This window comes from Corythoichthys intestinalis, chromosome 8 (assembly GCF_030265065.1).
Source record: "Corythoichthys intestinalis isolate RoL2023-P3 chromosome 8, ASM3026506v1, whole genome shotgun sequence".
Classification (NCBI taxonomy): domain Eukaryota; kingdom Metazoa; phylum Chordata; class Actinopteri; order Syngnathiformes; family Syngnathidae; genus Corythoichthys; species Corythoichthys intestinalis.
The window spans coordinates 15,369,684-15,658,041 of NC_080402.1; the positions used below are offsets into that span (position 1 = coordinate 15,369,684).

Consider the following 288,358-nt stretch of genomic DNA (forward strand, 5'->3'; position numbering starts at 1 on the left):
TAAAATACCGCGTGTATTATGAAATAAACGTGCTTTTTCGTGTCACATGCAGTTTAAAGCAACGCTAGGTAACTTTTAAACCTTGATCAAATATTTTCATAACATTTGTGATGATATGTCGACTGACAACAAGTTGAATGACACCTCGTTTCTGTATCTCTTTCACAGGTATTAATTAACTTTGAGGAGGGTGGCAGGAATCCTGCCACACACAAAAAATACAAATGTGCTGACTGCTTTATGGCATACGTCACTTCCCCCTTTCCTCATTTGTTATAAAGACGGAAGTCGATGCGAACGCTTGCGCATGAATCCTGCAAAGATGGTAAAGCAACAAAAAAAAGAAAAAAAAATGTTGTCCGAGGAGACAAAAAAAAGGGATGCTACCAGGATAAAGGGACACTCAAAAGTAAACATTGGCTTGGCTTTCACTCGCTGGCGTGACAACGTCAGTGCTGATGAGTTCATGTGGGGGGATATTCGAAGAGCCGGTGGGTGAATACGGTACAAAATCAAACCTTTTTATTTTCAACATCACCATATGCTATTGTTTAGCCACCGCTGGATTCGTTACCTCATTATTATTCATCCTTTACATAGACACTGGAAACCGAAATGTCTTATAATCCACCTGTAGGCAACCACTAGATCAGGATTTTACAACACTGTGCACAGCTCCTCATGGGAAATGCAGTCTTTCTTAAGGCAAAACTCTTGCGTCGCTAAAATCTACTGTCAAGTTAAAAAATAGATCCTTAGGTAGACATTCGTAAAATTACCCAAAAATAAGGAGAGAAGACACTCAGTTTCTTGGCCAAGGAGAGCAAAGGACGGACTAAACAAAGGAATGCTGTATAGTCACCAAAATTGATCTAAGGAAAAAACCCTCCTTTGCTCTTTTTATTAGGGGTTTGTCCTAACACAGAAAGGGTGCCGCCCTGAAGGGAGGGGGGAGCAAGCTGGAGACACCCATGTGATTTTGGTTGGCTATGTGTGAGCATGTAGGTGGAACTAAATAAGTACACGTATGTAAGCAAGGGCACATGTAAAGGACGGTCAAAATGACTAGACACTTCAGTTATGCAACGCTGCGGCCATGGAAGATGTCCTCGGATGGAAAATTGTCCTCGAAGGTCTAGACGAAAGTCTAGACGTAAGACGCCGAAGATGTCCTAGAAGGTCTAGTTACGCAATGTTGCGGCCATGAAGCAAGGCAGTTGTCATCCCGACCCTCTTTACTCTTTGTAACACTAAAACATTATACTACACCCTGTTATAGCAAGCAATAATCATTTACTGGTTATATTAATCATTTACTGGTTATATCAATAATAAAAATATTATTATGCAATAGTATTATGCATGTATTAGGTATGTATGAGCACAAGCAGATATTCAATCAATCAAGCAAATATTCAATCAACCCTCGATAATTAACTCAACATCTACCAAAACTGAAAAGTTACTTAGTGTAATGTGTCTATAATATAAGGCACTTAAATCCAATCAAATCGTGGCAGATTTCGGCAAATATCTTAATGTTGTCCAGAGAGTTGGTAACACTTTATAATAACTATCCGTTTTACTAGTTAATAGATCATTAGTAAACTGTTGATAAATGATTTATTGTTGATTTGTGAAGTATTTGTTAACAGTTTGTTAAGCATTTACAGGGTGTTGCAATATGGTTGACCCCATTCTAAATGCCTATGCTAGTTGATGGATCTTTGTAAAACTATATACACTTTATGTTGAAGGTCATAAGTTTTATTGGTTAAATATACAAAGAAATGTACAAATATTTGTTGGTTCTATGGCAGATTTTCATAAATGTACAACATGAGCGCTGCCTGAAAAATGATTTATCAAAATGCCTTTTCTTTTGAAGTGAACGGCATTTCTTAACCTGAAAAGATAGAAATGCCAAACGTTACACACAAAAACTTGAAACGTTTGTACACAAACTGTGTTTCAGGTTAAGAACACCCTGTAAATGCTTAAAAAAACTTTTAACAAATACTTCACAAATCCACAATAAATCATTTATCGACAGTTCATTAATGATCTATTAACTAGTAAGACGGATAGTTATTATAAAGTATTACCAGAGAGTTGATATTGTATAATATCATCCTAAAATTGCTGTTACATGCCTAGAAAATCACCCATGAAAAAATAGTCATGATTATCATGAGATGAATCCAGCTCTGTTACAGCACTTGGCAGCAAGTTCTATTTCATATGAAAAACGTCTTTTAACAATTTCAGATGGTTACACTGTTTAAATCGGTTGTTGTGTGATGTTATATTATTGATGGTAATGATATTACCTCTTACCCTGAATTGGAGAAGCATGTTGAAAAGAGGTACTGTAGAGGTATGATCCATTTGATGCTCCCCTAGATGTATCATTTATATTTAATACAAAAAAGAACAAGCTTGAAATTTTGAATTGATGTATATACATTTAGATATATGGATAGAGATGTTCCGTCATACTCAGGTTGAACACAACCTATGCTATCACCGAGTCATTTGTTTAAATTTCAAAAAGGAAATATGATCAAAGCTAAACTCATCTTCATCAATCTTCAAAGAACATTTATTATTCCCAAAAATTAACCGTTTTGTTTGGAATTGTCAACTGTTCCATTTGCATTTTCAATCTCCACTTTCTGTCGTCCCTGACTTCCTGTTTGTTTACCCTGCAGACACTCTCTGTCCAAGGGCACACATTGCCCTCAGCCTGTCGCTTGCACAGTTGGTGTGGATGTCATGTGAATATGTATTTGTGGCTAGATTTACATTGGAGGTAGTGACCAATCCTGATGTAATGCCAGTACGTATTGTATATGGGTCATTCAGCATTGGAGTATATTTTACATACCAACCATTGAATTTTAATTAATCCGCATTAGAAAATACTAAAATCAAATTTCTGATTAAATGTTCTTGTCCTAAATTAAAAACTGAAAAGAAAAAAAATTTAATTGAATTATGGACACCCATAACCCCGGAGATGTGGACAACAATTGGTCTTCAATGAAACCAAACTTCAGTATTTCAAAATTTTACAAAAATAAAATGGTCACACACCTTCCACTCCTGCTTTCCACGATTGCTTGCGCTCAAAGAGGTGTATTTCAGACAGGTAAGCAAGATTTTGGTTTCAAAATGCTTAGACATTCCTTTAAAGGAATTGTAAGCGTTTTCAAATCATGCATTTTAGCAAAAAGAATTTTGCTCAAGAATTAGCAAAAACAAAACAAAACAAAACAAAAAACAATTTAATGTTTCAGCTGTTTAATAATGGCGAAAACCTACAATAAAGGCCAATATTCCCAGGGAAAAATGCAAAATTGCCATGAGCAGCGCTTTTAAATGTGTTTTAGCCAATAAAATGTGAGTATTTCAGATAGTCCTCCATCGCTCGAGACGTCAGATGCACCCAAAATCTCTTTGGCTATGGCAATGTTGTTACATGCACGTCATCACTTCTATATATACTGTATAATCATGTACACTGCATTTGGTCAAACAAAACTGATGTAAAACCGAAAACTAAATCTGTTAAAATAAATAAATAAATAAATAAAAAATCAAAGAATCTGAAAGCAGAAAAAAACACTCAATATTTGTAAAAAACAAACTTTTTTAGAATAACTGAATGACAGCATTATTAATTGTTTTTTTTTTTTTTTTTTCTCTGATGTGCATTGTTTGGACTGTTTGTACCCCCTGGCATATTTGTGTTTGTTTTGTTTTTGGTTTGTATCGTCGATTGTTCATCTTTTTTTATTATGTTAATTAAAAAAAAAATCATCACAAATGTTATGAAAATATTTTACACTGCCGGCCAAACGTATTGGCACCCCTGCAATTCAGTCAGCTAATGCTCAATTTCTCCCAGAAAATGATCGCAATTACAAATGCTTTGGTTGTAATACCTTCATTTATTTGCCTGCAATGAAAAAACATAAAAGACAATGGGGGGAAAAAATAAATCATTATCATTTTACACAAACTTCAAAAATTGACCTGACAAAAGTATTGGCACCCTTTGAAAAATCATGTGATGTTTCTCTAATGTGTAATTAACAGCACCTGATACTTACCTGTGGCACATAACATGTGGTGGCAATAACTAAATCACACTTGCACCCAGTTAAAATGGATTAAAGTTGACTCAACCTGTGTCCGGTGTCTTTGTGTGTACCACATTGAGCATGGAGAAAAGAAAAAAGACCAAAGAACTGTCTGAGGACTTGAGAAGCAAAATTGTGAGGAAGCATGGGCAACCTCAAGGTCTCAAGGGTTTGAGTCCAACTGTGTCTACCGTGCGCAGTGTCATCAATAAGTGTAAAGCCCATGGCACTGTAGCTGACCTCCCTTGATGAGGACGGAAAAGAAAAATTGACATGAGTTTTCAACGAAAGATTGTGCGGATGGTGGATAAAGAACCTCGACTAACATCCAAACAAGTTCAAGCTGTCCTGCAGTCCGAGGGTACAACAGTGTCAACCCGTACTATCCGTTGGCGTCTGAATGAAAAGGGGCTCTATGGTAGGATAGCGAGGAAGACCCCACTTCTGACCCAGAGACATAAAAAAGCCAGGCTGGAGTTTGCCAAAACCTACCTGAGAAAGCCAAAAATGTTTTGGAAGAATGTTCTCTGGTCAGATGAGACAAAAGTATAGATTTTTGGAAAAAGGTATCAACATAGGGTTTTACAGGGAAAAAAATGAGGCATTCAAAGAAAAGAACACGGTCCCCACAGTAAAAAATGGCAGGGGTTCCCTGATGTTTTGGGGTTGCTTCTCTGCCTCTGGCACTGAACTGCTTGACCGTGTGCATGGCATTCTGAAAATTTTGCAGCATAATGTAGGGCCGAGTGTGAGAAAACTGGGTCACTTACATAGGTCATGGGTTTTCCAGCAGGACAATGGGCAAAAAAAAAAAAAAAAAAAAAAAAGCTACTATGCTCAAGTAGGTCGAAATCCAGTATAGGAATACTGCACCTTAAGACATGTTTTGTTTTCTCCTTGAGATAACTGTTGTTGTGATTTGGTCTAAACAAATAAAAGTTGATTTGATTTGATCTGACTTAGAACACATCCATAACTGAACAGTATGGACATGCAGGTGACAATGTTTTTTAGGTAACCTATTGTGGTTCCTCGGTTTTATTATTATTACTATAGTTAGTCTTTGTTCCCCAGCCCCTTTGAGCTCAATTTGACCCCCTTAGAATGCTTCAAACTGCACCAAAATCGGCAGGCAGGTCAAGACACGTGCAGTCTTTGATCCCGTGTAAAGACAAATTCCAAATACACTATGTAGCGCCCCCTAGCAGTCATTCTTTGTCCCGCCGACGCTTTGAGCCCTGCTTTGACCCCCTCAGAATGTTTCAAAACTCACTAAACTCAACACCCAGGTGAACACTGGTGAAAACTTTGATTAAAATGTAAAAAAAAAAAAAAAAAATCCAAATATGCGCAAATGTGTGTATTTCATATATATATATATATGTATATGTATATGTATATATATATATATATATATATATATATATATATATATATATATATATATATATATATATATTATTATTATTTTTTTTTTAATAACTTAATTTATTTTTTTTAAGGTGAAAGAGGAGGTAGCTGTCATATCTGTATGCCTTCTCAGTTCTTTTTTCATTCCAGCATCTGATTCAGCTGGATGGGCGGGGCCGTTGCAACACACCTGTGGCGCATTTGGAGCGCTCATTATTTAAGGACTCCGGCCACAGTCTGCGAGTGTCGGACTATTGCTTGTTTGCGTGCTACTTGCCTTGCTTACCGCCTGTGTGTTCATCGTCAGCCTTCGAGTTTCCCGACGTTCTACGGTCGTATTTTGGTTTGGTCATCTTTACACTAGTGCTCTTTTGGGCTTGGTAGTTAGATTCTTGTACTGTTATATTCATGCATTTTTCGCGTGCTCCCTTTGTTGTACTGTATTATTATACTCGCGTTTATTGGCGTGCTCTCTCAGTTTGTTATATCCGCATTTTTCGCGTGCTCCCTTTGTTGTACTTTATTATTACACTCGCGTTTATTGGCGTGCTCTCTCAGTTTGTTAAACCCGCATTTTTGGCGTGCTCCTTTTGTTGTACTTATTAAATACAAACGTTCTCTATTTCTGTTTCTAGGTCTGTGATTTGGATCCGCCTCAACGGCTTGCCGTTCACAACAGAATAGTCCGACCATATGGATCCCACAGACTCGGAAAGTATTCGACATGTGCTTGCGGAACACGGGCATATGATCAGCAGGAATGATCAGTCATTGCGTGCATTAGTGAATGTGATCGGCTCGCTAACTACAAGAATTGAGAATATGACGTCACCTGTACAGCCCGTTGACGCTGCCGCGGCGCCCGATCTATCCACCCCGTCTCCAGTGGGCTCGCCGGCGGCTTTTCGGGAGCCGTTGTTGCCACACCCCCATCGTTATGAGGGAGAGGCAGGTGCTTGCCAACTATTTTTGCACCAGTGCTCCCTTGTGTTCGACCAACAACCTCAAACGTTTGCGAGAGATAGATCCCGTGTAGCGTATGCAATGAGCCTCCTTGCCGGTAAAGCTGCAACATGGGCCATGGCGGTAAGCAACTCAAGACCCGCGATCCGTCATTCATTTGAAACTTTTAAGACTGAGCTCGTGAGAGTTTTCGATCATCCGGTTAAAGGCAAGGAGGCAGCCAGCCGCCTGCTGGATTTTTCCCAAGGCGATCTGACCGTAGCGGATTACTCTATTCAGTTTCGCATTTTGGCCGCGGAGTGCGGTTTTGAGGAAGCAGCGCTGTGTGGTATTTTTCGGCGCGGGCTGTCTTCGGCGGTTAAAGACGAGTTGGCGGCCCGGGATGACTCATCGAATCTGCAGGAGCTGATTGAGTTGTCCGTAAATTTGGGTCATCGTCTAAAAGAGCGTGAGAGAGAGAGAGCTGCGGAGCATCGGGAACGTCGCGGGTCAACGCCGCATAGCAGCCCGACGGCGGCCGGTCCGGACGGCTTCATCAAACCACCGTTGGTCTCTACGTCGACACGTAGGCCGGTACCGACGGGGAAGGAGCCAATGCAACTCGGCGGCGGACATCTTTCTGCGGCGGAGCGACGAAGACGGATGATGGCAGGCTTGTGTCTGTTTTGTGGCTTGCCGGGGCACCGTGTCGCCGCTTGTGACGCCGCCCCTTCGCATCGACTGGAATCTTCGTTGCCTGGGGCTCCCCTCGCCCGAGGGGGTACTAGTACGAGGTTCGCACAAGACAGCAATCCCTCAAGTGAGTTGCCTTTGGACGAGTTGAAGGAACAAAGAGACTCCCAAGGTGTGGTGAGACTGCAATTGCCGGGAGAAGTGTCGCACGGTGGGGTTCACTTTAGTTTTACTGCTCTAATTGATTCAGGGGCAGATGACTGTTTTATAGACCAGAGTGTTGTTGACGCGCTTAAATGTCCTTTAATAAGACTCGCTAGGCCCAAAAGGGTTTTAGACCTCAATGGGCGCCCTCTGGCGGACGTGAAGTTTATTACGCCCCCGCTCAAATTAAAGTTGTCTGGGAATCATTTTGAGGCCCGTAGCTTCTGGGTTATGCCGTGCAAATCGGCTCCGGTCGTGCTGGGACTCTCCTGGTTGAAAGTGCATAATCCTAATATTGACTGGGCGAAGACTCAAATAGTTGCTTGGAGTACGTTCTGTTATGCGCACTGTTTACGTTCGGCGTGTCTACTTCCCGGTCAAGAAAAAACTGCTACCGAGCCTGCTAATTTGAAAAATGTTCCCGCCGAGTATCATGATCTCCAGCGTGTATTCAGTAAAGAGCAGGCTGGTACCCTGCCCCCGCACCGTCCTTACGACTGTGCCATTGATCTGCTGCCCAATGCACCGTTGCCCAGTTCGCGATTATACAAGGTCTCTAGACCGGAGCAGGAAGCTATGAGGGAATACATCTCCTCTTCCTTGGCTTCGGGCCTTATTCGCCCTTCGTCCTCTCCTTTGGGGGCGGGGTTTTTCTTCATTGGCAAAAAAGATGGGGGACTTAGACCGTGCATCGACTACCGGGGTCTCAACGAGATTACTGTTAAAAATAAATACCCGTTACCGTTGTTGGATTCGGCTTTCGCGCCGCTAAAATCTGCCACCATTTTCACCAAATTAGACTTGCGCAGCGCTTACCACTTGGTCAGGATTCGTGAAGGAGACGAGTGGAAAACCGCATTTAAAACCCCGCTTGGGCATTTTGAATACTTGGTCATGCCTTTCGGTCTGACAAATGCGCCCGCAGTGTTTCAGAGCCTCATTAATGACGTAGTGCGGGACATGCTAAATGTGTTCTGTTTTGTTTATTTGGATGACATCTTAATTTTCTCCAGAAGCTTGCAAGAACATCGCCAACATGTCCGGATAGTTCTGCGAAGACTGTTGGAAAACCGGTTGTTTGTTAAGGCCGAGAAGTGTGAGTTTCACCGTGAGTCAATGCAGTTTCTCGGTTTTGTTGTGGAAAAAGGGCAGCTAAGGCCTGATCCAGCAAAAATTCAGGCGGTGGCAGAGTGGCCCACCCCCACCTCACGTAAACAATTACAACGTTTCCTCGGGTTTGCTAACTTTTACAGGCGTTTTATCCGCAATTATAGTATGAGGGCCGAGCCCCTTACCAGGTTGACCTCTAACAAGCGACCATTTGTGTGGTCCTCTGTGGCAGAGGCCGCATTTGTAAGCCTTAAACGAGCGTTCACAAACTCACCTGTCCTTGTTCATGCTGACTCAGATCTCCCCTTTGTGGTCGAGGTTGACGCATCGAGTTCCGGAGTGGGGGCCATCCTTTCCCAGAGGTCTGCAGTCGACCAGAGGCTGCACCCCTGTGCATTCTACTCCCGCCGCCTCAGCCCGGCCGAGGCGAATTATGATGTTGGCAACAGGGAGCTGCTCGCTATAGTCCAGGCATTGCAGGAATGGAGACACTGGTTGGAGGGCACTGAGGTACCGTTCCAGATATACACAGACCATAAGAACTTGGAATACCTTCGTGCAGCCAAGCGCCTCAACTCTCGCCAGGCCCGCTGGGCATTGTTCCTGACCCGTTTCAACTTCCAGATTACCTACCGTCCAGGGTCAAGGAACGGGAAGCCCGATGCGCTGTCAAGGCTCCATGAGGCAGCGGAGGAGGGGTCTTCAGAGGAGTCTATTGTTCCCGAGAATCTGATCGTTGGCGCCCTACGTTGGGAAGTAGAGCGTCTTGTGGAAGAAGCCTTACGAGGGGTTAGGGTACCTGGGGGCTGCCCTGCCGGCAAGTTGTTCGTCCCAGTTGCTCAGCGCGCAGGAGTGCTGAAGTGGGGCCACTCCTCGAAGTTTGCCTGCCACCCGGGTGTGTCCCGCACATTCTTCCTCGTTTCCCAGCGGTTTTGGTGGCCAGGCATGCGCAAGGACGTCACTGACTATGTCTCTGCTTGTTCCGTCTGTGCTCGGGGCAAGCCAGTCCATCGTGCTCCAGCGGGCTTACTCCATCCGTTACCTGTTCCAACTCGCCCCTGGTCACATGTTGCGCTCGATTTCGTCACTGGTCTTCCACGATCCAGGGGTTGTTCGGTCATCTTGACGGTGGTGGACCGGTTTTCCAAGATGGCGCATTTCGTCGCACTTCCCAAGTTGCCTTCAGCCCTGGAGACCGCTGACCTGCTGGTGACACATGTTTTTCGGGCTCATGGCATCCCGTGCGACCTAGTCTCTGATAGAGGGCCCCAGTTTGTCTCACAGGTCTGGGGAGCGTTCTGCAAGGCTTTGGGGGCCACCTCAAGCAAATCTTCGGGTTACCACCCACAATCCAATGGGCAGACGGAACGGGTCAACCAGGAGCTAGAGGCCGCCCTCCGTTGTGTTTGTGACCTGCATCCGGCCTCCTGGTCATCGCACCTCCCATGGGTGGAGTATGCGCGCAACACCCTTGTTTCCTCTGCTACTGGGAGGTCACCTTTCATGACCGCATATGGGTACCAGCCTCCACTGTTTCCTTCCCAAGAAGCCGAAGTCATCGTGCCATCTGTCCAGGTGCACCTGCGGCGGGCCCATAGGGTCTGGAGGGACGCAAGGGCTGCACTAGTCCGCACGGCGGCCCGCAACCGGCAGATAGCTGATCGCCACCGACGGCCCGCTCCAGTCTATCGCCCAGGCCAGATGGTCTGGCTGTCAACGCGGGATTTACACCTGGCTGGGACTTCTAAGAAACTGGGCCCTCGGTTCGTGGGTCCTTTTGCTGTTGATGCTGTGGTGAACCCTGTGACTGTAAGGCTGAAGCTTCCCAGCTCGATGAAGGTTCACCCAGTTTTCCACGTCTCTCTGCTCAAGCCAGTCTCCACCTGTCCCCTGAACCCTCCGCCAGTGCCTCCTCCTGCTCCTCGCGTAATCGACGGTGGGCCGGTGTACACGGTACGTGCCATTCTCGACTCAAGGAGGAGGGGTAGGGGGGTGCAGTACCTGGTCGACTGGGAAGGTTATGGCCCTGAGGAACGCCAATGGGTCCCCCGCTCCTGGATCCTCGATCCGTCGCTGCTGCGGGATTTCCACTCTCGTCATCCCACGAAACCAGGTGGTCCGCCAGGGGGCGTCCGTTGAGGGGGGGGTTCTGTCATATCTGTATGCCTTCTCAGTTCTTTTTTCATTCCAGCATCTGATTCAGCTGGATGGGCGGGGCCGTTGCAACACACCTGTGGCGCATTTGGAGCGCTCATTATTTAAGGACTCCGGCCACAGTCTGCGAGTGTCGGACTATTGCTTGTTTGCGTGCTACTTGCCTTGCTTACCGCCTGTGTGTTCATCGTCAGCCTTCGAGTTTCCCGACGTTCTACGGTCGTATTTTGGTTTGGTCATCTTTACACTAGTGCTCTTTTGGGCTTGGTAGTTAGATTCTTGTACTGTTATATTCATGCATTTTTCGCGTGCTCCCTTTGTTGTACTGTATTATTATACTCGCGTTTATTGGCGTGCTCTCTCAGTTTGTTATATCCGCATTTTTCGCGTGCTCCCTTTGTTGTACTTTATTATTACACTCGCGTTTATTGGCGTGCTCTCTCAGTTTGTTAAACCCGCATTTTTGGCGTGCTCCTTTTGTTGTACTTATTAAATACAAACGTTCTCTATTTCTGTTTCTTGGTCTGTGATTTGGATCCGCCTCAACGGCTTGCCGTTCACAACAGTAGCAATGCAAAGGTTAAAACTTAGAACACACCATGCAGTAATATATGAATGGGATACCATACACGGTGCCCAGACTGCCGTTAGTACTACATCCAGTTTTCTGTGGGTGGGCATTGCCCACCCCTGCCTTCCCCTGGTAACGCCCCTGGTGTAAAATGATAATGATTTCATTTTTCCCCCATTCTCTTTTGTGTTTTTTTTTTTTTTAATTGCAAACAAAGCATTTGTGATTGCAATCATTTTCTGGGAGAAATTGAGCATTCTCTGACAGAATTGCAGCAGTGTATAAGGTTGAAAAGCTACCTAGTGTTGCTTTAAGTAACGAAGAAACGTGTTTATAATCTATAAAAATTACAGTCGTACATTGAAACACATTTCTGTTTTTCTCGGCGATTTTATCATTACTGTAGCTTGCTGTTGCTCAGTCAGACAGACCTGAAGATTGTAGAAGCATCCACTCCCACAATGCACGACACACATACACACACGCAGACACTGCGCGCTCTCGACCACAGAACGCGCAACAAGCGGACCAGCGGATGAAGCGAGAGCGCGCACTCGGAGAGCAGAGGACGGACGGACGTAAAGCGAGCGGGAAACCACGACTGTTTTTGTGTGTTTTTCCCCTCCTTCAAGAATATCAGTATTTTTTTAGGTTTTAGGTTCATTGATAAAAAGAGGGCATAAGAGCATCTGCCCTCGCTGATGATCATTATTCGTCGCTAAGATGCATTTTCACATCGACGCTATTTGGCGCTAACTGCAAAGAAGGATGCTTTGGAACAATGTCGGAGGAAAATGCGCGGTCTTGACAACAAAAACGAGGTTCGCTTAGGTGTAGCCGACGACTGACGTCCACATTGTGTATTTTCGGACCATACAAGGCCGTCAGCCCGTGGTGTCCGTGGGCATGAGCGCCGTGGGAATGAGGGTGCCAACGTGACGCACCGTGCAGCGGGGACGTCATCGAGTGGACGGAGGTCCAGCAGAGAGTCCTCATCACTGGAGGAGGGAGGAAGAGGAGGAGGTGGGGGGCGCCCAGTTGTTGTTGGACCCCTAATGACTGCAGCCATCACCACTGCCTAGAGAGAAGATTGCATTGGTTTTAATGCAACGGACAGTGTAGTAGTGGAGGGAGCAGAGAAACGGGAGGATGGAGACGCAGTGAGCGAGGATTGACGGTAAGATATGGACATAGGCTGAGAATGCACCCCGCCCCTCTCTCTCTCTTTCTCTGAATGTACACACGCATCTATACGACGATCAATGTAATGGAACTGACAGCAAAGATTTATCTCTTTCACTACTGGAAAAAAAAATGCTTTTTATCTCAGACCAGGGTGCTCATGATCAGACTGGGGATATTATAGTCTCCCTAGCAGCCTGAAATAGTATGAACTAATGCACAGAAGTTGATGATCAAATTTGGGGTCCGCTCTCACATGCAGTCTAGGGAATTCCACCTTGATCTCTGAGGCTTAGGTTCCTACTGTATGTAAAACCAATTATGCCTTTTATGGGTGTATCGATACGTTTATCTGGATCAGTGACATCGATTGGTTGAGCAACAATCTAATTGAATTAGCCGAAACGCAAAAACATTAATATCATCGTTTAGATTAGCTGTTTTCTGGTTTCCATTCAAATATCTGAAATGTTTCAGCAACAAAATTGTCAACATTGCTTTGTCTTTTGAAAGGTGTATCGATACGTTTATCTGGATCAGTGACATCGATTGGTTAAGCAACAATCTAATCAAATTAGTCGAAACGCAAAAACATTAATATTGTCATCTTTCAGATTTGCTGTTTTCTGGTTTTCATTCAAATATCTGAAATGTTTCAGCAACAAAACTGTTAAAATTGCTTTGTCTTTTTCAATTGATTGTGCTGAAGGTGTACATAATATCATCTTAAATTGACTGCAAGCCCTTGAATCGAATCAAATCATGGAAGACTTTGTAGTACTGGCAAATATCACGTTGTCTAGAGAATCAATACCATATTGTCAAAAAATTGCTAATTTACACCTCTATTAGATTAGTATAGCATGTACTGTACCTCTTTTTCAGCAAGGCAAGACATTAGACGGGTGTGCATCTGGGATGTGATGCCTATTTGGCTGCCATTAGGCTCCATGGATCAGTAGGGCGCGATTGTGAGGTATAAGCTGTGAAATATTCATGTGAACGTGATAAGCCTCCTCAGGGCCGCGCCAGACAGGAAAGTCTCGGAGTGCCCCACGACACGGGTACGACATAAGGACAATCTTACATGCGGCTTCATAACAGAATTGCTCGTGTAATTCATTTGTGACAAAGATTAGCATCGAGTGAGAGGGCGTTTACGCTGAATGAGAGTTCATTGTCCATTGCACACAGAGGTGTGGGTCAGTGGAGGAAGCTGCGTGGCAGGGGATGGAGGGAAGCAGACGAGTAACGAATAAACGGATGGAGGAGAGAGGGGGAAAATTGCTCAGTGGCTGACAGGACTTCTGCTCATGTGTCAGCCCAAATTTTAGCTGCGTGTGTAACCTTCACTGTGTGCATGTGAAGGTAATGGAGTATAGCATCATATATTCACCAGCTGGCCACAACATCATGACCACTTGCACATTCTAATTAGGTTCCATTCAAGCGCTGTATTAAATAGTCTGTCTTTGCAAAGATGTTCATAGTTAATGTTGGACTTTCTCATAGAAGAATATCTTGATTCGTGTGCTAATATTTTACCCAGAAAATGGATGATACTTATAGTGCTGCAACGATATATCGATCAACTCGAGTATTCGATTGGAAAAAAAATATTCAAATTAAATTTTGTTGCTTCGAGTATTCGTTTAATTAAAGTGGCGTTGTAATGGTTTATTTTGAAAGTGTTTGCATAGGGTGGATACATTGCCTTCTGGTCAGCCTCTTTTCACATGGGTGAATCCAACTACTCCCTGTTAAGACCAACGTAAGACAAGTTTTTGTTTGAGCTAATGTTTTTTAATGCATTCATAATTTAGTTTATAAGTATATTTAGCCGTTTTTTGTGGGAATGTGTCTCAACCATTTTTTAAGAGCATTGTAAAAAAACTAGGGCTGTCAAACGATGAAAATTTTTAATCGAGTTAATTACAGCTTAAAATGAATTAATCGTAATTAATCGCAATTCAAACCATCTACAAAATATGCCATATTTTTCTGTAAATTATTGTTGGAATGGAAAGATAAGACAAGATGGATATATACATTCAACATACGGTACATAAGGACTGTATTTGTTTATTATAACAATAAATCAACAAGATGGCATTAACATTATTAACATTCTGTTAAAGCGATCCATGGATAGAAAGACTTGTAGTTCTTAAAAGAAAAATATTAGTACAATTTATAGAAATTTTATATTAAAACCCCTCTTAATGTTTTTGTTTTAATGAAATTTGTAAAATTTTCAATCAAAAAATAAACTAGTAGCCCGCCATTGTTGATGTCAATAATTACTTACACAATGCTCATGGGTGCTGAAGCCTATAAAATCAGTCGCACCCAAGCGCCAGCAGAGGGCGGCAAAACTCCATAAAACACAATTAACAAGTGAGCGTTTCACTGTACCGTCATTTAAATCTGTCTGAGCAGTGCATCTGCGTTAATTGCGTCAAATATTTTAACGTGATTAATTAAAAAAATTAATTAACGCCCGTTAACGCGATAATTTTGACAGCCCTAAAAAAAATTTTAAGCTAGCGGCGATTAATCAACGACTAAAATATTCAATAGCTGCAGCCCTAGATATTTATTTGAACTTCTAGTGTGTGTGTTGCATGTTTCACGTGAAGGAGAAATCAAGCAAGGTTTTCTTTCAAGTACGGGTAATTATGATAAACAAAAGGCAAAAGAAGAGAATTGATTTCTTTATTCATTTGGATTTGATTTTGAGATGGTAAACGTCATAAATATGTAATGGTGTGTACTTGTTCTAATTCTGTTTGCACATGTTCCTCTAAAATTGGCTGGTGGCTTAATCTGTGTTAATTTAATATGATGGCAAAAAAAACATCATGTCGCTTTAATTTCATTTTAATTCACTTGCTGCCAATGATGATGATAGACTTGCCCCAAAAATGAACTGTTTTTACATTTTGACCACACAGTAACTTTGGCATCTTACCACTCCCAATGCTGAAACAAAGGAAACACAGCGACAATCTTCCTACTGTTTTCACAGCATTACTGTTATTTCATGAATGAACACATTTCCTACCACTGAGGGTGATAGATGTCCAATTCATTTCGATTGGGAGGGGCTGGAAGAGACTAACAATCAAAACAATTATGATCCCCCCCCCTATTTTTTTAAAAGATTACATTCATATCTGACAGGTGTATCAAACTTGTGGCCCAGGGTTCATTTGCGGCCCTATGGCATCTAATTGTAGTATAAGTGTTGCCTGCATGCATTTTGAGATAGGCAAAAAAAAAAAAAAAAAAAAAGATTTATAAAAGGTTAGATAAGGGAATTAATTAATTGAAGCATCTGTTTTGGGGAAAATAAATATTTAAATAGTAATCAATATAAAAGAAACTAGAAACTGCAATTTCGGGGGAAATTACTTCTGGTCTTTGCCATGTGGAGATACAGCTCTTAGCCCCAGCCTAGGTTGGTTTGGGGACCATTCGGAGACAATATCAGGTCACGTCCTGTCTATTTGGGGACATTTATGGGGCCTGGGATAATGATATCAGGTCATTTGGGAACATTTGGGAGGCGTGGCCTATTCAAATGAGGTCATTTGGGAGCATTTGGGGGCGTGGCCTAGTCATATCAGGTCATTTGGGAACATTTAGGGGGCGTGACCTGATATGATCAGGTCATTTGGGAACATTTAGGGGGCGTCACCTGATCATATAAGGTCATTTGGGAACATTTGGGGGGCTTGGCCTGATCATATCAGGTCATTTGGGGGCGTGTCCTATTGATATTTGGTTATTTCCTGTTGATTTGGGGACATTTTTTTTTCTCCATTGAAAATGAACGGGAAAAAATTTGGATGTTCATAGCCGTCAATGGCATCCAAGTACATTGGCATCTATAGAATGGACAAACATGCCCGTCAATGAAATTAAACAGAGGAAATGCCATTGGAAATGAAAGGAAAATTTGGACGTCCATGTCCGTCAATGGCAGCACCTTCTATAAGTGTCAATGGAAGCGGGAAAGTTTGGGGGAATTAAAAAAACAAAAAAAGCCAAGAGTAATAAAAATATAATGATTTCTAAACAAAATTGAAATTAAAATAAATAAAACTTTTTAAAAAATGCAAACACAATATTGTAATAAATTGGGGGGGGGAAAGTAAAGACATAAATTCAAATAAGTGGCCTGTGTGTATTTTGCTCTGGGAATTTATTTATGTATTTTTGTTTTGTTTTATGAATCTTTTATGACGTCAAATAGTTTAACTCTGGCTGCTATTAAAGGTAATACATATCCAGTCTAATTAAACTAAAATGTATTGAACGTCTATTTCCATCAATATGTGTTTTCACTATCAATTTCCCACTTTTTCTAACTACCAAAACATATACTCTGTGACCTGGGCTGGAAGTAGACATGTGCCGATTACCTGTTTCAAGGCATAACGTAACATGAAAACGTCAAAGTTTCAAAACCGCAAAAATGTTCCGTTATATCGTCCCTATGGTATTCGCTATTTTTTATTTCCCAAAAATGCATGGAGAAATCCCTTGCTTGCAGCTGCAAGGCTCAACCCTCCCCCACTGGTTATTGCTCAGTGTCAGTGAGTCAGCTGTGCTACACGATGGCTGGAGGAGGTGAAAGTCCTGAACTTTTTCCCCCATCAAAGAAAATGAAATCGCTGGTAGGGGAATACTTCGGCTACAAAAAAAGTTAGACGGCCGTGGCTGTGGTTGTAAAACATGTTTGCTGTTGGTGGCTGCCGAGGAGGCAATACCTCCACTATGATTTCACATTTATACAAAATTAAAGGTTGGTAAACACTGTCATGAATTTTCCCACCAGCTACGAAAGTTAACTCCAGCGTGTTTAGTGTGTCTAGCGGTGGTAAAACATTTGGGGTTTTTTTTCTCTCTGGCAACTGTCTGTGTTGAGAAAGAGTGTGTATAATGTAAACATGATACGAGTCATACACACGCGCTTTTTATGGAAAATAATTCAATTCTTTTTGTTCTGATGGTAATAATTTTGAGCTGTGACTGTGGGTTCAGGCTCACCTAAAGGACTGCATTTTTTTTTAGATATTTTATTTTGACTATTTCAGTTATTTTTTTATATTGCTCATGTGTTTGAAAAATAAAATCCTGTTCAATGGGGAAAAAAAGGTGTTTTTTTGTTTTTGTTTTTTTGTTTTAAACCCATCAAATTTTAGAGCTGTAATTGCAATACCGTGATACTGTGATATTTTGGCTACTTATGATACTATCAGAATATCGTACCGCCACATGCCTAGCTGGCAATGAATGAGTTAAGCTAATGATAACTTTTGAACGGATGTCCACTGTAGCGACCACTGTCCTTTAAAGGGTTTATAATGCATTTCATGTCTATCGCTGTCAATTGCAATGAATGAGTTAATATGGGCTTTAATAATAGGAAGTTTTCCTCGTGATTTCTTGAGTATCTATTCAATAGTTTGCCCACAGATGAAAAATAAAGAACATGCTATTGGTCAACGCAGACTATTGAACCACCACACCAATAGCGATGATGTGTATTATACTATCTTATTGAGAGCTATAACATAATATAAACTTTAGCGCAATCAAATACAACCCATTAAAACCGTGCATAAACAAGTTTTCTATAGCAAAGATACAATCGCCCCCTCGTAGTTAAAAAAAAAAAAACTTTTACAATGGGCAGTAAAATTGATAGATACAGCAAGCTTTTATTAAATTGCGTGGGCATGTATGTATAGCTGCTAGTTTAAACCTGGCAGTTTATATTAGCAGTATGCATATAACAATTACAGTAGTTAATCTCTTCCCATGACTTTAAAGGGAACCACGGACAGAAAGACTTGTATTTCATAAAAGATAAATTGTTAGTATGAGTAATAATAATTTGATATTCGAACACCTCTTAATGTTTTCGTTTTTATAAAATTTGAAAAATTTGAAAACTAGAGGCCGCCATTGTTGTTGACGATGCAATGCACTGCGCTGCCGTACTTCTACAGTGTCACTCGTTAGCGACATAAACATTAGAGCTGGGAATCCTTGGGCACCTAACGATTCGATTACGATTCAGAGGCTCCGATTTGATTATAAAACGACTATTGATGCACCCCCGTCCTTTTTTTTTATAGATGTTTTGTACATTAGTTCCAAAATTGTTCAAAAATCCTCTCAGGCTAAACCAAACTACTGTTTCAGTATCAAGTTAGCATATAACAGTAAACAAATATACAACAATAACAGTAAATAAAATACTCCAGTCCCCATTCTGTATCAGCAGCTTTAAACTACCATCAATTAATTTAATGTTGTGAATCAACTGTTACAGTTGTTAAAATTGCTCCCGTTATTCCATAATTTCCCTTCTGTCTACTTTTGTCAAAGTTTTAAAACTATTTCATCATTTAAAGATAGATTCAAGACAAGATTCTGCCGATTTAGGAGTATTTTAAATAAAAAGTTGATTAGGTTTGCTACAACAGAGCCTGCTAGAGAAGTCACTGCTTTAGTACTGCTTTAAGATGGCGGCTGTTTACTAACGCTGGGAAATCTGTCATTTCGCATCTCGGTTCAATAATATTTGTTCTAACACCGCCTTCGTCTGACATTTTGCATCTAGTTCTACATATACAGTATATGATATCTACTGTAGCCGTATGTTTGTAGCAACTAGCAACTGGGCGTTGTTTGTAGCGGTTGCCGGCCACAGTCAGGTATGATTGTTTTTTTATCTAGCGCCATGAGTTGAACATGATATTTATTCTCGGTCCGTTCCTCATTGCGTTCCAAAGACCGCGCTGACTGTGTTTTACTTCCGTTTTACCTGGTATAATTCAATAATCGGAATTTGGATGTTTCTGAATCGTTCTCGAATCTTCCACGGCCGAATCGTGAATAATCTAAGAATCGGAAATTTCGCACGCCTCTAATAAATATGTTGTCAGTTCTGCCCTTCCAATTTGAACCCGAGTGGAAAAGTGATGAGCAGGACAGCACTGTCAATATTTCACAAAACGAGTAGTAAAAGCAAATAAATGAAGGTCTCCAGCGGGATTCGAACCCACATTTCCTCATAGATGAGCAAGTAGACCAAAGGACTAGGGCCATGGTATAACAGCCAGCTTAAGTATATTTCCGCGTGACGTTAGAGACATTTTTTTCCTTATAAAGCAGTCGCAACACACATGCGTTGTCTGTCTCTCGGTAAATCCTGAAAGCGAAAAGCAATTGAAAAAGAAAGTGCGGCTGGCTTGACCACAGAAATAGAATAAAGGGCTCACTTCAGACAGCAAGCAGATAACAATAACATAAGGGATTGTGGGTTTATTGAACACACACAAAAAAAACACATGCTTGTGAAAAGGGAGACACAAAAGGGGTCCGTGACAATAGGTCAGGATCAATAACATTTTTTTTTTTTTTAAAAACCCAGTGGGAAAACTGCGGTGAGAGGCAGACAAACGAAAAAAAAAAAGAAGGCAAAGATGCAACTAGCGATGAAGGGATATACAAACTGTCAAATGCCAGCAAGGTAATACATCGGCAAGACGCCTAGGATCAGTTTAAAGACACTGCTGATGAGCTGGAATTGGATGCAGGTACAACCTTGGAAATTCATCCCACATCACTGTAACAAAACAATCTGACCAGCAACAGACTGTGATAAAATCATGCTAATGTCATTTTAGGTTCGCTTGCTAGCTAGCACAGCTATTCTCCCAGTCCAACCGCGTCATCACCCCCAGCGCGCATTGCGCGTAAAGCTGCACCCTCCGTAGGTCAAAACATGTACTGTATGTTACAGATTTTTAAATCATTGGCAATAATATACGTGTCTCTAATAACATATTTTAGTAAAACAGAGCAATTGTGGCTTATTAGAGCCTACAAGTCTTTAAGTCTGAGGTTCTCTTTAACCCATTGTTTTTGGAATGTGTTGCAAAAATAGTCAAAACAAAACAAACAAACAAAAAAAAGACAAGAGTTCCAGATCTAAAAGCCAGCAAAGAAATATACAATATCTGTGGAAATAGTATGCAAAATCACAGCACACACATTTGCTGTATATGCTAGAGCAGTTCTGAGTCAATATTTATATACAAACACATAAAACAATGACAAAAATACATCATACACACCAGAGATGCAGCATTGTTAATAAATGTGTGCACGCCGCCACAGACTTGTTTTACTGCTCAACGGCGCCAATAACAAGTTTTGCAATACCAACCAATCAGAGGACAGGAAAATGCTGATTTCATTTAGGCCACTGTGAGGGGAATTTGAAATCGGATCTGCTATAGAAACAGTAATATAGTTTAAGTTACATTGGCCAGTATAGCTGATTCTGAAGGCCTTGCATGGGCAGATTCAGCTGAATTGCAGCCTCTATAGGAGACTGAAATCTGATTGGACCCCTTCACTCCCCCACAAAAATATGGAGTATATAAATGCAGCGTTGTTAATAACGGTGTTAAAGGATCACTGGATATTTTTTTTAGTAGTGCATAATCTAATTACTTCTCCCATCTTTGCAACACAGTTACCGTTACTGAGGATGTGAAGGTGCGTGTTACTACAATTTGGTTAAATGAAGCACAAGTTGTTTGATTTGTTCACACATCAGTTGCCTGGACTGAGAGACAGCAGAGCGGGAAGGGGCAAGGGGGTGATGACGCCGTTAGAACCCCGATCATGATTGGCTACATGGGCGGATAATGCCCTCCTCCTCATGCTCACTGCATGGCACGCTCGGGCAAACACAAGATAGCGATAACGGCGACGGGCCAAGGAGTTTCAAAAGGTAGCGTTCTTACACTTGAATTATTTTCAATATTTAATATTGTTACTTTACAGAACAGACTAATATATTTGATCCAAATGAGTACCAAATGTTCTAAAATACTGTATATAGTGTTCTTTATTTTTCAAGCAATTAATATGAACATCTTTGATATGAAAGATGTTATAGAATGTAGACCTGAACGATATTGGAAAAAACTATCATTGCGATTTTTGGGGGGTTTACAATATAGTGTGATATTATATTGCGATTAGGCCTGTCGCGATGACAAATTTTAGTGGCCGATAAATTTTCTCATAGATTATTGCAAAATGCGATATTATTGCGCCCCCCCACCCCCAAAGTTATTTTTAAAACCAATTTACAATAACAGTAATACAGAATATATTAATAATACTAAGTAATATTAAGTACACCCATTTAAACGCAATAAACGTTTACTTTTAAATTCAAAAATACTTTTAAAGAAATCACGACAAACAATAGACCATGCCTCTTTTAAGTAAAAGACAACAATATCAATACCGCAAAGAAACACAGAATAAATAAAATGTCTTTTTCAAGAAAAAATAAAATTGCACTTCAATAACTTAAGCATTTAGGCACAGAGGTATAAAGTTGTAGTAACACAAACAATTGCACTTCAACAACAACAGAGAAAAATACATTAATTAAGTAGCAGTAACAAAAATTTGGCTTCACTAACGCTAGATTCATACTGCAGGTCTTAATGCACCAATCCGATTAGTAGCTGGGATAGACTCCAGCACCTCCGCGACCCCTTGTGAGGAAAAGCGGCATGGAAAATGAATAAATGTCATGTCAGGATTTTTGGTGTGCCCATTCAGACTGCCTTCGTCCATGGAGCCCGTTCAAGTATCACGCAAACGCACTAATTCGCAGTCCGAGATGCGCTCAGCAAAGTGACCCTCGTGCGCAGAAGCATCAAAACAAATTACACATGCTCGCTGTATGTCATTCCAGGGTGATCATATTTTGATTTCCAAAAAAATGACACAAATAACAGACATTAATAATACCCGTTTAGTCCTTTATTCAAAGTTTATATGGACTGATAGAACGCACACACGCACCCACATAAGCCTTGACTTGTGTGCGTGACATGACGTGGGTGTGCCAATTTGCCCCATCTCGGCCATGTAAGCAATACTGAAATATTGCTCATTCGGCGCATAGACAGAAAATCGGAAATTGTCAGGCTTATCTTTTTCTTCATTTATTATTTTTTTTATGACTGTGGTCAAGCCCGCTTCTCCGATAAATGGAATTATTGCATATCGCGACAGGCTTAATTGCGATATTAAAAGATATTAGAAGAATTTTCACCAGATAACTTGTATAGCTCCGTTTGGGATAGGCCTGAACGATATTAGAGAAAAATGAACGTTGCGATATACAGGATATTGCCAAGGCTCCACACGTACTTTTTGCACTGGTAGCATCCAACTTTTTTCTGAAGGTGCACCAGCACAAAATGTAGGCACACTCACATTTTTCATTGCATCACCTTTAACGCCACACTTTTAATCACTCTCCATTACATTCATATAATTCCACACTTCAGACTGGGCTGGTTTAACGATGATTAACACAGTTATGCCTTTGATCGTAGAGCTATTGAGGCTTCTCTGGCCAGATCAAAGCTGCAAACCTGTCAATCATCGTTAACGTTGAGTACCAAATGCCAGCTGCATTGGTGACCAAGAAAAAGTTTAGTGGCACTCCTTAGCAGGAGGGAGGGTGAGAGGCTGTGACGCTGTACGAGCATGAAGCAGAAAAACATGAATATACAGTGCCTTGCAAAAGTATTCGGCCCCCTTGAACCTTGCAACCTTTCGCCACATTTCAGGCTTCAAACATAAAGATATAAAATTTTAATTTTTTGTCAAGAATCAACAACAAGTGGGACACAATCGTGAAGTGGAACAAAATTTATTGGATAATTTAAACTTTTTTAACAAATAAAAAACTGAAAAGTGGGGCGTGCAATATTATTCGGCCCCCTTGCGTTAATACTTTGTAGCGCCACCTTTTTGCTCCAATTACAGCTGCAAGTCACTTGGGTTATGTTTCTATCAGTTTTGCACATCGAGAGACTGACATTCTTGCCCATTCTTCCTTGCAAAACAGCTCGAGCTCAGTGAGGTTGGATGGAGAGTGTTTGTGAACAGCAGTCTTCAGCTCTTTCCACAGATTCTCGATTGGATTCAGGTCTGGACTTTGACTTGGCCATTCTAACACCTGGATACGTTTATTTTTGAACCATTCCATTGTAGATTTGGCTTTATGTTTTGGATCATTGTCCTGTTGGAAGATAAATCTCCGTCCCAGTCTCAGGTCTTGTGCAGATACCAACAGGTTTTCTTCCAGAATGTTCCTGTATTTGGCTGCATCCATCTTCCCGTCAATTTTAACCATCTTCCCTGTCCCTGCTGAAGAAAAGCAGGCCCAAACCATGATGCTGCCACCACCATATTTGACAGTGGGGATGGTGTGTTCAGGGTGATGAGCTGTGTTGCTTTTACGCCAAACATATCGTTTTGCATTGTGGCCAAAAAGTTCAATTTTGGTTTCATCTGACCAGAGCACCTTCTTCCACATGTTTGGTGTGTCTCCCAGGTGGCTTGTGGCAAACTTTAAACGAGACTTTTTATGGATATCTTTGAGAAATGGCTTTCTTGTTGCCACTCTTCCATAAAGGCCAGATTTGTGCAGTGTACAACTGATTGTTGTCCTATGGACAGACTGTCCCACCTCAGCTGTAGATCTCTGCAGTTCATCCAGAGTGATCATGGGCCTCTTGGCTGCATCTCTGATCAGTTTTCTCCTTGTTTGAGAAGAAAGTCTGGAAGGACGGCCGGGTCTTGGTAGATTTGCAGTGGTCTGATGCTCCTTCCATTTCAATATGATGGCTTGCACAGTGCTCCTTGAGATGTTTAAAGCTTGGGAAATCTTTTTGTATCCAAATCCGGCTTTAAACTTCTCCACAACAGTATCTCGGACCTGCCTGGTGTGTTCCTTGGTTTTCATAATGCTCTCTGCACTTTAAACAGAACCCTGAGACTATCACAGAGCAGGTGCATTTATACGGAGACTTGATTACACACAGGTGGATTCTATTTATCATCATCGGTCATTTAGGACAACATTGGATCATTCAGAGATCCTCACTGAACTTCTGGAGTGAGTTTGCTGCACTGAAAGTAAAGGGGCCGAATAATATTGCACGCCCCACTTTTCAGTTTTTTATTTGTTAAAAAAGTTTAAATTATCCAATAAATGTTGTTCCACTTCACGATTGTGTCCCACTTGTTGTTGATTCTTGACAAAAAAATTAAATTTCATATCTTTATGTTTGAAGCCTGAAATGTGGCGAAAGGTTGCAAGATTCAAGGGGGCCGAATACTTTTGCAAGGCACTGTATTTTTTCTAAATTAAAAAGCCAATCCTTTTCACCCGATTCCGATCCTCTGAAAAATGGCGCGATTGGCCTGATTTACGATCACGTGATCGAGGTCGTCCCTAATTTATATAATGCAGTTTGATCCAGGCTTGCTGTATATAAAAGGGATCCAGGATCTGCACACATGCTACCGTTCATTTTCAAAAAAACATTTGCATGCCCTGCGATGTAACTATTGCGTATGCGCACATTGCGATGGCGATGTTCAAACGATATATTGTGCAGGCCTAGTAGAATGTATAATGTAATAGCGCAGTGAACATGAAAAGTATGTTAGTTACTTTGCTGAGTAACTACCGTAATTACTTTTACAATGGAGGTAACAGAGTTACTAACTCAATTACTTTTTGGAAGAAGTAATTTATAGCTGTAATTACCTACTTTTAAAAGTAAGATTAACAACAACGTCCATATGTAGTGGAAGCATTTTTTTAAATTTAAAGATTAATTTGTAAATGTGGAGAAAGAGGACTTATCACCAGTGATATATGTGTTCCCAAACAAGGATTGTAATGAGGTGATGAAAATGCCAGAGATCATCAATCAGGTCAAGAGATAGCGATGGCCTTTATGTCATTATTTGTGCTTATTTTGTAGTCAGACTTCACCTTGTCCAGCAACAAGGTGAAGCCTGATTGTCAAGGTGAAGCATTCCTGACAACAGTGCAACAATGCTCTAGTGGATCTGTGAAATCAAATGAGCTCAAAGAGAGCAGTACATCATTCCCAGCTTGACAATTCTTGCTCTTACAGTTAAGAATAACACCTGCGGGCTTGTAATGAGATGTTTATGAATGACAGTTTTAATTAGGAGGCCTGTGAGCTAGATGTACGGCATCATAGAGACGAGGCGACTGTAGGGCTCAAACGCAGGTCTGGTGTCCTTTAGTTCAACTCTTGACATGAAAAGCCTTTGTATATTAATAAATGAAGGTTTTGTTTTGTATTATTATTATTATTTTTTTTAATGTGTAGGAAGTAGAAGGATTTTTATGTGTGTTTTTGGTTCAGTATTAGCTGCAGATTACTGAGTATTTTATATGCTGTTAATGGCCATCTTTGAGCACTGCCTTTTTTTTTTTTTTTCTAATGGTACCACGGATAGAAAGACATGTACGAGTTACAATAAATTAATATTAAAACTATGGCTGTCAAAATTATCGCGTTAACGGGCGTTAATTATTTTTTTAAATTAATCACATTAAAATATTTGATGCAATTAACGCAGATGGCCCGCTCAGATAGATTTAAATGACAGTACAGTGAAACGCTCACTTGTTGTGTCTATGGAGTTTTTCCGCCCTCTGCTGGTGCTTGGGTGCGACTGATTTTATAGGCTTCAGCACCCATGAGCATTGTGTATGTAATTATTGACATCAACAATGGCGGGCTACTAGTTTATTTTTTTTATTGAAAATTGTACAAATTTTATTAAAACGAAAACATTAAGAGGGGTTTTAATATAAAATTTCTATAACTTGTACTAACATTTTTCTTTTAACAACTATGAGTCTTTCTATCCATGGATTGCTTTGACAGAATGTTAATAATGTTAATGCCATCTTGTTGATTTATCGTTATAATAAACAAATACAGTTCTTATGTACCGTATGTTGAATGTATATATCCATCTTGTGCCTTATCTTTCCATTCCAACAATAATTTACAGAAAAATAGTACATATTTTATAGATGGTTTGAATTGCGATTAATTGTGATTAATTACAATTAATTAATTTTGAAGCTGTAATTAACTCCATTAAAAATTTGACAGCCCTAATTAAAACCTCTCCTAATGGTTCGTTTTAATAGAATTTGTAAAATTATTTTAACTAGTAGGTCACCATTGTTGTTGATGTCACACGGCGGTGATGTCATGCCGGACTTTAACACTGTCACTCTTTAACTACATTAACATATCATTGGTTCTGCCCTTCCAATTTGAACCCGAGTGGAACATTAGTGAGAAGGACAGCAAAAGCAAAATGAACAGGAAAAACGGGATGAGACGAGTAGCGTTCATGTGTCAAATTCACGACTGACAGCTATAGTGAAGAGCGCAGCAGAGTGTTTGATGTCAAAAACTGTTTGCAAATCTTCACGGTAAACTATTGTGTGATCCAACTTATTCCAATATTATTATGGAGATAGTTAGCATCCAGAGCTGTCGTGTGCTTTACATATGATAAGGGTATACAATCAAACACAGCAGTTTGATTATTTTTGCTGATAGCCTGGGGCCGTGCATCAAAACACACGAAAACATTTGCTTTTACTGAGACGTCTAATGGCGTCTAATGACGTCTTACCTTATTTTTGTCACGTAAAAGCAGATGTCCAGATTGTTGATCATCCTGCTGGTTGCTTCCCGGTGAATAAACTTAGTTTGGTTGCTGGCTATTCGTATCATTTTGCACATTGAGATCTATGAGGCAGAGAAAGGCGAGTGGACACAGGCGTTCAGATTTGTAGCTCGACCGCGCCATTTATTAGCATAAGGTTCGGCAACTCCTTCTCAACAAACATAAGTGTAATATGGTGAAAATACAGCAAAAAGAATATTCATATCTCTCAAAAAAATAAAAGTGCTTCAATCTGTATTAATGAGACCCTATTCTTACCCAGTTAAACAAACATGCAAGGAACTGGCTTTCACAAATTCACAGTCAAAATAGATGTGCAAAATACACGTAGAACTTACTCAGACTTTGGTCAAACTTTATTTAAACATTCACAAACAACTCGTTTAGCTCAGCAAATACACAAGATTGTAATATTTAGTCACATTATACAAACTATGATGCTGGGAGCCATTAGCAGGAGTCTTGTTTGTTGTGGAGACAACACTCAAATGAACGTAAGTTACAATGGACCCGCACGGAGCAGGAAACTAGGCGTCAGTCGAGGGACAAAACACATTCATTGGCTTGATCTCCTATTAATTTGAAACTCGCCATTGACACCTTGTGGTGTATTTAAATCACTACCTTACATAGTTACAGACTGACACTGAAGTACGGCAGCGTGACTACTAGTTTATTTTTTTATTTAAAACTTTTACAAATTTGATTAAAACGAAAACATTAACTCATTTGCTCCCAAAAATGTATAAATATGTTCTATATACTTTCAGTGTCCCAAAGACATATTTATATGTTATTCACATTTTTTTTCACAAGAGACATCGCTAGGTTCTGATGCAACTTAGCTCCAAAGCACAATGCTGAAAATCCATTTTAAAGCATTAAAACTGGCCACTGGAGGGCAGTAGCGCATTTGGTAAGACCTGCAACCCAATTCAACGGAACAAACAGCCAGGTCGCACGGCCGGGGCGCCGGCGGGAGGGCGCCCGGGATGCCAGGCGCTGGACGACCGAGCAGAACGACCGGGACCACCAGTGCAGCGGATGATGCCGTTGAGTCAGTGCTGCTCGCCGAGCTGAGTCCGCCCCGCCGTGCTCGACCGCTCGCACCCCTTGCTACAGTGTCACGCGACTCAGTCAAACCAGTTCCGCCCCCCCCCCCCCCCCCCCCAGGAACACAACATGCCCCACACAAGTTCGCCAGGCAAACTCCGCCACGAGGCAATAGTCACCACAAAAGAAAGACTCAAGAGAATCCATCTTGATGAGACAGGCGGCAATGAGGGAAAAGTTTACCCCGGCTGTCGCGGCCACAACAGTGTCATCTTTCAGTTCAATAGTTTAGTTATGTGTAAATAAATTGTTACTTTGCCATCAAAAGCTCTATTTGTCTTGTTGTTTATGTTATTTTGTCGAAGGAAAACATTATTCAGATGTTTGGGATGTCACAAAAGCAAAAAATAGCTGTGTTAAAGTCAAAGTTGTGTTTGAAATGTATGCTTTTACAAAAAGCTCAAGTTCTCTGTTTTTTCATCAGAAATTGGAAAATTGCTAAAACTAAGCTATTTTCTAATGCTGATTTCTAAAGAATGGAAAAAGATATGAACTAACTAGGGCTGTCAAAATTATCGCGTTAACGGGCGGTAATTAATTTTTTAAAATTAATCACGTTAGAATATTTGACTCATCAACGCACATGCCCCGCTCAAACAGATTGAAATGACAGCAAAGTGTCATTTCCACTTGTTTCTTGTGTTTTTTGGTGTTTTGCCACCCTCTGCTGGTGCTTGAGTGCGACTGATTTTATGGGTTTCAGCACCATAATTATTATTGACATCAACAATGGCGAGCTACTAGTTTATTTTTTGATTGAAAATTTTACAAACTTTATTAAAACGAAAACATTAAGAGGGGTTTTAATATAAAATTTCTATAACTTGTTCTAACATTTATCTTTTAAGAACTACAAGTCTTTCTATCCATGGATCGCTTTAACAGAATGTTAATAATGTTAATGCCATCTTGTTGATTTATTGTTATAATAAACAAATACAGTACTTATGTACAGTATGTTGAATGTATAGACTCGTCTTGTGTCTTATCTTTTCATTCCAACAATAATTTACAGAAAAATATGGCATATTTTAGAGATGGTTTGAATTGCAATTAATTACGACTAATTAATTTTTAAGCTGTGATTAACTCGATTAAAAATTTTAATCGTTTGACAGCCCTAAAACTACCATTTTTTTCCTGCTGAAAGAAGAGAGTCTAATCTTTCTTTTGGTGGGTTCCATGTTTATATAGCAATAGAACAGAATTTTCTGTGGGTCTTTCAAAATCAGTCAAAATCCAGTAAAAGGGCCGGGAGCGAAGGGGGTTGCACCGGTGAAAATGGCTGGGAGTGAATGAGTTAAGAGGGGTGTTAATATCAAATTATTATAACTTATGCTAACATTTATGTTTTAAGAACTACGTGTCTTTCTATCCGTGGTACCCTTCAAGTCTCCATTTGAATTTTCTTCTTCACTACATTCACTCCCTCTTTATACGTATTTCCAAGCTGTGGCCTGCAAACAAGAGCTGCACTGGACCTACTCAGTTCAGCTTTGCTCTCTTCGACAAGGGCTTCGATATTAATTTAAGAGACTGCAGGGACGCTTTTTTATTTCAGTGACATTTTGCTCTCCTATTCTGTTCTTTGTCCAAGGTTTGATACTCTGATATTTTCAGGCGCTTCACTGCAACAACATGCCGATGCACAAACTGACCGTACTTCGAATATGCACATTGTTTTATTCAAATCTCACTATGTGGTGCTGAGTAAAATGTTTATTCTTAATATTATCCCTCAAACGTTAAGTATTAGTGCCATTTTATGTGTCCCTTTTAATTACTAAGCCAGAGATATTTGGGTTGCGGCAGTACATATTTACTATCCGTTTCATTTTAAATCCAGACTCTATAATCCACCATTTCAAATGGTAAATGTTAAAACATCAAAATTCTAAAATGATTATAGAAATATAAAGAGAGAAAACTGTTGGAGGAACAACATGATGCTCAGTAATTTCCGCTACTCTGCTTTACAAATGTACAGTGTTCAAATACAAAAAAATAGGAAAGCACAGGCATATTGTAAATCCTGGAGATTTTCAGATACTGAAAAATTGTGCTTTGAGTCACTGGGACGCAGTGTGCTGACTGTTATCTCAGAGGATGCGTGCCAGGGGTAGGATTACAAGCTTGATGAATATATGAGGAACCTTATCAACATTTAATCAACTTTCTAGCTGCCTTGGGACGATATGTTATTCTTCAGGTGACAGAAAATCTACCTCAGTTTCATATGCACAACCTTTTTCACAAAGCATCTGCCTGTTGACACATGTAGCACAAATAGAAAAAAATACCGTTTTCATGACTAATTTATCATTACTAGAGTTCTATTTGTTTAAGAAGGGTACACACATATTAGGCCTCATTTGAGTGTTATTCATGAAACAAATGCATGAAATTCAAAGGTTGGTGACCAACGTGGCTAATTTCAGGGTAAGTGGGAGACTAACCCGGATTTGTATTTTTCAAGTTCAAATACAAATCCTTATGGTGACATTTTTAAACTTACCCAAAATAAGGAAAGAAGGCACTCACCTTTTGGGGAAATTTGCAAGGAGAATGGATGGGAACTATAAAATGCAATACTAGAACAGTGTTTAAACCTAACCCTTCCCTCTCCTTTCTTAATATTTCGGGATGGCCCGAGCAATAAATAGGTGTCTTGCCCTAAAAGGAAATTGGGGAAGCAAGCTGGCGAAAACCCTTGAACTTGTTTTGGTATGTGTGTGGTATGTATGTGGAATTAGTTCATGTGTGACAAAATATCATCATTTAGCAATTTGCATTTAGCAACGGACTAAATGTGGAAGTTTGATTTCTTAATGTCTTCGTTCTTAATGGAATGAAGGCCGGTTTGAACCGGTGTAAATGACAAGGCAGTTTTATTGTAAGCAAAACATGTCTATATTTTTCTGGCAATCAATCACTAAAACATTTTTTATTGCAATCAATTAAACGTGCAACACTTAATTAATCGACTAGCAAATTAATCAACTATTTTGATAACCGATTGTTTAGGAGGTTCTTCACCTTAAACTTGTCTAAACTCTTAAAGCAGTAATGTGAAGTAATTTTATAACATGCCAAATAGGGTCACAATTAAAGTAATTAAACATTGTCAAACAAATAAAGCATGAAAAAATAATTTATATGTTGTATATTTTACAAACTAATCGCGTTTCCGAAGTTCGAGCCTGAAAGGGGATGAACCCGGAAGTGATACGTCACACCGGGAACAGCAATGGCAGCTCCATACATACGGCCGCCATAGAAAGCCCTTCAAACAATGATTCAAACAGCTATATAAGCGATAGATCGAGCGCAAGGGAGGAGATCCAAGTTTTTGAAGAGTTGGAGGAAGATAAGGAGCTTGGAATTTTATGTTGGCCCTGACATGTATTAGCCAGACACTATCAGGATGCAAACAATGTGCCTACCCTACCTGACATGGAATGGATACAAGACCCATCAAGATTACAAGATTGGTAAGATATAGGCTGTTATTATTTTCATTATTTGAAGATGCAGGCATTTGCACATAATTTTATTTTTTTGTCTATCTGATGACATTGTTAAAAAAAATAATAATCAGACTTCATGTTCATTTTGGCAGATCCGGCAGTTCTCGTACATATAAAATAATAATATAAAAACGTTGGGGGGAAAGAAGGAGATGAGTCGTTGATGGCTTTCTCCACTTTATTGTGGCAACAATAAGAAAACAAAATAATAGCGGACTGCCGCCACATTCGACCGCGAAGTTTTGCTTCTCGCTGATCTCCTCCTCGCCTCCTACTACTCCAGCGTCTCTTAAACGGATCGTGCATAGTGTCTTGTTATGAGCTTTTTGTTTACAAATGTATCGAACACACGACGTGCTGACAACTTTCTTTATTAACACATGCTAACAGTACAACACGGCTCGGGGCTCTCGGGAGGAAGTGGCGTCTAATGGCGTGAGGAAATGTAGTTTTTTCACACAAGCGAACAGATTACAAAGCACCACTTCAGTGTTGTCCCGAGACTACATTTCCCATGATCCACTGCGTGACCTGCGCGCTCGCTGATTCGCTGCCAGACATTAAAAGCAACTTGTCACCTGTCAGCGGCTCTTGTAACGTAAAACACAAACTAGAAGGCTATCAAGCGATCACCATGAAAGAAACGCCAAACCGTACAAATGCAATGCAATGCTTGAAGCATGAAGGTGGAAATACATAATACAAATACTAGGGCTGTCAAACGATTAAAATTTTTAATCGAGTTAATTACAGCTTAAAAATTAATTAATCGTAATTAATCGCAATTAATCGCAATTCAAACCATCTATAAAATATGCCATATTTTTCTGTAAATTATATATATATTCTGTAAAATAAATTGTTGGAATGGAAAGATAAGACACAAGATGGATATATACATTCAACATACGGTACATAAGGACTGTAGTGGGCATTATACTCTACTGTCATTTAAATCTGTCTATGCTGTCCTCACTCCGAAGCGTCTACTTTTTCCAAAGCTAGACAGCTAGTGAACGACGCCTTAATAATCAGACTTCTTCCTTTTTCATCTGATTTATTAATAAAATGGCCTCAAACCATTGTCCTCTTTAGACCGTCGTAAAACTACAAAATAAAAGTACACAAGCATTGCATTAGCAACAACGTTAGCTTAGCACGCTATACAGGTTCACTAAACATAAACAAAAAGCGTCTTATACAAAAAATATAACATTTCGCTTACTAACATAATATGTACATTCTTTACAACAACCATACTTACGGACAAATCTTGTCCAAGGATCATATAAGCCCAACATTATCAGCCCGAGACGTCGTGCAGCCATAATGAAGAAAGAAAAGAAGAAAATAATAAACCATGTCGCAAAGCGACCACAAGAGTTCGCTGTTGGACAGTGCAAAAAGCCTTGCTGTAAAACTTACCAAAAGGCAGAATACTTTCTGAGCGGGACATGTGCGTTAATTGCGTCAAATATTTTAACGTGATTAATTTAAAAAATTAATTACCGCGCGTTAACGCGATAATTTTGACAGCCCTAACAAATACAAATAAATGTGCGCAAACTCACCGGCGGTGTGTGTCTCTTACTGCAACGTGACCGTGAATTACCGCGACGCCGACCCGCATATGTGCACATCCACACCCCTTTCCTGATTGACAGTGGATTAACCCATTCGGACAAGATCGTAGATGACGCACAATTTAAACATGCTTAACCTAGCGAACGCAACAACAACTATGATCGGGGATTGCCTCGAGTTAACTTTCGGCTAACGTCACTAGCTTATACTGTTCATTCCACAACAGTTGGCAGCTCTGCTTTGACAAAGTCATCAGTCATCTATCCAAAAATCACACTTACTTTTTGGCAAATCCTTGATCATAAGCAGACAAGTTAAGGAAGCAGGCATCTTCGAAGTGTTTGCAGCAGAGAACACTACTCGATGATGGCGTGAAATTCATTTGTTTCGTGCGAACGAAAGATGTCCATTTACGTGCCCTGCTATCCTTTAGCCACTCATACAACTTTTCGTTTGAGTGAGAACAAAACATCGCCACACACCGCTGTGGCATCTTACCAAGAAGCAATGCAACAAACAATACTGTTCTATGGCGGACTTCCCTCGCACTTCCCGGTGTGACGTAATTTCCGAAGATTTCCGAAGATTGCCAAAGAAAAGCATTTTAGTTGTCAAGGGCGTTGCTTTGTTTAACACAAAGAATCTGGAAGGGTTGCGTTAAAAAACAATAACAAAAATATGCTTATAACTATTTAGCCATTGATATTATTCAAAAACATGGTTAGCCAACCTTACTTCACATTACTGCTTTAGTATTATAACATATACAGTGGTACCTCGACATAAGATCGCTTCAGCACACGATCTTTTGGACATCCGACGTAAAATTTGACACCATATGTTTCTATATCCGACGACATGCCCGAAATAGATGATTAATGACAGCGTCGCAGTTGATTATCCAACCATAGGAACGTCGGGGAGCACGAAGATGATGACACATACGCACAGCGGTAAGCAAGGCAATCGCCCGACACAGCTAATAGACACAGTAGTCCTTAAATACAGCGTGCTTCTAATGCGCCACAGGTGCGTAGCATGACCCCGCCCATCCAACTCAAACAGATGCCTGAATGAAAAAAAGAATCACTGAGAACACAAACATGACAACTTTCACATAGACACCAGCGGGCCACGGAGGAATTTTGTGTCAAACTAAAAAGTAAGCATACTTGTGGAAATTTTATGTGATCGTAATCACATAAAATGCCATCAATCATATCCCAGACTTTGGCCTTGTGGGAAAACATCTATTTTGTAAATGTAACAATGCATCGTGTTGAATGCCAAATTCTCTCGACAGTGGATTGCCTCACCTTGCCCAAGCCAGTACGTCCAACATGTAAACTCTATGACCTTCAATAATCACAAGTACATCTCAGTGAAGTATGATCTCACAAAAATCCATTTTGTGTGAAATGCCTCAATGAATCATTTTTTTTTCTTATGAACGGTTTTCAAACAGACAGAAATTAATAAATTTAATTGTGTCAGCAGGATCTGTGTATCATTCCTATTATTTAATTACAGGGGTTTTAGCTCATTCCAATTTATTTTATTTAAATGGGCTGTTATTTATTTAATTATGTGTTTATATTTTACAAATGTGATGTAGTATTTATTTATATTGTACATTTTATGTTGTATAACACAACTTATGAAGTTCTGTACATATGACCCTTCACCACAGAAGTAAACATACATTGCACATCCATATGTTATAGCAAACATAAAATACTTACATATATTTCCGAGGCGGAAACGTAAGAGAAAGCATTCACGACTGTCAATGCTACCGCTAGACACCGCAATGTGTAAGTGATTGAACCAAACTACTTTAACAAAAAATAGATGCAGTGAATTATTCTGACCAGCAAGTGGGAGCAATGCCTCGCAAATGGTCAACTGATTTCCCATACTAGTGTGTAAACTGTAAAGCCACAACAGTACATATTATCGGTCCTATTGTAAATGTTATTGGATTTATCGGGATGACGTCATAATTCCTATTATCGGACCGATAATTATTGGACCGATAATTATCGTGCACCAGTAGTTACAATTGCATATTAGTTTGAAAATCGACCGGATTTTACACGAGTGACTTCCGGTCTGCCCGATCCTAGCTACCGGTAGTAGTATTGACGCAGGAGGGTCGCGTCTCGCGTCAAATAATAAACTCTGCCGTTCTTTTCACGTGCGTCGTGTTGAGCCGCTTCTGGGACGCGTCCGCACTGCGACTGGTGTGCGTTGGCTGATTGACTTTAACACCCGCGTTTCACTGCGTTCTCGCGGTGGCCACGTTTCTGAGTTATGCTGTCCTACCGTGTTGGTCCTCATTATAGCAGAGAAGACAGAGTAAATATAATCTAACCCGATCGACTCACAGCCTCGAAAAGTAAGGGTTACATTACGTTAGTAACTCGTTCGGTACGCCTCCGTTGCGAACCGAGCACCGAAACGTTTCAATGCTGGATCTAGTGTTATTTTGGCATTCACGTAACAAAATTCGAATAATGGAGGAAGTCTGGCTAAATGCATTGTCTCAGTTTCTTGAGCTCTGGGAGACTACCAAGATGGCTTTCAAATTGCTCCCTACTCAGCCTGAAATATATCTTCTAGCAATTTTGGTGGAACTGTAGTTTAAGAATGAGATTACTGTAAAATCTCCAACTTCCCGCTGAACCTAGTAGAGCCATTTTCCCTGCTGCTATAATCTCCTCTTCTGCCTTCTTAAAATGAGCTAAGCCGTGGCTTTCTTTAGCCACAATGAAAGATACATCTGTACATTGTAGTTGTTTTTTGAGGAAAAGCCTCACTGTTTACTCACCTACCCAACGTGTGCAACAATGTGCAATTCTAGACCTGCCTGGATGCAACAATAGAGCCCTAAGTGTTAATGTTGGGGCACCTCAAAAGGTAAACACCTTAGAAAACATACAATTTTGACCTCAATAGTAATATGACACATAATGTAAGGCATCAGCAAATATCACGACTCATGAGTTTAGTTAGCATCCAATTCACTAACTTCACAAGTGTTCAGTTTGAAGCTAGGGTTATGTATAGCTAGCTTGGATAAAAAGAACACGCAACAAGTCGACGTAGCGTTTATGGAGGTTGCTAGCTGCTCTCCTGGTTGCTTTAATGGTAAGCAGCTTAGAAAATGAATGAATGAATGAACAAAAGGATGGGAGTGACAGGAAAGCAACATGGAATATAGAATGGAATACATAGACTACATGGGGGCCACATGGCCCAGGTCAAAGGAAAGGCTGACTAGACAGACGTTATCCTATCTTGTGACTAACAATAAGGAATAGAGCTCAAACGATTACTCGAAGAATTTCAATTTTCTCTGCCTCGAGAAATCATTTAATTTTGCCAGCTCTAAGCATGACATTTTGCCCGGACTACTTTTAATGCGGCATAACGCGCTAACATCACGTGCGTACAGGAAAAAGAGAGAGGCAGCGGACACATTCGATTTCAACCACGCATTAATATAGAGGTAACGACGAAGGAGCCGATGAAAGTGAAGAGAACGGCACCAAGAAAAAGCATAAAATGTCAAAAGTGTGGAAGCATTTCAGGCTGGAGACCAAAGTTAACACTGTTTCATGTATTCACTGTAAAACAGCGCTTGCATAACACTACCTCCACCGATGCTTCCGCACCCCCGGCTAGACCTCGCGACCGATGACCGCCCCCAACCCCGGCCAGGCGCCACTGCGCAAACCCACTCGCCTCGCCCTTGCTCCACTGAAGGCACCTTGTTTACTCCAAGAGCAGAGGAGCAACACTCGGGACAAGGTAAAATTAAGTTAACGTAGCGCTAACAAATAAGATTAACGTTACTTTACCTTGCTAACGTAACGTTAGCCGTGCGGAGGGCAAGGTTTCTATTAATTATGACTACTGAGTCATAATTATGAGTCTGGTAAGGGATTTCAAAAGATCTCAAAAGACTATAAAATCAGCCATTCCACTGTCCGGGAAATAGTCTACAAGTGGAGGACATTCAAAACAACTGCCAACATGCCCGGGTCTGACCGTCCAAGCAAGTTCACCCCCAGAGCAGACCACAAGATTTTAAAAGAAGTCTCCAAAACCCCTAAATTGTCATCACGGGACCTACAGCAGGCTCTTGCTACTGTTCATCTAAATGTGCATGCCTCTACAATCAGAAAGAGACTTCACAAGTTTAACATTCATATGAGATGTGCAAGGAGAAAACCTTTGCTCTCCAAGAAGAACATGACGGCCAGATTGAATTTACCAGAGTGAATGTAGACAAAGACCAGAACTTCTGGAATAATGTTTTTTGGACATATGAATAAAAAATTGAATTATTTGGACAGAGGACATGCTTGGCATGAACCAGTGGTCTCCAAACTATTCCATATTGGGCCGCAGTGGGTGCAGGATTTCACGATGTGACATATTTATGTCACACTGCTGTTGCCATAGTGTGCACTTCCTGTGGGTGTGGTATTACAGTATAAAAGGAATCTATGTGATGTTTCGGTGACATACATGCTGAGAAGCACACTGAATAAAGAAGTTTTGTAGTTTCGGCCTTACATGTACTTAGATTAAGGAAGCATTCCAACAAAACAAGACCACACCTTTTCACCAATCTGGTGTTTTATAAGTGTAATCAGTTGATTGCAGTCAGGTGCTGCTTGTTTTAGTAGTAACCACATTGGTTAAAAGATCTGTGCTTGATCGGTATGAACAAAAACAAGGACCCACAGCGGCCCTCGAGGACCGGTTTGGAGACCCCTGGCATAAACCCTATACACCATTCCAGGAAATTAACCTCATACCAACTGTGAAGCATGGAGGTAGAAGTATCATGGTTTGGGGATGCTTTGCTGCAGAAGGACCTGGCCAGGTCCACCATCATAGAATCCACAATGAATTCTCTCGTGTATCAGAGGGTGCTTGAGGAACAAGTGTGATCATCTGTGAAAAAAATGCAACATGACAATGACCCAAAACAGACGAGTAAATCCACCAAGGACTGGCTGAAAAGGAAGAAATGTAGAGTCCTGGAATGGCCGAGTCAAAGCCCAGGTCTTAATCCCATTGAGATGCTGTGGGTTGACTTGAAACGGGCTGAACATGCAAGAAATCCCTCAAACACCTCACAGCTGAATGTATTTCTGCATTGAGGAGTGGGGCAAACTTTCTTCAGACCGATGTCAAAGATTGGTAGATGGCTACAAAAAGCGTCTCACTGAAGTTATTTCAGCCAAAGGGAGTAACACTATCTTTTAGGTGGTAGGGTGTCCTATCTTTTTCCTCAGAACATGCATTTTTGTTGATATATTTGGTTTAATGAGTAAAACAATGTTAATTTTTGTTGTTTACCTTTTTTGTCTTTGTTGTTTAAAGAAAAACAAGATCAGACATTGATATGTGAACATTTCATAGTAAAGAACTGAATATTTAATGGGGTGTCCTAATTTTTTTCACATGACTGTATTATAGATTAATGAATACTTAGATTCCCTTTCTCTTATTGTGCATTATTTCTACACATTTCCCATATATCAGTTCAAGAGTAATTAGCTTACTTAAAACAGACAGCCTGTAGAGTTCATAAAGGTTTGTGAGATCAACCACTTGCTGGAATTAATTGATTACATTACTGAAATATGAAGCCACTTAAAGCGAAGCAACTTTACAGACGTGATCAACTCTAGACGTTTCATAGCACTTAATTAAAGAGCAAATTACAAGAAGCAAAATTAATGCAACCATAGTGTTCATACACACAGCCGACAACAGGCTGAATGTGTCAAATAGTTATGAAAATGTTAACAACTTTTTTTGACCAAACGTTTCCTTATTTGTGAAGTAGTGCTGATGCGTAACAGTGTATCATGAACTGTCGGGGCTATTCCAGCATAATGCTGTGAACTGAAAAGAAGAAATAACTTATTTCGCCAGCATCTTAGCTCTATTTCTTTTCAGAATTTCACACATTCTGTAAATGCTTTATGAGCTGTAACACCTTTTCCTTCCTTCTTTCAGACTTTTGAACAATAAAAAAGAAATAAGTCCAGCACAATCTTAAAGCAGAACAAATTTTCTGAAGCTACATCATGTGAAGCACGATGGGGAAATGAAAAGTTTTAAGCAAACAAATGCTGCTAGAACGGCTGCCAAATTATTCATATAATTCAGGGATTCTCAGGCAGCAGATGGCATTTAAGAGGATATGAAGATTTGAATTTCACACTTTTAAAATGTATCAGTTACCGTATTGGCCCGAATGTAAGACTGTGTTTTTTGCATTGAAATAAGACTGAAAAAGAGGGAGTCATCATATATTCGCGGTCTAGATATTATACCCATTCACGACCCTAGATGGCGCCAGATATCATTGAAGCGATGTTCTGTCATGACAGATCTCAGCTACTCTCCCCATTCACGACGCTAGATGGCGCCAGATATAATTGAAGCGATGTTCTGTCATTACAGATCTCAGCTACTCTCAAGTTTAACCAGTTTGCGTTATTATATTGCAATGTTTTTCCTTATTCAGATTTGTTTCAAGACTACAATTAGTTAGACTTCACTTTGATGGTTAATGCAGTTATTGCAATTTTGTTGTTTTATCACAATAGATTGATTTATTTACATTTCAAAAACCAGAAGCCATTCATTTACGAATGTGATTGCACTTTAGTTTACATATTTAAATGTTCAGATATAAAGATTTGAATGAGGCAAAATAACATGCTTTTCTCGCAAATTTATTGTTATAATAATTTGTTTCGGATGTACAGTAATTATTTTCTGTAAAAAAATTAATTTAGTGTTCAAAAAGTCTTTTCCAAACTTGAGTCTTGAAAAAGAGGGGGTCGTCTTATAATCAGGGCGGTCTTATATCCGGGCCAATACGGTATTCTTTTCCCACCCTCAAAGTTGGAAAAAATACAATTTAACCAACTTAGAAAGTTTGTCATTAGCCAATTGTTATTTAAGGTTGCATGCGTTGAACAGGTGGTGTTTGGGCATTTTTTATTTTATAATGCGCAGAAAACATGTTGTGAGAATAAACATCTATTCTGTTTGCCCTTCTGGAATGACGCATAATGTGCAGGCTTGTAGCTAAGGTCATAAAAAGCAGTCAACTTTGAAAATATATCTGCAAGCAACTTGCTCTCATTTTGCGCTTGCTACTGCATCCGGCAACACCGCTGATGTTCCCGACAGTGGCATGCATTACGTGCAACGTCGTTGCTAATGCTTCCGACGTGGCCCTGAGCCTCGCCTTTGTTTTCTGCCTCCAACAAATAAATGATTGACATGTGGTGACACCTCTATTCCCTGGAGTCACGCATCGACCAGACAAACACAAGGGCTCTAATGCCTCGTAAGTGGTTGGACTGCAGCGTGCAGGCCTCAGCTACAGAGGTCAACTGTCTGAAAGTACACTAAACTAAACGCACACAGGATGCAGTGGAGTGATTTCAAATCCACTTCTAATCTCTAAATGTTATGGATGATCCATTCCATGCCACACGGATAGCGTTTGTGTTTGCTGTCGGACTTGTGATGTTTGGATCTCTCCGTTATCCTTTGACTCCCCTTCACACACTCACGCATTCACTCATCCATTAGCAGCACAGCACCACACGCCTGTTTTGTCACTTTGTGCTTTATAGCAAATTACCCCCAGGCATACTGCACTCTGAAGCCAAATGAGGAGGCAGTTACTCTCTGTTGATTTTATGGCTGGTTTTATTGTAGTGTGAATCTTTGTACCTGTGTGATTGACATCATTTTTTACTCATTTCCAAGCAGTCTGACTTTATTGGCTTTGACTTATTGCTTGCTTTGATTAGAACAGTTTTTGTTTTTACTACTTCTGGCAAGTGCAATTCGTGTTAGCTGAAATGTGAGAGCGGGTTAGCTCATCGAGGACCTGAATTTTCTTGTTGCATTGTACTTGCATGAAGACTAAGTAATAGAGGGAGCTGCAGAGTAAAAAGGTGTAAGGGTAGTTATTAAGGGTGTAATGGCACATGTATTTGTACTGAACCGTTTCGGTACTTGGTGCTCGGTTCGGAACGGTGGCGTACCGAACGGGTTTCTGACGTAATGTAACCCTTACTTTTCGAGGCTGTGAGTCGATCGGGTTACAGTTTCTTTTGTAGATTATATTTACTCCGTCTTCTCTACTATAATGAGGACCAACACGGTAGGACAGTATAACCCAGAAAAGTCAACGGCGCGACAACATGGCCGCCACAAGAACGTAGTGAAACGCGGGCGTTAAAGGCAATCAGCTAATGCACACCAGTCGCAGTGCGGCCGCGTGTTAGACACGTCCCAGAAGCAGCTCAACATGACGCACGCGAAAAGAACGACAAACTCCTGAACTTTTTCCCCCATCGAAGAAATCAAAATCGCGGCTATAGGAATACTTCGGCTACAGAAAAGTTACAGACGATCGTGGCTAAGAGGAGGAGGGCCAACCGACATGTAAAACATGATAGCGGAGGGTGGCTGCCGAGGAGGCAATACCTCCAGTATGATTTCGCATTTATACAAAATTAGACAATAGATGGATGGAAACACTGTCATGAACATTTCTCACCGGCTACGAGAGTTAACCCAAGCGTGTTTAGTGTGTCTAGCAGTGGAAACAAACGTTTTTTTTTCTCTCTGGCAACTGTCTGTGTTGAGAAAGAGAGTGTGTGTACAATGTAAACAAGATACGAGTCATACACACATGCTTTTTATGGAAAATAATTCAATTATTTTTGTTCTGATGGTAATAGTGTTGCGCTGTGGCTCACCTAAAGGACTGCATTTAGTTAAATTTTATTTAAAGAATTTTTATTTATTTATTTTAACTTTACATTATACTTATGTTACAATTTGCTAATATGTTTTGAAAAATAAAATTCTGTTCAACGGATTTTTTTTTTAACCCAGATATTTTAAACTAATACATTATGGAGCTGTAATTGAAACAACGTGATATCGTGAAACCGTAATATTTTGGCTTAAAGAGCATATGACACGAGAAAAAAAGTCTTAAATGGCATTATTATGTGAATTAGAATCATATTTTGAGACGATTCGACTATATACAACAATTTAGCAAAGCACAGATGACGAGAAATTAGTCTTTTAATCTGCCGGTTAGCCACGCCTACCATTATAGGGCTTTAGCGTCCCCAACAGGTGGATGACGTCAGCGGTAGACTGGGCTCATCGGTTTTACTATTCAGCCCATTGAGGGGGAATTATTCAGAACGAGGAAAACGCGACGAAGAGAGCCGCAAAATGCAATTGTTTCAGTCTCTCTATTCCAATATTTTTACAGGATATTCTTTTTATCCAAGTATTTTTCCCCAATAGCTATATAAATGACTTGAGAAGGACCAGTCAGCCCGTCGAGGGGGAACTATTCACAACGAGGAAAACGCGACGAAGAGAGCGGCAAAATGTCATTGTTTCTGTCTCTTTACTTCAATATTTTTACAGGATATTCTTTTTATCCAAGTATTTTCCCCAATAGCTATATAAATGGCTTGAGAAGGACCAGTCAGCCCGTCGAGGGGGAACTATTCACAACGAGGAAAACGCGACAAAGAGAGCAGCAAAATGTCATTGTTTCTGTCTCTTTACTTCAATATTTTTACAGGATATTCTTTTTATCCAAGTATTTTCCCCAATTGCTAAATAAATGGCATGGTCATGACAAATAACAGTCTTGTGCTGAATGGAATATGAAATAATAAAAATGCATTTATTCAGGACGACATGGCAAAATTACTCCATAATGGTCAAAACTGTCGACTTCACCTTTACTGTCGCACCTCCCGAACGATATTTTATGACACCTAAATCGGACATATGTCATTTCCCTTCCCCGGCTTCGGAGAATGTAAACAAACCAGAAGGCGTGACAGCTAGCCGACATGCTAACCCGAACCGAGTGATGTTTCAAAGTCTTCAAAGCGGAAAATCACACACAACTATCCTGGATTATTTGACATGACGACCCGGTTGTTGATTGTCTTCGCGGATCGGCAAACCGCCCGGCGGAGAGCAATTTACAGTTCGTTCCCCGGAGGAGGGTGGCTGGAGTTGTTGTGCAGCTAACGTGCTGCTGCTAATGAGCATTAGGAGAGCTTATTACATGCCTATCAATGATCAAACGTAAGTAGTCCTTTATTTAAAGAAAGTTTAAGTAAGTCCAATGGTCCCACAGTAAATATCCACGGTGAATGGGAACCTTTTGAAACTCCAAAAAGGCGCATACGCCTCTCCCTCATACAGAATGATTTTTCTGCAGCCGTTTGGCTGGCGTGATGCGAAAAATAAACGCATTAATCCGCAAAATCAGCTGAATCCTTCGTCCTCATACACAACAGTACACTGTAGCGTGAAGAGGACGTCTTCTACCGTACATGTCACAGCGCCCTCCTCCTCAATGCAAGACCGAAGCCGGAAGTCACTCATTTTCATGGCGCGGGATTCAAAAAACTAAATAAAAATAGCGATCGCTTCCACACACATCCAAGCGGCCCATATCATTCAGGGGCGTAAAATACCGCGTGTATTATGAAATAAACATGCTTTTTTGTGTCACAGGCACTTTATTAAGGTTATCATGCAGTCAGAATCTCATACCGGCATATGCCTACTTGCCACCCCATAAATATTTTTAGATCCGCCCCTGATCTCTGGGTGTACTCCTATTTTCTCCCACATCCTAAAACGTGCATTGTAGCCTGACTGAACACTCAAAATTGTCCCTGCGACTGGCTGGCTACCGATTCAAATTATACCCCCTTCCCCATTGCTCATAGTAAGATGGGATAGGCTCCAGTACCCCAGTAAGTAGCTAAGATAAGCAGCTCCGAAGATGAATGAATTAATATTTGTGCTGCAGTCTACTAGCGTGGCTCTACTTGCGCTAAAATGGCACTGTACGGCATAATTTTCAGTCAAAAATGCCAGACAGACATGCTTGTTTGGCCTTGGCTGGGTTTTGTGCTGTACTGAGTGTCATTTTAGAATAGTTAATTTTTTATGCTTTCTTGAAAATGTAGACTTACTACTCAAAAGCTTTAAACTTTGTTCTGTGAGTGTACAGATATGACAGAATTTAACAGCTAATTGGGCATGAACATTCATTCACTTCACAAATCTGAATAAGATCCTCGAAGGCCATGGAAATACTATCCAAGCATGTCAGCGTTTCAGTATAATTTGCTTTAATTTAATTTTGCCTGGTGGCCAATCCCATGCGTAATCCTCTACCTTGCCGTGAGTCAGATGGGATCGACTCCAGTGATGACAAGCGCTATAGAAAATGGATGGATGGATAAATTGCTTACAAACATAGATCTGCACGCACAGCAAATTACATTCCCATTCTAGTGTGTAACTCTGAATTATATAATTGGTATCATTTGTTTTCGCTGGATAAACACACTAATATGGATATGCATTAATGCCCTTAGCTGTTTAAGTTTTATTGTCACGCACATAGCAGCATTACATACTTATAGAATATAGCCTAGTCCTGATATAACACATCCTACAAATCCAACTGACATGCAGCACTCAAAATGCTATTATCCCATAGCAGTGTGTGTATTTAGACAGTTTAATTTCTTTCATTCATTCGTTTTTTTCATTAAATCTACAATAGATCAAGCTATTCATTTTCTATAACATCTCTGTGCTTGGGACAGCTGGAATCCGAATTGACTTTAGGCGCAAAGTAGAATATAACCTGGATTTTTTGCTAGATAATCTCTGGATGCTACGGAGCCCACAATCACATTCGCATCAGCAGTGTTGTTTTTGGCAGCCCTTTTTGTCCATTTTTGTCTTAGTCCTAGTATTTTGGACGAAAATTCATATTAGTCTTAGTCATAGTTTAGTCATCTAGTTTTACTTAGGGGTGCACGATATCCATTTTTTGAAACCGATATCGATAACTTCCTGCTCCTCAAAGCCGATACCGATACGATAACCGATAATATATATATAATTTTTAAATGTATATTCACATGGGTTTTTGAACACGTGTAGGCCAAAAATACGACTAGTGGATTCAGCAGAGACTTGCCTTTGACCTAACCAGAATTTTCATGATGACATGAACATTATTATAATGAAAAAAACAAAGACAAAAACAGTTTTGACTTCAAATAGAGTGCCCATATTTATTTTTTCAAATAAATAAAATTTGAGTCAATCACCATCAATTTGTCAATATTATTGATGATGTGTCTCCCTGAACAATGAGCGCTGAACTAAAACAAATATAAACCAAACAGGTATTGTGCTTTGTCAGCAGATTAAACACTTGGTGCAAGAGGAGAGGAGAAGAGACTTTTGTGGTCTTGGTCCATGAAACAACTCAAACGCACACATCCCAATCCACCGACACCGTGCCAAAATTGATATCGATAGGCCCGATAATATATAATGTTATTGGATTTATTGGGATGACGTCATAATTCCTATTATCGAACCGATAATTGTCGTGCACCTCTAGTTTTACTCGATGAAATCGCATAAAAATTTTGTCTAGTTTTAGTCAAGAGTTACTCAATATTTTTTCGTCTGTAAACTTCTAAAGTTTTAGTCCAGAAATCACAGAAGCCCAGAGCTGCCAGTGTTAGTGAAACATTTCTACAAGGGCTTTCTTGTTTTAATGTATTGCTAGCTCGTTTCAACCTATTGCTAACCTCGTTTTACCTATTATCATCTTGTTTAAATGTATTGATAACCTCGTTTTAACGTAGTGCCAACCTCGTTTCAATGTATTGTCAAACTTGTTTCAACCACTAGCTAGTGGCCAAGGCTACATGCTAAAAATTCTGAAATTCTAAATTCTGTGCTTTATGAAGAGTGACAAAAGCAGAATTTAACACAGACGAAATCATTCGGCCCATCAGACTGAAGTATTACCGAAACAAAATGGTGACGTCACATACCATAATGATCCGCAACGGATCGCCGCATACATTTCTTCAACACAACGTGGCCGTGTCAATTTAAAAAAATAGGTTCATATACTATATATATGTATATATATTTCTGTCTCCATCCATGTACCATGATCATCCATGATTTTACAAGTTGATTTTGGGGAAAAAAAGTGTGCGTTATATTTGGGAAATTACGTTACATTAAATTAGTTTAATGTTGTGAATCAACCGTTAAAGTTGTTAAAATTGCTCCCGTTACGACATAATTTCCCCTCTGTCTACTTTCGACATGTGAAAAATTTAAAACTGTTTCACCATTTAAAGATTCAAGTCAAGATTTAGGATTATTTTAGATAAAATGTTAATTAGGTTCGCTCGGACGGTTCGCTACAACAGCCTTCCAGAGAATTCTACTTCTTTAAGATGGCGGCTGTGTTTACTAACGAGTCAGTCATTTAGCATGTAGCTTTCTATACATGTGCTGCTAACACCGGCGAGTCTGTCATTTCACATCTAGTTCTTAATACATGTGATTGTTACCGTAGCATTAAGTGGGCGTATTTTGTAGCGGCTGTCGGCCGCAGTCAGGTATTATTATTATTATTTTTTAATCTAGCGGCATGAGTTGAGCCAGAGCCGTGAGTTAGCATGATGGTTGCTCTCGGTCCGTTCCTCATTACGTCCCGAAAATAGCGCTAGTGACTGTGTTTTAGTTCCGCTTTACCTGGCAAATTTCAATAATCGGAATTTGGATGTTTGTGAATTATTCTTGAATCTTCCATGGCCAAATCGCGAATAATCTAATCAGAAATTTTGCACACTTTTAGTATCCAAACAAGCAAAATGGAGTGAAGCCTAGCTTGAAACACATCCTAAACTCCTTTGAGGAGAGTGAGGGAGAAGCGCAGCACATCTCACATGAGTGACACGACCCAAACCCTGCTACGATGCAAGCTCACGTACTCCACATTAGAGCTGAAACTAAAACTCGAGCAACTCGAGTAACTCGAGTTTAAAAACTGATCCGGGTAATTTTATTCACCTCGAGGAATCGTTTAATTTTGCCAGCTCTAAGCATCACGTTTTGCCCAGACTACTTTTAATGCGGTACAACGCGCTGACATCACGTGCTACGCCGACGTTGCTAAAAACTACGCCCGTATGATGCTAGTGTGATAGCAGGTAGTGTCCGATGCGTCTCATAGATATCGCATGCATTTAGGACTACCAGTAGATGCGAAATAACAGACTCGGCCGCGTCTGGGCAGCGTTACTAAACAGCCGCCATCTTTAAGCAGTAGACTTCTCATCGCTAATAAATATAACGTTACTGTCACTCGCTCACGTAACGTTAGCCCTTCGGAGGGCTAGGTTTCTATTGATTATGACCACTGTCAATGCGTGGCTAACGTGTCTTACATACAGGCTTCATTTAATCTGTAAAATAACAGCGCTGTAGAGTGATGAGGGTGTAAAATTAAAACATACTAAAGCTAACTGTCAGTTTTAGCTCAGTAGTCATTGCTGAATAAAACACCAAGTAGCACTGGTCCCTAATGTGCTCCAATACAGCAGGTATCATACATTTATTCTGAACACTGCAAAAACTCAAAATCCTATCAGTACTTACAGTTTAGACTAACTTAAAATTTAACTAGAACTTAAAAACAGCTTGACACAAATGGAAATTAAATTGAAACACGTGGGAAAAACACGTAGCTTTCAAGTGAAGTGTGTTATCAAGCGTAATTACATTTTTAGGTAAGAAATGTTTTTTTTTAATAAGATCTAGAAGTTTTTTGAGTGAAAGCAGTGAATTTTTTTTTCTAGTCACATCTTAAATGCAATTGTTGGCTGTTTTCAACAATGTACATTGAAAATAAAGACAATGATTGACTGAAAATGGTTCAATATTGGATTAAATGTCTTTTTTTCCTCATGTATATTTATAATTGCTCTTTACCTAAAAAAAAAAATGTTTTATCCGATTACTCGATTAATCGATAGAATTATCAGTCGATTATTCGATTACTAAAATATTCGATAGCTGCAGCCCTACTCCATGTACAGTATGAAAAACGTAACGCTGACTCACGCATTGCGAACACGACAAAAATTATGTTGCATTGTCGTGTCATCAGACGGAAACTAGCATTTGTCTTGTTATGTTCTAGTCTTCCAAACCACAGTTTTAGCTCGTCATCGTCACGTCATCGTCATGAAAAAAATATGTTTGCCGATGAAATAGTTTCCCTCTCGTCATTGTTGACGAAAACAACACTGCATATCTGATGATACTGTGATTTAACTGTGTTGATATGGAAAGTGGTTGGCAAATTTTGACATATTTTGTCAACTGATGGTAGTGTAAGCATAATGCAACAATATGTTTGGGTGTGATCACCCTCGCACATGCATCCTTTGCCTTGTGTAATTATTTCACTCGGGGTCCACTCACACACACTTTCATTTAGATTGCTACTCCTTCAAGTAGGCCGGCCGGTGGCCCGGGGCTGCGTCCTGGTTGCAGGAAGGGAACGCTGTGCTGTGAACAGGGGGCCTGGGTGTGTGGCTTTGTCAAGGCCCATCAGTGTCCTTGCTCTACTTACTCTGCACCAACACTTAAGGATGTGTGCATGTATGCGTGCGTGAGGTTGAGGGAGCATGAGAGAGAAAGAGAGAGAGCAAAATGGGGAATGCAAGCAAAAGAACATGCTGCCATAAGGCTTTTTGGCTGAGATGAGACATTTATGTGCACTCCAATTCTTAATGTGTGTCCAGTATGTGCGCGTGTGATAACACTGGAGAGGGTCTCATTCGAGAGAGTCTTTTTATGTACTGTTATTACTCTGTAGGGGTGAGTATGTGTGTGTCATTGTGGTCCTAAGGCCTTTAATGCAGTTGGGTTGGTTTAGTAGACTTCAGTGGAAAGGCAAGAGTTTGACTTACCTTTTCAGTGGATGTATTGGTTGATGTATGCAGGTGGGTGCATTATACGAATACTATGCACATACCTAGGCTGGCAGGAAATGACACATACACGGTATGGTAGTGCAGTGTTTTTCAACCGGTGTGCCGCGAGAAAATATCACTTTTTTTTTCGGGAGTTGGGCGGAGTTGCAGTAGAAAGGAAGCCATCTTGCTGTCCGTGACAATATGGACCCCAGCACGTCTACTGTACATTATTTGATTAGACTCGTCAAGTGTTGACATACACAAAAGTTCCATTTTGTCCATATGTGACGACCGTCAATCCTCCCCCTGTGTTTTATTCCAACACATTGTCGAAGACAGCAAGGTGGCTGATGGCTAGAAATCTGAGCAGTTCTTGAACGCTGTCCAGCAGTGTCATGGTGCCAAGCAAGCTTAAACGTCATCTCCAAACGAAACAACCGTCGCTTCAAAACAAGTCGATGGACTATTTTGTTCGTCATCGTGAAAAAACAGAAACAGGCAACTTTTTTGAGTAAAAACTACAAAGATAAATGAGAAAGCCCTCAAAGCCAGTTAGCTCGTTGGTGAACTTGTTGCTAAATCCAAAAAAGTCCCACACTGTGGCAGGGACATTAATACAACCTGCGGCAATGCCATTATCAGTGAGATGCTAGACCTTGATGTGGTTAAAGACATTGCTAAAGTCCCTTTGTCTGATAATTTTGAGCTTTTGAAGCATAACTGCAATAAAAAAAATCAAAACAGACAGAGCTGTTGACGAAGATTCCTGCCAGGATATTGGTTTTGTGTTCATCCAAATAGTCTCAGGTTTCACTCTGAGTAAGTTTAAATATTGAGAAATTATTTTATAATTAAACATACTGTTTAGAAAGTAATTTTGGAAGGTTTTTGATTTGTGGTGTGCCGCAAGATTTTTTCCAATGTAAAAACGTTCCGTGACTCAGAAGAGGTTGAAAAAACACTGCGCTAGTGGTGCATTATCACTCTTTGAAATGAGAAAAAATTGATTTCCTTGATTCTGTGAGGTCAAATAGCACAAAATCTGAGGAAGTTGGCTGGTGAGATATACTGTAGATCTGTAATGTGAAGTTTGAACTTGTAGACCATTTACCACCTAGCGGTGTAAAGATTCATTGATCAGGATAGATACATTGATCGAGGGTCCTTGCATCGAATTAAATCGTAGCAGACTTTGTAATATCGGCAAATATCATAAATCCTGTCCAAAGAAGAAATTTGTGATTTACACTATAAGTCAAAACTAGGGGTTTAGCGATACATCAATCCGAATGGATGGACCAATTACTTAAGCAACTATCAATTGAAATGTCTTTTTGATATGCTGTTTTTTTTTAAAAACAAAAGTCTTCAATCAAATGTCTAAAATGTTTCAGTTTCAACAAAATTCTCAAAAACATCCAAATGAATTTGTATTTTTCTATTGCTTTGAGTGAAATGAAATTTATTGTTTAAAATGTATACACAATATCATAATAAATCGATCAGAGGCCCTTGAATCAAATCAAAATCTAATCGTGAAAGACTGTTTTATTGACAAATAACATATCGTGTCCAAAAACTCAAGGGTCAGGTAGATGGATAGCTGGTTGGTGATTTATCTCCTTACTTCCCCCCTGATAACTTGTGTCTATGCACTGACAGGAAAATGCAGATTCGCTGAATTTCATGCCTGAGCCCACCTTTGCTCGTAAAAACACATAAAATGTAAACTTTAAGATCTCATCATGTAAATCATTATGATTTAAATTGAATACATGTTGTGGATATAGCTTTACTCAAGGATGGTTGAACTTGGAAATCACATGTAATCAGGCCTGGAGTGACTAATCGGGAGCTTCTGGGCGATTCCCGATGGGCCGGCCGGCCAGATGGGCCGGTCCGGGTTTTATAAAAAAAAAAAAAATACACTGTTATAATTTTTTGTTTGGTATTTATGTATGACAGTGTCAGTAAGTATAACTTACATTCTGTTACCGCTGTCCCTGTGGGCCGTCTTTAAAAAAAAAAAAAAAAAAAAGTATATATATATATATATATATATATATATATATATATATATATATATATATATATATATATATATATATACATATATATATATATACTGGACTGTCTCAGGAAATTAGAATACACAATATTCTAATTTTTTGAGACAGTCCTGTGTATATATACAGGACTGTCTCAGGAAATTAGAATACACAATATTCTAATTTCCTGAGACAGTCAGGAAATTAGAATATTGTGTATTCTAATTTCCTGAGACAGTCCAGTATATATATATATATATATATATATATATATATATATATATATATATATATATATATATATATATATATATGTATATGTTAGGGCTGTCAAACGATTAAATTTTTTAATCGAGTTAATTACAGCTTAAAAATTAATTCATCGTAATTAATCGCAATTCAAACCATCTATAAAATATGCCATATTTTTCTGTGAATTATTGTTGGAATGGAAAGATAAGACACAAGATGGATATATACATTCAAAATACAGTACATAGGGACTATTTGTTTATTATAAAAATACATCAACAAGATGGCATTAACATTATTAACATTCTGTTAAAGCGATCCATGGATAGAAAGACTTGTAGTTCTTAAAAGAAAAATGTTAGTACAAGTTATAGAAATTTTGTATTAAAACCCCTCTTAATGTTTTCGTTTTAATAAAATTTGTAAAATTTTCAATCAAAAAATAAACTAGTAGCCCGCCATTGTTGATATCAATAATTACACAATGCTCATGGGTGCTGAAGCCTATAAAATCAGTCGCACCCAAGCGCCAGCAGAGGGCGGCAAAACTCCATAAAACACAATTAACAAGCAGTTCACTGTACTGTCATTTAAATCTGTCTGAGCGGGGGGAGTGCATTAATTGCGTCAAATATTGTAACGTGATCAATTGAAAAAAATTAATTAACGCCCGTTAACGCAATAATTTTGACAGCCCTAATATATATATATATATATATATATATATATATATATATAAATATATATATATTTTTTTCCCAGACGCATCCTCACGTGTGCAGACGAACGAAATATACAGCATGCAGCTTCACCCCCTAATTGTAGTCTGTATTGAGCCAAATTAGATGCTATCTCGGTGCTCGGATGGATCAAAAGAGCAAGGGTGGCGCTGAAAAAATAAGGATTAAAACGAGAAAAGCACTCGTGAAAGAATCAGCAAAATGAGCAAAAATAGCTAATTTTTTTCATGCAACGACCTCGCTGCCTCAAACTACAGAGGATTACAACGAAAGTGGTAAGGTCAGATGGCGAATAAAATGCAACTTGCACCGTGTGATACGACAATATGTAATTGTGGAAACTTTGGCTTCTTGTAGCACCTCACAAGGGATATGTAGCAGCAAGCATTAGCCATAATGAACACACCACAGATGCAGAGCTGGAAGGTAGGATTGCCATGTTGTTCAGTGAGTGAAAATTAGAATTAATATAATCAATTACGTGGCGTTTTTAAAGTGCCATAAAGCTGACTTGAATTGATCAGAATACATTGTTGTTATGTTCAAAATTGACTATTTCTTTAATATGTGATTTAATGTCAGTGGCAGACACAGGGGGAAGTGGTGAGGATGGGATTGCTGCCATTAATGCTGTCAGTGTTGAAAATATAGGTGAGGCGTTGTAACAGTGTGAACAAGCAAGCTTCAATTCTAATATGGTTACATTTATTCCCAAATGATAATAGTGGCTCATTCATTTATCAAAAGTTAGATTGCAATCAAACTACACATTTGAAAGTGATAAATGTTGGATGCAATTGACCTGCATATTTTACATATGCATACACATTTATATTACATATTATACACATTTTATACACACAGAATTACAGTACACGGCTTTAGAGAACACCGAACTTAACACGTGTATGTATAATGACATTATTTTAAATGAGTGGGCCGGTCTGAGGCATGAAATTCCAGGGCCGAAAATGAGTCCCACTCCGGCCCTGCATGTAATCTAACCATTAATATTCCCTCAAGGGTTGGAAATACTATGCTTGTGTGTCTGTGTGTTAAGCACACATTCTTGTACTAGTCTGCGAATGCATGCTGGACGTTTGTTAAGGAATGACCTAAATCTGTCTCTCATCATTATCAAACAAGAGGTTGCAGAGAAGCAAAAGTCACAAGTCAGCACACAAAATCTGAGTACAGTAATGACATCTCACTGACACACGTACAATCTAACATGGTTTTAATTATTTTCTCCACATTGTGACGTTAAGCATCTTACTAAGCTCTAATATATACTTCGCCTAAACCCTGTTAAACTGAAAGCAGAACCAAGCCGTTTCAATGCACGCACATACACACGGTTTTATACGATTTTATATCATAAAGTGATACAATTCAGCCTCAGGACCTTGTGTTCAATTCCTCTTGAGCAGCCATCTTCCTGTTGTTCCTCTTCTCTTGCGCATGCATCATGTGTCTTCTTTGCACTGTAACAGTCTGCTGCACATCGCACATTCACCTCCATTCAGCTACATTCAGCCGTGTAGGCCACCACTCCTTTTTGGGGGCTGGGGGAGTTTGTCTCTGCCGCATCATTTATTTAGGATTACTGAAAAGTGGCCTAATGTGTCTCTGTGTGTGTGCGTGCGTGTATGTGTTTGTGATTGCAGCAAGCTGCGTGTGGATAGAAGGATTAGGATTGTTTTGTGGGTCAGTGGTCAGTGTTGCTCCCGGGCTAACTACGGACTTCCGACACACATTCACGCATATTTACTCTTCAAATTTGCAGACGTACACAAAGCCAGCATGTCTCTTTGCTCTCTCTCTCTCTCTTTCGCGCCATCGCTCCCCTCCTTCTCCAGACTGCACTGGGCTGTCACCATAGCAACAGCAGATTGAGAGACTTTGCTGCTCGATTGCTCAATTGTTATCTCGGTTTCTCTCGCGCCCTCCTCTCTGTCTGTCTGTTTTTCTGCTCTCCTCCCATCTGCTGCATTTCACATGTGTGTCCCATCAGCACCGCCGCTGTGTGTCATTCAACATCCATCCAGCGTGCGAGCAAAAACATCATTATTATGCACAGAAGGAGAGGGTGCCGCTCTTCACTCTGCAAGGCTCACCTCCATCTCTGCTTCCTCGCAGGCTCTCCCTACGCGGCTGGCGGTGTGACGACCCAACTCTTCCTTCTCGGCATGGCGGTGTCATTGTGGTTCTTGGGCGTGTGCTTGCTCACTTTGGCTTATGTCAACCCTTCCAGCCAAGGTAAGCCTTACCAGCCACCATGTGGAGATGTTGCGACCTGGGAAACGAGAAATAAAAATACCCCCGACGTTTCTGTCAAAGGTTGTAAATCATCATGACAAGCCAAGTTCCCGAAATCAAGAAGCCAAAGTTTTTTTGAGAGACAGTGACCTAAATAAATACAAGACTGAACACATTTGAAGTGTGGCCAAAAGGGAGTATTTTCAAGCTGCCTGTAGCTGTTCCTTAATAAAGCATCAGTCATTCAGCACCATGGAGAGTTACGACACACCACCAGCATACTGATCACACCGCCGTCGTGTGCTGGTTTTAATCCTTGTTCGGCGATGACCGTTTCGTGTGTACACGCCACTTTGCTGATATTAACAGCAGATTTAGGTAATGCTAATGGGATTTTCTCCTCTAAACGAGGTTTGAATGGCCTGTTTGCATGTAATGAGGTCAGAAACTGAAAATCTCCCTGTTAGTGTTCAGATTTTCTTTTCTGCTATCAAGATCGCAGACATTTTTACTTTAACTATGATTCAGGTATATAGAGAACAGGGATTTTTTTAATTAATCGAAGGCAAGCGTCTGGTGGCCGGGCCTGTCCCCATGGGGCCCGGCCGGGCACAGCCCGAAAAGGCAACATGGGTTCCCCTTCCCATGGGCTCACCACCTGTGGGAGGGGCCAAAGGGGTCGGGTGCGTAGAGAGTTGGGCGGCAGCCGAAGGCGGGGGCCTTGGCGGTCCAACCCCCAGCTGCAGAAGCTAACTCTTGGGACATGGAATGTCACCTCTCTGGCAGGGAAGGAGCCTGAGCTGGTGGGTGAGGCAGAGAAGTTCCGACTAGATATAGTCGGACTCTCCTCCACACACAGCTTGGGTTCTGGTACCACTCCTCTCGAGAGGGGTTGGACTCTCTTCCATTCTGGAGTTGCCCACGGTGAGAGGCGCCGAGTAGGTGTGGGCATACTTATTGCCCCCCGGCTTGGTGCCTGTACGTTGGGGTTTACCCCCGTAGACGAGAGGGTAGCCTCCCTCCGCCTTCGGGTGGGGGGACGGGCTCTGACTGTTGTTTGCGCTTATGCACCGAACAGCAGCTCAGAATACCCACCCTTTTTGGAGTCCTTGGAGGGTGTGCTGGAAAGCGCCCCCTCTGGGGACTCCCTCGTTCTACTGGGGGACTTCAACGCTCACGTGGGCAATGACAGTGAGACCTGGAGGGGCGTGATTGGGAGGAACGGCCCCCCCGATCAGAACCCGAGTGGTGTTCTGTTATTGGACTTCTGTGCTCGTCACGGTTTGTCCATAACGAACACATGTTCAAACATAGGGGTGTCCACATGTGCACTTGGCACCAGGACACCCGAGGCCGCAGTTCAATGATCGACTTTGTAATCGTGTCATCGGACTTGCGGCCACATGTTTTGGACACTCGGGTGAAGAGAGGGGCGGAGCTGTCAACTGATCACCACCTGGTGGTGTGTTGGCTCCGATGGTGGGGGAAGTTGCTGGCCAGACCTGGCAGGCCCAAACGTATTGTGAGGGTCTGCTGGGAATGTCTGGCAGAATCCCCTGTCAGAAAGAGTTTCAACACCCACCTCCGGCAGAACTTCTCCCTTGTCCCGGGGGAGGTGAGGGACATTGAGTCCGAGTGGGCCATGTTCCGCACCTCCATTGTTGAGGCGGCCGATTGGAGCTGTGGCCGTAAGGTGGTTGGTGCCTGTCGTGGCGGCAATCCCCGAACCCGCTGGTGAACACCAGCGGTAAGGGATGCCGTCAAGCTGAAGAAGGAGGCCTATCAGGCCTTTTTGGCCTGTGGGACTCCGGAGGCAGCTGACAGGTACCGGCTGGCCAAGCGGACTGCGGCTTCGGCGGTCGCCGAGGCAAAAACTCGGACATGGGAGGAGTTCGGCGAGGCCATGGAAAACGACTTCCGGACAGCTTCGAGGAAATTCTGGTCCACCATCCGGCATCTGAGGAGAGGAAAGCAGTGCACCATTAACACTGTGTATAGTGAAGATGGTGTACTTCTGACCTCGACTCGGGACGTCGTGAGTAGGTGGGGAGAATACTTCGAAGCCCTCCTCAATTCCACCGACACGCCTTCCTTTGAGGGAGCAGAGTCTGGGGACTCTGAGGTGGGCTCTTCGATCTCTGGGGTTGAAGTCACTGAGGCGGTTGGTAAGCTCCTCGGTGGCAAGGCCCCAGGGGTAGATGAGATCCGCCCGGAGTTCCTAAAGGCTCTGGATGTTGTGGGGCTGTCATGGCTGACACGCCTCTACAACATTGCGTGGACATCGGGGACAGTGCCTCTGGATTGGCAGACCTGGGTGGTGGTCCCCCTTTTTAAAAAGGGGGACAGGAGGGTGTGTTCCAATTATAGAGGGATCACACTCCTCAGCCTCCCCTGTAAAGTCTATTCAGGGGTGCTGGAGAGGAGGGTCCGTCGGGAAGTCGAATCTTGAATTCAGGAGGAGCAGTGTGGTTTTCGTCCCGGCCGTGGAACAGTGGACCAGCTCTACACCCTCGGCAGGGTCCTCGAGGGTGCATGGGAGTTCGCCCAACCAGTCCACATGTGTTTTGTGGATTTGGAGAAGGCGTTCGACCGTGTGCCTAGGGAAGTCCTGTGGAGGGTGCTCCGGGAGTACGGGGTACCGAGCCCCCTGGTAAGGGCTGTTCGGTCCCTGTACGACCGGTGCCAGAGTCTGGTTCGCATTGCCGGCAGTAAGTCGAATTCGTTCCCAGTGAGGATTGGACTCCGCCAAGGCTGCCCTTTGTCACCGATTCTGTTCATAATTTTTATGGAGGGAATTTCTAGGCGCAGCCGAAGCGTTGAGGGTGTCCGGTTTGGTGGCCTCAGCATACCATCTCTGCTTTTTGCAGATGATGTGGTGCTGTTGGCTTCATCAAGCCGTGACCTCCAACTCTCACTGGGGCAGTTCGCGGCCGAGTGTGAAGCGGTTGGGATGAAGATCAGCACCTCCAAATCCGAGACCATGGTCCTCAGCCGGAAAAGGGTGGAGTGCCCTCTCCGGGTCGGGGATGAGATCCTGCCCCAAGTGGAGGAGTTCAAGTATCTTGGGGTCTTGTTCACGAGTGAGGGTAGGAGGGAGCGGGAGATTGACAGGCGGATCGGTGCAGCGTCTGCAGTGATGCGGACTCTGCACCGGTCCGTTGTGGTGAAGAAGGAGCTGAGCCAAAAGGCGAAGCTCTCGATTTACCGGTCGATCTACGTTCCTACCCTCACCTATGGTCACGAGCTGTGGGTCGTGACCGAAAGAACAAGATCCCGGATACAAGCGGCCGAAATGAGTTTCCTCCACAGGGTGTCCGGGCTCTCCCTTAGAGATAGGGTGAGAAGCTCGGTCATCCGGGAGGGGCTTGGTGTTGAGCCGCTACTCCTCCGCGTTGAGAGGAGCCAGTTGAGGTGGCTCGGGCATTTGGTTCGGATGCCTCCTGGACGCCTCCCTGGAGAGGTGTTCCGGGCATGTCCCACCGGCAGGAGGCCCCGGGGTCGACTCAGGACACGCTGGAGAGACTATGTCGCTCGGCTGGCCTGGGAACGCCTTGGAATCCCGCCGCAGGAGCTGGCTGAAGTGGCTGGGGAGAGGGAAGTCTGGGCTTCCCTGCTAAAGCTGCTGCCCCCGCGACCCGACCCCGGACTAAGCGGAAGATAATGGATGGATGGATTTTTTTAATGCATTAATTTTAGAGCTGAAACGAATACTCGAGCAACTCGAGTTTAAAAACTGATCCGAGTAATTTTATTCACCTCGAGGAATCATTGAATTTTGCCAGCTCTAAGCATCACGTTTTGCCCGGACTACTTTTAATGCGGGACAACGCGCTGACGTCACGTGCGTAGAGGAAGAAGCAATAAAACAAAAACAAAACAAAAAACCTTATTACAGCCGACAGCCGCTACAAACTACGCCGACGTTGCTAAAAACTACACCCGCATGATGCTAGTGTGGTAGCAGTTCGTGTCCGATGCGTCTCATAGATATCGCATGCATTTAGAACTAGATGCGAAATGACAGACTCGGCCGCGTCTGGGCAGCTTTAGTAAACAGCCGCCATCTTTAAGCAGTAGACCTCTCAAGCGCTAATAAATATAACGTTACTGTCACTCGCACACTTAACGTTAGCACTTCGGAGGGCTAGGTTTCTATTTATTATGACCACTGTCAATGCGTGACTAACGTGTCTTACATACAGGCTTTATTTAATCTGTAAAAACACAGCACTGTAGAGTGATGAGGGTGTAAAATTAAAACATAATAAAGCTAACTGTTAGCTTTAGCTCAGTAGTCATTGCTGAATAAAACACCAAGTAGCACTGGTCCTTAATGTACAGCAGGTATCATACATTTATTTTGAACACTGCAAAAACTCAAAATCCTATCAGTACTTACAGTTTAGACTAACTTAAAACTTAACCAGAACTTAAAAATAGCTTGACAAAAGAAATTCAATTGAAACACGTGGGAAAAGAAATATGTTTTTTTAAATAAGATCTAGAAGTTTTTTGAGTGAAAGCAGTGAATTTTTTTTGTAGTCTCATCTGAGATGCAATTGTTGGCTGTTTTCAACAATGTACAACGAAAATAAAGACATCAATTGCTTGAAAATGGTTCAATATTGGATTAAATGTCTTTTTTTCTCATGTATATTTATAATTGCTCTTTACCTAAAAAAAAGTTTTTTCCGATTACTCGATTAATCGATAGAATTTTCAGTCGATTACTCGATTAATAAAATATTCGATAGCTGCAGCCCTATTTAATTTTTCTAAATTGTTTTCTGTTTGTTCTAAAATGTATAGGAATTTAAGTGATGGACAAAATACCGTGAACGCCCAATAGAACTTTACAAGAAGACAAAATCTGGCCTCTTACTGGCTACCAGAGAGAATGTTGACGGTTTTATTTTCATGCAACAATGGGCACTTCCACATTCCCTGTTGTTGTTCCTGAATGGTTGAATGCCCCTTTCCCCAGGAGATGGATGGGTCATCATAGGCTGTATAAAAGGCCACAAGTCTCAATGGAATACCCAGTTTTGTCTATTTTCTGCTCTGCGTATAGCTGGCGACCAGTCAAGGCCGAGGTGTAACCTAACTCCAGCTCACCCTTGACCCTAATGAGGATACTGAAGTGGACCTTTTGCTTTTTAAAGGAACAAGCAACTAAAACGAAGATTTGAAAGGCGATATTTTGTGTTTCATTTAACAACACATTCAGTGCTGGCCAAAAGTATTGGCACCGCTGGAATTCGGTCAGATAATGCTCAATTTCTCCCAGCAAATGATTGCAATTACAAATGCTTTGGTAGTAATACCTCTATCTATTTTGCTTGCAATGAAAAAACACAAAATAGAATGAAAAAAAATTAAATCGGTATCATTTTACACAAAACTAAAAAAATGGGCCGGTCAAAAGTATTGGCACCCTCAGCCTAATACTTGGTAGCACAACCTTTAGACAAAATAACTGCAAACAACCGCTTCCGGTATCCATCAATGAGTTTCTTTCAATGCTCTGCTGGAATTTTAGACCATTCTTCTTTGGCCAACTGCTCCAGGTCTCTGAGGTTTGGAGGGGGGCTTCTCCATTTGCTGGCCACTTTAAAAGTCTCCTCTGCTTTCTCTCAAACCGTTTTCTAGTGCTTTTTGAAGTGTGTTTTGGGTCATTGTCCTGCTGGAAGACCCATGATCTCTGAGGGAGACCCGGCTTTCTCACACTAGGCCCTGTATCATGCAACAAAATTTGTTGGTAGTCATTTCAGTTAATAATGCCATGCACACGGTCAAGCAGTCCAGTGCCAGAGGCAGCAAAGCAACCCCAAAACATCAGGGAACCTCTGCCATGTTTGACTGTGGGGACTGTGTTCTTTTTTTGGAAGGCCTTGTTTTTTCCCTGTAAACTCTATGTTGATACCTTTTCCCAAAAAGCTCTACTTTTGTCTTATCTGACCAGAGAACATTCTTCCAAAACGGTTTTGGCTTTCTCAGTTAAGTTTTGGCAAACTCCAGCCTGGTTTTTTTATGTCTCTGGGTGAGAAGGGGGGTCTTCCTGGGTATCCTACCATAGAGCCCCTTATATTCAGACGCCGAAGAATAGTACGGGTTGACACTGTAGTACCTTCGGACTGCAGGACAGCTTGAACTTGTTTGGATGTTAGTCGAGGTTCTTTATCCGTCATCCACACAATCTTTCGTTGAAATCTCTCGACAATTTTTCTTTTCCGTCCACATCTAGTGAGGTTAGCCAGAGTGCCATGGGCTTTACACTTATTGATGACACCGCACACGGTAGCCACAGGAACATTCAGGTCTTTGGAGATGGACTTGTAGCCTTGAGATTGCCCATGCTTCCTCACAATTTTGCTTTCCCAAGTCCTCAGACAGTTCTTTGGTCTTCTTTCTTTTCTCCATGCTCAATGTGGTACACATAAGGACACAGTAAAGAGGTTGAGTGAACTTTAATCCATTTTAATTGGCTGCAAGTGTGATTTTGTTATTGTCACCACCTATTATGTGCCACGGCTAAGTAACAGGTGCTGTTAATTACACAAATTAGAGAAGCATTACATGATTTTTCAAAGGGTGCCAATACTTTTGTATGGACCATTTTTGGAGTTTTGTGTAAAATGATAATGATTTATTATTAATTTTAAAAAAAATCTTTTTTGGGGGTTTTGTCATTGCAAGCAAAATAAATGACGGTATTGCTACCAAAGCATTTGTAATTGCAATCATTTTCTGGGCAGTGTTGAGCATTGTCATATTACTTTTGGCCAGCACTGTACTCAGTCTATATTTTTTGTATACCACACACTGCCTAATGTCCAAAGCAGAAGAAGAACCAGTTAAAAGTGGAATCACACTTTTATTCTGTAAGGAGTTAAATGCAGGTAGTTCCCGGTTTACAAACGAGTTCCGTTCCAACGCTGGCAACGTAACCCGAATTTCCATTTAAGTACCCTGAATCTCAAAATAACTGTTAAAAAACATTACACGTCATATTGATAAAATAAAATAAAAAAAATAAGATATTTCTTCCCTCCTTTAACATCGATCACACCATAGTTCTTCTTACAACTCACATTTATTTATTTGTCACCGTCAAACCATCAACACACATTTAGAAAATACCATCATGACAGAGCGTACAATAATGCTATAAAGTAAATCAGTAGAGACATATTTGCTTACAAAAGCATACCTCAATGGCTGCACAATAATACTTAGGGAAATAAGGTACATATCTTAGGCAATTCAACAAGGAAAACGGCAGCTATTAGTGACACCGGTCCAGCAGTGAAAATGAACGCTGCTCAATAAGCTAGCAGGCTAATAGCGAGCTAACGGGGGGCATCGGCGAGCCTGCGCCGTTTACCCTTTCGCTGCCTCTGTAATGTTAACTGGCGTTCACCCCCGTTTCCCAAAGTGAAAGCAACACTCCAAACTAACAGAAAGTAGCGCTGGCGTCACGTCAAACAAGTCCGAGTGCAACAAAGGAAAGCGGACCGCACATATAGTACAATGAAATACCAGATATGCATAATAAATAGAGATCAACCATTTAGATTTAATAAATAACAAAAAAATTAAATGACAATGGAGACTACCTGTATGATGATTAAATCTTATTCTGTAATTCACATATTCAATCAACAGGTAAAACCATAAAACCACATATTACCCACTGTACAGTATCTATATACTGTATTTATATATACTATTTATTTTGTTGGTAGATATCGCAGCAATACAATCAATGGCATACATGTAATGTATAATATTGTGTTTTGTTAACATGGTAATCATATGCATTAATATGATTGGTTACACAAAAAAATGCTTATTTGGTAGGTGGTCACAACTCAAAGAAACAAACATTTCAATTCATTTCTATTGAGTAATGTTGCCATGGCAACCGCCGGTAATGTCCAACCGGGATTTACCTGTCAGTACCTTAAAAACTAATTACATTACTAAGCATATCCATATTAATATGTGTGCCAAATTAAAAAAAAAAAAAAATACTTGAATACAGCGTTCCTCATTTTTCGCAGTTAATGTAGACCAGAACCCACCGCGATAAGTGAAAAACCTCAAAGTAGCGCACCCCCCCCAAAAGAAAAACAAAACATTTTTTTCTTTGTGATCAATGTATCTATTCAGACTTTTGGAAAAAGATACATATAAGACATGTTTTTTCCCTATTTTCCCCAAAGTATAATAAAAAAATAAATAAAAAAGAAACGTGTATATATATATATATATATATATATATATGTATATATATAATTTTAATTTATTTTTTATTTTTATATTATATTTTTATTTATATATATATATTTTAAATTTTATATATATTTAATATATTATATATATACAGTATATATATATAATATATATATATATATATATTTGTTTAATAACGAAAATATGTTAATAAATAAATAAGAATAAATAATAATTTAATAATAATTGATAACATTTTTTTAAGCACTTAAAATGTAATAATTATGATAAGTTTTAAACACTTACTGTCCCACCAAATTATTTTTAAACAAGAATTAAGTAGTAGTAGAAAAATGCTTGGCTTCATTAAATGCTTCACTGAGTGAGTCTAGTCAAATCCGCTCGGCGCTGCTCACTTGCACACAATGAGCTGCCACAGCAACTGTTTAAGTTGAACGATGATTGACGCATGCGGCGCTTCAGAAGTTTGTGACTCTGGCAAAATCGAACACATTCATCTGTTAATCATTGTTAACTTTAATAAACAACACAGTGCACGTGCACTGCCTGCCTTACGAACAAAGAGCAGGGAGAGAGGGAGCGAGAGGAAGACTGCATGATCGGGGACAGCTCGTCTGTATTTATTTTCTTTAATTAAGAAAAAATCTGCGATAGACTGAGGGCGCAAAGTTTGAAGCGGGAAGTAGCGAAAGATCACTGTAGTTTTCATATTATCGCAAAACTTGAAAACTAAGGCATATAAAGACTCATTGCATGGAAACAGCCATTGAAGATGAAGATGCAATTTTCAATGTGACCCTTCTTTTAGACCCCCAATCTTTTAGTGTAAAACCAACCAAACACTGAAGGTGAGAACTTAAATTGTTACTTAGGAAAAGGTAAACTACAAAAAAGTCACTTTTGGTGTAGTGCTCCTTTAATACGAATTAATTATTAATGTATTTTCTTCTCTTCTACTGCATTTTCCACCCTCACCGTTCTATCCCCCATCATCCTCACATGTCAGCCATGTCCCGGGCCGCCATGCCATTCGGACTGTTACGCAGGGAACTGGCATGCGAGGGTTACCCCATTGAACTTCGCTGCCCTGGGAGTGACGTGGTGATGGTGGAGACCGCCAACTACGGCCGCACCGATGACAAGATTTGTGACGCAGAGCCCTTCCAGATGGAGAATACACAGTGTTACCTTCCCGATGCACTGAAGATAATGTCTCAGAGGTGTGTGCATGTGCTTGGTCCACTAATTTGTGTCTTTCATGAAAGATGCAAATCACTTCGCTGCCATGATTGGATACAGATCAGTCAACTGAAGCATCTGAACATGCCGCCTGACGAAACATTACACCCAACAAATGCTTTTGTCGTGTGTTTGTGTGTGTACAAGTGCAATAATCACTACGGCTAAATCTGGCTGCACCATTAGCTGTGTACTCAGCAGTGTTTCCTCGAAGAACAAATCAATATTCAGGGCGAGGAGACAAACGGACAGGCCTTTGCTTCTCCTTTCCTGTAAATTAATCACTCTCCTTCTTTCTCTTCCAACTCCATCCATCATCCTGTTGTGCAGGTGTAACAACAGGACGCAGTGTGTGGTGGTGGCAGGGGTGGACGTTTTCCCAGACCCTTGTCCCGGAACATACAAATACCTGGAGATTCAATACGAATGTGTCCCTTATAGTGAGTATACAATTTGTATTACGTTATATTTACGTATTAAGGCTGTTTCCATTGAATCTTCCTGTAATTGATTATACTGTCGATTAGTCCATCGAATAGTTGATTAACGGCCCCTTCTCCTTTCTCACACACACCCACCCACACATTGCCCACTCAACCGGTATTCCTCACTAGCATATTTTGGAGTAAAATGATTCCTGTCTTAGAAGTCGGTCTGCAAAATGTTTTCCCACACAAACAGTTCTTGCAGATACCTGCATTAATTTTCTTTGGTGCCATTGCTGTAATGCCTGCTGGTAAGGAAAATTTAAATCAGTTTACAGTGGGGCAAATAAGTATTTAGTCAACCACCAATTGCGCAAGTTCACCTATTTGAATAGATTAGAGAGGCCTGTAATTGTCAACATGCGTAAATCTCAACCATGAGAGACAGAATGTGGAAAAAAAAACTAAAAAAAATAATTTATTTCCAAATTAGAGTGGAAAATAAGTATTTGGTCACCTACAAACACGCAAGATTTCTGGCTGTCAAAGAGGTCTAACTTCTTCTAACGAGGTCTAATGAGGATCCACTCGTTACCTGTATTAATGGAACCTGTTTTAACTCATTATCAGTATAAAAGACACCTGTCCACAACCTCAGTCAGTCACACTCCAAACTCCACTATGGCCAAAACCAAAGAACTGTCGAAGGACACCTGAGACAAAATAGTAGACCTGCACCAGGCTGGGAAGACTGAATCTGCAATAGGTAAAATGATTGGTGTAAAGAAATCAACTGTGGGAGCAATTATTAGAAAAATGAAAGACATACAAGACAACTGATAATCTCCCTCGATCTGGGGCTCCATGCAAGATTTCACCCATTGGTGTCAAAATCATAACAAGAACCGTGAGCAGAAATCCCAGAACCACACGGGGGGACCTAGTGAATGACCTACAGAGAGCTGGGACAACAGTAACAAAGGCTACTATCAGTAACACAATGCGCCGCCAGAATGTGTTATGGTCAGATGAAACCAAAATAGAACTTTTTGGTAGAAACACAGGTTCTCGTGTTTGGAGGAGAAAGAATACTGAATTGCATCTGAACAACACCATACCTACTGTGAAGCATGGGGGTGGAAACATCATGCTTTGGGGCTGTTTTTCTGCAAAGGGACCAGGATGACTGATCTGTTTAAAGGAAAGAATGAATGGGGCCATGTATCGAGAGATTTTGAGTGAAAATCTCCTTCCATCAGCAAGGGCATTGAAGATGAGACGTGGCTGGGTCTTTCAGCATGACAATGATCCCAAACACACAGCCAGGGCAACAAAGGAGTGGCTTCGTGAGAAGCATTTCAAGGTCCTGGAGTGGCCTAGCCAGTCTCCAGATCTCAACCCCATAGAAAATCTGTGGAGGGAGTTGAAAGTCCGTGTTGCCCAACGGCAGCGCCAAACCATCACTGCTCTAGAGGAGATCTGCATGGAGGAATAGGCCAAAATACCAGCAACCGTGTGTGAAAAAAGTTACAGAAAACGTTTGGCCTCCATTATTGCCAACAAAGGATACAGTATATAACAAAGTGTTGAGATGAACTTTTGGTATTGACCAAATACTTATTTTCCACCATGATTTGCAAATACATTCTTTAAAAATCAAACAATGTGATCTTCTGTTTTTTTTTCCTACATTCTGTCTCTCATGGTTGAGGTTTAACCATGTTGACAATTACAGGCCTCTAATATTTTCAATTGGGAGAACTTGCACAATTAGTGGTTGACTAAATACTTATTTGCCCCACTGTATATTAGGGGTGTTAATCACCAATTTCATGGCAATTCAATATCGATTCTTTGGACGCCATTACCATATTTGCTAAGTTACAGTCAGCCATGATTCGATTCAAGGGCCTTTAATAGATGTAATAAAATTGTCAACACTTTATTTGAACTTGGTGTCATAAGACTGTCATAAGTGTTATGGCAAGGTAGGCGAAGCCAATGGGGACCAAAGTGCAACCATGAAACGGATTTACAGTGAAGTGAAAGGATTTTATTGAGCAAAGGCAAGGTGTTGAGCGGCTGGCGGGTTAATTGTTCAATCGCTGCTTCTGTGGCTTCAACGGCTTTGCTAGGTGGGTGTTCTGATGGCAAAAATAGAAACAAGGTAACACTTCAAAAGCCAATAGTTCACAAAAAGATCTAAGCTTAGTCGACCAAAGTATTGCTTGTAGCAGGCACAATCACGTGGCACCTGCTTGCTGCCCAGGCCGGTCCTTAAATGCATTGGTGATCGCTGATGAGCTGCAGGCGCACTCCCAGGTCTGCAACATAAACATGTCTTTTGTTAATTATGAATGAGAATGAGAGCACTGTTGATATTTCAAAAAACGAACAGCAAAAGCAAAATGAACAGGAAAGACTATATGAGACGAGACGAGAGTATGACAAAACTGGTATTCTGCCAAAATGTGCTATACCGGCGAAACGTCCTACAAGAGGCAAATTTGACACCCAAAGTACTCCCGTGCGCTTTGAGCTTGTTTTGTTTAGATGCATACAGACAGAACATACTAAAGATGCATTAAGAAAATACTTAAATGTAAATAAGGGTGGTTTAAACACGCTACGCGACTAATGTGGTCAACAGGACAATAATCTAGTTTAAAGCTACCACAAGAACACACAATGCTTAAAAGTATGACAGGGAAACACATGCAAAAAGTATTTTAAGGCAATGAAAAGGTAATGAAAGACTCAACAAAAACACAAATAGTAATTACTTGCTGCTTTTAACCGATGTGCGCATGTGTTAGACGTCTCGTTGCGTAGAAGGAATTTCAGAAGACCGGTAGTGTTTGACTAGTGAGTGACAAATCACGTCATCACCCCGAGCGTCCATTGCACGCATAAAACATGGCACCCTCCATAGGTCAAAACATGTACTAAATATTATAGATTTTTTAATCAATGGCAATATTTTATGTGTTTCTAATAACATATTTTAGTAAAAGAAAACAATTGTGGCTTATATTAAGTCTTTAAGTCTGAGGTTTTTTAATGATGATACGATTTTAATTCTCGGGACAATGATATAATATTTGCAGGTGTTTTCACATCTGCCATGATTTGATTCAATAAACAGGCATTCAAATAATGTATCAATCCAGATTGGAGTATTGATACACCCCTAATATATAGGCACACATACAGTCCTGCTCACCATTACTGTCATCCATGATGTTTAAGTACATAATGTTGAATATCTTCTGAAAAATAAATCATCAAGTGTTTCTATTTCCTTTCTTAAAATACTGATCTTAAAAGAAAAGTTCTTGGTTATATAGTAGTCCTTCTCAAAAAATTAGCATATTGTGATAAAGTTTATTATTTTCTGCAATGTACTGATGAACATTAGACTTTCATATATTTTAGATTCATTACACACAACTGAAGTAGTTCAAGCCTTTAATTGTTTTAATATTGATGATTTTGGCAAAAAAGTCAATAAAAAACAAAAATCCCTACCTCAAAAAATTAGCATATTTCATCCGACCACTACAAAAAAGTGTTTTTAATACAAAAAAAGTCAACCTTCAATTAATTATATCAGCGATGTACTCAATTTTTGGTCGGGAATCCTTTTGCAGAAATGACTGCTTCAATGCGGCGTGGAGGCAATCAGTCTGTGGCACTGCTGAGGTGTTATGGAGGCCCAGGATGCTTCAATAGCGGCCTTAAGCTCATCCACAGTGTTGGGTCTGGTGTCTCTAAACTTCCTCTTCACAATATCCCACAGATTCTCTATGGGGCTCAGGTCAGGAGAGTTGGCAGGCCAATTGAGCACAATAATGCCATGGTCAGTTAGCCATTTACCAGTGGTTTTGGCACTGTGAGCAGGTGCCAGGTCATGCTGAAAAATGAAATCTTCATCTCCATAAAGATTTTCAGCAGATGGAAGCGTGAAGTGCTCCAAAATCTCCTCATAGCTAGCTCTGCCCTTGATAAAACACAGTAGACCTTGAAACAGCACTCTGGGAACAGCCTATTCGCTCAGAAATGTCTTTCTATGTCTTAGCCTCTTGCTTGAGGGTGTCAATGATGGCCTTCTGGACTGTAGTCAGGTCGGAAGTCTTGCCCATGATTGTGGTTTTGAGCAATGAACCAGGCTGGGAGTTTTTAAAAGCCTCAGGAATCTTTCGCAGGGGTTTTGAATTAATTTGGTTATTCAGATGATTAGGTTAATAGCTTCTTTAGAGTACCTTTTCATAATATGCTAATTTTTTGAGATAGGGATTTTTGTTTTTTCTTGACTTTTTTGCCAAAATCATCAATATTAAAACAATAAAAGGCTTGAACTACTTCAATTGTGTGTAATGAATCTAAAATATATGAAAGTCTAATATTTATCAGTACATTACAGAAAATAATGAAATTCATCACAATATGCTAATTTTTTTAGAAGGACTAGTATATATTTGATACATTTCCATTTCTGAAGATATTGAAGAGATTTTGCAGACTGTACATATTACATATTTTGTTTCAGTTCATTCTATCTTGAGATATTTTAGGCAGTTTTCATGTATATATAAATATATATACCGTATTTTCTGCACTATGAGGCGCACCTAAAAGTCTTGAATTTTCTCAAAAGCCTTATGCAGTGGTACCTCCACATACAATCACTTCGACACACAAGCTTTTCGACATCTGATGTAAAATTTGACTTGCAATTTGTTTCTACATCCGACGACATGCTCGAAATACGATGATTTATGACAGCACCGAAGTTTCTTCCTTTTCCTGCAAGACGGACGCACGGTGGATTTTCTAGGGTTCCAAGAATGTTAGTGCAGGTGGTAAAAAAAGGAAAAAGGCCATTGAAATGAAGATGGAAATGATTGAAAAATATGAGCGTGGTGTGAACGTCCGTGAACTGGCTCAACAGTACGGCCGTAGAATGTCTACGATCTCGACACGGTTCTCCTCCTACCTCCATTCGCCATTCTTTATAAGTTACGTTAACAATTATTATGATTGTAACATCGCCAAAAAAACGCCAGCTTTGTCAGATTTTCAATCATTTATTTCAGAACTTGTGCAACACAACATGCCTACTGTCCACCGCAGCTGAACATGAAAAGTGAAAGTAAAAAGTCCTCTTTTTCAGTAAAGTCATCCACGCGGTGCGTTCAGATACACCACACAAAACACATCTGCCACATTGCAACCCGATTCATTAATTTATTACTATTATTAATAATTTATTAGTTTTGCTCTGTGTAATTGCTATTTCATATAGTACCAGCAGTAGGTTTTCGGGTTGTGAAACAAATGAATGGAATTATTAATAATGTACTCTCATGGGAAAATCCTGCTCGACATACGACCATTTCGACTTAAAAACAAGGTCCTGGAACGATTTAACTTTGTATGTAGAGGTATCACTGTAAATGAATCACTATTGAGCCACAATAGGTCTCACAGCAACTGGGAGCGCAGCTCCATCTAATGGATGCATAAATTAACCCCGGCCTCTATTGTAGCGTCTATTCTATACGCCTTATAATGCAGAGTGCGTCAGTAGGGCAAATAAGTATTTAGTCAACCACCAATTGTGCAAGTTCTCCCACTTGAAAAGATTAGAGAGGCCTGTAATTGTCAACATGGGTAAACCTCAACCATGAAAGACAGAATAGGGACAAAAACCCCCAAAAAATCAGTTTGATTTTTAAAGAATTTATTTCCAAATTAGAGTCGAAGAAAGTATTTGGTCACCTACAAAGAAGCAAGATTTCTGGCTGTCAAAGAGGTGTAACTTCTTCTAACGAGGTCTAACGAGGCTCCACTCGTTACCTGTATTAATGGCACCTGTTTTAACTCATTATCGGTATAAAGGACACCTGTCCACAACCTCAGTCAGTCGCACTCCAAACTCCACGATGGCCAAGACCAAAGAGCTGTTGAAGGACACCAGAGACAAAATTGTAGACCTGCACCAGGCTGGGAAGACTGAATCTGCAATAGGTAAAACGGTTGGTGTAAAGAAATCAACTGTGAGAGCAATTTTTAGAAAATGGAAGACATACAAGACCACTGATAATCTCCCTCGATCTGGGGCTCCATGCAAGATCTCACCGCGTGGTGTCAAAATGATAACAAGAACGGTGAACAAAAATCCCAGAACCACATGGGGGGACCTAGTGAATGACCTACAGAGAGCTGGGACCACAGTAACAAAGGCTACTATCAGTAACACAATGCACCACTAGGGACTCAAATCTTGCGCTGCCAGACATGTCCCCTGCTGACGAAAGTACACGTCCAGGCCTGTCTGCAGTTCGCTAGAGAGCATTTGGATGATCCAGAAGAGGACTGGGAGAATGTGTTATGGTCAGATGAAACCAAAATAGAACTTTTTGGTAGAAACACAGGTCCTCGTGTTTGGAGGAGATAGAATACTGAATTGCATCGGAAGAACACCATACCCACTTGAAGCATGGGGGTGGAAACATTATTCTTTGGGGCTGTTTTTCTGCAAAGGGACCAGGACGACTGATCTGTGTAAAGGAAAGAATGAATGGGGCTGTGTATCGACAGATTTTGAGTGAAAATCTCCTTCCATCAGCAAGGGCATTGAAGATGAGACGTGGCTGGGTCTTTCAGCATGACAATGATCCCAAACACACAGCCAGGGCAACAAAGGAGTGGCTTCGTGAGAAGCATTTCAAGGTCCTGGAGTGGCCTAGCCAGTCTCCAGATCTCAACCCCATAGAAAATCTGTGGAGGGAGTTGAAAGTCCGTGTTGCCCAACGACAGCCCCAAAACATCACTGCTCTAGAGGAGATCTGCATGGAGGAATTGGCCATAATACCAGCAGCAGTGTGTGAAAAGCTTGTGAAGAGTTACAGAAAACGTTTGGCCTCCGTTATTGCCAACAAAGGGTACATAAGAAAGTATTCAGATGAACTTTTGGTGTTGACAAAATACTTATTTTCCACCATGATTTGCAAATAAATTCTTTAAAAATCAAACAATGTGATTTTCTGTTTTTTTCCACATTCTGTCTCTCATGGTTGAGGTTTACCCATGTTGACAATTACAGGTCTCTAATCTTTTCAAATAGGAGAACTTGCACAATTGGACTAAATACTTATTTGCCCCACTGTATGAACATTTTTTAATAATAGGCCATTCATTGAAGATGCGCCTTTTAATGTAGTGTGCCTTATAGTGACGAAAATACGGTGTATATATATTGTATTCCTTTTTTTAATGGAAGCATAGCAGTATCCACTATTTTCAAATCAATGGATGATTAATGTACAATAGTAGTTGATCCAATGGGTCAAGCCTAATTGATTACTTGACTGCTTAAGAGGTGTATTAATACACTTTGATATTGTGTATACGCTTTTTGTCAAGGCATGTTTCACAGATGTAGTATATAACCTCTTAATCCCTGTGATGCTTTCTCTCCTCAGTGAGTGTATGTGCATGCCTGAAATACAATCAAAAAGTTGAAGGCACAAGCTAGATAACTGTATTTGCATACTGTATGTCTCTTGTGTGTTTGTTTGTGTGTGTGCGTGCGTGCGTGTGTGCGTGCTTGGTGCAAGCGAGAGGGGCTCAAGTGCATCTGCGTGCGCATGTGTGTTTTTTTCCAGAGTCACAGCAAGACCAGGAGTTGCTCTCTTTTCTCCACAGGAATTCCACTAAGGGATTGGGCAAAGGGGAGGAGTGGGTGGGGTGATGTCGAGAGAGACGGAAAGTGGTGATGAAGGGAGGCGGGCGGGGCTGAGGGTTTGGGTACTGTAATACTACGTGAGAATGGAACTCATAATCTGTGCAATTCTTTCCTTTCTTTTTTTCTTCTGTCTTTTTCTCGCTTGCATTCTTGCTTCTTTCATTTCTTCTTTTCTTTCCCCCTCTGATTTCTCTTTCTTTCTCTCCCTCTTTTTTTCCCTATGCTTGAGTAGAAGTGGACCAAAAAGGTAAAGACAATACATTGTAGCATCTTGATCTCCTTACCCACCCACGTCCCTATTTCTCTCTTCCTTCTCTTCTTCTCTCTTGGCATTTCTCTCTCTTCCTCCTACCCTAGGACGTTGTTTGTATTCATGCTGGATGTTGCCCCCCTTATTTTTTCGTTTTTTATTTTCATTTTTATTATTCTCCTTGATTATTTTTTACCCCATTTTTTCCCATCCTTCCTTGTATGGAAATCTGTGCTTTTTATCCAATAATGCAGGTTCTGCACATACTTTTCTCTCTTCTATACTTTTTGCTCTGTCTGTCCTGATGTCATTGCACACATGAACTCAACAGCTCAACACTTTTAAGATTTCTTTTCATTTTTCTCTTTCTTTCTTTCTTTCTTTCTTTCTTTCTTTCTTTCTTTCTTTCTTTCTTTCTTTCTTTCTTTCTTTCTTTCTTTCTTTCTTTCTTTCTTTCTTTCTTTCTTTCTTTCTTTCTTTCTTTCTTTCTTTCTTTCTTTCTTTCTTTTCCTTCCTTCCTTCCTTCTTCCCCTCCTTCCTTCCTCCCCTCCTTACTTCCATCCTCTTTATGCTTATTTCCCCTTTTCTTCCCCTATAGGCACAGCCCCTTATTTATCTTCATAGGAAAAATAAGACCAAATGTGTGTGATGCGTACTGTGGAAGCCCTGCTAATACTGTACATGGGTGTGCGTGCGCGTGTGTGTGTATGCATGCCTTCTTGCATGCCAGCGTGAGATTGTACAGTATACATACGTGTCCATATATTTTTTTTTTTGACATGTGGGTGGACCAATCTTTGTGCTCGATGTAAACTAACCTGCCCTCTCATTCACTTCAAGGCAAAATGTCGCCCCGCCCTGTGCGCCCCTGATTCTACCTCACACTGCACTAACCGACACGCCCACGCACCTATAACATACTCACACACCTTTCATTGCAGTGTCCCGTTATATTTTTCACCACACAAACATGGACACACACACACGCACAAAACACAGACAATCTCACTTTTAAGTCTTGTCTCTTGCTTGCCTTTTGAGATCAGCGCAGGTGTTCTAAAGCCCTTTGTGTCTCCTCTTCTTTGTCTTTCTTTAATCTCATTGCATCAACTGCATCCCTCTCAATCCAATTTTCATGCATTGATTCATTTCAACTCACAATCTTTCAATTCTCTCTCTCGCTCTCTTTCTCTATCTTGCCATTATCCATCCGTATCCCCTGTCCTCTCTCTCACATCCTTCTTTCTGACAACTCCCATCTCACAGTTTTCGTCTGTCCCGGATCACTGCTCAGCATCCAGCCACCTTCTTCTCAGCTGGAGGCAGAACATCAGTCAGGGGCATGGTGTAAGGACCCCCTGCAGGCTGGTGATAGACTATATGTCATGCCGTGGACACCGTACAGGACCGAAGTTCTGTACGAATATGCTTCATGGGACGACTACAGGCAGAACCGGGTCACCACTACCTATAAGTGAGTGTGTCCGATAATCCAAGACAATTTTAGTTTACATTTGCAGGTCTGGCTTTTGAGTAACTGTTTGCTTTCTATTTATAACTATTTACTTACTTAGTCATGGTACCCGTGGGTTATTAAAAGTATTAAAAAAGCATTGAATTTAGTTTTCCATTATTAAAGGTATTAAAAGTATTAAATTAGCTGTTGTAAGTCTGGAATCTGTTCACCGTGGTCTCATACCTGTCAACCCGAAGCCATTGGCAATCTTACAAATAGTGACGTATGCCCTTACAAATTGGTTGCTAATCTTACAACGTTGTAGATAGCGTGCAATATGAAACAAAAATAAAACTCAATTTTTAAAATAATATGAATTAATTGGTAATATTGTCACATAGAACCTGGTGCAATCAAAGAAGAATCAATAACTTCAACTACATCATGATTACTAAAATTTAACAGTGACTTTTTTTTATAATTGTATGTAGCACTTTTGGCAATTTCTATCATGTCTTTTGATGGCTGCACTTCAGCTCACAATTCAGTTTGACTTGAAGGTAGTTCATTAGTGTGTCTAATTATAAATTAAAAAGGTCAATTGATAAAATTAACTTACCGATGCAATCTTTGAGTCAGGGAACATTTCTTTTGATTATTCTGAGAAGTGATCAGTAATAGTTGCAGGCAAATTGTGTTCGGCAACAAACTGGCAGAATGACATCTCTGCTTTTGTCACTTTTCATTCTGCAGACTTCATTTTTATGACCAGTGTTGATAATTTTACTTTTAAAAAGTAATTAATTACCATTACAAATTACTTCTCCCAAAAAGTAATTGGGTTAGTCACTCAGTTACCTACCTGAAGGTAAGAGTAATTAGTTACTTGGCATAGTAACTGGTGTTACCTTTTTATTAGGGCTGTCAAACGATTAAAATTTTTAATCGAGTTAATTACAGCTTAAAAATTAATTAATCGTAATTAATCGCAATTCAAACCGTCTATAAAATATGCCATATTTTTCTGTAAATTATATATATATATTCTGTAAAATAAATTGTTGGAATGGAAAGATAAGACACAAGATGGATATATACATTCAACATATGGTACATAAGGACTGTAGTGGGCATTTCACTCTACTGTCATTTAAATCTGTCTATGCTGTCCTCACTCCGAAGCGTCTACTTTTTCCAAAGCTAGACAGCTAGTGAGCGACGCCTTAATAATTCTTCTTCCTTTTTCATCTGATTTATTAATAAAATGGCCTCAAACCATTGTCCTCTTTAGACCGTCGTAAAACTACAAAATAAAAGTACACAAGCATTGCATTAGCAACAGCGTTAGCTCAGCACGCTATACAAGTTCACTAAACATAAACAAAAAACGTCTCATACAAAAAATATAACATTTCGCTTACTAACATAATATGTACATTCTTTACAACAACCATACTTACGGACAAATCTTGTCCAAGGATCACATAAGCTCAACATTATCAGCCCGAGACGTCGTGCAGTCATAATGAACTGGTAAGAAAACAATAAACCATGTCGCAAAGCGACCACAAGAGTTCGCTTTTGGACAGCATAAAAAGCCTTGCTGTAAAACTTACCAAAAGGCAGAATGCTTTCTGAGCGGGACATGTGCGTTAATTGCGTCAAATATTTTAACGTGATTAATTTAAAAAATTAATTACCGCGCGTTAACGCGATAATTTTGACAGCCCTACTTTTTATGTTTATTTTTTCAAAAACAAAACAAAAAAACGTAGTAACCTTTGCTATGTTTGGAAGTTGTTTATTGCTGTGAATCAACTGTTAACGTTGTTAAAATTGCTACCGTTTTTGCATGAGTTCCCTTCTGTCTACTTTCGACATGTTAAAGTTTTAAGACTGTTTCATCATTTAAAGATATTTTCAAGTCAAGATTTTGCCGATTTAGGAGTATTTTAGATTAAAAAGTTACATAAGTTCGCTAGGAAGGTTCACTACAAGAGCCTTTCTGAGAAGTCTACTGCTCCAAAATGGCGGCTGTTTATCAACGCCGCCGGCTGTCATTTCGCATGTAGTTCTATATGCATTTGATATCTAGGCGTAGATTATAGGATGTCGGTTACGGACAGGAAATATTGGAGCCAGCTAGCCTAGCATCCAGTTTGCTACAGCGTCACAACACTCTTCTTTCTCAGTGTCTCTGACTTCTCTCGCTCCATTCAACACCAACAAGTAGTAACGCATCGAAACGCACATTGTCTCGGTGCCGAAACGGTGACCAAACCCGAACGGAGAAAAAAAAAAAACTAATGCACGAAAAACGTACAGATGTGGAACGTACGGCGTACACATTTAAAAATCAGTGCTCACTTTTACAAATTACGCGGAAACCGTACAACTTGACAGGTATGTGCTCTTAAATTTCAAGAACATCTCAGTGTAACCTAAATTATATCCGTGAAAAAGTTTTTTATTTTATTTTTTTTGAATCCATAACGAAGATGACGCATAGAATTTTTACGATGCACTGCACTACAAATCGAAATGCAACTCGTGCGTGCCAAACTACCACAACCGGCAAAACGGAGAATCCATCCTCTGCATCGGGAATGCGTCCGTTTGTCGGTGGAACGAAAACCCTGCAGGCAGAAGTATTGTGGATTCTGAACACCAAAACAGACCACCATTCATATATTTCAAATGAGTCCATTGGTGATCTGTTTCGGATATTACGTCATTTTTGGTCGGCATTGGCTGTCACAATGTTGGTCATATTGCGCTTTGTTCCAGAGGGAGCGTTCCCGATGTCGTAACTGTCTTTTGTAACGAATTTTCAGTTGGCAGAAAAAAAAAAACGCACATTTTCTTAATGTTTAAATAGTGTACATATTTTTATGATCATTATAAATGCATTTACATAATGAAATAACGCTGGAAAAGTTTGTTAAACATAATGTTGGTCAAATCGTGTTTTTTTTTCCTGGAGGGAGCATTCCCGACTTCGTAACTGCAGCCAATTTAAGCTCATCAAGGCTTTAAGATAGAGGTAAAATTGGGCCTAAAAAATCCAGCCCGACCCGACCTGATCCGCGGGTATTAAAGCCCGACTCGCGTTTTGTGTGACAACATTTGTGACGATGTCTGCATAACGAATTCTCAGTTGGCTGAAAAAAAACCCACACATTTTCTTAATGTTTAAATAGACTACATATTTTAATGATCATTATAAATTTATTTACACAACGAAATAACACTAGAAAATGTTAAATAATAAATCATTTAAATAAATTAAATAAAAAAATAATTTGTTGAATATTATTAAACAGATGCGGTTTTGCGAACTCGCAGAGGGGAAGATTAAAAAGGGCGTATAGGCATGCTCTGGCTCTGCAATGACCATACGGCGCCTTCTTTTTTTATCCAAATTATTTATTTTATAACAATTATTCCTTAGTTTATCATTCGTACATTGTTAATATATAGTTATTTCAAAGAGTTAGCGAGAAAGAACCCTGGCCCGGCTCGAAGTAATAACTGACATTTTAATTTTGGTCATGTTTTCAGTTTAATTTAGCTGTTTCCTGCTTGCTATGTTTATAATTGCGATGTTTGTTTACCGCTTTTCCTCATACTGCGAAGAGGGAGGAAGTTACATCGGCCGCCGCTATGATATTTAAGTCATCAGCTCTTAGTAATTGAGGTTAAATTTGATGTTCAGTGCTTTATTTATTTAATATGATTCAATATGAACTAAATAATAGGTGCGAGAAAAGTATTAATTTTCAGTTGAACTGGCATTAAAAAAGGTCTTAAAAGTCTTGAATTTAGATTTATCAATCCTGGGGGGACCCTGTTAGTTTGGCCTCAATGCCCTTTTCTAATTTTTTACTGTGCAGTGGTACCTTGACATACGATCGCGTCGGCATACGATTCTTTCGACATCTGACATAACATTTGACTGGTCATTTGTTTCGACATATCGTTTAATCGTTTATTTATTTTCCCTTCAGGCATGACAAATGTGAACAAACATACAGCATTTATATGTGTTTACAATTAATTCAACCCAAAAAGAAAAGGGCAGACGGGAGAAGCCGAAGCTTATTGAAACCCGCCCCCAGTATACCATATAGGACGTAGAAAATATCGAATAATAATTTTTGACACTCAGATTTCGTAGAGATCACAAGTTTTTTTTTTTTTTTTTTTTTTACCATCCCCTCTGATTGTTCATTTTCCCAATAGTCCATTGTAAATCGTGGCAATGTGCTCGTTATGTTGATTAGATCCAGTAGATTAGTTCATAATTCAGTGGTTAGTTTATTCAGTTGATTCGATCCAGAAGATAGGGAATAGCTGCGGACAGATGGCAGGCCGTGTCCGCCACCCCCCTTTTGTCGACTTAATCCTCGTCGCAGTTTTCATTCCTTGCTGCCTTCCGACGAACATTCATCTCAAGGTTGAGCAGCTTCGTAGTAAGTTGCATCGCCATTCCGGTTTTGGACTCAGGGCCTGGGGTACTGGCGTCGCTAGGTCCTTCTGACCACCTCATAGGGACCGTTCCAGCGTTCACTGTCCCACCTGGCACAATCTCCAATCCCCTGCAGAAGCCAGCAGCGCACCAAAAAGAAAACTTCCTCGATATCGTTCCACTTCGAGTGTGGTCGGACACAGCGGCCGCCATCTACCCCAGCTTTCCTCCACATATCCAGACTTTAAGGTGTTTTCCGGGCAGGTGTGTTGTCCAGATTCTGACCGCATTGTAGAGATCTTGGCCAGGGCACACAGTGGCCAATCGACCAGTTCCGTGTCGTTACAGAATTTGAAGTCAGTTGTCTGTGCATTTACATCCAACAGCTGATCTGTTCTTGTGAGTTCTGTTTGCACTGGCTTTGAGTCACCTTTGTTTTTTTTTATTTTTTTTTCCTCTTTTATTTTTGCCCTCCTTTGTTTTGGGTACACTCGGTTTTGTTTACAGGTTTGAGTTGCCACCCAGACATCATTTACCTTTTGTACAGTTCTTTTTATGTACAAGAGTTAGCTTGAGTCAGCAACATAATTATTTAATAAAGTTTGTTTATACCTCCTTTTAAAAACAGCCAATGACCCTGAGCTGGTCACTGCAGAATCTAGTTTGTTCCAAAGCTTTACACCAGAGTGAGGGACCGAATATGATTTTAGTGTTGTTCTAGCATAGTTAAGTTTAAACACATTTTTCTCCCCTCAAATCGTATTTCCATTTCCTAGCCTGGAAACGACTTTGCAGGTTATACGGAAGGCTATTAGTTGAGGCTCTGTACATCATCGGTCCCGTTTTGAAATTTATTAAATCATAAAGCTTCAAAAAATTGGATTTGATAAATAACTAGTGTGTATGAGTGTGTGTGCACACTCATATGACGACATGCTCGAAATATGACGATTTATAACAGCGTCGCAATTCTATTGTTCCCGCAAGACTGGACGAGCAGCGGGTTTTCTTGTGAGAAAAATCAACATGGGTCTCAAGTAGGTTAGGGCAGGTGGTGAAAAAAAAGGAAAAAGGTGACGCTTACCATTGAAATTAAGAAGGAAATGATAGAAAAATATGACCGTAGTGTGCACGTCAGTGAACTGGCTGGACGATCTGGTTGGAATATATCAACTGTGATTATTACCGTATTGGCCCGTATATAAGACGGCCCTGATTATAAGACGACCCCTTCTTTTTCAAGACTCAAGTTTGAAAAAGGACTTTTTGAACACCAAATTAATTTTTATACAGAAAATAATTACAGTACATCTGAAAAAAATGATGAAACAATATATTCGAGAGAAAAAGCATGTTATTTTGCCTCATTCAAATCTTAATATCTGAACCTTTAAATATGTAAACAAAAGTTCAATCACATTCGTAAATGAATGGCTTCTGGTTTTTGAAATGTAAATAAACCAATCTATTGTGATAAAACAACAAAATTGCAATAACTGCAATAACCATCAAAGGGAGGTCTAACTGTAACTGTAGTCTTGAAACAAATCTGAATAAGGAAAAACATTGCAATAAAATAATGCAATTTGGTTAAACTTGAGAGTAGCTGAGATCTGTCATGACAGAACATTACTTAAGTTCAGCTTTCACTTCATTGATATCTGGCGCCATCTAGCGTCGTAAATGGTTATAATGTCTATGTAACGGGTACACAGAAAGTGTATCCGTTGTAGCACGTGGAAACCTCCCCGCCGATTCCTTCATGTAAGGTCGCTAACGGCTGCGCCGTTGGCTCGAGCTTTATTGGCGCAGTGGTTACCGAGCTTGCCTGCCGACTAGAATCGTCGCGGCGCGCGGGTTCGCGTCCCAGCCTAGTCAGAGGTGGGAGCGGACCGCGGGGCGGCACAGAACAGACTCGTGTTACAAATGGGGGCTCGTCCGGGATCGGCAGCGAAGGTTTCGGGGGGAGAGTGTAACGGGTACACAGAAAGTGTATCCGTTGTAGCACGTGGAAACCTCCCCGCCGATTCCTTCATGTAAGGTCGCTAACGGCTGCGCCGTTGGCTCGAGCTTTATTGGCGCAGTGGTTACCGAGCTTGCCTGCCGACTAGAATCGTCGCGGCGCGCGGGTTCGCGTCCCAGCCTAGTCAGAGGTGGGAGCGGAACGCGGGGCGGCACAGAACAGACTCGGGTTACAAATGTAACCTGGGACGCGAACCCGCGCGCCGCGACGATTCTAGTCGGCAGGCAAGCTCGGTAACCACTGCGCCAATAAAGCTCGAGCCAACGGCGCAGCCGTTAGCGACCTTACATGAAGGAATCGGCGGGGAGGTTTCCACGTGCTACAACGGATACACTTTCTGTGTACCCGTTACACTCTCCCCCCGAAACCTTCGCTGCCGATCCCGGACGAGCCCCCATTTGTAACACGAGTCTGTTCTGTGCCGCCCCGCGTTCCGCTCCCACCTCTGACTAGGCTGGGACGCGAACCCGCGCGCCGCGACGATTCTAGTCGGCAGGCAAGCTCGGTAACCACTGCGCCAATAAAGCTCGAGCCAACGGCGCAGCCGTTAGCGACCTTACATGAAGGAATCGGCGGGGAGGTTTCCACGTGCTACAACGGATACACTTTTTGTGTACCCGTTACACTCTCCCCCCGAAACCTTCGCTGCCGATCCCGGACGAGCCCCCATTTGTAACCCGAGTCTGTTCTGTGCCGCCCCGCGGTCCGCTCCCACCACTGACTAGGCTGGGACGCGAACCCGCGCGCCGCGACAATTCTAGTCGGCAGGCAAGCTCGGTAACCACTGCGCCAATAAAGCTCGAGCCAACGGCGCAGCCGTTAGCGACCTTACATGAAGGAATCGGCGGGGAGGTTTCCACGTGCTACAACGGATACACTTTCTGTGTACCCGTTACATCTAGACCACGGATATAAGACGACCCCCACTTTTTCAGTCTTATTTCAATGCAAAAAAACACCGCCTTATATTCGGGCCAATACAGCCCAGATAGTAAAATCTTTTATTTATTTATTTTTTTGTTAATGGCGTTTCTTCTGCGCCGCACAGCCCGAACAGTTTGACCGATTGGCACCGTTCAAATATCGAAATGACCGGAATTTTCCCGCGATGCAGGGACTTTTTCGAACGACCCCGAAAAATTTTCCTGACGGCCGTAAACGCCGATTTTTCAAAAAAAGAAAAAAAAATTTAGACCAAATTTTGATGCCATTAATGGCCATGGACGGCCAAATTTCCCATTCATTTCCAATGACATTTACTTTGGTTAAAATGTAGATTCTATTGATGCCAATGAACTTGGATTCCATTGATGCACATGTAAGTCGATGCCATTGACGGTCATGGACGTCCAAATTTTCCATTCATTTCTAATGGTAAAAAAATCTGTGTCCCCAAATATTGCCCCCGAAATGTCCGTAAATCAACCTGGTCGGGGCATTCTTCAATGGCAAAAAAAAAAAAAAAACAATACCCCCAAATCATCAGGAAATGACCAGATATCAACAGGACATGTCCTCCAAATGTCCCAGATTCCATTGACGCATATGAAAGTCGATGCCATTGACGGCCATTGAGGTCCAAATTTCCCATTCATTTCCAATGGCATTCACATAACATTGATGCCAGTGACGGCCATGTGTGTCGATTTTATTAATGCCAATGTACTTGGATTCCTTTGACGCATATGTAACTTGATGCCATTGACGGCCATGGACGTCCAAATTTCCCATTCATTTCTATTGGTAAAAAAATCTGTGTCCCCAAATATTGTCCCCGAAATGTCCCTAAATCAACCTGAGCGGGGCTAAGGTCTGTGTCCCCCTCCACAGCAAAGCCCCATAGTAATTTCTCCAGAAATTGCAGTTTCTAGTTATTATTATTATTGTAACACCGGCAAGGAAGTCACCAGCTTCGTCAGGTTTTTAATCATTTATTTCAGAACACAACACGGCTACTTTGCACCATAGAGGACACCAACAACAACAGAACATGGAAAGAGAAAGTAAAAACTCTGCCGCACCTCTTTCATTCTCTTGTCAGTCACACGGTGCGTACAGGAGCAGCATGAAAAACGCATTAGAACCCAGTTTGTTACATTATTATTATTACTATTATTATAATTCTGATTTTTATTTATAATTTATTTGTTCTGCTATGTGTAATTGCTACAGTGATACCTTTACTTAAGAACGTCTCTGCATACAGAATTTTCAGGTCAAGACACGCCTCAATGGGAAAATATTGTCTCTCGTTAAGACAGAAATTTCAGGATACAAAAGGCAAAAATACAGTATGGCTGGTACTTGCAGCTCCAAGAGTTTACTGAACGTAACATTCTTATAGACACTCTACCATTGGCTATTGACTAGCATTCCTGGCATCCAATTGGCTAAGACGGACCTCTACTGTATGTGTATGTGTGTATCCCAGCGTCCTTTTCATTTGCCCCTCGTATTCCGACAGCTTTACATGACAGTATTATCTTTTATTCTTTACTCTATTCTTTATTTTTTTACATGATGCACTCAGATTTTATGTTTATTGTGCAACAATCTAGCTGTAAAATGTATTTTTACATGTTTTGATGCATATTTATGCATTATAGAAGGTTTATGTCTGAATTTTAGGGGCTTGGAATGGATTAGGGCATTTACATGGAAAACGCATCTCTAGTTACACAATTTTCAAGTTAAGAAACTGCTTCCAGAGCCAATTAATTTCATAAGTAGAGGTACCACTGTATTTGTAATTGTACCTGCAGTATTAAGTACTTGGGGTAGATTTTTTAGGCTATGGAATGAATTAATCAAATTATAACGTAACTTTATGGGAAAATCCCACTTGACATACGACCATTTTGACATACTGTATAAACCAGATCCTGGAGCGAATTAAATTCGTATGTACAGGTACCACTATTTTTTTTAATGTAGTAATATTGAAATGAAGTGCCTATTATAAGTGTGCAGTGTTTGAAAAGTTGAAAGCCACTGCTGAAGAAGTCATATTAGATCTCGATTTGGGTTTGCCAAAAATCATATTGAAGACTCCATGGTCAATTCGAAGAGCTGATGAGACCAAAATTGATTTTTTTTGGCCATTACATTAAGACGTTATGTTTGGCGGAAACCAAACACTGCACATCACCGAAAACACACCATCCCCACTGTGAAGCATGGTGGTGGCAGCATCACGCTGCGGGGATGTTTCTCAGCAGCCAGACTTGGAAGGCTTGTAAAGACAGATGGCAAAATGAATGCTGCAAAACACACTGACATCCTGGGGGACAGTCTTCTTTAATCTGCAAGAGAACAACGGCTTGGAAAAAGATTTATTTTCCAGGAAGACAATGATCCAAAGCATACTGCAAAAGCTACACAGGAATGGTTAAAAATAACTAGGTAAATGTTCTGTCAAAGCCCAGACCTCAATTCTATGGAGAATTTGTGGCTGGACTCGAAAAGGGCTGTTCATGCCTGATACTCTCGCAACCTGACAGGGCTTGAGCAGTTTTGCAAAGAAGAAGGAAGTAAAATTGCAGTGGGCAGAAGTACAAGAATGATTGACACTTATCCACACAGACTCACTGTTGGGATTCCAGCTAAAGGTGCATCTACAAAATACTGACTTGAAGGTGCTGAATAGTTATGCAAACAATTATTTTCATCTCTTAATTTTCATTTCATTTACATTACTCTAGAAATCTTATTTCACTTTGACATTAATGTTTTTTTTTTTTCAATAATTTTTTGTTTTAAAATGCCAGATTTTTTGACTATGAATGTAATAAAAGAGGAAAAAATCCAAGTGGGCGAATACTTATAATTAAAGATGTCCTGATAGATCGGAATGCCGATCGATCGGGTCCGATCACGTCTTTTTCAAAGTATCGAAATCTGCAAAAAAATATCGGACATGCCTTTTTTTGATATATATATATATTTTTAATTAAATCATTTTTTAATTGTATTTAACGTTACAGTCAAAATGTCTTAAACTCATCCAGAGTCACGTTAAAATATTTAAAGCAATTAACGCATGCGCTGCATGACCCACTCACGCATTGTCGCGTTCAATCTATAATTGCGCCGTTTTACCTACATATAGAGCTAAAAGGCAGCGTAAAATGAGTAGTGTGAATTTTGGCAGTCTTTGGAGCCTTTTTTTTAATTGACTAAAGCCTTGCAGTCACTCTCTCAACAATTAGAAAATATCGTGGGAAGCAATGTGGGAAGAAAAGTAGTAGTTGATCTTTTTCTTAACACCCTATGTTATTTCCCAATGCAGAGAAGATATATCAATTGGTGCCACTACGCACAGTCATGGTTGCACTTCCCATCATGCATTTGGGCAGAACAGTTAAATGGCTACAGTATCATTTACTGAAAGCTCAACAAATACACTAGAGGGCAATATTTAGTCAAAATATACAAAGTCACATTTATCCTTTTACAAGTTCCAAGTTAAAATTACAAGTCTTTCTATCCGTGGATTCCTCTCACAGAAAGAATGTTAATAATGTAAATGCCATCTTGAGGGTTTATTGTCATAATAAACAAATACAGTACTTATGTACTGTATGTTGAATGTATACATCCGTCTTATCTTTCCATTCCAACAATAATTTACAGAAAAATATGGCATTTTTTAGAGATGGTCTGAATTGCGATTAATTACGATTAATTAATTTTTAAGCTGTGATTAACTCGATTAAAACTTTTAATTGTTTGACAGCCCTAGATTCTACTACTGATGATCCAGCGGTCTACTATTTACAATTTGTATTGCTATCCCTTTCTATTGCAATTGTTATGTTAAAAAAACAAAATAATACTGCTAATATAATATTTTGTCCCCTATCCTAGGCTGCCAAGTCGAGTGGACGGTACAGGTTTCGTGGTGTATGACGGTGCCGTGTTTTATAACAAGGAACGCACGCGCAACCTGGTCAAGTATGACCTGCGAACACGCATTAAAAGCGGCGAGGCAGTGGTGGTCAATGCCAACTACCACGACACGTCGCCTTACCGCTGGGGAGGGAAGTCAGACATCGATTTGGCAGTGGATGAGAACGGCCTCTGGGTAATCTACTCGACCGAAGCCAATAATGGACGCATTGTGGTCAGCCAGGTAACACAAATGAAGCTGCAAAATTTGCCATGCTGCAAAAACGTGACAGCTTTTTCAATCACTTGCCACCTTTTCCTTTTTTCTAGGTGAACCCGTACACTCTTCGCTTTGAGGGAACATGGGCCACGGGCTTTGATAAACGTGGGGCGAGCAACGCCTTCATGGCCTGTGGCGTGCTCTACGCAGTGCGCTCAGTCTTCCAGGATGACGAGGGGCAGGCGGATGGCCGTGTAGGCAATGATATGGTGGTGTATGCCTATGACACCAGCCGGGGGCAAGAGCTGCCCATTCAGATCCCCTTTCCCAATCCCTATCAGTACATCTCCTCCATAGACTACAACCCTCGAGACAACCAGTTGTATGTGTGGAATAACTATTACGTTCTACGGTACCCGCTTCAGTTCACACCGCCACCGCCAACTAAAGGTATGTTGATCCAGAACCAGCTCTAAAAAGAAAAAAAAAATTGAAAGATAATGTGAAATTTACAGTGAAATACTGGCAACTACGGTTTTCGAAAAAAGAAAAAAACAGGAAAACTAATAGTTACTGTAAATTTTACGTTAGATTTTTTCAAGTGAGAATCCCAGTAGAAAAAAATTTAATGTTGTATTTTTTTTTATATTGTGATCTATATATAACCGGTCTTGGTGGTGGTGTTGTCTGCTTTCATTTTTCTTGTACTCGCCCTTCTCCATTTGGGATTTAAACCCGAACCCTCATAATGGCAGTTGGGCGGACTGACTACTGACGGTTAGAATAATTGCTGTGCGAGTCGAAGGGTAGAAAAAAACCTATTACTGAGAACTTAAAAGTTAAAGTTAGACTGGACAATTGGCTCAGCAGTCAGCACGCTCGACTGCAATGGTGACGCTGCAGGTTCAAACCTTTGAGAGTAGTTGTCCGATGATGATTTCCATCCATTCATCCATTATCTTCCGCTTAATCCGGGGTTGGGTCACGGGGGCAGCACGTTTAGCAGGGAAGCCCAGACTTCTCTCTCCCGAGCCACTTCAACCAGTTTCTCCGGCAGGATCCCAAGGCGTTCCCAAGCCAGTCCTGGATCGTCCCCGGGGCCTCCGGCCGGTGGGACATCCCCGGAACACCTCTCCAGGGAGGCGTCCTGGAGGCATGTCCGAGCCACCTCAGCTGGCTCCTCTCAATGCGGAGGAGTAGCAGCTCGACCCTGAGTCCCTCCCAGATGACCGACTTCTCCCCCTATCTCAAAGGGAGAGCCCGGACACCCTGTGGAGGAAACTCATTTCGGCCACTTGTATCCGGGAACTTGTTATTTCGCTCACGACCCACAGCTCGTGACCATAGGCGAGGGTAGGAACGTAGATCGACTGGTAAATCGAGAGCTTCGCCTTTTGGCTCAGCTCCTTCTTCCGAAGAAGCCCCCACAGGACACGGTGGAACGCCTTCGCCAAATCCCCAAAACGTACAGTGGGGCAAATAAGTATTAGTCAACCACTAATTGTGCAAGTTCTCCCACTTGAAAATATTAAAGAGGCCTGTAATTGTCAACATGGGTAAACCACAACCATGACAGACAGAATGTGGGAAAAAAGAAACCAGAAAAACACATAGTTTGATTTTTTTGAAGAATTTATTTGCAAATCATGGTGGAAAATAAGTATTTGGTCAATACCAAAAGTTCATCTCAATACTTTGTTATGTATGCTTTGCTGGCAATAACGAAGGCCAAACTCTTCACAAGCTTTTCACACTCTGTTGCTGGTATTTTGGCCCATTCCACCATGCAGATCTCCTCTAGAGCAGTGATGTTTTGGGGCTGTCGTTAGGCAACACGGACTTTCAACTCCCTCCTCACCCCGTGGCGTCAAAATAATAACAAGAACGGTGAGCAAAAATCCCAGAACCACACGGGGGGACCTAGTGAATGACCTACAGAGAGCTGGGACCACAGTAACAAAGGCTACTATCAGTAACACAATGCGCTGCCAGGGACTCAAATCCTGCACTGCAAGATGTGTCCCCCTGCTGAAGAAAGTACACATCCAGGCCCATTTGCGGTTCGCTAGAGAGCATTTGGATGATCCAGAAGTGGACTGGGAGAATGTTTTATGGTCAGATGAAACCAAAACAGAACATTTTAGTAGAAACACAGGTTCTCGTGTTTGGAGGAAAAAGAATACTGAATTGCACCATACCCACTGTGAAGCATGGGGGTGGAGACAGCATGCTTTGTGGCTGTTTTTCTGCAAAGGGACCATGGCGACTGATCTCTGTAAAGGAAAGAATGAATAGGGCCGTGTATCGAGAGTGAAAATCTCCTTCCAACAGCAAGGGCATTGAAGATGAAACGTGGCTGGGTCTTTCAGCATGAAAATGATCCCAAACACACAGCCAGGGCAACAAAGGAGTGGCTTCGTAACAAACATTTCAAGGTCCTGGAGTGGCCTAGCCAGTCTCCAGATCTCAACCCCATAGAAAATCTGTGGAGGGAGTTGAAAGTCCGTGTTTCCCAACGACAGCCCCAAAACATCACTGCTCTAGAGGAGATCTGCATGGAGGAATGGGCCAAAATACTAGCAACAGAGTGTGAAAAGCTTGTGAAGAGTTACAGAAAACGTTTGGCCTCCGTTATTGCCAACAAAGGGTACATAACAAAGTAGTAAGTTGAACTTTTGGTATTGACCAAATACTTATTTTCCACCATGATTTGCAAATAAATTCTTTAAAAATCAAACAATGTGATTTTCTGTGTTTTTTTTTTCCCACATTCTGTCTCTCATGGTTGAGGTTTACCCATGTTGACAATTACAGGCCTCCCTAATATTTTCAAGTGGGAGAACTTGCACAATTAGTGGTTGACTAAATATATATTTGCCCCACTGTTTGTAGACCGGTTGGGCGAACTCCCATGCATGGTATAGAGCTGGTCCACTGTCCGATAATGACTTCTTAATCGATAACCGATATCATAACATTGTCCAACTCCAAAAATTTGATACAGATATCAAACTGATAACAATGTATGTGGTTGTGGACTTAACATATTATGGCTAATTGTATTGTGATGCCCCGCTGGATGCTTTAATAATGATAAATGTAACAATTTCAAGGTTTTCTAAATAAACATTCTATAAGAAGTAAGAACAATTTCAACTGAAGTTATGAAAAAAGTGCCTATGTCGCACTACTTTATCGTTAAACTCAAAATAGTGCAAACATCAGTTTGTTTGTTTTTTTTATCTAGTGCAAAGTGCCAATACGACACTTTTATATCATATAAGGCTCACACAGAGCTTCTGGCTCAAAATAATAATAAAGGCACACAGTACAGTGAATAAGGTAAACGGTTAGCGTATGAAAACCAACTGGCAATACATTTTGAAATACAATAATTATTTTTCAATCATTCATTGTTCATTTTAATTTTTGCACCATGAATGCAAATTGACTGCTCACATAACAAATTCCAAGCATCTTAATTTGGTGACACCTCTTGGTCAATAAGCTGTGACCAGCCCTTGTATAAAGGCAGGAGGCTTTTACATTCACTTTAAAGGCAACATGATTATTTGCGTAAAACCGATATTGAAAAACGGATGTCGATATTATCCGATATCAATTTAAAATGCTTTTATCGGACAACTCTACTGGACAGCGGGAGAATGAAAAAGGTTGCGCAGGGATATCAGTTCTCGTGCAACATTTTTGCAGTTGTTTGTCTTAAAATAAAAATGGAGTTCTTTTTACGGTAGTTTGCCGTTAATTTGACATTAAAAATATTATGGTTTACCCATTGTTTGTCGTTGTTTTTGGATTGTTGTAACTCCATGGAGTGCATAGGCTTCAAGTTTTATTTCTTTGCAGGGCCCCTTTCTTCCCTAATGACAACCGTGCGCTCCTACACAGCAACTGTTGCGCTGACTCCTGTGCGCCCGTCAGCCTCCCACCCAGTGGGTGTCATCAACCGAGGGCCCTTTGACCAAAGGCCAATAACAGCCATGGTCCCCCTGACCCCCCGCCCGCCTTTGCGTGTTCCTTTGGCCCCTGGGGGCCCTGGACACGTGGGTGGATGTGAAGGTAGAGTGGCTCGAGGGGTACAGTGGCCCCCTACTCTGAAAGGGGAAACAGTAGAGAGGCCCTGCCCCAAAGGGTCACTTGGTAAGTCATACTGTTTTTTTTTTGTTTTTTTTTGTTTTTTTTTTTTTTTTAATCATGTGTGTATCCTATTTCTCCATGAAATGTAGTCAAATGGCCTCTCTTTGAACTCCCTTTCACATGTCAGAGAAGAAACAGTAGTTATACTTTTTACAGTCACGGTCCGTCAACTTTTCCTCTCGGTGCGCAGCTGTCTTCCTCACGCTCGCTTTGCCTCAGAGGAAAAGAGGACATTTTGTCTGTTGCACATTGTGCCTCCTAATCCTGTTTTATGGCTTGATTTTGGAGTCGAGTTAAACTGGGGAATAATTTCCCATCATGAGTGAAGTGACCTAGTTGCATCTAATTTGCAGACCAGTAAACTATTAAAATAAAACTTTTTTTCTGCTGTTCAAATTATACTGTCATTTGACTCTTCCGTTCGAAACGCCTGTGTTTTGTTCTGCAGGTATAGCGTCCTATGAGTGCATGATGTCACCAGTGAGCTGGAACTCCAGAGGTCCTGACCTATCGAACTGTACCTCTCCCTGGGTCAGCCAAATTGCACAGAAGGTCAGTTTTATTTATAAATATTTTACATACAGGTAGTCCCTGGGTTAAAACTAGGGCTGTCAAACGATTAAAAATTTTAATCGAGTTAATCACAGCTTTAAAATTAATCATAATTAGTGCTGCAACGATTATTCGATTAACTCGAGTACTCGATTAAAAAAAAAAATCGAATTAAATTTTGTTGCTTCGAGTATTCGTTTAAATAAAATGGCGTTGTAATGGTTTATTTTGAAAGTGTTTACATTTAGTTTTATTGATTTGGGTAGATACACTGCCCTCTGGTCTGCCTCATTTCACTTGGCTGAATCCAACTGCTCCCTGTTAGGACCAACGTAAGCTAATTTTTGGTTTGGGCTAATGTTTTTTAATGCATTCATAATTTAGTTTATAGGTATATTTAGTTTTTTTTTTTTTGTGGGAATATGAGTCTGAACCACTTTTTAAGAGCATTGTAAAAAAAAAAAAAAAAAAAAAAAACGTTAGCATTTTATAGCATTTAAGCTAGCGGACTTTTGCTATGTAAGTTAGCCAATTTCTCTCTTGCTGTACATAGAGCCTCATTTATTTATTTAATTTTCATAATGTTTGAGGCTCATCCCAGGTATTTTTAAATTTTCATATTCCTTATCCGATTACTCGATTATTCAAACTAACTAGTTCATCGATTAATCGACTACTAAAATAATCGATAGCTGCAGCCCTAATCGTAATTAATCGCAATTAATCGCAATTCAGACCATTTATAAAATATGCCATATTTTTCTGTAAATTATTGTTGGAATGGTAAGATAAGACACAAGACGGATATATACATTCAACATACGGTACATAAGTAGTGTATTTGTTTATTATAACAATAAATCAACAAGATGGCATTAACATTATTAACATTATGTTAAAGCGATCCATGGATAGAAAGACTTGTAGTTCTTAAAAGATAAATGTTAGTACAAGTAATGGAAATTTTATATTAAAACCCCTCAATGTTTTCGTTTTAATAAAATTTGTACAATTTTCAAATAAAAAATAAACTACTAGCACGCCATTGTTCAGCACCACAAATTTTCATGGTGCTGAAAACTATAAAATCAGTCGCACCCAAGCGCCAGCAGACAAAACTCCAAAAACACAAGTAACAAGTGCACATGACGCTGTACTGTCATTTTAATCTGTTTGAGCGGGGCATGTGCATTAATTGCGTCAAATATTTTAACGTGATTATTTTTAAAAATTAATTACCGCCCGTTAACGCGATTATTTTGACAGCCCTAGTTAAAACGTACTCGACTTAGATGATTTCTACTTTACAATGCCGGAGTCTCGTCCGCCAGTCTCCAGTCTTTTTTTTTTTTTTTTTAAGTCGCATAAACAGTACTTTATTGTACCTCACAGTATTTTTTTTTGCTTTACTTTATTAATATGACTAGGGCTGTCAAAAGATTAATTTTTCTAATCGAGTTAATTACAGCTTAAAAATTAATTAGTCGTAATTAATCGTAATTAACCGCAATTCAAACCCTCTATAAACTATGCCATTTTTTTCTGTAAATTATCGTTGGAATGGAAAGATAAGACACAAGATGGATATATACATTCAACATACGGTACATAAGTACTGTATTTGTTTATTATAACAATAATCAACAAGATGGTATTAACATTATTAACATTCTCTCAAGGCGATCCATGGATAGAAAGACTTGTAGTTCTTAAAAGATAAATGTTAGTACAATTTATAGAAATTTTATATTAAAACCCCTCTTAATGTTTTTGTTTTATTAAAATTTGTAAAATTTTCAATCAAAAAATAAACTAGTAGCTCGCCATTGTTGATGTCAATAATTACTCCATGTTCACTCATTGTGCTTAAACCCATAAAATCATTTGGACCCAAGCGCCAGCAAAGGGCGCCAAACACCAAAAACCAAATAACAAGCGGACATTACACTGCTGTCATTTAAATCTGTTTGAGCGGGGTATGTGCGTTAATTGTGTAAAATATTTCAACGTGATTAATTTAAAAAATGAATTAACGCCCGTTTACCCGATAATTTTGACAGCCCTAGTAATTATTTAAATGATCTTATAAACATTGTCATATATTTTCAGACCCTAGTTAAAGCCTCTTTGTAATTAATTAAAAGGGGATATTTACAACCATCTGCTTTTGCATTGGAATCAATGATACAGTTACTTGTTAGTTGCTCTGATTGACTGGAATAGAAGTAAAATCCAGCGATCGAATGATAACAGTTCCAATGGATTGGACGTTTAGTCAACAATATGTGCTTTAAATGTCAAACATAAAAAGTGATTATCCCACCCCTCCAGATTAAAAGTGGAGAGAATGCAGCAAACATAGCCGGGGAGCTGGTCAACCTGACCCGGGGGCGGATCTATGCTGGTGATGTCAGCATGTCTGTAAAGTTAATTGAACAGCTATTGGACATTTTGGACTCCCAGCTTCAGGCCTTGAGACCAGCAAATAAAGAGTCTGCGGCACGCAATTACAACAAGGTGAATTGCTTCTCAAATTCATGCTGAAGTGTACTTGACCTTTTACGGGGAAGAGGACTCAAATGTCAGTGCTGATATTTTTAACACCGATGTTGTTTGATGTCTTTTCAGCTTCAGAAAAGGGAACGAACATGCAGAGCGTATGTGCAGGTAGGTGATGTACAAATTGGATGGAGGGTGGATGGATGATGAATGGACAGATGAACCAAATTGCAACTTATACTCGTGTCTTTCCCTCATTGTTATACATTTTCTGGCTAGTGTGATTTATACTCCAGTCAGTGCGACTTATACACGGAAAAATATGGTAAAAGGATGTATGATGGCACCATCTCTGGACAGATGTACAGTGGTATGAAAAAGTATCTGAACCTTTTGGAATTCCACACATTTCTGCATAAAATCACCATCAAATGTAATCTGATCTATGTCAAAATCACACAGATGTAAAAACAGTGTCTGCTTTAACTAAAACCACCCAAACATTTATAGGTTTTCAAATTTTAATGAGGATAGCATGCAAACAATGACAGATGGGGGAAATTAAGTAAATGAACCCCCTCCCCTCCAGCAATTGAAACCAATTTTCATCAAACAATTTAAGTCAGGTGTGTGCCCAATCACTGATGATTGGTGTAAAGCTGCCCTGCCCACTATAAAACACACACCTTGTAAAAATTGTCTTGATGAGACGCATTGTCTGATGTGCATCATAGCTCGGTCAAAGAGCTGACTGAAGACCTGCGATTAAGTATTGTTGATTTGGCTAGGAAAAGATACAAAACCATCTTTGAAACTCTGGATGTTCATCAATTGACAGTCAGTGAAGTTTACAAATGGACAGAGTTTGGCACTGTTGCTTGTCTCCCAAGGAGTGGCCATCCACCAAAGATGACGCCAAGAGTTCAGCCCAGCATACTCAGAGAGGTAAAAAGGAATCCTAGAGTGTCTGCAACAGACTTAGAGAAATTAATGGCACAGTCCAATACCTCTGTGCACACATCAACTATATGTAAAACTATGGCCAAGAATGATGTTCATGGGAGGACTCCATGGGGGAAGCCACTGCTGTCTAAAAAAAAAAACATTGTTGCTTGTTTAACGTTCGCAACGAGGCACTTGCACATTACACAGACGTTTTGGCAAAATATTTTGTGGACTGATGAAACCAAAGTTGAATTGTTTGGGAGTAACACACAATGTCATGTGTGGAGGAAAAATGCGTCCTCCTCACTGTGACGCATGGTGGAGGGAGCATCATTATTTGGGGCTGTTTTGCTGCTTCAGGGCCTGGACAACTTGCAATCATTAATGGAAGAATGAATTCAAAAGTTTGTCTGGATGTTTTGCAGGAAACCCTGAGACCGTGTGTCAGACAGTTGAGGCTAAAAAGAGGATGGATGCTACAACAAGACAATGATCTAAAACACAGAAGTACATCAACTTCTGAATGGTTTCAGAAGAACAAAATACACATTCTGGAGTGGCCAAGTCCCGACTTGAACCCCATTTAGATACTGTGGCATGACCGAAAGACAGCGATTCATGCCAGACATCCCAGGAATCTGACTGAACTACAGCAGTTTTGTAGAGAAGAATGGGCCAAGATTAGTCCTGATCGATGTGCCAGACTGATTTGCAGCTACAGGAAGTGTCTGGTTGAATTTATTGCTGCTAAATGTGATGCTTCACTTACCATATTGGCCCGAATATAAGACAGGCCTGATTATAAGACGGCCCTGATTATAAGACGACCCCCTCTTTTTCAAGACTCAAGTTTGAAAAAAAGACTTTTTGAACACCAAATTAATTTTTTTTTACAGTACATCTGAAACAAATGATTATAACAGTACTTCTCAAATAGTGGGGTCTGCGCCCCCTAGGCGCAGAGCGATGCCAGGGGGGGCGCATGTGACCTCGGGGAACATGTTTTTTTTTTGTTTTGTTTTTTGCCGTACTGGAATAAAGTGTACTTGCTCATCCACTCAGTAGGTGGCAGTGGCGCTCTCATTTTCAGAGTGCGCGCAATATTTTTGAACTAAGGAAGAGCACTCAGCGCACACAGACAACAGATATGAAGAGCAGTGTGCTGCCGCCGTTTTCGAAAGCCGTTTTCCGACCGGACTCACTCACGCAGCGACCCACTGTCTTGTCCGGTTCTCACGTCGCCGCCCGAGAAGTGCCATTTTCGGCTTGGGATCGTCACGACGACCGCCTTCACCTACGGTTCTACCTCGGCCGCCGTGAATGCGCTTTTTTCGTGTCGTTTGCCTTTTAGCTTTGACTTTTAATACAGTGGGTAATGATGAAAGACCACTGTTTGCTGTGTCTAAAAATAATTATAGCAGACAGCCAGAAGCCAAATCAATTAACACGCCACTTAAAGACATTAGACCCCAATCTCATTGTTAAGCCGCTTGATTTTTTCAGTGAAAACGTGCCGAATATTGCCAACAATCGTCCTGCTTTGTCAATGTTATATCAGTAAACCAGTGAGCATTGTTAGCATGCTCATTGCAAAATAACTCCACACCATTGCAAAGGAGGTAAATACTGTGAGCAGCAAAAATAAAAACTGTCCTGTCCAAGAACACTTTTTTTTTTCTTTCATTCAGTTTTGTTTTTTCGGTCAAATTTTTTGGTATATTGTCCTCATGAGTGAAAGTTTCTAATCAATTTTAATTTGTTATGATTTACTGATTTTATTACATTTTATTTTCCTGTATCAAATGGTCAAAAATGTACCTTGAGTGTATTTTTTAGTTTGGATGTGATTTTTTTTTTTTTAATTCAGGCAAATTGATGCACGTCAAGTCTTCTCTGTTACAAACAAAACAATGTTAATAAAGTTATACTTTATTATAAGTTGATCTATGTTACTTTTTTTCTTTATTAGAAAAAAAGGACACAATGTTAGGCAGATGCGTATTTATAATAGTAATTTTATGGACAAATGATACTATTTACAGTGGCGGCAGAGAGTTTGGGGGGGCGCCAAACATTTACGTCTTCCTTGGGGGGGCGTGACAGAAAATAATTGAGAAGCACTGGATTATAACAATATATTTGAGCAAAAAAAGCATGTTATTTTGCCCCATTCAAATCTTATTATCCGAACAATTAAATATGTAGACTAAAGTGCAATCACATTCGTAAATGAATGGCTTCTGGTTTTTGAAATGTAAATAAACCAATCTATTGTGATAAAACAACAAAATTGCAATAACTGCCATAACCATCAAAGTGAGGTCTAACTGTAACTGTCGTCTTGAAAAAAAACTGTATAAGGAAAAAAATTGCAATAAAATAATGCAAAGTGGTTAAACTTGAGAGTAGCTGAGATCTGTCATGACAGAACATTACTCCTCAATTTCAGCATTCGCTTCAATATCTGGCGCCATCTAGCGTCGTAAATGGGTATAATGTCTAGACCCCGAATATAAGACGACTCCCACTTTTCGAGTCTTATTTCAAAGCAAAAAACACCGTCTTATATTCGGGCCAATACGGTACTTATTTTTCCCCCTTCTGTCATTGTTTGCATACTATCCTCATTAAAATATGAAAACCAATAAATATTTGGGTAGTTTTAGTTGAAGCAGACACTGTTTTTTCATCTGTGTGATTTTGACAAAGATCTGATCACATTTGATGATGATTTTATGCAGAAATGTGAGAAATTCCAAAAGGTTCAGATACTTTTTCATACCAATGTATGACAGATAGATGTAAGATGAATGATGGAGAGACAGATGAGTAACACACAGGTGGACAAGGTCAAATAGTAATGATTGAAGTTATTGACAGGTCTTAGATGAATGGCTAGACAGACAAAATATTTAAAGTGAGCAGAAGCTTGGATTCAGGGAAGATCGATAGAGTGATGAATTGACAAATGATGGCTGTTTAAATGGATAGACGTATGGTTGATAAATGATGGCAGAATGTATGGACGGATAGCTGATGACTGAATACATGAACAGAATGTATCTTTCTCCTTGTCAGGCTGTGGTTCAGACTGTAGATAACTTGTTGGGTCCCGAGGCTTTGGTGTCCTGGGCTGACATGAGCGGTCCCGACCAGTCCCGCTCTGCATCACTCTTGTTAGATGCGGTGGAAAAAGGAGCATTCTTATTAGCTAACAACCTCTACGAAGGTCGATTCAGTGACAGAGCACCAAATGTCGGTATGTTGCTTCTTATTTTCTGAGCTCTCCACATACTATGATTAAAATCAGCTTCTCATCCAGACTTCTTTATTTTGCATGTGTGCAATTAGATCTGGAGGTGTATGTGCTGAACACAGAGGCGGACATACAGGACCTAACGTTCCCTCACTCCTACGATAGTGACAGCATTCTGCAGATTTCGGCGGTGGCTCTGCAGCAATACAGCAATAATGGTATCACGCGCATTCATTTTGGTATTTAAACATTAAATGAACCACAATAACTATGATTAACTGTACAGTAGTACACAGTAAATTATAATCTGACAGAAAACAGATATGCCTAATAATATCTGTCTTCATTAATTCATTGTACAGGCCAAGTGAAATTGGTCCTCTCACTGTATAAGAACTTGGGCTCCTTCCTGACCACCCAGAACTCCACATTGCGGCTCGGCCTAGGACTCGGACAGGGGTCAGAGGTCAGGCATAGGAGCCTGGTGGTCAACTCCCACGTCATTTCTGCTTCCGTACACAGAGGCTCCAATAGAGTGTTCCTCTCTGAGCCTGTAGTGTTCACTCTACGCCACTTGCAGGTCAGCTGGGAAATGCAACTTCCCCATGATATTCAGAAATACTTAAAAGTCGGTTTTGTGTCGTATCTGCAGCTGGACAACCACTTTGGTCCCAACTGCTCTTTTTGGAATGCCTCGGGGGTGTCTGGCACTGGCAGGTGGTCCACACAGGGATGCCGCTTGTTACACACCAACAATACGCACACAACCTGTGCTTGCAACCACCTTTCCAGCTATGCTGTACTCATGATGTACCAGCAACCTGCGGTGAGTAAAGAATGACGTCCGCAAAACCAAAACCGTTATCCATGTGTCATATGTTATATACAATTTTATTCAATAGCAGTGAAAACAGCATTTTATGCTTAATTGGGTTATTTTTGTCACGTTTGTTTGACATCAATATACTGTTAGTGGCATCTAATGAGTTAATTATCCCCTCAAACTACAGATAAGGCTCGGTTACCCAATGAAGAAAGGCTCACAAAATTCAGTTAATCCAACTAATCTTCAGCAATTAGATCAAATTTTTCCACTCATTGGTAAGATAAAGATGTTAATTAATTATGCATTTACCAAATTTTCCGAACTATAAGCTGCCCTTTTTTTCATAGTTTGGCTGGGCTTGCGACTTATACAGTGGTGCATACTTTAGACATGTCTTAATAAAAAATCAGTCAGGAAGCTGCAGCTAGTACAGAATGCTGCTGCCAGATTCCTTACAAATACAAGAAAACTGGACCATATTACACTGGTTATGAAATCGTTATACTGGCTTCCGGTGAGTCAAAGGATAAACTATAAAATACTACTGCTTGTCTACAAAACACTTAATGGCCTTGGACCACAATACATGCCTCACTTGTTTGACCCCTATGAAGCATCTAGACCAGAGGTCACGGAACCGCGGACCTCGGTCCGGTTCTCAAGCTGTCTGGACAAATACACGTTGCAACAACAAAAATCATTTTTTTCTGCGGGTTTGCAGAGTGGAGGCGGGCAACAAACAAAAACCTTAGCGGTGACCTGCGTGAGCCAGTCAATGAGAGTGAAGCATTTGAAAGTTATTTTTTGAATAGCATGTCACACACTCGCTTTCTAGACACCGTGGAGTGACTTGCCTGGTATAGCAGACTCACCGCTGTTCCAGCGATTGAGTCTGGCGACTGTCCGGCGGATCAAATTCCGAGGGCACAGCAAGCCACAGCAAACAGACAGCGGAGTGGACCAATCAGCGACGAGCAGACGTGACGTTGTTAAAGCGACAAGTAATTAGCGTGAGCGGAAAATGGAGAAGTTTATTCAACATGGCTAGCGCGAGCCATGTTGACTGTTGTCAATGACTTGTTTCGATGTGTTTTTGGTAATTTAAAACTGGTTTTACCGCAGATTGGAACATATTCTCGGCTCTCCGTTCGCCATCTGTGTTTTTGTAGACACGACTTTCGGTGCGCAAGAGTGACGTTACTCGTTAAGAACACGTCACGCAAATAAACGAATCTGATTGGACGATTGATTTTGAACCTTGCTCGAGAGGCCGTTAATGGGCTGGGTCCCAGACTATTTCTCACAGTGTTTGAAAAATACAGGGAAAATAATCTTGCTGTGCCAGGCAATGGAGACAGCCAAAAACTGAGCCGAATGAAGTTGGAGGAAGAGGCGAAAAGGTACGGCAAATGGCGTGCTCAAAACTACGCAAGATTGATGCAGAAAACAGAGTGTTTAAGGAGGAGTGGACCAACACATTTTTGTTCATTTTACCTGGCGGCAGCAAAAGACCGCTATGCCTCATCTGAGACTCATTCAGAGACGGTAGCACTTGTAAAATGCAGCAATTTGAAAAGGCACTATGAGACGAAGCACGCAGCTTTTTTTGCAAAGTTTCCCTATGAACTCTGCCATTCGTTCTCAAAAAATAGCGGAATTAAGGGCTCAATATGATCGCACCTCAAGGCTCATGGTTCATTTATTCACTGCACAGCAACGCGCAAATGAATTGTCCCTCAGAATAGCGTGGATATTGGGTAAAAAGAAAAAGTCTTTCAGTGACCGACCGATTGTTAAAGATTGTATGAGTGTAGTTGCTGAAACTTTGTTGATGGAAAGCAAAAAGGTCTGTCAAAAAATAAAGCAAATCCCCCTGTCAGCATCCACAGTTAAAAAAAAAGAAGTCTTGAATATGCTCTTATGTTGCTATTTAATGATTCAATTAAAGCACTTTTTTAGTTTTATGCACCGTTTACATTTTATTTACATTTTGGAATGTTGTAATTATCAGCATGGCCACGTAAAAATACGTTTGTATTTTTTGGAAAAAAAGAAGCATTAAAAATATTTCCGGACCCGAGATTGTTGTAATTCTTTTTATTTCGGACCCACAGGATTTTTAATTCATGACCCCTAAGGTCGTTTGGAACTGGTCTGCTGTTTGTCAGGGTCCGCAAACACGGAAACAAGGTTGGACCTCACAACAGACAACAAACAACTGAGGGATGCGTACAAGGGTTTATTGAATACAAAACAAAACAACACGCGATAGCGGAAAAAAGGGGAAATAACAAAACAAGTCCGTGACAGAAGGTCGACGGGGATCAGTATATAAACGCGAGGGGTAAACCTAGGTGGTAGGCAGAGAGCCATAAAAACAACTAAAATTCGCTCACATACCTGCGCAAGGTAGAGGCATACTACAAACTAAAGCGGCAGGCAACCAAAACCCAAGGCAGGGGCGAAATGACCAAAATACCAAGCTACTCGAATGACAAAGATGTCGAATGGTGACCAGCAAGGAAAATATCTTGGCGCCCTTCCAGTGGATCGATCGCCTGCGTCTTTATACTATTGTTGATGAACAGGAGTTACAGTGCCTTGCAAAAGTATTCAGCCCCCTTGAATCTTGCAACCTTTCGCCACATTTCAGGCTTCAAACATAAAGATATGGAATTTAATTTTTTTGTCAAGAATCAACAACAAGTGGGACACAATCGTGAAGTGGAACAACATTTATTGGATAATTTAAACTTTTTTAACAAATAAAAAACTGAAAAGTGGGGCGTGCAATATTATTCGGCCCCTTTACTTTCAGTGCAGCAAACTCACTCCAGAAGTTCAGTGAGGATCTCTGAATGATCCAATGTTGTCCTAAATGACCGATGATGATAAATAGAATCCACCTGTGTGTAATCAAGTCTCCGTATAAATGCACCTGCTCTATGATAGTCTCAGGGTTCTGTTTAAAGTGCAGAGAGCATTATGAAAACCAAGGAACACACCAGCCAGGTCCGAGATACTGTTGTGGAGAAGTTTAAAGCCGGATTTGGATACAAAAACATTTCCCAAGCTTTAAACATCTCAAGGAGCACTGTGCAAGCCATCATATTGAAATGGAAGGAGCATCAGACCACTGCAAATCTACCAAGACCCGGCCGTCCTTCCAAACTTTCTTCTCAGACAAGGAGAAAACTGATCAGAGATGCAGCCAAGAGGCCCATGATCACTCTGGATGAACTGCAGAGATCTACAGCTGAGGTGGGAGAGTCTGTCCATAGGACAACAATCAGTCGTACACTGCACAAATCTGGCCTTTATGGAAGAGTGGCAAGAAGAAAGCCATTTCTCAAAGATATCCATAAAAAGTCTTGTTTAAAGTTTGCCACAAGCCACCTGGGAGACACACCAAACATGTGGAAGAAGGTGCTCTGGTCAGATGAAACCAAAATTGAACTTTTTGGCCACAATGCAAAACGATATGTTTGGCGTAAAAGCAACACAGCTCATCACCCTGAACACACCGTCCCCACTGTCAAACATGGTGGTGGAAGCATCATGGTTTGGGCCTGCTTTTCTTCAGCAGGGACAGGGAAGATGGTTAAAATTGACGGGAAGATGAATGCCGCCAAATACAGGAACATTCTGGAAGAAAACCTGTTGGTATCTGCACAAGACCTGAGACTGGGACGGAGATTTATCTTCCAACAGGACAATGATCCAAAACATAAAGCTAAATCTACAATCGAATGGTTAAAAAAATAAACGTATCCAGGTGTTAGAATGGCCAAGTCAAAGTCCAGACCTGAATCCAATCGAGAATCTGTGGAAAGAGCTGAAGACTGCTGTTCACAAACACTCTCCATCCAACCTCACTGAGCTCGAGCTGTTTTGCAAGGAAGAATGGGCAAGAATGTCAGTCTCTCGATGTGCAAAACTGATAGAAACATACCCCAAGCGACTTGCAGCTGTAATTGGAGCAAAAGGTGGCGCTACAAAGTATTAACGCAAGGGGGCCGAATAATATTGCACGCCCCACTTTTCAGTTTTTTATTTGTTAAAAAAGTTTCAATTATCCAATAAATTTTGTTCCACTTCACGATTGTGTCCCACTTGTTGTTGATTCTTGACAAAAAATTAAAATTTTATATCTTTATGTTTGAAGCCTGAAATGTGGTGAAAGGTTGCAAGGTTCAAGGGGGCCGAATACTTTTGCAAGGCACTGTATGTATATATATATATATATATATATATATATATATATGTGTATATATATGTGTATATATATAATATATTTTTAAAAAAATTATTTAAATCATTTTCTAATTGGGTATATAACGTTACTCATCCAGAGTAGTTTTGGCTTAAAGTAGGGCTATCAAATTTATTGCTTTAATGGCGGTAATTATTTTTTCTTTTTTTTTTTTTTCTTTTTTTTTTTTTTTTTTAAAACCTGTCCTGTTCAGCTGTTTGACACAGAGAATGGAAGTCTAAGTGCCCGGATTCTGAACAGTTTTAATGTTTCACATTGAGAGTCTGACATACTCCCATTGTGATCATTCAAAATACCTTTTTATTATGACAAAGCAGTGAACAGGAAGGGATTATGGGGGGACAGAAGAAAAGAAATACAAGAGAAGAAGGAAAAGAAACACATACACAAACAACAACTAGAAATACATTGAACATCTAAACTAGTTACTAATATGCTGGTGCTATCGTCAGCGAGATGTATTTCCGGTTTACACCATGTGGGGGTAATTATTTTTTCTTAATTAATCACGTTAAATAATTAACGCACGCGCTGCACGACCCACTCACGCATTGTCGCGTTCAATCCATAAAGGCGCCGTTTTACCAATATATAGAGCTTAACGCAGCGTATAATGAGTAAGGAGAATATTGACAGCTTTAGGAGCCTTTTTTTATTTGGCTAAGGCCTTACATTCCCTCTCTCAGCAATTAAAATTAACGTGGGAGGCAATGTGCGGAAGAAAGGTGGTAGTTGATCATTTTCTTAACACCCTATGTTCTTTCCCAACGCAGAGAAGATATATCAATTGGGGCCCCTACACACAGGCATTCATTTTATTTTTAATTATTTATGTAGTTTTAAAAAAAAAACATTAATACCTATAGCAAAATACAGGCAGGCAACACTAATGCTACAATTGGATGACAAATTCTGGCCGCAAAATATTGTCCCGTTGGTTGCTAATTTGAGACCCCTGTCCTATATTAATGTAGTAATAACATACATGAAAAAATGCATATTTGGTGCATGAAAGGGCCTATGGATTTTGTAGCAATTTGGATGATCTTCTGAATAAGTGTTTATATATTACGTTACCAGATAGCTACTGCAATTACCTTTTTGTTCTGAATTTTGTTGTTTTTACTATAATGGCTGTTCTTAGTCTCTGATAAGGAAACAAAAACTCTGCAAAAATGAGACTTATACTCCAGTCTGTCTTAGTCTGAACAATACTGTAATTATCTTAAGTTCAAGCTGTGAGAGAGGTGTATCCAAACACTGCAGGCTACTGTGGTTTCCCATGAAGCAATTCAAATCCTCTATGTATGGTTTTTGCCTTTGCATTTATCACAATTTGACACGCTTTCTTTTTTCTTTTTCGTCTTCAGTCTGGTGTAGGAGTAGAGGAGCTTCTGGTTTATGTTGTCTCCTGGGTGGGCATTTCTGTTGCTCTGGTGTGTTTGGCCACCTGTCTCACTACTCTATGCTGCCAGGCGGCTCCCTGCCAATCTGACCACAGCACCATTCATTGCAACATGTGGGCTAACCTGCTCATAACTGAGCTGCTCTTCCTCGTTGGATCCAATAAGATGCAATATACTGTGAGTTTTTTTTGTTTTCTTTAGATTATGTATTTGCATTAAACTTCACTCTCATTCAACTTTCTAGGTTGTGTGCTCCATCATCGCTGGCCTGCTGCACTTCTCAATGCTGTCAGTGTTCTGCTGGTTGTGCCTGGAAGCAGTGGAACTGTACATTTTGCAGCGTGAGGTGTTTGAGGGGCGGAACTCCAGGCGCAAGTATTTATACTTGAGTGGGTATACAGTACCCGTGGTGGTGGTGGCTGTGTCTACAGCCATTGACTTCAGAGGCTACAGCTCAAAAACTTCGTAAGTTCATCACAATTGTACACTGTGCGGGATCCTGTACAAAAGACTCAGGGGCCATTTACATGACAACAGGGTTTGACAACGTCAAAACTTTTCCAGAGAGCCATATCGTTTATACAGTGACGGCGTTTAGGGGGGCTGAAACGCAAAAATTTGAAAGTGCCTTCCAGAGTGGAAATCTTAAAATGCACCCCCCTGTCGTCTCCGTCTAAACAGTTGACGACGCAAAAGTGAATTTGGGTGACAACAGACTCGGTACATTAGATCAGGGGTTTTCAACCCAGTCCTCAAGGCACACTGTGGGTCCTGGTTTTTGTTCCAGCCGATCCAGCAGAGACAGTTGAACCAATGAGGCTTCTGCTAAAACAAGCCACACCTGACTGCAATCAACTGATTGCACTTGTAAAACACCAGATTGGGGAAAAAGTGTTGTCATCTTGTTTGGTAAGAATGAAATCCTGCACCCACAGTGTGCCTTAGTGGAATAGGTTGGGAACCCCTGCATTAGATGAAGACAATGCTCCATTATATTTTTCAGTGAATGGGGTGAAGATACTAATGACGTCAGTACAAGCAGACAGTCCAGCAGTGTATGAAAACATGTCTTCAATATGAAGGAATCTGTCCTTTCAGCCGAATCGCCGGACTCCGTGTTGTCGAAAGATCCAACGAGCCGGGCCGGCGTTACTCCGGCAATCTGGCCAGAAGGACAAACTCCGCGCGTTCAACTTAGTCTTAACCCTTTGTAGTCAAGGGTGTAGGTTTGCATAGGGCCGCTAGGGACATAACACTAACAACTTTTTAGGATGATCAAATTGTCCCCACCAATTTTTAAGCAACCTTATTTGCATTATATAATGATTTCAGTAAAATAGGTCATTTAGATTTTATTCCCATATGCCGTAAGGATAGAATTGACACTACTATTATTAAGTGACTTATTAGGGCCCGAGCACCAACATGGTGTGTAGGCCCTATTGTTCTGCAAAGGATTATTATTATTCTTTCTTCATGGAAAATGAAAATGGCCCACTTGGAGGTCTTAACATGCTCAAAAACTCACCAAAATTTGCACAAAGGGCCCGAGCACCAACATGGTACGAAGGCCCTATTGTTCTGCAAAGGCTTATTATTATTCTTTCTTCATGGCAAATGAAAATGGCCCATGTTGAGGTCTTAACATGCTCAAAAACTCACCAAAATTTGCAAAAACATGCGGATTCGCGAAAATTTCGATAATTTGGCAACGTTGTGAAAAAATGTCAAAAAATGGCTCAGTGGCGCCCCCTGGAATTTTTAAAAAAGGCCTCTCAATTTAGGTTTTTTCAATGTAGAGCGATGAAATTTGGGGAGTCGATACCTTGGGCCAAAATGCTTCAAAAAGTCTCTTGCACCCATATTCCAAACCCAACAGGAAATCGGGTATTTTGGATTGAATATTGAAAAACATGACATTTTTGTCGAAAACCAGGGTGCACTTTAGAGACCATTGCGCCGAGGCAGTTTGTTGGATCCTACTCAAAATTGGTGAGACTCTTCATGAGACATATGAGATGTTAAGTTATCAAAATGGTGAGTTTTCATTCACGGGCCTGACCTGGGCGGAGTACCAAAGCCGGGCTGGGGATTAGAGTTAGGGTTTAGGGCAGGGGTGCTCAAAGTTTTTTGCTCCAAGATCTACTTTTAAATGACACAACCTCCCGCGATCTACCTTAAGAGAGGAGGGTGAACTAAAAAAAAGAAAAAAATTTAAACGTACAGTTACAGTAATAATGCTTTGTGAGCAACATATGAGGTTATGTTGCTCACAAAACACAAATAACTGTGTACATTTAAAAAAATATAAATAAAAAATGTACCGTAAATTATGTTTGCTCACATAACATAATTAACTTTTTTGATGCTGCGAGCTACCCACACTAGCGTTGCGATCGACGTAATACCCACCCCTGGTTTAGGTTTGTAAAATCCCGATGGCACCTCCATGTCGAAAGATCAACTTAAGACATAGTTTGGAGTATTAGGGCTTCTTCAGGCCAAATGAAAATGGCCAATTTGAAGTTCTGAACATGCTCGAAAACTCACTAAAATTTGCACATATTAAAATGGAGTTTTCATTCACGGGCTGACCTGTGCTGGGCGTTTTTTTGTGTGTGTTAGGGTTAGGGTTAGGGTTTAAGGTTCAGACTCTGCTACTTCTTCTGTGGGAGAAAAAAAATACTATGTACTTTTCAATGACATATATTAGGGATAAAACTACTTCTTCTGTGGGAAAAAAAAATACTATGTACTTTTCAATGAAATATATTAGGGATAAATTGGTTCATCTGATGACAGCAGTGAAGAACTGCTTTGACTCATTATGGCTGTTGCTTCACACTCTGCTACTTCATCTGTGGAGAAAAAAAGATACGATGTATTTTTCATTGTGCCAAAGTCGATGGGGTGCCAAAGTCGGACATTTTTTTTGACAAAACACCAAATTCAGAAAATGACTAATAACTCCCCCATACAACATTCAATCTTTTTCATATTTGGTATGTAAGTGATGTATCCCAGCCTGAACTCGACTTCATTGAAATATCACCCATTAGGCCTGGCGCCACCTGCTGGGAACAGATAATGGCCTTTTTTACGAGACCGACTCCTCCTCGAAGGGAAAAAAAACCTAATGACCCCCCCCAAAAAATCACCGAAAAGAAATTGGAGGAATCAACACAGGTCTCCCGAGGGCCCGTTGATTCCTGCTTGCAGGGCTAGTTTTCATTGACCCTCGTGAAGATAAGCGGCATGGAAAATGAATGAATGAATGTTCAGACTTACATTCACCCCTTTTCACTTGCTGAACGCACCAGTCCATTTTTTCCGCTCGAAGGCATGTTTGATTGGTTGATTACTTATACAACTTATACAACATTTTTTTTTAGCCAACACCACCAGCAGCAACTGTAAGTAATGTAAAAAGATGTCAATGTTGTGGAGGTGGGGAACACACCACAAATTTTGCACCTGAAAATCCGACCTGAGTTAGCTTAACATTAAACTGAATTTGCTAACCTGCAAAACTCGAGTATGAAGCTGCTTAGGGAGAAGTGTCCTCCTGTATGTGTTTTCTCCTTAAACTGTTAGAAATGTAGTGAACCGGGGTTTACTCCCTTCTCCCCAATTGTCATTTTTATTTTATTTATGTGGCCTTAAAGCAGCCCAAAGGAGCTTACATTTTTTTTGTTGAGTTTGGCTGTGCTTGTGGACAAAAGCAGTAGTGTTTTATCTGAAGGAAGGCTCCATTTTCAATTATTTTTTTGTTATTCCTTGACGAAGAAGTTTTTTCAGTTATATTTCATTAATTTATTTAGACAATGTTGAGTGGTCTTAAGACAAATTTTTATTTTTTTTGCATTCCTGGATAGTTAACAGATTATTAACAAGTTTGTATTTATTGTGTATCTTAATGTAATTTATGTTCAAATATTGCAATTTAAATCAGACATTTATGTTTTCAAAATGTTTCGTTAGTAGTTTTTGAAAACAAAGGTTTGAATCGAACGGTTTATCACCTGAACCAATACATATGAAATTTAGCATAAGTCAATACAGACTTCTTTTGCATTGATCATTCAGCCTATCAAATAATTAGGTTGAAATTCGTGAGAAATGTAGCCCTGACACCCATTCACCCAATCAGTTTGGTCTTACTAATGTCCTGTCGCCAGCAAAAAGTGTAGATGCAGATTATACTGTTCTATTGTCCCTACCAATGTTGAGCCCAAACTTAAGCCCTTGCTTTGTACTGACTCCATTTTGAAAGGTTTAAAGAATGCTCACCGAACACAAGTTGACAATTTATTCAGGGTCGACAGCGATCAAAACGGCAAGGCGTAACAGAAACACTCAGGCGGGGAGGCAAGGTCACCCTATCACACATCAACAAAAGGTTCCCAAGAAAAAAATGACCACGATTAGTGGAACATTCAGTCTTTTGAAGGCTCTCGCTGGGCGGGCCGTGGGCAGGAAAAAGGGTGTGTTTGGGCGTTTTTTAAGATTATTGTCTGTTTGTGGATTGGACAGGAGAATTCGGTAGTGACTGTTTTCAGGGCAAAGAGGGTTGTGGATTTTGCCACCTCAGCGTCAAAGGGGCTCTTGGAGTCTTGTCAGTCGTGTTAACAATTGGGATATCAGGCGTTGGTTTTCTTTGTGTTGGGACAGGGCATCCCGCCATTTGTTCTGGACTGTCCGGAAGAACACATTGTGAGAGTTGGTGCGTCAATCTTGCTCAGTCAGTTGAATGATGCACGCGCTGGGCTTCCATGATAAGAAGGCGTTGTTTATCTCTTATGCTCTATATTCTGCTTGTTTTACTTAAACTATGGTACATATTTTATATTGGGTGTGTCAGAGTAATACAAACAGTCAAACAGTAAATACGAGAAACGATACTATTCCCTGATTGATTATATTAAGTGTGTTAGAATAATGCAAACAGTTAGACGGTGCCTACGGGAAAAGCTACTATCTCCATCAAATAGCAACCTTGTACACGGCCTAACTGCGTTCAACATTATTCAAGAATCTAGTCAACTATTCACTAATTACAGCCTGATGCGCTTCGCTATGTCATTATTTGAACAAGACGAAAAAGGAAACTGCAGTAGGGAAGGTTTTGGGACACCCTTATGTTATTGAAAGAGAGTTAGGACACGGAAGTAATGCCTTTTCCTGTTTTCTTTTTTTTTTTGGGTGCTGCCACCTACACATTTGGAATGCATATTGCATTGGCAAATTGGAGGTTTCATGTATTTTCGCACTTTCGTATGCACGCAGTTTTCCCCAAATGCGGAATTAAAATAACAGCAAAACGCCACTTTTGCGTTATTGCGTAAGATTGTTGTTGAGTAAACATAGCCTCAAGGTGAATCAAGTGTCAATCAAAACTGAATACTATCTTTATAAAGGCAAATATTCATATCTTCCAAAGGGCGTAGGTTTGGTCTAAACATTGGTTGGGACGATATAACAGCATAACACACACATACACTTTTTGCTGGGGTTGGGACATTAACAAGACTAAACAGATTCTTGAACAGGGGTCAGGGCTACATTTCTCATAAATATGAACCTAATTATTTTATAGGCTAAATGATCAATGCAAAATAAATCTGTACTAACATGTAATTTTTATGCATATTGGTTCAGGTGATATAATGTTCGATTAAAACATTTGTTTTCAAAAACTATGGAAAAAAAAAAAAACATTTTGAAGTCCAAGTCCCTTTATTAAAACTTCTATTTCAGAGGGACACTGAGATGAACATGAAGTGACATGAAAAAAAATCTGTGAAATGAAATGACACACCAGAATTTCATGGGTACTTTAGTTTGAGTCTTGGAGTTGTTTAGTATGCCTCAGATGAAGATTGGTCCTTGGATATCTCAAATTGTTTTTCATAATTTTTTTCCCAAATCAATTTTATATAGCAATACTTTGGTTTGAGTCTACGGGTGATCCAGTGTCCCCCAGAAGTGGTCCCATTCTTCAATAGCTTCCGGTTTTGTTGTTTTGTTTTTTTAAATAAAGGGACTTGCACTCTGAAGCCACTGCAATGCACTACCGTAATGCACATAATACCAAGAATGATCCAAATGAGGGATGTTGGGAGATTGTGGAAGCTGGCCTGACCGCAGTAGTTTTAGGTTAGCAGGTTAGCAAGTTCACACAGGTAAATGTTATGCTAACTCTGATGCAGGTCGGACTTTCAGTAACAAAACGAATGGTGTTTCCCCCACCTCCACAAGATGGATGTCTTTTTACATTACTTTACAGTGGCTGCTGGTGGCTGAAAAAAAAACACTTCTAATATCCCTCCAGTATGTTGTCAACTTGAATCCGTTGGGGCTGCATGAGTGTGCATGTGTGTCTGTGTGGTGGGGAAAAAATGGACCAGCACAATCAGCAAGTGGAAAAGGATAAATGCAAGTCTAAACATAATGTAAATAATTCGCTTAATAATAAGAGGCGTGCAAAATTTCCGATTCTTAGATTATTTGCGGTTCAGCCGTGGAAGATTCGAGAACGATTCACAAACATCCAAATTCGGATTATTGAATTATACCAGGTAAAGCGGAAATAAAACACAGTCAGCGCGGTCTTCGGGACGCAATGAGGAACAGACCGAGAGTAAATATCATGTGTTTTTACCTAATGCCGCTAGGTAAAACGAAAACAATAATACCTGACTGCGGCCATCAGCCGCTACAAACAGCGCCCAGTTGCTAGTTGCTACAAACATACGGCAACATACGGCTATGGTAGATATCACATATATCTAGACTAGATGTGAAATGACAGACTTTCCCGCGCTAGTAAACAGGCGCCATCTTAAAGCAGTAGACTTCTCTAGAAGGCTCTGTTGTAGAGAACCTAATTACTTTTTATATAAAATACCCCTAAATCGGCAAAATCTTGACTTGAATCTATCTTTAAATGATGAAACACTTTTAAAACTTTGACATGTCGAAAGTAGACATGAGGGAAATTATGGAATAACGGGCGAAATTTTAACAACTTTAACGGTTGATTCACAACATTAAATTAATTGAATGTAGTTTAAAGCTGCTGATACAGAATGGGGACTTAAGTATTTTATTTACTATTTTTAACCGGTAACTTGATACTAAAATAGTAGTTTGGTTTATTTAGCCTGAGAGAATTTTGGAACAATTTTGGAACAAATATACAAAACATTAAAAAAAAAAAAAAAAAAAATGTGGGGAGGGGGGCATCAATAATCGATTTACAATCGAATCGGAGTCTCTGAATCGTAATCGAATCGTTAGGTGTCCAAAGATTCCCACCTCTATTAATAATGGTATGGTCTATTCTGTCCTTACAACATATGGGAAGACAATGTAGAGGATTTTTATAACTGAAATCATTATATAATGCAAATAAGGTTGCTTAAAAGTTGGTGGGGGCAATTTGAGCATCATGAAAAGTTGGTAGTGTTTTGTCTCTACCATCCCTATGCAAACCTACGCTCTTGTGTCTTCCCCATTGTTGCCTAGCCTTCAGAAATAGGCGGAGAAACCATTTAAAAGCTTTTGCAGGTGCTTTGACCTAATTAGCTAGAGTGTGGTTTAAGATGTCTTCTTTATGGAACCTTTCCAAAATATTCAACTTCTTCGAGATACCCAATTTGGGGTTTTCATTAGCTGTCAGTTCTAATCATCAATATTAAAACAAATAAACACTTGAAATATGTCAGTCTGTGCATTGAGAATGAACATGAAGCATAGGTTTCAACTTTTTTTAATGGAATCACTGAAATAAACTTTTTAATGATGTATATCAATTATATGATTTATATCAATAATATGATTTTTTTGTAAAGTAGCAACTGTGCATCAAATAGTTGTTCCTAATGATAATCTGTGATTTTTATGGACATGCATTATCATTGTGCCACTCCTCTAATTTGTCTTTGGTTTTTTTTTGTACAGCTGCTGGCTGCGAACTGACACTTATTTCATTTGGAGTTTCCTCGGACCGGTGGCTGTGATTATCACAGTGAGATTTTCGTTCCTACTTTCATACTGATTTAACCATTTATGTCATGTACAAATGTATTTGTGGAAACAGTCCGTTGACAGTCTGTCTTTTTGTCTACAGCTAAATCTTGTAATTTTAGTGATGACCTTACATAAGATGCACAGCACTGCTGCCTTGAAGCCAGACTCCAGTCGCCATGACAACCTGAGGTTTGTGTTGTCTCTAGATCCGTGGGCAAATTGTTGTTAGTCAAGATGATTTTTTTTTTCTGTTTTTATCTACAAATTTAATTCGAAATGACTAATTTGCATGCTACATTCTACTCTATTACAAACAGAATTATACTCAAAGAACACTTAAAACATGTGCTAAACATAGTTTTTATGCTGAATTATTACAACTGAGAGTGAATTTTGTCAAGGTATGTAATCATAGGAATGAAAATTGTGCCTTGCTATTTTTCTCTGCTAAGTATGAATGATGAGTGCCACTCCTGAGCATGAAGTGGCAGAATTGAGAGCACGATTTATTCTCAATTGGTAACAGAGCAAATAAGAATAGAATGGAGAATAATAGAGCCTATTCTGTTCAGATTATTGCAATTTTTCGCTCAAAATCAGTCCTAATTCTAAAAGATAATTCAGTCATGACAGGGTTTTTTGCATTCGTCTCGCAATATTTTAGACATGCACTCTACTTGCAGAGTTGATGGATTTGTTCAGAAGTTATCTTGAAAATAAAGACTTTAATGGATTTGGTAGCCATTTTTTTTTTGAGTAAGATCAAGAATTTAGTAGATAAATTCTATTGTGTTCTGTAGAGTGGCATGGCTCAGTGGTGGAGTAATTGTTCCCAACACAAAGATTGTGGGTTCAAAACCGCCAACCCTATTACTATATCGTACTGTCCTTGAACAAGATACTTAACGCCACGTTGCCAGTAGTGCTGCAACAATTAATCGATTAACTCGAGTAATTCGATTAGAAAAAAGCTTCGAATCAAATTTTGCTGCTTCGAGTATTCGTTTAATTAGAGTGACGATGTAGTGGTTTGTTTTGAAAGTGTTTGCAATTAGTTTTATTGATTTGGGTGGATGCACTGCCCTCTAGTGGCAACAGTGAATATGACATAACTCATTTAATATGGCTGAATCCAGCTGCTCCCTGTTAAAACCAACATAAGGTAAGTTTTTGTTTGCGCTAATGTTTTATAATCCATTTGTAATTTTGTCAGTATGTATATTTAATCGTTTATTTTGTGGGAATATGTGTTTGAACGATTTGTAAAGAGCATTGTAAAAAAAAATGTTAGCATTTTATAGCATTTAAGCTAGCGGACTTTTGCTATGCAAGTTAGCCAATTGTTCTCTTTTTCATACCTAGATCCTCATTTATTAGTTTTTTTTTATTTTTTTATACCGTTTCAGGCTAAACTCAGGTATTAAGTTATTTTTAAATTAAACTGCAATTCTGCATACTTTAGAAATTATCAGGAATTCTTAATTTTGTATTTACTTTTATTGCTCTTTTGAAAGTGCAATCTTAGCGAGCCTTTGTTTTACAGCTCCTAAAATTGATTCACTAACATATTAAATGTTCATATCCTAACCCAATTACTCGATTATTCGAACTCGCTAGTTGATAGATTAATTGACGACTAAAATAAATAATAGCTGCAGCCTTAATCAGCAGGTGAATTAGGAAATTGTGTTTGTGTACTTTGAGTACCTTGATGGTAGAAAAGCGCGATATAAGTGCAAGCACATTTACCAGTTTAGACTAGTTTCTGTTAATATGTTACTTTAACATTTTCATATCGTTTAGCCTCCATTGTAATGTTACAATAGGACTAAAATATATAATGTTTGTTCTTGGTCTCTGATAAAAGTCCTCCTGGAAAGGTGACTTATACTCCAGTGCGACTTATCTATGTGTTTTTCCTGGTCATTGATCTTTTTTTTTGCGCTGGTGCGACTTATACTCAGGTGATTTATCGTCCGAAAAATACAGTAGAATAAATGGTAACTAAGCGCCGCGAAAATGTGCAATGCGGCTTGTTAAAAACCTAGTGCATGAAAAATATTCATTTATTCATTTTCCGAGCAGCTTATCCTCACGAGGGTCGACGGGGGTGCTATTCCAGCTAAGTAAGGGCATAGATTTCACTATTAGTTGACGGGAAACGGGGCATTGGGCCACTCTGTAGGGGGCCTATTTTCTAAAACTTAAAATTCAAATATTTTCATAACCAAAGCCGCTAGTGACCTAAAACCAAAACAGGCACCTCCCTTAGGGCTATATGAGTTTCCATGAGCAGCAGCATCAAACAATTCAAAGTCGTTCCCTAATTAAATCACGATTAATTATTTTTTATAGAAGTGTAACTAAATTTAAAATGGCTATAAAATTCTCAGATTTTACACTAGATGCACAAAAACCACCAAATGCAGCGGTAATTACCCATCCTTTCAGGATCAATAATAATATTTAGCCATACGTCATTTTTAGATTGAAATGTTACATAAAATATAACACGTAAAAGCCAATTTTTTTTTTGTATGGATGCATAAATGTCTAAATTACTTGTTTTATGCCAAAAAATATCCAGTTGGCCGAAAATTACCTGATTATTTGAATATAAAGCTACGCTATTGTGAATGGATACAAATTTAAAAAAACAAAAAGCTTTTTAAGTTGAAATTTCCTGTAAATAAATGCGTAAATCCTGGAATTTCTATTGCTATGAATGTAATACTGTCTAGATTCTTGGTTAAAAGCAAAATGAAAAGAAAAAACAACAACAACAACAAAAACAGGCAGTTATCATACATTTTACGTAAATATTTCAAGGTAAAGTTACGCTAATTTTTCCCATTAATTTTTCAACGTTTCAAAGTGCATCCATGGTGCTACTTTATATAATATCTACCTAGAATCCTTGACCAAATCACTCTTGAGGCACTCCTGCCTGCTTGTATGCTCTAAAACTTTTGTCCTGTTTCCACCTAAATCTGGCGTTAGAATGCAGCGTGTTTGAGTTTATCACAATGAAAGCCGCCTCGACGCTCTGCCTGCCCCGGCCCCCTACGGGAAGCCGTGGCACAATGTCTGTATGAGCTGTCTCGTCAACTGATAGGGAGGTCTATGGTAAGGGCAGTAGGTGGGGTACACAGGGCACAAGGAGACGAAAAACCATTCACACACACTCACACTTAGGGATGATTTGAAATGATCAATGAGCCTACCATACATGTTTTTGGAACGTGGGAGGAAACTGGAGTACCCGGAGAAAACCCAAGCATGCTTAATATTAGAGATGTGCAAAATTTGCGATTCTTAGATTATTCGCGATTCGGCCGTGGAAGCTTCGAGAATGATTCACAAACATCCAAAGTCCGATTATTGAAATGTGCCAGGTAAAGCGGATCTAAAACACAGCGCGGTCTTCGGGGCGCAATTAGGACCGGAACGAGAGTAAGCATCATGCTCAACTCATGCCGCTAGATAAAAAAACAATAATACCTGACTGCGGCCTACAGCCGCTACAAACTACGCGCACATTGTGCTACGGTAGATGTCACATGTACATAGAGCTAAATGCGAAGTGACAGACTCGGCGGCATTAGCTCATGTATAGAAAACTAGATGTGAAATGACAGACTCGACGGCGTTAGCACATGTATAGAAAAGTAGATGCGAAATGGCATACTCGACGGTGTAAGTAAACAGCCGCCATCTTAAAGCAGTAGACTTCTCAGAAAAGCTGTTTTCGCTAACCTTATGAGTGAACCAAATTAAATTTTTATCTAAAATACTCCTAAATCGGCAAAATCTTGACTTAAATCAATGAAAATGATAAAACTTCCACATGTCGAAAGTGGACAGAAGGGAAATTATGGCAAAACGGGAGCAATTTTAACAACTTCACCGGTTGATTCACAACATTAAAATAATTGAATGTAGTTTGAAGGCCGAGTTATGCTTCCGCGTCAGACCTGTGCCGTCAAGGAAGACCCGATTTACGACCCTCCGCCGTAGCCTCTGTGGCTCCTTCCTTTTTTTTCTGACTTCGCGTTGCGTCAACACGTATTGGAAATGGACTATGACCATCATTTATTGTGTACATATGTTTGCTGTTAGTCTGTGACTTATTTACGTGTCCCACTTTAAGTATATGAAGAATAAAGCACAGGTTTGGTGTCAAAAGAGTTGTATTGATATTTAATTTTCAACAACAGGCAGTTCACACACGATACATCATCACTGATTGAGAGTGCCTCGGTGCTTTTATGATAATGTTAACATCAAGGCTTCCAACGCAGTTTGGGAAGTTCTATAGACGCCAGAAATTTGCTATGGCTTCCCACTGACTGGTTGTAGAACACGGCAAACAAATCGGGCTGGAGGGCTTTGCAGACCTCGAACAAAATGCTGGACGCAGTGCTCGACGCCAGTTTGAAGCTAGCCACCACAGCTAGCTGGTTTCCACCGGAGGCTAGAACGCTATGCGACGTCAAAAGTTGGGCAGACCGCCTCGAAACCGTCTTCTACGTCGCCTGCACCTCAACATTTGTATGATCAACATTTATCCAATGTTGATGAGCTGAAGATCCACATTCAAGCGTTCCATCTTGCATTGTTTATTTATTTTTTCTCCGTTAAACTAGACAAGAGGAAGTCAACAAGCATGCCCCAAAACCATACAAACATAACGCCACACCCCTCTAGTGGCTTGGCGGTGAATTATAGAGCAACGTGTCACCCGGCCGGAGAACCATCGAATGTCGAATGACACTGTAGTCGCTGCGCCATCACCGCAACGCGGAAGCATAACTCAGGCTTTAAAGCTGCAGATACAGAATGGGGACTGAAGTATTTTATTTACTGTTTTGAACTGTTAACTTGATACTGGAATAGTATTTTTATTTAAGTATATTTATTTAAGCCTAAGAGGATGTTTTAGAGGTTTTGTAACTAATGCACGAAACATTAAAAAGAGCTAATAGCTGGGGAGAGAGGCATCAATAATCGATTTATAATCGAATCGTAGCCTCTGAATCGTAATTGAGTCGTTAGCTGCCCCATGATTCCCACCACCACTGAATATTGACGTAAAAAATAAGACATGCTTAGTCGGAACAGTTATTAACATTGTCCAAAAAGGTAGTATTAGTAATGTATTTAAATTCTCAGATTAACCACAGCGATTTAAGCAATAAACCACTGAAAGCAAACATTTCCTCATGCTATTGCTGTGTGGTTTGTGTGTCCAGGGCGTGGGCAGTGGGCTCGTTGACGTTGCTCTTCCTGCAGTGTGTCAACTGGTCCTCAGGGCTTATGTTCCTGTCAGCACCCTCTCTCCTCCTGGCTTACCTCTTCGCCTCCCTTAATACAGCACAGGGCCTCCTCATCACCATCCTGCACTGCACCCTCACTAGAAAGGTCAGCCTCAGAGCTGAGCTGAGCATCATTATCTCGGCGGTCACAGTACACCAGCGATGGTTTGTGTTTCGTGTTAAGGGTCAAAAAGACTACGGCCGATGTCTCCGCCTCTCCCAGTGCTGTGCAACTTCTTCGTCCAGCTCTCCGGACTCGATGAAAGGCGCCGCGCTGCGCTCCAACAGCCGCTACAGCAGCAACCAGGGACGGAGAGCCACGGCTATCAGACAGGTGTGTGCTCCATTTCACACTTATTTTTTTGATGGACTTTTTGTTGACACGAGCGGCTGTCAATATTCCACTCTCCAGAGTCGTATTAGGAGGATGTGGAATGACACAGTGCGAAGACAGACTGAGTCATCTTTCATCGCTGCTGATGTTAACAGCACCCCAACTCTTAACAGAGGTGAGACTCAGCTTTATTTTTGTTTTCGTTCAGCTTCCTTGTTATTGCACAGGGCAACATTTATTCATTTTTCTCCACATAGCTGCACTGGGGAATCATTTCCTGACAAATCCAGTCCTGCAGACTCACACAGGAGCCTCTCCTTATGACACCATGTTGGCGCAGGGATATAATCAACCCTTCACGGCCACAGGTAGAGCTCGACGCAACCTCAGTGGCCTTTCTTTTGTACACTAATGACTGAGTAGTTGGCAGTTCCATTCACCACTTTTCTGTTAGTCCACATAAAGCCTACAGGAGCGTAAATGTTGATTTATGCAGTAGTTGAATTAAAGCAGTACACAGCACTGTACAAGAGACATCTATCTATCTATAGAGCTATCTGCCATCCTTTAGAAAAAACATTGAGTAATAATAGTGTGATCTCTCGCAACTTCGCGCTTCGAACTTCGGGCCCTCAGTCCATCGTGGATTTTTTTTTTTTTTTTCAATTAAAAAAATTAATAAATAAATGCAATATTTTCTGAAGCTGTCCTGATCTCTCACTCTCATTCCTCCGGCTTTTCTTAGGCAGGCAGTGCAGTGGAGTTGTTTATTAAAGTTAATGATGATTGACAGACCTTAAAGTTGGAGCTTTCCAGAGACGCATGGAAGCCAAAACTTAAAAGTGCCGCATATGTCAATCATTGTTTAACTTGTTAAACAGTTGCTGTGGCAACTCATTTTGTGTAAGTGAGCAGCTTGAGTGGATTTGAGTGGACTCACTCAATGAAGCATTTAATAAAGTCAAGCATTTTTCAACTTTATTCTTGTTTAAAAATAATTCGGTGGGACGGTAACATGTTTAAAACTTGTCATAATTATTACATTTGAAGTGCTTATAAAACATTTATTATTTTTTTTTTATATATGTATTAGGGCTGTCAAAATGATCGCGTCAACGGGCATTAATAATTTTTTTAATTAATCACGTTAAAATATTTGACGCAATTAACGCAGATGGCCCGCTCAGACAGATTTAAATGACAGTACAGTGAAACGCTCACTTGTTGTGTCTATGGAGTTTTGCCGCCCTCTGCTGGCGCTCGGGTGTGACTGATTTTATAGGCTTCAGCACCCATGAGCATTGTGTAAGTAATTATTGACATCAACAATGGCGGGCTACTAGTTTATTTTTTGATTTAAAATTTTACAGATTTTATTAAAACGAAAACATTAAGAGGGGTTTTAACATAAAATTTCTATAACTTGTACTAACATTTTTCTTTTAAGAACTACGAGTCTTTCTATCCATGGATCGCTTTAACAGAATGTTAATAATGTTAATGCCATCTTGTTGATTTATTGTTATATTAAACAAATACAGTCCTTATGTACTGTATGTTGAATGTATATATCCATCTTGTGCCTTATCTTTCCATTCCAACAATAATTTACAGAAAAATATGGCATGTTCTATAGATGGTTTGAATTGCGATTAATTGCGATTAATTACGATTAATTAATTTTCAAGCTGTAATTAACTCGATTAAAAATTTAATCGTTTGACAGTCCTAATATGTATATATTAGGGTTGCAAACTTCCAGGTTGCAACACATCAAAAATGATACGAACCAAAAATGAATCTAAAAAAAATGCCTTGAAAACTCTACTGTGTTTAATCTGTGTTTAATTTTAAACAAAATTAAAACAGCAAAAAATTGGCTGTTATTTGTTTTCCAATTTTTGATTTGAAAACGAGAAACGAAATAACAAGTTATCCATGATCATTTTCCCATTTTGAGTACAAAAACAGATACAGAATGAACGAACGATACACTGATACACGATCAAGAGCAGGGTCTCAGTCTTATCTCTTGTCTCCCATAAATCCAAATGGGATTCCGTCAAGAACAGAATTTGGACTTCATTTATTTGATTTGAAGGAAAATACAGTGGTACCTCCACATACGAATTTAATTCATTCCAGGACCTTGTTTATTTGTCGAAATGGTCGTATGTCGAGCAGGATTTTCCCGTAAGAATATATTATAATTCCATTAATTCGTTCCACAGTCCGAAAACCTACACTAAATCCTTTATAGACACTACTGGTAATATTACAAATTGCAACTACTCATAGCAAAACAAATACATTATATATAAAAATCGGAATAACAATATAATAATAATATTTCAAATATCGTAAAAAATTGGGTTTGCAGGTAGCGGATGTGTTTTGCGTGCTGTACCTGAACGCACCGCATGGCTGACGTGATAGAGATAGGTGCGGCCGAGATATTACTTCTCTTTTAATGTTCTGTTATTGTTGCCGTCAGCTGCGTGTAGGCGTGTTGTGTTGCACAATTTCTGAAATTATTAAAAACCTGACGAAGCTGGCGATTTCTTTAGCGATGTTAAAATAATAATTGTCACCTTAACTTATTAAGACTGGTGAAAGAAGGTCGAAGGAGAACAATTGAGATGATACATTCTACGGCCGTATTGTCGAGCCAGTTCACTGACGCGCACTCCACGCTCATATTTTTCTATTATTTCCATCTTCATTTCAATGGTAAGCGTCACCATTATCCTTTTTTTTCACCACCTGCACTAATCTTCTTGGAACCCATGTTGATTTCTCTCACAAGAAAATCCTCCGTGCGTCCGTCTTGCAGGAAAACAAAGAACTGCGGCGCTGTCATAATTCGTAGTATTTCGAGCATGTCGTTGGATGTAGAAACAAATGGCGAGTCAAATTTTACGTCGGATGTGGAAAAGATTGTGTGTCGAGGTACCACTGTATTTGTTTTTCTAGGATAAAAAGGATAAATACGTTATTTTTGGGGGGAGGGTTCTAATATTGTACCACCTCTGGAAATGACAGCAACCTTACCAATGTAAAATTACATACATGTCATTTTGTTGTTAACACACACATAAACAATGCATTATGTGCGTGTTACTTTGGTGTAAATTTAGGTCTGCTGTGATTTTGTTTGTTGACTGTTCCCCTCTCTGTCTCTCCTATTCGTGGACCAGTTGGAACCTTCCGAAACAAGAGTATGAGCTCTTCATTATTGTGCTTACCCAAATCATTCAGCACTGTGGTTGACTTCATAGACCACCCTTTCATATTAGAACACATTAATCATACATAGAGCATAACGACATGAAGTGCTTTGCTCGAAACAACCACATTAAATATTTCCTGCAAAACTGAAAAACTGAAGAAGCTCTACTCATTTGCTCATACTTTACATCTACTCATGCAAGTCCTTTCACAACATAAACTTGAGGTGTTATTTATTTTCTAATAATTTGTCATTTCCTGTTTCCTCTTGTAGAGGGTGGTGTGTCGCAGAGCCAAGAATCTTGCGGATTGGACAGCGTCTGTCTCAACGGAGGCTACACTCCCAATACCTTCACCCTACACGGGCTCGGGGCCATGCCTGGATCTCGAGCTGGAGTGGTGGGAAGCACTGACCTTCTGAAGGAAGGTGGCATCGGCATGGGAGATGATGACATTTCCCCAGGCCTTCTGACCCCTCACGGAGCCGCAGATCTCAGCACCGCCGCCGGAATGCGCCGTAACCTGTCTGACGCGGCTGCCCTGGAGAAGATGATCATTTCTGAACTGGTGCAGAGCAACCTGAGGCCTTCGGGCGATATGCCCGTCCCTCCGGAGCGCTATGGAAGCCTGGCCAGACCTCATCATCTGGACAGAGCGGCCCTCGCTCATACCGCCACATTGACTAGGCACGCACAGCAACCCCAGGAGGGCTGGGCGGCAACCATACAGCCTACCACTCGACACAACGCACAAGAAGGTTGGCCGCATTTGAGGCACCACCTACAAGGTGCTGAGACACATTCCACATCACACGACCAAGATCATTGCACAACACCGCGCTCGCAAGATGGGTGGTCAAACGCACGTACTCCGGTAGATGCTGATTCCCGGGAGCTGTTTAAAGATGGGGAGAGGCTGCAGCTGCAAGGCACTTTGGGTCGTCGCGGGATCCAGGAGAGGCAGCAAGCACGTCCCCCTGATGTTCAGGCTAGGCCGTACTCCACCTTAAGCCGCACCCCGGGTACACTGTCCCGCCACCGCAGCACAGCAGAGTCGTCCGGGGGGACAGACAAAGACAGAGAGCGAGATCGTGATCGTTACCGTGACAGACCCTTGCCGCCTCCTCCACCGCCACCCCCTCAGGAGTCAGAGCCTTTATATAAAGCTCTAGAGGAGCCTCTTCTGATGAAACAGAGGGACGGCAGTGTGGACGCTTGGCGAGGAGGACAGGACAGGGAGAAAGATGAGACCTACCTCCTAAAAAGAGATGGACTCATGGATGAGTGGAGAGGAGGTAACAGAGCAAGGGAGGAGTCTTTTACCTCTCAAAAGAGAAATGGCGACATAGCTGAGTGGAGAGGTGGAACAGAGAGAGGAAGGGAGGAACCTCATCTTCTGGAGAAGAGAGATGGAAGGATTGATGCCTGGCGAGGCGCAGCGGAAACGGAGCGGGAAGAAACCTTCATTACTCAGAGAAAAGATTTTGGGATCGACGGCTGGAGAGCTGGGATGGAGAGAGACAAGGACAGAGACGGTTGGAGATCGGGAATAGAACGAGAAAATGACAAACAGAAAGACAGAGCGCTGGATGTGTGGCGTGGGGGAGTTGATGTAGACCGAGAGGAGTCTTTCTTGTTTGAGAGCAATGGCGGTGTTCTGGATGGGAGGAAAAGAGGAAAAGAAAGAGGGTCTCTAAGGTATCATGGCGACCGGGAGGATTCCGATGGATTTACTCTGCCTCTTACCCCTGATCTTGACCTCGACCCCAATACCTCACCTCTCTATGCCCATGATTCAAACCCGTCGCCACTCTACCCCGGAGACCGTCGATCCCCACCAATGGGTCTGTTCTCACGAAGCTCCCCCCCGACTAACATCTTTGCTCCGCGAGACACAAATTCTCCTCCCAACAACCTCTACCCTCGCCAGTCGCCCCAAGTGTACAGCCGTAGTAGCTCCCCTCCTCGCTTCTACAGCCGTACCTCCCCTCCGACCCTCTCCTACCCTGACAGCAGCCCCGAAGGTCCAGAAGAGCTCAGCCCCAGCAGCCCGCCCCAGCAGCCCACCCTGGAGTTGCCCTACAGCCTCGGGAGACCCCCCCTCGGCCCACGGCCCAATCACCTGCAGACCTTTTATCAGCCACCGCCGACGACCACTAACGGAGAGGCGATGTACACATGCGAGCCCTCTTCGGAAGGAGAAGACGGTCAGATGCAGAGAGTGACGAGCCTGTGACTAGGGCGGTGGTGATCGGGGCATAGAAACCAGGGAGGTGGAGAAAAGCACAACCCGCACAGTTGGTCAAACGGTACCGTTGATGATGATGACGACGATGCATCTCAATTAGCCGATGATATCAGAGACGGCTCCTCCCTGCTTCTATCTCCCGATCACCACGAGACGCCCTCCGCCCCCTTCTCATGTTTTGTTACTTTTCTAGAATTGTGACTCATTCATCCCAACTCTTCCTCTGCTCTCCTTCCTTCCACCCCTGCCGTGTCTTTCCACCTCATCAGTGCTTTATTTAATATTGGCCCGTTATTGAACTTTATCTGCGCACTAGCTGAGTGTCTCTAGGCCTGTCACGATAATTACTATACCGACTTATCGATACATAAAACTTGCATCATGTTCTTTCCCTCCCTCTGTAAGCAACGTAGCAAAGTAACGCTCTGCTAATACATGTACATGAAAACAGACGGCGTGGAAAATTGTGTGCAATACTGCATTTTTCTGGTCCAAGTGACTACAGGGTGTGTGCCAGTATTGCCGATACAATTTTTAAATAATATTTACAGTAGATGGCTTACTTAGGGTGACCATATTTTGATTTCTAAAAAAGAGGACACTCAGCCCGGCCTCAAGATACTTGAAGTTCACTCAAAGATGCCTATATCACTTTAATATATTTAAAGTGTGAATGAAAAAATAATGACTTTAAAAAAAAATATATATATATATATATATTAGGGCTGTCAAACGATTAAAATTTTTAATCGAGTTAATTACAGCTTAAAAATTAATTAATCGTAATTAATCGCAATTAATCGCAATTCAAACCATCTATAAAATATGCCATATTTTTCTGTAAATTATATATATATTCTGTAAAATAAATTGTTGGAATGGAAAGATAAGACAAAGGATGGATATTTACATTCAACATACGGTACATAAGGACTGTAGTGGGCATTTCACTCTACTGTCATTTAAATTTGTCTATGCTGTCCTCACTCCGAAGCGTCTGCTTTTTCCAAAGCTAGACAGCTAGTGAGCGACGCCTTAATAATTCTTCTTCCTTTTTCATCTGATTTATTAATAAAATGGCCTCAAACCATTGTCCTCTTTAGACCGTCGTAAAACTACAAAAAGAAGTACACAAGCATCGCATTAGCAACAACGTTAGCTTAGCACGCTATACAGGTTCACTGAACATAAAAAAAAAAAAGCGTCTCATACAAAAAATATAACATTTCGCTTACTAGCATAATATGTACATTCTTTACAACAACCATACTTACGGACAAATCTTGTCCAAGGATCATATAAGCACAACATTACAACGTAGGCGTCAGCCGGAGACGTCGTGCAGCCATATTGAACTGGCAAGAAAACAATAAACCATTTCGCAAAGCGACCACAAGAGTTCGCTGTTAGACAGCACAAAAAGCCTTGCTGTAAAACTCACCAAAAGGCAATATACTGTCTGAGCGGGACATGTGCGTTAATTGCGTCAAATATTTTAACGTGATTAATTTAAAAAATTAATTACCGCGAGTTAACGCGATAATTTTAACAGCCCTAAAAAAAAAATATATATATATATATATATATATATATATATATATATATATATATATATATATATATATATATATATATATGTATATATATAAAATGCAGACCCATAGAAATGTAGTCCAGTCAATACACATACACACAGTAGGCTATGTGCCAACTAAACATTTTTATAAATTACTATCACGACAATTGTCCTTGACAAATTGTTATTCCCATTCAATTGATGTTCTCATTCAATGTTCTAGATTGCACACAAACAAAACCGAAATAAACTGACAAACTATTTAATCTGCATGTTTCCAAATGTAGCAGTTCAAAACTTTTCCCATAATGCCTAGCGCGGTTTAGCTTACTGATAGCTAGCTGAGGCAAAAATCAAACTTTGCTATGAAAGTTTACAATCATCGGCAGCGCGCCGATGCGACACCAAACGGGATTTTACAGTCTAAGCTCCGACAGAAGTCAACAGTTGCCATTATATACGTATTTATCATTGAAAAAAAAAAAAAAACAGGCATTGTGGCCAAATCGTCAACCCAGTACATGGTGGTAATGCCTCATGATAGGGGTAAACTGCCAACAAAAACAAGAAGAACTACTACTTCCCTCCATTCTAGTAGGAGCCATGTCAACTGCTGCCACCCAGCGGCCGGAGGGATTCTCTTCAAATTGGTCCCGTGAAAAATCATAAAAACCGGACATTTTTATGAATTTATAATACCACGTGAAAGTAGGACTTGTCCGGGCAAAAGAGGATGTTTGGTCACCCTAGCTTACTGAATAGCTAAATCTCATTTTTCATGACCTCGAACTAGAGCTGGGAGATTTCAAGATCTAAATCAAAGATTAAAAATTATTTAGATGGACCATGTTCTTTGAAATCGACCGAATACATATGGCGGAAAACACAGACAAGACTGAAAAAGCAGTTTCTGCTCTTGCACTCCTTTTTAAAAGAAACTACTGTATTTCATGCCAAAACAACTATTGTGTTTGATAGAACAATATGGCTATATGCTGCCATAGCAGATTCATGGCGCATTAGGCCTCCAAACTATTTTTAATTTGCCCGTTTTACCCTGAAAACCCCGTTTACAGACGTCGCACAACCGCTTTTGTTTCAACCCAGCCATAAAACGAAGATAATTACATATATTATTCAAAATGTCTGTCATTTTTAGTTTAGAATCATTAATTTATGTGTAATATTTCATTTAAAAAGAAAAAATGACTTAAAAAAATTATTTACTCGCATATTGTAAACCTTTAAACTAGAGACGATCGATCGGGTCCGATCACGTCATTTTCAAAGTATTGGAATTGGCAAAAAAATATCGGCCATGCCTTTTTTTAATATATATATTTGTTAATTAAATCGTTTTCTAATTGTATTTAACGTTACAGACATAATATGTTACACTCATCCAGAGTCTTTAGTTTAGGCTTAAGGTAGGGTTATCAAATTTATCCCGACAACGGCGGTAATTAATTTTTTAAAAAAATGTATCACGTTAAAATATTCAACGCAATTAATGCATCCGTTGCACGACCCACTCACGCATTGTCGCGCTCAATCTGTCACGGCGCCGTTTTACCTATATAGAGAGATAAAAGGCAGCGTAAAATGAGTAGAGTGAATTTTGGAAGCCTTTGGAGCCTATTTTTAATCGGCTAAAGCCTTACAATCCCTCTCCCTACGATTAGAAATATCATGGGAAGCAATGTGGGGAAGCAAGGTAGCAATTGATCCTTTTCTTAACACCTTATGTTATTTCCCAACGCAAAGAAGATATATCAATTGGTAGCACTACGCACAGTCATGGGTCCACTTCCAATCATGCATTTGGGTTGAATGGTTGCAATATAATTTACTGAAAGCTCAACAAATACACTAGATGGCAATATTTAGTCACAATATACAAAGTCACACGTCTTTCTATCCACTGATCCCTCTCACAGAAAGAATTAATAATGTAAATGCCATCTTGAGGATTTATTGTCATAATAAACAAATACAGTACTTATGTACTGTATGTTGAATGCATATATTCGTCCGCGTTTTATTCATTTTTTTCTTAATGCATTGCCAAAATGTATATGATTGGGAAAAATTATTGGGAATGATTGGAATTGAATCGGGAGCAAAAAAAAAAAAAGCAATCGGATCGGGAAATATCGGGATCGGCAGATACTCAAACTAAAATGATCGGGGTCGGATCGGGAGCAAAAAAACATGATCGGAACAACTCTACTTTAAAATAATTACGTCAAAATGAAAAAAATGGCGTCTGTATAAAAGTCACGGATATTTACCTCATAACTATCGCTTAATTGTATTTTTTTTTTTGTTTCTGTCGTATTTTTTCCGATAAGTTAGATGATAAATAATCGATCCAAACAGAAAAAAAAAAAAAAAAAAAAACGTTTAAAAGGGTAAATATATAAAAAAGAACATCTCGACCACTTCTTGATGTCTGCGATTTCTGCATCGCGACCCTTGTTATATCACCATGTTTCACCCATAAAATCCCCCCAAAATTCAGCTGTGGCCATTCACAGCTGTGTCTTGACACTCAGTGATACATGCTACATGGAGTTTCTGGATCCAAACAAGGTCAGTTCGCGATAAGATCTCGTTAAAGCCATGGCGTCTGTAATTCTGCTGTCACATGCTCTCACCCCCAGATAGGGTTTTGCTGTTTAAAAAAAAAAAAAAATTTTTAATGCCCTCTGTTTGAAATTTTGCTTCCCCCAGAAAATTGAGATTTTAAGATTTCCAATGATTCATCACACATGCATCTTAGACAATTCTGAAATTTGGCCAGATTGGGGGTCTCTGAGCGGAACTTCAAGTGACCTTAGTGTTTTCCGCCAAATGCAAACTGACTAGTTTGGGCAGATTTTGAAGAGTCCCTCAAAAAAAGTCATATAATTATGGTTTTCAAGCGGTTTATTACACTCTAGGTGAGGTCAACTGTAAATATGGGGTCAGTAATGGTAAAAAACAAGAAAACATAATTCTTACAAAAATTTTTCTCTTGAAATTTTGATAAATGTTATTGTTTGTCAACATGATTTCCATCATTTTTAATGCATAATTTGACATGCCTTGCAAAATTTTGGTGAACTCGATGGAATAGTTCTGAATTGTCGTTAATTTCAGCCAATTCATTGATAAGGTATTCTCTCCTGTGGTCAGGGCTGTCACAGATAAAGTAATTTAATTCCTGATTACGTGTCAAAAAAGTAATCTGGTTACTTAACTGATTTATTATCAAAGTAACTCAGTTACTTTAAAAGTAATTTGTCAGTTACTTTGTACCAATTTTTCTCCCTTTGCTGCCTCAAAATAAGAATAACAACAGAAAAATGTCATTGTATGTTCCGTATTGGCCTGAATATAAGACGGTGTTTTTTTCGATTGAAATGAGGCTGAAAAAGTAAGAGTCGTCTTATATTCGGGGTCGAGACATTATACCCATTAACGACGCTAGATGGCGCCAGATATCATTGACGCGAATGCTGAACTTGAGGAGTAATGTTCTGTCATGACCGATCACAGCTACTCTCAAGTTTAACCAGTTTGCATTATTTTATTGCCATGCTTTTCCTTATTCAGATTTGTTTCAAGACTAGTTACAGTTAGACCTCCCTTTGATGGTTAATGCAGTTATTGCAATTTTCTTGTTTTATTACAATAGATTGGTTTATTTACATTTCAAAAACCAGAAGCCATTCATTTAAGAATGTGATTGCACTTTAGTTTACATATTTAAATGTTCAGATATTAAGATTTGAATGAGGCAAAATAACATGCTTTTTCTCTCAAATATATTGTTTTAATCATTTGTTTCAGATGTACTGTAATTATTTTCAGTATAAAAATTAATTTGGTGTTCAAAAAGTCTTGAAAAAGAGGGGGTCGTCTTATAATCAGGGCCAATACGGTAAATGACTTTCTGTTAATTGAATTTTACTCGAAGATTAAGCCTAATGTCAAAAATTCTGAACTTTGGGGGTAGGGTTTAGGGTTAACAACATATCAGCGTCAATGTAAAACAATGCAAATTCACTGAATAATAATCGACAACACACAAATGAATTGCACAGTGCAATAAACATAGAGGTACACACAACCCTGAAGTACGCCGTACACATACGCAGTCAATTTGGCCACAAAACCTGACGGCAACTAAGCACTTTACAATCAATCGGACGTACAACACATCCCAAAGATGCTAAACGAACACGTCACCTTACGGCATAAATGTGCAACACGAATGTGATGTAGACAATGCTCACCGACTTGACAAGCGGGACGATGACTACTTACCGTCGCAACAACAAAGCTACAAAACAGCTGCGCATGTTGCGGCTTCAACCTATCGCTGGAACCCTCCACAATGAAGGAAAAATACGTTCATTCATTAAACAAAACAAGAAGTACCAATGAGCGGTTACCATGGAAATGAACGCGTAGTGGGAACTTTTCTAACATTTTCTACAGTATTCAAAATGTTCTTCGTACATGACTACAATACTCTTCATTAACGCACAGACGCTAAGGAAACTAGCTTTAATCAGATTACTGATTTGGAATAATGAACACGTTAGCTTGCTCGTTATGAAAGAAAGTAATCAAATTACCATATTGGCCCGAATATAAGATGGCCCTGATTATAAAACGACCCCCTCTTTTTCAAGATTTTTTGAACAGCAAATTAATTGTATACAGAAAATAATTACATTAGATCTGATACAAATGATTATAACAATATATTTCAGAGAAAAAACATGTTATTTTCCCTCATTCAAATCTTAATATCTGAATATTTTAAATATGTAAAATAAAGAGCAATCACATTCGTAAATGAATGGCTTCTGGTTTTTGAAATGTAAATAAGCCAATCTATTGTGATAAAACAACAAAATTGCAATTACTGCATTAACCAGCAAAGTGAAGTCTAACTGTAGTTGTGAAACAAATCTGAATAAGGAAAAACATTGCAAACTGGTTAAACTAGTAGCTGAGATCTGTCATGACAGAGCATCGCTTCAATGATATCTGGCGCCATCTGGCGTCGTGAATGGGGAGATTAGCTGAGATCTGTCATAACAGAACATCGCTTCAATGATATCTGGCGTCATTTAGCGTCGTAAATGGGTAGAAAGGCAAATTGTTGTTGGATTATATTTAATGTCTAGACCGCGAATATAAAACGACCCCCTCTTTTTCAATCTTATTTCAATGCAAAAAACACCGTCTTATATTCGGGCCAATGCAGTAGTTCAGAAAAAAAGTGAAGGTGATAAAGATCTTTTAAAGTAGGGGGCCACTCTACATGACCTCTGTTAACATATAAATAAATAAAATTGTGAAATCCCAAACACCCTGTACATTTACATGTTAATTTTTAATGGAAGTATACAATGGTAAATGCTATTGTATAAAAAACTAAGTTTCTAGAAACAACAACATTAAAAAATAAATAAATAAATAAAAAAATCAGGATGAAAAGGAAAAGTGTGTTCTTCTTTGGGGCCAGATCGCCCAGCTCTCCCTTCAAGTGTTTTTGCGATAAATATTTCCTATGCTGTTATATTATGTCAGCTGGGAAAAAAAATGTACGACGCGATTTTTTTATCGCGATAGTTTCCAGATAAATATATCGCCCCGAAAACTTATCATGACAGGCCTAGGTGTCGCCCCTCCTTGTAGCAAGAGAACAGTGTTGTGATGGATCAAAGCACTTGTGTTGCCAAAAAAAAAAAAAAAAATCTACTCAAAGAACACATGCATGACTTTCTAGCGGCTTTTCAAAGCCATGCATTCTGTAAGAAGGAAGTGCTAAAGTACAAGTGATTGAGTGCAAGTGTGTGTAGCTTGACGAGCATGCGTGGTTGCAAGAGGTGTGTGCGTACGTATGAGTGTGAGTGAGAGCGTGTGTAAATATATACAAATCTTTTATGACTATGATTTATGATTATTGTATCACAGATTAATGTACCACAGTGGAACATTTTAGCAATGTCAACAAAGGTGGGCCTTACAAGCATGCCCTCCTTCTGATTTTCAACTTGTTCCATCACATCAAGACCAAAACTTGTCCTCCAGTCGCCATTAACTGATGGCAATGGAACATTTTGCAGCGGAGTTGTCATAGCAACAGAACTGTCTCCAGAGCAACTCATGTGAAACCTCAGAACTTTTTCTTGTATATATTACCCTCAAGTGTTCTAATTGTCTTGTATTGCTATTGAAGTTCGAGTAAACGTGAAATTAATCATTCTTGTCCTGTCTTTGAAAATAGTAGGCCTAGATAGTACAGTCAAAATGTTCTACAGTTGTGTGAAAAAGTATCTGAACCTTTCGGAATTTCTTAAATTTCTGCATAAAATCACCATCAAATGTGATCTGATCTTTGTCAAAATCACACAGATGAAAAAAAACTGTCTGCTTTAACTAAAACCACCCATACATTCACAGGTTTTCATATTTTAATGAGGATAGTATGCAAACAATGACAGCAGGGGGAAAAATAAGTGAGTCATCACATTTAATATTTTGTGCCCCCCCCTTTGGCAGCAATAACTTCAACCAGACGCTTCCTGTAGCTTCAGATCAGTCTGGCACATCGATCAGGACTAATCTTGGCCCATTCTTCTCTTCAAAACTGCTGTAGTTCAGTCAGTTTCCGTGGGTACCTGCCATGAATCAATGTTTTTAGGTCATGCCAAGGCATCTCAATGGGGTTCAAGTCTGCACTTTTGACTTGGCCAATCTGGAACATGTATTTTTTCTTCTGAGACCATTCTAAAGTTGATTTACTTCTGCGTTTTGGATCATTGTGTTTGTTGCAGCATCCATCCTATTTTTAGTTTCAATTGTGTGACAGACAGCCTCAGGTTTTCCTGCAAATCATACTGATTAACTTTTGAATTCATTCTTCCATTAACAATTGAAAGTTATCCAGGCCCTGAGGCAGCAAAACAGTTCCACATCATGATGCTCCCTCCACCATGCTTCACGGTGGGGATGAGGTGTTGATGTTGGTGAGCTGTTCACTTTTTCCTCCACACACGCGTTGTGTGTTACTCCCAAACAATTCAACTTTGGTTTCATCAGTCCACAAAATGTTTCCTAGAACTTCTGTGGAGTGTCCAAGTGCCTTTTTGCGAACGTTAAATGAGCAACAATGTTTTTTTAGACCGCAATGGAGTCCTCTTATGAACACCATTCATGGCCATAGTTTTACATATAGTTGTTGCGTGCACAGAGATATTGGACTGTGCCAGTGATTTCTGAAAGTCTTTAGCAGATACTGTAAGGTTCTTTTTTACCTCTCTGAGTATTATGCGCTGAACTCTTGGCGTCATCTTTGGTGGACTGCCACTCCTTGGGAGAAAAGCAACAGTGCCAAACTCTCTCCATTTGTAGGCAACTTCTCTGACTGTCGATTGGTGAACATCCAGACTTTTAGAGATGGTTTTGTATCCTTTCTCAGCTTTATACAAATCAACAATACTTGATCGCAGGTCTTCAGACAGCTCTTTTGACCGACAATGCTTCTCATCAAGACAATTCTTACCAGGTGTGTGTTTTATAGTGGGCAGGGCAGATTTAAACCAATCATCAGTGATTGGGCACACACCTGACTTAAATTGTTTGGTAAAAAGTGGTTTCAGTAGCTCTTTAAGTCTCCTTAGGCAGAATGTTCACTTATTATTTTTCCCCCTTCTGTCATTGTTTGCATTCTCTCCTCATTAAAATATGAAAACCTATATATGTTTTGGTGGTTTTAGTTAAAGCAGACAATTTTTACATCTGTGTGATTTTGTCAAAGATCAGATCACATTTGATGGCGATTTTATGCAGACGTGAGAAATTCCAAAAGGTTCAGATACTTTTTCATACCACTGTATGTTGCCTTAGTAGCACATATTCAGCCAATCCAACTTTTTACACTTTTATGCAGATATTTGTTTTACTGTTATATGTTTAATTTTAAACATTTATTTTAATCTTTATTAATCATTCATTTCTTAATAGGGATGTAAAGATGCCTGCAAATTGATGCGAAGGAATCAGCGGTGTTCACCCCTATGAGCGAGCTACCCCGCTCTGTTTGTAATGTGCGTGTTTGCTATCATTATATCGTTTAAACATCGCCCCTGTGATGTGGGCATGCACAAAAGTCCCATCGCAGGACGTGCATTGTTGGAGTCTTATTGAACACGCAAACTTGTTTTGCCTCATAAAAGCAGCAAGTGTCCAGAGACATGGATCTCTTAATATACAGCAATCTTTATCATTCACAGATGAACCCTGCTATTAAACCGTATTATATGAATGCAATGTGGTCATGGTGAGTCAACGAATGTCTTCCCAAACAGAGCTATAAGCGAAAAACCGCGAAGTAGCATGTTTTTCATCACTTTTTTTCCAAAGAATAATTAAGAAAAAAAAACCTTTTATCTATATAAAGATGAATAGTTTTTAACCACTTCAAATGTAATAATGATAAGTTATAATCATGTTACTGTCCCACCAAATAATTTATAAACAAGAATAAAGTAGAAAAATACTTGTCTTTATTAAATGCTTCATTGTGTGAGTCCACTGAAATCCGCTCAAGCTGCTAACTTACATACAATGAGTTGCCACAGCAACCGTTTAATAAGCTAAATGATGATTGACGCATGCGGCGCTTTGAAGTTTCGGCATCTCTGTCAAGCTGAAACCTTAACGTCTGCCAGTTTTTTTTTTAACTGAAAAAAAAAATCCGCGATGGACTGAGGGCGCAAAGTTTGAAGCGCAAAGTAGCGAGGGACGACTGTATATCGCAAACCCCCAAAACGTTTTTTCCAATATTGTTAAACTCTATTCAATTCAATTTATTCACACACACATTCATATTTACAAAGTGTACATCATATCTCAGTGCTGAGCCAAGATTATGTGCGAGTCAGGTCTCCTTAAGAAGCTACTAAAAGCTTATAGTCAGGAGCCTGCATATATCAAGACAATCACAAGAAACATTATCTATCTCTAGTGCTTGCGCGTATCCATGAGAATACTAAAACCTGGTCCATAACGCCTTTTTCTTTACAACTGAAACTGATCAAGATTTAAATTGCGTACAAAAAATGAGCCAGAAATTTGTTTGTTTTTTTTTGCGAGAATTTAATGAGCAAATTATGGACAGCCCATATCTCAAGCTTTCTGTCTCGCGTTGGTGGCTTTATCTCAGGCACTGTGGTTTCTTATCTTACTAGAGACACAAATTAATTTTTTCCTTCACATCATATTTATCATGTAATTACTGTATAGTCATAATCAGTGTTGGGCACGTTATTTTAAAAAAGTAATTAGTTACATTACTCACTACTTTTTCCAAAAAGTAACTGAGTTAGTAACTGAATTACTCTATAGTAAAAGTAACTAGTTACCAGGGAAAGTAACTATTTCCGTTACTTTAAAAAGAACTTGTTGTATGTCAAAGAATTTGAACATTTCTGAGCAGTATTCGAGTCAGTGGAATAGAGAAGAACAGACAGGTAGTTAACTTGTTAGGTGCTTCAGCAGATTTGAATTGCTTACCACAGATGTCGACAAAAGCTTTGCCCCGGGACATAAATTACACATTACATGCAGGTTCTTTCCTTTAATTTCGACAAACTTGAAATAGTGTCTATATCTCCACCTCTTAAAGGACAATTTTTCTTCTGTATGCTCTGCCATCCCGACCCTGTGCATCTGTTTTGCGTGTGTGTGTTTGCCGCACGCGCTGTTCCGGTTTGCTTGTGCAATCACCGGCTCTGATTGGCTTACTACGATACATGACTCCAACCCTCAGCCAATCACAATCACTTCCATCGCATCTCTCGAGGGGCCGCATTCAGGTAGGCTCGTTTCCCAACAATTCACGTCGCCTTCAAAGCGTCTGCCGTCCTCAAAATGGAAGCAGAATTATTGCTGGCTGACAGTGGGAGATGGGAACGAGGCTAGCATCAGGTGTAGCAAACACAGAAACGTTACCAAACTTTGGAAAGCATTGTCTAATTGAATGAGCAGGGACAAAAAGCTTGGGAGTCAGAAGTACGTGCGCTATTCTCGAACCTGAACGCACCCCAAGTCTTGGATGACAAATCAACAGAGCAGAGAGTCTACTCGACACGGCTGGTAGTTTTTTCAATTTATTCAGAGTAAGTAACGCACCGCTTTTGACCGTCAGTAACGGTAACGTTGTAACGGTGGAAAAAGTAATTAGTTAGATTACCCCGTTACTGAAAAAATAACGCCGTTACGTAACGGCGTTATTTATAACGGCGTTACTCCCAACACTGGTCCAGAGACATGGATCTCTTAATATACAGCAATCTTCATCATTCACAGATGAACCCTGCTATTAAACCGTATTATATGAATACAATGTGGTCATGGTGAGTCAAAGAATGTCTTCCCAAACAGAGCTATAAGCGATAAGTGAAAAACCGCGATGCAGCATGTTTTTCATCACTTTTTTTCCTAAGTATAATTAAGAAAAAAAACCTATCTATATAAAGATGAATAGTTTTTAACCACTTCAAATGTAATAATGACAAGTTATAATCATGTTACTGTCCCACCGAATAATTTATAAACAAGAATAAAGTAGAAAAATACTTGTCTTTATTAAATGCTTCATTGAGTGAGTCCACTGAAATCCGCTCAAGCTGCTAACTTACATACAATGAGTTGCCACAGCAACCGTTTAACAAGTTAAACGATGATTGACACATGCGGCGCTTTGAAGTTTCGGCATCTCTGTCAAGCTGAAACCTTAACGTCTGCCAATCAGTTTTTTTTTTTTTAACTGAAAAAAAAAAAAAAATCCGCGATGGACTGAGGGCGCCAAGTTTGAAGCGCAAAGTAGCGAGGGACGACTGTATATCTCAAACCCCCAAAACGTTTTTTCCAATATTGTTAAGCTCTATTCAATTCAATTTATTCACACACACATTCATATTTACAAAGTGTACATCATATCTCAGTGCTAAGCCAAGATTATGTGTGAGTCAGGTCTCCTTAAGAAGCTACTAAAAGCTTATACAGGAGCCTGCATATATCAAGACAATCACAAGAAACATTATCTATCTCTAGTGCTTGCGCGTATCCATGAGAAAACTAAAACCTGGTCCATAACGCCTTTTTCTTTACAACTGACGCTGATCAAGATTTAAATTGCGTACAAAAAATGAGCCAGAAATTTGTTTTTGTTTTTTTTTGCGAGAATTTAATGAGCAAATTATGGACAGCCCATATCTCAAGCTTTCTGTCTTGCGTTGGTGGCTTTATCTCAGGCACTGTGGTTTCTTATTTATCTTAATAGAGGCACAAATTATTTTTTTCCTTCACATCATATTTATCATGTAATTACTGTATAGTCATAATGAATTAACAAATGTAAAATAAGCTATTTTTTTAAATTGAAAAACTTTACTACCGTAAATGAAGGAAACTTGTGTAGCAAAAAAACATTTATTTAAAAGATGACATGCAAAAAAAAAAAAAAAAAAGTCAAATCTCGAACTGTTATGCATCCTGGAAGCATACAGTATTGTAAAACACACGGAAGACAACAACAACAACAACAAAAAAGCTCAATATTCTGTAGTCATTCCAATTCGACAAAATCCTACATCTTAATTCTTCTTTAGACTTATAGTGTTTTATTTGAAAAAGAAAATACAAATGAAAAATTTGTGACACATTCACTTGAAATATCTGTAAATTTACATATACTTTACAAATAGTAGTTGGTGACTGACCCAGTCATCTAAAGTGAGTCAAAAGGTTGAGTGAACGTGACTTCGAGCAAAAATACATAACATTCTTATAGTACAACTGTGAAGTGTTCTCCATTTTAAATTCTGCAATAAATACAACTAGGCAGCATTAAGACCACTTCAGAAGCAAACGACAGCCTGACGGTAAAATACTGCCTTAACGCTAACAAAATGTTATAACATCATATCTTGAAACAAACACTGTGTTGCTCATTGAAATGAACAGCAAAGCTCGTGTAAGAATGGCAGACACCTCTGAATAAGGCAAACGCTCACAGAGCATGTGGCGTATTCTGGCTGGTCCGCCTTTACAAAAACGATATACGTAATCCATTGTTTCCCTGACAACAACTGACGCTATCCTTCCAAACATGCACTGAAATATCATCACAATAATTTTTAAACTCCTTAAAGAGGGAAAAATTGTTCATTTTTGCCGTGTACTATTTTCAGTCACATTCAATTTGTCACATGCCTTTACTGACAATGTTGTGCAAAATATAGAGGTATGTGGTAGTACTTAGCAGGAAACAGTGTCACATTCTTCAGATTCACACAGTCTCCACACTGGTAGATTCTGCGCCAGGCTGGGCGGGATGGTGTAGGTGAAATTTAGCAGCTGTTGCAGTATGCTGTAAGTGGTTATCTTGGGTCTCAACTTGAGACTGATTCAAGCTGGGTCTCTTAAACATGGAAGAGATGTAGAAGGCCTGAGAAGACAAGATATTTGCATTAATAGAGGAACATGCACCAAAGCAGAGCCTAGGAAATGGGGTTGAGACATAGAAGACCTTACACGACAACCACAGCGGATTTTATGGTGGGGGGGGCCCTGGTATCCGACAAGTTTAATTGCATGCAATTGACTTTCCTGTATACAGTGGGGAGAACAAGTATTTGATACACTGCCGATTTTGCTGGTTTTCCCACTTGCAAGCCATGTAGAGGTCTGTAATTTGTATCATAAGTTCTCTTCAACTGTGAGGAACGGAATCGAATACAAAAATCCAGAAAATCACATTGTATAGTTTTTAAATAATTAATTTGTATTTAACTGCATGAAATAAGTATTTGATACATTACCAACGAGGAAATATTTCGGCTCTCAGTTCTTTTTTAAGAACCCCTCCTGTTCTCCACTCATTACCAGAAGTAACTGCACCTGTTTGAACCTGTTACCTGTATAAAAGACACCTGTTCACATGCTCAAACAAACTCCAACCTCTCCACAATGGCCAAGACCAAAGAGCTGTGTAAGGACATCAGGGATTAAATAATAGACCTGCACAAGGCTGGGATGGGCTACAGGAAAATAAGCAAGCAGTTTGGTGAGAAGGTAACAACTGTTGGAGTGATTATTAGAAAATGGAAGAAGTTCAAGTTGATGGTCAATCTGCCTCGTTCTGGGGCTCCATGCAAGATCCCACCTCGTGGGGCATCACTGATCATGAGGAAGGTGAGGGATCAGCCCAGAACTACACGGCAGGACCTGGTCAATGACCTGAAGAGAGCTGGAACCACAGTCTCGAAGAAAACCATTGGAAACACATTACGCCGTCATGGATTAAAATCCTACAGCGCACGCAAGGTCCCGCTGCTGAAGCCAGTGCATGTCCAGACACGTCTGAAATTTGCCAATGACCATCTGGATGATCCAGAGGAGCAATGAGAGAAGGTCATGTGGTCGGATGAGACCAAAATTGAACTTTTTGGTCTAAACTCGGCTCGTCGTGTTTGGAGGAAAAAGAAGGATGAGTACAACCCCAAGAACACCATCCCAACTGTGAAACATGGAGGAGGAAACATCATTTTTTGGGGCTGCTTCTCTGCCAAGGGATGGATGGGGCTATGTATCGCCAGATCTTGGCTGACAACCTCCTTCCTTCAACGAGAGCCCTGAAGATGGGTCGTGGCTGGGTCTTCCAGCATGACAACGACCCAAAGCACACAGCCAAGGCAACTAAAGAGTGGCTCCGTAAGAAGCATCTTAAGGTCCTGGAGTGGCCTAGCCAGTCACCAGATCTGAACCCGATAGAAAATCTATGGAGGGAGCTGAAAGTCCGTGTTGCCCGGCAGCAGCCCCGAAACCTGAAGGCTCTGGAGAAGATCTGCATGGAGGAGTAGGCCAAAATCCCTGCTGCAGTGTGTGCAAACCTAGTCAAGGACTACAGGAAACGTTTGGTATCTGTAATAGCAAACAAAGGTTTCTGTACCAAATATTAAGTTCGATTTTTGTGATGTATCAAATACTTATTTCATGCAATTAAATGCAAATTTATTATTTAAAAATCATACAACGTGATTTTGTTTTTTGTATTAGATTCCGTCCCTCACAGTTGAAGAGAACTTATGATACAAATTACAGGCCTCTACATGCTTTGCAAGTGGGAAAACCAGCAAAATCGGCAATGTATCAAATACTTGTTCTCCCCACTGTATATAAAAGTTGAAAAGCAATAAAACTGCAACAAAAGTGGATGACATGAACAAAAAAATATATTTTTATAATGGGTCAAAATTATTTTTCGAGCACCATAGATGGACATTTGCCATAAAAAAATAATTAAAAAATTAGAAAAAAAAAAAATGTAAAAAATGATTTTTTTTCTTTGATCGAAAAATATTTTTGGGGATTGAATGATTTAGACACATATGTCCTAATCATAATATGGCCCAAACACAAAAACGATTGCTGCAATGAAAGAAAACTTTTTCAATGAAAAATTAAGTGTTCAAATGCAATTTCTTCAATCTCAAATATTTTTTCAAAAAGTTTTCTTTTTTTGATTGATTTTCTTGGTGAAAATCTTTTTTTTTTAAGCAAATTATTTTTTGATTGACTAATAAAGACAAAAATGTCCTAGCCAAAATGTGCCCAAAAACGAATCAACATTACTTCAATCAAAAAAGATGATTCAATTTTGAAAAAATAAATAAATAAAAATGAATAAATAAATAAACCAATCAAAGAAAAATAGCTTTCATATGCATTTTTTTGTTTCAAATTCATTTCAACATTCACTTTTTTTTTTTTTATTAAAGCGACTTTTTTTTGGTTGAAAAAATATATATTTAAGCAACTTTTTGTTGTTGTTGTTGAAGCAACTTTTTTTTTTTAAATTAAATAATAAAGACACAAATCTACCTCCATATGGCTCCGCCCAGGGGATACAATTTTTGACTGGGGTAACTACATTGGCACGACACAGGTGGATGTACCATATTCAATGGATGACGATCTTGGCGAAAAGTATTGCCTAAACAGCCTGATTTAGAATTCCTCTCAAGAACGATGGAAAAAATCGCTCATCGTCAACTTAGTATTATAAATATTCTTGTAAGTTAATTTTATTGCTGACACCACGTTTCAAGGTCATCAAAATGTTGTGCCCCCCCCCCCGCCCCAAAAGTCAAACTCCGCCTATTAAGACAACATGTTTGAATTAAATGTGCAATGTAAAACAACACAAAGTGACTTTAAAATGATAGCAGATCATATTTTGGACAGAAAACCATCCAAAAAAGTGACCAGAAAAGGATAAATAATAGAATTAGATTCTAAATTAGTCTTCTTTTCCCAGCTGAATTGGCCACGCCCACAAAAAAAAAAAATTAGGATGTCACACGCAGAACGAGATTTGCTAGCATGCTATCCATAAAGCTTTCTATTGTCTTGTTGCTGTGTGACTGCTATAGCGTAGCCCTAGAAAGCTAGAAATGATTGTCTGCTGAAAAAAGTGGGTGTTTCATGATGTATTGTTTTGCGTGGAATAACTATGAAATGATAAAAAAATATATATAAAAAGATTTGAGCATCAAATTAGTTTCCTATATGTAAAATTACATTAGTGCAGTCGTTTTCATTTTTTTCATAGCACCTTGAAAGGGATACACGGATAGAAAGACTTGTAGTTCTTAAAAGATAAACGTTACTATGAGTTGAAATAATTTGATAACAAAACCCCGTTTGATGTTTTCGTTTTTATACAATTTGTATAATTAGTTCAACTAGTAGGTCGCCATTGTTGTTGACGTCGCAGGGCGGTGACATCACTTGGTTACGCTGCCGGAATTCCAAAGTAGGACTCTAGCGACATAAAAATGTTATCTTTTCAATCCTTCCAATGCCAGGCGTTGGAAGACCGAGCAGAACTATCGGGATCACCAGTGTAGCGGATGATGTTGTTGAGTCTGTGTTGCTCGTTGAGTAGAGTTCGAGTTGCCGTGTTCGGACGTTCGTGTCTCTCGTAACTCTCTAGTGTCTCGTGACTCATGTGCACGGCTAAATTAGTTCCCCCCCAGAAACACAACATGCCCCACACAAGTTCCATAGGTCAATTCTGTTATGAGGTAGTGGTCACTACAAAAGACAGATTCAAAAAAATTATCTTGATGTGACAGGCGATGATGGGGGAAAAGTTTACCCCTTCTAGCGAGACAGCCGCAGCCACAACAGCGTCATCTCTCAGTTCAATAGTTTAGTTATGTGTAAATAAATTGTTACTTTGCTATCAAAAGCTCTATGTCTTGTTGTTTATGTTATTTTGTAGAAGGAAAACATTATTCAGATGTTTGGGCTGTCACAAAAGCAAAAAATAGCTGTGTTAAAGTCAATGTCTGAAATGTATGCTTTTACAAAAAGATCAATTTCTCTGTTTTTTCATCAGAAATGGGAAAATTGCTCAAACTAAGCAAATTTCTAATGCTGATTTCTAAAGAATGAAAAAAGATATGAACTAACTTTTTTTCCTGCTGAAAGAAGAGAGTCTAATCTTTCTTTTGGTGGGTTCCATGTTCATATAGCAATAGAACAGAATTTTCTGTGGGCCTTGCAAAATCAGTCAAAATCCAGTAAAACTGCCGGGAGCGAAGGTGGTTGCTCCGGTGAAAGTGGCTGGGAGTGAATGAGTTAATAGAGCAACATGTACCAAAGCAGAGCTCAAACTTACCACCAGGTATGCAGTGAGGCCTCCAAGTATATGGCCGAACAGGACGTCGGACGGGTGGTGCTTATTGTCAGTGATGCGGGTCAGACCTGTGTAGACGGCCAGCAGAAACAGGAAAAATTGCAGCACGGGTCTCAGCAGACGAGCTTCACGCCATGTCAACCGCGCTTGAAGATAAAACTGCACCAAAGATCAACAGTGTGCTGTCATTCATACAGTACAGTATCTAAAGCTTTTCCCTAGACAAGTCTACTTTCTTCTGGCAACCAGTTGAAGTCTTTTTTTTTTTTTTTCCCCAAGCGTGCCTGGCTTGCAGACTTTCCAGGAATGTCGATTCTTCCATAATGACTTCTGACAACCCTGCCGTGCATAACCGAATCAAGTGCACACAACGACTCAAGAGACGTGACCATTGAAGTCTGAGGCTGATAGTAATTTCAAGATCATGGAGTTCTCCTGACATTGAAAATCATTTGAAACAATAACACGCTTCAAATGGGAAATTTACTCCCTTAGAGGATATGGAAGTTAATTATCACCAGTGAGATGTGAGTGCTGCTGAATAACAAGCATGTGTTTTTTTTTTCCATTGGACTAAATCTAATACAATGAATTTAATCATTACACTGAACTTCTGGCTGCACGCAGGTTTGGAGATGTTTCAATAAAAAAAGGGAGAGAATTGGTGTTTGAACTTTCTTGACAACTGACTCAGAACAAATGAAAATGTGTACCGTAATTTTCGGACTATAAGGCGCACCTGACTATAAGCCACCACCCACCAAAGTTGACACGAAAACGACATTTGTTCATAGATAAAACGTATTGGACAATAAGCCGCAGCTGTCCTCACTGTATTATGTTATATTTACACCAAAAGATATATACCGGTAACAGTTTATTTGACAGCGGCATCATAAGACTCTCATAAGACCAAATGAACCACCACGAAGCTTTGAACCAATAGGCTGCAAAGCTTCGTTGCTTCAAGAAGCTTCATTTGGCCATCACTGCTCCCTTGGGGGAGACAGTCAACCTCTGCTGCCACCTGCTGTCAACACTGTTGTTGTCCAACATGCCTCCTTCCATGCATTGCAGCGCTACAGATGTAAATAAGAATCAAAATTCATGTTCTGTGCTAAATTATTTCTCCAGTTACTGTTCCAGTTATTTCATTAATTGCTAGTTATGGTATTTGGTAACATTTTATTTGACAGTGGTGCCATAAGGGAATCATAATTATGACCTATTATGGCCATAATTATGACCTGAGCATGAATGAATGCTTATAACAGATGTCATTTAGTGTCATCTAGCAAATTACCTCACTTTTGAATGGAGTTAGTGACATAATTTGCCAGATGACACTTAATGACATCTGTTATAAGCATTCAGTAACGCCCATGATAGTGTCATGTCATAATTGTGACTGTATTATGACGCCACTGTCAAATAAAGTGTTACCTATTAACCCAAATCAACAAATAAGCCGCACCGGACTATAAGTAGCAGGATTCAAAATAAGGCAAAAAAGTAGCGGCTTACAGTCTGCAAATTACTGTAATTCAAAATCTGAACCTAATTGGTAAACATTTACATTAATTCAATAAGCATTAGCGTCAACTTAAGCGTGGCCAACATTCTCCAAAACGCTCAGATTTTTTTTTTTTTTTTACATACAGTTTGTGGCTTCTACGTGGGTTTAATTAAAAAAAAAATATATATATATATATATATATATATGAATGGCAGAAAACACAGACAAGGCTGAAAAAGTAGTTTCTGCTCTTGCACCCCTCTTTAAAATAAACTACTGTATTTTAAGCCAAAAGAACTGTTGTGTTTGACAGAACGATCTGTCTATATGAGGCCATAGCAGATTCATGGCACATTAAGCCCGCAAACTATTTTTAATTTTTCCATTTTACCCTGGAAACCCCCGTTTACAGACGTCGCGCAACCACTTTTGTTTCAACCTAGCCAAAAAAAGAAGGTAAGTAATCGTATTTATTTGAAATGTCTGTCATTTTTAGCTTAGAATCATTAATCGACGTCTAATGTTAAAAAAAAAAAAAAAAAACTTCAAAAAATTATTCACTCGAAATTACATTACAATGAAAAAATAAGCGTCTGTAAAAAAGTGACGGATATCTACCTCATAACTATTCATCCATTCAAAGAAAAAAACAAACATTTAAACGGGTAAATATATGAAAATGAAAATCTCGACCACTCCTTGATGTCTACGATTTCTGCATCGCGACCCTTGTTATATGACCATGACCGGCCAAAAATCCGGCTGTGGTCATTCACAGCTATGGCTTGAAACTCGGTGACAAATGCTACATGGAGTTTTTAGATCGAAAAGAGGAAAGTACCCGATAATATCTCGTTACAATATGTGCTTGTATGTCTGTGTCATTCAGAATTACTGGAAACCTTTATTTTAGGACATTTAGACTAAAACTCGATGATATTGTATGAGATTTTGTCGGCTAAAACTAGACGAACATATTTTGTAATGACTAAAATAAGAGTAATAAGTACAGTTGTGGTCAAAAGTTTACATACACTTGTGAAGAACATAATGTCATGGCTCTCGAGTTTCCAGTTATTTCTACAACTCTCTTTCTCCGATAGAGTGATTGGAACAGACACTTCTTTGTCACAAAAAACATTCATGAAGTTTGGTTCTTTTATGACTTTATTATGGGTTAACAGAAAAAGTGATCAAATCTGCTGGGTCAAAAACTATACATACATGGATCTGAAAAAGCGAATCATTGACTTGAACAAGTCAGGAAAGTCACTTGGAGCCATTTCAAAGCAGCTGCAGGTCCCAAGAGCAACAGTGCAAACAATTGTTTGTAAGTATAAAGTGCATGGCACTGTTTTGTCACTGCCACGATCAGGAAGAAAACGCAAGCTATCACCTGCTGCTGAGAGAAAATTGGTCAGGAGGGAGAAGATTCAACCGAGAATCACTAAAAAGCAGATCTGCCAAGAATTAGAAGCTGCTGGGACACAGGTGTCAGTGTCCACAGTCAAGCGTGTTTTGCATCTCCATGGACTGAGAGGCTGCCGTGCAAGAAGGAAGCCCTTGCTCCAAAAGCGGCACCTTAAGGCTGGACTGAAGTTTGCTGTTGATCACATGGACAAAGATAAGACCTTCTGGAGGAAAGTTCTGTGGTCAGACGAAACAAAAATCGAGCTGTTTGGCCATAATGCCCAGCAATATGTTTGGAGGAGAAAAGGTGAGGCCTTTAACCCCAAGTACACCATGCCTACCGTCAAGCACGGTGGTGGTAGTATTATGCTGTGGGGCTGTTTTGCTGCCAATGGAACTGGTGCTTTACAGAGCGTAAATGGGATAATGAAGAAGGAGGATTACCTTCAAAGTCTTCAAGATAACCTAACGTGGTGCTTTACAGAGCGTAAATGGGATAATGAAGAAGGAGGATTACCTTCAAAGTCTTCAAGATAACCTAACGTCATCAGCCCGAAGATTGGGTCTTGGGCGCAGTTTTGTGTACCAACAGAACAATGACCCCAAACACACATCAAAAGTGGTAATGGAATGGCTAAATCGGGCTAGAATTAAGGTTTTCGAATGGCCTTCCCAAAGCCCTGACTTAAACCCCATTGAGAACTTGTGGACAATGCTGAAGGAACACGTTCATGTCAGAAAGCCATCAAATTTAACTGAACTGCACCAATCCTGTCAAGAGGAGTGGTCAAAGATTCAACCAGAAGCTTGCCAGAAGCTTGTGGATGGCTACCAAAAGCGCCTAATTGAAGTGAAAATGGCAAAGGGACATGTTACCAAATATTAGCGCTTCTGTATGTATATTTTTGACCCAGCAGATTTGATCACTTTTTTCTGTTCACCCATAATAAAGTCATAAAAGAACCAAACTTCATGAATGTTTTTTGTGACAAAGAAGTATCTGTTCCAATCACTCTATCAGAGAAAAATCAGAGTTGTAGAAATAACTGGAAACTCAAGAGAGCCATGACATTATGTTCTTCACAAGTGGATGTAAACTTTTGACCACAACTGTATTTTCATCCAAAAGACTAAGACGAAAAAAGCGCTGCCTAAAACAACACTGATTCCAAGTTATTTGGCCCTATCTAATAAATTGTAATTTCCTCTGAACCACTGTAAATGTGGGTAATTGTATTTGGGGGGAAATAGTTGCTTATTACTGACCGCACCCATGCTAGATATGAACCCACCAGTCAAATTTGTGACCCCGCCCAAAAAAAGAATATATATATATATTTTTTAAATCTATTGTTGATTACTTAAAGCAATACTAGGTAACTTTTCAGTTTTGGTCGATTTTAGCGCTGCAGGTGGTCAGTGTCGTAAAATTATGATCTCTCGTCGCCTGCAGATGGATTAAACGACATTTCTGTTTCCAGCGGCAGTGTGATGAAAGAATAGTAATGAGGTAATGAATCCAGCTGTGGCTAAACAATAAGATATGACGATGTTGATAATAAGAAATGTTGGATTTTCTACCGTATTCCAGCACCAGCCCTCCAACATCCCACCTCACCCGGACTCGTCAGCGCTGACGCCAGCGATTGAAGGCTGAGCGAATGTTTATTCTTAAGTGTCCTTTTATCCTGGTAGCCTCCCTTTTTCTTTTTTTGTCACCTCGGACAAAACTTTTTGTCTCTTTTGTAGCTCTGCCATCTTTGCATAATTTGCGCAAAAGCGTTCACATTGACTTCCGTCTTTATAACGAATAGGTAAAGGGGGAAGTGACGTACGTATGCCATAAAGCAGTCAGCACATTTGTAGTTTTGTGTGGGTTCCTGTCACCCTCCTCAAAGTTAATTAGTGCCGGTGAATGCGATTCAGACCCCCTCAAGATATAAAAGATGTTATTCAAAGTTTTCAGTTGACATATTACAAATGTTATGAAAATAGTTTATAAAGGTTGAAAAGTTACATAGTGTTGTTTTAAAAGGGCTACTGGTTTGATATTTAAATGCCTTGGGAAATTTGGGGATTAAACTGTTTAAAACAAGAAATCACTTCAATAGAATCCTGACAAAAGGTCAGCTAAAGGTTCCTAAAAAGCTGCAACATAGTGCCACAATCCAAAGAAATTGACCACGATCTGCCTTGAAAGATTTATAATTCTTGCAGCAAGCCACACTCACAGCGTTTATTCCCAAATTAACATTATTGCCATTTGAAAAAAAAAAACATTTTATGTTTAGATTATCTTTTAATTTACATTAGCTTGATTACATGTGAAAAAAGCAAAAAAGCTAAAAAGGCTAGAATCCGGTTTTCACTTTACTCTAAGCATTACTAAAACAAAGTCCTCAATCGACACATAAAAATGCAGCACATCGCGTACAAACACATCCAGATAATAGAGAGGAGCAGTGAGGCAGCAAGCCGAGGTTATACCCCTCCCACAGCAAAACAAAGCGACCTCTGTGTTTCTCATTTCTCTTTTCAGTAACCCCCCCACATCCCCTATTTTCTCATTTGTTCACTCTATGCAGCTCACTGGACTGGTGATGGTTCTGTGTCTCATTCCTTTTCACAATAAAGCAGAGGTAATTGGAAAATGGAGGCATAAAAGGCAATATAGATAAAAGGTAATGGTTATATACTTACAACTAAATACAGCATTGTGTACATCGCAAAGGAGGCGTGACCAGAGAAGAATGATTTCCTAAAATGAGAGGAGAGAGAATTGCCACAGTTATTCAATTTGAAAATATAATTTTTGAAATGATTTCAAGCATAAGCGGATTTTAAGGGGGGGGTCAGGGCCCCTTGGGGTCCGAAAAGTGTCATTGCATGTAAATGTAACGGGCTAACGGGTTATTAATTTTTTTTAATTAATCACGTTAAAATATTTGAGGCAATTAACGCACTCCCCGCGCTCAGACAGATTTAAATGACAGTACAGTGAACTGCTTGTTAATTGTGTTTTACGGAGTTTTGCTGCCCTCTGCTGGCGCTTGGGTGCGACTGATTTTATAGGCTTCAGCACCCATGAGCATTGTTTAAGTAAGTAAGTTAAAATATTTGACGCAATTAACGCACATGTCCCGCTCAGACAGTATTCTGCCTTTTGGTAAGTTTTACAGCAAGGCTTTTTGTTCTTGCCAGTTCAATATGGCTGCACGATGTCTCGGGCTGACGCCTACTTTGTAATGTTGTTCTTATATGATCCTTGGACAAGATTTGTCCGTAAGTATGATTGTTGTAAAGAATGTACATATTATGTTAGTAAGCGAAATGTTATATTTTTTGTATGAGACGCTTTTTCTTTATGTTTAGTGAACCTGTATAGCATGCTAAGCTAACGTTGCTAATGCAATGCTTGTGTACTTTTTTTTTGTAGTTTTAAGACGGTCTAAAGAGGACAATGGTTTTAGGCTATTTTATTAATAAATCAGATGAAAAAGGAAGAAGTCTGATTATTAAGGCGTCGTTCACTAGCTGTCTAGCTTTGGAAAAAGTAGACACTTCAGAGGGAGGACAGCATAGAGAGATTTAAATGACAGTAGAGTGAAATGCCCACTACAGTCCTTAAGTACCGTATGTTGAATGTATATATCCATCTTGTGTCTTATCTTTCCATTCCAACAATTTATTTTACAGAATATATATATAATTTACAGAAAAATATGGCATATTTTATAGATGGTTTGAATTGCGATTAATTGCGATTAATTACGATTAATTAATTTTTAAGCTGTAATTAACTCGATTAAAAATTTTAATCGTTTGACAGCCCTAGTAAGTAATTATTGACATCAACAATGGCGGGCTACTAGTTTATTTTTTGATTGAAAATTTTACAGATTTTATTAAAATGAAAACATTAACAGGGGTTTTAATATAAAATTTCTATAACTTGTACTAACATTTTTCTTTTAAGAACTACAAGTCTTTCTATCCATGGATCGCTTTAACAGAATGGTAATAATGTTAATGCCATCTTGTAGATTTATTGTTATAATAAACAAATAGTCCTTATGTACTGTATTTTGAATGTATATATCCATCTTGTGTCTTATCTTTCCATTCCAACAATAATTTACAGAAAAATATGGCATATTTTGTAGATGATTTGAATTGCGATTAATTGCAATTAATTACGATTAATTAATTTTTAAGCTGTAATTAACTCGATTAAAAATTTTAATCGTTTGACAGCACTAATACATATATATATTAAAAAGTTGAAAAGCAATAAAACTGCAACAAAAATGAATGAAATGAACAAAAACATATATTTTTATAATGCGTCAAAATTATTTTTCGAGCACCTTAGATTGTCAGTTGCTTTGCATATCATTTCCCCCCCAAAAAAACAACAACAGAAAAATCATTAAAAATTAATAGAATTTTTTTTTGTTTTGTTTTAAATACTCTTTTTGATTGAAGCAACTTTTTGGGGGGATTGAATGATTTAGACACACATGTCCTAATCTAATATGGCCTAAACACAAAAAGGATTGCTTCAATCAAAGAAAATCTTCTCAATGAAAAATTAAGTGTTCAAATGCAAATTTTTCAATCTCAAATATTTTTTCGCATTCAAAACTTTTTCTATGACTAAAATTTTTCTTTTTTGATTGAAGAGATTTTCTTTTTGAAAATCTATATTTTTTAAGCAGCTTATTTTTTGACTGAATAATAAAAACAAAAATGTCCCAGCCAAAATGTGGCCCAAAAACAAATCAACATTACTTCAATCAAAAAAGTTGCTTCAATCAAAAACATTTTTTTTACTTCAATCAAAAAAAAAAAAGAAAGAAAAAAAGCTTTCACATGCATTTTTTTTTTTTTAGTTTTTTGAGTTTCAAATTTATTTTTGCATTCAAACACTTTTTTTCTTTATTGAAGCAACATTTTTTTTGGTTGAATAATAAAGACACAAATCTACCTCCATATGGCTCCACCCAGAGGATACAAATTTTTTTGACTGGGGTAACTACATTGGCATGACACCGGTGGGCGTACCATATTCAATGCATGACAATCTTGGCGACAAGTATTGCCTAAGCAACCTGATTTAGAATTGCCCTCAAGAATGATGGGAAAAAAACGCTCATTGTCAACTTATTATAAATATTCTTGTAAGTTAATTTTATTGCTGACACTGCGTTTCCGGGTCATCCACATGTTGTGCCCCTCCTGCCCTAAAAGTCAAACTCGGCCTATGATGTCAAATGTTTGAAAAAACGATGTGCTGATAAAGTGGAAGGATGGATGAAAAGTCAACAGCTTAAACATGCATTGGCAACTTTGGGACTTTCCCATAATCAAGGAATAACTACTAGCACACCTACACAAGGCCACAGCATTATGGCCACACACAAATAATCTTGATCTAGATGTCTGTGAAATTATAATATTGGTGCGCATGTTTCGAAAAGCATGAGGCCACTTATCCCCTGCAAAATGCATACCACATAGCTAGTACATTGGTTTTCCTAGGAAAGCCATCACAATTTTAGCACTTTTAATAATTTTAGACCATTCCTTGATTTTATCAATTATCACCAAAAGATAAAGCTGTTCTTTCAACCAGTAGGTCTTGGTTTGTTTCAATGAATTGGTACCATTTGGTTCTCATGGGGATTAGAACTACTGCTGGTACACTACGGTTCAAAAGTGTGGCGTGTCACTAGTGCTTGGAATGGATTAGGGAATTTACATGTAAAACGCGTCTCTATGTACAAAATTTTTAGTTTACAAGACTATTTCCAGAATCAATGTCGTAAATAGATGTACAACTTAGGGGTGTAACGGGTCATAAAAATCTCGGTTCGGTACCTACCTCGGTTTTGAGGTCACGGTTCGGTTCATTTTCGGTACAGTAAAAAAACAAAATGCAATATATACATGTGCTAGTTGTTTATTACACACCTTTTTGCTTTCAACAATAGGAACATTATCTTATACAAAGCTAGAATTCTGCTCAAAAAGTAGCGGGTATTTAAATATAATCCAACAACAATTTGCCTTTCAGACCTCGGTCAGCTTTCTTTCTGAAAGAAGAAAAAAGTCCTGTGCTAAAGAGAAAATCAATCCCAATGACAGATTTTAACATGTATTTTACAAATGAAATGCCTCAATGAATCTTTTTTTTTTTTCTTATGAACGGTTTTCAAAAGCTTTATTGGTGGATTTTCTCAAGTTAAAGCGCCACACAGAAATTAAAAACTTTTAATTGTGTAAGCAGGATCTGTGTATTATTCTTATTATTTAATTACAGGTGTTTTAGCTCATTTCAATTTATTTTATTTAAATGGGCTATTATTTATTTTATTATGTGTTTATATTTTACAAATGTGATATTCATTTATATTGTATATTTAATGTCGTATAACTTTAGTTCCTTTGTGAATATTAGTTCCTACTTGTTTTGTTGTGGTAGAAGGGTTTTGTATTGAACACGGGGCCGTGTTGGTTATTATTATAGCAGAGAAGACAGCAGTAAATCAACAAAGACAAGTCAACTGTGCCTCAATCTACCACTCAAGAGATCTGATGGACTCAGAAAGTGTGTTACGATTGCATATGAGTTTGAAAATCGGACCCCCCGTAGTTTTACATGAGTGACTTCCGGTCTGCCTGATTCTAGCTACCGGTAGTAGTATTGACGCAGGAGGGTTGCGTCTCGCGTCAAATAATAAACTCTGCCGTTCTTTTCGCATGCGTCGTGTTGAGCCGCTTCTGGGACGTGTCTAACACGCGGCCACACTGCGACTGGTGTGCATTGGCTGATTGACTGTCGCGCTGTTGACGTTTCTGGGTTATACTGTCCTACCATGTTGGTCCTCATTATAGAAGAGAAGACAGAGTAAATATAATCTACACAAAGAAACTGTAACCCGATCGACTCACAGCCTTGAAAAGTAAGGATTACATTACGTCAGAAACTCGTTCGGTACGCCTCTGTTCCGAACCGAGCACCACGTACCGAAACGGTTCAATACAATTAATGTACCGTTACACCCTTAGTACAACTGTATATCAAAATGATACTGATTATCAGGTCATTTATTGAATAATATTGTCAAACTGAATGTCAAAGGAATAAATTATGTGTAGCATGTAGTATGATAAAATACACACCAGTGTTTTCGTCAATGATGATGATAACGAAAATATTTCGTCAACGAACAATTTTTTCATGACGATGACGTCATGATAACGCACTGAAAACGTGTCTTGAGAGACTAAAACATAACGAGAAGGATGCCAGTTGTTGTCTAACAACACGAAAACGAGATGAAAATTCGTCATAGTTTCTGTAATAAATTCACAATGTGTGATATTTTCTAATTGTATGTGTAGTTATAACGGATTTAGCTGCGTTTGGTCGTGTCACTCATGTGACCTGCAGTGCCCCGCACCCCGCCCAACACACAGGCTTAACCGTGTGCCTATTCCAGGTTCATTTTGTGAAAAGTGTCAGGTGCTGCTGTTTTGTTTTCTTATCTTGGCTATGCAATGTTGTTTTAGCCTTTACAGGTCTGTGCTGAGTGATCATCACACACTAAACTAAGTTATGGCGTTAGCATAGCGTTCGCATTAGCATTGGGTCGCGCTAGCTTTAGCATTTAGCTTGGTGTCTTCTTAAACTCTAGGAAAACATTTTACATACAGTTCGTCGCATCCAGGTGAGTTTATTTAAATGCAAATAATGTGCTGTTGTCCTGCAGAGAGTGCATTATCATTAGAAAAATGGTGATGTCCTTGTAGACTCTACAGTTATGTACTAGTCTGTCATGTTCATTAGAAATTGTTGGAAACCTTTTATTTATTCATTTATTTATTCATGGACTAAAACTTTTGAGGTTTAAGGACGAAAACATTTTGATAATTGTCGACGAAAAATAGAGGAAATTTGTCTGAGTTTTCAATGATTCAAACTAGACGAAGACGAACACATTTTAAAATTAGTATTTATGTTCAAAAGATTAAGACGAAAATTAAAATGGCTGCCAAAAAACACACTCATACACACATAACACACACCTGGCCTCCTCCATTTTGCTGGGGTCAGCGTTGGGACATTTGACAGTAGCCAAGTAAGTTCCTGACTTGCAGCTGAGTGACTCATAGGTGACACCGCACAACGACAAGAAGTGTGGCCGCAGACGGCCGACGCTCAGCTTGGCCACGCTGGTCAGGGATTGGCTAATGGAGCAGCCAAATAAGAAGGAGCCCCATTCCTTGTAGAGACACGACACATACTTGGTCTTGACGAAGCCCTTGGACCTGACACCGAGGTAGCGCACACGGTACCATTCCCCTAAAGTGATCTGCAGGTAAACATGTGGTCACAACCACTTGATGAGAGTCTTCAAGCATGGAGTTGTGTGAAATACTCACTGAGATGCCTGTGATCAGGATACCGCCAACAATGAGCAGTGTGTCTGATACAGTCTCCGATGGCTTGTATGGGTAGGTGATACTGGTGTCTCCACATTCAATACCTCTGCTGTATGGTCGGACCATCTTTAGCTCACTTACAAAGAACGGGATGGAAACTGAAGGGGGAGAGATGCTTGTGATTATGATTAATGCTGAGCGAATCAATCACTGACAATTTCACAATTTCCTCCTGCAAAAACAAGAGAATAATAACGTTCTTTGCAGTTGAGCAACATTATCATTCCTCATGGTTGATCTCATCCCGATGGTACTTTAAAGCATGTTAACATGCTATAACATGTTTAACAGCTATAAATTAATGCAGGGTATTTTTTCTGAACCTATTCAACATCTTTACTCTGTACAGTAGTGGTTTAAAAAAAATGTTAAACATTGTCATTACAAGAGCTTGTTAAGTGTGGACTGAAATGCCCTCTGTAGATCGATGGACATCAGACTGTGAAGAATGCAAAATAGACTGTATCCAGGCTAGACATGTGCCGATTACCGGTTTCAATGTATATCGTGGTATAAAATGATCAAGGTTTCAAAACCACAAAAATTTTCCGTCATACCGTACCTAAGGTATGATGCTATTTTTTATGCCCCAAAAATGCATGGCTAAATCCGTCGCATGTAGCTGCAAGGCTCAACCCTCCCCCACCGGTTGTTGCTCAGTGTCAGTGAGTCAGCTGTGCTATATGATGGCTGGAGGAGGTGAAACTCCTGACCTTTTTACCCCATCGAAGAAAACGAAATCGGCTACAGAAAAGTTACAGATGGGCACGGCCGGAGGAGGGCCAACCGACTTGTAAAACATGTTTGCAGAGGGTGGCTGCCGAGGAGGCAATGCCTCCAATATAATTTCACATTTATACAAAATTAAAGGTTAGTAAACACTGTCGTGAATGTTTCCGACCAGCTACGAGTTAACTCCAGTGTGTTTAGTGTGTCTAACGGTGGTAAAACATTGTTTTTTTTCTCTCTGGCAACTGTCTGTGTTGAGAAAGAGTGTGTGTGTAAAATGTAAATATGATACGAGTCATACACACGTGCTTTTTGTGGAAAATAATTATTTTGTTCTGATGGTAATAATGTTGAGCTGTTGCTTTTGGTTTAGGCTCAACTAAACGGCTGTGTTTATTTGATTTTTATATATACGGCGGAAAACACTAAGGTGACTTGAAGTACCGCTCTGAGACCCCCAATTTGGCCAACTTTCAAAATTGTCCGATATGCATGTGTGATACATCATTGTAAAGATTAAAATCTCAATTTTCTTGGGGAAGAAAAAAATTGAACAAGAGGGCATTTAAAAAAATAAAAATAATTTTAAACAGGGAAACCCTATTTGTAGGTGAGAGCACGCAAGAGCAGAATTACAGATTAGAGATGTCCCGATCCGATATTCTGATCGGATCAGACGCCGATATGGGCAAAAAAATGCGCATCGGTATCGGATCGGCCGACACGGAAAAATTCCGATCCAGACTTCCGATCCAGTTTTTTTGAAGTCCGGGTTTTCCAGCGCACCGATATACATAATCCATTCCAGTTTTTGCTTCGGTTTCCCTAAAATCCGGTCCGCATTTTACGGCACACTTCCAACACACTACATTACCGTCTCCCAATTTACTGAGAGACTTTACCGGTAAAAATGTCAGCTGTGTGGGATCATTTCACCTTAAAGGACGACAAAGACGAAGAGGCAGAGTGCAACATTTGCCACAATCAAGTCAAGTGTGGTGGTAAAGCTGTAAGAACTTTTAATACAACCAACCTAATCAAGCATTTAGCGACATACCACCACAAACAATATAAGGAGTATGTTAAGAAAACCGAAGACAAAACGAAAGGTCCTACGCAACTAACACTGACAGAAACTTTTGCTATGTGTGACAAACTGGCACTCGACAGTCCCAAAGCCCAGGGAATAACAAGAGTCATTGCAAGAAGAATAATCAAGAATTCATTCTGGATGATGAGCCGTTATCTCTTGTGAGTAAAGACGCACCATCCAACACTTAAGCTGCATTCCAGAGAAGTGGGAAGTCGGATTTATCCCACTCGGATGGTACCAGTTCCGACCTCAAAGCGTTCCAAGCAAATGTAAACAATAAAGATGGCTGATCGCGACAAGGTGTTTTTTATTTTGGCCATCCAAAGACATTTTGACCTCCAGCGAACCTGCCTGCCTATAAGCGATCAAATAGTAGAGGAAAAACGACTGCTGCGTTATAGCCCACACTGTAAACTGCCTTTTTTTAGTTACATCCTTTGCTGATCGTCAATATAAAAACATAGCACAACAAAGATAATTCACTGGATGAGGAAAAAATACATGGCGTCTCAAATAAACTTGATTTACTTCATTATTGTGTTATCATTCGTTTTCTTGAGCGCCATTTTGTCCAGTGACGTCAAATTGAAACAACTTGGAAGTCGGGGTAGTTATTTTTTCTACGACTTTGCGACTTGGACCTCCCAGTTCGAGTGGTGTTCCAATGATATTTTCCTAGTCGGAGGTCGGAAAAGTCCGACATCCCACTTTTCTGGAACGCAGCATTAGAACCACAGTACAACATGCCCAGACGTCATTACATCCTTCAGCGATTCTGCCGTGGAAGATTCGAGAACGATTCACAAACATCCAAATTCCGATTATTAAAATATGTAAAGTAAAGCGGAACTAATACACAGCGGGGTCTTCGGGACGCAATGAGAAACGGACCGCATTGCGTCTCGAGAGTAAACATCATGCTTGTCTAATAGATATCATATGTATGTAGAACTAGATGCACAATGACAGACTCGACAGCGTTGGCAATACTTGCATTGAAAACTACGTGCGTTAGTAAACAGCCGCCATCTTAAAGCAGGAGACTTCCCTTGTATGTGTTGTAGTGAACCTTCCAAGCAAACCTAATTAACTTTTTATCTAAAATACTCCTAACTCGGCAAAATCTTGACTTGAATCTATCTTCAAAATAGTTTTAAAACTTTCACATGTCAAAAGTAGACAGAAGGGAAATTATGGAATAACGGGAGCAATTTTAACAACTTTAACAGTTGATTCGCAAAATTAAATTAATTGAATGTAGTTTAAAGCTGCTGATACTGAATGGGGACTTGAGTATTTTATTTACTGTTTTAAAATGTTAACTTAATACTGAAATAGTCGTTTATTTAAACCTGAGAGGCTTTTTATACAATTTTTGTAACTAATACACGAAACATTAAAAGCATCCAATAGCTTGGGGGATTTGTGGGATTTTCCACTGACAGTTTACAATATTATTTGCACGTTTTACTGACTGACTATGCCATTTCTGTTTGATTTTTATAATCTTTTGTGTTTGTCACTGAATAAACAGATCAGTTTCTTGTTACCAACCATTGTGTCTTATTCAAACTCACCTAATTCAGCTGGCTAGTTGTTATCAAGAGTACTAAAACCCTTTTCAACATGAGTCTGACAACTAAGTAAGGAGGCTAAATAACTTTAATACTTGCTCAGATAGGCCGGTATCGGACAGTATCGGTATCGGATCGGAAGTGCAAAACAATATCGGTATCGGATCGGAAGTGCAAAAACCTGGATCGGGACATCCCTATTACAGATGCCATGATTTAATGAGATATCGCGTACTTACCTTGTTTCGATCCAACAACTTCATGTAGCATGGATCACTGAGTGTCATGACACAGCTGTGAATGGCAACAGCTGGATTTTTTGGGGGTTTTATACGTGAAACATTGTACTATAACAAGGATCGCGGTGTAGAAATCGCAGACATCAAGGAGTGGTCGAGATTTTCTTTTTCATATATTTTCCCTTTTAAACGTTTATTTTCAATTTTTCTTTGTTTGGATCGATTATTTATCATCAAACATATCGGAGAAAATGCGACAGTAACAAAAAAAAAATACAATTAAGCGATAGTTATGAGGTAGGTATCCGTGACTTTTTTACAGACGCCATTTTTTTTCATTGTGACATAATTCGTTTAAAAGTTTAAAATATGTGAGTGAATATTTTTTAAAGTCTTTTTTTTTTTTTAAACGAAACATGAAACATCAATTAATGACTCTAAGCTAAAAACGACAGACATTTTGAATAATATATATTAATTACCTTCCTTTTATGGCTGGGTTGAAACAAAAGCGATTGCGCGACGTCTGTAAACGGGGGTTGTCAGGGTAAAACAGACAAATTGAAAATAGTTCGGTGGCTTCATGCGCCATGAATCTGCTATGGCAGCATATAGACATATTGTTCTATCAAATACAACTGTTGTTTTGGCCTAAAATACAGCAGTTTCTTTTAAAGAGGAGTGCAAGAGCAGAAACTGCTTTTTCAGTCTTGTCTGTGTTTTCTGCCATATATATTTTTAGAGTTTAGTTGTTTTTTTTAAATTTATTTTAACTTAACGTTATGCTTATGTTCCAATTTGTTAATATGTTTTGAAATATAAAATCCTGTCCAATGGATTTTTTTTTTTAAAGCCAGATATCTAAAAGTAACACATTTTAAAGCTGTAATTGCAATACCATGATACACTGAAACCATGATATTTTGGTTTAAGGTTATAATACCGTCAGAATATTTTACCGGCACATGCCTAATCCAGGCACAATTTTGGGCAATCTGACCCCACATACAGGCCCCTGACGCTCCAGCCGGTCTCCAAGGGCGCAGGTGATGCAGAAATGAAACACTAAACACTATTTCTGGTTCAACAAGAACAGAAGCTTTGTGTCACCTAAAACAGTTTTATTTCTCTAAGGGGGTCAACCCCAGCCAATTTAGCTTAAATATCACAAAGTTTCTTTGTGACACTTTTGTTCTCAGTGTTTTGGCGAGAGAGGGTAGGATGGATCCCACCAGCCAAGAGGTGCTTGCGCAGCCTTATGGTGCTGCTGACTGCCCCCTGCAGTGTTAAGTGGGGGTAAACGTACTGTATGTTCACAGATAGTACATCTGAGTGAAGACATTTTTACCACAGAGATAACGTTACAAAATAATAATTGAGTAATAGCGCTATTTAGATACTACACAAAAACAACAACATTGTTCCCAGAATTGTTGCAAAATATGTAAATTTGACAACAGTGCCCTATCTGTATGGATCCAGTGCTGTTCAAAAGATGAAAACATTTAAATAGCGTTTTAAAAATTAAATCTAGAAGGCTTTGTCGTGTTGACATAAATATTATAACTGTGGCTTAAAAACCTTTTTTCCTTCTAAAACTTGAATGATTACATTGGCACTGATTTTTGATGAGAAAATAACGAGCTAAAAACATGTTTTGGGAGACTAAAGTATCACAAGATGAATGCCAGTTTTCGTCAGACGCCACAAGAACGAGACGAAAATACGCAGCAGTTTCCATCACATGTTCACAATGTGTGACATTTAATGTGTAGTTAGCCTGAATCCTAGCAGTGTCGGGTTGTGTCACTCATGTGACGTGCTGTACCCCCCACCCCAACTCACTAGTGTGTCTCACTATCAGTCTCTATGCAGGCTAGCACACAGGTAAGATTTGCTTTCTTAACTTGGCCAGAGAAAATATAGAATTTTGATTTAGCCTTCAAAGTCTGTGCTGAGTGATCATCATAAACTAAATGCAACTCGTAGCGTTAGCATAGCATTTGTGATCGCGTTAGCATTGGCGAGCGTCCTCATAAACTCTCGGACAACTTCTTTTTTAATACAGTTTGTGACGTCCAGGTGGCTATAATTACTCAATTATAATGTATTGTTTTCCTGCTGAGCATTTATTATCGCCAAGTTGGCATTGTCCTTGTAGACGCTACAATATGTGCTCGTCTGCCAATGTTAATTCGAAATAGTTGGAAATTTTCATTTTATTTTTTGTTACAAAATTTAAATTTTACAGACAAAAATATTTTTTGTAAACGTCGACTAAAACTAGACGAAATTAGTCTTGAGTTTTCGTTAACAAAAACTAGACCAAGACAAACACGTTTTGAGATTACTAAAATATGACTAAGACTAGTAATTATTATCGTGCAAAAGTCTAAGACTACAACCAAAAGTAAAAGGGCTGCCAAAAAACAACACTGGGACAGATTACCGTAATTTTCAGACTATAAGACGCTACTTTTTTCCCTCATTTTGAATCCTGGGGCTTATAGCACAGTGTGGCTTTATTTATTGATTTATTTGGGTTAACGGGTAACACTTTATTTGACAGCGGCGTCATAAGACTGCCATAAGACCGTCCTAATTATGACATGACATTATCATAGGCATTAATGCAGGCTCATGACAGATATTATTGTCATTCAGCAAATTATGTCACTAACTCCATTAATGTCCAGCTCAGATCTTTGGCATCCTTTCAAAATGGCCAGATGACTCAAAATGATATCTGTCATAAGCATTCATTAATGATCATGGCAGTGTCATGTCATAATTATAATGGTCTAATTACAGTCTTATGGCGCCACTGTCAAATAAAGTGTTACCAAATACCTTAACTAGCAACTCATGAAACAACTGGAACAGTAACTGAAGAAATAATTAGCGCAGAACATGAATATTTACATCTGTAGCACTGCAATGCATGCTAGGAGGCATGTTGGACGATAACATTGTTGACAGCAGGTGGCAGCAGAGGTTGACTGTCTCCCCCAAGAGAACAGTGATGGCCAAATGAAGCTTCTTGAAGCAATGGAGCTATGCAGCCAATTAGTTCAAAGCTTTATGGTGGTTCAGTTGATCTTGTCATAGTCTTATGATGCTGCTGTCAAATACAGTGCTACCGGTTGATATCTTTTGGTGTAAATATCCCATAATACAGGGAGAACAGCTGTGGTTTAGAGTCCAGTGCGACTTATTTATGAACAAATGCCATTTTCATGTCAAATTTGGTGGGCCGTGCACCAAAGATTATGCCAAGAGATCAGCGCAGAATACTCAGAGGTAAAAAAGAACCCTAGAGTGACTGCTAAAGACTTACAGAAATTACCCATCAACTATAAGTAAAACTATGGGCAAGAATGGTGTACGTGGGAGGTCTTCACGGAGGAAGCCACTGCTGTCTTAACAAAAAAAAACAAAAAAAAAACATAAAAAGGCACTTGGACACTCCACAAAGGTTTTGGCAAAATATTTTGTGGACTGATGAAACCAAAGTTGAATTGTTTGGGAGTAACACACCACATCATGTGTGGAGGAAAAATTGAACAGTTCATCAACATCAACACTCATCCCCACTGTGAAGCACGGTAGAGGGAGCATCATGATTTGGGGCTGTTTTACTGCCTCAGGGCCCGGACAACTTGCAATCATTAATGGAAGAATTAATTGACAAGTTTCTAAGAATGTTTTTCAGGAAAACCTGGGGCTGTCTGTCTGACAGTTGAAGCAAAAAAGAGGATGGATGCTGCAACAAGACGATGATCCAAAACACAGAAGTAAATCAACTTAAGAATGGTTTCAGAAAAACAAAATACACGTTCTGGAGTGGCCAAGTCAGATTCCAGACTTGAAACCCATTGAGATACTGTGGCATGACCTAAAAACGGCGATTCACGCCAGACATCCCAGGAATCTGACTGAACTACAGCAGTTTTGTAGAGAGGAATGGGGCAAGATTTGTCCTGATGGATGTGCCAGACTGATCTGCAGCTACAGGAAGTGTCTTGATGAAGTTATTGCTGCCAAAGGGGGTGGGGGGCACAAAATATTAAATGTGATGCTTCACTGATATATTTTCCCCCTTCTGTCATTGTTTGCATGCTATCCTCATTAAAATAGTGGTTTTAGTTAAAGCAGAGTTTTTTCATCTGTGTGATTTTGACAAAGATCAGATCACATTTGATGGTGATTTTATGTAGAAATGTAAGAAATTACAAAAGGTTCTGATACCTTTTCATAACACTGTAGTTTTTGTGACATTTAAATTAAGTTGTGTGCGGTGAGAGTTTTCTCGTTTACAACGGATGCTGATGCTGGCCTTGGCTCAGTAAAATGTTGGGAAAACGTACTAGTGATCTGTTTCTGGACAAACTCAGTCACTACAAGACTGAGAAGATTGAGAGGGTCATTACAGCCCAAGAGGGATTGAAGGAACTTGTAGAATGTTTCCCGAGAAACCATTTTCACATTTTAACTCATTCGCATTTGTGAATGATTGCTACCAGCCCACCCAGTTGATACAGTTCTGTCGTCCTCTAAGGCGGTGAACGAGTTAAAAAGTGTACACTAAAAATGGGTTACAGTGTGAGAACAGGACAAATGAGGAAGAAAGGCAGGTTGTTTGTGACTTCAACTCAACTCTTGCCTAGAAAACAAAAGGGTGAATGCTGAAACAAACCAGAGCCAGAAACAGCCTGACACAGCCTTCACCAAGCCACTGCCACCCCCCACATTTACCCCCAGATGCACTCCTCTGCCTCACAACTCAACACTCCTGCATGCACACATTAGAGGAAGCAATTACACAGGCAAAAATGCATAACACATTGTCCTCTACACGTTTAAGTCAAGGGTTAAAACATACCACCTCTCCAGCCAGCAAGTGTTGCAGATTACCCACCATTACATAACGTCTTCCTGTCAACGTGAATGTGAAGGACACTGACCCCCACCCCAACAAACACGTGAGTGCGGGGATCATACATATATTATTTATAGCAAATACAATCCCCCAATTCCCCGTCGACTTTGCTCTACCCTGAGAACAAGTGGTTGCCATGGAAACAGTACAATTCCCGAGGCAATGCACGAAGCAGCTGGCACAGAGAGCGTGCATGGGTGGAAAACAAGAACCGTACATGTGCAAGGAAGGAGTGAAAAAAAAGTTTGGGCTGATAGTTTTCTTGCCATAGTGTACTATAAGTATGCATGATTCGAATTACTAATATGAATGTGTGAGTACACGTCTTAAAAAGTCACACGACATGTCCAACTTCTCAAATTGTAAATAATCCACACGCAAAGTACTCTTCAGGCATGAAAATGGGTCAGAGGTTAAAAAGGTGAGAAGGATGTGGAGGAAATATGTTCCGGTAGGGGCTGTCCCAAACGACTAATTTTCTCCTGATTAGTCAGCCGACTATTTTTACGATTAATAGACTTTTTACTAATTTAGCAATGAAATTGTTGTTGACGCGTATTAATTCACAAAAACACGTAAATATACATGTAAATAACAATAATTAATCACACATAAACAATGAGGTCAAATGTTGATAGCATTTACTAGTGCAAAAGAATGCAATTTAAACAGATTCAGAACACGGACTTTGCCTTTCCAACATTATTCAAAACAATTTAAAAAAAATATCTAGCATTATTATTATAGTATATTACTATATAAAATAGTATTATAAGAATGATAATACTCATTGCCAATCATATTTTTCAAAAAGGGTGTCATTTTAAAGCTGTTCTTCGTGTAAAATCTCAATTCTGTAGTATTAAAGTATTTACATACTATAATATTAATTCTGAAGTATGGGGGATTAACTCCAGAAGTCGTTATTTTATATGAACGTGGCGTGCTTTTATTTTGATATGTTCGCCGGAAGTACGTTCGCTAAACCGCTAACAGCTTCACACTCCGCAAAAAAGTACTTATCGTCATGGCTTATAGCAGGGGTCGGGAAGCTTTTTGGCTGAGAGAGCCATGAACACCGCATATTTTTAAATGTCATTCTGTGAGAGCCATACAACATGTTTAAAACTAAAAATACAATATGTGCATTTTATGTAATTTCAACACTTTTAAAGTACAATAAGTATCTGAATTATGTTTAATAAATTATATAAATAATAATAATTAAATAAAAATAACAATTATAAAATTAATATTTAGTTATTTTAATCCACAGATACACTTGTACTTATAGTTTTAAACCAGCAGGTCGGAGGCGTTCGCTAAGTGGCGTGCATGGGCAATAACTCTTCGCATTTTAGAGCAAATAAGAAATCAGCCGTCTTGGCAGTAATGTGAGACGGACGTTGTAAACTAGTATTTTTTTCTAGTTTGAGGTGAGAAAAAGTGTATAATTTGACTGTGTATATTAGCAGATTGCTTTATTTTAGGATGATTGTGATGTGTGCTGAGTGTTTATATAGTTCAGAAATATGTTAATCGTTAAGTATTGTAATGTCAGTAATTATTTGTGGGTCCTTGAAGAGGCCATCAGACAGCAGAGTAGTGACGTAGCGGGAAGCAAGGAAGAGAGAACCTACGGCGTGAGAGCGCAGTTAGCATGTTGCGGATGCCCCTGTTATTTTGTTTAGTATTTCTATGGTTGCCACAATAAAGTGGGAAAAGTCATCACCGACTCCTCTCCTTCCCATTTCCACATTCGGGGCTATTACAGTACATTTATGTGTGACTGCAGATGTGTTCGTAATGGCGAGCGGACGACGAGTGAATGCTAGTAGTGTCTAAAATGCCGAAGTTAAATGTTTTGTCACAAAAACTTGTATTTGTTTATTCATATAATTATATAAGAATCCGCATTTTAGAGCGAATAAGAAACTAGCCGTCTGTGTGCAGCAATGCGAGACGGACATTTTTTTTTCTTTTTTCAGCTGTATAAGAAAAATGTAAATAAAGCAAAATTAAATGTGTAACAACAGACTGAAGCATTTAATCCCTGTCTGCACCACGCTACAGATCCATCGCTATTATTTCAACCGACTGCCATACGCATCATTAGACTTCGAACGTCCTCCACAGCTGCACCTGAAGTGTCTGTAGTGTCCCGACCCGAATGTCGCCGGATCACTGGCTTGCCAATAAAAAAAATGTGAGCGCCCCTTACTGGTTGCTCTTTTTAACGGTTCCCCTGTGGCTCTTACGCCCGCCAGGTATCCCCCGAGGTCCTAGCGCCCTTCCAATTAAATGACAAAACTTTTTTTTTTTTAATGATTGAAGATTTGTCGGCAAGCCAGAGGCAGCCGTCAAAAGAGCCATATCTGGCTCGCGAGCCATAGGTTCCCGACCCTTGGCTTATGGTGTCACTAATAGATTTTTTCATTTGCAAATGCTGTTAACCAGCGATTTCTAATGTTTGAAGTGTCACCTTTTAACCGCAAGTTTGCGTTTTGGACAAGACTGCCAATGTTTTATAGCAGGCTAAGGTAGGTTGTATTTTTTTCCCCATAAGTCTCAATGTAGCAATGCTAACTTTTACAGTGTTTAATATACATGTGTTTCCTTATTTTGTATGTCTGAACTGTAATTCTACGGTGTGTCGATTACCAATAAAGATCTGTAAAATGAACTGAAGTCTCATATGTTCTCTACACGCACGCACAAATGTATGCATGCACGCACGCGGTGATAAAACAAAGCCGTGAAAATTATCGCCCTCATTTTTATTTACCTTGCGACAAATGGACTCATTGCATATCGCGACAGGCTTAGCAACTTTAATAAAACATGTCATTAGTTTGCCTGGCACGGCCAGCCTGTTATCCCTGTATTTTTCAAACACTGAGAGAAAAGTCTGGGAACCAGCCCATTAAGGGCCTCTTGAGCAGGTACAAAATCAATTGACAAATCAGATTCGTTTATTTGCGTGATGTGTTCTTAACGAGCAACGTCACTCTTGCGCGTCGGAAGTCGTCTCCACAACAACACAGATGGTGAACAGGAGAGCCGAGAATATGTTCCAATCCACGGTAAAATCTGTTTTAAATTACCAAAAACACATCGACACGAGTCATTGACAACAGTCTGTCTTGCGCTAGCCATGCTGAATAAACTCCGCTCTCCTCGCATGTTTACTTACGCGTGCAAGTCCCTCGTCCTGCCCTCGTCGTTTTACTAACGTCACGCCTGCCCGTCGCTGATTAGTTCACTCCACTGTCTGTTTGCTGTGACTCAATAGCTGGAACAGCGGTGAGTCTGGTGTACCAGGCTAGTCGTTAGTTAGTTAGATGGAATTACAACCCCCCACCCCCCACCCCTTTAAAAATTTTCTCCTCGGATCTACAAAATTAACGTAGGTCACCCCTTTTGACTTCAAAACGGCGTATTCCGCCGAAAGATGAGTGATTTTCATGCCTGACTCTTCCTCTGGCCAACACGCACCCTGACAAAAAGAATCATATTATAATGGTCGTAAAAAGATTGTGTATTATCAAAATCATTAAAAATACATAGAAAAGCATACCATAAAAAACATCCAACGTCTGTCATTAAAGACAACTGTTGCTCCAGAAAGACGCAATAAGACGGAAGAAAAAGGACGACAATATTGAAGGGAAGTTACTTGGGCTGCAGCTATCGATTATTTAAGTAATTGATTAATCTATCAATGAGTTAGTTCGATTACGAATATTTAATGCATTGCAGAATAGATTTTTGGAGATTTTAAGCAAAGAAACAAGAGTTTATGCTTGGAATAATATTTGGGCTTGCTAAAGAGTGTAATTTCAAGAGAACATTAAATGCGAATACAAAATAAAATACCTGAGTGTCTCTTCTAATGATGTGGAATTGCACTTTCATTTCACAAGAGCAATAAATGCACTTAAAATAATTAAAATACTCAAGCTTAGCCACAAATGGTTTACAAAACTAACTAAATTCGTATCTAATTACGACAAAAGAACAATCGGTTAACTTGCATAGCAAACGTCCGCTAGCTTAAATGTGATAAAATGCTAAGGTGTTTTGTTTTTTGTTTTTAACAAAGCTCTTAACAAATCGTTCAAACACATATTCCCACCAAAAACTTCTAAATATACTTCTAAACTAAATTAAAAAAGCATAAACAACCATATTAGCTCAAACAAAAACTTACCTTATGTTGCTTTTTAACAGGGAGAAGCTGGATTCAGCCATGTAAGAAGAGTTATGTCATGTTCACTGTTACCACCAGAGGGCTCTATATCCACCCAAATCAATAAAACTAAATGCAAAAACTTTCAAAACCATACCGTTACAACCCTACTCTAATTAAACTATCTTCGAAGTAGAAAAACTTGATTCGAAGCTTTTTTCTAATCAAATAACTCGAGTTAATCGATTAATCGCTGCAGTACTAGAAGTTACGCTCCCTTTCACATGAAGGCACTTGATACATATTTCTCGATATTTCATCCCAGGGTTCTTGAACCCTTTTAAAAGTCAAATTTAATGCTTTTAAAGACATTTTTAAGACTTACAAATAAAATCTAAGACAAAAAAATTTCTACAAAAACAATTTCTAATGAATAAAAAAACTTTTTATCTCACTGGAAACACACCTTTGCCAAAGACCGCTAGTGTTTTTTACCTCCTATCATGTGCGACTCGACAGCTTTAACCCCTATTGTCCCAAACAAAAAAGTCTTTTTCCAGGCTTCGCACTAGGGGTGGGAACTTCTGGGTAGCTCACAATACAATATGATCTGCTACACAAAATTCTCTGTACATGGGTCAGGAAATCATTCTAGAACAGTGGTTCTTGTCGGTGAAGGTTAAGAAACGCAGAGCCTTATTTTGTATGCGAACTAAATCTAGGCAAAGTGCCATTTTAGACTGACTTTGCCTGTTTTAGACTGGTTTGCCCTCAATTTACATCCTTTATTCAATTTTTTTTCCAAATGCTAGCCCTCTATCCAGAGCCACATAAAGAGAGTCACGACACTCCCATAGGGATCCATTATACGATTTTACTCCGGGTTACGGAGCCTTGTGTAGTTCCAAACATGGCTTCGACGAGGGCGGACCACATTCATACAAATGGCTGGCCGTCAAGTATATTCGGAGGTAAGTTTTCAACAGTCTATGGCGGAACACACAGACAAGATTGAAAAACCAGTTTCTGCTCTTGCACTCCTCTTTAAAAGAAACTGCTCTATTTTAAGCCAAAAGAACTGTTGTGTTTGACAGAACAATATGTCTAAATGCTGCCATAGCAGATTCATGGCGCATTAAGCCCCTGAACTATTTTTAATTTGTCCTTTTTCCCTGAAAACCCCCGTTTACAGACGTCGCGCAACCGCTTTTGTTTCAACCCAGCCATAAAACGGAGGCAATTAATTATATTCATTATTCAAAATGTCAGTCATTTTTAGCTTAGAATCATTAATTGATGTCTCATATTTCATTTAAAAAAAACAAAAACGACTTTAAAAAATTATTCACTCACATATTTTAAACTTTTAAACGAATTATGTCACAATGAAAAAAATGGCGTCTGTAAAAAAGTCACGGATATCTACCTCATAACTATCGCTTAGTTGTAGTTTTTTTGTTACTGTCACATTTCTCCCATATGTTACATGATAAATAATCGATCCAAACAAAGAAAAATTGGAAAAAAAAAACGTTTAAAAGGGTAAATATCTGAAAAAGAAAATCTCGACCACTCCCTGATGTCTGCGATTTCTACATCGTGACCTTTGTTATATTACCATGTTTCACACATAAAATCCCCCCAAAAATCCAGCTGTGGCCATTCACAGCTGTGTCTTGACACTCAGTGATACATGCTACATGGAGTTTTTGGATCGAAACAAGTTAAGCACGCGATAACATCACATTAAAGTCATGGCGTCTGTGATCCTGCTCTCGCGTGTTCTCACCTCCAGATAGGGTTTTGCTGTTTAAAAAACTTTTTTTTTTTTTTTTTAAATGCCCTCTGTTCAAAAATTTTCTTCACCCAGAAAATTGAGATTTTAAGCTTTCCAATGATGTTTCACACATGCATATCAGACAATTTTGAAAGTTGACCAAATTGGGGGTCTCAGAACGGAACTTCAAGTCACCTGAGTCTTTTCCGGCCTATATTCTATCAGGGGCGCTTTATAATGTATATGTTGAGCTTTATTTGTAAGTGCGTGGCATAGCTATACAAATATTTTATCAAGGTGACGAGCTATTTTCTCCTACCTTTTAAGCTGACTCTGCTAACTGGGAATGTATCGCCAGGGATAAATTCATTAAGTCGCTAGCTCTTTTAAATTGTCAACTCTTTCAGAGGCCCTTTGTGACGTTCACACTTTATATTTGTGAGTATTCGTACGCGACTGGCTTTCACGTGCTAATTACCGTAGCTCGATTTTGTGAGCTTTGAGCTAAGGTATCACAATCATGGAAGAGTACCAAGTCCATGCATGACAACCTGTATTCTTTACACCAAAATGTTTGACATGTTGTTATATTTTAGAGATCTGTATAGATCTGTATAGATTGAAAAGTGATGTCAATAAACAATAAAAACACATTTATAATAGAAAACTAATTTAAATAAATTTTTTTAGGTCACATTTTCAAGATCCGCTCCTGCTGGGGACCGCTACTGGTGCCTGTTGGCTTTGGGCACGAAGCCCATTTTTCAAATAGCAAAAAACAAATTAAATAAGCCTTTTATTTCATGTTTTGACAACTGACCATTGCAATCCATTTTTTCTGCTGTTCGTTCTTCCCATGCTGCACAACCAACCATCATAGGCCACTGATCTATAAAATGTTAGGTGTAAACAATGAACCATGACACCAATTTCACCAATTGTTCAATAAAAAATGTTTTCCTTTATCAAAGGGTAATAATTTGTTATTGTTATACATTACACCATGTTACAGAATATAATACAATTTTTTGCCTGTCTTGAAATCATTTTATTTGTGTTGCTTGGGTCCAAACTAAATGAAAAATGCCTCTTAAAAGGTACAGGTTTGGTTTTGCTAAAACTAGAGGCTATATTCAAAATTTGAGTTAAGCGGGAAATATTTTTAAACATAATTTCTTTGTGTTTCAGGTCAAACTAAGTCTATGAAATAAAAAGGAAAATGTACACACATATATATAAGCATTAGAAAGTACAACAGTAAAGAAAAGTGGAAAATAGAATTTAAAAGTCGTGACCTCAAACTTTTTGGGAAACAAAAGTGTTTTTATATATCAATTCGACGAAACAAAGTAGGACGTGCGATTTAGGACTTGGGAACAAACTATGTTATACGTGGTGCTTTCTTTAATATATTACCACAGGTAGGTGAATCAAGGAAATCTAGACATTCTCTGGAAAAACAGTATATTTGTTGTGAAAAAAGAAAAACCTAAATCATTTTGCATTTCAATGTAAAAGTCGTTTTCTCGTGCAAATGCTAACACAAACATGAAACATTTACTCCACATGTGAAAGTTCCCTTCTGCTTAACAGTTTACATGTCGCCCTACCCCTCCAAATGAAAAAGTAGCATCTAAATATATGTTATAATGCAAGGACAAAATCAAACTACAACTTAGATACACGATTTTATCCATTTTCCTATAAATGTCGTGATTACCGCTGTAAGTTCCATTGAAAACCACTACAGCGCTTCTTGTTCTTGGAACTACTCACACCCTACAGCAGGGGTGTCCAAACTTTTTGCAAAGGGGGCCAGATTTGGTGTGGTAAAAATGTGGGGGGCCGATCCTGGCTGACGTCCTTTACGTAGAACAATATATTTAAGCAAATTTTAGCAAGCCATTTTGTGTGTCACATTTCCTTTATTATTGTTTTTTATTAATAGTTTTAACAATCTCCCAACTAGCCTTTGTGGTGTTCTCTTTTGACTCTCGGGCTCTTGCGAAATACTGCTGCTATATATTTTTTTTTTTTCAAATGAGGATCAATGTACAACAAAAGAACAGCTGGCTAACTTACATAGAAAAAGTCCGCTGGCTTAAATGCTAATGTTTTTTTTTAATTTTTTATTTTTAACAATGCTCTTAACAAATGGCTCAGACACAAATTCTCACAAAAACGGCTAAATATACCTTTTTAACTAAATTAAGAATGCATTAAAAAACATTAGCTCAAACAAAAACTTAGCTTACGTTGGTCTTAACAGGGAGCAGTTGGATTCAGCCATGTGAAAAGAGGCAGACCAGAGGGCAGTGTATCCACCCTCATCAATAAAACTAATTGCAAACACTTTTAAAATAAACCATTAAAACGGCACTTTAATTAAACGAATACTCGAAGCAACAAAATTTAATTAGAATTTTTTTTTTTTTTTGTAATCGAATACTTGAGTTAATCGATTAATCGTTGCAGCACTAATCTTGTCGTACATGTCTTGTCTTGTTTGGTAATATCGCCTCACACTGAACTCTTTAAAAACAGCGACTGTCTGTGCAAATGAGGCAGACACAGTTGTTGCGTATTTCAGTGAAGAAATAAGTCGAATTTCCACCTATCCTTGAAGCGTCGGCCGTCGCAGTCAACTTTCTTTTTTTTTTTTTTGTCGCCATTTTAGAAAATTGGAAGGGTCACACGGGGTAATGTTGCTTAAAGTGCTGTTGCCTTTTAGTGGGTAAATGAGGAGCAGCATTTAGTGTGGAAGTTACTTCATATGCTGGTAGCAGTACTGCTGACCAATTTATTAAGTCTGTGTGCGGGCCAGACGTTATTGATTTTATGACAGAGGCTGGGGGCCGGATGAAATTTGACCACGGGCAGCATTTGGCCCCCGGGCCGGACTTTGGACATGTCTGCCCTACAGGAACCACGTGACCACCTACGGCGACATCAAAGAGTGCCGCGACTCTCTTTATACAGCTCTGCATCTATCTAATGGGAGGAGAAATCGGTTTGCTCATTGGAAGGTTAACTGTCACTTGGTATGAGGGAGTATTACACACCTACGCGTAGAAAATAAAAAAAATTAAATAAAATTACATCATTTTAGACCATGAAAATAGTATGTGATGCAAGGATGCGACAATAAAATAAGAATGTAGACATGAAAACAAAAAGGAACAGTGTGAAATGAAATGAGTTTAATTTCATTTACCGACGTGAAAATCAACAGCAAAAGACAATTTGTAGCAAATTTGAAATCTGGAAGAAATTTGAACAGGAATTCACTTAAATGTTACCTTGCTAGGTTTTGAATTCGTAAAAAAATGGCTTTACTATGAAATTCCGAATGGTTCGGTGGATGCAGCTGTGAAACTCGTGGGGTTGGGTACCTTTAGCAAGGCAAACGGATTGGACGTCTATGGGCATCACTGGCAGCCGACGTCAGGCAATGAGTTAATTCTGGGGCATTTCACGACATTTCCGTCATTTTCTCTGGAGCCATTATTTGCAAGCATCTATCATAGTCAATGGCACTTAAAGAGTTAACTGGTTAACCCATTTTAACCCACCAGTCACAACAGTGACCAAAAAAACTACAGTTGTGGTCAAAAGTTTACATACACTTGTGAAGAACATAATGTCATGGCTCTCTTGAGTTTCCAGTTATTTCTACAACTCTGATTTTTCTCTGATGGAGTGATTGGAACAGATACTTCTTTGTCACAAAAAACATTAATGAAGTTTGGTTCTTTTATGACTTTATTATGGCTGAACAGAAAAAAGTGATCAAATCTGCTGGGTCAAAAATATACATACAGCAGCGCTAATATTTGGTAACATGTCCCTTGACCATTTTCACTTCAATTAGGCGCTTTTGGTAGCCATCCACAAGATTCTGGCAAGCTTCTGGTTGAATCTTTGGCCACTCCTCTAGACCAGGGGTCCCCAACCTATTCCACAAAGGCCCACTGTGGGTGCAGGATTTCATTCCTACCATACAAGGTGACAACACTTTTCCCCCAATCTGGTGTTTTACAAGTGCAATCAGTTGATTGCAGTCAGGTGTGGCTTGTTTTAGCAGAAGCCTCATTGGTTCAACTGTCTCTGCTGGATCGGCTGGAACAAAAACCAGGACCCACAGTGGGCCTTGAGGACTGGGTTGGAGACCCCTGCTCTAGACAGAATTGGTGCAGTTCAGTTAAATTTGATGGCTTTCTGACATGGACTTGTTTCTTCAGCCTTGTCCACAAGTTCAAGTCAGGACTTTGGGAAGGCCATTCGAAAACCTTAATTCTAGCCTGATTTAGCCATTCCATTACCACTTTTGATGTGTGTTTGGGGTCATTGTCCTGTTGGAAAACACAACTGCACCTAAGACCCAATCTTCGGGCTGATGACATTAGGTTATCTTGAAGAATTTGAAGGTAATCCTCCTTCTTCATTATCCCATTTACTCTCTGTAAAGCACCAGTTCCATTGGCAGCAAAACAGCCCCACAGCATAATACTACCACCACCGTGCTTGACGGTAGGCATGGTGTACTTGGGGTTAAAGGCCTCAACCTTTCTCCTCCAAACATATTGCTGGGCATTGTGGCCAAACAGCTCGATTTTTGTTTCGTCTGACCACAGAACTTTCCTCCAGAAGGTCTTATCTTTGTCCATGTGATCAGCAGCAAACTTCAGTCGAGCCTTAAGGTGCCGCTTTTGGAGCAAGGGCTTCCTTTTTGCACGGCAGCCTCTCAGTCCATGGAGATGCAAAACACGCTTGACTGTGGACAATGACACCTGTGTTCCAGCAGCTTCTAATTCTTGGCAGATCTGCTCTTTGGTGATTCTCGGTTGAATCTTCACCCTCCTGACCAATTTTCTCTCAGCAGCAGGTGATAGCTTGCGTTTTCTTCCTGATCATGGCAGTGACAAATCAGTGCCATGCACTTTATACTTACAAACAATTGTTTGCACTGTTGCTCTTGGGACCTGCAGCTGCTTTGAAATGGCTCCAAGTTACTTTCCTGACTTGTTCAAGTCAATGATGAGCTTTTTCAGATCCATGTATGTATATTTTTGACCCAGCAGATTTGATCACTGTTTCTGTTAACCCATAATAAAGTCTTAAAAGAACCAATCTTCATGAATGTTTTTTGTGACAAAGAAGTATCTGTTCTAATCACTCTATCAGAGAAAAATCAAAGTTGTAGAAATAACTGGAAACTCAAGAGAGCCATGACATTATGTTCTTCACAAGTGTATGTAAACTTTTGACCACAACTGTATATTACCATATATTATATTGTATATTATTTTTTATTACTCAAAGGGGGTGACAAATCACACCTGGTTTGGATTTTTAAATGTCTAGCAAAAGTTAAACGGGTTGTTTTGTTTATCTATGCCTGTAATATGCATAAAATATAAAATTCATTCTTTCAAAGTCAAAGGCTTTATGATAATGTGAGGCTTTGTTTCAGATGATGTCATAACCCGGACATAAGAGTTTGGTTTTACTGTATTCAATAAAAGCGTTTTTATTCCACATCAAGGGCACATTTATGACATATTGTCATTAAAAATGACCTCATTTCAAAATATTACTTTTTGCAAGAATTGTTATTGTAACACGAATGACAGTGACCATTTATTTATGGTCTTCGGGGTCACCCAAATCTGAAATATAACTTTATGTTGTGATGTTATAAAGAGCAATATGTTTTGAAGGTATTTTAACATTTTTTGTTCCACAATCACGTCGAACAGCAAAAAGAAAGAAAAGAAACACTGAGGACTAACGTACATAAATGTTAATATAAATTTTAGCCCCACACATTACAGTATATTTGCATATAACTTGAGAAAGTATAACATCTAAGGAAAATATGGAATTAATATTTACCTAGGATTAGGCACAGGACGTCTGAGACCACCAGTAACTTCCTTGTGAATAAGGCTCGTCCACTTTGAGTCATTTTGCTCCCGGTGCTGTTCTCCATTCCCGCTGCTTTCGCCGGTCGGATGCCGCTCTTGGTGTGCAACACTTTGGGACGCTTGGGTCGGGTCCCCGGGCTCACACAACCGCACTGTGGCCCCACCTGGCCCAGCATAACAAAAAGGGAGATCAACAACTATTCATAAGAGAGTCTTAAAAACTTTGACAAGAGTTCGAATATTGGATGCGTCACAATAATGTTCCCTTTTGACGCATTTTTAAAAAGCTATGGCGTCACAATCGCCCGCAGGGCTCATCCATCCAATTTATTGAGCACCCGTCACCTTCAAAGTATGCGTAAAGTTCTCCATGTGGAAGCCCTTGCAAACTCTCTCTAGCTCCTCTAGCGGTGAAATCTTACAATGACAAGGTGAAGCATTGATACCGTGCAGATTTTGACTCAATTTACTAACAACAAATTGATTAACGCCGTGAAATATAGCCTATTGGACAAACTACAGATTTTCAAAAAAACAAAAAAATTCAGTACTCACCAAGATGAATCCACGGACTGATAAAACGATATTTGTTTGTTTTGAGTATAAATTACTGAAGTCAAAACCGGTTCAAACATAAAAGCGAGGAGAAACAGTGGTAATCGAATATGGCATCAGCGGTCAAGGATAGTTTTGAGGAGTTTAGTGCTACGTGTTGTATATGTTCTGCACATTAAAGACAATAAACGGCAGTAGAACTTGCAAGGTACATCAAAGGAATCAGAGAATCAAAGGCAAGGGGCTTTCCGTGTCAGTTTACAGGGCTTTCTAGTCAGGGTCAATCAAAGCAAAATGTCCAAAGTACGGCCCGCGAGCTAATAATTCAATTTTTATTTGCCCACTGCAAATTATGAAACTTTCATTGCATACGGCGCGCACGTTTTTACATTTAGCATACATAGCATGCACTTCTCAGTTTTAACGCTAGATGTAGCTGTTTACCTAAACAGTGCTTCTCCATGACTTGGGGGATCAAAATCAAAATCTGACATGTTCAAGTCAGTGTAGAAAGTAGAACGTCACTATTTTGTTTTATATCAATAATAAATTGTACAAAAAAATTCAACGTCACAAATTGAGAAATTTTGGCTTTTTATATATATATATATATATATATATATATATATATATATATATATATATATATATATATATATATATATATATATATATATATATATATATATTTTTTTTTATTGCTTTGACATTTTCTGTTTGTTCCTGCTGTTGTTTCAATTATGCAAATGTACATATTTATAAAGAGTATAACTATACTGAATATATATATGTATTTATAACCCCGGGATTATTTTTTTGTATTCCTAAAATTATTTACTGACATTGACAGTTACAGAAATCATGCGGTAAAACTTTTTTTTTTTTTTTTTTTTTTTTTCAAAATTAAATAGTTGAATATATGGCGGAAAACAAAGACAAGGCTGAAAAAGCAGTTTCCAGTCTTGCACCCCTTTTTAAAATAAACAGCTGTATTTTAAGCCAAAAGAACTGTTGTGTTTGATAGAATAATATGTCTATATGCTGCCATAGCAGATTCATGGCACATTAAGCCCCCGAAATATTTTTAATTTGTCAGTTTTACCCTGGAAACCCCTGTTTACAGACACCGCGCAACTGCTTTTGTTTTAACCCAGCCATAAATTGATGTCTAATGTTTAAAAAAAAATTTTTTTTTAATTAAAGACTTTAAAAATGTATTTACTCGCATATTTTAAACTTTTAAACACATTACGTCACAATGACAATAATGGTGTCTGTAAAAAAGTCACGGATATCTACCTCATAACTTTCGCTTAATTGTATTTTTTTTGTTACTGTCGCATTTTCTACGATATGTTAGAGGATAAATAATCGATCCAAACAAAGAAAAATTGGGAAAAAAAACCTTTAAAAGGGTAAATATATGAAAAAGAAAATCTCGAACACTCCTTGATGTCTGCAATTTCTGCATCGCGACCCTTGTTATAGGACCATGTTTCACCCATAAAATCCCCCAAAAATCCAGCTGTGGCCATTCACATCTGTGTTCTGAAGTAAGTCTGTGTCTTTAGTACACGATAATATCTCGTTAAAGTTATGGCGTCTGTAATTCTGCTCTCGCATGCTCTCACCTCCAGATAGGGTTTTGCTGTTTAATTTTTTTTTCTTTTTTTTTTTAAATGCCCTCCTGTTCAAATTTTTTCTTCCCCCAGAAAATTTAGATTTAAGCTTTCCAATGATGTATCACACGTGCATATCGGAAAATTTTGAAAGTTGGCTAAATTGGGGGTCTCAGAGCGGAACTTCAAGTTACCTGAGTGTTTTTCGCCATATACTGTGTATAAACTGTCATTTTGCGTGTTTCTTTTTTTTTTTTTTTAGATTGGTTTTAGAAGTGGAAACTCCATTCATATTTAAGTGTGTGTTTTCTTATTTTGCATTTGTATGAATGTGAAATAGCACTTTGCATATTGACCATTTAAAATATGATGGAGTGAACTCTGAACCAGTCCGTTGTAATGAAGACGGAGCTGAGCCAAAAGGCCAAGCGCTCGATTTACCAGTCGATCTATGTTCCTACCATCACCTATGGTCATTAGCTGTGGGTCACCAAAAAAATAAAAGCCATAATTTCAGGTTTTTACTATGTTGTGGTAATAAACAGGCCAGTAGAAAACTGTCAGAAAGACTTCAGAACATGCCTACCGATATACTTTTGTTGATTGTATTATATTGTATTCTATTATATTATGTTATTGTGCATAGTCCATAATAGTCCAATCAACATTTTGAGTTCCGCAGCTATTACAATCTGACATCGTACTGGCGAGTGGGGTGGCCAACAAATTCATTGGGGGGGTGCCGTGGCCAGGCCTGGTGGCATCATTATTCCATATCGCACAAAATATACGGCGACTCATGTCAATAAGACGGAGACGTATTCCGTGCTTGATGGCTATACCTGATAATTATCAGAATTATTAGTTTTGTATCAAATTTTATTTGGGCAATTCATTATTTATTTATTTATTTGTCTATACCTTATAAGTTGTAGACAAATTTGTTGTTTAATACATCTAACCTATTTGAAGTTTAGTTTCAATCTCTCCTAACACGATTTGATTGACAGACCATTCCTTACGTTGAAAGCAAAATACAAAAAAGGCAAGTGAAAGAGAAACATCAATGACAAAAACTGTCATTTTTTCCCCTTTTTTTAATGACAAAAGTGAAAGTCAATAAAAAAGTTACTTTAATTTTTATGTATTCATTTCTTTTTTTATTTATTTATTGACGGGTGTGTTTTTTTAGGCACTCCTGTGATTCCATACATTCTGCCATAACTGCCACATACATTCTAATTTTTTTATTTTAAAAACAATGATGAATTTTACAATTTGAAAGGCAGTTTGGTATAACATTCAAACACCGTGCTGGCAGCCTAATTCATTTTATTCTTCTTTGGTAGTATATACAGCAGCCAGCATGGACATATTTTTTTCATGCACCACTACAATGCATTGTGGGATATAGGGAGCTCTGGAGTGACCATTGTTGTTGACTCGATCACTAAGCCCTCTAAGGGTCAATCTCACCAAGTTCACTTTGCTGTTTAGGGAAATCGCAGACGTCAAAGAGTGGTCGAGATTTTCACTTTCATATATTTACCCTTTTAAATGTTTTTTTTTTTCATTTTTCTTTGTTTGGATCGATTATTTATCATCTAAAATACTAGTATTGGGGAAAATGTGACAGTAACGAAAAAAATACAATCAAGTGATAGTTATGTGGGTGATATCGACGCCTTTTTTACAGACGCAAATTTTTTCATTGTGACGTAGTAGTTTGTTTAAAAGTTTAAAATATGCGAGTGAACAATTTTTTTAAAAGTCCCTTTTTGTTTTAAAATGAAATATTAGACATTAATTAATGATTCTAAGCTAAAAATGACAGGCATTTTGAATAATAAATACGATTACTCACCTTCTTTTTATGGCTGGGTTGAAACAAAAGCGATTGCGCGACGTCTGTAAACGCGGGGTTTCCAGGGTAAAACGGACACATTAAAAATAGTTTGGGGACTTAATGTGCCATGAATCTGCTATGGCAGTATATAGACATATTGTTCTATCAGACACAACAGTTCTATGGTCTTAAAATGCAGCAGTTTATTTTAAAGAGTGGTGCAAGAGCAGAAACTGCTTTTTCAGCCTTGTCTGGGTTTTCCGCCATATACATATCTATATATGTAAAAAGAGTAGGCCTATATACTTTTAAGGGAGTGCCAATTCAACACACAAAGACATCTTCTGTTTAAAGGGGTTAAAATTCATTCATTCATTCATTTTCCATGCCGCTTTTTCCTCACGAGGGTCGCGGAGGTGCTGGAGCCTATCCCAGCTAACTCGGGGCAGTAGGCAGGGGACACCCTGAACTGGTTGCCAGCCAATTGCAGGGCACAAGGAGACATACAACCATTCACGCACACACTCATACCTACGGGCAATTTAGAGTGTTCAATCAGCCTACCATGCATGTTTTTGGGATGTGGGAGGAAACCGGAGTTCCCGGAGGAAACCCACGCAGGCACGGGGAGAACATGCAAACTCCACACAGGAAGGCCGAAGCCCGGGATTGAACCCTTGATCTTAGAACTGTGAGGCAGACGTGCTAACCACTCAGCCACCGTGCCGCGGGGTTAAAATTGAAAAACTAAATAATTTTAGTGGGGTTTCAATAAAAGGCATTTAAAATTAAACATCCTAGAATACAATCTTTGACTCATGAATTTTCATGAATTTTGTGGAGAGGCTAGTTCATTGTGCGTAATTGTTTTATCAGATAGATAGTATTATAAAACCATCTTTTCCTCTCGGTTGAGTGTCAACATAGTGGACTTATTGTGAAACGATCATCATGTTTGTTTATACAGGCATGATAATGAACACACTAATATCGTTCAAATATTCCAGCGTTTTTGTCTCATTAACCAATGAGACAAAAATTTTTAGTTCTATGTTTAGAGATATGAAAATGAAGCAAAAAGGAGATAACAATGCATGTACTCTGAACTAGGGCTGCAGCTATCGAATATTTTAGTAATCGAGTAATCGACTGAAAATCCTATCGATTAATCGAGTAATCGGATAAAACATTTTTTTTTTTAGGTAAAGAGCAATTATAAATATAGATGAGAAAACAAGACATTTCATCTAATATTGAACATTTTCATTCAATCAATGTCTTTATTTTCGATGTACATTGTTGAAAACAGCCAACAATTGCATCTCAAATGTGACAAAAAAAGAAAAAAAGAAAAAAAAAGACTAATTCACTGCTTTCACTCAAAAAACTTTTAGATCTTATAAAAAATTTCTTATCTAAAAATGTCATTATGCTTGATAACACACATCACTTAAAAGTTAGGTGTTTTTCCCACGTGTTTCAATTGAATTTCCACTTGTGTCAAGCTATAAGTTCTAGTTAAGTTTTAAGTTAGTCTAAACTGTAAGTACCGATAGGATTTTGAGTTTTTGCAGTGTTCAAAATAAATGCTGTGCTGTATTGGAGCACATTAGGCACCAGTGCTACTTGGTGTATTTTTCCAGCAATGACTACTGAGCTAAAATTGACAGTTAGCATTAAGTTTTTATTTTACACCCTAATCACTCTCGCGCTGTTTTCACAGATTAAATAAAGCCTGTATGTAAGAGTTAGCCACGCATCGACAGTGGTCATAATGAATACAAACCTAGCCCTCCGCAGGGATAACGTTACGTGAGCAAATGACAGTAAGGTTAATCTTGTTTACGAGCGCTGAGAAGTGTACTGCTTTAAGATGGCGGCTGTTTTGTTAACGCCGCCGAGTCGGACATTTCGCATCTAGTTCTACGTACATGTGATATCTATGACACGCATCAAAAGCTACATGCTACCACTGTAGCAACATGCGGGCGTAGTTTTTAGCAACGTCGGTGCAGTTTGTAACGGCTGTCAGCTGCAGTAAGGTATTTTTTTTTATTGCTTCTTCCTCTACGCACGTCACGTCAGCGAGTTGTCCCGCATGAAAAGTAGTCCAGGCAAAACGTGTTGCATAGAGCTGGCAAAATTAAACGATTCCTCGAGGTGAATAAAATTACTCAGATCAGTTTTTAAACTCGAGTTACTTGAGTTGCTCGAGTATTTGTTTCAGCTCTACTCTGAACCATGGAGAAGACTCAATTTGAGGTTGGCTTGAAGGCTGCTTTGCCGCGTCCAGTGGAGCATGTCTTGAATCGCTTCAGGGTACGATAAGATCTCAAAACCATCCAGGCAGTCTGAAGCAAAATGTGCTTGTCAGTGTCAGAATGGGTTTCAGCTGCAGGTCATGGGTCGCCCAAGAGGATGAGGACGACTCACATCGAAGATACTGCTAAAAACACCAAAGAACTGCTATGAATAAACCTGAGGAATGGAGATATGTCTGTTATTATACCTGTTACAATGTGAGTAAAGATATTCTTATTCTTGTACTTGGTCAACGGGTTAACAGGTCTGTGAAACAAAATATTGCTCTTGTCACACCGTGGTGAGGTTTGGTGTGTCATGGCATCATTTCCATGATGTAACCTGTCATATAACAGGCTATTATTATATGGAAAGTGCTTTATTAAAGGCTGTACTGCAATATGTCATCCTCCAGTTGATTGACAGGTCCCGCCTATAGGGGAGTACCAGGAAGTGACTGATAGTGTGAGCACGCTGCATGTTATACTGCCTCTGCCACATTGTTATTAAAAGTTGCATAAAATGCAAAGCTTGTCAGCTGCCCATCATTACATAACCCTCCTCATTTCAGAGCACTTCCTAAAGGCCGATACACGCACAGTCCACCGCGCTACGCTTAGCTTCGTGCCGAACACCGCAACTAATACGTTTGTATTGTAGTCAATACGAGGTGGTCCACATGATCCGCTCAGTTCCGATCTGGATGCGCCTGAGTCCGCCTCTCCGATCTGTCAAAACTAAAATACGTTCAAGGTCTATTTTCTGGTCCGTCAAGCTGCGGCCGGATCAAGCTCTGCTGTTTAGCACGCACCAAACAGGAAATAGAACGGCAACAATATCCGGTCTTTCAAAGTAAATAATGTTAATAAAAGTATTATGCATCTAATTTTAACTATATTTTATTGAAATTTACACAAAACAAAATGTATACACGTCATTTGCATGGGATGACAGTGCTTGTGTATCTCCAAACAATATATTTTGAAATGGCTAAAGGAAAATCGTTCTTCCTAATACTATTGTAGCGTCACTAGGATGCTCTGCATTGGTCGTCAGCGCAATTTATTGGTGTTTTTGATGCGGAAACGCAAAGAGAGCGCACAGAAAAATAAAAAGTAAAAAGTGAGCTAGACTTCTGTGCTGATTTATTTAAACCTGTTGCCGCTGGCAATGTTTGCAAGCGCTACACTATGTTTGTGTATGTGTGCGCGTTACTGAGGTAAGATTTTAAAGTGCATGTGACACGAAAAAGCATGTTTATTTCATAATACACGCGGTATTTTATGGTCCTGAATGATATGGACCGCTTGGATGTGTGTGGAAGCGATCGCTATATTTATTTAGTTTTTTTAATCCCGTGCCATGAAAATGAGTGACTTCCGGCAACAGTCTCGAGTTGAGAAAGAGGGTGCTGTGACGTGTACGGTAGAAGGAGTCCTCTTCACTATACAGCCATACTGTTATATGAGAAGGACTAAGGATTCAGCTGATTTTGCGGATTAATACATTTATTTTTCGCATTAGGCCAGCCAAACGGCTGCAGAAAAATCTTGCTGTATGAGGGAGAGGCGTGTGCGCCATTCACCGTGGATATTGGCCAAAACAAGCCCTACTACTGTGGGACCATAGAACTTACTAGGAAGTGAGTAAACATCTTGTTTTGTATTATGTCAAATACTGGGATCATTTTAATACGGAGGTGGCTTGCATTTTGTGGCTGACATGCTCCTTGTCGCACATACCCCCGCCGGGCGAGCACTTGACTCTGCTTTTGCACTCTTGGTGTGCCCGATGTTCTGTCAAATTTTCTACCCGATCAGAAATTGCAACTTTGTGTTAAAAATAGCCGCGAATACAGGGATTACAAAGTAAACACTACAAACTATTTTTAAATAAAGGACTTCTTACGTTTGATCATTGATAGGCATGTAAAAAGCTCTCCTTATGCACATTACCTGCACAACAACTGCAGCCGCCCTCCTCCGGGGAACGAACTGTAAATTGCTCTCTGCCGGGCGGTTTGCCGATCAGCGAAGACAATCGACAACCCAGTCGTCATGTCAAAAGTTCCGGGCTAGTTATGTGTGATTTTCCGCTTCGAAGACTTTGAAACATCACTCGGTTCAGGTTAGCATGTCGGCTAGCTTTCACGCCTCTTGGTTTGTTCACATTCTCTGAAGCTGGGTAAGGGAAATGACATAAGCCCGATTTAGGTGTCATAAAATATTGTTCGGGAGGTGCGACAGTAAAGGTGAAGTCGACAGTTTTGACCATTATGAAGTAATTTTGCCATGTCGTCCTGAATAAGTGCATTTTTATTAATTCATATTCCATTTAGCACAAGACTATTATTTGTCATGACCATGCCATTTATTTAGCAATTGGGGAAAAAATACCTGGATAAAAATAATATCCTGTAAAAATATTGAAGTAGAGAGACAGAAACAATGACATTTTGCAGCTCTCTTCGTCGCATTTTCCTCGTTGTGAATAATTCCCCCCCGACGAGCTGGCTGGTCCTTCTCAAGCCATTATTTAGCTATTGGGGAAAAATACTTGGATAAAAAGAATATCCTGCAAAAAATATTGGAGTAGAGAGACTGAAACAATGACATTTTGCGGCTCTCTTCGTCACGTTTTCCTCGTTCTGAATTATTCCGCCTCAGTGGACTGAATAGTAAAACCAATGAGCCCATTCTCCCGCTGACGTCATCCACCTGTTGGGGAAGCTAGTGCCTATAATGGTAGGCGTGGCTAACCGCCAGATTAAAAGACTAATTTCTCGTCATCTGCGCTTTGCTACATTGTTCTATATAGTCCAATCGTCACAAAATATGATTCTAATTCACATAATAATGTTATTTAAGATTTTTTTTCTCATGTCGTATGCTCTTAAGCCCGAACCTGACCCGACCCGAATTTTGGGCAGGGTCGGGCCTAAAATGTGAATTATTACGTTTGGTTAGGGCCGGGCTTCTCTCTCGCTACCTTTTTTGTAATAAATATATATTTCTATATGTAAACTAAAAAGATGTATGGATGTAAAACAATAAAACTTTTTTATAAAAGGAATAATTTGGATGAACGGAGATGGCGCCGGATGGGAATTGCGAACAGGAGCCGCGCAGAACATCTACTTGTCAGAGAGGCGCATCCATATGAGCACAATAACCCACACAGAAACATATTTAACACACCTTTCCAGCATTATTTTATTGTATAAATGCATTTATATTGATTATAAAAATATGTAGACTATTTAATCATTTTTAAAAAATTGCGTTTTTTTCTGCCAACTCGAGGAAATTAAAATGTCAAATCACTGCTGCATTTGAATGAAACATGAACTGTCCAGCTGATAGAACACACACACAAATATAATGAGAATGAATTTATATAGATTGTTTATTGAATATACATATACAGTGTTGTTTAAGTGGAAGAATGCAATACAAAAGACAGGCTTTATTTTTTTTCCCAACCAGTGCTCTGTCCAGGTCTGACTGACGCATCGCATCCCAGCGCTCCTTCTCCTGAAGGCTGAGTCAAGCTTCCGCGTCAGACTTGCGCCGTCAACGAAGACCCGATTTACGACCCTGCGCCGTAGCCTCTTTGGGTCCTTCTTTTTTTTTTCTGACTTCGCGTCGCGTCAACGCGTGTGACATGGTGGAAATGGACTATGATTGGTCCGCTCAGACTGTTGTTTCCTGTTCAGCGCAAAATCACCGCCATTCTCAAAACTTATTTTTCTACATGCAAAAATGGACCAAGCCAAACTTCTACAATGTCTCGTCAAGACATTATGAAGATTGCCAAATGGCAAACAATTCGTGGGAGGAAATTGCTGAAAATACGGGGCTGGAGGTCAGCCAGCAATTGAATTTAAAAAAAATGGAAGAACCACCGAGACAAGTACAGTATGTGTGTGTTTGGAATCGAATGGCCACACAAAGCGGTGACCCAGTCGGCTAAAAACCGCCAGCTTTTTATCACTTTATGTCGTATTTTTGGTCGGTGCACTTCATCATTTATTGTGTACATATGTTTGCTGTGAGTCTGTGACTTATTTACGTGTCACACTTCAAGTATATGAAGAATAAAGCACAGGTTTGGTGTCAAAAGAGTTGTTTTGATGTTTAATTTTCAACAACAGACAGTTCACACACGATACATCATCACTGATTGAGAGTGCCTCATTGCTTTTATTATAACGTTAACATCAAGGCTTCCAACGCAGTTTGGGAAATTCCATAGACGCCAGAAATCTGCTGTGGCTTCCAACTGGCTGTTTGTAGGAAACTGTTGTTTTTTTCTACGAAAAGTCAAGTAAAATGTAGGACAGAAAAAAGAGCAACGTCTTGGATAGACCACCAGGTTGAAACTTGTAGGTGTCTCTCTATTCTCTTTCGTACTTTTCCCCCTCGACTCTGCATACAAACCAACATTGTGTGTGCGCCGGGCACGAGAATTTCTGCAGCGGAACCACTTCCAGATATACTGCATTTTTTTTCGTTCATTTTGTCTATGTAGCCTGTAGCCTACCCCATCGACTGATGACGTTTTGTTGTGTTTTGTTTGTGACACCCGACCATTCTGTAATAAGTTATTACTGTTTTAAATTACATAACTTGCATGAAAACTCCCTGTCCATCCTCATAGCTTCTGCTATGGCGTTCAATGTGTATGGTGATGTTGTTTTGTTCATGTGATGCGGGAGTGAAAAAGCGAAAGTCTACCGAGAGCCACAGGTTGAGGAAGTTAGCGCCATGTGTTCATAAAAACAAAGTTGTCAGCACGTCGTGTGTTTGATATCATTGCCAGAAAAACACACATAATTGGACACCTGGCAGGTTCCTTTTTAATGCTGTCCTTATAATAACGATCTGTTGAATCATAAATCACTTTGTGACTTTCCACCTCCACGATGAAACGTTCTAGATAGACCAGATGCATGATCATTGCGGTTCCGGTCCGACTCCGGTAAAAAATAGCGCCGGAGTCAATCCGTTCCCATTATATCCTATTGTTCAACTAATACCGGATGGTATAGGCTATTTTCTATTTTTGCCGGACACGCATCCGACCAAATGGGCGGAGCTGGGCCTGGACGTAACAGACCAGTTGCTTATTCACGGTTTAAACACCAGCGAACATGTACGAAGAACGTTTCATCATGGAGGTGGAAAGTCACAAAGTAATATACGATGCAGCAGATCGTTATTATAAGGACAGCATTAAAAGGGAAGCTGCAAGGTGTCCTATTATGTGTGTTTTTCTGGCAATGATATTAAACACACGACGTGCTGACAACATTGAGCGTAGAGCAGGGCGGTAAACCGAAAATTTGCCGTTACCGAAATTCTTCACAATGACCGATGTAATTTTGACCATGTCGGTAAATTCGGTAATTTAATAAAACAAGAAAATATAGTCTTTTCATCCCGCTTTGACTCTGTGTTGCTCGGCAATGTTCATTCCCCTTTAAGAAAGCAGTCAGTGTGCTTACGTATGGAGTCACGTGGTTTTCAGGAAGCCAAACAAACAGAAGCCTGTTAGGCTAACGCTAGAGGCTAACGCTACAAGCAAACATGATGGAGTCGGGCTTTAGGGAGCTTCGCCAAACTTTCACCCGACATTAAGTAAACTTAATGAACCTCCCTGGTTCTCACGATTTCAGGAGAGGATGCTTTCATTGCTTTCTTCTGGTAGCCAAGCCACAGGCTAACGCTAGCGGTTAACGCAAGCGGCTGACGCTACAAATGAACGTGATGGAGTCGGATAGCGGCTCTAAGCCTCTCACCTTGTCGAAATGGCTGAAATTAATGAGTGGACTGGGCACGGACTTCATCTAGCAATCATTACGTCGCGTTATTTGGTATCTATGTGATTTCTCTGAAGGCTTTCATATGGTAAAGACAGTTTAATGACCACAGCTACTTTTTCCTGTATGTGTTTGCTTTATTCTGCCATCATAAAATCTTAAATGTTTCATTGGCATCAGAGCAATACTGCTTTAATCTGGTTGTATCTGTATATGTGTTAAAAAATGTACTGGAAACAAAAAACCTGAAACCTTGACGTAAACACTTGTGTTGAATAATTATGTCACAGCAGCCACTACCAATAAGTTGTCTGAAGTGTACTGTTAAAGCTGCAAGTCATTTGTGTTACAATGACATGTTTGCACAGTCGTCCGATTGTATAATGTACATTTTTCAAGTCATGCAAGCTGTTATAAATGTTCACACTAGAATTCTTATTGTTTACAATTTTTTTTAATATATATACTTAATGTTTAGACTGCGTGTACAATTGTTAAATTGAAAGCTGGTAAATAAATTTGACGAGAAACAATTAATTTGTATTCAATGCATTCATTCAAATTTTCAAATTATATAACAGTCCGCTTGGGCGAATTTATCGTCATTTATCGCTATCGAGGTAAATCTGCTCAATTTGCCGTGATATGTACTTAAGGCCATGTCGCCCAGCCCTAACTGAGCGGAAAAAATGCAGCGTATCTGGATGTGGTTCCAATGCAGAAATTCTCGTGCCCAATGTCGGTTTGTATACAGAGCCGAGGGGGAAAAGTACAAAAGAGAATAAAGAGACACCCACAAGTGGTGGTCTATTCGAGACGTTTCTCTTATTTCTTTCCTACATTTCACTTGACCTTTCATAGAAAAACTTGCTATCCGTTGTATAAATATCACAGGTTATTTAACAGTTGTTTACAACAGCTCTATGAGATGTTATGTGCCATAAATTTCAAATGTGCACACAGGTATAAGCCCACCGACACAACCAAGGGCATAATAGGCCCCCGCCCCCCTAGCCCCCACATACGGAGCCCTGATCTCAACATGATGCAGTCAATCTTGAATTAAGAGACAGACACTACTAAAGTATCAATTTGCAAAGAAAAAAATGTGCTCTCTCTCTGCTTCTCTGATGAGTAAAGACTCCGTGTGTTTTTCGTTGTTTTAAATGGCACATTATAGAGCGCGATCACGTCAGAGCTCACGAGGGAACGGAGTTGGCGGACCGCAGCTGGTATGATTTACCTGTTTTTGACGTACAGCGCGACACGCAGTCAACACTGAGCCGGACCGGGACCGGAACCGGAACGATGATGCATCTGGCTGCGGTCCACCAACTCCGTTCCCTAGTGAGCTTTTTTTCGCTCAAAGTTGTCAGCACGTCGTGTGTTTGATATCATTGCCCTTGCAGCTTCCTTTTTAATGCTTACTTATAATAAAAATCTGCTGCATCGTAAATCAATTTGTGACTTTCCAGCTCCATGATGAAACGTTCTTCGTCCATGTTCGCTGGTGTTTGAACCGTGACTAAGCAACTGGGCTGTTGACTCCAGGCCCGGCGTCGCCCATTTTGTCGGATGCGTGTCCGGCAAAAATAGAAAATAGCCTAAACCATCCGGCGGGCTGCGGCACGCCGGAGATGGTCCTCAATCCAACATGCTTGTTCTTTTTTTGCTGTTCCAGAAAACGTGCATGTGAACCAATCGGAGCTACTGATCTTTGGTGATCACATGTCAGTATGTAAGCCAACTGAATGGACAACTGAGTCCAGGGTGGTTTGCTGTGTGCATAACGACCCTAAACCTTACCCCAACCTTAAACTTTAACCCCTTTTCTGCGTCATGGGAAGCGTAAACTTTGATTTATGCTTCTCTGTGGCGGGGACGGCGGACCTACGGCGTTCACATGGACTCGATTTACAAGCCTGACGTGCACCTCTAGAAAATCCTGATTATACATCTTCTGTGTCGCCTATGCTTCCACATTTTTATTAAAAACATTTGTTGTTCAATATTGATTAGCTGCAGCTGCAAATACACGTTCCATTTCCGCTGCCATTGGTGTCAGTGACCGGAGGAAAACTAATGGAATTCGACAAGAGTCCCCCAAAACCGTACAAAGACAAAGCCACACCCCTCTAGTGGCATGGCGGTGAATTAAAGAGCAACGCGTTCCCTTGACGCAAAACTTCGAATGCGCAATGATGCTTAGCCGTCACCAGAACGTAGAAGCATGAATCAGCCTTAAGGCACCAAAAAACCTAACCCCTTTTCCGCATCATGAGATGCGGAAGGCACCCAAAATTGGTGTGGTAGGCAGTGGTGGATGACTTTTTTACTCAAGTAAAGGTACAGATAAAGGTGTAAAAATTCTTACAGTAAAATACAGTGATACAGTAAAAGTACAAGTAGCTAAGAAAAAAATACTAAAGTAAAAGTACAAAAGTACTTGCCCCTCCCTACCTTTGCGATCTTCTCCGTCTAAACAATCCAACCCGTTCACTTCGCTCTACCACTATTCTTCCCCTCTCCGTCCCCCGTGTCCGCCTCTCCACCTTTGGTTCCAGAGCTTTTAGTCATTGCGCCCCCCAGCTCTGGAACTCCCTACCCCCTGATCTCCGCAGCATATCTACTCTATCACTTTTCAAATCTAGACTGAAAACACACCTGTTCACTCTTTCTTACCCACCATAACCCCTAGCTGTTATATTTTTACTTCTTTTTATTGTGCTTTTAATTTTTTATCCTTTGAATACCTTTTTATCGTACTGTGATTCCATGTCTCTTGTGAAGCGTCTGTGTGTTTTGAAAAGCACTCTAGAAATAAAATGTATTATTATTATTATCATTATTATTTTGCCTCATTCAAATCTTAATATCTGAACATTTAAATATGTAAACTCGAGTGCAATCACATTCGTAAATGAATGGCTTCTGGTTTTTAAAATTTAAATAAACCAATCTATTGTAATAAAACAACAAAATTGCAATACCTGCATTCACCATCAAAGTGAAGTCTAACTGTAACTGTAGTCTTGAAAAAAATCTGAATAAGGAAACATATTGCAATAAAAAATTGCAAACTGATTACACTAGTTTAACTAGAAGCTCAGATCTGTCATGACAGAAAGTGCTATACAAGCATAACACCAACACCAACAAACATCGCTTCAATGATATCTGGCGCCATCTAGCGTCGTGAATGGGTGTTACGTCTAGACCGCGAATATAAGATGACCACTGCCTTTTCAGTCTTATTTCAATGCAAAAAACACCGTCTTATATTCGGGCCAATACAGTATATTCTATTGTTCAACATATACCCGCCGTGTCAGTGCTCCGGATTGACTGCGGACCATCTCCGGCGTGCCGCAGCCTGCCGGATGGCTTAGGCTATTTTCTATTTTTGCCGGACACGCATCCTACAAAATGGGCGGAGCCGGGCTTGACGTCAACAGCACTAGTTGCTTATTCACGGTTTAAACACCAGGGAACATAGACATAGACCAGGGGTGTCCAAACTTTTTGCAAAGGGGGCCAGATTTGGTGTGGTAAAAATGTGGGGGGCCGACCTTGGCTGACGTCCTTTACGTAGAAAAATATATATTTAAGCAAATTTTAGCAAGCCATTCTGTGTGTCACATTTGCTTTATTATTTTCTTTAATTAATCATTTCAACAATCTCGCAACTAGCCTTTGTGGCGTTCTCTTTCGTCTCTCGGGCTCTTGTGAAATACTGCTGCTGTGAAATAAAACTAGCTTCAAGTTGCTTCAATTTCTCGTTGAGTACCTTCTCTGTAATTTTGTCGTACATGTCAGCGTGTCTTGTTTGGTAATATCGCCACACATTGAACTCTTTAAAAATCGCGACAGTCTCTTTGCAAATGAGGCAGTATTTTAGTGAATAAATAGTCCAATTTCCACCTATCCTTGAAGCGTCGGCCGTCGCAGTCAACTTTCTTTATGTTGATTGTCGACATTTTAGAAAATTGTAAGTAAAGGCTTACATGGGGTAATTTTGCTTAGTGTGCTGCTGCCTTTTGGTGGGTAAATGAGGAGCAGCATTTAGTGTGTAAGCTACTTCATATGGTGGTAGCAGTACTGCTGACTGATTTATTAAGTCTGTGTGCGGGCCAGACGTTATTGATTTTATGACAGGGGCTGGGGGCCGGATGAAATTTTACCACGGGCCGCATTTGGCCCCCGGGCCGGACTTTGGACATGTCTGACATAGACGGTTTAAACACCAGGGAACATAGGGGCAGTTTAAATGGCGACTCTGCAACACAAAGACGCAATGACTGAGTAGCGGACTCGCCTCGCGTGCATATGGTGTCGGCGAAGACGAAAAATTCTGAATCCTGCCTCCAAAGTGGAAGAATCCGATTGCGGGGGGTTGAGGGGGACTTCCTCGGCATGCATATCAAAGGCTCCTGCGGCGCAAGACCGCGCTGTTGACGTCAGCACTCGTACACGTCACATTGGGCGTGCGCAGCGGTGCTACTAAACATTAAAATCAGCAAATATGGCGGAATGTCGGCTTTAATTTACTGTTTTAATAATATTTTTAAATTAAATGTGTTGAATGTTTCCATTTTTGTGCCTTTTTGAACAAAAGAAAAATGACATTGCTTCGAGTGGGCGGGCATATTTTTTTCCGGGTTGAGGGAGCTTGGTGGGGTCAAAGTGCATCATTCTCTGTCGCCCTGTAAATCTGCACTGCCCCCTAGGGCCTGACATGAATACTACATCGTTTTCATGCGGAATTGCGACACTGTTCAAATGGAGACGCAAATACAAATTTGACATTTTTCGTATTCTCGGAGAGTCACCATGTTAACGGCCCCATACACAAAGAACGTTTCATCAGGGAGGTGAAAAGTCACAAAGTGATTTACGATGCAGCAGATCAATATTATAAGGACAGCATTAAAAAGGAAACAGCAAGGTGTCCTATTATGTGTTTTTCTGGCAATGATATCAAACACACGACGTGCTGACAACTTTGAGCGAAACAAAAATGCAGCGTATCTGGAAGTGGTTCTCATGCCCAGCGCACACACAATGTCGGTTTGTATACAGAGTCGAGGGGGGAAAAGTACGAAAGAGAATAAAGAGACACCCACAAGTTTCGACCCGATGGACTATTCAAGATGTTTCTCTTTTTTCTTTCCTACATTTTACTTGACTTTTCATTGAAAAACCAACAATTTGCGCTGGGCACAGGAATCTGCAGTGTTGAGACACCAATTCCAAGTATGCTGTTTCACGGAGCCCTGATCTCAACATGATGCAGTCAATCTGGAAATAAGGGACAGACACAATGAAAATATCTATATACAAAGAAAAAATGCGCTGTCTCTCTGCTTCTTTGATGAGTACAGACTCCGTGTGTTTGTCGTTGTTTTAAATGGCATATTATCGCTCGCGATCAGGCGAGAGCTCACGAGGGAACGGACTTGGCGGACCGTAGCCGTGCGCGGCCGGTATTATTTGCCTGTTTTTGACGTACTGTGTGGTACACAATCAACACTGAGCGATCATGCATCTGGTGTATTTGGGGCCCTTATGTTATCCCTGAACAGCAATTGTTTCCAGCTCTTTCCTGTTACCTTCTTTGTACAAGAGTCACCTTCTCCTTTGTTTTATTATGTTATCCCTGAACACCAATTGTTTCCAGCTGTTTCCTCTTACCTTGTGTGTATAAGTAGTTACCTTCTCCTTTGTTTTATTGCCTTATAGTGTCATCATCTACTGACCAAAATTATCTGTCCTAGTGTGCGTCAGCTTTTGTCCACAGTCAGACTTCTTTTCAAGTGAATCTGATTCTGAAGAATTTTGTCAGCCATTTGAGTTTGTTTGTTACCTTGTTTTTTCGATAATGTTTTTGTCCTCCTTGGTAGAGTGATTTTTGTTTTTATTGGTAAAGAACATGTTGGGCTTGTAAATTAGACTTTTTTTCCCCCAGGAAAACTCTGCATCTGAGTCTGTCCTGACTGTGCTGAAGTGAAGATCCCTCGGGATTAGTACTCTGTGCTCTCCCAGTTTCATTATTTCATGGATTTATGGTCCAGTTTCCTCCAGAATTGGGAAAATAAGACACATACAACTCTGAAATTGAATGAAACTTTGAATGGTTAATTTTCTTCACATGCACTACAATGGGCTGGTGACCAGTTCAGAATAGGGATGTGCCGTATGAGATTCTGACGGTATGATAACCTTAAGCCAAAATATCACGGTTTCACAGTATTGTAATTACAGCTCTAAAATGTGTTACTTTGAGATATCGATTTAATTTTTTTTTTTTAACCTTTTTTTCCCATTGAACAGGATTTTTATTTATTCAAAACGTATTAGCAAATTGGAACACAAGTATAATGTCAGGTTAAAATAAATTAAAAACAAATAAATACAAATATTCTAAATAATATAAATGCAGTCCTTTAGGTGAGCCTAAAGCCTGCAGCTCAACATTATTACCATCAGAATAAAAATAATTGAATTATTTTTTTATTTAAAAAATTTTAAAAAAAACGTGCGTATGACTCGTATCATGTTTACATTATACACACTCTCTTTCCCAACACAGGCAGTTGCCACAGAGAAAAAAACAACTCATTTTTTACCACCGCTAGACACACTGAATATGCTGGAGTTAACTCTCGTGGCTTGTGGGAAAAGTTCATGACTGTGTTGACTAACCTTTAATTTTGTAAAAATGCAAAATCATATTGGAGGTATTGCCTCCCCAGCAACCAAATATGTTTTACATATCGGTTGGCCCTCCTCCTCTAAGCCACGGCCGTCTGTAACTTTTCGTTATCGGAAGTATTCTCATACCAGGGATTTCGTTTTCTTCGATGGGGGAATAAGTTCAGGAGTTTCACCTCCTCCAGCCATCGTGTAGCACAACAACCCTAACTGACACTCAGCAACAACCAGTGGGGGAGAGTTGAGCCTTACAGCTGCAAGCGAGGGATTTCTCCATGCATTTTTGGGACATACAAAATAGCTAATACCTTAGGAACGGTAAGACGGAAAATTTTTGCGGTTTTGAAACCTTGACATTGTCATACCACGGTTTACCCTTGAAACAGGTAATCGGCGCATGTCTAGTTCAGAGTGTTCCCAGCCTCTCATGGGCTCACCCACAACGTGTGAATGGATAACCGGAGCAGAAAACAAATGGACTTGAAAATAAGTTGTTTTTGTTTGTTTATTTGTTTTTTCATGGGGGGGTATTAAAAAACAAGGGTTTGTTTGTAGGATTACATTTTTTTACTGTATCTGACTGGCTGTCGTGTACTCATAATTGTAACCGCCATTAATCATGCATGAGTGTACCGCAAATTTTGCTGCATTGCAAAATGCAAATCCCAATTCCATTGTATTTGAGATGTTATGGAAAATGTCAAATTAGAAACAAGGATTTGCAACTACATTCAAATAAATGCATGTGTGTAAAGCTGTTCTGTAGCAAGTGTCTGTGATTGTCTGAAGCAGCAATAAAAGGAGAATTCATCCAAGGTGGGGTGAATTTCCACTCTTTGAACACCTGCGTGAGCAAATCATACAACAGCTTGTAATGCACCAGTAACACCTGTATGCCCGGGACTGAGTTCATTTGTAGTAAGGCCTCACGCAAAAGTGGAAAAGTGCTTTGTGGTTTGATGACTCACCATTGATTCACCTTGATTTTGACTCACATGACATAATGTGTGGCGTAAAGCAGACTTGGATGCAACAGCAAGTTCAGTCCGTTTAATCATTGGAAAAAAAGAAAAAAAAAAGCATTAAAACGTGAGCGGGAGTTACAAAACCGTCGCAAAATTTATCTGGAACAAGAAAACTAGGAGGGCAGGCCAGAATAGTCATAAAACGCTACATAAATGTTCAATTCACACCATAAAGCGTAATGCTAACTTCAGATTTTATGTTAATTCAGATTCTTTTTGTGCGTTGCCCTGTGGGAGGTGTCTGCCATACCATTTTCTCACAGTAACTTTAAGAATTTTACGTCACCGGTGCCAACATTTTCTTACTCTGATCGCTTCAAGTGTGGTATTTAGAAGGAAAAGATATCTTTTGCTCCTTTGTCCACAATTGCTCGGTCGGCTCAGTTATCTGTTTTATTGACCACTCGTGAACAGGGGTGAAAGTGGCAAGAATTTCTTGCCGGAATTCCCTCACATGAAGGTCACGACGAGAACTGAGAAAACTGCTTTTGGCACAGTTATACCTAGAAGCGTGCGAAATTTCCGATTCTTAGATTATTCGCGATCCGGCCATGGAAGATTTGAGAACGATTCACAAACATCCAAATTCCGATTATTGAATTATACCAGGTAAAACGGAAGTAAAACACAGTCAGCGCAGTCTTTGGGACGCAACGAGGAATGGACAGAGAGTAAATATCATGTTCAACTCATGCCGCTAGATTAAAAAAAAAACAATCATACCTGACCGCGGCCGACAGTCGCTACAAACATCGCCCAGTTGCTAGTTGCTACAAACATACGGCTACAGTAGATATCATATATATGTAGAACTAGATGCAAAATGACAGACGAGGGTCGTGTTAGAACATGTATTATTGAACCGAGATGCGGAATGACAGACTTTCCGGCGTGAGTAAACAGCCGCCATCTTAAAGCAGTACTAAAGCAGTGACTTCCCTAGAAGGCTCTATTGTAGCGAACCTAATTAACGTTTTATCTAAAATACCCCTAAATCGGCAGAATCTTGTCTTGAATCTATCTTTAAATGATGAAATAGTTTTAAAACTTTGACAAAAGTAGACAGAAGGGAAATTATGGCATAACGGGAGCAATTTTAACAACTGTAACAGTTGATTCACAACATTAAATAATTGAATGTACCGTATTTTTCGGACTACAAGTCGCTCCTGAGTATAAGTCGATCCAGCCATAAAATGCCCAACGAAGAGAAAAAAAACATATACAAGTCGCACCGGAGTATAAGTCGAATTTTGGGGGGAAATTTACTTGATAAAATCCAACACATAGAACAGACATGTCATCTTGAAAGGCAATTTAATATAAAAAATACAATAGAGAACAACATGCTAAATAAATGTACAGTGTACAGTGCATGAACAACGAAATGTGAATATACTGTCCTACGCTACGGCCTGTCCTGGCTATACAGCGAACTCCCAAAAGACAATGCTGGACGTCCGTATAATTTGCTGAATCAATTTGGTCCTCGATAGAAAACAGGTTCGCACCAATGTAAATAAATGATAATTAGGTACTATTAGTAATAAGTAACAGGTTAGCATGCGTTCGCTATCATTAGCACATCGTTCAAACAACCACACAACTGGCTCTAAGTGTCCGATCGCGGGTGGAAAACACACAACAACAACAGAAAAGACGATACACGCAGGCGTTGCCTCTGTAGAGATTATTTAAAAGCATAAACAATGAAAGTAGGTTCGCATCCGTCTATTCTCTCTAGCTAACTCGCCCACAGTGGCACTCACTCACTCAGAGCTACATAGCTGTCCGTCTTCTTCTGGCGTGTCACGTAAACAAGTGCGAGTGCGCCCTAACGTGGGCGTGAAAGCGCCACAAACTAAATGCATCCATTTCAAGATAAAAAAGTCAATAATACAATTGAACATACACTGCCAAAGGCAGAACGCGAACGTGGCCATAGCTATAAAGAGTTATTCAGATAACTATAGCATAAGAACATGCTAACAACTTTACAAAACCATCAGTGTCACTGCAAAACACCAAAATAACATGTGAAATTATATCAGAATGTGTTAATAATTCCACACATAAGTCGCTCCTGAGTATAAGTCGCACCCCCAGCCATAATATGAAAAAAACCGCGACTTATAGTCCGAAAAATACGGTAGTTTAAAGCTGCTGTTAAAGAATGGGGACTGGAGTATTTTATTTACTGTTATTTTTGAATATTTGTTTACTGATATATGCTAACTTGACACTGAAATAGTAGTTTGGTTTAGCCTGAGAGGATTTTTGAACAATTTCTGAACTAATGTACGAAACATTAAAACAAACAAAAACAAAAAAAAGGAGGGGGGTGCATCAATAATCGTTTGAATCGTAATCGTAATCGAATCGTTAGGTGCCCAAAGATTCCCAGCTCTAGTTATACCATAACACACACAAAAAAACTGGCTTAACAAATGCATTAGGTTACTGCATTGCACATACTGTCACAAGGTATACAGTCATGTGAAAAAATTAGGACACCCAATTAAATATTCAGTTCTTTATTAAGAAATGTTCATATATCAATTTCTGGTATTGTTTTTCTTCATCTTTGGGAAATAAAGTGATTTAATTGCAGGTAAACAACAAAAATTAACATTGTTTTACTCATTAAACCAAATATATCAACAAAAATGCATTTTCTAATTGAGGAAAAAGTTAACACACCCTACCACCTAGTACTAGTGTTACTCCCTTTGGCTGAAATAACTTCAGTGAGACACTTTGTAGCCACCTAACAGTCTTTGAAATCGGTCTGAAGAAAGTTTGCCCCGCTTTTCAATGCAGAATACTTTCAGCTATGAGATATTTGAGGGATTTCGTGCATTCACAGCCCGTTTCAAGTCATCCCCCAGCATCTCAATGGGATTAAGATCTGGGCATTGACTCGGTCATTCCAAGACCCTCCATTTCTTTTCAGCCAGACCTTGGTGGATTTACTGGTATGTTTTGGGTCATTGTCATGTTGCAGGGTCCAGTTTTGCTTCAGCTTTCATTTTTTTCACAGATGATCTCACATGTTCCTCAAGCACCCACTGATACACGATAGTTCATGGTGGATTCGATGATGTTGAGCTGGCCAGGTCCTAATGTAGCAAAGCCTCCCCAAACAATGATACTTCCACCGCCATGCTTCACAGTTGGTATGAGGTTATTTTCCTGGAATGCTGTATTGGGTTTACACCAAACAAGTCCTCTGTTCTGGTGTCCAAAAATTCTTTAGATTCGTCTGTCCAAAAAACATTATTCCAGAAGTCCAACAGTTGGCAGCTCTGCTTTGACAAAGTCATCAGTCATCTATTCAAAAATCACACTTACTTTTTTGCAAATCCTTGATCCTAAGCAGACCGGTTGAGGAAGCAGGCATCTTTGAAGTGTTTGTAGCAGAGAACACTACTCGATGATGGCGTGAAAGATGTCCATTTACATGCCCTGCTTTCCTTTGGCCACTCGTACAACTTTTCTTTAGATTGAGAACAATACATCGCCACACACCGCCGTGACATCTTACCGAGAAGCAACCCAACAATACTGTTCTATGGCGGAATTCCCTCGCAGTTCTCTGTGAGACGTAATTTCCGAAGATTTCCGAAGATTGTCGAAGAAAAGCATTTTCGTTGTCAAGGGCGTTGCTATGGGTTAAAAAAAGAATCTGGAAGGGTTGCGTTAAAAAAAGTAACGAAAATATGCTTATAATTGTTTAGCCAATGGTATTATTCAAATACATGGTTGGCCAACCTTACTTCACATTTGGTCTTTAAGTTGTTTGGTGAAAATTGGTTTCAATTGCGCTTTAAGTCTCCTTAAGCAGAGGGTTCACTTACTTATTTTTCCCCCATCTGTCATTGTTTTCAAGCTATCCTCATTAAAATATGGAATCCTATAAATGTTTGAGTAGTTTTAGTTAAAGCAGGTACTGTTTTTTTCACCTGTGCGATTTTGACAAAGACCAGATTACATTTGATGGTAATTTTATGCAGAAATGTGAGAAATTCCAAAAGGTTCAGATATTTTTTCATACCACTGTAAATCAGATTTGACCTGCAGTGGACACTTGAGCTGTCCCGACTAGTCAACGTTGTCGACGTCATCGATGACGTAAATGCGTCGACGGGCATAACATACCGTCAACGGGTAATGACGGGTTAAAAAAAAATGACATGCGGATAAAGTTTAGAATGGCGGGCGCTCGCAATGCAAGCGGTTGTTACCGGCACCCCCAAGGGGGCTGCTGTTATTTCAATGTGACCGGCAGTCTCAGATTGAGCAAAGAGGAAGAAAGTGGGCGAGCGAGAGAGAGGGAGCGAGATCGGTGAATTGGGAAAGGGCGTGGGTAGCGCGGAGTTCAGTTGCTGCATCCCTCATGTTTTTGTTTTGGTCAATAAAAGTATCCATAAAGAGCCATCCGACGCCTCTCGGTGTTTTTATACACGCCGCCGCCTTCCTGAGGAGGAAACCGGACGAACCGACAACAACGAGCCAAGTGAATCGCCGGTTCACTTCTCAGTACGGCGAGGAGTTGAAAACACCCCCAATTACCAAAAAGGGAAGAATTGGTGACACGTGAAAGTGGCATAAAGCCAAAAAAGCAGACCAGAATAGCCAGAGCCTGGAATTATTTCAAGGAAAATATGGAGGGTGCCACTGTGTGTACTCTTTGCTAATCTGAGCTCGCACACCACGGTAGCACGTCGGCTATAAACGAACGCTTGAAGCGCTGTCACCCAAGTATAATTTTCGAAGACAACAAGAAATAACAAGCTAGCGGATTGTAAGTCCATACAACTTTCTAACGATGTTTTTTAAAATGGAAGTTACCTTTATGTGCGTCGTATCGACGTGCATTTTTATTTAATACAATAATTAATGTATATTATGGATAGATGGATAGATAGATAGATAGATAGATAGATAGATAGATAGATAGGTAGATAGGTAGATAGGTAGATAGGTAGATAGGTAGATAGGTAGATAGGTAGATAGATAGATAGATAGATAGATAGATAGATAGATAGATAGATAGATAGATAGATAGATAGATAAGATTAGATTTTTAAAAATTATTATTTATTAGGATCATGGAAGCTCCCACTTGGGGAAAATATATACATATATCCTGGATATACAGTACATAATATAATAAAAATATATATGGAAACAGTACTGGCCTGCTTACTGTAATCCATGACTGCACTAATGTTAGTTACTTTATATTATAAAGTATCATTGTGTATATACACATAGTAGTATCAGGCATGAAAATGGGTCAGGGGTTAAAAAGGTGAGAAAGGTGTGGAGGAAATATGTTCCGGCGTTCTGCCAAAATGTCCGCCGTCGGCAAAACGTCCTACATGTGGCGAATTTGACCATTTTAATTTTTCACATAAGGCTTAATATTCGAGTTAACGGGGGTTTAATTAGTTGAAGGAGTTGATTTCAACCACCATTGACTCGCGCTAGCTTAGCCAATCCGGAGCCCTGAAACTAACAAATAACTGTCAAACTGCACAGAATTTTTTCAAATCATTTCCAACGACTAATTAAACCCCGGCTAACTCAAAGATTAAGCCTAATGTAAAAAATTCTGAACTTCCCCTTTAAAATAAAGACCATTGAATATGGCCCTTAAAATGTTGTCTATAAAAGTTTTAGAGCAATAAAACAAACAACACAAATGAATGAATAAAATGAACAAGAATCCTTCAAAGTATTTCATAATGGGTCCAAATTATTTTTCGAACAGATCATGTGACTATCGAACCTTAGAGACAGCCGTTTGCATTGCTTAGCCAAAACTACAGCTGAGGAGGCAAGATGGATATTTAGAATTTCTTTAAACCTAAGCTTTCAAAACCCTCAACAACAACTGAGCTTGAACCGAGGATTGAGCACGAGCAGTATCAAAAAGTCCTGGCTGTCGTGTTCCCTGTTGTGCTGTAATTCCAAGTGGTGCTTGACTTGGATGCTTATAGCGGTGGACAGTCTTTTTGAGCCAGCGCAAAGTTTGCAGCGCACGGAGATATTTTTGTTATCTTTACTGGACAAAAATGTGAAGTAATGGCTGTGTTTCCAGTGTGCAAATGCAGCCGTTTGTAGTATATCTCCTGCCTATTTCATTGCATCCTGGCGAGGTAGCAAGGCTATGTTGTTTTGGCCGCAAACTCCCAGCGCTCACGCATCATGGTAATACACGTGACCCTTTTTGTTCCATCCCCGATTAAAAAATGTGACGTGATGTCACTCCCATGACTACAGTATTCTTCATTCTACACACATTATGGGGCAATAACAAAATAGTAACGCACAGGCATCAAGGAAAATAATTTTACTCAGATTACTGATTTAGAAAAATGAACGCGTTAGATTGTTCTTTACTGAAAGAAAGTAATCAGATTAGTTACGCATTACGATACCGCGTTATTGACAACACTGCTTTTATATTACCGTTAAATACACAAGCTTGACGCTACCTTAACGGGAGCTATTTTTTCACCAGACGCTCCGGCAGTGTTCAACGCAAGCTGCAACGAACGGCAGTAACTTTGTCATACCACAAAATATGAAAACGAAAACCATTACTAGTTAAATTCAATATGCTGGCAAATGCATTCATCTAAAAACAATTGGGAGTGATACTTTACCTCCTCCAGCGAATGTGAATTTGTGCTTAGTACAAGATCATCTGTCGCAATTAGCGATCTTTGACGCTCTTTTTTTTTTTTCCTCCCCGCATACAAACTTGTTTCTCTCTCAGCGGCTGTGATTAACCTCAATGAAGTTGCTGTCCTAGCTAAGCCTTGCCTATCATTCGTCTTTGTAAGTTTTTAGTAACTTTGTGTATTGAATTTGAAAGGAAAATGTGTGTTTTGTTTTTGACGAACTTTTTCATGAAGCTAAACTGTTGAAGCTACTCACATGTGGAAAAATACGAGTGTACAACGTTTTAAATGTATTCATTTGGTATATTTCAGTTACCACGATTTGAGAGATCAATAAATTGAAGAATTTACGCCTTGCGATTGGAGTGCTTGTTTTTGGGTTTGCTGGAATAGCGTCACTGACACACGCAGCATCAAACAGGGGAAGGGGTAAGCGCTGCCGTGCCAAGCTAATTCTGGCTGCATTTTCGACACATGAAAAATAACGAATACGTACTACTGTATGACGGAAAATTTTAGTGGTTTTGTAACCGCGACGTTTTCATAGCATGGTAATCCGTGAAGGTAACTGGCACATGCCTACAAACGACCCCCCCCCCCTTAAAAATTTTTTCTCCTCGGATCTACACGATTCACGTAGGTCATCCTTTTTGACTTCAAAACGGCGAATTTCGCCGAAAGGTGAGAGATTTTCATGCCTGTAGTATGCTATAAAATTAATACTATATATTTAATTTTTGTTACCGTCAGTATGTGTGCCTCTCATTCAAAATAATTGTGGCAATATTTCAGTGTGCCCTCTACTTTATCTATTTTCAGGTTAAAACAAACAAAAGTTGAACAGTTTTTCCCCTCCCCCAAAAATGCGGAATGCACACCAGAAAAGGCATCTGAACTCACACACAAAGTATTCTGAAAATGGTTGTCCGGGACATTGCAATTCATTTTAACATTTAGAACAATATAGACAATGACATACCACAAAAAGAGTAAAATTTTGTTTTGACTCCTGTAAAAGAGGTGAAGTCTCAGTGTTTCCGTTTACATTTTTTTTTGCACTAGTTAATGCCAGCAGCATTTGATGTCATTGCTTGTGATTTATTATTGATATTTATGTTATTTATTTATTAGGGCTGTCAAAATTATCGCGTTAACGGGCGTTAATAATTTTTTTAAATTAATCACGTTAAAATATTTGACGCAATTAACGCATACACTGAATGACCCGCTCGCATATTGCCTCAAACAGATTACAACAGAGGTGTCCCGACTAGTCGACGTTGTCGACGTCATCGATGACGTAAATGCGTCGACGGGCAAAACATACCGTCGACGGGTATTGACGGGTTAAAAAAAAAAAATTACATGTGGATAAAGTTTAGAATGGCGGGCGCTCGCGATGCAAGCGGTTGTTACTAACACCCCCAAGGGGGCCGCTGTTATTTCAATGTGACCGGCATTGTCAGATTGAGCAAAGAGGAAGAAAGTGGGCGAGCGAGCGAGAGAGGGAGCGAAACAGAGGGAGTGAGATCGGTGAGTTTGGAAAGTGCGCGGGTAGCGCGGAGTTCAGTGGCTGCAGCCCCTGCGTTTTTGTTTTGGACAATAAACGTATCGATAAAGAGCCATCCGACGCCTCTCGGTGTTTTTATGAACGCCGTCACCTTCCTGAGGAGGACATGGGCCGAACCAACGACAACGAGCCAAGTGAATCGCCGGTTCACTCCTCATTATGGCGAGGAGTTGAAAACACCGCCAATTACCAAAAAGGGCAGAATTGGTGACACATGAAAGTGGCATAAAGCCAAAAAAGCAGACCAGAATAGCCAGAGCCTGGATTAATTTCAAGGAAAATATGGAGGGTGCCACTGTGTGTACTCTTTGCTAAGCGGAGCTCGTATACCACGGTAGCACGTCAGCTATGAACGAACACTTGAAGCGCCATCACCCAAGTATATTTTTCCAAGACAACAAGTAACAACAAGCTAGCAGATTGTAAGTCCATACAACTTTCTAACGATTTTTTAAAATGGAAGTTACCTTTATGTGCGTCGTATCATCGTGCATTTTTATTTGATAAAATAATTAATGTATATATAATTTTATATATATATATATATATATATATATATATATATATATGTATATATATATATATATATATATATATATTTATTTATTATTATTATTATTAAATTTATTAGGATCATGGAAGCTCCCACTTGGGGAAAATATATACATACATCCTGTATATACATAATATAATGAAAATATATATGGAAACAGCACTGGCCTGCTTACTGTAATCCATGACTGCACTAATGTTAGTCACTTTATATCATAAAGTATCATTGTGTATATACATATTGTAGTATACTATAAAATTAATACTATATATTTAATTTTTGTTACTGTGAGTATGTGTGCCTCTCATTCAAAATAGTTGTGGTAATATTTCAGTGTGCCCTCTACTTTATCTATTTTCAGGTTAAAACAAACAAAAGTTGAACAGTTTTTCCCCTCCCCCAAAAATGCGGAATGCACACCAGAAAAAGCATCTGAACTCACACAAAGTATTCTGAAAATGGTTGTCCGGGACATTGCAATTAATTTTTCACATTTAGAACAATATAGACAATGACATACCACAAAAAGAGTAAGAATTGTTTTGACTCCTGTTAAAGAGGTGAAGTCTCAGTGTTTCCGTTTACATTTTTTTTTTTGCACTAGTTAATGCCAGCATCATTTGACCTCATTGTTTGTGATTTATTATTGTTATTATTTATTATATTGGTTTATGTTATTTATTTATACGTTAATAAAGAATGTAGGTGTTCCAAAATGTTTTTTGTGAATTAATAAGCTTCAACAAACATTTCATTATTAAAGTAGTTAAAAAAAAAAAAAAAAATATTAGATTAGTCGACTAATCCTAAAAATAGTCGGCTGACTAATCGGGAGGAAATTAGTCGTTTGGGACAGCCTTAGATTACAATGAGGCCGTTTATGGACATTAAGAGTGAAGAGAATGCCACTGGCCGCTTGGAGGCAGCGCCGTTCCATACTCATGTTATTTCTTCTAAACGTGGGAGAAATAGTAGTTGTGAGACGTTCATGCTGTATTCACAATGTAATGCAAATTGCTATTTGTGCTCCACACATATTTTGGTAAGTTTTCTTTCTTTTAGTGGCAATTATGCGTCTCTTGTTGTAGTTTGGGTAATATATGTACGTTATACAATAAAGGCGAGTGGACACAGGCGTTCTTTGGACCGCGCCGTTTATTGGCATAAGCTTCAGCAACTCCTTCACAACAAACATTAAGTATCGTTTAGTGAAAGCACAACAAAAATAATATTCCGATCCCTCCAAAAAAAAAATAATGTTCACAAAAAGAAAAGCACTTCAGTCTATTGTAATGAGGCCCTATTCTGACAACCAGTTAAACAACAATGCAAAATGAACTGGCATTCCACATCAAAATAGCTATGCAAAATATACGTAAAACTTAGACTTTGGTCACTCTATTTTTAATTATTGTTATTTCTATTCTTCTTATTATTATATTAACTCTACTTTTGATTGAAAATTTTACAAATTTCATTAAAACGAAAACATGAAGAGGGGTTTTAATATAAAATTACTATAACTTGTAACTATAACATTTATCGTTTAAGAACTACAAGTCTTTCTATCCGTGGATAACTTTAACAGAAAGAATGTTAATAATGCCATTTGTGGATTTATTGTTACAATAAACAAATACAGTACTTATGTACAATATGTTGTATGTATATATCCGTCGTGTGTCTTATCTTTCCATTCCAACAATAATTTACAGAAAAATATGGCATATTTTAGAGATGGTTTGAATTGCGATTAATTGCAATTAATTACGATTAATTAATTTTTAAGCTGTAATTAACTCGATTAAAAAGTTTAATCGTTTGACAGCCATATTATTTATACGTTAATAAACAATTTAGGTGTTCCCAAATGTTTTTTGTTGATTAATAAGCTTCAACAAAAATTTCATTCATAAAGTCCAAAAAAAAAAAAAAAAAAATTATTAGATTAGTCGACTAATCGTAAAAATAGTCGGCTGACTAATCGGGTGGAAATTAGTCGTTTGGGACAGCCCTAAACACGTAACCATAAATACCCCAGGAAAGGACCAAATAACCAGGGAGCATCAGGTGCACCTACTCAAGCAATCATCACAGCATGACACGCCTGATGTTGACGCAATGTAAGCAGGAAGTAATGCTTTAGCCCGGAGGTCTGACAATAAATAAAATTGCAATGCGTAGGTGTGTGTATCAGTTATCACACTACTGTTCACAGATTAGCACTTTTAAAATAGGCAATAAAACGTTTCTGTTCTTTCTTGTTAGGGCCCGAGCACTAGGCGTGCGAAGGCCCTATTGTAATGCAAAGGATTATTATTATTATTAGGGCCCGAGCACTAAGCGTGCGAAGGCCCTATTGTTTTGCAAAGGATTATTATTATTATTATTATTATTATTATTATTATTATTATTATTATTATTATTATTATTATTCTTTTTTCAGGGCAAATGAAAATGGCCAATTTGGAGGCCTGAACATGCACGAAAAGTCACCAAAATTTGCACAAACGTGCGGCTTTGCGTAAATTTCGATAATCTTGTGTCGTTTTGAAAAAATGTCAAAAAATGGCTCAGTGGCGCCCCCTTGAACCTTAAAATTTTCAAAAAGGCCTCTCCTCTCAGGTTTTCAACGTAGAGCAATGAAATTTGGGGAGTAGATACCTTATGCCTAACTGTTCAAAAAAGCCTCTTGCACCCATATTCCAAATCCAACAGGAAATCGGATATTTTGGATCAAATGTGAAATTTTTATCGGTTCACAGTTTGAGTTTACATTTGGAGGCCTGAACATGCACGAAAACTCACCAAAATTTGCACATACATGCAACTTTGCGTAAATTTTGATAATCTACAAAAAAATTTAACAAAATGGCTCAGTGGCGCCCCCTTGAAATTTTCAAAAAGGCCTTTCCTATTAGGTTTTTTCAACGTAGAACGATGAAATTTGGCGAGTCGATACATTGTGCAAAACTGCTCCAAAAAGTCTCTTGCACCCATATTCCAAACCCAACTGGAAGCCAGAAATTTTGGATCAAATGTGAAATTTTATCGATTTACATTTGAGACCTTGTCGCTGAAGAAAATAGTTGGATCGTCTTCAAAATTGGTCAGACTATTCAGGAGACATATGAGATCTTAAGTTTTCAAAATGGTGAGTTTTCACTCAAGGGTCTGACCTGGGCGTGGTCCCAAAGTCGGCCATTTTTGGGCAAAAAACCAAATTCAGAAAATGATTAAAAACTCCGTGATACAACGTTCAATCTTTTTCATTTCTAGCATGTATATGAGATATCCCAGCCTGAACACGACTGCATTGAAATATTACCCATTAGGCCTGGCGCCCCCTAGTGGGAACAGGAAATGGCCTTCTTTACGAGACAGGCTCCTCCTCCAAGGGAAAAAAATCTATTGACCTCAAACCTGTTTCAGGGGAGCCTCAAGACATGTGTTCAGGTCCCTGATGAAAAATATTGAGGTTTCGTTGAAGCGGAGAGGTCCAAACTGGAAGTGAAAATGACCGTCAACAATTTGTCTCGCCAAAAATTTTGAACAGTCATAACTCGGCAGATATGCAACATATCTGCGCCAAACTTTCCGTGTTTGTTGAGAGTCATACCCTGAAGGTTCTTGTAGGGGTCATTTGCATCAACTCTACAGTGCCAACTAGTGGCGACAGAAAGAAGTTTTAAAAAAGGCCTTTCCTATTGGGTTTTTTCAACATAGAGCAAGGAAATTTGGGGAGTAGATACCTTATGCAAAACTGCTCCAAAAAGTCTCTTGCACCCATATTCCAAATCCAACAGGAAATCGGGTATTTTGGGTCGAATGTGAAATTTTCATGGGTTCACAGTAAGAGTCTACATTTGGAGGCTTGAATATGCATAAAAACTCACCAAAATTTGCACATACATGCGGCTTTGGATAACGTTCGATAATCTTGCAACGTTACGAAACAATTTAACAAAATGGCTCAGTGGCGCCCCCTTGAAATTTTCAAAAAGGCCTCTCCATTTAGGTTTTTCTAACATAGAGTGATGAAATTTGGAGAGTCAAAACTTTGTGCAAAACTGCTCCAAAAAGTCTCTTGCACACACATTCCAAATCCTACAGGAAATCGGGTATTTTGGATTGAATGTGAACTTTTTATCGATTTACAGTGTGCACATTTTACACCTTGGCACCTAGGGAATTAGTTTGATCATTCTCAAAATTGGTGAGACTGTTCATGAGGCATATGAAATCTTAAGTTATAAAAATGGTGTGTTTTCATTCACGGGCCTGACCTGGGCGGGGCGCCAAATTCTTCCATTTTTTCGCCAAAACACCGAATTCGGAAAATGACTGATAACTCCCTCATACAACGTTCAATCTATTTTAAATCTGGCATGTGTGTGAGGTATACCAGCCTGAGCAGGACTGGATTGAAAATTTACCATTTGTGCCTGGCGCCTCCTAGTGGGAACAGGAAATGCCCTTTTTTACGGGACACACTCCTCCTCTAAAGGGAAAAAATCAATCTACTTCAAACCTGCATAAGGGAAACCTTAAGACCTGTCTTCAGGTGCCTGATGAAAAATATTGAAGTTTCGTTGAAGCGGAGGGGTCCAAACAGGAAAGTGAAAATGACTGTCAACAATTTTTCTCTCCAAAAACTTTGAACAGTCATAACTCGGCAGATATACAAGATATCTGCGCCAAACTTCCCGTGCTTGTTGAGAGTCATACCCTGAAGGGCCTTGTAGGGGTCATTTGCATCAACCCTACAGCGCCAACTAGTGGCGATAGAAAGTCACTCGTTTTTCCAAAACATGTCCAGTTCTTTTCATGTTGGTCATTGTAGTTTCAAGACCTATTAAAATACTTTTTTTACGGCCCATGTCCACGTGTCTCTGTCTGTTGCCGTGACGACCCTTTGTTCGCCATTTAAAGGAAATATTTTTTTTCAGAGACTCAGGGAGCTTATAGAGCCACAATAGTTGGCACACTTGGTCGAATTGGCCCAGTTAGAAGATTAATTTTGGTTTTGAATAAGGGCTTGGCTGCACAGCTCAGTAGTGGCTCCTTTTTTGTAGTACTCTCTCCAATAGGGGTTTTTATCTCTTGGGTGTGGGAATGTAAATAGGCGACTTTCGAGCATGTTAGGTTCTAATGAGATGATTAGAGAGGAGGATCTGCCACCACCCTGACCTGCACACAGTCCGAGTTGCGTGACGTCCGAGTTGCGCTAGATTGCGAGGGCCCGTTCAGTCCTGCTTGCAGGCCTAGTTATTATTATTATTATTATTATTAGGGCCCGAGCACTAGGCGTGCGAAGGCCCTATTGTAATGCAAAGGATTATTATTATTATTATTATTATTATTATTATTATTATTCTTTCTTCATGGCAAATGAAAATGGCCAATTTGGAGGCCTGAACATGCACGAAAAGTCACCAAAATTTGCACATACGTGCAGATTCGCGTAAATTTCGATAATCTTGCGTCGTTTTGAAAAAATGTCAAAAAATGGCTCAGTGGCGCCCCCTTGACCCTTAAAATTTTCAAAAAGGCCTCTCCTCTCAGGTTTTCAACGTAGAGCAATGAAATTTGGGGAGTAGATACCTTATGCCTAACTGCTCAAAAAAGCCTCTTGCACCCATATTCCAAATCCAACAGGAAATCGGTTATTTTGGATCGAATCTGAAATTTTTTCGGTTCACAGTTGGAGTTCACATTTGGAGGCTTGAACATGCACGAAAACTCACCAAAATGTGCACATATGTTCAACTTTGCGTAAATTTTGATAATCTTTGAAAAAAATTAACAAAAAGGCTCAGTGGCGCCCCCTTGAAATTTTCAAAAAGGCCTGTCCTATTAGGTTTTTTCAACGTAGAATGATGAAATTTGGTGAGTCGATACATTGTGTAAAACTGCTCCAAAAAGTCTCTTGCACCTATATTCCAAATCCAACAGGAAGTCGGAAATTTTGGATCAAATGCGAAATTTTATCGATTTACATTTGAGACCTTGTCGCTGAAGAAAATAGTTGGATCGTCTTCAAAATTGGTCAGACTATTCAGGAGACATATGAGATCTTAAGTTTTCAAAATGGTGAGTTTTCATCCAAGGGTCTGACCTGGGCGTGGTCCCAAAGTCGGCCATTTTTGGGCAAAATACCAAATTCAGAAAATGATTAAAAACTCCGTGATACAACGTTCAATCTTTTTCATTTCTAGCAAGTATATGAGATATCCCAGCCTGAACACGACTGCATTGAAATATTACTCATTAGGCCTGGCGCCCCCTAGTGGGAACAGGAAATGGCCTTCTTTACGAGACAGGCTCCTCCTCCAAGGGAAAAAAATCTATTGACTTCAAACCTGTTTCAGGGGAGCCTCAAGACATGTGTTCAGGTGCCTGATGAAAAATATTGAGGTTTCGTTGAAGCGGAGAGGTCCAAACTGGAAGTGAAAATGACCGTCAACAATTTGTCTCGCCAAAAACTTTGAACAGTCATAACTCGGCAGATATGCAACATATCTGCGCCAAACTTTCCGTGTTTGTTGAGAGTCATACCCTGAAGGTTCTTGTAGGGGTCATTTGCATCAACTCTACAGTGCCAACTAGTGGCGACAGAAAGAAGTTTTAAAAAAGGCCTTTCCTATTGGGTTTTTTCAACATAGAGCGAGGAAATTTGGGGAGTAGATACCTTATGCAAAACTGCTCCAAAAAGTCTCTTGCACCCGTATTCCAAATCCAACAGGAAATCGGGTATTTTGGATCAAATGTGAAATTTTTATCGGTTCACAGTAGGAGTTTACATTTGGAGGCTTGAACATGCACGAAAACTCACAAAAATTTCGACATACATGCGGCTTTGCATAACGTTCAATAATCTTGCAACGTTACGAAAACATGTAAAAAAATGGCTCACTGGCGCCCCCTTGAAATTTTCAAAAAGGCCTCTCCATTTAGGTTTTTCTAACATAGAGTGATGAAATTTGGAGAGTCAAAACTTTGTGCAAAACTGCTCCAAAAAGTCTCTTGCACACACATTCCAAATCCTACAGGAAATCGGGTATTTTGGATTGAATGTGAACTTTTTATCGATTTACAGTGTGCACATTTTACACCTTGGCACCTAGGGAATTAGTTTGATCATTCTCAAAATTAGTGAGACTGTTCATGAGGCATATGAAATCTTAAGTTATAAAAATGGTGTGTTTTCATTCATGGGCTTGACCTGGGCGGGGCGCCAAACTCTTCCATTTTTTCGCCAAAAACCGAATTCGGAAAATGACTGATAACTCCCTCATACAACGTTCAATCTATTTTAAATCTGGCATGTGTGTGAGGTATACCAGCCTGAGCAGGACTGGATTGAAAATTTACCATTTGTGCCTGGCGCCTCCTAGTGGGAACAGGAAATGCCCTTTTTTACGGGACACACTCCTCCTCTAAAGGGAAAAAAATCAATCTACCTCAAACCTGCATAAGGGAAACCTTAAGACCTGTCTTCAGGTGCCTGATGAAAAATATTGAAGTTTCGTTGAAGCGGAGGGGTCCAAACAGGAAAGTGAAAATGACTGTCAACAATTTTTCTCTCCAAAAACTTTGAACAGTCATAACTCGGCAGATATACAAGATATCTGCGCCAAACTTCCCGTGCTTGTTGAGAGTCATACCCTGAAGGGCCTTGTAGGGGTCATTTGCATCAACCCTACAGCGCCAACTAGTGGCGATAGAAAGTCACTCGTTTTTCCAAAACATGTCCAGTTCTTTTCATGTTGGTCATTGTAGTTTCAAGACCTATTAAAATACTTTTTTACGGCCCATGTCCACGTGTCTCTGTCTGTTGCCGTGACGACCCTTTGTTCGCCATTTAAAGGAAATATTTTTTTTCAGAGACTCAGGGAGCTTATAGAGCCACAATAGTTGGCACACTTGGTCGAATTGGCCGAGTTAGAAGATTAATTTTGGTTTTGAATAAGGGCTTGGCTGCACAGCTCAGTAGTGGCTCCTTTTTTGTAGTACTCTCTCCAATAGGGGTTTTTATCTCTTGGGTGTGGGAATGTAAATAGGCGACTTTCGAGCATGTTAGGTTCTAATGAGATGATTAAAGAGGAGGATCTGCCACCACCCTGACCTGCACACAGTCCGAGTTGCGTGACGTCCGAGTTGCGCTAGATTGCGAGGGCCCGTTCAGTCCTGCTTGCAGGCCTAGTTATTATTATTATTATTATTCTTCTTTCTTCATGGCAAATGAAAATGGCCAATTTGGAGGCCTGAACATGCACGAAAAGTCACCAAAATTTGCACATACGTGCAGATTCGCGTAAATTTCGATAATCTTGCGTCGTTTTGAAAAAATGTCAAAAAATGGCTCAGTGGCGCCCCCTTGACCCTTAAAATTTTCAAAAAGGCCTCTCCTCTCAGGTTTTCAACGTAGAGCAATGAAATTTGGGGAGTAGATACCTTATGCCTAACTGCTCAAAAAAGCCTCTTGCACCCATATTCCAAATCCAACAGGAAATCGGTTATTTTGGATCGAATCTGAAATTTTTTCGGTTCACAGTTGGAGTTCACATTTGGAGGCTTGAACATGCACGAAAACTCACCAAAATGTGCACATATGTTCAACTTTGCGTAAATTTTGATAATCTTTGAAAAAAATTAACAAAAAGGCTCAGTGGCGCCCCCTTGAAATTTTCAAAAAGGCCTGTCCTATTAGGTTTTTTCAACGTAGAATGATGAAATTTGGTGAGTCGATACATTGTGTAAAACTGCTCCAAAAAGTCTCTTGCACCTATATTCCAAATCCAACAGGAAGTCGGAAATTTTGGATCAAATGCGAAATTTTATCGATTTACATTTGAGACCTTGTCGCTGAAGAAAATAGTTGGATCGTCTTCAAAATTGGTCAGACTATTCAGGAGACATATGAGATCTTAAGTTTTCAAAATGGTGAGTTTTCATCCAAGGGTCTGACCTGGGCGTGGTCCCAAAGTCGGCCATTTTTGGGCAAAATACCAAATTCAGAAAATGATTAAAAACTCCGTGATACAACGTTCAATCTTTTTCATTTCTAGCATGTATATGAGATATCCCAGCCTGAACACGACTGCATTGAAATATTACTCATTAGGCCTGGCGCCCCCTAGTGGGAACAGGAAATGGCCTTCTTTACGAGACAGGCTCCTCCTCCAAGGGAAAAAAATCTATTGACTTCAAACCTGTTTCAGGGGAGCCTCAAGACATGTGTTCAGGTGCCTGATGAAAAATATTGAGGTTTCGTTGAAGCGGAGAGGTCCAAACTGGAAGTGAAAATGACCGTCAACAATTTGTCTCGCCAAAAACTTTGAACAGTCATAACTCGGCAGATATGCAACATATCTGCGCCAAACTTTCCGTGTTTGTTGAGAGTCATACCCTGAAGGTTCTTGTAGGGGTCATTTGCATCAACTCTACAGTGCCAACTAGTGGCGACAGAAAGAAGTTTTAAAAAAGGCCTTTCCTATTGGGTTTTTTCAACATAGAGCGAGGAAATTTGGGGAGTAGATACCTTATGCAAAACTGCTCCAAAAAGTCTCTTGCACCCGTATTCCAAATCCAACAGGAAATCGGGTATTTTGGATCAAATGTGAAATTTTTATCGGTTCACAGTAGGAGTTTACATTTGGAGGCTTGAACATGCACGAAAACTCACAAAAATTTCGACATACATGCGGCTTTGCATAACGTTCAATAATCTTGCAACGTTACGAAAACATGTAAAAAAATGGCTCACTGGCGCCCCCTTGAAATTTTCAAAAAGGCCTCTCCATTTAGGTTTTTCTAACATAGAGTGATGAAATTTGGAGAGTCAAAACTTTGTGCAAAACTGCTCCAAAAAGTCTCTTGCACACACATTCCAAATCCTACAGGAAATCGGGTATTTTGGATTGAATGTGAACTTTTTATCGATTTACAGTGTGCACATTTTACACCTTGGCACCTAGGGAATTAGTTTGATCATTCTCAAAATTAGTGAGACTGTTCATGAGGCATATGAAATCTTAAGTTATAAAAATGGTGTGTTTTCATTCATGGGCCTGACCTGGGCGGGGCGCCAAACTCTTCCATTTTTTCGCCAAAAACCGAATTCGGAAAATGACTGATAACTCCCTCATACAACGTTCAATCTATTTTAAATCTGGCATGTGTGTGAGGTATACCAGCCTGAGCAGGACTGGATTGAAAATTTACCATTTGTGCCTGGCGCCTCCTAGTGGGAACAGGAAATGCCCTTTTTTACGGGACACACTCCTCCTCTAAAGGGAAAAAAATCAATCTACCTCAAACCTGCATAAGGGAAACCTTAAGACCTGTCTTCAGGTGCCTGATGAAAAATATTGAAGTTTCGTTGAAGCGGAGGGGTCCAAACAGGAAAGTGAAAATGACTGTCAACAATTTTTCTCTCCAAAAACTTTGAACAGTCATAACTCGGCAGATATACAAGATATCTGCGCCAAACTTCCCGTGCTTGTTGAGAGTCATACCCTGAAGGGCCTTGTAGGGGTCATTTGCATCAACCCTACAGCGCCAACTAGTGGCGATAGAAAGTCACTCGTTTTTCCAAAACATGTCCAGTTCTTTTCATGTTGGTCATTGTAGTTTCAAGACCTATTAAAATACTTTTTTACGGCCCATGTCCACGTGTCTCTGTCTGTTGCCGTGACGACCCTTTGTTCGCCATTTAAAGGAAATATTTTTTTTCAGAGACTCAGGGAGCTTATAGAGCCACAATAGTTGGCACACTTGGTCGAATTGGCCGAGTTAGAAGATTAATTTTGGTTTTGAATAAGGGCTTGGCTGCACAGCTCAGTAGTGGCTCCTTTTTTGTAGTACTCTCTCCAATAGGGGTTTTTATCTCTTGGGTGTGGGAATGTAAATAGGCGACTTTCGAGCATGTTAGGTTCTAATGAGATGATTAAAGAGGAGGATCTGCCACCACCCTGACCTGCACACAGTCCGAGTTGCGTGACGTCCGAGTTGCGCTAGATTGCGAGGGCCCGTTCAGTCCTGCTTGCAGGCCTAGTATTGAAGATTGTTATCTATTTAAAAACAAAACTTGTTTTTTTTTTTTTTTTACATAAATTGAGGGATACACAAAGTACATTATTTCAGTTCACAGCCAGTCTTGAGAAATCTTTGGTTGTTTTAGCGTGGTTAATTTATTAAGGAACAAAGTGTTTGGATTTTCTGCTCATGGGATAACATGAGTTTTGTTGATCGGCTGTCATACTTTTGTGAGAGAGACACGCTGACTTCCTCTTCTCTCGGTCACTCCCCCACACAAACAATCTCTACATGTCACCATCATGCTCCTTCTCAGCTGTCGTTTCTTTAATATATTCAAGTTAGCTAACCACAGACTAGAGTCAGCATGTCATTTTGATTTCATCATCTGGGGAGACAATGCCATTTCAGCAGAGACATGGGAGTAAAAACCTAGGCCAGCTAACCTTTCCTTTGTTACTGCAATGTTAGAGTTTCGGTTTGTTAGTTTTGGGTTCGTTTCATTAGTAATTTGAATTAATAATTCAGTAAGTAATTTCTTTGACTGTTAACACATGGCAACATGTACATTACAACAAAGGATGCACATTGTCAACTGAATATTGATGTTTTAAAATGCAATCCTCGATCTTTTTGTCACACACAATTGCTTAATGTCAAAACTAAAAATAACTACTATTTATACAAAGTTGTACATTTATACAGACACTCTAGGGTTCTTTTTTACCTCTCTGAGTATTCTGCGCTGAACTATTGGCATCGTCTTTGGTGGACGGCAACTCCCTGGGAGAGAAGCAACAGTGCCACACTCTCTCCATTTGTAGACAACTTCTCTGACTGTCGATTGATGAACATCCAGACTATTAGAGATGGTTTTGTATCCTTTCCCAGCTTTATACAAACAAACAATTCTTGCTCGCAGGTCGCATCCATCCTCTTTTCAGCTTCAACTGTCTGACAGACGGCCTAAGGTTTTCCTACTAAATATCCTGAATTCATTCTTCTATTAATGACTGCAAGTTTTCCAGGCCCTGAGGCAGCAAAAAAGCCCCAAATCATGATGCTCACTCCAACATGCTTCAAGGTGGGAATGAGGTGTTGATGTTGTTGAGCTTTTTCATTTTTCCTCCACACATGACGTTGTGCTTTACTCCCAAACAATTCGACTTTGGTTTTATCAGTGCACAAAATATTTTGCCAAAACTTCTAAGGAGTGCTCAAGTGCCTTTTTGCGAACATTAAACGCGTAATAGATTTTTTTTAAGACAGCATCGGCTTCCTCCCATGAACACCATTCTTGGCCTTGGTTTTACATATAGTTGATGTGTGCAGAGATATTGGACTGTGCCAGTGATTTCTGTAAGTCTGTAGCAGACACTCTAGGGTTCTTTTTTACCTCTCTGAGTATTATGCGCTGAACTCTTGGCATCATCTTCGGCAGATGGCCACTCCTTGGGAGAGAAGCAACAGTGCCAAACTCTCTCAATTTGTAGACAACTTCTCTGTTTGTCGATTGATGAACATCCAAACTTTTAGAGATGGTTTTGTATGCTTTCCCAGCTTTATACAAATCAACAATCCTGATCAGACAGCTCTTTTGACTGAGCTATGATGCACATCAGACAATGCTTCTCATCAAGACAAAAAAAAAAGTGGTTAAAAAAGTTTCAATTGCTCACCAGGGTTCACTTAATTGTTTTTCCCCCTTCTGTCATTGTTTGCATGCTATCCTCATTAAATTATGAAAACAAATAAATGTTTGGGTGGTTTTAGTTAAAGCAGACAGTTTTTTCATCTGTGTGACTTTGACAAAGATCAGATCACATTTGATGGTGATTTTATGCAGAAATGTGGGAAATTCCAAAAGGTTCAGATACTTTTTCATAACACTGTATATCGAATGTATCAATGTCAAACATGACCTACTCATTCATGTCTAATACTCATTTACAAATGCTTATTTTGCATTAGATTATTTTTTCTGATGAAAAAAAGACACTTTACTATCAAAAATCAGCATCATAATTATGACGCAGTCACTTGTAACTCATTAGTTTTAATAGCATGACATAACAACAAAAGTCTCACACTTTGTCCACACAAAGCATGTGCCAAATTTAAAAACTACCGTAGATATTTTTTTGTTTGAAAGGAAGACACGCAGTGAGTTTTTTTTTTTTGGTCATGGCTATTTCTATAAACTTTCCGACAGAAAACTTCCCGCCTGTTTGAACCACATACGTGACTTCCTTTTATTATTTCTCATTTGCTAACTCTGCAGATTTCAACAGACTATTTTGGTCACCAGGACAGCAGAGTGACTGCCTCTATTGCTCATAGCATGAAGCATAATGACTGAAGAAAGACGGCCTCTCTGATCTAGCAGTCTTGCAATGGTATGTCAGTGGAATTCTGTGTGAACCAGTTTGTGTTCATAAAAGAACACGTGTTTGAGTTTGAGGTTATCTTGAAGTGCACTTGGCGATAGGACAGATAAGCGATACTGTTTGGATTAGCAAACTGACAAGGGGGACGAATGAATGTGTGTACAAAGAATCGGGATTAACTGTTTATTTGTGAAACCATGGATGCAGAGATGTGACGGTTCTGATAACTCAATACATAGTGAAAACGATTACAAGAGCAAATACGTCAGGAAAGCAAATGTTTCTCACCTTCTCTTTCACACAGTTGTTACAACCTCTCAACCACATGACGGGGAATTCCTTACGTCATGTTGGCTTGATTCTGCTTCTCTGTAATGAGATGAAACTGTTTGTGGTAGTAGTGCCAAAATTACACCAGAAATTTCTTTTTTCGCTAGATGATGAAACTCAAGCACAAAACACGCATCTACCAAATGAAAACTGAGCAACCTGTTATAGGTTGTATGAATGTTTTTGACTCAAGTTTTTTGTCCCTCTATTTACTTGAAGATCCTCACCCACTCATTTTACAAGTTGGCATATTTTGTTTAGTTTCTAATAACTCATTAGCTGCCAATGACGGCAACAAGTGAGCCAGAGCTGCTTTTACAATGACTACACAGTAACTTTGACTAAACACTAACAACACTCAAACTAAGGAAAACACATCAACAACCTTCCTACTCTTCTAACACATTTTAGAATAGAATAGAATAGAATAGAATAGAATAGAATAGAATAGAATAGAATAGAATAGAATAGAATAGAATAGAATAGAATAGAATAGAATAGAATAGAATTGCAAGATTGGAATTAAAATTGAAAGACTAAGGATTTCCTTATTTAGGAATTAGATTCCAATACGCCATTAGTTTACACACGTAAAACTACTTAAAGCAACCCTAGATAACTTTTCAACCTTCATAATATATTTTCATAACATTTGTGATGATATGTCAACTGAAAACTAGTTGAATGACACCTCTTTTATCTCTTGAGTGGGTCTGTATTGCTTTCACCAGCACTTATGAACTTTGAGGAGGCTGGCTGAGACCCTGCCACACACACAAAAAAAAACCTACAAATGTGCTGACTGCTCTACAGCGTACGGCACTCCTTCCCTTCCCCATTCATTATAGACAAGTTTCCTGACCGAAATATGGGTGGCGCCATCTTAGAAAATTTCTCATGAGTTGTGGTTGACGTTAGCAGTGTGTTGACTGCAAAATCAAGCCAGAGGAACCCAAGGAATCTCCAAAAATGGATTCAGCACGACGTAGATGAGACGTAGATGAGATTGTATGATTGTTCTTATCACTTCGTTGATCATTCGTGGACAAAATTATAAAAACCTGTCAGCCTGTGTTGACGTGAGGTATAGATTGATATGCTGGTCACTTGAGTGACCAAAATGAGGTGAAATTACAAATTATATTACATTTGCTGAATGCAGAAGCCGTCGTAATGATGGCAGATGGATGCGTTTTTTCTAGGGCTGTCAAACGATTAAAAATTTTAATCAAGTTAATTACAGCTTAAAAATTAAATATTCGTAATTAATCGCAATTCAAACCATCTTTAAAATATGCCATATTTTTCTGTAAATTATTGTTGGAATGGAAAGATAAGACACAAGACAGATATATACATTCAGCATACGGTACATATGTACTGTATTTGTTTATTATAACAATAAATCCACAAGATGGCATTAACATTATTAACATTCTCTTAAAGCGATCCATGGATAGAAAGACTTGTAGTTCTTAAAGGGGATGTTTTGGCAAAGGGGGTGTGAGACATCAATAGAACCGTTATGTGCCAAGATAACAAATATTGATAAAGTTAACAAAAAAATCAATCACATTAATGAGCAATTATCGAAAATAGATCGAAAATGATGAACATTCCCGAAAGTGTTCCGGAAACAGCCGAATGGGGCGCCAACGTCACGACAAGTGATTGACAGTCAAGGCGGAGCCAGGTGCCATTGTTTTTTAACGACGAGAGAGTAGCGTTGGGGTTTGTTTGACGAAAACATCTCAGAAATGGTTCAAAACTGCTGTGCTATGTGGTGTACAAATAGTTATTTATCAGAATATAGTATCCATGAGTTCCCGAACGTGAAAAAAAAAGCTGGACTACGCAGAAGATGGGTAAAGTTCGTCCGTGCAAAGAGGGCTAATTTTCTAGACACAGCCTCCGGCACGCTTTTCTGGGGTGCGCATTTTCCACCTGAAAGCTTCTCGAACTGTGGACAAGTGAAATCGGATTTTGCTAAAATATTGCTGCTCAAAGGAGATGCGGTGCCGACCATGCACGCGCAGCGACCTAAATGTCCCGAGATATCAAGAAAAAGGATGATGACAAGCAAAAGAAGGCTAAGGAAAGGAGGGGAGCAGCCAAGCTCGAAATGGCCAGAGTGAGTACTCTTTTATAATTAAAAAAATGTCACGCATTGGATACAGGACTGGACACATGTATACATTATCGTTCGTAAAATATATAGAACAAATCCTCTGATCCCATTCATATTTGTGTCTGTTGGCAGAGCCAAAAGCTATGATAGCGCAATAAATGACAATTATTCTATGCATTCCTTTATTTTGCAGTCACGGTGTATCAGCTTCACAAAAAGAAATGCAAAACAAATCATTGGTGTTTCCCACACGATCTGCTGCCGATGTTTCATCAGTGTCATTGCTCCCCTGAATGACCGTTTCATTACGCTGCATTGGCGTTGGTTTGGGCTCAAATTGCTAACCTAAAACACCGATTAAAGCTTCGTAACTCTCCTCGTCACCATTAGATGAACATTCGTTACGTACTTCTACGTCGGATTCGTTGCTGAAACTAGAAACAAAATTGTCTGCCATCATCGCCGCCATTCTGTATTAAAGCACTGAGCCTTTTTCTTGTTGAAGAAACACCCCTCACTGTCAATTCTGAATTCTCTTTTATTGACAACGAGGGGTGTTTCTTCATGAGGGAACCTGGAATATGTGCAGGACGAACACAATGCATCAGCATAAACAGCTCAAAGCACTCCTAATTCTCCCCTCACTAGAAGGAATTATATTGATGCAGACAGGCGCTGCCCCCCTAGTGGCCGGTGGCACTCTCTTCACTTGTCGTGACGTCACGCACACAATCTGCCAGATCTCGGGCGCCGGTCATTTTTGCTTGACAATCGAGCCAAATTTCTCTCATTTTCTTGTGTGTAATTACACGAAGTGGCATGATATGAATACAAAAGGCATGCGTTTATGGATAAATGATGGAATATTAAAATTTTCCCAGGGCGCTACATCCCCTTTGGTCCTAATGGGAAACGCAGTCTTTCTTAAGGCAAACACTACAGCTTTTGTCCACCGGCATCGCTAACATCAACCAAAATTGAAAAGTTACCAAGTCTTGCATAAAGTTATCATTCTTAAGCTTGGAGTTAAGGCAAAGTAAAAGTATAAATCCTACCTAAATGCTTCCATTGATTATAATTGTATGTAGATGAGCCAGAAGATTTCCTTATTTGTCAAACTGATTCTAAAACAAAGTGCTACGAGGGAGGCGGTGAAGTGCCGTATAAAATACGTAGCAGCTAATTTCAGCTACATTAGCTGTAGGTAATAATGAAACTCTATTCTAGTACTAATATTACGACATTAATCTCGTAGTCCTATCTTTTTTTCTTTATTTAATACTCTGTCATAAATTGCCGCTCTTGAGCAGGTTTCCTCATTTATTCCACTACAGTAACACAATCCGAGCTCCTCGGGCTTTTATTTTGTTACTCTCGGTCAATTGAATTTGCATATTGGCTAAATGATTAGTTTCATCCGATTAAGATTCAGGATTTATATGTAGATATGCTTTATATAATCAAGAATTAGATTTGTAGCAACATTAGGTAACATTCAAACCGTTAGAAAAGATTTTCATAAAATTTGTGATGATATGTCGACTGACAGTTAAATGACACCTCTTTTATATGTTGAGGGGGTGTGTATTGCTTTCACCGGTACTGATTAACTTTGAGTAGGGTGGCAGCAACCCTACCACACAAAAACAGGCAAAACACTACCGCTTTTGTCCACCGGCGTCGCTAAAATCGACCAGAACTGAGTTGAATAGTGTTGCTTTAAGATATGAATGAAATATTTAGTTCCCGAATTAAACATTTTAGTGTAACTCTTGGTTATTTTGAAAAAAAAAAAAAAAATGTAAGTGGCTAGATATCATTGTAAATAGGCAGAAAACAAGCAACTCAAATTTTCACACCAAATTTTAAACATTTTTTGGCACTAAGTGTGACAATATGTTACTGTAATTTTTAGTGTGTGTGTCTTTACAAACGTATGGAGAAGAGGAGAATGTTTATTCCGTATATATTAGCGGCTTTGATACATTTTTGACTTCTTGATTATTAGGCTCCTTGGTTATATGTTAAACAATGTGAAATAATAATTCCTCACTTTGGTTATGAGGCCCTTTAAACATCATTTGAAATCAAATACAGTGGTATGAAAAAGGGTCTGAACCTGTTGGAATTTATCACATTTTTGCATAAAATCACCATCAAATGTGATCTGATCTTTGTCCAAATCACAGATGAAAATACAGTGCCTGCTTTAACTAAAACCACCCAAACATTTATAGGTTTTCATATTTCAATGAGGATAGTATTCAAACAATGACAGAAGGGGGAAAATAAGTAAGTGAACCATCACATTTAATATTTTGTGGCCCCTCCTTTGGCAGCAATAACTTCAACCAGACGCTTGCTGTAGCTGCAGATCAGTCTGGCACATCGATCAGGACTAATCTTGGCCCATTCTTCTCTACAAAACAGCTGTCAACTGTCTGACAGACAGCCTGAGGTTTCCCTGCAAAACATCCTGATGAACTTTTGAATTCATTCTTCCATTAATGATTGCAAGTTCTCAAGGCCTTGAGGCAGCTAAACAGCCCCAAATCATGATGCTCCCTCCACCATGCGTCACGTTTGGGATGAGGTGTTGATGTCGGTGAGCTGTTCCAAATCAACAATCTTTGATAGCAGGTCTTCAGAAAGCTCTTTTGACCAAGCCATGATGCACATCAGACTATGCTTCTCATCACGACATTTCTCTGTGTGTTTTATAGTGAGCAGGGCAGCTTTAAACCACTCATCACTGATTGGGCATACACCTGTCTTAAAATGTTTGGTAAAAATTGGTTTCAATTGCTCTTTAAGACTCAAAGGGTTCACTTACTTATTTTTCCCTCTTCTGTCATTGTTTGCATGCTATCCTCATTAAAATATGAAAACTTATAAATGTTTGGGTGGTTTTAGTCAAAGAAGACACTGTATTTTCATCTGTGTGATTTTGACAAAGACCAGATCACATTTGATGGTGATTTTATGCAGAAATGTGAGAAATTCCAAAAGGTTCAGATACTTTTTCATACCACTGCAGGTGGTTCTTACTAGCAAATGTTACAACACAGAAAAAAAGCCCTTCCAAATTCCAAATGACTGAAAATGCCCTCATCCATTACCTCCCATGACGTCTGCGGCAAATTGGCTCAAGGCAGAGTGGACATTAATCGCTTACCAGTAAAAAAAAAAAAGTTCTAAATAATAGGGAAATTTACTGGTTGTACACATAAAATTTGGATGAGATTTTTACCGGAATTAGCTCAAATTTGAGGGGCAAGATAATGCATCCTTTTCTCTGTCTCTTATCTCACTCTCTTCCTGCCAGATGTTTTCTCCCTGCGTTCTAAAGTAGGATGTTTTTTTTTTTTTTTGATGACATTCAGTGTAAGATTCTCAGCCCGTCTCGTTGCAAGTTACCAGAAACTGCGAATATTTGCTTTTAACTCGACTTAAACATGTGTCTGGATACTATCATCTCACCCTTTTAAGAAGGGATCGTGACTCTGAGTTTCGTGATTTCGATGCGCTTATCGTGACGGGCTATGTTATTTCATATCAAACTAATTGGCCACCAGTCCATTTGGTGCTGGCAGTCCAAGTGGATTGGACCTCAACCGCCATCAATGGCACTGAGGCATGATAATTCAATGTCGGTCATCTAAGTTCAAGTGGATTTGATATTTTGATTTCCATCGCTATCTATGGCAGTGAATGATTTTAAGACATTCATGCATGAATGAATTGATTTTTTCCTTAAAGCAACACCAGGTAATGATTCCGTTTCGGTCGATGTTAGCGAAGCTGGTGGACAAAAGCAGTTGTTCAGAATTTTTGACATTAAGCTTAATCTTCGAATTAGCGGGGAATTAATTAGTCGGTGGAGTTGATTTGAACAAATTCGGTGAAAAAACATTTCTTATATGTATCTTTTTCCAATGCTAAATCTGAATAAATACATTGAACACATACACAATTTTCTGGGTTGGGGGGGCGCTACTTCGCGATTTTTCACCTATCGCGGCGGGTTCTGGTCGTCATTAACTGCGAAAAACGAGAGATCACTGTACTTCATCCATTACTGCTACTGCAACCCAGGGCCGTTCCTGACCAATTTGGTGCCCTAGGCAACATATTTATTGCCCCACCCCCCCCATTTTCACATATATTTAAACACTCACACTGAAAAAGCACGTTATCTCTTTGTAATTTATTATATAAAAAAAGACAACGAACAAGTGCAGAAATTAAAAGAAAAATGCTGTAATAACTATTCAAAAGCACCAATGAAAACACTTAAAAAACAAATGCATTAAATAAAAAATTACAATTGTTATTACAATATGATTAACACCCACCCACACACACCTATATAAAGACACACAGAACACTAAATTATTGCAGCCGACTGTACCTGTCTATTGGATTCGGCCACTATACTTGATGGGCGTAGTTAAAAGAAAATACATTCTTGAAGCACGGCAACGACACAGGACTATCCAATAATAATGAATTAAATAATACACTCACCGGCCACTTTATTAGGTACGCCATGCTAGCTTTTGCCTTCAGAACTGCCTCAATTCTTCGTGGCATAGATTCAACAAGGTGCTGGAAGCATTCCTCAGAGAGTTTGGTCCATATTGACATGATGGCATCACACATTTGGTGCAGATTTGTCGGCTGCACATTCATGATGCGAATGTCCCGTTCCACCACATCCCAGAGATGCTCTATTGGATTGAGATCTGGTGACTGTGGAGGCCATTTGAGTACAGTGAACTCATTGTCATACTCAAGAAACCAGTCTGAGGTAATTCCAGCTTTATGACATGGTGCATTATCCTGCTGAAAGTAGCCATCAGAAATTGGGTACATTGTTGCCATAAAGGGGTGGACATGGTCAGCAACAATTCTTAGGTAGGCTGTGGCGTTCCAACGATGCTCAATTGGTACCAAGGGGCCCAAAGAGTGCCAAGAAAATATTCCCCACACCACCACCACCACCAGCCTCACCCGTTGATACAAGGCAGGATGGATCCATGGTTTCATGTTGTTGACGCCAAATTCTGACCCTACCATCCGAATGTCACAGCAGAAATCAAGACTCATTGGACCAGGCAACGTTTTTCAAATCTTTTATTGTCCAATTTCGATGAGCTTGTGCAAATTGTAGCCCTAGTTTCCTATTCTTAGTTGAAAGGAGTGGCACCCGGCGTGGTCTTCTGCTGCTGTAGCCCATCTGCCTCAAAGTTCGACGTACTGTGCGTTCAGAGATGCTCTTCTGCCTACCTTGGTTGTAACGGGTGGTTATTTGAGTCACTGTTGCCTTTCTATCAGCTCAAATCAGTCTGGCCATTCTCCTCTGACCTCTGGCATCAACAAGGCATTTCCGCCCACAGAACTGCCGCTCACTAGATATTTTTTCTTTTTCAGACCATTCTCTGTAAACCCTAGAGATGGTTGTGCGTGAAAATCCCAGTAGATCAGCAGTTTCTGAAATACTCAGACCAGCCCTTCTGGCACCAACAACCATGCCACGTTCAAAGTCACTCAAATCACCTTTCTTCCCCATACTGATGCTCGGTTTGAAATGCAGGAGATTGTCTTAAACCATGTCTACATGCCTAAATGCACTGAGTTGCCACCATGTGATTGGCTGATTAGAAATTAAGTGTTAACGAGCAGTTGGACAGGTGTACCTAATAAAGTGGCCGGTGAGTGTATAGGATAGCAAAAAAAATTAATAGTTTGAATATTTTTTCACATGAATGTGATCGCCATTTTAATGAATTAATAACACATTTAATAACAAATGTTTGCATTTAAATCCATGGCACTTTTAGTCCCCCATACCACAGAATTTTGAAATTATTAATCCCATATTTAATGGTGTATTTATTTAATTAACCTTGGCACTTTTAGGCAAGGCAAATTTATTTGAAAAGCACAATTTAACACAAGGTAAAAGTGGTTCACATCACATGAAAATAAGCAAGACAATTTTAGTGTCCCATACACTTTGTCCAAATTTCTCTGAAATTGGAGGGGGAGTAAATTTGACTGAATATTTCTAAAACAACAGCCTGGCTAATGATACAGTATAATTTTGCTTTAGCACTAAGTCATATAACCTCTATGTCAATAGGGAATGGGACGTACTACGTCACTGTTTGGCTAGGCCGCCATGCTGGCAATATCCTTCCGGCAGACTCAACGGGGATTGTAACGTGTGGTAGTGATAACCTAATTCCTTCGGTGTATTAGAAAGAAAATATGGGTGTGCATTGTTGTGTTACCGGGTGCAACAGTCTCTCCTGCGACAAAAAAAAAAAGGGCGAGGAAAACTGGACTCACTTCTCACCGTTTTCCTGCATGGAGGACCAAATATCAGATCACGAAGGCACGACGGATGGCTGGGTTGCAGCGGTTCGTCGGAAAAGCATTTCTTTTGATCATATTTCTGCTGGAATGAGAGCGTGTTCCCGTCATCTCTACTCTTGTAAGTTGAACGATTTATCCGTTTTGGTTTCAATACGTTTTTTTATTTTTTTACCGTTGTGTAAATCTGCCTCGGTAGCAATGCTAACCTACTCCTCCTCCTCACCTACCTGTTGTGTTACTAGGAAAACCTGCATATGAAATGCTGACAACACATCCCGATTGGTCACCATATCTCTTCTTGGGTTATTCAGAGGTCAAGCGCACCACATCGGAGCGTTATGAGAGGTTGGAAAGGCGAAGAGTGCACGATGAAACTTCAGTTTGCTCTGCTCTTACAAACACGATCCCAAGTGTTGTTGTGAAAAGTCAATAAAATATGAATACCAAAACATGACTTGAACAACTTCTTGACAAACTGTAACTGCTTGTTGTTTACTTCAGGTCTTCATAATAAACAGGTGTAATTTGTGACTATTAAGTCATAATTACAAAGTCAGGTGACTTAATTTTGTTATTCTATTTGGAATATGCATTGACAATGTGTGGACAGTGTTGTAGACAAGAACTGGGACTGATAAATTGGAATAGATTTATTTCAAGTAATGCAACTTCTCCAATACAATATTTGAGCTGACAGTTTAAAATCTTTAAATTAGTGCAAACAAGGCCCACCCTCTGACGGGGTCAGCAAATATTATATAATTATAAGTAATATATACAAGTTTAACATAAATGTGTCTTTGTCAAAGCAGTTTAAAAACCATTTACTGGCCTTGGGTAAATTGCCAGACAGAATAAATATGTGGTTTAAAGTTCTGGTATTTCCATTTTAGGTATTGCAAGTTCTCCAACACAATATTTGAACTGACAGTTTAAAATCATTTTAGTGCAAAATGGCCCAAACTGACAGGGGGTAGCAAATATTATAATACATAATATATTATAAAAAGCTATATACTATATAAATACAAGATCACAACAAAACCTGTATTTTTCAAAGCAGTTAAAAAAACATTCAGTGGCCTCAGGTAGATAAAGGTGTATAAATATGTACATTACAGTTCTTGCATTTCTATTTTAGGTATTGCAACTTTTCCAACACTATTTGAATTGACAGTCTAATCTAAAGTCTACATTAGTGCAAACAAGAATAATTATAAATAATAATAGAATTTATCAATTCAACATTACAATGAAACGTGTCTTTGTCAAAGTGGTTAAAAAAAACAACACTTCACTGTCCTTAGTTAAATAGCCAGGCAGAATAAATATGTGCATTAAAGTTCTTGCATTTTCACAAGTTAAAAGCCCGCAGTTTATCAGCAAGAAAGGCAGACCCAGACGGCGTCTGCTGCAGGGGCTTGTTTGATTCCGACACAAGACAAATGGAACCACTCAACTGAACAAATTTTCTTTGTCAAATAATCCAAGAAGAGAGATGGTGACCAATCGGGATGTCTTGTCAGCAGGTTTACCTAGTAACACAACAGGTAGGTGAGGAGGAGGAGGAGGTTAGCATTGCTACCGAGGCAGATTTACACAACGGTAAAAAAAATTAAAAAACGTATTGAAACCAAAATGGATAAATCGTTCAATTTACAAGAGTAGAGATGACGGGAACACGCTCTCATTCCAGCAGAAATATGATCAAAGGAAATGCTTTTCCGACGAACCGCTGCAACCCAGCCATCCGTCGTGCCTTCGTGATCTGATATTTGGTCCTCCATGCAGGAAAACGGTGAGAAGTGAGTCCAGTTTTCCTCGCCCTTTTTTTTTTTTTTTTTTGTCGCAGGAGACACTGTTGCACCCGGTAACACAACAATGCACACCCATATTTTCTTTCTAATACACCGAAGGAATTAGGTTAGCACTACCACACGTTACAATCCCCGTTGAGTCTGCCGGAAGGATATTGCCAGCATGGCGGCCTAGCCAAACAGTGACGTAGTACGTCCCATTCCCTATAAGTGCTAGCTTGCAGTTGCGCTAAGTCTACGTGCTTATGCTGTTGAAAAAAATCAGCACAACAAACCTGTTTTTCTTCACGTCTTTGCTGTCTTCTTTCTTTTTCTTCTCGGTCCCGGAGGGCTTTTGTTTTGTCATGAAGTTCACTTGTCACCGTACCGTCACTCAACTGCGGAGGCTAAAAATAGCACCTTCAAGTAGCTCGCTGCTCTGCTGGGTGGTGAGACTAGGGTCCGTGGTGAAGTTATCGCATCACAGGAAAAAGTGGAATGGGCAGAAGGCACACTAGAAAAATGGTTTCATTAATATTTAAAGACTTATTATGCACGGTTTTGTTGTTCTTTTGTTTTATTGTTTTGTATAATTTTTTGAATACTGCTTTCATCAAATATTATTTGAATATTTTTCTTGACGCCTTTTTGGACACTGGTGCGCCCCTAGGCGGTTGCTTAAATGGCGTACCGCACGCATGCTATTTTTAGACCGTGACGTCACATCGTAAAGCGGAAGTAAAGCCGAAGAGGGACATTATAGACCCGCCCTCGCATAGAAACAATGCAATTTGTAGGGTTGGGAATTTTTGGCATGAAGCCGATTCGATATGTATCTTGATACACAGGTTACGATTCGATTCAAACACGATACATTTTTAAGGCCGACCGATTCGATACGATTCGATACAGTTTAAGAACGATACGGTTCGATACAGAGTGAAAACGATACGATAGTAAACATTTGTTGTTTGTGTTCGTACAGTATTTTAAACATATAAAAAAGACCACATTTCTAATAGCAAAATTAAACAACAAAATTTCATACCAATGTTGTGTTTTTTTTTATGGGGGGGGAGGCTTACTATATGGCCGTCATTTTGTTGGATGGGATTGATAATAAAATAAAACCCCAGTAACAGACAACAATAAAGTGCAGTAATTCAATTACTGTATTTCCTGGTGTTTCGAACACAAGAGGTAAGTAATTTAAGTGCAAACTTTCAACGTAAACATCTTACAAACAAAAAATATTAATTATATGCAGCAGCTCTAGAAGAAAAGAATTAAAGCTGCAATGTTATCATAAATAAATAATAAATTATGCTTTACCACTGGTGTAATTGGGGGAATAAAAACATGGCATTTTAGACAGACAGGTCATTAATCATTACTTTAACCTTATACACAGCAGAGTCTTTCACTTATGCCTGTGCGTCCACATTTTTTTATTCCTCATCACTGTCTATATGTTTTTTGAAGGGCAGATTTTTTCTTGAGGAAGATCAACTAATCCACATGTTAATGTTTAAGTAGACTGCGTTTCGTGGAAAAAAAAATCTCCAGAGGGTCGTGCTGCCCTTTCCACCATTGTAGTAGGTTATTTTTCAGGGTTAGAAACTCACGATCTCTGTACCGCTCCACACTTCACACAAGCTCTGTCCCATGCGAACAGATCTGGCTGCCTTCCTCACTTCAAAGTCCGACTTTTGTTTTTCCTGGGTGCGTTGAAAATCAATCGCTGCACATCGCTGGCGTCGGTGCTCAAACTGTCCATTGTTGTAGCATGTTGCTTCGTTGCCACTACTAGTTTCGTTTTCGTTTTGGGCTGTGAAGAAAACGCTACGCAGCGTGCGTTACTGTGGTTTTGTTAGCTCTCGCGTTGTTATGACACGCCCGTGACGATCGAGTAATGACGGCGACTAGTAGCGGTTCTGCCGAAATGCAGGGGAAGTTGTGCGTGCGGTCTCAATCTAAGTGCGCTGTGTGGTGAAAAACACAAGCGCAGCATGTGAAGTAAAAGCTAAATTATCATCCCATTAAGCAATGCATTGAACTAGGCATTAGAAGCCGGTTCTTGTGCTCGCAATAGCCGAATTCTGTCTGTACTATCGGTTCATTGAATATATAATGGCTAATTACTGTCGAATGGTAACTTTACTATTGATACAGCTGTATCTCTCACCTGTAAAACCGGATATCCGGTCGTATCGGTTTATCGTTCTCAAGCTTAGTAATTTGTGCTACTTTTTGCCGGTAATCTTTCAAAAACGAACATGCCGATAACGCATTGCTTTTTTTGGAACTTGTAGAAAGGACTCTAGACATTACGACACATGAAGGATGTTTTCTTCATACGTTTCCGGAAACCATAAACTCGGGAGGATAAAATGTGAAGACCGAATCAACTTGCGCGGACTTTGACACCAGCTCGGTGAATCCATTCACATTTCATATGCAGTAAACATTTTGTTGGGTTGGCATGGTCTTTCAGAGGACAAAGAGGTAAGCCATTTTTATATTTTTAACTTATTTTTTTAGCGTAACGTTGTGCCGTACTGCTTCTGTCTGACAATGAATGACCTGAAAAGAATTACAGTGGTATCCGACTCCCACTGTTACCGTTTCTGTTATACATATATATATATTTATATTAGGGCTGTCAAAGTTATCGCGTTAACGCGCGGTAATTAATTTTTTAAATTAATCACGTTAAAATATTTGACGCAATTAACGCACATGTCCCGCTCTGACAGTATTCTGCTTTTTGGTAAGCTTTACAGCAAGGCTTATTGTGCTGTGTAACAGCAAACTCTTGTGGTCGCTTTGCGACATGGTTTATTTTTTTCTTGCCAGTTCAATATGGCTGCACGACGTCTCGGGCTGACGCCCACGTTTTAATGTTGTGCTTATATGATCCTTGGACAAGATTTGTCCGTAAGTATGGTTGTTGTAAAGAATGTACTTATTATGTTAGTAAGCGAAATGTTCTATTTTTTTGTATGAGACGCTCTTTGTTTATGTTTAGTGAACCTTTATAGCGTGCTAAGCTAACGTTGTTGCTAATGCAATGCTTGTGTACTTTTTTTTTATGTAGTTTTATGACGGTCTAAAGAGGACAATGGTTTGAGGCTATTTTATTAATAAATCAGATGAAAAAGGAAGAAGTCTAATTATTAAGGCGTCGTTCACTAGCTGCCTAGCTTTGGAAAAAGTAGACGCTTCGGAGTGAGGACAGCATAGACAGATTTAAATGACAGTAGAGTGACATGCCCACTACAGTCCTTATGTACCGTATGTTGAATGTACAGTGGGGAGAACAAGTATTTGATACACTGCCAACCCATTGGCAGTGTATCAAATACTTGTTCTCCCCACTGTATATATCCATCTTGTGTCTTATCTTTCCATTCCAACATTTTACAGAATATATATATAATTTACAGAAAAATATGGCATATTTTATAGATGGTTTGAATTGCGATTAATTGCGATTAATTACGATTAATTAATTTTTAAGCTGTAATTAACTCGATTAAAAATTTTAATCGTTTGACAGCCCTAATTTATATATATATAACAACTTTAGTAAGGGGGAAGTGTAAATAAATTATAGAATTAAGATTTGGTATCAATGAAAAAATTAAAAGTGTTCGTTGGCTGTCACTGAGTAGCATTTGCGATCGCTACACAAAGCTAACTAAATTACCCCCAAGAATGGTCAGAGGATACATACAACCAGAGGATATATAAGAAAGACAGGGCTGATGGTAAAGGATAGCTTGTTGAAACAGGAGAATGTCATTGTCAGTCGCGTCGATAAAAAAAAAGCTAAGGCTATGCTTAGGTCGGCCCGTTTTTTTTGTTGTATTTTAAGCCTTCGACACTCAACTGAACGTTTTTATGTTCTTCCACATCTTTGCCAGTGAATTTGGCACCAGGCACATCATTTTCGGAGAGAATTGGTAGGTTTAGCTCTGTAAACATCTCCTTCGTACACGATTTCCATTCATTTCCTATTCGGGACAAACGGTGTCTTGTCCCTACTTAGCAACAGTAGCTAATGTCATGAATATTAATGAGCGGAAGTGACGTGTTGCTTGCGGTACGCCGTTGCCATATGGGCGGCACGGGTCTGCTGCAACCCATAATCTGTGACCTGGACTGGCAGTGAATGAGTTAAGATAGTGATCATTTTTGAATCGATGTCTACTATTTTGACCTCTTCCCCTGAAAATGTGAAATGTAGATTCGTTCCTTTGTTTTTTGATAGCTGTTTGACTTTTGTTTACTTGATTATTTGTAGATTTTAAACGTTCGCAGCCAGGTATTTCAGAGGTTGACATGTCCGTATGGGAGATGAGCCAAGTGTTTGAATGGAACAGGTTTCTGAGTCTCTACGCAACATTGCGAAACATTAGGGAGTCTCGGAAAGTTTTCACGCCCCCGGAAAATACACAGTCTAAACTGAGGAGGCGGAGGCGACGGCGGCGTGAAAGTGAGCTGGGAAGGGAAACCCATGACTTCCGTGATTTTTCCTCCCGAGGGAAACCAAACTCAAACCGGCCCTATAAAAGGGCCGGCTTGACGACATTCTGTTCAATCTCGAGAGCTGGACCGGACTGTGGTGCACAAGAGCAGCCATCCTGTGGAAATTTATCGCAAAACAATTGGACGTCTCGTCCCTTCAGCCGTATGCATGTGCGCATTGTTGGGAGGGGAATATAAAGACATGGAAATTGGGCAACATGAGAAAAGAGACCACAACCGTGGTCGTGTAAGGTGTCTGGACGCGTTCATGGTCGCCTCCATCGTCGCCCTGTTTGCAGCGCTGGGTGTATTGGCTGCCGTGTGTGTTCCGCCTGTTATGGAGTTGCAATCCAAAGTAAACACTGGGCTGCAAGAGTATAAAGTTGGAACGGAAGAACCAAGTGTACCCACACAGGTATATTTGAGATTCTTAAAAATGTTAGGCATTTCAGTTGCGTGTCATACTTGCCGAATATGACGTTTTATACCATGTTTGTCTTTGTGTTGACAGAGGCAGAATTTTGCTTATTTGGAGGCAAGTTCAAGTAAGTATCTTTATTTTTTTGGGATAAAATGTGTTTAAACATCTCAAATCCATTTTTAAACAGCGCTAATTCTGATCAGGATAAAACTGTACAGTGATCCCTCGTTTTTCGCGGTTAATAGGGACTAGATCCCCCCGCGATGAATAAAAAACCGCGAAGTAGCAACCCCCACCATCCCGCCAGTTTTTAGTGTGTGTTCAATGTATTTATTCAGATTTAGCAAAGGAAAGAGATAAATATAAGACATGTTTTTTCATTTTTTTCCCAAAGTATAATTTAAAAAAAAATGTATATGGCGGAAAACACTCAGGTGGCTTGAAGTTTCGCTCTGAGACCCCCAATTTGGCCAAATTTCGAAATTGTCTGAAATTGTCCTACATGCATGTGTAATACAGTACATCATTGGAAAGCTTAAAATCTCTATTTTCTGGTGGAAGAAAACATTTGAGCAGGAGGGCCTTTTTAGGAAACAAATTCTTTTAAACGCCTTAACCCCAACTTGAGGTGAGAGCATAAGAGAGCATGATTAAAGACACCATGATTTTAACGAGATATTATTGCGTACTGACCTTATTTCGATCCAAAAACTCAGTGTAGCATGTATCACCGAGTGTCAAGACACAGCTAGTAATGGCCACAGCCTGACTTTGCGGGAATTTTATGGGTGAAACGCGGTAATATAACAAGGGTCGCGATGCAGCAATCGCAAAAGGAGTGGTCGAGGTTTTTTTTTTTTTTTTTTTTCTTAATCAAATTTTCTTTCTTTGGTTCAAATATTTATCATCTAAAATTTAGGGGAAAATGTGACAGTGACAAAAAAAAAAAACTACAAATAAGTGATAGTTATGAGGGTTACAGTATATCCGTGACCTATTTACAGACACAATTTTATTCATTGTGACGTCATTTGTTCAAAAGTTATATATAAAGCTATATATGCGAGTGAATAATTTTTTAAAGTCATTTTAGACATCAATGAATGATTCTAAGCTAAAAAAGAGGGACATTTCAAATAATAAATATAATTACTTACCTCTCTTTTATGGCTTGGTTGAAACAAAAGGGGTTACACGATGTCTGTAAACGGGGGTCTCCAGGGTAAAATGGACAAATTAAAAATAATCTGGGGGCTAATGCACCATGAAACTCATACGGCAGCATATAGACATATTGTTCTATCAAACACAACAGTTATTTTGACCTAAAATACAGCAGTTTATTTTAAAGAGGGGTGCAAGAGCAGAAATTGCTTTTTCAGCCTTGTCTGTGTTTTCCGCAATATATATATATATATATATATATATATATATATATATATATATTGATAAAATATTTTTAATTAAGCACTGCAAATGTAATGATTATGATAATAATTACTAATAATGTTATTGTCCCACCCAATTATTTTTAAACAAGAATAAAGTACAAAAATGTTTGGCTTTATTACATGTTTCATTGAAAATCCGCCTAAGCTGCTCACCTACACACAATGAGTTGCCACAGCAACTGTTTAAAAAGTTAAACGATGATTGACCATGTGTTGCTTTGAAGTTCGAGTCTCTGGCAAGCTCAAACTAAAGACGTTTATCAATCATCGTTAACTTCAATAAGCAAGTCCAGTGCACTGCCTGACCAACAAAGAGCAGGGAGAGGGAGGGAGGGACGGAGAGTGAGACTATGCGATCAGCTCGGTATATGTATTTATTATTTATTTTTTAATTGGAAAAAAAAATCCGCGATGGACTGAGGGCGCGAAGTTTGAAGCGCCAAGTAGTGAAGGATCACTGTACAGTATTTAGAGACGGGTCGTGGATCCCCTGAACTGGGCGCCTGCAAGGGAGGGCTCCAGATCTCACTTGCCTTATTGTTTTTCTTGATGAGGTCACTAACTAAAACGTCTACTCCTCCGTTACTCGTGGGTGGATTTGAATGGAATTTGGTATTTATACTCTAAAGATGTATACGCATGTAACCTCGGAGCCCGAATTTTTTGTTTTTGTCTCAAGGCATATTAATTAATTGCAAAGTTATTGTTGCCCATAAATTCAAACTTAGCCAGTAGAGGACATGCGTGCTTTTCGGGAGTGGTTACCACGTGTCTGGGCTGATGAGAGTTTAAGGAGCCAGGCAGTTGTAGTTGCGTATTAAAGTCTGATCACTAATTATCACAAATTTAGGGGTGTGTAATCAAAAATAAATCAAGAACGAAAAAGATAATACTTAATAAGTGTGTTTGTTTATTTAAAATTAAACCCCAAAAAATATTGACACAATGAAATTTGCTTGACTGACGTCACAGACATGACTGCGATGTTTATTTTACTCTATTATGCTTTTACAAAGGACATGGCTGCTTTAATTAATTACACTTGTGTAAAAATAGTACCAGCATAGAAAGTATGCAAGCTGTGGTGATGAAACTTGCTAGAGAAACAAAAGAGAGAAACATCTACAGTTTTGCAACCAGCAATACCCGCTTTAGGTGTACTAGACTGTACCATTCATCTACAAGACAACAGTCTTCAATGGATTGCGGCATACTTTTGGAATGTAGGCGGATTCCAAGTATGCAAACTATGCACATGTAGAAGTAAACTCTTGAACCCAATTATTCTTGCAAGCTGCTTTTTCCAAATCTAAAATTTAAGAAAATCATCAGTAAATATCTTTTTGGTCACGTTCATGTTTTTAAAAAACGAGGAGAATCTGTCACACATTGTTCAAAAGTGTTGCCATGCCAAACCCTTATTTTCCCCTGTATTTTCAGTTCCCAATCCTACAATGATCTATTTTTCCTAAATTGCATTCAGTCAACATTCAGTTACACAGAATTGACACGCCACTACAAACAAGTACAAAATTAAAGTTTGTACAAAATGCAAGTTTGTGTGTAGTCAAGTGACTGTATTGTTACCTCTGATTGGTATAAAGGAGTCATGTGGTTATTGTTGTAATTAGAGCTGAAACGAATACTCGAGCAACTCGAGTAACTCGAGTTTAAAAACTGATTCGAGTCATTTTATTCACCTCGAGGAATCGTTTAATTTTGCCAGCTCTAAGCATCACGTTTTGCCCGGACTGCTTTTAATGCGGGACAACGCGCTGTCGTCTCGTGCGTAGAGGAAGAAGCAATAAAAAAAAATACCTTACTGCAGCCGACAGTCGTTACAAACTGCGCCGACGATGCTAAAAACTACGCCCGCATGTTGCTACGGTGGTAGCAGCCTAGCAGGTAGTGTCTGATGCGTGTCATAGATATCACATGTACGTAGAACTAGATGTGAAATGACCGACTCGGCGGCGTTAATAAAACGTTAATAAAACATCTTAAAGCAGTACACTTCTCGGCGCTCATAAATAAGATTAACGTTACTTTCACTCGCTCACGTAACGTTATGCCTGCGGAGGGCTAGGTTTCTATTCATTATGACCACTGTCGATGCGTGGCTAACTCTTACATACAAGCTATATTTAACCTGTGAAAACAGCGCTGTAGAGTGATTAGGGTGTAAAATAAAAACATAATAATGCTAACTGTCAATATTAGCTCAGTAGTCATTGCTGGATAAAACACCAAGTCGCACTGGTGCCTAATGTGCTCCAATACGGGCACAGCATTTATTTTGAACACTGCAAAAACTCAAAATCCTATCAGGACTTACAGTTTAGACTAACTTAAAACTTAACTAGAAGTTATAGCTTGACAAAAGTGGAAAATCAATTGAAACACGAAGGAAAAACACCTAACTTTTAAGTCATGTGTGTTATCAAGCATAATGACATTTTTAGGTAAGAAATATATATACTGTATATATATATATTTTATAAGATCTAAAAGTTTTTGGAGTGAAAGCAGTGAATTAGTCTTTTTTTTTTTGGTCACATTTGAGATGCAATTGTTGGCTGTTTTCAACAATGTACATCGAAAATAAAGACATTGATTGACTGAAAATGGTTCAATATTACACGAAATGTATTGTTTTCTCATCTATATGTATAATTGCTCTTTACCTAAAAAAAAAATGTTTTATCCAATTACTCGATTAATCGATAGAATTTTCAGTCGATTACTCGATTACTAAAATATTCGATAGCTGCAGCCCTAGTTGTAAAGTCTCATTCATAAAACTGGTAGATGGCACATCCCTTATTGGATTTTTTTTCTCTTTTACAGGTGAATTGGGGAACGCAACCTTCAAGTGGGAGCCAGTCTACTACAGCAACAGGACGACTGTCGGAAGCAACTTCTTATTTGACAACGATCAACACTGGCTGCAACCGCTCCGTACGGGCAGTTACTTCATATACCTCAATCTTAACCTGACCTGCACATACAGATGCAGCAGTGGCCTCCTGAGTGTGCGTGTGGGGGACATATTGAGCTGCCAAGTGAAGTTGCACGCTAAGTCCAAACAAGAGAGCAAGAACTGCTGGACAGTGCACAGGTTGGAAAGCGAAAAACAGCTGCTAACACAAATGAGCGTGGATGAAGGGGGATTGAAGGACTGGAAGCTGGAGCTCTACGGTTCTAATTTGGGAGTGTTCCGTGTGGACTGAAAACAAGTAAACAAGTAACCCGACTAAAGAGGGGAATGGCACAATACACTTTACAGAGCACACCTGTAAAAGGGCATCAAAGCGAAGAAAGTTCAATCAGGAAGCAGATATGGATTAAACATTGACTGCCTTTTTTTTTAGTAATGTGCATATTTATTTAACGTAATGTGACTATTTATGTTGCCAGTTGCTCGATGTCAGATATGGTGTTACTATAAGTTGATAACACTAAATTTTTATGAACACTTTAAGTTCCACTTGTAGTTTTTATTTGAGTTAATATTTTCTTAATGGATTCCAGGTTCCCATCTGTATTCCCTTCTTGCAGCACTGCACCACTGCAGTAAATGACTCATTTGTTTTTATTAACCATATAAAAGCTGAAGTTTTGAATTGCTATTCAACATAAATACAGCTGTAAATGAGATAAAATATTTTTCTCAGCAATTCAGTCACCGGTCACATCCATAAAAGCCTGTTTAAGAATAAGTTTTCCAACTTCAACGGCTGCAAAGTTATTCCAAAACTCTTTTTTTGATCTACTCCATGGCTGCCATTGATGTCACTAAATGTCCAATCAGGTTGAACCGGGAGTGCTGACCGTGAATGGCCACTGCAGGTTTAAGTGCAAATGGTGCAAAAACCCCGACTTTTGGGTTTCTTTAATAGTAAAGTACAGCAAAATGCTGTCACATATGTTGTATCATGTTTAACATGTGGATTTGCAAAATGCGATAGAAGAATGTAAGTCCAATGGACAAATTGCATTGTGCTGATTGTATCCATATTACAATGGAGGTAAACATGAGCTCCTTTGCGTTTACGCGTGCGTGTGAAAAGGAGAAAATGACGTCTGTGAAAGTGATTGCGGCCGAATCACAAGTGGAATATTTGAAAAGTGCTTAGCGAAGGGGAAAGTTCCCTGTTGTTGCCTGTAGCGGGAAGACACAGTGCATCACTTCCTGTTTATTTATTTTGAATTTCTGTTTAGGCAAAAAAAGGTTGAGCCTTTAACTGTGTATGACCACAGAATTATATATATTAATGTATATGCACATGTATGTTTGTTTGTTTTTGTAATTCATGGATTTTGGAAAAATAAATGAATAGTAAGATCAAACTTTTTGTGCTTTTATTTTTTTGTTTTTACATAGCACATCATTTTTCTTTGCTTGATTAAAACTAGGCTAACCTTTACAGAATTATACTGATAATCACAGATCAGTTTAGTATTAATTATTGTGATAATAGAATATATTTTAGTTCATTTTTTAAATACTGTGAATGAATATTATTCCTTATTATTATCATCATGATTATTATAATTTCTACACCACAGCATACTACAACCACAATAATAAACATTTGATTCAAATCTGGCTTTAGTTCTCGCAATACTTTTAGACAAAACAGAGGTAAGCAGCCAGATGAAAATGTTTTAAATTTTGTTTCATCCTGGATGGAAAAAGTTCATTCATATTCAATAAATTTTTAAATTGTTTTAGATTGCCATGACCTGCGTCAACTTTCTTGCACTAAGGTGTGCAAAGATGTGTAATGAGTTGATTTTGGTCTTATGACAGGAAATAACCCAGTTATTTCAAGAGTCTTGTGAAACATGTTTTCTTATGTTTTCATATGCTGTGTACACCTACTGTCAAATTTTATTGCTGTCATCAAGCACGGCCTTTTGTGTAGAAGAATGGTGCTATCATGTAAGATAACACAGCAACATGATAACATTTGGACAATTACGGGTTTGATTTAGTTTTCTGTTTACATTTTTCCTAATGGTTTGTAAATGCAGTACATGTTAGTATGCTGTCAGGTCAGCAGAGCGATCTACACCTGCTACGTTCTCTCTTGTGCTCGTATATAAAATAAAAATTACTCGCCACAACCAGTTTGTCTTCTCTGGGATCCCCTCCTGCTCGCGCACCCGTAACAGCAGTAACACCAGGACTTGCTGCTTATCTTTGATACATTTCATTTACGCTTCCTAAGTTGTGATAAAGGTTTAATTTCATGTGTACAGTCTGTTTTGTCATGGTTTGAGTTCCTAGTCTCCCAGACGATGAAGTCGCTCCCTTTCCTGGTCTCCCAGATGATGGCAACGCTCCCGCTCTTCCAGACAATGACGTCGCTCCCACTCTTCCAGACGGCGACGTTGCTCCAGCTCCTGCTCCTGCTCATCGCCACGACAACGTCGCTCCACCCACCATCATTTCTGGTCTTGACCCAGACCACTTCACTCCAGCTCCCGTTTCATGTCTTCGCCACAACGCTCCACATTTCCTGCCACGGCTGGGCGGTAAGCCAGACGTCTGCCCGATTAACCCGTTCGGTCGCTCACATCTGGCGCCCTGGATGCACGCCCAATTGACCCTTGCGGTCGTCCCACGTCTGGCATCCTAGACGCCTGCCTAACAGACCTGTTGGGCTATCCCAGTTTCCTCCTCAGGGTCACATTCCGCATGCCCTCCTTGAGACCTTTTTGTTTGACTTTGGGATCCGTCCCTTTTTAGGTGGAGTTATACTGTCATGGTTTGTGTTAGGTTTGGTCTCGTTTGTGCCCTATTGTGTCTTGTCCTCGTGTTTGTCCATTGTTCGCAGCTGTTGTTGCCTGTTCCTTGTGTATCCATCAATCTGCTGCCTCTCGTGTCACCCACCTGTGCTTCGTTGTCTAGTTACCCCTTGTCTGTGTATGTAAACTCCCCATTTTTGTTCAGTTCTTGTTGCGTCATCGTCGATTTCTCGTCTATGCCAGCGTGCCTGTTCCTGTGCCGTATCCTATCAAAGTCCAGTTTTATGTTAAGTTATTTGTTTCCCAGCCGTTTGGTTGATCTCCCAAGTTTTTATTTGTACTTTTAGTCTTAAATGCAATTAAAGTCTTTTGAGTTACCTCACCTCCATTTCCCTGCATTTGGGTCCACCTCGCCTGCCTGTGTATTTGTATTCCATTTCAGGTTTTTTACCTATTCAACCTCTGGTCATTATCTAATGTTGGATGTCCTGTCATCTGTTGTGGTGAGGGAGTCTGTTTTTTTGTTTTTGTTTTTTGTTTTGGACATTATTAATTGTAGATTATTTGATTTTTATTAGGGCTGTCAAATTTATCACGTTGACGGGCAGTAATTAATAGAGATGTCCCGATCACATCATTTTCAAAGTATCGGAATCAGCAAAAAAATATCGGACATGCCTTTTTTTAATATATATATTTTTTCATTAAATCGTTTTCTAATTGTATTTAACGTTACAGACATAATATGTTACACTCATCCAGAGTCTTTAGTTTAGGCTTAAGGTAGGGTTATCAAATTTATCCCAATAACGGTGGTAATTAATTAAAAAAAACAATTTATCACGCTAAAATATTTAACGCAATTAATGCATGCACTGCACGACCCACTCACGCATTGTCGCGTTCAATCTGTAATGGCGCCGTTTTACCTATATATAGAGCTAAAAAGCAGCGTAAAATGAGTAGAGTGAATTTTGGCAGCCTTTGGAGCCTTTTTTTAACTGGCTAAAGCCTTGCAATCCCTCTCCCTACAATTAGAAATATCGTGGGAAGCAATGTGGGGAAGAAAGGTAGTAATTGATCTTTTAACAACCTGTTATTTCCCAACGCAGAGAAGATATATCAATTGGTACCACTACGCACAGTCATGGTTGCGCTTCCCATCATGCATTTGGGCAGAACAGTTAAATGGCTACAGTATCATTTACTGAAAGCCAAACAAATACACTAGATGGCAATATTTAGTCACAATATACAAAGTCACATTATCCTTTAAGAATTACAAGTCTTTCTATCCGTGGATCCCTCTCACAGAAAGAATTTTAATAATGTAAATGCCATCTTGAGGATTTATTGTCATAATAAACAAATACAGTACTTATGTACTGTATGTTGAATGTATATATTCGTCCGAGTTTTATTCATTTTTTTCTTAATGCATTGCCAAAATGTAAATGATCGGGAAAAATTATCGGGAATGATTGGAATTGAATCGGGAGCAAAAAAAAAAAAAAAAAGCAATCGGATCGGGAAATATCGGGATCGGCAGATACTCAAACGACCGGGAGCAAAAAAACATGATCGGAACAACCCTAGTAATGAAATTTTTAAATTAATCACGTTAAAATATTTGACACAATTAATGCATGCACGGAGACGATCTTTCTCTTAACACGCCAAATTGAACACAACACAGAACATACTGTATACCGTTTGCAGCCACCACTGACAGTCATGGTTGCCCAACTTCCCATCATGCATTTGGGCAAACATTTAGTGAAAACAAAATAATATTCCTATCTTTCAAAAAAAATAATGTTCACAAAAAGAAAAGCGACGTGGCTGAAAACGAAAATATTAAGAGGGGTTTTAATATAAAACCCCTCCCTTTAATACCTTTAACAGGATCCCTTTAACAGAAAGAATGTTAATAATGTTAATGCCATCTTGTGGATTTAATGTTATAATAAACAAAGTACTTATGTATGCTAAGTATGTTGAATGTTTATGTCTGTCTTGTGTCTTATCTTTCCATTCCAACACTAATTTACAGAATATAACACATTTTAGAGATGGTTTGAATTGCGATTAATAACGATTAATTTTTAAGCTGTGATTAACTCGATTCAAAATTTTAATCGTTTGACAGCCCTAATTTTTATACATTTTTGCTTTATGCATTGCAAGAAAAACTTAATCATCCACACTGGCCTCAGCATCTTTTTTCAGGTAGCGCTTCTCTCCTTTGTGCATTCGTCCTTCACCACATCCTGCTCTTCAAACACATGCTCTGCTTTGCAAGTGCGTGTTTAACAACACATCAATAAACTTGCAACTGTGTAATGTGGTCTGTACGTCTGTGGTAGGTCTGTAAGTTCTTGGGGCAGTTGATTTGCCTAAAATACGGTTGGTGTATATATCATGTATTAACACACTGCACAGAAATATGAAGAAAAATTATTTTATTGGTGCAACAAATAATCTAGTCTGAATATCAGACACGGTTGCATAAAATCACAATCAATTGCTGCTTACATTCAAAAATAAATGAAGAGGTTAATCACAATGAGACAAATGTTGTCGTTGGTTTTGCTTCTACGCTCCCTGGAGCTATCATGAAAGCGCCCATAAAATTTTCAGTCGGTCCAGGGCGCAACTTTTCTATACTATCTAATGTGACAAAAATTTGATCTCCGTACTGTAGGTGGAAGATCCCCGCCAGATAACTGTCCCATATGTCTTCACCTTCTGATGACTTGACACCTGAAGGTTTTGGGGTCCAGCAGCGTGACCTTGTGGGACAAGTGAGAGTCACGCAAGCAATTGAGAACAGTTTAAAACTTTTCAAAGGGCGTAGGTTTGGTCTCAATATTGGTAGGGAAGATATGGCATAACTTGCATGTAGTTTTTTGCTTGGGACGGCACATTCATAATCATTGACTTATACTATCTTTTATGTGTATTGGTTAAGCCTACTCCGTTCAATTCAAACCTTTGTTTTCAAAAACTACTAAAGAAACATTTTGAAAACTTTCAGAAAAAAATTTATGAGCAAATTTAAATTGCATTCTTTGAACATAGCTTAAATTACTGTTTATCAACATACAAAATAAATACAAGCTTGTTAATCATCTTTTATCAATCCAGGAATTCAAAAAAATAAACATTTGTCTGAAGACCATTCAACATTGTCTAAATCAGAAATGTCCAAACTCCAGCCCAGGGGCCAAATTTCATCCGGCCCCCAGCCTCTGTCATAAAATCAATAACGTCTGGCCCGCACACAGACTTAATAAATTGGTCAGAAGTACTGCAACCAGCATATGAAGTAGCTTACACACGAAATGCTGCTCATCATTTACCCACTAAAAGGCAGCAGCACTTTAACCCTTTATTGCCAAATGTATCACATTTGATACACCTAAAATTTCATGATTTTGAGACTAATTTAGAATTTTGGCATTTCTTTTTGGGAAAAAAAACAAAAAAACAAAACGGATGCAAGTCAACACATGCATTTGATGGTTCTATGAGAGAAAAAAAAACATGATTTAGCATGGGTTATAGATATTAGAGCGCTTATTACACATATTCATTTTGACTTTTCTTTTTACAAATTTGAAAAAAATGGTTTCATTACGACCTCATTTTTCTTTTTAATTTTGGGATTCTCTGATAATTGCTTCATGTTGCAGGTATTGAAGGGCTAAGCAACATTATCCCGTGTGACCCATTACTTCCATTTTCTAAAATGGCGACAATCAACAACAAAAAAAAGTTGACTGTGACGGCCGACGCTTCAAAGATAGGTGGAAATTGGACTATTTCTTCACTAAAATACGCAACAACTGTGTGCCTCAAATGCAAAGAGACAGTCGCTGTTTTTAAAGATTTCAATGTTAGCCGATATTACCAAACAAGACACGCTGACATGTACGGCAAGATTACAGGGAAGATTTGCAGCTAGAAATTGAAGCAACTTGAAGCTAGTTTAATATCACAGCAGCAGTATTTCGCAAGAGCCCGGGAGTCGAAAGAACGCCACAAAGGCTAGTTGTAAGATTGTTGAAATTATTCAATTTAAAAAAAATAATAAAGCAAATGTGACACACTGAATGGCTTGCTAAAATTTGCTTAAATATATTGTTCTACGTAAAGGACGTCAGCCAACGTCTGCCCCCCACATTTTTACCGCACCAAATCTGGCCCCCTTTGCAAAAAGTTTGGACACCACTGGTCTAAATAAAGAAATTAAATATAACTGAAAAACTTAGGGGATAACAAAAACAAAACTGGAGCTGTCTTTCAGGTAACACACTTCTGCTTTTGTCCAAAAGCACAGCCAAACTCAACAAAAAATTAAAGCTCATATGGGCTTTAAGACCACATACTAAATTTTTAAAAAAATGGGGAGAAGGGGGTAAAACTCTGTTCGCTACATTTCTCACAGTTAATTTATCGTGAACAGTAGAAAACACATACTGGAGGACATTTCTCTCTTAGCAGCTTCCTATTCAAGTTTCAAAATCAGTGGTTGGTTCCCCACTTCTACAACACTCACATCTTTTTACATTTCTCACAGTGGCTGCTGCTGGCTGAAAAAACTTATAGTATCCGTAAAATCTAATTTCTAATATGTGTTTGGGGGGGGGGGGGGGGGGTACAAGTTATCAACCAATCAAATGTGCGTTTAGGACAGGGGTCCCCAACCCATTCCACAAAGGCCCACTGTGGGTGCAGGATTTCATTCCTACCATACAAGGTGACAACACTTTTTCCCCAATCTGGTGTTTTACAAGTGCAATCAGATTGATTGCTGTCAGGTGTGGCTTGTTTTAGCAGAAGCCTCATTGGTTCAACTGTCTCTGCAGGATCGGCTGGAACAAAAACTAGGACCCACAGTGGGCCTTGAGGACTGGGTTGGAGACCCCTGGTTTAGGAGGAGAAAAAAATAGACTGGCACATTCAGCAAGTGAAAAGAGGTACCGTATTTTTTGGACTATAAGTCACACCTGAGTATAATTCGCACCAGCCAAAAAATGCGCAGCGAAAAGGAAAAAGCATATAAGTCGAATCGGAGTGTAAGTCGCATTTTTAGGGGAAATTTAACATAATGTAACATAGCTATTAAGAGTTATTCAGATAACTATAGCATAAAGAACATGCTAACAAGCTACAATGATATAATAATGTGTTAAGAATTTCACATATTAGTCCCTCAAGAGCAGAGGTTGCGCTAGACTTTTTCGTTGTCTGTCATTTTGACTGACTGTCATAAAAATCCGGTCATAATCTATTTTTACCAGTCACTTACATTTTTAAAATGATAATAATGACATATTCAATAGTATTTAGTTTTCATTCATTTTTAATTAATATTCTGTCCGAACAAGCTTAACAAGAGGCAAACAGACAGCGGAGTGCACCAATCAGCGACGGGCAGACGTGTCGTTAGCAAAGCGACAAGGGCAGGACGAGGGACTTGCGCGCAGAAGTAAACATACGAGTAGAACGGAGTTTATTCAACAGGGCTAGCGCGAGACAGACTGTTGTCAATGTCTCGTGTCGATGTGTTTTAGCTCATTTAAAACTGAATTTACCGCGGATTGGAACATATTCTCGGCTCTCCCGTTCGCCATCCGTGTTGTTATAGAAACTTTCGGCGCGCAAGAGTGACATTGCTCGTGAAGAACACGTCACGCAAATAAACAAATCTGATTTGTCGATTGATTTTGTATCTATTCGAGAGGCTGTGTCCCAGACTTTTTGCTCAGTGTTTGAAAAATACAGAGAACAGTCTGGCCATGCCAGGCAAACACTCAGTTGCCTTGACATTTTTCCGAGTAAGGCCAACGACGTCATGCATCAAGAGAGACAATAGCTAATTAATATGCTCACTCGCCACCCTGTGGTCTGGGGTGTGAATTGCAACCTGTCAAAATGATGGATGGACTTCAGTTTTTTCCGTCACCGTTTTAAAAAACCGGTCAACGACGGAAAATATTCGGTTAACGCGACCCCTGCTCCAGAGTATAAGACACACCCTCTGCCAAACTATAAAAAAAAAAAAAAAAAAAAAAACTGCGACTTATAGTCCGAAAAATACGGTACATGTAAGTCTGAACATAATAAAAATAATTCACTTAATAATGGGGTCAATTACAACAATTAAAACATATGGGAAGACAATTTAAGTGACCTATATAACTGAAGTCATTATGTAACGCAAGTAAGGTTGCTTAAAAGTAGCGGGGACAATTTGAGCATCTGAAAAATTGGTATTTTATCCCTACCGTCCATATGCAAACCCACGCCCTTGGTATTTTCAGAGGATGGAAAGAACACTAACCTCTTTGACTTCATCAGTTCTATAGATTGGTCATATGCCTTGGTGTCTTTCATCACCTTGTGCTGGATGAGAGAACACACCTCTGCAGCGTTAATCTGCACTTTGGAGTAGAGGTAGTAGAAACCATCCTTCTCCACAAACAGGCGGCCATTGTTGTAGCTCATTTGATGGGTGATGGCGTCGCCATCTTTGTCAATCCACTGCACCACATTTTTTTCCCCGACAGGATTGCTTCTACCTGATTGAAAAATGAGAGAGGGTTAATGTCACCTTAACCCCTTCAGACCTAAGCATTCTTCTGAAGGACATGACACGTTCGCGTCGCTAAACCAATAAATACACTGAATTTAGTTGCTATTGCCACTTCTGGGAGATGATTGGCTGAAACTTCACCCATCGAAATCAAATCATGAGTTTTGGCACGTCCTCTTTGCTATTTTTGTCTCTTTGAAAATGGCCAACTAGACGCAACTTCAAAAAGGATAATGTAAAGTGCTCATTTGTCATTAAAAACACATATATAAGTATAACACCATTTACCATTAACATTAAAAATAACCAATAAAAGCATTAAATATCCCCAACCAAAAAATGGCACTTTGTTCTGGGGTTTGAGTAGAGTAAAAATCAGCGCAGATTTTTTTTTTTTTTTTTACCCAGCAGAAAAAAATGCCGGTCTGTAGGGGTTAATTCAACAGTATGTAACTTTTCAGTTTTGGTCTATTTTAGCGACGCCGGTGGACAAAAGCGGTAGTGTTTTGCCTTGGAGGAACACTGCGTTTCCTATGTGGATCAGCGGACACCCGCACAGTGTCGTAAACAGTGTTGTTAATAACGGCGTTAGAATATAACAGCGTTACTAACGGCGTTATATTTTTCAGTAATGAGTAATCTAATTAATTACTTTTCTCACCTTGGCAACGCCGTTACCGTTACTGAGGCGGGAAAGGCGTGCGTTACTAAGCGTTACCAAGTCGGTTGACACTGTTCGTAAAATCATCAATCAATCAAAAATCAATCTCCTGGTCGTCTGCAGATGGATTAAATGACATTCCTGTTCCCAGCGGCTGTGTGGAGGATGAATAGTAATAAGGTAATGAATCCAGTTGTGGCTAAACAATAGCATATGAAGGTTAGCAACCGTGTGGCTTAGTGTGGCTAAGTGTGGCTAAACCCCACAACCCACCCGAACTTGTGAGCGTTGGCAAGTCAATGAATGAATGAATGAATGAATGTATGGAGAAAAGGGGAAGTGACGTATGTCGTAAAGCAGTGAATACATTTGTAGTTTTTTTGTGTTGCAGGGTTCTTGCCACCCACCTCATAGTTAATTAGTGCTGGTTAAAGCGATACAGACCCCTTCAAGATATAAAAGGGGTATCATTCAACTAGTCGAGAGTCGAGATGTCATTACAAATGTTATGAAAATATTTTATTAACGTTGAAAAGTTACCTCGTGTTGCTTTAAATGGTTTGTGTAATATTAAAAATGTTTTATTAAGAGAACACTTACACATCAGGTGTGCGAAGGGTTTAGGTCCCAGCAGAGTTTGTATTGGGTGAACTTCATTGGAGCTTCCTGTTTCCACAAGAAAATTAAAAATCAATTTTAAGCACGGAGCATTACTGGTGGTAAAGTAGAGAAAAATAATTATTGGTAATTTGTGGGCGACGTCACAATGACGGGCTGAAAACGTGTCTTGGGAGACCGAAACATGACAAGATGGATGCCAGTTGTCGTATGACAACACGAGAAGGAGATGAAAGTTCGCCATAGTTTTGTCATAAATTCACAATGTGTGATATTAAACTACTTATTTTATGTGTAATTAGAACGCATTTAGCAGTGTTTGGTCGTGTCACTCATGTGACGTGCTGCGCCTCCCGCCGACATTAGCATTTAGTGCGGTGACTCGATGTCTTCCTAAACTCTTGGAAAACATTTAGTACAGTTCATGGCGTCCAGGTGAGTTTAATTGCAAATAATGTGTTTTCCTGCTGAATGTGTATGATCATCTTGAAAATAGTGGTGTCTTTGTAGACTCTAGAGTTATGTGCTCGTCTGTCATTTTCATTCAAAATTGTTGGAAACTTTTTTTTTTTTTCCATGGACTAAAACAGTTGAAGTTTATAGACGAAAACATTTTGAGAATTGTCGACAAAAACTAGGCGAAGACGAACACATTTTCAAGTGACTGAAATATGACTAAGTGTCAGGGAATGCGCTGGCAGGCAGGTTGTGTGGACCCAAATGCAGTGAAACAATAATGCAAGGCAGGTGGCAGAGAACTAAAAAAAAAAAGGTTTTAATTATAACTAATAAAAGCACAAAGTACAAACAAAAGCACTAGGGATCAAAAGGCAAGGTTCAAACAAAACTTACTTTCAAAGCAGGGCGAGTAATATGAGGAACTGGGGGGGAACGCAGGCATGAACGTGGACCAGTACATTGACAATGACGCAACAAGGAGTGACAAGAAACTGGGTCTTTATATACAGACACGCAGACAAGGGTTAACGAGACGAGGAACAGCTGGGTAACACAGGTGGATGCAGATTGCGGGATAGACCCTACCCACCGAGGTCACAAAACCACGTGCTCGCTGTATGGTTCCGCCCACTTGTCCGTCATTTTGTCTCTGTATTAGCATTGGTTTCAATTGATCTAGGAATTTGAAATGCATTTCATGGAAGACCCGGTGCTTTCTGATGGCGTAAACTCACTGGATGTGTTGCATAAAAGGCGTTATGGGGAAAAGCTTCGTTCTATACAGTCGCCAGATCCATATTTGATGCCCAAATCGATGTTTTTCGACCCACTGTCTTTGCCCTGTCTGCCTGACATCTGCTTCGCTGATATTTACAATTATCTTGTCCACACAAAATCAGCCTATTCTCACGAAAATTTGAAAAACTTCAAGAGCTTGGAGGCTTATAAATACTTCGTTGCTGGTTGGGTGAAACAGGTCCTCGTCCACGAAAATTCAGCAGGAATCTATCTTGTGCTTGGAAAGGTGAGTTACGAAATTTTCAATTCAAAATCTTTTGTTATTGCTAACATCCACTGTCAAGTCTAATGTATTTCATGTCGTTTGTCAATGGAGTTAAGGCTTTTAATGTTTATATGGTTTAGCGATAGCACTCTCACTACATACATACGTGTATGTTGTCGGCGATTAGCCTAGCAATGATCTTAATTGTGGTTATTTGTCAGCCCAAAACCCTCTAAGTATATCTTAAATGCATCTTACCGGATATAAAATGACTACTACATAGTCTGTGGTGATTTTTTGGTGCCCAGTTTTCACGTCGAATTGCAGCCGTCCATTTCGCTCTCCTCTTTGGATCCCTCGGAATACGGTAAAACTTCAAGTCTCTCCTTCCATCTTCTCTGTTAGTGCAACCAACAGCCACACACGCCTTCACCATTTTGATTATTAATGTTAAGGAGCAGAAAAACACGCCGTAAATAGGAGGAATGTACGTAGCCGTAACAGGTTAACACTATGTTTTGACGGACAATTGGGTGGTACCATTCAGGAGAGCGGAGTTGTGACGTCACGTGGGTAGGGTCTATAGACTGGGAGATCACACACAGGTGAAAGCAATGGGCAATCACAGGGACAAGTCACACTAGGAGAAAACAAACACAAAACCTACCACTAAGACTAATAAGTATTGTTGTCCAAAAGACTAAGACGAAAATTAAAATGGCTGCCAAAAACAAAACTGCTGCAGAGAAAAGAACAGTTTTGTCATCTGTACTTAAAATTTAATTTGTACCCACATTTTCGTGCAAAGTGATTTGTACCCATAGTTTAATCATTTGTGCTAGCAGTTTAGCAATGAACTAGAAACCGAATACACCTCTAATTTATTTGTGTTGCAACTTGCCACTCTTGAACGCCGACGGAGGAAATGACTGAACAATGGATAAAGTTGGAAAAAAATACTTTTTTCTTTTGTAGCCATGAACGGTGTCACTTTCAGTTATCGCTTTTTAATCAATATTGTACATTTCAAAGTACTTGTTTTAAGGTGTGTTTGTCAGTGTGGGCATAGCCTCTTTTTTGACAGTAGATGGTACAGTGGGGCAAATAAGTATTTAGTCGACCACTAATTGTGCAAGTTCTCCCACTTGAAAATATTAGAGAGGCCTGTAATTGTCAACATGGGTAAACCTCAACCATGAGAGACAATGTGGAGGAAAAAAAACAGAAAATCACACTGTTTGATTTTTAAAGAATTTATTTGCAAATCATTGTGGAAAATAAATATTTGGTCAATACCAAAAGTTCATCTCAATACTTTTTTATGTACCCTTTGTTGGCAATAAATGAGGCCAAACGTTTTCTGTAACTCTTCACAAGCTTTTCACACACTGTTGCTGGTATTTTGGCCCATTCCTCCATGCAGATCTCCTCTAGAGCAGTGATAATTTGGGGCTGTCGTTGGGCAACACGGACTTTCAACTTCCTCCACAGATTTTCTATGGGGTTGAGACCTGGAGACTGGCTAGGCCACTCCCGGACCTTGAAATGCTTCTTACGAAGCCATTCCTTTGTTGCCCTGGCTGTGTGTTTGGGATCATTGTCATGCTGAAAGACCCAGCCATGTTCAACCATCTTCAATGCCCTTGCTGATGGAAGGAGATTTTCACTCCAAATCTCTCCATACATGGCCCCATTCATTCTTTCCTTTTACACAGATCAGTCGTCCTGGTCCCTTTGCAGAAAAACAGCCCCAAAGCATGATGTTTCTACCCCCATGCTTCACAGTGGGTATGGTGTTCTCCGGATGCAATTCAGTATTCTTTCTCCTCCAAACACGAGAACCTGTGTTTCTACCAAAAAGTTCTATTTTGGTTTCATCTAACCATAACACATTCTCCCAGTCCTCTTCTGGATCATCCAAATGCTCTCTAGCGAACTGCAGACGGGCCTGGACGTGTACTTTCTTCAGCAGGGGGACACGTCTGGCAGTGCAGGATTTGAGTCCCCAGCGGCGCATTGTGTTACTGATAGTAGCCTTTGTTACTGTGGTCCCAGCTCTCTGTAGGTCATTCACTAGGTCCCCCCGTGTTGTTCTGGGATTTTTGCTCACCGTTCTTGTTATCATTTTGACGCCACGGGTTTAGATCTTGCATGGAGCCCCAGATCGAGGGAGATTATCAGTGGTCTGGTATGTCTTCCATTTTTTAATAATTGCTCCCACAGTTGATTTCTTTACACCAAGCATTTTACCTATTGCAGATTCAGTCTTCCCAGCCTGGCGCAGGTCTACAATTTTGTCTCTGGTGTCCTTCGCCAGCTCTTTGGTCTTCGCCAAAGTGGAGTTTGGAGTGTGACTGACTGATGTTGTGGACAGGTGTCTTTTATACCGATAATGAGTTAAAACAGGTGCCATCAATACAGGTAACGAGTGGAGCCTCGTTAGACCTCGCTAGAAGAAGTTAGACCTCTTTGACAGCCAGAAATCTTGCTTGTTTGTAGGTGACCAAATACTTATTTTCCACTTTAATTTGGAAATAAACTCTTTAAAAATCAAACAATGTGATTAAATGTTTTTTTTTTCTCCACATTCTGTCTCTCATAGTTGAGGTTTACCCATGTTGACAATTACAGCCTCTCTAATCTTTTCAAGTAAGAGAACTTGCACAATTGGTGGTTGACTAAATACTTATTTGCCCCACTGTAATACTAGTGTAGTTTTGGTTTACATCTTATCATAAAAGCCACACACTCAGATGCCACTTGACCTTTTGTGGAGCCAGCCTGTGAGAAAGAAAAAAAAAAGCTATAGTAAACATTGAGCAATTGGCAAGTGTAATAATACTTGCAGCCATGACACACCCATTCATTCACTTTTACCTCCCGGGCAGATGATTTATAGTTGGACGTGTTTCGACAGAGAGGATCTGACACGCAGATGGAAAATGCCTGACAAGGGAAAGTGAAAAGTGATGAGAAAGTCAGGCAAGCAAATGTAACAATTTCAAGAGCAGGAAGTGGAGTTGTTGAGTTAACAAAACAATAGAGGCTCCGAGTGTAACAATTAGTGAGATACATTTTTTTTTTTTTTTTTAGCAGGAGGTATAATGGGGAAAAGACCATCAACACTATGATGTGATGGCAACATGCTATACAAATATGAGTGAATTTGCGGACTGGCTGTGGTATTTTTCGTAAAAAAAAAAAAAAAAACCTGTATATATACAGTGGTGCAAATAAGTATTTTGTCAACCTCCAATTGTGCAGGTTCTCTTACTTTAAAAGATGAGAGAGGCCTGTAATTGTCAACATGGGTAAACCTCAACCATGAGAGACAGAATGTGGAAAAAAAAAACAGAAAATCACATTGTTTGATTTTTAAAGAATTTTTTTCCAAATTAGAGTGGAAAATACCCTGTAAGTATTTGGTCACCTACAAACAAGCAAGATTTCTGGCTGTCAAAGAGGTCTAACTTCTTCTGGCGAGGTCTAACGAGGCTCCACTCGTTACCTGTATTAATGGCACCTGTTTTAACTCAGTATCGATATAAAAGACACCTGTCCACAACCTAAGTCAGTCACACTCCAAACTCCACTATAGCCAAGACCAAAGAGCTGTCGAAGTACACCAGAGACAAAATTGTAGACCTGCACCAGGCTGGGAAGACTGAATCTGCAATAGCTAAAACGCTTGGTGTAAAGAAATCAACTGTGGGAGCAATTATTAGAAAATGGAAGACATACAAGACCACTGATAATCTCCCTCGATCTGGGGCTCCATGCAAGATCTAACCCCGTGGCGTCAAAATGATAACAAGAAAGATGAGCAAAAATCCCAGAACCACACGGGCGGACCTAGTGAATGACCTACAGAGAGCTGGGATCACAGTAACAAAGGCTACTATCAGTAACACAATGCGCCGCCAGGGACTCATATCCTGCACTGCCAGACATGTCTCCTTGCTGAAGAAAGTACACGTCCAGGCCCGTCTGCGGTTCGCTGGATGATCCAGAAGAGGACTGGAAGAATGTGTTATGGTCAGATGAAGCCAAAATAGAACTTTTTGGTAGAAACACAGGTTCTCGTGTTTGGAAGAGAACGAATACTGAATTGCATCCGAAGAACACCATACCCACTGTGAAGCACGGGGGTGAAAACATCATGCCTTAGGGCTGTTTTTCAGCAAAGGGACCAGGACGACTGATCTGTGTGAAGCAGTACTTCTCAAATGGTGGGGCGCGCCCCCCCAGGGGGGCGCAGAGCGATGCCAGGGATGGCGCATGTGCCCTCGGGGAACATGCTTTTTTTTTTTTTTTTTTTTTTTGCCGTACTAGAATACAGTGCACTTGCACATCCACTCAGTGGGTGGCTGTGGTGCTCTCATTTTCAGAGTGTGTGCAGTATTTTTGAACTAAGCAAGAGCACACAGAAGAGATATGAAGAGCTGTGCGTCGTTTTCGAAAGCCGTTTTCTGGCCGGACTTACGCAGCGGCCCACTGTCCTCTCGTCTTCTCCGGTTCTCACGTGTCCACCTGAGAAGTACCATTTTCGGCTTGGGATCGTCACGACAACCGCCCTCAACTACGGTTCTCCCTCTGTGCGCTTTTTTGGGCCGTTTGCCTTTTGGCTTTGACTTTTAATACAGTGGGAGATGAGGAAAGACCACTGTTTACTGTGTCTAAAAATGATTATAGCTGGCAGCCGGAAGCCAAATCAATTAAGACGCCACTTAAATACATTAGACCTCAATCTCATTGATAAGCCGCTTGATTGTTTTTCAGCGAAAACGTGTGGAATGTTGCCAACAATCGTCCCGCTTTGTCAGTGTTATATCAGTAAACCAGTGAGCACTGTTAGCATGCTCAGTGCAAAATAACCCCACACCATTGCAAAAGAGGTGATACCGTGAACAGCGGAAATAAAAACTGTCCTTCTGTCCCAAGACATTTTTTTTTACAGTTTTGTTTTTTTCGGTTAAATGTTTTGGCATATTGTCCTCATGAGTTAATGTTTCTAATCAGTTCGAGTTTGTTATTATTTACTGATTTTATTACATTTTATTATTTAGTATCAAATGGTCAAAAGTGTACCTTGAGTGTATTTTTACAGTTTGGATGTGACTTTTTTTTTAATTCAGGCAAATTGATGCGCGTTACATCTTTACGTCTTTTCTGTTACAAACAAAACAATGTTAATAAAGTTATACTTTATTATGAGTTGGTCTATGTTACTTTTTTTCTTTAATAGGAAATAAGGACACAATGTTAGGCAGAGGCGTACTTATAATAGTAATAGACAAATGATACTATTTACAGTGGGGGCAGAGAGTTTGGGGGGGGCGCGTAACAGTTACATCTTCCTTGGGGGGGCGTAACAGAAAATAATTGAGAAGCACTGGTGTAAAGGAAAGAATGAATGGGGCCATGTATCGAGAAATTTGGAGTGAAAATCTCCTTCCATCAGCAAGGGCATTGAAGATGAGACGTGGCTGTGTCTTTCAGCATAACAATGATCCCAAACACACAAACAGGGCAACAAAGGAGTGGCTTTGTAAGAATCGTTTCAAGGTCCTGGAGTGGCCTAGCCAGTCTCCAGATCGCAACCCCATAGAGAATCTGTGGAGGGAGTTAAAAGGCCGTGTTGCCCAAAGACAGCCCCAAAACATTACTGATCTAGAGGAGATCTGCATGGAGGAATGGGCCAAAATACCAGCAACAGTGTGTGAAAGTATTGAGATGAACTTTTGGTATTGACCAAATACTTATTTTCCACCATGATTTGCAAATAAATTATTTAGAAATAAAAAAAAAGTGATATTCTGTTTTTTTTCCCACATTCTGTCTTTCATGGTTGAGATTTTCCCATGTTGACAATTACAGGCCTCACTAATATTTTCCAGTGAGAGAACTTGCACAATTAGTGGTTGACTAAATACTTATTTGCCCCACTGTATCTACGCAGTTCATACTGTCAGTAGGTCTGTTATACCTCCTCATACCAAGTGCCAGTCAACCTTCCACTGAGCAAACTGATTTCTCATCCCATTAGACGGAGAGGGTTAGCATTTGAAAGAAATGGAATAAAGCGTATAAATTGAGGGCAAAGCAGATCAAAACCTGTTCGAAAACATCACTTTGCCTAGATTTATTCAGCGTACATAATAGCGCTTTGCGTTTCTTAACCTTCACCGAACCCCTGAGGCTTACTTACCGAACCCCTAGGGTCAATCGAACCCCAGTGAAGAACGACTGTATTAAAGTGATAAGGCATCTTTACATGAACTTCAAGTGAAATTTACTGTAAGTATCTAGAGGCCGGGCCGAGTGTCCTCTTTTTTGGAAATCAAAATATGGTCACCCTAACTGACACGATCATGGAGATCTACCAGTTGCTCAAAACCGACATATTGTGCATCTCTGATATAAGGTATATAGTAGTGGTGTCAACAATAATCGATGTGGCGATGCATCCCGATGCGGGGCATGGACGATTCGATTCGATGCGGGCAACAAGCAGAATTGATTCAGGCCATTTTAAAATATATAAGTACGTTCAAAAGTACATTCTTCCCTGCGCATTTCCGGTGATGCAACGGATTTGGTTTCCCCATTTGTATTATTATTCTCATGTTTCATTTTTTACACACGCATAACTCTGGTCAAGTTTCCCACCAACTTCGTAGAGGCCAAAATGTCTCCAGATGTCTGCTTTCAATGTCTTAGGTGCATCAATAATCTTTCTCGCTCCCTCTTTCTCCGCTTCAGCCATTATTATGTTATGTCCTATCTCTTAGAGGTTAGATCTTGTGCCCGAACCCGACCCGACCCGTCGGGCCCAAAATGTTAAGCGTTCACGTTCGGGTCGGGGCGGGCTGCCGCGCCGACTAATTAATTATAAAAAAAAAAAAAAACGGGATAAAACCGAGAGCAGGCTCTCTATATTGGGCATTTGCTTGTGCACGCACATGAATGCCGTGGCGCCGCCCGCTTTTTCTTCTTCTCCCACTGTGGCGCTTGCGATTCGTTACGAAAGACATTTTTATTTATGCACACAAAGGTAACACAAATGTAATCCTTTTCAATCTTCTCTGTTTTTTTTTTTTTTAATATTAAACTTTCTCAGCGTTATTTCGTTGTGTAAATGCTTTTATAATGATCATGAAAATATGAAGACTATTTAAACATGAAGAAAACTTGGGTTTTTTTCTGCCAACTCGAAGAAATGAAAATAAATAGCTGCTGCTGCATTTTTTTTTTTCGCGTCACTGCAAAAACATTTTTTTTTAAATCGGGTTTTTCGGGCTGGGTCTGCAAATCTAGTTGATCGGGTTCGGGCCAGGTCGGGCTTCAATACCAGCGGGCCGTGTCAGGTTGGGCTGGATTTTTTAGGCCCGAGCTAACCTCTATTGCACATATATAGTGGGCTTGGCCTACATTTTACTTTTGTTCTACATTGCAATTTAGTTGATGTTTTGTTGGCAACTGAACTGATCCCTGGATTGATATTGCGATAAACATGCTCCTGCACTACAATATTTTCTTTGTCGTTTTCTTTAATATTTACTTGAATATTTTTATTGATGGGTTGTTGTGACTAAAATACAGTGACTGTTATTACTGTTTTTGCACAGGAGTTCAGATGTTGCACTGTGTGAAAGGCTGCTATTGTGTGTAAAAAAAAGCTCTGGTCTCATTCAAAGCACTAATTAAATGCTGTGATCTGTTTTATATATATATATATATATATAATATATATATATATATATATATATATATATATATATATATATATATATATATATATATATATATATATATATATATATATACATATATATATATACACACATATATATAAATTAGAGCTGTCAAAATTATCGCGTTAACAGGCGTTAATTAATTTTTAAAATTAATCACGTTAAAATATTTGACGCAATTAACGCATGCACTAAATGACCCGCTCGCACATTGCCTCAAACAGACTACAATGAGGCCGTTTAAGGACATTAAGAGTGAAGAGAATGCCACCGGCCGCTTGGGGGCAGCGCCGTTCCATACTCATGTTATTTCTTCTAAACGTGGGAGAATTAGTAGATGTGGGACGTTTATGCTGTATACAATATACAATGCAAATCGCTATTTGTGCTCCACACATATTTCGGTAAGTTTTCTTTCTTTTAGTGGCAATTATGTGTCTCTTGTTGCATTTTGGGTAAGATATGTACAGATATATGTTATACAGTAAAGGCGAATGGACACAGGCGTTTTTGGACCGCGCCGTTTGTTGGCATAAGCTTCTCCTTCACAACAAACATAAGTATCGTTGAGTGAAAGCACAACAAAAATAATATTCGTATCTCTCCAAAAAGAAAAAATAATGTTCACAAAAAGAAAAGCACTTCAGTCTATAGTAATGAGGCCCTATTCTGACACACAGTTAAACAACAATGCAAAATGAAGTGGCATTCCATATCAAAATAGCTATGCAAAATACACGTAAAACTTAGACTTTGGTCACTCTATTTTTATTATTGTTATTTTTATTCTTCTTATTATTATTATATTAACTCTACTTTTGATTGAAAATTTTGCAAATTTTATTAAAGCAAAAACATGAAGAGGGGTTTTAATATAAAATTACTGTAACTTGTAACTATAACAATTATCTTTTAAGAACTACTAGTCTTTCTATCTGTGGATCACTTTAACAGAAAGAATGTTGATAATGGCGTTTGTGGATTTATTGTTACAATAAACAAATACAGTACTTATGTACAATATGTTGTATGTATATATCCATCGTGTGTCTTATCTTTCCATTCCAACAATAATTTACAGAAAAATATGGCATATTTTAGAGATGGTTTGAATTGCGATTAATTGCGATTAATTACGATTAATTCATTTTTAAGCTGTAATTAACTCGATTAAAAATTTTAATCGTTTGACAGCCCTAATATATATATATATATATATATATATATATATATATATATATATATATATATATATATATATATATGTATATGAACATATTTTCATTTGACTTCAACCAGGAGTGACACAAGAGCCAATAAAAAGTTGTTTAATGTCTGACCGCTTGTGTTGCCTCATGATTTACGAAAAATATGATTTGCTTTAGAATTTTAATGCCTCCTAGGCTTTAATGCATCGCGCTGCATTGCCGAATCGAACCGAATCGAATCGTGACCCTCTGAATCGAATTGAATCAAATCGAATTGCGGCCCCCCGAATCGTGATTGAATCGAATCGTGAGGGCAGTGCCGATGCACACCTCGAGTATATACAGTGCCTTGCAAAAGTATTCGGCCCCCTTGAATCTTGCAACCTTTCGCCACATTTCAGGCTTCAAACATAAAGATATGAAATTTAATTTTTTTGTCAAGAATCAACAACAAGTGGGACACAATCGTGAAGTGGAACAACATTTATTGGATAATTTAAACTTTTTTAACAAATAAAAAACTGAAAAGTGGGGCGTGCAATATTATTCGGCCCCTTTGCTTTCAGTGCAGCAAACTCACTCCAGAAGTTCAGTGAGGATCTCTGAATGATCCAATGTTGTCCTAAATGACCGATGATGATAAATAGAATCCACCTGTGTGTATAGAAGTCTCCGTATAAATGCACCTGCTGTGTGATAGTCTCAGGGTTCTGTTTAAAGTGCAGAGAGCATTATGAAAACCAAGGAACACACCAGGCAGGTCCGAGATACTGTTGTGGAGAAGTTTAAAGCCGGATTTGGATACAAAAAGATTTCCCAAGCTTTAAACATCTCAAGGAGCACTGTGCAAGCCATCATATTGAAATGGAAGGAGCATCAGACCACTGCAAATCTACCAAGACCCGGCCGTCCTTCCAAACTTTCTTCTCAAACAAGGAGAAAACTGATCAGAGATGCAGCCAAGAGGCCCATGATCACTCTGGATGAACTGCAGAGATCTACAGCTGAGGTGGGAGAGTCTGTCCATAGGACAACAATCAGTCGTACACTGCACAAATCTGGCCTTTATGGAAGAGTGGCAAGAAGAAAGCCATTTCTCAAAGATATCCATAAAAAGTCTCGTTTAAAGTTTGCCACAAGCCACCTGGGAGACACACCAAACATGTGGAAGAAGGTGCTCTGGTCAGATGAAACCAAAATTGAACTTTTTGGCCACAATGCAAAACGATATGTTTGGCGTAAAAGCAACACAGCTCATCACCCTGAACACACCATCCCCACTGTCAAACATGGTGGTGGCAGCATCATGGTTTGGGCCTGCTTTTCTTCAGCAGGGACAGGGAAGATGGTTAAAATTGACGGGAAGATGGATGCAGCCAAATACAGGAACGTTCTGGAAGAAAACCTGTTGGTATCTGCACAAGACCTGACACTGGGACGGAGATTTATCTTCCAACAGGACAATGATCCAAAACATAAAGCCAAATCTACAATGGAATGGTTCAAAAATAAACGTATCCAGGTGTTAGAATGGCCAAGTCAAAGCCCAGACCTGAATCCAATCGAGAATCTGTGGAAAGAGCTGAAGACTGCTGTTCACAAACACTCTCCATCCAACCTCACTGAGCTCGAGCTGTTTTGCAAGGAAGAATGGGCAAGAATGTCAGTCTCTCGATGTGCAAAACTGATAGAAACATACCCCAAGCGACTTGCAGCTGTAATTGGAGCAAAAGGTGGCGCTACAAAGTATTAACGCAAAGGGGGACGAATAATTTTGCACGCCCCTCTTTTCAGTTTTTTATTTGTTAAAAAAGTTTAAATTATCCAATAAATTTTGTTCCGCTTCACGATTGTGTCCCAGTTGTTGTTGATTCTTGACAAAAAATTAAAATTTTATATCTTTATGTTTGAAGCCTGAAATGTGGCGAAAGGTTGCAAGGTTCAAGGGGGCCGAATACTTTTGCAAGGCACTGTAGCGACACTATGTTGTCCACATGATACATTTGGCATGTGATTTAAGGAGTGAACGACAAGCCAAGCACAAATGAGATGTTCAATTTGTTAGCAGGTGTGTCTGGCGTGCGTGTGAAAGACGGTAAGATTTCATGACGTAACCAAAATGGAAATTTCGGAACAATACTTTCAAAACACTTTCATTTTCAGTTGGACTGGCAAAGATCAGCAGACCTGAACCTCACCTCTGTTTTCCTGTAAAGTTTATAGACAAAACATCCTTCAACAACAAGTCCCAGCATGGCCAGCGCCACCAGCAGGAGAAGAAACTTGTGCCCTGTCGGAATCCACTGTGTTTTTTTCACAGGTCTGTGCAGGGGCAAGAAACTGGCGGGGCTGTCCACCACAAAGATTTGGGGTTGGCTAGCCACGCTGCCTTCTGCCATTTTGCTCCCACTCCACTTGAGATGCAAAGGGGTCACAAGGTCACAAGGCCCATATGGCTAAGGAGTCAGGAGGCAAACTCGGAGACAAGTCTGGACACAAAAAAGGAAAGATAATCATAAAAAGACCGCGTATACAAGAGGCGCAACCTAACATCTCAGAAGCGATTACTCAATAGTCTGACTATTGCAAGAACATGAGGAAACACTAACAATAGACTTCTTACTACAAACTACATATTAAACCATTACATTGCTCATGTTTTAATAGAGAGAATACCTCGGACTTGTTGAAGCTCCAGATGTTTCTTCCTAACTCAGCCTCACATTCAGCACTGTTTTTCCCAATTTGAAATGATTACTGACGATAAAGTATAAAAGAACAAAAAGCCAACCTCCAAAAACATATATTAAAATGTCAAGCTTTGAAAATGGCTAAACTCACAGCCAACACTTCAGCGTACTTAGTACAGTCGACTGTGCTGCCTCCCCTATATCCTGCTGTCACCAATATTGCTCTTTTTAGCAAGCTCGTGTAAGGAGGAAATGAAGATGACATGGGGAAGAAACAACCCGAGAGCAAGAGAAGGAGGTGATGTGTGTGGTACACTCCCTACAATGAGTAGTGAATATATGTATGCACTTATCGTCCATCAACTGACACTTCCCTTTTCTCTTCTACTATCTCTATTGGATATTTCCTCACTCTTTCTACTCGATTTAGAGGAAATATTCATCGTTTTCGTCCACTTTCTGACACGCATGTGTTTGCTAGAACGGAGAACGAAGTCAAATAGTTACTTAAACGTATAGGAGGAGTTTGACTTTTGTGGGAGGGGGGGGCGCAAAACATGTTGAAGACCCCAAAAGGCATTGTCAGCAATAAAATGAACTTATAATATACATATATACAGCTTGACGCTGTCCGTGTTCAATCCTCGGTTCAAGCTCAATTGTTGTTGAAGCTTTTGAAAGCTTACAATGGTATGAAAAAGTTTCTGAATCTTTTGGAATTTCTCACATTTCTGCATAAAATCACCATCAAATGTGATCTGAACTTTGTCAAAATCACACAGATGAAAAAACTCTGCTTTAACTAAAACTGCCTAAACATTTATAGGTTTTCATATTTTAATGAGGATAGTATGCAAGCAATGACAGATGGGCGAAAAATAAGTAAGTGAACCATCGCATTTAATATTTTGTGGCCCTCCCTTTGGCAGGAATAACTTCAACCAGAAGCTTCCTGTAGCCAGAGGCGTTGCGTTCCATTAGGCAAACCAGGCAATTGCCTAGGGCCCCCAGCCAGCAGGGGCCCCCAGAGGGCCAACAGATTTAGCACACGCAGCTTTACTGCACTGTCGCAGTGACAAGTGTTGGGAGTGTTTCAATACCATGGAGTCATTTGGCAGATTATCTAACGATTCTGTTATCAATCCCAATCAGGATTAACCATGTCAATCAGTCCAATCAGCTATTAATACCATATGATTGTTTAAAGAGTGACTCACCAAGTACTCTCTGGAAAGTCCTTGCCAATTTATTTTACTTTGATTTTCACAGGCCACCTCATTATTCATGTGACTACTTAAAGAAATTGTGATTTTTAAAAAAAGGTCCATTAATAGGTCTATTGTATTCCTCGCTGAATACTCTATCAGAAAAACATAACATATATGCTTCTAAAATAATCCTAAACAATTTTATTAGCAAATTTAAGACTCATTTCGGTCGAAAGTCGACCAATCAGTGGTTTTTACTGAATAATTTGAATTTGGTAGGTCGTAGGGCCAATCTGACTACTGATTTCACATAAAGGTGAAATCTACTACTAATTACTACTACTGAAGACTACTGATTTCACACAAACCTCTGCATCCGATGGTGGTATTTTTGTGTTGCTACTCTTTCTTCTATTGCTCCAAGTCCAACTGTCCCCCTTACTTGCACACACTCGAAGGCCCCCATGTTGCTTGTTGCCTGGGGCCCCCGGGGACCCTTGCTACGCTTCTACCTGTAGCTGCAGATCAGTCTGGCACATCGATCAGGACTAATCCTGGCCCATTCTTCTCTGCAAAACTGCTGTAGTTCAGTCAGATTCCTGGGATGTCTGGCATGAATCAATGTCTTGAGGTCATGCCACAGAATCTCAATGGGGTTCAAGTCTGGACTTTGTCTTGGCCACTCCAGAATATGTATTTTGTTCTTCTGAAACCATTCAGAAGTTGATTTACTTCTGTGTTTTGGATCATTTTCTTGTTGCAACATCCATCCTCTTTTTAGCTTCAACCGTCGGACAGACGGCTTCAGGTTTTCCTGCAAAACATCCTGATGAACTTTTGAATTCATTCTTCCATTAATGATTGCAAGTTGTCCAGGCCCTGAGGCAGCTAAACAGCTCCATATCATGTTGCTCACTTCATCATGCTTCACGGTGGGGATGAGATGTTGATGTTGGTGAGCTGTTACTCGTCAACAACTGAACTTTGGTTTCATCAGTCCACAAAATATTTTGCCAAAACTTCTGTGGAGTGTCTAAGTGCCTTTTTGCAAACATTAAACGAGCAACAACGGGTTTTTTTAGACAGCAGTGGCTTCCTCTGTGGAGTCCTCCCATGAACGGCCATAGTTGTACATATAGTTGATGTGTGCACAGAGATATTTAACTATGCCAGTGATTTCTTTAAGTCTTTAGCAGACACTGTATGGTTCTTTTTTACCTCTCTGAGTATTCTGCGCTGAACTCTTGGCATCATACTTGGTGGACGGCCACTCCTTGGGAGAGAAGCAACAGTGCCAAATTCTCTCCCTTTGTAGACAACTTTTCTGACTGTCGATTGATGAACATCCAGACTTTTAGAGATGGTTTTGTATCCTTTCCCAGCTTTATACAACTCAACAATCCTTGATCGCAGGTCTTCAGACAGCTCTTTTGACTGAGCCATGATGCACATCACACAATGCTTCTAATTAAGACATTTCTTACCAGGTGTGTGTTTTATAGTGGGCAGGGCAGCTTTAAACCACTCATCAGTGATTGGGCACACACCTGACTTAAAATGTTTGGTAAAAATTGGTTTCAAGTGCTGATTAAGTCTCATTATTTTCCCCATTCTGTCATTGTTTGCATGCTATCCTCATTAAAGTATGAAAACCTATAAATGTTTAGTTAAAGCAGACACTGCATTTCCATCTGTGTGATTCTGACAAATATCAGATTACATTTGATGGAGTTTATGCAGAAATGAGAGAAATTCCAAAAGGTTCAGATACTTTTTCATACCACTGTACATCTTGACGCTGTTCGTGTTCAATCATCGGTTCAAGCTCAGTTGTTGTTGAAGCTTTTGAAAGCTTGGGCATAGGCTTAGGTTTAAATAAATTGTGAATATCTATCTCGCCTCCTCAGGTGTAGTTTTGGCTAATCAATGCAAAGGACTGTCTCTAAGGTGCTAGTCACATGATCTGTTCGCAAAATAATTTTTAACCCATAATGAAATACTTTGTAGGATTCTTGTTCATTTCATCCATTTTTGTTGTTTGTTTTATCGCTTTACAACTTTTATAGACTTTTATAAACACCATTTTGTTTATTTTAAAGGGGAAGTTTAGAATTTTTGACATTTACATTTGCATTGTTTTCTACATTAATTGCACTGGATGATTCACTGTTCTGTTAAATAGAAAGAAATGTGTGAGTTTGCAAGAATACGCAAGCTATTAGGCATACATTGAAGGGGGCAATGCCCCCCTAGTGGTGGCAAAATGTCATTGCATGTAATTGACTTTCCGATAAATGAATTTAAAGGGGAAGTTCAGAATTTTTGACATAAGGGTTAATGTTGGAATTAGCGGGGGTTTCATTAGTCATTGGAGTTGATTTCAACAAATTCTGTGCAGTTTGCCAGTTATTTGTTAGCTTTGGGGCTCCGGAGTGGCTAAGATAGCGCGAGTCAATAGTGCCGACTTAGCATACCAATAAAAAATGATATTAACAGATCTAACATAGTCAAATTTTTAGTCAATTTTTTTAGATGCGTAATGCTACCACAAGAGAGGAGCGCTTCGCCCACTCGTGCTCAGTCTGCTGGGGTGTCCCTTTAGTTCCTACAAAAAAAATTGAAAAACAGTGGGGGGAAAAAACGATATCACTCAAATGTTGCTGTTCATACTACAGTTATTGACATGCAATGGTAAATTTTAATGACTTTATCATGAAAATTAGGCCAAGACTAATGATTGCATGGGTCAACAGCGATTCTCATGCTAAGTAGGCACAATTAACTCGTGCTAGCTTAGCCACGCCGGAGACCTGAAACTAACAAATAACTAACAAACTGCACGGACTTTTTCAAAATCAACTTAAACAATGCAAATTAGACATGTGAGTTAGTTTGAAGGTGACAGATTTATTGCCCTCATGCACTTTGTCACCGCTTCTATTTCTTCACCCTTTGTGAACACTTATATTTTACTGCTGTGTTTGTACATGCTTTTGAAGCCCAGTAGTTTTCCTGGCTTCAGGGCTTTGCTTGCGGTTGTAATGTGGTAAATTGGGGGTAAATACAAAATTAGCAGCAGTACTCACATGTTTGCCAACCGGCAAAGACAAGTTCAGCAAGAAAAAGAAGCCAAGTCAAACAGTCTGCTGCAAATCTAAAAATAGTCACTCATAGACTTCATAACCTATTCACATGACATGGGAAACGGGGCCGATCCGTAGGAGGCCTATTTTTAAAAACTTCAAATTCAAATATTTTCAAAACCAAATATGTTACCGACCTCAAACCAAAACAGGCACCTACCTTGTCATATATGAGTCTCCATGAGCAGAGGCATCAGAAAATTCAAAGTCGTTCCCTTATAAAATCCCGATTAATTTTTTTTAAATACAAGCATAACAAAACTTAAAATGGCTATAAAAGTCTCAGATTTTACACTAGATGCACAAAAATCACCAAATGCAGAGATAATTTGCATTGGGGTTATTTTCCGGATCAATAGCAATATTTAACATATCATACATTTTTGACCAAAATAGCAACTTTATTTTTTTTTTAATTTACTGTAAGTTTTCAACAGCTAATAAATCACTCAATTTTACATCAGAAACTTAGTACTTGAAGAAAACATTCAGAATCATTTATTAATAATATATAAAAAGTAGGGCTGTCAAACGATTAAATTTTTTAATCGAGTTAATTACAGCTTAAAAATTAATTAATCGTAATTAATCGCAATTAATTGCAATTCAAACCATCTATAAAATATGCCTTATTGTTGGAATGGAAAGATAAGACACAAGATGGATATATACAGTACATTCAACATACGGTACATAAGGACTGTATTTGTTTATTATAGCAATAAATCAATAAGATGGCATTAACATTATTAACATTCTGTTAAAGCGATCCATGGATAGAAAGACTTGTAGTTCTTAAAAGAAAAATGTTAGTACAAGTTAGTACAAACTTTATATTAAAACCCCTCTTTATGTTTTCGTTTTAATAAAATTTGTAACATTTTCAATCAAAAAATAAACTAGTAGCCCACCATTGTTGATGTCAATAATTACTTACACAATGCTCATGGGTGCTAAAGCCTATAAAATCAGTCGCACCCAAGCGCCAGCAGAGGGCAGCAAAACTCCATAAAACACAATTAACAAGTGAGCGTTTCACTGTACTGTCATTTAAATCTGTCTGAGCGGGGCATCTGCGTTAATTGTGTCAAATATTTTAACGTGATTAATTTTTAAAATTAACGCCCGTTAACGCGACAATTTTGACAGCCCTAGTAAAAAGATGATTAATATTTTTTATATAAAATCACAACTTATTATAGAATAGAATAGCCCTTTATTATCATTATACAGTTATACAATGAAATTGTGGAGCATTCCTTTACAGTGCAGGATCAGTTAAAATCTCAAAAGTGGCGTGCAAGTATGAAATCCAAATAAACATACTGTAAATATAAAATGTGTATAATATAGTCCTACAATTCAGGCAGTGCAAATAATCGATGTGGAGTTACCAGGATGTGAGCCTCGTCTTTCAAGAGTCACATAGCCTTTTTCTATGCCTTGCGTTTTCTGGTCAGCTTCCCCATCTTTCTTGTCGTCTCCTTTCTGCCCTCCTCGACTCTGCTCCGTTTCCTGCCGGTCGGCCACTCCTAGGCCTTGTTCTTCCTCGCTTCTGAAGTCACATCCTTGGAGAAGTTCGCACCAAAACAGATGCAGAGAGACCGCCAGGAACTCCAGCAGGTCCTCTTGTGCTTCCTGCACATCAGGAAGTCCCACAGCGACATTCCGAAGGACGCCATGCGGGCCATGGGAGCAGATGGCCACATGAGAACCGCCCGGCCCATTTCCAGCTCTACCTAGTCCTCTGGAACATCTCTAGGTATTCTCTAAGTATTTAGTCAACCACCAATTGTGCAAGTTCTCCTACTTGAAAAGATTAGAGAGGCCTGTAATTGTCAACATGGGTAAACCTCAACCATGAGAGAGAATGTGGAAAAAAAAACAGAAAGTCACATTGTTTGATTTTTAAAGAATTTATTTCCAAATTGGAGTGGAAAATAAGTATTTGGTCACCTACAAACAAGATTTCTGGCTGTCAAAGAGGTCAAACTTCTTCTAACGAGGTCTAACGAGGCTCCACTCGTTACCTGTATTAATGGCACCTGTTTCAACTCATTATCAGTATAAAAGACACCTGTCCACAACCCTCAGTCAGTCATACTCCAAACTCCACTATGGCCAAGATCAAAGAGCTGTCGAAGGACACCAGAGACAAAATTGTAGACCTGCACCAGGCTGGGAAGACTGAATCTGCAATAGGTAAAACACTTGGTGTAAAGAAATCAACTGTGAGAGCAATTATTAGAAAATGGAAGACATACAAGACCACTAATAATCTCCCTCGATCTGGGGCTCCATGCAAGATCTCACCCCGTGGTGTCAAAATGATAACAAGAACGGTGAGCAAAAATCCCAGAACCACACGGGGGGACCTAGTGAATGACCTACAGAGACCTGGGACCACAGTAACAAAGGCTACTATCAGTAACACAATGCGCCGCCAGGGACTCATATCCTGCACTGCCAGACGTGTCCCCTTGTTGAAGAAAGTACACGTCTAGGTCCATCTGTGGTTCGCTAGAGATCATTTGGATGATCCAGAAGAGGACTGGGAGAATGCGTTATGGTCAGATGAAACCAAAATAGAACTTTTTGGTAGAAACACAGGTTCTCGTGTTTGGAAGAGAAAGAATACTGAATTGCATCCAAAGAACACCATACACACTATGAAGCATGGGGGTGAAAACATCATGCTTTGGGGCTGTTTTTCTGCAAAGGGACCAGGACGACTGATCTGTGTAAAGGAAAGAATGAACGGGGCCATGTATCGAGAGATTTGGAGTGAAAATCTCCTTCCATCAGCAAGGGCATTGAAGATGAGACATGGCTGGGTCTTTCAGCATGACAATGATCCCAAACACACAGCCAGGGCAACAAAGGAGTGGCTTCGTAAGAAGCATTTCAAGGTCCTGGAGTGGCCTAGCCAGTCTCCAGATCTCAACCCCATAGAAAATCTGTGGAGGGAGTTGAAAGTCCGTGTTGCCCAACGACAGCCCCAAAACATCACTGCTCTAGAGTAGATCTGCATGGAGGAATGGGCCAAAATACCAGCAACAGTGTGTGAAAAGCTTATGAAGAGTTACAGAAAACGTTTGGCTTCCGTTATTGCCAACAAAGGGTACATAACAAAGTATTGAGATGAACTTTTGGTATTGACCAAATACTTATTTTCCACCATGATTTGCAAATAAATTCTTTAAAAATCAAACAATGTGATTTTCTGGGGGGTTTATCCACATTCTGTCTCTCATGGTTGAGGTTTACCCATGTTGACAATTACAGGCCTCTCTAATATTTTCAAATGGGAGAACTTGCACAATTAGAGGTTGACTAAATACTTATTTGCCCCACTGTATGTGGAAGTACATTGCTACTCTGTTAGCGAATGAGGCTAGCGGCCGCCAGTCTACTGGACTGTCTCAGGAAATTAGAATACACAATATTCTAATTTCCTGAGACAGTCAGGAAATTAGAATATTGTGTATTCTAATTTCCTGAGACAGTCCTGTATATATACACAGGACTGTCTCAAAAAATTAGAATATTGTGTATTCTAATTTCCTGAGACAGTCCAGTATGTAGTCACTCAGCTTCATTGAGTGTGTGAACATGTTTGTCAGTGTAGCAATACTGGTAGCACAAACATATCAAAAGCATATCTTGTCTGAGTCTGAGAGGAAATACAGTAAACCCTGCGCAATTGGAGTTAAATTCAGTGCAATTGATGGCAACAGACGTCTAATGCATTTTGAGTGTAAGGGCTGGCAGCGATCATTCACTTCTAGCCTCTCCCTGTCAAAGTGAATGGAGATCACCAGGGGTTAACATTTGCAAGGTTATTTGATTTTTAAAAAGTCACTAATTTGCTATTTGCCTGCTGAGACCAAAACAATGACGGTACCATCTTGGTGCCAACAAGCTACCTTACGTTGATGTGAATTGAGGAGCTTCAGTTCAACAAAAGTAATAATTTGCTCCCATTTTGTGGAATGTTGATGCCAAATATGTTGACGTGTGCTGAGGCGTTTAATAAAGCAAAAAAATAATGCCTCCAGTTTACAGCATTTCTGTGCAATTTTAAAACTTTCCAGGTTGCATTATTTTTTTCCGCTGATTTTCACCATTCACATTTGGCCGTTGACTGTTAATGTGATTAATGTGAATAAGGTTGCCAAGGCAATATGCTATTGCCTGTGTGTGGTGTCTGTGGCGATGATAAGGGTTTTCACCTGATTTGTTACTTTTTAGGGAGCGAGACGTGTTCAACATGATTATTTCCATATGTCGAAAGGAAGTATACAGCACTCATAGGCACACAATGCGTTCATTCGAGATAAAACTGCAGGGAGAACAGATGGAAGTATGCAGTTGCAGTGTGTTTGAATGTGTGTTTTTCAGTGCATGGCTGTTGAGACAGCACAAAATGAAAGCGTTTATGTGGTATCCCAGATGTAAAAGTTCCATCCATCATCTGCCACTTAATCCGGGTCGAATGCAGTGTAAGAATTTTCTCGTAAAATAAAAATCAAAGAGCCTCATTGACAATCCCAAGAAAAGGAAACAAAATCATGGGTCGACCCACATTTGTTACTCCTTTTGGGAGGAAGTCGCAATTGTATTCTACTAACGTCCCATCATATTTAATATGGGATTGTCTTTCCCATTGCTCGCTGATAATTTAGATATGTTCAAACCAAAACTGGCAGGGCGTTAGAAAGATTTAACTGCTAGGCCCTCGCTTTGGGGTGTACATGTGGTGGGCTCAAGACTCGCAAGTGAACCGAAGAAGCAGAACAACTCCCACCCTAGAGGACATAGGAATGTTATATTTCCTAAGGCGTGTCGATTTAAGTTCTTAGACGGGTTGGTCATCCTCTTTGTCAGCAGTCAGTTTATTAGGTACACATACGCAGCAACTGATCAGTGTCTGATTACCTAGTTCTCAATAGCTTCAGATTAAAAAAAGACACAAAAAAACAAAAACTAAATTGCTGCTTTCTCTGAACAAACAAAATAGAAACAACCAAAATGGGCGTACAGTGGTATGAAAAACCTTTTGGAATTACTCACATTTCTGCATAAAATCCCCATTAAATGTTAGCTGGTCTTTGTCAAAATCACACAGATGTAAAAACAGTGTGTGCTTTAATTGAAGCTACCCAAATATTCATAGGTTTTCATATTTTAATGAGGATAGCATGCAAACAATGAAAGAAGGGAGAAAAATAAGTAAGTGAACCCTCTGCCTAAGGAGACTTAAAGAGCATTTTTACCAAACAATTTAAGTCAGGTGTGTGCCCAATCACTGATAAGTGGTTAAAAGCTGCCCTGCCCACTATAAACAACACACCTGACAAGAATTGTCTTGATGAGAAGCATTGTCTAACGTGCATCGTGACTCGGTCAAAAGAGCCGTCTAAAGACCTGCCATCAAGGATTGTTGATTTGTATAAAGTTGGGAAAGGATACAAAACCATCTCTAAAAGTCTGGATGTTCATCAATCGACAGTCAGAGAAGTTGTCTACAAATTGAGAGAGTTTGGCATTGTTGCTTCTCTCCCAAAGAGTGGCCATCCGCCAAAGATGACACCAAGAGTTCAGCGCAGAATACTCAAAGAGGTCAAAAAGTGTCTGCTAAAGACTTACAGAAATCAATGGCACAGTAAAATATCTCTGTGCACACATCAACTATATGTAAGAATTGTGTTCATGGGAGGACTCCACGGAGGAAGCTACTTCTGTCTAAAAAAAACACATTGTTGCTTGTTTAATGTTTGCAAAAAGGCACTTGGACACTCCGCAGAAGTTTTGGCAAAAATATTTTGTGGACTGATGAAACCAAAGTTGAATTGTTTGGGAGGATCACAAAACGTCATGTGTGGAGGAATAATTGATTACCTCACCATCATCAACACCTCATCCCCACCGTGAAGCACGGTGGAGGGATCATCCTGATTTGAGGCCGTTTTGCTGCCTCAGGGCCTGGATAACTTGCAATCAGTAATGGAAGAATGAATTCAAAAGTTTTGCAGGAAAACCTGAGGCCGTCTGTCTGACAGTTGAAGCTAAAAAATAGGATGGATGCTGCAACGAGACAATGATCCAAAACACAGAAGTAAATTAACTTCACAATGGTTTCAGAAGAACAAAATACACGTTCTGGAGTTGCTAAGTCAAAGTCCAGATTTAAACCGCATTGAGATGCTGTGGCATGACCTAAAGACAGTCATTCATGCCAGACATCCCAGGAATCTGACTGAACTACAGCAGTTTTGTATAGGAGAATAGACCAAGATTAGTCCTGATCGATGTGCCAGACTGATCTGCAGCTACGGTAAGCGTCTGGTTGAAGTTATTGCTGCCAAAGGGGGGCCCACAAAATATCAAATGTGATGGGCAGGGCAGTTTTAAATCACTCAGCAGCGATTGGGCACACACCTGATTTAAATTGTTTGGTAAAAATGAGTTTCAATTGCTCTTTAAGTCTCCTTAGGCAGAGGGTTCACTTACTTGTTTTTCCCCCTTCTATCATTGTTTGCATACTATCATCATTAAAATATGAAAACCTATAAATGTTTGGGTGCTTTCAGTTATAGCAGAACTTTTTTTTCATCTGTGTGATTTTGACGAAGATCAGATCACATTTGATGGTGATTTTATGTAGAAATGTGACAAATTTCAAAAGGTTCAGATACTTTTTCATACCACTGTACACCAAAGTTCCATGTAGCACATCAGCCTAAAAAGACACTCAGATACCAACTGTCAGTCTAAGCAAGTTGAGGGTCACTTCCTGTTGATTTGGTGAAATTTCAGAGACACTTACTGTTGATATTAGGTCACTTACTTTTGATTTGGGGACATTTCGGGGTCACTTTCTGTTGAGATCGGGCCACTTCCTGTTGATTTGGGAACATTTCAGGGTCACTACCTGTTGATATCAGGTAACTTCCTGATTATATGAGGACATCTCGTGGGCCTCTTCCTATTGGTTTGGTGACATTTTAGGGTCACTTACTGTTGATTTGGGGACATTTCAGTGTCTCTACCTGCTGATATCAGGTCACTTCCTGTTGAATTGGGGACATCTCAGGGTCACTTGCTGTTGATATTAAGTCAATTCCTGTTGATCTGGGGACTTTTCAGGGTCTCTTTCTGTTGTTATAACATAACTTCCTGTTGATATCAGGGAGCTTCCTGTGGGTTTGGGGATATTTTAGGTTCACTTCCTGTTGAGATCAGGTCACTTCCTGTTGATTTGGGGACATTGTGGGGACACGTCCTGTTGATTCGGGGACATTTTAGGGTCACTTCGTGTTGATTTGGGGAAATTACAGGGCCATTTCCTGTTGATATCAGGTAACTTCCTGTTGATTTGGGGTAATTTCAGGGCCACTTCCTGTTGATTTACAGTCAGTCCATTTTGAATTGGGGACATATCGGGGTCACTTCCTGTTGAGATCAGGCCACTTCCTGTTTATTTGGGGAAACTTGCTGTGATTTGGGGACATTTCAGAGTCAATTCCTGTTGATATCAGGTCATTTCCTATTGCTATTTTGACATATGACCGTCAATGGCATCAACTTGCGTGGACAACAGTTACTGTAAATATCAATGGGCCCTAATGGTAGGTTTTGGGTAAAAAATCCCAACCATACACATTTTTCTGCCATTGAAAATGAATGGGAAATTTGAATGTACATGACTGTCAACGGCATCGACTTACTTGGGTGCCATTTAAATTTCAATGGGCTGTAATCGTAAGTGGTCAAAAATCACAACCACCTATGTTTTCCTGCTATTGAAAATGAAGGGGAAATTTTGGCTGTTACAAATGAATGGAATGAGATACAAGGTCGTCAATAGCATCCCGTTAGAAATGAATGAGAAAGTTTTGTGTGAATTAAGTGGGTACTGCATGTTTTTGGCAAATTCTCTACAGTGACCCGCCGCAATAAGCGAAAAACCGCAAAGTAGCGGTGTTTAATGTTTTTTTTTTTTTTTTTTTTACCTGTCCTGGTCAGCTGTTTGACACAGAGAATGGAAGTCTAAGTGCCCGGATAGTCTGAACCTTTGTGATCATTCAACATGCATCATTTATTATGACCAGGGGTGCGCATATTTTTTTTGCGCAGGTTCTCAGAGGAGGTTCTCATTTAGCTTGAGAGCCGACCCGCCTGATGCGATAAAATTATGACAAGCTTTACTTAGAGCCTTAGAGACTTTAATTAATTATATTAACAATTAATGCTTGATTAACATCAACTGGCACAACAAAATTGCCATTACTTTGAAGTGAAATGTAAAGAAATAAACACAAAAGCTCCAATTCAAAATAAAGGGCATTATGCAGCTCCCACATTAACTTTAAGCCTTTGTAAAAGTGGGATGTCCTCCTCATAAGACCTCATTGAACGTGCATGTTTAGCTTTGTAAAATGCGTGCAAAAACACGTTTGTCAGTGCATGGCGCTGTTCTTCATTACCTTTATTCCGCCACTTGTCCATAGCGCGAGTGGGGTCCTGTCTGACATCGATAGTTTGCTTAAATGCCACATGCTCTCTGTTTTTTTCATGCTTTTCAAAGTTTGGATGGCTGAAATTCTTTGACCCTACATAAAATGCGCTGCTCTTACCAGCAACTTTGGGATTCTCACGGCACATTTTGTACCGCATTTCCCTGCGAGCATCATTTGCTTCTAGCCACGGTACCTCCTTCAGCCACTTTTCAGCAAAAGTCCTTTTTTTCGGTAGCTCCGGTGACGTCTCTGTCGTCTGACTGTCTTTTGACGGGGGTGGGGGAACACGGAAATAATTACTCAGTAGGGCCTGCCTCTTCGACATTTTGAGAAGTTATTTTCTCTTGTCCGCCGCAAATACAGTGATCAGCCATCGGTACGCAAAAGCGTATGGAAGCCATTGAGGGCCAGCGTGTTTGTCTACGTCCAGTACGCATGCGCGCATGCGGACCACTTATGTGCACCCCTGATTATGACAAAACAGCGAACAGGAAGGGGTTATGGGGGAACATAAGAAAAGAAACACAAGAGAAGAAAGAAAAGAAACACAAACAACAACAAGAAATACATTGAACGCAGCCCAGCAAAGGAGCCCCCGCCCCCCCCCCCCCCCCCCCCCCCCCCCCCCCCCCACGGAATCCAGGGTGGTCCCCCGGGTGTTTAATGTATTTATTCAGATTTATCATTGGAAAGTGATACATATAAGAAGTTTTTTCACTTTTTTTCCCCAAAATATAATTTAAAAAAATATATGTAAATATATTAGTCCTGTCAAATTTATTGCATTAACGGGCGGTAATTAATTTTTTCAATAAATCACGTTAAAATATTTGACGCATTTAACGCATGCATGGAATGACCTGCTCATGCATTGCCTCAAACAGATTACAATGATGCAGTTTTTTGCACATTGAGAGCTACGAGGCAGAGAAAGGCGAGTGACACGGGCGTTCATTGGACATTGCACAACATACATAAGTATCATTTACTGCAAGCACAACAAAATAATATTCCTATCCCTCAAAAAAAAAAAAATATTCACAAAAAGAAAAGCACTTCAATCTGTATTAATGAGGCCCTATTCTCACACAGGTAAACAACAATGCAAAGAGAACTGGCATTCTCAATCAAAATAGCTAAGCAAAATACACATAAAACTTACTCAGACTTTGGTCAAACTCTATTCAAACATTTCGTTTAGCTCAACAAATACACTGGATGGCAATATTTAGTCACAATATACAAACTATCAGAGGTCTCGTACGTTGTGAAGCCAGCACTCAAATGACCGTGAACTACAATGGAAACAGGGAACTCCGGCGTCAGTCGAGGGACAAAACACACTCATTGGCTTGATTTCTAAGTAATTTAAAACTCGCCATTGACACCTTGTGGTGTATTTCAATCACTACCTTACGTAGTTAAGACACTGTGGAAGAACGGCAAGGAGCCCGATGTGACGTCACCGCTCGACGACGTCAACAATGGCGAGCTACCAGTTTATTTTTTTGATTGAAAATTTTACACATTTTATTAAAATGAAAACATTAAGAGGGGTTTCAACATTCATCTTTTAAGAACTACAAGTCTTTCTATCCGTGGATCCTTTAACAGAAGGAATGTTAATAATATTAATGCCATCATTTGGATTTATTGTTATAATAAACAAATACAGTACTTATGTACAGTATGTTGAATGTATATATCCGTCTTGTGTCTTACCTTTCCATTCCAACAATAATTTAAAGAAAAATATGGCATATTTTAGTGATGGTTTGAATTGCAATTAATTACGATTAATTAATATTTAAGCTGTGATTAACTCGATTAAAGATTTTAATCATTTGACAGCCGTAAAATATATATCTTAATAAATGGATTTTAAGCACTTCAAATGTAATAATTAGGGCTTTCAAAGTTATCGCGTTAACGGGCGGTAATTATTTTTTTAAATTAATCATGTTAAAATATTTGACGCAATTAACGCACATGCCCCGCTCAAACAGATTAAAATGACAGCAGTGTAATTGTTACTTGTTTTTTGGTGTTTGGCGCCCTCTGTTGGCGCTTGGGCCCAAATGATTTTATGGGCTTCAGCACAATGAGTGAGCATAGTGTAATTATTGACATCAACAAAGGCGAGCTACTAGTTTATTCTTTGATTGAAAGTTGTGCCAATTTTAATAAAACGAAAACATTAAGAGAGGTTTTAATATAAAATTTCTATAACGTGCACTAATATTTATCTTTTAAGAACTACAAGTCTTTCTATCCATGGATCACTTAAAGAGAATGTTAATAATGTTAATGCCATCTTGTTGATTTATTGTTATAATAAACAAATACAGTACTTATGTACCGTATGTTGAATGTATATATCCGTCTTGTGTCTTCTCTTTCTATTCCAACAATAATTTACAGAAAAATATGGCATATTTTATAGATAGCTTGAATTGCGATTCATTACGATTAATTAATTTTTAAGCTATAATTAACTCGATTAAAAATTTTAATCGTTTGACAGCCCTTGTAATAATTATGATAAGTATTAAACATGTTACTGTCCCACCAAATTATTTTTAAACATGAATAAAGTAGAAAAATGCTTGTCTTTAGTAAATGCTTCATTGAGTGAATTCACTCAAATCCGCTCAAGCTGCTAATTTAACACAATGGGTTGCCACGACAATTGTTTAACAAGTTAAACGATGATTGACGCATGCGGTGCTTTGAAGTTTCGACTTACAAGCGTCTCTTGCACGATCAAACCTTAAAGCGGAAATGTGAACTAAGGTTGGCCAACCATGTTTTTGAATAAAATCAATGGCTAAACAGTTGTAAGCATATTTTCATTTTTTTTTTTTAACGCAACCCTTCCAGATTCTTTGTTTAACCCATAGCAACGCCCTTGACAACGAAAACACTTTTCTTCGGCAATCTTTGGAAATGACGTCACACCTAAAAGTGTGAGGGAAGTCCGCAATAGAACAGTATTGTTTCTTGCATTGTTTCTCGGTAAGATGCCACGGCAGTGTGTGGAGATGTTTTGTTCTCACTCTAATGAAAAGTTGTTTGTGTGGCCAAAGGATAGCAGGCCACGTAAATGGACATCTTTCGTTCTCACGAAGCGAATGAATTTCACGCCATCATCGAGTAGTGTTCTCTGCTACAAACACTTTGAAGATGCCTGCTTCCTTAACCGGTCTGCTTATGATCAAGGATTTGCCAAAAAGTAAGTGTGATTTTTGGATAGATGACTGATGACTTTGTCAAAGCAGAGCTGCCAACTGTTGTGTTATGAACAGTATAAGCTAGCGACGTTAGCCGAAAGTTAACTCGTGGCAATCCCTGATCATAGTTGTTGTTGCGTTTGCTAGGTTAAGCGTGTTTAAATTGTGCGTCATCTACGATCTTGTCCGAAAGGGTTATTCCACTGTCAATCGGGAATGGGGTGTGGATGTACATATAAGCGGGTCGGCATCGCGGTAATTCACGGTCACGTTGCCGCAAGAGACACACACCGCTGGTGAGTTTGTGCACATTTATTTGTATTTGTATTATGTATTTCCACCTTCACGCTTCAAGCATTGCATTGCATTTGTATGGTTCGGCGTTTCTCAAGTGATCGCTCGATAGCCTTCTAGTTTGTGTTTTACGTACGAGAGCCGCTGACAGGTGACAGCAACAAGCATGTTGGTTTTAATGTCTGGCAGCGAATCAGCGAGCGCGCAGGTCACACAGTGAATCATGGGAAATGTAGTTTCGGGACAACACTGAAGTGGTGCTTTGTAATCTGTTCGCTTGTGTGAAAAAACTACATTTCCTCACGCCATTAGACGCCGCTTCCTGCCGAGAGCCCCGAGCTGTGTTCTACTGTTAGCTCCATGTGTTAATAAAGAAACAAAGTTGTCAGCACGTCGTGTGTTCGATACATTTGTAAACAAAAAGCTCATAACAAGACACTATGCACGATTTGTTTAAGAGACACCGGAGTAGTAGGAGGCGAGGAGGAGATCAACGAGAAGCAAAACTTCGCGGTTGAATGTGGCGGCATTCCGCTATTATTTTGTTTTCTTATTGTTGCCACAATAAAGTGGAGAAAGCCATCAACGACTCATCTCCTTCTTTCCCCCCAACGTTTTTATATTATTATTTTGTATGCACGAGAGCTGCCGGATCTGCCAAAATGAACATTAAGTCTGATTATTATTTTTTTTAACAATGTTATCAGATAGACAAAAACATAAAATTATGTGCAAATGCCTGCATCTTCAAATCATGAAAATAATAACAGCCTATATCTTATCAATCTTGTAATCTCGATGGGTCTTGTATCCATTCCATGTCAGGTAGTCTAGGCATATTGTTTGCATCCTGATTAGCGTCTGGCTAATACATGTTAGGTCCAACATAAAATTCCAAGCACCTCTTCTTCCTCCAACTCTTCAAAAACTTGGATCTCCTCCCTTGCGCTCGATCTATCGCTTATATCGCTGTTTGAATCATTGTTTGAAGGGCTTTGTATGCGGCCGTATGCATGGAGCTGCCATCGCTGTTCCCGGTGTGACGTATCACTTCCGGGTTCGTCCCCTTTCAGGCTCGAACTTCGGAAATGCGATTATTTTGTCAAATATACAACATATAAATTATTTTTTCATGCTTTACTTGTTGGACAATGTTTAATTACTTTAATTGTGACCCTATTTGGCATGTTATGAAATTACTTCACATTTCTGCTTTAACGTTTGTCAATCATCGTTAACTTTAATAAGCAACTATAGTTCACGGGAGGGAGAGAGACTACGAGATCAGATCAGGACAGCTGTATAAAACGCTGCATTTATTCATTTATTGAAAAAAATCTGCGATCGGCCCGAAGTCTGAAGCACGAAGGAGCAAGGGATTACTGTATACTTTTGATATTCGAACAGTGCTGGTCAGTAAAATGGTTTGGCCGAAAAAAACGCAGAGAATATGATGTTTAAAGAAAGAAGAATACCTTTGAGGAATTTTATATGTTGGGTACTTTGCCCTGCAAAGCTCCCATCAACTATTGGCAATGTAGAGTAAATTGGTATTAATAACAGCACTAATTTTTGGTCCGCATCTAATGTTTTATTTTTAGTGTTTATGTCAGCACTGATATAAAGCCCAAATATTACTCAGAAGTGATTGGAGGGGTTTCACGGAGACGCACGTTGTTTTGGGCAGGGACTACTTTTTGACTCATCAGCTTGATGTCAGTGAGGGAATTAACAAATCATTTCCCATTGTTTACTATGGAGCCCAGCCTGTGTTTGAAATGTATCTTCTGCGTGGCGTCTCATTTGAAACCAATATTGTTTTGTTTTGCGTGAGGACTACCTTTATTTTCTTTTTCTAAATACAGTAGAAGCCAGATGTTGTCAGGGAGGAGAATCTCTAAGAATTTCCCATTAATTACTTTACGCCCTATCTTTAATAATGTAGTAAATAAACCTTAAAAGTGGATTGTAGCCAGGTTTACCAACTAGCCAAAAGAATGGATCAACTAGCGTAACTTCCTGAAGAATACGTGCAGAAAATTTGCACGCCTCGGATGACTCAAAACCAGCATGTGACTGAGAAGGAAAAAAAAAAAAAAAAAAAAGATGAATAAATAAACAAATTATAAATATAATATAAATAAATATATACATATAAGGGTTGTCAAACGATTACAATTTTTAATCGAGTTAATTACAGCTTAAAAATTAATTAATGGTAATTAATCGCAATTCAAACCATCTATAAAATATGCCATATTTTTCTGTAAATTATTGTTGGAATGGAAAGATAAGACACAAGATGGATATATACATTCAACATACGATACATAAGTACTGTATTTCTTTATTATAACTATAAATCAACAAGATGGCATTACCATTATTAACATTCTGTTAAAGCGATCCATGGATAGAAAGACTTGTAGTTCTTAAAAGATAAATGTTAGTACAAGTTATAGAAGTTTTATATTAAAACCCCTCTTCATGTTTTCGTTTTGATAGAATTTGTAAAATTTTCAACCAAAAAAATAAACTAGTTGCCCGCCATTGTTGATGTCAATAATTACTTACACAATGCTCATGGGTGCTGAAGCCTATAAAATCAGTCGCACCCAAGCGCCAGCAGTGGACGGCAAAACTCAGAAAAAACAACAAGTACACCTTTCACTGTGCTGTCATTTTAATCTGTTTGAGCGGGGCATTTGTGCGTTAATTGCGTCAAATATTTTAACGGGATTAATTTAAAAAATTAATTACCGCTCGTTAACGCGATAATTTTGACAGCCCTAATATATATATATATAATATAAAAAATATAATATAATATAATATACAAAAGCATATTTTGTCAATGACTTTTACTTTTTGTCATTGAAAATCACAAATGGAAATTACAATGACACTTTTTGTCATTGAAAAAGACAAACGGGAAAACAATGGCAATTTTTTTCTTTGCCTTTTCTATTTTTGTAATTGCTTTTTGCCTTTGCTTTTAGCTGAATGATCTGTCAATCAAATGATGTTGGAAGGGGCTTTCCAAACAGGAATTGTAGTCATTAGCTGATGACTCCTAGTTTACCTGAAGGAAAGTGACGTCTCGAAGAGACGGGTGGAAAAAATCTGTATCACGTGTGATTTTTGATTCATCATTTATTTGGAGAGATATGGAAAAATCCTTGTCACAACTCCTTAGAGAAACATCTGACATGTTGGACGGGTCACCTCAACCACCTACCCCAACTTCACCAAGACAATCAAATTTAATGCTGTCGATAATTAACCCTTTCCTGTTTAGAAAGGCATTCCCAACGTCATTTGATTGACAGACAATTACTTCCAGTAAAAGAAAAGGCAAAAATGAACTGTCAAAGAGAAAGGCAAAGACAATGAAAAGCGAAATAGAAAAGGAAAGGGCAATAAATAAATTTACTATTGCTCCTTCCGTTTGTGTTTTTCAATGACAAAAAGCAAAAGTCAATGACAAAAATTGCAATTTTTTTTTTTTTTGTGTTTTTCAATGAAAAAAGTAAAAGTCAATGACAAAAATTGTCATTGATTTTTTTTCGTTTGGGATTTTCAATGATAAAAAGTAAGGTCAATGACTAAAATTTAGGGTATGGAATCTCTGGCATGAAGCCGATTCGATATGTATCTAGATACACAGGTTACGATTTGATTAAAAAACGATACATTTTTAAGGCCGAGCGATTCGATACGATTCGATACAGTGTAAGAACGATACGGTTCGATAGAGTGAAAACGATACGATAGTAAATATTTGTTGCGTGTGTTTGTACAGTATTTTAAACATATAAAAAGACCACATTTCTAATATAGCAAAATTAAACAATAAAATTTCATACCAATGTTATGTTTCATTTTTTTATGAAAAAAATAAGGCTTACTATATGACCGTCATTTTGTTGGATGGGTTTGAAAATAAAATAAAACTCCAGTGACAGACAACAATAAAGTGCAGTAATTCAATTACTGTATTTCCTGGTGTTTTTAACACAAGAGATAAGTAATTTAAGTCCAAACTTTCAACGTAAACATCTTACAAACAAAAAATATTAATTATATGCAGCAGCACTAGAAAAAAAAGAATTCAACCTGCTAGTGTTATCAATAATAAATAATAAATTATGCTTTACGACTGGTATAATTGGGGGAATAAAAACAGGGCATTTTAGACAGGTCAGTAATCATTACTTTAACCCAGGGGTTCCCAACCTATTCCACTAAGGCACACTGTGGGTGCAGGATTTCATTCTTACCAAACAAGATGACAACACTTTTTCCCCAATCTGGTGTTTTACAAGTGCAATCAGTTGATTGCAGTCAGGTGTGGCTTGTTTTAGCAGAAGCCTCATTGGTTCAACTGTCTCTGCTGGATCGGCTGGAACAAAAACCAGGACCCACAGTGTGCCTTGAGGACTGGGTTGAAAACCCCTGCTTTAACCTAATACACAGCAAAGTCATTCACTTATGCCTGTGCGTCCTCATTTTTTATTCCTTATCACTGTCCATATCTTTTTTGAAGGGCAGATTTTTCTTGAGGAAGATCAACTAATCCACATGTTCATGTTTAAGTAGACTGCGTTTCGTGGAAACAGTATGCCGCCCTTTCCACCATTGTAGTGGGTTATTTTTCAGGGTTAAAAACTCACGATCTCTGTACTGCTCCACACTTCACACAAGCCCTGTCCCATGCGAACAGATCTGGCTGCCTTCATCACTTCAAAGTCCGACTTTTGTTTTCCTGGGTGCGTTGAAAATCAATCGCTGCACGTCGCTGGCGTCGGTGATCACACTGTCCATTGTTTTAGCATGTTGCTTCGTTGCCACTACGAGTTTCGTTTTGGGCTGTGAAGAAAATGCTACGGAGTGTGCGTTACAGTGGTTTCGTTGGCTCTTGCGTTGTTATGACACGCCCGTGAAAACCGGGTAATGACGGCGACTAGCAGCGGTTCTGCTGAAATGCATGGGAAGTTCAGGCAACCATGACTGTGACCTGCTTGTCCATATTATATCATGCGTGCGGTCTCGATCTAAGTGCGCTGTGTGGTGAATGACACAAGCGCAGCATGTGAAGTAAAAGCTAAATTATTATCATATTAAGCAATGCATTGAACTAGGCATTAGAAGCCGATTCTTGTGCTCGCGATAGCCGAATTCTATCTCTACTATCGGTTCATTGAATATTTAATGGCTAATTACTGTCGAATGGTAACTTTACCATCGATACATCTGTATCTCTCACCTGTAAATCCGGTCGTATCGGTTTATCGTTCTCAAGCTTACTAAAATTGCCATTATTTTTTTTTTTTCGTTTTGGATTTTCAATGACAAAAAGTAAAAGTCAATGACAAACTATACTTTCATATTTCCATTTATTTATTTATTCATTCATTCATTCATTCATTCATTCATTTATTTCTCTTTATATATATTTATATATCTATTTAGCTATATTTTAATTTTAGCACCTCTGTAATTCCATATGGTCAGAGTCCAGATCTTGAAAAATATATAAAAATAAATAAATAAATAAATAAAAATCATGTGTGCTATAAAGGCTGCCCTCTATTGGCTACCTCGTTACCTACAAGCAACTCACAACCTACAGGCAACAATAATTCTGCATTAGGGTTGGGTACCAAAACCCTTTATCAAATTAGTACTGATTTCTGAGCAACCGGTAACAGACCGAATAAAAACAAACTTTAAAAATTCCGTTAAATTTCAGTGCCTCATTTCAATGCCTGAGTTTAGGACTGATGGGAATGTTAGGTTGAGTGAAAATCTACTGAGGGTACCAAAACCCACTATCAAATTGGTACTGATTTCTAAGCAACCCATGGTAGCTGACCGAATAAAAACAAACTTTAAAAATTTCGTTAAATTTCGGTTCCTCATTCCAGTGCCTGAGTTTAGGACAGAGGGGAATGTTAGATTTACTGAAAATCTACCGAACGACTGCTCTGCTTAAGGACTGGCCAAGGGATGAGGTGATTTTTATTCATTTATTTATTGAGGTAGCTCTACCCTGATTGGCGTGGTCTGCCACAGTCACACTTTAGCATGCGATTATTTATTAGTTGATGCGAATAGCTGGGTCGGAGAACAGAACCGCTACATTAAAAAATTAACTAATTTTAAATTTAATTAACTAAAAAATTAATTTAATTAACACAAATGAACCTGGGGCAGTCAAGAGCACATGAAATAATTCTTGGAGCTGACGATATCAGAATTGCAATGTCTATCTAAATGTATCTGGCGGAAAACACTCAGGTGACTTAAAGTTCCACTCCGGGACCCACAATTTGACCAAATTTCAAAATTGTCCTATATGCATGTGTGATACATCATTGGAAAGCTTAAAATCTTTATTTTCTGGGGGAAGAAAAATTTTGTAACAGGAGGGCATTTAAAAAAAAAAAAAAAAAATTTTAAACAGCAAAACCCTAACCAGAGGCGAGAGCACGCGAGAGCAGAATTAAAGACGCCATGATTTTAACGAGATATTATCGCGTACTTACGTCATTTCCCTCCAAAAACTCCATGTAGCATGTATCATCGAGTGTCAAGACACAGATGTGACTGGCCACAGCCGGATTTTGGGAGGATTTTATGGGTGAAACATGGTAATATAACAAGGGTCGTGATGCAGAAATCGCAGACATCAAGGAGTGGTTGGGATGTTCTTTTTCATATATTTACCCTTTTAAACATTTTTGTTTTAATTTTTATTTGTTTGGATCGATTATTCATCATGTAACACAGGGGTCAGCAACCCTGGTCCTCGAGTGCCACTATCCAGCTTGTTTTCCATGTCTCCCTCCTTTAACACACCTGAATCAAATAATCATGATCGTTATCAGGCTCCTGCAGAGCTTGCTGATGAGCTGATCATTTGATTCAGGTGTGCCAAAGGAGGGAGAGGTGGAAAACAAGCTGGATAGTGACACTCGAGGACCAGGGTTGCTGACCCCTGATCTAACATATTGGGGAAAATGTGACAGTAACAAAAAAATACAATTAATCGATAGTATGAGGTTGATATCCGTTACTTTTTTACAGACACCATTTTTTTCATTGTGACGTAATTTGTTTAAAGGTTTAAAATAGAGATGTCCCGATCACGTCATGGTGTTGGTGTTATACTTATATAGCGCTACTTATATAGCGCTTTTCCACCTTTCAAGGCGCTCAAAGCGCTTTACACTATATTGCCATCTACCTACTGGTGACGCAGCACCAGGAGCAATGTGGGGTTCAGTATCTTGCTCAAGAATACTTAGGCAAGTTCATCAGGGCGGAGAATTGAACCCACAACCTCTGGGTTGGGGGACAACTACTCTACCACTGAGCCACGCCATATGCATATATATATATATATATATATATGTATGTATGTATGTGTATATATATATATATATATATATATATATATATATATATATACAGTGCCTTGCAAAAGTATTCGGCCCCCTTGAACCTTGCAACCTTTCGCCACATTTCAGGCTTTAAACATAAAGATATAAAATTTTAATTTTTTGTCAAGAATCAACAACAAGTGGGACACAATCGTGAAGTGGAACAAAATTTATTGGATAATTTAAACTTTTTTAACAAATAAAAAACTGAAAAGTGGGGCGTGCAATATTATTCGGCCCCCTTGCGTTAATACTTTGTAGCGCCACCTTTTGCTCCAATTACAGCTGCAAGTCGCTTGGGGTATGTTTCTATCAGTTTTGCACATCGAGAGACTGACATTCTTGCCCATTCTTCCTTGCAAAACAGCTCGAGCTCAGTGAGGTTGGATGGAGAGTGTTTGTGAACAGCAGTCTTCAGCTCTTTCCACAGATTCTCGATTGGATTCAGGTCTGGACTTTGACTTGGCCATTCTAACACCTGGATACGTTTATTTTTGAACCATTCCATTGTAGATTTGGCTTTATGTTTTGGATCATTGTCCTGTTGGAAGATAAATCTCCGTCCCAGTCTCAGGTCTTGTGCAGATACCAACAGGTTTTCTACCAGAATGTTCCTGTATTTGGCTGCATCCATCTTCCCGTCAATTTTAACCATCTTCCCTGTCCCTGCTGAAGAAAAGCAGGCCCAAACCATGATGCTGCCACCACCATGTTTGACAGTGGGGATGGTGTGTTCAGGGTGATGAGCTGTGTTGCTTTTACACCAAACATATCTTTTTGCATTGTGGCCAAAAAGTTCAATTTTGGTTTCATCTGACCAGAGCACCTTCTTCTACATGTTTGGTGTGTCTCCCAGGTGGCTTGTGGCAAACTTTAAACGAGACTTTTTATGGATATCTTTGAGAAATGGCTTTCTTCTTGCCACTCTTCCATAAAGGCCAGATTTGTGCAGTGTACGACTGATTGTTGTCCTATGGACAGACTCTCCCACCTCAGCTGTAGATCTCTGCAGTTCATCCAGAGTGATCATGGGCCTCCTGGCTGCATCTCTGATCAGTTTTCTCCTTGTTTGAGAAAAAAGTTTGGAAGGACGGCCGGGTCTTGGTAGATTTGCAGTGGTCTGATGCTCCTTCCATTTCAATATGATGGCTTGCACAGTGCTCCTTGAGATGTTTAAAGCTTGGGAAATCTTTTTGTATCCAAATCCGGCTTTAAACTTCTCCACAACAGTATCTCGGACCTGCCTGGTGTGTTCCTTGGTTTTCATAATGCTCTCTGCACTTTAAACAGAACCCTGAGACTATCACAGAGCAGGTGCATTGATACGGAGACTTGATTACACACAGGTGGATTCTATTTATCATCATCGGTCATTTAGGACAACACTGGATCATTCAGAGATCCTCACTGAACTTCTGGAGTGAGTTTGCTGCACTGAAAGTAAAGGGGCCGAATAATATTGCAGGCCCCACTTTTCAGTTTTTTATTTGTTAAAAAAGTTTAAATTATCCAATAAATGTTGTGCCACTTCACGATTGTGTCCCACTTGTTGTTGATTCTTGACAAAAAAATTAAATTTAATATCTTTATGTTTGAAGCCTCAAATGTGGCGAAAGGTTGCAAGATTCAAGGGGGCCGAATACTTTTGCAAGGCACTGTATATATATTTTTTAATTAAATCGTTTTCTAATCGTATTTAACGTTACAGACATAATATGTTTCACTCTTCCAGAGTCTTTAGTTTAGGCCTAAGGTAGGGTTATCAAATTTATCCTAATAACGGCGGTAATTATTTTTTTAAAAAATGTATCACGTTAAAATATTTAACGCAATTAATGCATGCGCTGCACAACCCACTCACGCATTGTCGCGCTCAATCTGTAATGGCGCCATTTTACCTAGTGAATTTTGGCAGCCTTTGGAGCCTTTTTTTAATTGGCTAAAACCTTACAATCCCTCTCCCTATGATTAGAAATATCAAGGGAAGCAATGTGGAGAAGCAAGGTAGCAATTGATCTTTATCTTAACACCTTAAGTTATTTGCCAACGCAGAGAAGATATATCAATTGATAGCACTACGCACAGTCATGGTTCCACTTCCCATCATGCATTTGGGCATGACTACAATATCATTTACTGAAAGCTCAACAAATACACTAGATGGCAATATTTAGTCACAATATACAAAGTCACAAGTCTTTCTATCTGTGGATCCCTCTCACAGAAAGAATGTTAATAATGTAAATGCCATCTCGAGGATTTATTGTCATAATAAACAAATACAGTACTTATGTACTGTATGTTGAATGTATATATTTGTCCGAGTTTTATACATTTTTTTCTTAATGCATTGCCAAAATGTATATGATCGGGAAAAATTATCGGGAATGATTGGAATTGAATTGGGAGCAAAAAAAGCAATCGGATCGGGAAATATCGGGATTGGCAGATATTCAAACTAAAACGATCGGGATCAGCTCGGGAGCAAAAAAACATGATCGGAAAAACCCTAATTTAAAATATGCGAGAGAATAATTTTTTTAATGAAATATTAGACATCAAATAATGACTCGCTTTGAGCGCCTTGAAAGGTGGAAAAGCGCTATATAAGTATAACACCATTTACCATCTAAGATAAAAATGACATTTTGATTCATAAATATATTTACTTACCTCCATTTTATGGCTGGGTTGAAACAAAAGCGGTTGCGCGACGTCTGTAAACGGGGGTTTCCAGGGTAAAAGGGACAAATTAAAAATAATTCAGGGGCTTCATGCGCCATGAATCTGCTATGGCAGCATATAAACATATTGTTTTATCAAATGCAACTGTTCTTTTGACTTACAATACAGCTGTTTATTTTAAAAAGGAGTACAGGAGCAGAAACTGCTTTTTCAGTCTTGTCTGTGTTTTCCGCCATTTGTGTAAAGATGGAACTGTGTCTGTGTGTGTGTTCAGTCCCAATGGACTCCAAAACGGCTGGAAGGATTTTGACTAAATTTCACACGGATGTACCCAGTGGAGTGCGAAGTGGGGTGCTGAGGGTGCTGCAGCATCCCCTAGTGTTGGGTAGGTTGTTTTTGTTTTTTCATAAAAATAAATCAATAAATAAAATACATTGAAACAAAAGCGTATTTATCTTTTGGGATTAAATATACAGTGCTGCTCAAAAGTTTGTGAACCCCCTCAACATTTTGGAATTTTCTATTATTTCAACCTGATTTCCTAATCAATCAATTCAGTAGTTTTTTTTTTGTTTTTTTAACAGTTGTGTTGTCGAGACTAAATTAAAAAGAGTTTTCATCAACTGATGTAGGTGCAAAATTGAACTGTTTGGTCACAACCAAAACCGCCATGTCTGGCGAAAAGTCAACACTGCATACCACCAAAAGAACCTTCTCCCAACAGTGAAGCATGGAGGTGGGAATGTCAAGATCTGGGCTTGCTTTTCATCCTCAGGACCTGGACAACTCCACATAGTCCAGGGAATCATGAATTCTGAGGAATATTGTAAAATCCTAGAACATAACCTGACGCCATCTGTTTTGAAGTTAAAGCTTGGCAGAAGGTGGATCATGCAACATGATAATGATCCAAAGCATTCCAGCAATACAACCAAGGAATGGCTGAAAAAGAAGAAGATTCGTGTTCTGGACTGGCCCAGTCAAAGTCCTGACCTAAATCCCATTGAAATGCTGTGGCGGGACCTGAAGCGAGCAGTTCATGCCAGACGCCCATCAAACCTCTCTCAACTGACTGCGTTCTGCAAGGAAGAATGGGCAAAAATCCCCCAAAGTAGATGTGAGAGGCTGATTAGTCACTACAGAAACCGTTTGGTTGAGGTAATCTCTGCAAAAGGAGGCGCAATATCCTATTAACTGAAGGGGTTCACATACTTTTGCACACATGATATCTGAGTTTTTCTTAAATCAACCACTTTTGTTAAATAAAGAATGAAAATATAACTATTTATTTTGTTTCAGTCCATTATTTGGAATGTCAGTATTGTGGATTTGGGTATAACTTAACATTTAATAAGGTTATTTTAGTTTTTTTTACAAAAAATCTGACCATCGCTGTGGGGTTCACAAACTTTCGAGCAGCACTGTATATGTTGAAAAAGTTGTTTTTTTTGTCTGTTTGACACCTTGCTTGCTACCAGGTCGCATTGAATAAATACTGGTTTATACTTCTGCAGCGGACCTATGCCGTCAAGGCAGACCTGAGGCAGCCTGACGTGCACCTCCACAAAATCCTGACTATTACTATGGACTGTGATTGGTCCGCTCAGACTGTTGTTTCCGGTTCAGGGCGAAATCACCGCCATTGACAAACATTTTTGCGCTACACTCAAAAATGGACCAAGCCGACAAGAGGCTCATTGAAGAGGTCCGCAAGTACAACCATCTGTACAATGTTTCGTCAAGGCATTATAAAGATTGCCAAATGGCAAGCAATTCGTGGAAGGCGATTGCTGAAAATACGGGGCTGGAGGTTATCAAATGCATAAAAAAATAGAAGAACCTCCGAGACAAGTATGTGTGTTTTCGGAAGCGAATGGCCACATGAAGCGTTGACCCATCCTGCCAAAAACTGCCAGCTTTTTATCACTTTATGTCGTATTTTTTGGTTTGTCCACACATCATTTATTTTGTACATATGTTTGTTGTGAGACTGTGACTTATTTACATTTTACACTTTCACTTTCTTTGTAGGATACGGCAAAGAAATCGGACAAAACGTTGGACAGCGCAGCTTCATGGCGTCCACCCGATGCTAAAATTCGTAATGTGATTGCCAGTCTCTGTGTGGCATCTACAGTCGGACACACCACCACTGCATCCGTCTTCCTCGTCGCCTGCGCCTCAAAATTTGTATGATGTTGTCCAATGTTGATAAGCTGAAGATCCACATTCAAGCGCTCCTTCTCCGTTGCCAATGTTGTCTAACTCGAAGAAAACACAAGGAATTCAACAAGGGTCCCCCAAAACCGCACAAACACAACACAACACCCCTCTTGTGGCTTGGCGGTGAATTACAGAGCAACGCGTTCCCCGGACGCAGAACTTCGAAAGCTCCTTGACGACGTAGGGTCTACGCCGTCGCTACTCCGTCACCACATCGCAGAATCATAAATTAGGCTTAAGGCACTATTGGAACGGAAACGTTAACTGTTGACAGAGGAGGAGATAACATAGCGCCAAAACGAATTAGCAATTTTTTTCTTTACAAAAAACAGCGTAATTTGCTAAAATTCAATTCGAAGTCGAAAATAAAGATGATTATGACAGTTTATAGTAGTCCCCAGTGAGGATACGTTTGCTGCAGATTTAGACCGTGGAGAACTTCAAGTAATTTGCACTGTAGCCATATTATTTTTTGTTGTTGCTGTAGAGCTGTCGCCATGCAGAGCGCTGTTGGATATTTGAAAACTGGGTGTTAAACCGAGGCTTATTGGACCTTTTGGTTTTCAAATGTGTTTGTGTGTCATTGCGCTGTCTAGCTGCTGTGATTTGCTTTATAATGCACGGGCGCTTTTATTTCCAATACAAAAACTCCAACACACACTGTAGGTGAAATAGAACGCTGTCTTTGTAGTAGCCTAGTGGTAGTAAATAAACTATCCGGCATGCAAGCATGCCAATTCTCGACAGAAACAGCTGTTTTTGGATGGAAAAAATAAGATCCTCAGGACCCCCGGCGGTGAGTGTCTTCCAGCGTCCCTGGTTGTACTTGTGTCTGGGTGAAAACTAACTCGAAAAGTTAGCACAGAAAA

General features: G+C 39.4%; 4 protein-coding genes across 10 annotated transcripts; 2 read left to right on the top strand and 2 right to left on the bottom strand.

Moving 5' to 3' along the window:
• Positions 1 to 11,696: 11,696 nt before the first annotated feature.
• Positions 11,697 to 123,069, top strand: LOC130920773 (adhesion G protein-coupled receptor L1-like). Of its 3 annotated transcripts, XM_057844222.1 has the most exons (26): positions 11,697 to 12,406; positions 54,420 to 54,539; positions 63,802 to 64,015; positions 64,365 to 64,474; positions 72,442 to 72,456; positions 73,726 to 73,933; positions 85,273 to 85,537; positions 85,624 to 85,963; positions 89,381 to 89,674; positions 90,120 to 90,223; positions 92,555 to 92,740; positions 92,852 to 92,890; positions 96,746 to 96,926; positions 97,019 to 97,141; positions 97,286 to 97,503; positions 97,576 to 97,749; positions 103,393 to 103,605; positions 103,673 to 103,893; positions 111,391 to 111,457; positions 111,560 to 111,648; positions 116,712 to 116,880; positions 116,959 to 117,108; positions 117,187 to 117,283; positions 117,366 to 117,476; positions 120,306 to 120,326; positions 120,611 to 123,069. In XM_057844222.1, exons 2-26 carry the CDS (start codon positions 54,470 to 54,472, stop codon positions 122,569 to 122,571), a joined length of 5,640 nt encoding a protein of 1,879 aa, XP_057700205.1. In that variant the 5' UTR covers positions 11,697 to 12,406; positions 54,420 to 54,469; the 3' UTR covers positions 122,572 to 123,069. The 3 variants fall into 3 exon arrangements, with proteins under 3 accessions (XP_057700205.1, XP_057700206.1, XP_057700207.1); XM_057844223.1 differs by lacking the exon at positions 72,442 to 72,456; XM_057844224.1 differs by lacking the exon at positions 120,306 to 120,326 and having other exon boundaries at positions 11,698 to 12,406.
• A 12,590-nt stretch (positions 123,070 to 135,659) lies between these two features.
• Positions 135,660 to 226,016, bottom strand: LOC130919955 (phospholipid phosphatase 3-like). Of its 5 annotated transcripts, XM_057842633.1 has the most exons (9): positions 225,886 to 226,016; positions 215,243 to 215,323; positions 172,803 to 172,998; positions 152,308 to 152,465; positions 152,170 to 152,237; positions 151,951 to 152,112; positions 146,560 to 146,617; positions 140,916 to 141,092; positions 135,660 to 136,676 (listed from the first exon to the last, which is right to left on the bottom strand). In XM_057842633.1, the coding sequence occupies exons 2-9, from the start codon at positions 215,279 to 215,281 to the stop codon at positions 136,518 to 136,520; spliced, it is 1,017 nt and encodes a 338-aa protein (XP_057698616.1). In that variant the 5' UTR covers positions 215,282 to 215,323; positions 225,886 to 226,016; the 3' UTR covers positions 135,660 to 136,517. The 5 variants fall into 5 exon arrangements, with proteins under 5 accessions (XP_057698616.1, XP_057698613.1, XP_057698614.1 ...); XM_057842630.1 differs by having other exon boundaries at positions 135,663 to 136,676; positions 151,951 to 152,237; XM_057842631.1 differs by lacking the exons at positions 215,243 to 215,323; positions 225,886 to 226,016 and adding an exon at positions 173,180 to 173,228 and having other exon boundaries at positions 135,663 to 136,676; positions 151,951 to 152,237.
• A 3,778-nt stretch (positions 226,017 to 229,794) lies between these two features.
• LOC130919960 (uncharacterized) lies at positions 229,795 to 236,313 on the top strand. Its single transcript, XM_057842642.1, has 3 exons — positions 229,795 to 230,534; positions 230,631 to 230,664; positions 234,839 to 236,313. The coding sequence occupies exons 1-3, from the start codon at positions 230,289 to 230,291 to the stop codon at positions 235,219 to 235,221; spliced, it is 663 nt and encodes a 220-aa protein (XP_057698625.1). The 5' UTR covers positions 229,795 to 230,288; the 3' UTR covers positions 235,222 to 236,313.
• Positions 236,314 to 240,223: 3,910 nt separating this feature from the next.
• LOC130919957 (tumor necrosis factor ligand superfamily member 14-like) lies at positions 240,224 to 258,919 on the bottom strand. Its single transcript, XM_057842638.1, has 7 exons — positions 258,726 to 258,919; positions 258,248 to 258,538; positions 249,965 to 250,033; positions 249,853 to 249,868; positions 245,608 to 245,673; positions 244,095 to 244,332; positions 240,224 to 240,537 (listed from the first exon to the last, which is right to left on the bottom strand). The coding sequence occupies exons 2-7, from the start codon at positions 258,446 to 258,448 to the stop codon at positions 240,306 to 240,308; spliced, it is 822 nt and encodes a 273-aa protein (XP_057698621.1). The 5' UTR covers positions 258,449 to 258,538; positions 258,726 to 258,919; the 3' UTR covers positions 240,224 to 240,305.
• Positions 258,920 to 288,358: the final 29,439 nt, after the last annotated feature.

Excerpts from the sequence above, each read along its gene's own strand:
- LOC130920773 (XM_057844222.1), top strand. The coding sequence starts at position 54,470 with ATGGCGGTGTCATTGTGGTTCTTGGGCGTGTGCTTGCTCACTTTGGCT. Across the intron at positions 64,016-64,364 it reads CTGAAGATAATGTCTCAGAG|GTGTAACAACAGGACGCAGT; the intron begins GTGTGTGCATGT and ends CCTGTTGTGCAG. Across the intron at positions 111,649-116,711 it reads AGTCGCCATGACAACCTGAG|GGCGTGGGCAGTGGGCTCGT; the intron begins GTTTGTGTTGTC and ends TTGTGTGTCCAG.
- LOC130919957 (XM_057842638.1), bottom strand. The coding sequence starts at position 258,448 with ATGGCAGAAGGCAGCGTGGCTAGCCAACCCCAAATCTTTGTGGTGGAC. Across the intron at positions 250,034-258,247 it reads AACTTTACAGGAAAACAGAG|GCATTTTCCATCTGCGTGTC; the intron begins GTGAGGTTCAGG and ends TTCCCTTGTCAG. Across the intron at positions 244,333-245,607 it reads ACCCTTCGCACACCTGATGT|GTAGAAGCAATCCTGTCGGG; the intron begins GTAAGTGTTCTC and ends TTTTTCAATCAG.
- LOC130919960 (XM_057842642.1), top strand. The coding sequence starts at position 230,289 with ATGTGCGCATTGTTGGGAGGGGAATATAAAGACATGGAAATTGGGCAA. Across the intron at positions 230,535-230,630 it reads AACCAAGTGTACCCACACAG|AGGCAGAATTTTGCTTATTT; the intron begins GTATATTTGAGA and ends TTGTGTTGACAG. Across the intron at positions 230,665-234,838 it reads TTATTTGGAGGCAAGTTCAA|GTGAATTGGGGAACGCAACC; the intron begins GTAAGTATCTTT and ends TCTCTTTTACAG.
- LOC130919955 (XM_057842630.1), bottom strand. The coding sequence starts at position 215,281 with ATGTGGTTGAGAGGTTGTAACAACTGTGTGAAAGAGAAG. Across the intron at positions 172,999-215,242 it reads ACAACTGTGTGAAAGAGAAG|GTGGGGCCACAGTGCGGTTG; the intron begins GTGAGAAACATT and ends ATGCTGGGCCAG. Across the intron at positions 141,093-146,559 it reads ACACAATGCTGTATTTAGTT|TTTTATCTTCAAGCGCGGTT; the intron begins GTAAGTATATAA and ends TCTTTGGTGCAG.